The sequence below is a fragment of the Centruroides vittatus genome, unplaced genomic scaffold, assembly GCF_030686945.1.
Source record: "Centruroides vittatus isolate TY-2023 unplaced genomic scaffold, ASM3068694v2 contig_3169, whole genome shotgun sequence".
Taxonomy (NCBI): Eukaryota; Metazoa; Arthropoda; class Arachnida; order Scorpiones; family Buthidae; genus Centruroides; species Centruroides vittatus.
The window spans coordinates 9,019-222,014 of NW_027122038.1; the positions used below are offsets into that span (position 1 = coordinate 9,019).

Sequence of the window (212,996 nt, forward strand, 5' to 3'; positions counted from 1 at the left end):
GAGTCATGATTACTAACATCGTTGTTAAATATATCAGTAATTTGGGTAAAAAAATTATTTAGTTTATATATTTTATTCTTTGATAAGTCTCCAATTCTTGATTTATAATTTAAGTTTTGGTTGATGCCAAGTATTTCTATTATTTGGTATTTTTGACGATATTTTTTAATAACTGTACAGTCTTTCAGCAGATGAAGTATAGAAAAGTTGTTTGATTTGCACCAATAGCAGTTTTGATTGGAAAAGTTTATATATGTATTATTAACCAGTAAGAAATATTTATTAAGACGGGGTTGTAAGCATAATCGTTTAACCCGATGACGACAGAATTTATTTTTAATTAACATGCCTTGAGGCTTGGATTTTTTGTAAAATAATTTAAAATTGCCATATTTTTCGTAATTTTTGCGCTAGACACGCGCTCTCTTTTTATTTTGTCTACAAACACTTCAGTCTCTCCGATTATCGTATCTTTTTACATAATTGACAAGAAAAAGTTTTTTAAAAAGTCAAAAGTTCGACGTATTTTCATTTAAAAAAATTAATTTAAAAAATTGTATTGTTTAACATACTGATTACAAACTTGAAGTGTTTTTACGTCTATCAAAACAAACCACGTCATTCTAGCTGCAGTAGAAGGCCAGATGTTTACGTTCAAAGTTGTGATCTATGACAGGGGAGTTACACACGCTGTCATGGCGGCGGCCCCCCGCTGTGACAAGCGATACTTATTTTTTATTATTTCCAAATATGTAAGATTTAATAAATGTTCGCAATAGAATTACTTGGATTGGCTTTTGTTCAGGTTGTCTGACTGTACACCAACAAATCAGTTCATCTCTAGTCAAATATTCCCGGGAAACCACCTTCCTATATTAAGTCTATGGGAGACTTTCTTGCCGTTAATTGGCTTTAAATTTCTTGTTTATGCGCCTTTTACTCTCTAATTAGTCATTTCTATCATGATTGAATCTATATTAACAAATGAGCGTTCTCTCAGAACCGTCTATTCAGGATTTTCCCTCGAAGAACCAATGTCTTCCGTAGTCACGTGATCGGAGTCAGACCTAAACAAACGTTGAGAAATAGCTATTTTTTCATATTATTGTTGTAATTTTACTAGTTTTCATGTTATTTGACTTTATTTAGACCAGAAGATTACATATCAGAAGCTTCCAGTCGAAAAATTTACTCATTACTTCCGGATGTTGCCTATTCTCTGGAAAAAATTAATTCATCGCTAATTATATTTGAATATTGTAATATTCGTTTTAAAAATATTTATAGTGTTTAACATTTACTTCTCGAAGCAAAAATACGTTTAAAACTCGTTAATGGACTTAACATGACCTAGTTATCAAACCCCACCACTCCCTCGTTGAGTCAGGAAGTAATTATAAACTATTAAGAGATTAAGAGATAAGCGATTAAGAGAATTACTTCTGCAGCATTCAAATGAAGCATCTCTCATTGTGATGACGCTTCCAATGCCTCGTAAGAGTACCTGTTCAGCACCTTTGTATATGGCATGGTTAGAAATGTTAACCAGAGATATGCCACCTTTTTTACTGATTAGAGGAAACCAAAGAAGTGTGACCAACTTTTTACTCATAGAAATTTGTCATATTGATTTCATTTTTTTTTAATTTTATTAAAGAATTTTATTAAATTTTTTATTTATTTAATTTAATTTTATTATAGAAATTTAATTATTAGTTTAATTGATGTTTTAAATCTACATATTGATGAGAGCATCAAATTGAAGAGGGAAAATAACCTCTTGTCTTGGGACCTTCTTTTTGTAAAAAAAGACATGAAATTGAGAAAAAAAAAGCTGAAGTTGTTACTGTGTAACAAAGTGTCTTCCAAATACCCATTAAAATATAGATATATATATATGTGTGTGTATATTGCTTATTTTCATAAATAAAATACTAGCTGACCCGGCAAACGTTGTTTTGCCATATAAATTATTTCTAGGTAATTTCTAGTGTAGACAAAAAATAACTAACTTATTGTAAGTGTGTAAGGATGTGGTATATGCGTGAAATAGGCATGGAGCGCTGTGAACGATGAGGGAATATAAAAATAACAAATGCCAAACATTATTATTTTTAAGTTATTATAATTTATTCCTTAAAATTATATATCATTAATTAATTACGACAGCAACACTAACAAACAATATCAATTTCTTAATGCTATAGCGTGAACAATATTTTTTGTTAGCCCATCTTTAGCTAACACAAACAAACTGGATGGTTTACCCACTCGAGAGCATGCCACGTATAATTGTCCGTGTGAAAAACATGGCGTGCTCAAATCTAAGCCACAAATAGACATCGTTTGGCCTTGGGATTTGTTGATAGTCATTGCAAATGCCAATCTAATCGGAAACTGAATACAAAAAAGATGATAATTGATCAGTTATCGAGCGGGATGAAAAATGATTAAATTACTAAAATGGCTATTAAAAAATAGGGGTTGGTGATAAAAGGGTAAAAATTTAGGGTTGTATGTATTTTTTAATGCCACATTATAGAAAAATAAAAACAAAAAATTTTGTCCAAAAATTAAAAAAAAGGTTAAGGGTCAACAACCCTTATCACTTAGGGGTATGAAAAATAGATAGTAGCCGATTCTCAGACCTACTGAATATGCATATAAAATTTGGTAAAAATCGGTAAAGCCGTTTCGGAGGAGTAAGGTAACTAACATTGTGACACGAGAATTTTATATATAAGATTTAAATTAATCTGAATTGTAGATATGATCACTATAAATTATAAACTTTTTGAAAGTCTTAATTATTTTATTACCAAAACCATTTTTATATTAAAATTGGAAATTACAACAATTAAAAACCCCGGCGTAAAAAATACGCCTAGGAGAGTTTTCAAGCTTACATTAACGCCATCTGGATTTCACAATACTAACTATCTACATACAAAAGTAATATTTTATATTTAATATACAGTATTACAAAAATAAAACATTTAACTTATTAAATATTACACAAAATAATTAGAATGTATTATCTATATTTTTTATTACGATAACTTTGATAAATTTTATAATAATAATAATAGTAAATATAATTTCATTATTTTAATATATTTAAATTTAATTAATGGTAAATATCTAAACAATCAGAAATGAATTTATTTACTGAAATAATGCTTTTAAATAATGGAAAACATTTAAATTATTTCAATTTCTTAGCTAGCTTCTACGTCATAGGATCGTCACAGGAAATAGAATGGCGTCACCTTATCTGTTGCAGGTGTGTCTACGGTCACGTGACCTGTGACGTGGCCTTCAGAAACACGTGTTTTTGTTTTCAATATTATATTTTGTAAATTACTTAACAAAATTGAATAAAAATGTATAGAATTACAAGAAGCGATGTATAACAAATATATAAGAGCATAAATTAGTATAAAAACTAAGAAAATTATTATAAAAACCACAAAAGTGACTTCTATACATCGCATACATACGATTAAAAAAAAAACTTGAATCAGAAATCATGAAAACTATAACAGAAATATGTAATGAACTCAATAAATTTGTGATATCACAAAAACTAGCAAAAAAATTAAAGAAACAGAGAGAAAAACGATCATTTACCTCAGTACTATCATGACCTTGAATAGACTAAGTGGTAAGTTTATTTAAAAAATCAAAAATGACAAATTTATTTAAAAATAAAATCCAAAAAAATATTACTATGTAAAATAAGATCAGAAGAATATAATCGCGAAAACTGCATACTTCTAAGATGCATAGTTCAAATAAAAATGGTTGTTATTGCCTTCGTCGTCAGCCCGGCAGAAAATTCTGCCGGCTGAGTGTACCAACTTGAAAACGACCCGGCAGAAAATTCTGCCGGGTAACGTGAAACGGGTTGATTAAAAATTTAGACTGTATCCTATGCCCAATGTCTTCTAAGAAAAAGTATATTAAAATGCTCTTTATTTCTTACACACCTATTTATAGATTAATCAAGAAATATAGTGCAATCATCATCTGTCAATGACTGCTTTGAAAAAAAAATTGCAATGCCGAACCAAAACCCGTGCAAAGATGTTACGTCATTATCATCTTCTCTACCAAAGTAACATCTGATGAAACACATAATTATTCGTCTGCCGTAGAACTAACGTGAATTCCTGTCTCTTCGGTACAAATGTATTACAATGACATCGTATTGGGTGCGCTCCGTTTGTAGGCATTTAGAAACGATGTTGAAAGTAATAAAAAGATGGTGGCGTCCGTACTATCGATACTGTGTTTATGGTGTGGTCGTACGCCTTATTTTGTATATTGTTGTATATATTATTCTTAGTATTTATTGCAATTTCTTCCTCTTTGTTAGTTCTTTTGTCTATCACTTCCTAGAAACTTCTTCCCTAACCCTTCCCTGCTCAAATGGTGGTTACCTAACTAAAAGGCAAAGAAAAAGCGGTAGCCTGAGGACTAAGTGTAGGACAAGCCTTCACTTTTTCGCTTGGACGTTTGAGAGGTAGGACATGTTATGAAGACCTCCAGGTTGTTCTGGCATCGACTGGAGAACAAAGGAGACGACAAGCCTAAGCTAGCATTCGAGAGGAATCCGAAATATATCCCGATATAGGGACCTCGAGAAGCTTATTGAGAGAATCGGATAGATGTCTACAATTTCTACAATTCGGAAAGTCAATAATCTAGCAAGCGTCACCATGACCTCAAGATCGTCGACACTTTGGATACCCATTCTTTTCTATCATCATATATCTAACCATCCTATTGTCTATCTTTTCTTCTCTCTTTTTTATTTGTATTAGTAGTTTTAAGTATTTAGTCGTAGTTCCTTATTTTTGTACCGCGGTGAATATTTTTTGTCGCGAGGTTGCTTAACGATTCTACCCGAGTATCTGCAGGAATTATATGTAAAAAAGTTAACAGAGGAAGAACGAGGAGTGTCAGAATTATAAAAGAATCCTGTAAAGAAAATAAACACGGGTGACGAGAACATATATGTGTGTTATATTCTTTTGTTAAATCACTCACCACGTGCGTATCTTACAATGGAGAGATCTATGATTTTAAAATTTCTAAAGATAAAAATTAAAAGAAGATTCCCAATTGGGAAATTTAACCATAAAAAGAATTGTATTGCCGACAGGTCGTTCAAAGTAGCCACGAAAAAATTAAAATGCCGACTACCGTTAAAAATTCGAGATGACACTCACCGTGTGCACTAACGTGTGCTTTCACAACTCCTAAATTTCCATACATAAAAGCGCATAATGGACCCCGAAACGAAACTATCTGATCCACAGAGGATACCATGTTGCTTTTCACTGTAAACTATTACTACAAGCGGCCAGTTTTGCCGTCCGACGACGCCCACTCCAGCCGGAATATAAGAACACATTCAACAAGAATTTTTAAACGGATGCCGCGCTCCCGGAGTTTTTTCTTTTTTTGGTAACTCTTTTCGCCCTGTGGGCACGAAGAAGGCCTTTCTTTTAGCAAGCCCATTATGGGCTCGGCCAGGCCCATAATCAGGCGGCCGGGTGGTGAGGGGCGGGGCGGGGCCCGACATATTCGGATGGACCACCTCCGGAAAATTCCTGGGGATTTATCGACTCGTACGGATTCGAACCCGGGTTCTCCAAAGCGGTAAGCTGTCGCCTTGACCACTCGGCCATCCGGTCTTATGCGAAACGATCGTTAGATACATATTGTATTTCTGAAAACACTTTGCGTATTATAAAATTAATAAATAATTTTCGCATTTTAAGTTTTTCGCTTGCTAAAATAATATAAATCTCGCGTAAATAAGGAAATAAAAATTATAAACATTAGCCGTCAAGCATCGAAATTGAAAATATCTGAAATAAATTATTATTATTATTTTTTTATTCGAGTTATTTTCAGTTATACTTGCATATTTATTACATATTATATAGTAAATAAATTTTATACATATAAATTATAACCAATTTTAATAATTAAAGTTATTTTACTAAGAATACGCAACTAAATTTCCTCATAAAATTTATTATAAAATTTCATCCGCCAGGGCGCTATTGCATTTTGAATCGTTTGTATTCTGTAAGTTTGTCTCATTTTTTTCTTTCAAGTTGGAAATTGCGCTTTTGCACTGCTTTACTCGCTTAACCGTACGTATATAAATATATATTGATTCATTTCACATTTATTTATCGTTTTATACGCCCAATTCTATAATTAAATTGTACAAGAGTCCAACACTGACGTTAGGGCTAATGACAAAAGAAGTTTGAATTGAACAAACGTATAAACGTTCAATTGCAGAATCATCATCTCGTATTAATGCTAATGAGGCATTTAATTATATTTATTCAATTCCAGTTTTTAGATTTATTATCACCTTATTTATCAAGTGATCAAGTGTTTATGGTTATTAATGACAATAGAAAGTTGTTAAAAAATCTACTGTTTAATTCAAATGACAACACGTGACTTTATAAGATGTATGATGTGAGAATGTATTGATTTATTGATTTTTGAGGGAAATGTAAATAACAGTTGGTAAGTTCAAAATATAACAAGAATTAAGCAACACACAAAATTACAAATAAATCAATGTGTTAAAGTGTATCTAGGTAACCCCAATGGCAGCACTTCCGACTGTTCGTGCTCCTGACGGACTCCTCTCGGAGGGGAGCTGCCAGCAGGCTGCCCAGTGTTTAACATCACTAGTTATTGATTCATGGTAGTTCTTGAAAAAAAGGAAACGTCTACTGAAAGCATAGTTAACCTAACCAAACCAACCTAATCGAAGCACTGCCATTGGGTTACCTAGGTATGCTTTAACCAATCAATGTTTGTGAACAGTATTTATGGTCAGTGCTTTTGGGCGTATTACAATTACTTAATTTTTTTCAGGTAAGATTATCGGTATTTTTCATCGTGTCTAAAAGGAAGACTTATTCACCAGTAAGTCAGTTGGATAGTAGATCTAAGATTTTTTATTCTGACCCATTGGAGGAAATGAGGATCTTGGCATTACTTCAGGGAGAACTTGACATTAAGGATGGGATGCTGTTACTAATTCAACTAAATTTGAAGCAGAATTCTAAATTGGAAGGAGTGATTGCTAAAATTGATAGAATTTACACCTGGGTAGAAAATTTGGATGAAGCTATTGTTAATTTAGAAACTAGACTAGAGGATTTAGAGAGAAAATTTGCATAAGATATGGGCAAGGTTTTATCGATTGATGGAATAGACCTAGAAAATAAATTGGCCATGTTTACGTTAAGTTGGGAGTGATTTGAGTATTTCTTAAAGTGTAATAATTTAATAATTTCTGGCTTACTTTGAGTCTGAAAATGATAACTTATAGGTTAAAGTTGTAGTATTGGAATTTGTTCGAAATAAATTAAGTGTTGATCATGTTAGACTAGAGTGGTGCTATAGATAGGGTCAACAACTGAAAGATAGAACTAGGTTAATTTATTGTAGTTTTTTGGACTATGGTGACAAATGTAAGATCAGAAGAGTGGCATTTAAATTAAAAGGGACTAGAATATTTATAATGAATGACCTTTCTCCTTTAACTAGAGACATAAGGCAAATAATTGATGATTTTGCTAGAGAGAAAGAGGTTGGGAGCTTCAATTACTTATTTAAATAATAGATATACAGTAAAAGTTGACAATAAAATTTATAAATATAGTTTCTAAGAAAATGGAAGAGAAAATTTCAACTTGACTGGGAGTAGAGGAGGTTGGTACTTTTGTGGAATTGTGAAGGTATTGTAAATAAACCTATCTCTTTTTGAAATTATTTGTATACTTTTGATATAATTTTTTAATGGAGATGTGGTGGGATGGTAGGGCTGCTATTCCCGATTTTCAAAATATGGATAAATTTTCTGTTTTTTTTTGAAGGCAGGTTATCAAGAGACTGACAGAGGTTGTTTTATTGGTGGTTGGATGTTATTAATTCTTGGAAAGTGAATATTTTGGAAAAAGATAGGCATTGGATTGTTGTGGAATTAACAGTAGGGCATACAGCAATTTTTTTGTCTTATGTTTATAAGACCTGTGTTATGGAATACTATTTGGACAGAGATAGTTAGGTTGGTTTGTTGTTACAAGATAATTTTTTTTAATTGGTGATTTTAATGCTCGCATTGGGGTTAACTACAGGAATGGATTTATGATTGTAATGAGGATTTTGATCAGGATTGGATGTTGAGGCTATTGCAAGATACATTGATAAACAATCATGGAAGATTGGTGTTGGATTTTTGTGAAGATGTGGAATATATAATTTTAAATGGTAGAGGTTCGTCTATGTCTAAAGGTTAATAAAATTTTGTGGGTGATATAGGCTGCTCTGTAATTGATTTAGCCTTGGTTATGTTGAATCGATTATCTATTGTAACAAGTTTTTTCACTTTAGATAAAGTATATAGTAATCATTTTCCAATAAGTGTAGTTTTAGATTGTAAATTTAAGAAGCAAATACGAAAATTGTTTAAAAGGCCTATGAGTAAGAGTGAGAGAATTTTTTGGAGGAAAGAAAGTAGTGAGAAGGTTAATTATAAATATAGTAAACTATTGTGTGTGATTCAGAGTCAGTCAGTATTAACGTTTGAAGGTTTGAATTATTTAATTAAATCCTCATTTTCAGATTGGTGTCAAAGGCCAGTTGGATCTTTCAATTTTATGTGGTTTGATATAGATTTAAGTTGAATATTGCAAAAAGAAATCAGGCGTTGAACAGGATGAGATGAGCAAAGATTGGAAATAGTGTTGCTGTGAAGAATTTTGTTAAAGAACGTAATGTGACTCACAATTTATGTAGAGCTAAGAAAAAGCTTTTTTTTTTTACAGAACAGCAATAAGAATTTGGCATTTGGTGACAGTAAACAGTTCTGGCAATTCATTAATTTCTTTTTGTGCACTAAATACAAACACGAAGGACGAATTTTAGCGAGCACTCTGTATGACCATGGTTTTCACTGGCCATGCCACTTGAAAGCCTTTTTCACCAATCAAATGACCCTACAGGCTCTTGAAACTTTCATCAGAGCATTGGACATTCTAAAGTATAACAGCTAGGTGGTACATACACATTTGCTTTGGCCCCGTGGCAAGACAGCTATTGGGGGCCTCTTCTCATATACTGGCTGTATTGTGTACATGCTTTTTTTTTTGTTACCTCCAAAGCCATGGAGGCCTTGTCTTTTGTACACATGCAACTGTTTTAATTTGTTTTGTTTTATTTTATTATGTTACCTCTTAAGCCATGGAGGGCTTTCTGTTTTCCCCCCAAAGGGGCTGTTCATACACATTTTGTGTGTTGAGCACCAAGACAAGTTAGCCGTTATGGGGCTCCTAATGCCTCAAGTTGTAGAGGCAGTCATTCTGTACACAACTATATGTTTGTAATTTGTATTCATTGATGTTATACAATTAGCTCTCGGGTGGCACACTGTAGTCTCATATTTCACACTTTCCTGTCATTCTTTTCTTTTCTTCATTCTTCTAACTTCTATAACTCTTCATATTTCTTTTTCCAAGGCTGTACCTATTGGTGGAGGCCTTCTAATCCTTTGGTAAATGTAAAAATGTAAATATACTTATTGTAAATATTGATTTAAGTTAGTTTTAGTTTTCTTTGTTCTTTGTTTCCCTTTTTTTCTAGAACTTTTCTTTATAACCCTTTTCCCTTGGGGTGGGATTAACAATTCTGGGAACCACTGAGAACAAGGAGATGAACGAAGCCCTGATGCTGGTGAAAGAGGAGAAAGGACATTCTTTCCCCAGACCTTGAGATGGACAGACGAGCTGTGGTGTTCCAGGTTGCGTTTGGCAACAACTGGAAAGTGCAAGAGACTTTGATGAAAGGATCGGGTTTTATCGTGGTTATGGCAACAGTGTGGCAGTTAAGTGTATATGTTGGGGGGGCATAAGAATTTTAGAAAGGCTTAGGTGGGGCATAGCCCAAAAAAGGTTGGGAAACACTGCTTTAAAGTATTTTAAAAATAAGAGTTTACTAGTAGTATAATTTTTATTTTGCATTTTATATATTAAAGCTGACAATGGAAATGTACAATGTAAATTAAATTTCAAAATGAATTCTAATTATTAATCTTGGTATAAGATGATGTAATTGTCTGTCTTTAGATCAAATTATTGTTTTTAATTAATTTAAAATGTAAATTATCTAGCAGTTTAGATTTTATAGTAATAATGCACAATGGAAATCTTTATTAGCAATGGTATTGTTAGACATTTAAAGACTATATTATTTTCAATTAAATTAATAATTATAAACGAAGTATTTTTTTTACTCTGCTGAATTCAAAGAAGTTTGTGTGAGAAAATTGTAACACCTTGATGAAAATCATTAAAAACTTAAAGGAGCTGAAAAGGGTTCTTGTACAATTTCCTGGCATTCATAATTTACAAAGTCATCTGTTATGAGTTAAAAAACAAATTTTTAACCATCAAGAAAAAATTTTTGAGGGTTAAAATGAGTTTTTTAAAGAAAAGATGGCCTATGTCGGCGATGGCGAACCTGTGGCACGTAAGAGAAATCATCTGGCACGTATTGTATCATATGATTTCTGTCTTTTTCAATCATCCTTTCTGTTTATCACCTGATCATTTTTTTTTTCAATCAGATTTTTTACATTTATTGGAATTAAAGTGTATTTGTTTAATTTCTTTAAATATCATTATTCGAAGTCTAAGACATTGGCACGAATTAACGTCTTTGAAGCTAAGTATGCTTACAATATGGCACGCGGACTCAAAAAGGTTCACCATCCCTGGCCTATGTAAATCTCAATGTGTAATGATAGCATATCTTGTCTTAAGGGTCAGTTGCCTAGGCCTGATGAAAAGTAACAACTCAAGTTTTATTTATCCAGATAATCATATATATATATATATAGCATGTATATATACATACACAGATCTACAGGAAATTCTTGTGTGTGTAAATCTTCCCTCTTCCAAATGACAGCACAAATGAGGTCTGACAGTCTTATATCACAAATAAGATGAGTACTAAAATGCAGCAAATCTCCAACCAATGATGTATCCAGTTATTCTCTTGGGTTTTATTTTTTCAACCAACACTTTGCTGATTCTCTCTCTGTTTTGCTTTTTCTTGATCTCTTTTATGAGGGACTAGCCAATTTGTGTATTTTATAATCATATTCCATTTGGAAACCAATTGAAGGTTTATTTATCTGCTGTTCTTAGTTAGGGGAAGAAGGATCACTCAGTGTCATCACATGGGGTATCTGCACTGATAATGACAGATTTCTGCAGCACAGGAAATTAGGCTTATAAATTTATAAATTCAATCTAGAAGAAATTTTCTTTTAATATGGTAACAGATCAATTATTTGGTATCAGAAATCTGGAATTACCAGAAAACAGCCTAGTTTTAGATTAGACAGATTATAGAACAGTTTGCCATACATCTGTTTTGGTTTCCTGGCATATGCATTGCCCAATGCCAGTTCCATTGCATTCTTTACTTTTCATTTTCATCCTAATTATTATACTTTTCAAAGTTATTATCTATATTTTAAGAGGATTAATAATTAAACAGATCTTGATTTAAACATGTTATTTAAGGATGAAATTGTATTCAACAGAAACTTTCTGTTGCTTATTTTAAGTATGTATTTAGCACAAGTCTAGAAAACTGGAAAATCTGGATCACTATTGGTCCCATCCTTGCTGGATAATTGATCTACTACTATATAAGAACTGTCACATTTAACTGTATACAGGTGTTGACATTTATAAATAAATATTCAAAATAAAATTTATTAAAAGTATTTATAATTTACTTTTAATAAATCTTAGCTTTCTATAAATAAACTGAAAAGTTAGATACTTTAGTGTGTGTATTTTTTGTCACCATTCCATAATATAACATTTAAAAAAGATATATTTTCTGAATTTGTTTAAAGTGAAATAAAAACTTTTGAACTAGAGCATAATTATGAAATTAGGAATTTTCAGACTGGATTCCATAATTCTGTTCTAGACTGTAGTTTTAAGTATAACTGAGTGATTAGCAAAAGGTATGGTGCAAAAGCTAGAGAGACTGAACCAGTGCTTTATATTATAATTTATTTAAATAAAAATTAAATTGCAAACTTTTTTAAGTATTAAATTCTTAGATATTTTTAACAAAAATAATCTTTTTTCTAAAAACTTTACATTTAAGAACTCCAAATTTTGTCTATTTTTAATAATTTAGAACAGAATTATTTAAATATCTGCATATATTATTTTTTGATGTATAAAATTTCTTTCATTTATATCATTTTAACAAATGTTATATTATACTATTTGTTGCAATATTAAACCACTTTATAGATTTTGATTTTAATCATTTTTCTTTATACTATAATAAATAAAATAACTAACATTATTATAAAAAATCCTATTAATATTTTTTTAATTGTTCTTGTTGTATTACTTCTCCATAATCTTACATTAAGAATAAAAACAGAATAATTAATAACAAGGTATAGTTTTCATATGCTTAATGTAAGTTTTTCCTGTTTGGATATTTGTAATCTGTTCATTTGGTAAGCAATACAGTAATAATTTGTATTTCTGTTAAATATAAAATAACATTTTGAACTTCATATAATCAGGATCAGGTAAAATCATTTGGAATTGGATTTTAAATTATTTGAATTGGTTGAATTGATTCAAAACTGCTAGAATGAAAACAGGATTGAAACGAGCAATTATTTATTGTGACACGGTCACAATGTTGGGCTGCAATTTTTAATTTATTTAATTTAAAATATATTCCAATGTTAATCAGTCTCTGTAATCCAAACAAACACTTTTGGTAGATGTATCTCACAGCAATTTCTGGTTAGCAAAACTATTTTTTATTTACAATTGAACTGCATATGCATTTTGGGTTGGTATAAAGTACTCCAATCCCTCCTCAGTGTTTTCACCATTTTATAAATTACAAAAATATGCTTAAAATGGGAGGTGGGAGGGCAAACCTTCCTCATCCCCAACATAAACAGTTTGTAAAGGTCGCTTTTAGCGTCCTAAGTCGAAAAGCCACGCGACCGAGATAATTAGCCCCACCTGGGGTTTGGAGCTATAAACGGCCGGGAACAACAAAGGGAGTAACGTCTCCGTTTATGGTACATGTCAATGTGTTTGCCACGTGCTGGTCGACTTGTAAAATGTAAACAAGAGACGGACGCGTTTGTAAGCTACGTCGTCGGGTGTAGGGCGGACGTCTTGGGAAGCTCCCAGGGGAAAAGAAGAACCTGATTGGCCGCAAGTTGTCGCCGTAGAATCCCTTAAATTGGAAGGGTGGCGAGAGAAACGAGGAGAAGGGCAAGAGACTGATAATACGGTAGTCTCAGGCATTTGGACAGCCCGCTGAGCGTAGAGAGAGTGTTCTCTGACAACGATCTCAGGGACGGGTAAGTGCGGAGACTGGACAGGCCGTATAGTTGAGCCAACTCCGGAAAGGCGACCTGAATTCCCCGAAGTTTAACAGTCCCCAATAGACAAGCCGACGTGAGATACCACATCTTTGTTGCATAGCGTATGTAATGTCGAACATTATACATCTTGTAAATATTTGTTGTGTAAATAAACTGTATATATTTACTTTGAGTGTGGAGGTGTAGCTTTCCTCGAACCATCTTACGGACATTCTCGAGTCACAAAACCCAACTCGAGATGATTCATCGTAAAGATCGTGACTGATTACGTAAGGATCCTCACTCAGTTAAAATATTTTCCATGGGTATATAACAAATTCTGTTAAAGTATCAATAAAAATAAATTGACATACATATGTAGAGGCTTGATACACTTAAATATATTAAAATAACTGCATTTATTTTTATAATAATAATCTAATAGTAGTAATAAATCTAATTTAATTTTCTTTAAAGTTCAAAATAAAAAAAATAAAGCCGCACCTTGTCCGATATGTGCGATTGTCTTGTAAGCGAGTAAATATGGTAGTAGTGGCTTGCCCCCTGTACATTTTACTTTTCCTTTAACATTAGTCGTGCTGGTCGTCTCTCTAATACAGTGATTCCCAACCTTTTCTAGGATGCGTAACACTTTTGTGAGCAATTTTCTTTAGTGGAACACTTGCTTAAGTTAATATGAAATACATAAGCTTGTCATCAGTTATTTTATTAGAATTGAGCAGTTATAATTAAAAATCTCTACTCATATTATTAACGCCAATTCTAAGACAGGAAAAAATATACTTAAATAACTTTAATGGGAAACTTGTGCCTGATGTTTTTTACATATTTCATTCAGTTTTTATCATTGCTTTTATCTTATTCGAAACAGTAGTACACTCCATAAGTACGAGTCGTACATATATATTTAAGTTTATGAAAATTTTATGATTTTAATTTTTTGATATTCGGCGGCTCGAATACGATTGTACACTTTCCGATTTGCGACTAAATCTGCGGAACACTTGGGAAATGCTTACGGAACACCGGTTGGGAACCATTGCTCTAATACCTGTCGGGAAAATTTTTGAATTGAAATAACATGACTTCCAGTTTGCACCAGAAGTTCATATATAGTTAATCGGAGCCTCCTGCCTATAAGGTTCTCATATCTGGTCTCGTCTTTCATCTCTCTAACTCCATTCTCAAGATTAAAGAAAAACAGACAGATGGCAGTGGGAATTTATAGGTCTACAATTTTTTTTCAGTAGCATGACAGGAGGGAGAGATTCCATTTTATAGTATTGGTTTAGCAAGTTTTATAAAATATTTTATAAGTCTCTTGTGGGATAATAAAAATATTACTTTTAACATCTAATTTCTTGTACTTGTCTTTATATTATCTAAGCAAAATTTTAATGAATTTAATTTTAAAAATGAATATAATTGCAGATGATGATGCTTTGTAATTTTGCTTGAATTAAATATCATATCTCAGTTTTAAAGTAGAAGAGAGAAATATTTTTACATTACAATCTATTGATTATAGGAATCTTACTTTGTTTTTAGGATATTCGGGATAAGCAAATGGAAGTAATAAAATATTAGCTTGTCACGTAATATGTGACAAAGTAATGAGTTTCATTGAAATTTGTAAATTTGTATAGTGCATTATTTGACACAATGATTGAGTTTGAACAAATTATTTAGAATAAACAGTTTGATGCATCACATCTTCATTAAAAATGTCCAAGAAATTGTCTGAAAAATACATTTTGTTTAAGTTGAGTAATATACTTTTGTCGTCATAAATTTAACAGATCTTTCCTTATAAGTAACTGATAGAACTGGGGCTTTTTAAGCCTCTGTGTTGTGTTCAAGGAAAGATCTGTCATGAGTCATCATTATGGATGTAATTCATCAAAATCTCATGTTTTTTTAGAAATCAATAATTCAAAATTCCATCAAGAAATGAACAAAAAACATACAATGGATAGATAGTGTTATAAAATTTATTGGAAAGGATTGTAGAGTTTGCAAGATAATGTTGTCATCAGCCCTTTGATATCCAGTGCTTAACATATGCCTTCCCAGCTGTTTCCCAGTATGTGCATAATCTCTCTCGTGTTCTAATCTTTGTCTTTTTCCATCTCTGGGTTGTCATTCAGTCATGCTTTTACTCCATTTGTCATTATGGTTTCTCATCTCCACTTACCTTGTTACCTTCTTTGTATCTGTAACATTAAATTTTTCATTTGGTATTATATTGCCACAAAAGGAGACATAAAAAAATATAATGTTCTTTCAAGTCAAGTTATAAAACTCCATTTGATAAGTTTATTTAAGTGTCTGATCACAAATTTTTACATATTTTCATAATAAAATATTTACTAAGCATTTGTGTTAATATGTGCTAATACGTAAAATGTTTAATATCGAATATTTATAACTTAAATTTTTATATATAAAAATTATCTATAGTAATAAAAGTTAATATGATTATATTATTAATACTTATTAATACTTTAAAATGTAATTTTTTTTAATTTGTGTGTTTATCATTATATTTTCAGAGTCAAAAATGTCTTCGACATCACAAAAACACAAAAACTTTGTTACTGAGCCAATGGGAGATAAACCGGTCCAAGATTTAGCCGGAATTGGCGAAGTTTTAGGTAAAAGATTGGAAGCAAAAGGTTTTGATAAGGTAAATATCATTATCTCTGTTAATTATAATTTTTGAATTATCTGTAGAAAATTCACTTTCGTAGCATATTTGACATAACACGAAATTTATATTATACAAAAACATAATTAGTTTTAAGATTCTCATTAGTTACTATTATTTAAAAGGAGTAAAACAAAGTTACTTTTAAAATAAATAATTTTGTTGGCAAGAAAGTTGCCATAGAGAATAAATTATTCAGATTATGACATCAGTATGTAAAAGGAAAGTCTTGAATTGCTTTTTCTAATTGGAAAAGGTGGATCTTTCTATCTATAATATAAAAATCTCCATTGCAACTATCTTCATTTAAATAAAGGAATTTGTTATAGGGTTTTGAACGTAAAGGAAAAAGTATATTTAGTTTTGATGTTTTAGTGATCATGAAATATTTGTGCTATATTATAAAGATCCAAGTTTGTCATTAGAAATTGAATAATAATGATAAATTCTGAAAATGCTTTAATCTCTTTTGTTTTTTGTTTTTTTTTGAATTGATGCCCTTATGTTGATTTTTGTATTGAAAGTTTTCTGAGGTTAAAAATTTGTTTAATTTCAATAATTCATTACTTCAGTTGTTTTATATTGATTCCTAAGTTTGAATTAGAAAAAAAGATGTCATAAAATTAACATTATTCATAACTTAAAACAGAATATTGAAATAAACATTCAGTATAGCAACTTTTCTGCATAATTATAACATCCCGATAAGTATGTAATTATGATATCCTTTAGATTATATCATATCCTTTGAATATTCCATAAATAACTATGTATTTATGATTAGAAACTTGAGAAGAGTAAGAAATTTTAACTGCAGAAATGAATATATTTGCAAGGAGTAGCTAAGAGAACAGACTCTTTCAGATAATAAAATCATAATTCATATTGTTGAATTTTATTTTTCAAATTAAAGGGGAAGATTGTCATTTGATGACTGAAAATGTAGAGATTATAAATTTATTAATTCTATAATTAAATGACTTTATAATCTTTATTTTCTTACATATAAAGTATATACAGGGTGGGCCAGCGAAAACGAAACGGCAGAGTGTTCGTGTTCGTCCAAGCAAAGCGCTCGGACAGGTCGATTTTACTCTCGAGGGGACATCTTTTGCAATAAAGTTTTTGCGATTCTGAATACAACAGACAACAAAAAATTTTAAAAACTCATTTATTTTGTATTAAGTAAACAAGCATTTATTTCGAAAAAAATGTTTGTTTGGTTAATATTCAGAATCGCAAAAATTTTATTGCAAAAGATGTCCCCTTGAGAGTAAAATCGACCTGTCCGAGCGCTTTGCTTGGACGAACACGAACACTCTGCCGTTTCGTTTTCGCTGGCCCACCCTGTATAGATGAAGTATATTATTTTTGGATATTGGTTGATATAGTCATAGTGAAAATTTTAAGTGTTATCTGAAAATAAACACGTAATCTTCTTTTGAACTGTATGAAACATCTGCAGATTTTTGTTCTCATTTTTGAAACAGCTTATTACTTCATCTAATTTTTTGTTTCTGGTTATAGTTATGTTGTCTTCAATTTTAAGAATGAGTAATGTATAATAATTTTTAAATTCCTTTTTTTATTGACCAATAAACTTGTTTACCTATGTGAGAGCAGCCAAGGGTGTAGAGATAGGAATTTATCTTTTTACCGCTTACATGACACTGTTTGTAAGAACAGTTCTTTGATTTGTCATATCCAATTCAGGAGATGGCTCCAGCGGTTCGAGTGGTAGGTGGGACTTTGTTGAGTGGGGAGAAATTATGGCGAAAACAAACGATTGCAAAATCAACGTTCTCCTTAACGTCAGGATCCCGACACCAGTTATTCGCTTTTGTTATACGTGGAATAACATGCGTAAATAACTGAAGTCATTCATTAGAAATAATAAATGAATTTAATAAAATACCAAAGATAAATACAGTAATATACAATCAAATTGAGTATGCAGATAAATGAACAATCTATCAATAATTTGAGACTATCTAACTTAAAACTAATCTTAATCTACCTAACTCGTGTGGAGCGTAAAGTGCGAAGAGAGAGTGTACAAATATCTGACAATTATAATACCTTTGCAGGTTTCTTATTATATGATAAGTATGGTGAATTCTGGTCAGTCGTATCTTCTATGACTGTTCTATGTGGTCAGTTCAGATCGTGGATTACTTTCCGTCGAACTGCCTAACTACTATGGGCTACTGCCCTATCTACACATACATGGCTTCTCCTATCCTCAGGACTGCGCAATTTAGGTGGGAAAACATCTCTTTTTATAGAGACTAGCAACCGATTCCGACAGCCAAGTCCCTTTGAATGATTCAGCTTTACTCATCTTTTAGGAGGAAGTCTATTTCCTTTCAATCTTAAAAATGAAAGTATTTGTTTCTGTTGATTTTTACAAAATATCTATTTTATAAAACAACAATTTATATTTAAATTATTAATTCAAATAATTTCACAAACGATTGCCCCTTCTTCTTGGCTCTCACACCTACCTAACAGTTGCCTTTAACATATAATTACAAATTGATTCACAACATTTAAGAAATTTCTTTAAAACATCAGAAAATTTATAAGTATGTATATACATATATTGAACTCAACACACACTACTTACGGTTTCTTTTTTAAATATTACGAAGGGTTTTTATTTTAAGCACACAAAACAGATATCTACTGCCATAAGTTTAAGGGAGATATTACATATAATGAAAATAAAAATGCTAGTGTCAATATCAATGAAAATTGAATAAAAATAGATATTGTAAAGTGGGGTTACTTCATGACTATAGGAGAAACTTTGTGACATCACTAGGACTAATTTTGAATATGGCAGGTTTATATCCATTTCAAAATTTGTGAGTATGATATTGACAGCTTATACTGTGATTTCACCTGATTAAAGCTGGAAAGTATGACTGGGATGGCAAACCTTTTTGAGCTCACATGCCATATTGTAAGCACACTTAGCATTAAAGATGTTTATGCATTCAAAGGTTTGACTTTCAATAATGATATTTAAATAAATTAAATAAATGTACTTTACTTATGATAAATGTAGAAAAGCTGATTGAAAAAAGTGTGATCTGAAGATAACTGAAAAGATGATCAAAAAAGACAGATGATTTCTCCTTACATACCACAGGTTTCCCACTCCTGATTTAGGACATGATGCTTTCCATTATTGGTGTTTCTTCTGATAGTAACACTACTTGATTGCTTGGTTATCAAGGAGAGTAGTGAAACAAAAACAGTTGTATTAAAAGTATTTTAAATTAAAGTAATATTCTCATTTATAATCTATAAATACAATTAATTTTTATTAATTGGTTTCACTTTTGGAAGCTATAGAAATAAATTTTGTGGAGTGAGGGGTTAATTTGTGACAGTATGCAAAGATTCTAATGAAAGTATAGGGAATAAAATTGCAGACTTGAAATGCAGACAGCAAAATAAAAAAATCTTGTATAATGGAAATTTAACTTAGTGGACAAAAAATTAGTAGTCATGTAATTGTAATTTTAGAAGTGAACCGCTAATGGAATTATAACAGAAGGGAAAACAATAGTTTGTGTTTTCACTTTTGTACATGCAATAGAATCTGTTGGAATGGCCTGAAGAAAGACAAGAAATAGCTGATTTGCTGTCTAAATCATTTTTTTTAATTGCTCTTATTAAATTATAAAATCTTGTTAAGAATATTACATTGCCAACAAGTTTTATATTTCTGGTAGTAATAAAAGTAAGATTTAGTCTGTATTGAAGGATTAAAAATTGTTTTGAGATAATAAGTTAGTATTTCTAATGAATGATTTTTTTGTTTCCCCTTTTACTCTTCTACTATAGGGTTGTGCAACAAAAGAGTAGACACGAGTCAGTCTGAGCAGGAAGGGCCTGTCAGATGAAAGGGATGAAAGAAATTGGAATTGACACATTGATCACAGTAATAAAATTTGTAAAAAAAAAGTAAAATGATAAAATTAATATAAAAACATTTTTTAAAATGTAATAAACAAAACACCTGAAAGAAATCAATCCATGTGTTAACTTTCACATGTCTTTTAATCTGACATACAACCTTCCAGCTCAGGCTGACTCATGTCAAGTCTTTTGCTGTGCAGACTACAGCTATCACCATGGAAAACATGGTTCAATACAGATTTATGCAGCAAACAGGTTATCACAAAGTAATGGGACAAATGTTTTAAATAATATTGTGAAAAATAATAAAATTAACATAAAAGCTCACTTTATAACATGATAACACCCTAGGATATCTTCAATTAAAATTGAATTTTGACTATTTGAGGTGTAAAAAAGGATGTAAGATAGACTCAAATTTTATAATTTTTGTAAATAGTCAAAATTCAATTTTAAATAAATTAACAATTAAGAACTGTAAAGAAAGAGGAATGTTAAATTTTCCCAAAATGACAATGTGTTTGGTGCAATAATTCTGTGATTAGCATTAAATAAAAATGAACGCTGTCAGAGTAACCCTGATTACCAGTAATTAACCTAATGTCAAAAAATGCAAAAAGACACTGCCACAACACTAACAGTTCCAATAAAAATTTGAATGCAAGTCATGCAGTCATATTACCAATGAGGATTTGTGTTGTAAATAATGGGGCTGATGAATGATATATACATTACAGAATGTCATAAATTTTAACATATATGAAAATTATGTAAAGGAAGTATTTTAAACTAAAAAATTGATTTGAAACATTCTTATACAAATAAACACCAACGAAACCCGATAATATAAGTAACAACACACCCAACAGCCGTAAGCGAACGGGTTAAGATAAATGTAAATTTATAATTTTATGATTTTTAAAGCAGTTTTTAAAAGTTCTAAATAAATTTTAATTATGTTAAAAGCAACTAAAGAGGAGCGCATAGCTCAAAACACATCTTGCATGTAGATGGGTAAATCAAATTTGTATATTGATCTATAAAAGACAAATTTAAAAAAGATCATGTATTTCTCAATCTTTGAATCAAAGATAGCATAACCTGAAAATAAGTAAATCTGATTCTGTGCTAGTAAAAAGTATTGAATAGTACATGTTTTAAAAGAAGTAGATATCAAAAAAAGGGGGAAAATTATTTATATTACATTAATAAATTAGATTGATGCACATTAATAGAACAGAATAATCAGAGATGCTGAAATTGGATGTTAAATAAAATAGTAAAATAGATTAAAAACTATTTAAACTATTCTTGAATTCATTAATGTTAATCATAAAAATAAATATTAAATAAATGAATTAAAATGACAAATGCTATGAGATGTGAATAAAATGTTTTGCTATTTGTATATTAAGTAATTAATATTAGATATTAAAACAGTTGTTTTAATGTAATTAGACAATGGACCAAAATTTAATGGTGAATACTTTCAACAAAATTACCTCATCAGTGATAAAACAGTAATGTTTGGGTTAGAAAAATTAATAAACAGGAATAATTATTATGGAATGACTTGGTAAACTTTTTTTATGATAATAAAATGATCTTATTGAAATTTTTAATTTTATTCAAAGTAACTAATTGTTCTGAAATAATTGTTTCTCTTCAGATTTATTTTATTGAGTATTTTATTTTAAAAAAGTAGAAAATTTCAGCTTGCATAGTTGTTACAAAAGATTTTTAAATTCATTTTTAAAGATGAAGATAAAATAGAAATGTATTTTAACTTATTTTTGCAATGTAACACTTTAAATTATTTGTATTAAGTACAGAGTATATTGCTTCTAATCAGTTTGAGTTGCATGATGATATGATTGATTGATATTAGTATTGAGAATTGGAAGTATAAAGTATCTCTCAGTAATCAGAATGGAAATTTATCATGATTTCTGATTCTTAAAAAGATTCTTTAACATGTAATAACTAATTTTTTATTTTAAGTAATAATCATAATCATAATTTAAACAATCAAGTATTATAAAGTTTCATTTTGTTTGCCAAAAGTAAAGAATAAAACTATTTTGCATTGTCACTTAAGACATTATGCAAAATTAAATGAATTCTGTGCAGCACGTAACACGAAAACCTGAAACTGTGGTAAGAAATAACAGTAACACAGACCATCAAAACTAACAGCGTTGCCAGATTTGACTTTTTTGAGGAAGAGAAAATGGTAAAAATTTTAAATATGAAATCTTATTGAGATTGTATTTGGCATAAATTAAACACACTATTAATATACTGCCAGCAATAATATCAATTAGATGTAAACTACAGTTTTGCTTAAACTGCTGTCAAAATTATACTATTGAAATTCTTTTACTGTGCTTTACTCATTTAATGTCTCCATGTATGTTTTGATGTTGCAGCTACGTCGAAAACTCTTAATCCACTAGCTGATAAAAGCAATTATGTCGTCACTTTCTTGTTTGGTGTAGTTTTAAATAAAGATTTTATAATAAATTATTCATACTGTTAAGTATTGTTTATTTCTAACATAATAATTCAACTTGTAGGATTTTAGAATAAAAAATGGCAATAGAATAAATTTGCATCATTTGGCACATTTGTGCAAACCATTTGACTTGTTTGAATGAAAATGATTTGTCAACCTGAAAGTAACTACAGTACATGATTAGTATTAATACTATTATATTGCCTGCTTTGAGACTATATCCAACTATAACATGTAATGAAAATAATAATTCAAAGAAGTTATAAATAAAATTTTGAAAACAAAATGTAATATGTAAATCAAGTAGTATCAAAATTTAAAATCCTTTTTTGGAATTGTTATAGAAGATATTATATTTTGCCATGTTAGAGATGAACAAAGTAAATTTTAATTATTGTATTAATAATTAGATTTCTTTTTGTTATTCTCTCATCAGTTTACAATTTATTGAATATGCTACTTTAAGTCATAAGTCTAAATTTATTTTTTTAAATGATATTTGAGAAATCACAGCTTCAGTATAGTCTGTCACATAATTCTTTAGTTCATTTTAAACTATATAAAGCTATACTGTTAACTCTTTAAAATTTTAACAATACTTTATAACCTTTTTACAGATAAAATAACAATAATTTAATTTTTAAACTTAAATGTTAGGCACACTAATGTTCCAGTTGTTGTATTGATATTTTTGTGAGACTTTACACATCTGTGCTATGTTAATGCCAGGTTTTTCAAGTTTTTTTTTACTCTATCTTGAAATGTTAAACCATGCATATATGTCTGAAAAGATATAACAAAAATATATAAAACAGTAGGTAATCAATGAGTGACACTGTAATTTATTATTCAGAAAATATCTTATGATAAAGTATGAGTTGGTTATGTAAAATCAAATTTTAAGACATTCAAACTAAAATTCTTTTCTTTGATAAAGGATACAAACATTTTATCCTAGTTATGCATTATAAATAACTAGACTTTAAATTAGTTTGATATATCAATGACAATAAATTTGTTAAATATTAGAACTGTATCATGCAGAATTAGGTTATGTGCATATTTCTTTTGATATTCCTTTAAAAATTGAGAATTGCATCAATTGTCTACAGAAATTTACATATTTAATCCTTGTAGACTTATATACGCCATTGCCTCGTATATGAGTCGCATGCTCTCTGCTTTGTTGACAGATTAGGCATCAAGTTGTGAGATATACCAGCAATTACAGCTTTAATTCTAAATGAAGTTTGGCCAATGATGTATTGAGTCAAACAAATATCATCATTGTCACGAGTTTAACCAAGTTTTGAATTCATTCATTCATTCAAGCCAGGTTTTCCTAAATGTATAATTGCATGAACTTTTTTGAGGAAAGAAGAATGCCTAGACTGAAAAATCAATTTTTAAAACTCAAAGCAGCAGTAAATTTAGCACAAATTATTATTTTTACTTAGTTGTGCAAATTGCATTTGTTATGATCCACAGTATCATCTGTAAATCATGACAAAAACACTTCTTTATAAGCTGAAACTAATATAGCTTGAACAACACCTTAAATACTTTTTTCAGCAACACTAATTTTTTTAAATGAAAGTTTTTGGCCCCTTGTAGGTCTGCATTAGGTTTAACAAGAAGATTCAAACTGTCTTAGTTCGAATCTTCTTTTTAAACCCGATGCAGACTCACTCACCCCGTCGAGCGTATATGGGGACGTCGTGTGCTTTCTGCTTTGTCGCCACAAAAGCTTCCAATAAACTAATACTTGATTGTTAATACAATAATTTAAAAAAATTTTAATCTTTGACTGAAACAAATATTAACTTTCTTGTTAAATATGGAAGGATTGTTTTAAGAATCTGAAATTGTGATGAGATTTGCTTGATTCAGATACCGAAAAATTCCCATTTTTTAATAAATTAATCGTCTCATCGCTAGATGATATCAAAAGAAAAATTGATTGCACTGCTGTTGCTTTATACAATACGTAAATATTAAAATTATGAAAGAAATATGCCAATATCCTCACATTTAAAGAACAAATTAAATGCCAAATTAAAATTTACATATTTTTGTATTTTTAAAATGTGATTTATTAATTACTGTTCAACACTAATCATTAAACCAATGCTTTACTTTGAATGTTAATTTTTTCAAATAAATTAAATAAGCTGTAGTTTGTGGGATGGAATTTTACTTCCAAATTAGCATATGGTAATATGGTGACTGAGACATTATCAATGTTTTTTATGTACGCCACTTTGAAGGTATTTGTTTCACGAATAATTGCTTATCTTATTTTTTCCAAATAAATTATCTGATGATGACTATGGATTTAATTGAAAACATTAAGAACAATAAATTCTGCTGGATAAAGGTGTGTTTATATATCAAATTTAAATACATTTTATTCTGTTTTGAGTTTATTTTTAAGTTCATTTTTATTTAAAATGTTAAATAATTATATAACATCATTTTACTTTACTGAATAAACATTTTTGTTTATAAAGGCTCATGTGGTGTTAGGACAATTTTTAGTTTTGAAGAAGAATAAAGAACTGTTTATCGACTGGATGAAAGACATATGCGGCTCCAACAGCAAACAGGCCTCGGATTGCTATCAGTGTCTTTCGGATTGGTGCGACGACTTTTTGTGAATTTAAAACGTCAAAAGAAAAAAGATTGCTTCATCATATTATACTGGTTATAATTTGCCACCACTGTAAATATAGATTACCATAGTCATGTATCTGTGGTGATTTTTAAAACACTGCTTTTAATATTTGTAACGAATTAATCTAAGTTATCCTATTTGTTCTATAATATCTATTTTATATATTGAATCACATGTGTCTAAACAAGTGTTTGAGATAGACATTTTCAAATAAAAATAAAATTCTTACATGATTATTTTGTGACTTATTGTGTCCTCATGTTTAAACACTTTTTACACACACTGTAGAAACATCAACTACAATAAAAAAAAATACCACTAGCATTACATATTATTTATTGTGATTTGTATAATGAATTACTTTGTATAAATTGTTCTAGAATATTTGGTTTTGCTTATGATTCAAACACTAATTTATTTTTGTTGGGTTTCTTATTACACAATCTGTTGTGTGTAGATGAACTTATATCACTAAAGGTTTTTCTTTTAAAAAGGATCTGTAAACAAGAGATTCCAAACATTTTCCTTTATCCTCAAAAGAAACTACTCCTTTCTTAAACTTCCAGCATTTAAAAATTTCTTTTTTTCTTAAATTTTAAACTTTTCTTTTTAACATACTTTTTTGAATTTAAACTTCAGCATTCCTCGAAGCCAAACACACAATAAATAATAGAACACACAAATATAAATCTAGCAGCATACATATACAGTTATACCTCGAGTTAAGTCGTTCTCGATTATATGTCGTTTGTCAAAATATATATATATGTGAAAAAACAAATCGAGTTTGTCATTTTATTCGACTTTACGTCTGTCCGTCACAAATATTGAAGTCGTAATATCACTAGAAAAGCGTTAAAAGCGCATAAAATCATGTTACTTTTATTTATTGTACAGTATATAAAATCATATTAAAATAATCAGAATCGGCTGTTGATGCTGACGATCCACAGCCATCTACATCCGCGATGTAAATACACAAATTGAATGTAAATATTGGTAAATTCAACATAAAATTATTTTGCGATAGTAGAAAAAACTAATTTAATAACTATTTGTTGTTAAACCTTACAAAATCATTTTATTTTATAATGTCGTAGAGCAAACCACATTCACAGAGTCCGCGATGTACCGTAAACATGTACTGTACTGTACAGTACATATATTCGCAAATTTAGATTACGTTTTTTTCTGTACTATATTAAAAACTAAAATTTATTTATTTGTAAGCTTAAAATGGATTCTTATTAACTATATTTGATTAAAAATGCATTTATAAATAAAATACAGAACTGGGAATGGTTATTTTTAGTTAAGTCGAATTTACTTGTCGCTAGGCTAAAGTCGCCTCTCCTGGAACCAATTGCCGACGTAAGGCGAGGTATACCTGTATATAACACAGATCACACCGTAGGCAATCTCCCGATACAGTCCTTCGGCAAGGCCACACTCGGAGGGAAGCGAGTAGAACCAATATCACTACTGTGCGTTCAATGCATACACCTTTTATACGAAACATGTTTCATATTTTCTATAGCAGGTGTGGCCAAACTTTTGTCCCTTAGGGGCTATTTTTTCGGTAAAATATAGTCTGCGGGCGACTATGAATATGGGCAAACAATTTTAGGATTTTTCATTAATATTTTAATAAATAATGATAATTTTTTTTTTCTTCCGGCCTATACTTGGTTTATTCATTCTAAAATAATAGGGTTAAATATTAACATGTAAAACAATAATTAAACTAATATACCTGCTTCTGTTCGCTGTATGAATAAATAAATAAAAACTAAAATTGAAAGTAAATACAAGTGCACAAACAAGGAGTAACAAGTGGATTGAAGCGAGGGACTGTCACGTTACTGTCTGACACGATTTTGCGCCATTTTATGCGATTGCCATTTATATGCGCATGCGTTGCGACTACAATGAATTTAAAAGTTGACATTCATTTGTATTGTTCATCGGGATAAATACAAACAGTATTCGCTTGTGCCAACGATAGATCTGACACCTAGCGGTATTAGCGCGAACTACATAATGGCGGCTGCTATGGGTATAAAGTAGTTTGTTAGAATAAAAAGTGTTCACCCTATCTAATATAGGCCATCGTCAGGTTTAATATTATAAATGTTCCAAAATGGAACGTACCGTTTTCGAATATTTTACATATTTAAAATTCAAAAAAGTAATTTAACTTTAAAATAAATTGAAAGAAATGTGTATATTAAATAAGTAAATAAACAAATAAAATATAGAAAACAAAGCTAAGTAGAAAGAAATGATTTAAGGGTTTTTAAATGCCATTCTTTTTTCTATTATATATTTCCTCGCTGTTGGAAGCGCATTAGCATCCATACATTTAGGCAACGGTTTTTCATTTTACTTCTATAAATTTCCACCTTTTCCACCTCCAACGCAATGGATGGAGAGTGCACCGTTTAGCCTCTTCCCATTTTACAATCGCTCCTTCAGTCTGTGCCATAATTGATAATATTGTGTTGTGTCGTTTGTCACCATTGTATCAAATGCTCTTTTTTTTTATAAAAATCGAGAATGATCTATAAAAGAGCAGCAGCGCCGCTAGCTGTTTGAGCGCCCGTGTGCAATACTGATTATGCCGCCCCTGTTTAACTACGACTACCTACGCCGAGCTTGCCAGCAATATAAATTTTCCTCCCCATGGACGTGCCGCCCGCGTGCGGTGCACGCCTTGCACGCCCGCTTACGGCGGGCCTGTAAAAGAGCACCTGATATCTGTAGCTTGCTACGGAACGATAAACACAGCGTAAAAAAGGAAGGTAAAGCTGGGGTATATAAAATTCCATTTGAAAATCAACAGTTAGGAATCGAAAAAGATTATGTGGGTGTGACTAGAAGAAACCTGGCGGTACGTCTGCGAGAACATACATACAATTTTGACAAAGGACACAACACTATTAGCAATTATGGCACAGACTGAAGGAACGATTGTAAAATGGGAAGAGGCTAAACGGTGCACTCTCCATCCATTGCGTTGGAGGTGGAAAAGGTGGAAATTTATAGAAGTAAAATGAAAAACCGTTGCCTAAATGCTATGGATGCTAATGCGCTTCCAACAGCGAGGAAATATATAATAGAAAAAAGAATGGCATTTAAAAACCCTTAAATCATTTCTTTCTACTTAGCTTTGTTTTCTATATTTTATTTGTTTATTTACTTATTTAATATACACATTTCTTTCAATTTATTTTAAAGTTAAATTACTTTTTTGAATTTTAAATATGTAAAATATTCGAAAACGGTACGTTCCATTTTGGAACATTTATAATATTAAACCTGACCATGGCCTATATTAGATGGAGTGAAAACATTTGTATAAAAGAATTTTAAGCTCAGCAAAATTAGCTGTGGTAAAACTGGAGTGAATTGTTTGCTGAGAAAGAGCTGGATAGATGTGAAGTTATCAGTTTTAGTGTTTCCTCTCCTTCTGTAAGAAATCTTTTTCGATCAGCCACATATTCTAAAATGTCACAAAGTGTAATCATCGTGACATAAACAACTACGAAATCAACTAAGATTAATGTCGGATACAAATGCGAATAAAACGTTTTGACTACAGAGAGAAAAGTTATTAAAAAGACAACACACAAGTAACTCTCGTACGTTGTCAAGCACGTTATACCCTTTGTGGCAGCCATTTTGGTCAACTCATACGCCACCTATATTTACTGGCACAAGCGAATGGGTACGTTGCACAGACAGTGTATTATTGTAAGAATAAATTATCGAATTAAGATTTTTAAACATTAATTTAAGTGAAAGCAAATTGTTCAACTTTAGCTTCGCGGTCTACGTGTTGGCCATCCCTGTTCTATAGTATACATATGTTTGGAAAGTCAGTGGAATCGTGCTCGACATTCCAAACGCCATTGTCAAACTTCTAGGCTACAGGAAAGCGGCACTGAACGTCGACGTACATGTTTTCGCGTTTAAAACTTCGGCTTCAACCTCGCTGCTGTTAGAGACGTTAGTTATTGTGACAAAAAATCGAAAATTTCAGTATTATGCAGAATGTTCGTCTAGAGCTCGTACATCTTTTTGAAAAGTAATTAAATTTTAAATAACTCGGAACATCACGAAGGTTTCCTTATAAAAATTTGATGAATTCAAACCTTATCCTGATGCATTCTTTAAAGATTCAACCACTAATCTGGAAACATCTGATATGTCACGAAGAATGTATCCTATATAAACAAAAGTATTTTATCACAATTTTCATTATTAATGAAAAGTTTTATAAATTTTTCAAACTGATATAATTAGATTTATACATAAATTATGATACCAAATGATGATAGCTGTTAAAATCTTGAATCGTAATTAAACACGAACACATTTAATAGTCACGTTCTGTAGTGAATATTTAATTATTTAAATCGGAACGAAACACTTCGTTTTTCGTTAATTCGAAAAAATTATTTAAATTACCGTTAATTCAAATTTTAAATATGAGTGTTTCGATGATGATTGGTCGAGTTTAGAAGTAGGCGTGTTGTTTATTTCTCTAGCTAATCGTCGTTTTAAAAGCGCTTACGTAGTTTTTGTAGGCTTACAAATTAAGCAGAGAACCACCTGTACTCAAACTTTAGCCTACTTTTGTTTCTCTTAAATCTTTCAAGATTCAAACACTGCTTTCCTGTATGAATGAAGGAAATTTAAAATGTTTTAACGTGTTGAAAGGATATTTATGTATAAATTTGCAAATATATTTAAGATAACCTCGGATTTGGTTGGAAATTTCCTGAGTTGAAAATTCGAATATTTATCAGTAATAAGAGAAAAATGTGCGGAAGATGAATTATTTACATGGGAGATTTTATTGCAACAATACAAAGGCTTTCACAAAGCAAAAATATACATGGTACAGACCATTGTACATAATTTATCACAGCAGTTAGCCCATAATAACGAATTACATTGAATAAATTATTGCAGAAATACTTTCCTTCTTCGTTCGGTAAAAATAGGATCCGTTATCTTTCGATTCATTCTTCTACACGTAAATCCCAGTATCAAGCTACAATGGCGATGGGTTAACTTCGGCAGGAATATTATCTTGGGCAGTGGCACGAAAGAAGGGTTCTAATATCCCATTCGTCTGAAGTAAACCATTTTCAAGCTCACTTCTCTGCTTCTTTGTTTTTTAAGTCTTTCTTGATGGTGAAGGTGACTTCCCACTTCCTCTTGTCCTTCAGAGGATCCGTGGGAAGTTTGAAAGTATCACGACAACGTCCGTGGTCCACGTGGAAAGTAACAGGTTCGCTCTCTCCCTTCATTTTGGATGTGGCAGGCTTTTGGACGTCCGCAAAGGAGGCATTCCGATTTGTTTCTACTTTCAAGCTTCTTCTTTTTCCTGGACTACGTTTGAATTTCGTTTCTCTGCTACTATCTCTGGCCATCTGCGTGCTCAGTCTTGGCAGCTCGCGTTTCTGAATTTTCTCACTCGTTACTTTCTGCGACGTATGTTTTACGCTCTGAAAATTTGGTAAACTGACTCCTTTTTTCATTCTAGGAGCCACGAGAGGGTTTCTGCTCCTATCCATTATGTCGTCCATGCTCTTGGACTTAGTGGGGGTAATGTTAATCGATAACCGATGTTGAGTGGCCGTAGAAGAGCCTTCCAGCGTAACCAAGAAACTAACTGGAGAAGTCAAGGATTGTATCTGATCCAAAATGGAATTGACTCTACGATCGTATCTACTATATCGAGGTGGAACGTTGGGAGTAGGCAGCGAAGGAAGGATGGGTCTGGTGCGTGCACAGGGCCTGAGAGTGTCACCTAACAAGGAAAAACGACATACCGGACATTGCGTTACAGATAAATTATTCACAGATAAAATAGAAATAATTATATTACTTAATAGTAAGGAGAGAACCTTACCTACGCTACTTTCCGGTATTGTAGCCAACTTGCGCGAGCCGTGTCTATGATGGCTGAAATTCCGTGATGTCATCTTGTCAGAGAGTAACAAATCCTTCTTCAGGCAACACTGTGAACGAAGCAAAAAGTTAATTAATTAAGAAGGGCAGATAATAGGAGGAGCAGGAAGTTTCCTACCACTTTCTTCTCTTCGTCTTCACACACGCATATCCTCTTCTCTCGTCCAACTGCAAAAATGGACAAAGGACGTCGGTCAAGAATAAACAAGACGAAGGAAGACTATCCCAATGTTTCCTAACTACGACGCGAACCGGTCCTAAATTTGTATCGGGACTAAGGTTACGTGGATAAATCTAAACACAAATACCTAAAACATTTTCTGCAGTTGCAGTTGATCTGTACCTTGTGAGGTGGACTGCTCATTACTTTTGCAGCTCACGCATTGGATTACGGGATATTTGCCGCCATCCAGACACACTCGGTGGCGAGTCGAAAGTCGACCACTGGCTTGGATGGCCACGTTGCGCCTGTAAAGATTTTCCACCATAAGAATGATTTCCGGACAAGGCTACCGATCTTTTTTCCATATAATTTGTTTTAAAATTCTTAAAAGTGATCGTTAAAAATGGGCGTGGGCTTTTTATCTTGATGTAACAATTTCCAAAAATAACCTTTTTTTTCTTTTTTTCAAACATAACCTAGAGGAAGATCGATGCTTTACTGATCGATATTCATTCGAGATTCGAGTTTGGATTACGTTTAAATTGATTCAAGATCGATGTCTACTGTGAACAATCCAATCTCGACTTCTTAAATGTAAACGTCACGTTAAAAATAATGATGGAGCTAAGTCAAGGAAATTAAAAATTGCTTCGGCCTTGTCTGCCCTTTTTTTATTTTTGCGGGTGACACACTTTTCTTCTTATCTCGTGACACGAAAGGTCTAGTTCCTATCTGTACATCTGTCATTGTCTTGATTTATGTTCAAATTTCTACAATTTCACATTTTGATATCTATATCGCGCCCATTTAACTTCCTCAATTGTGATTTTGGTCTTGAATACGGGAAACAAATTTACATGACTTGTATCTAGACCTACTCCTACTGTTTCCTGAGTTCATTACTTTGAATTTATGCAAAGGTTGCGCTCGTTATAATCACTTTTAAATTTTTTTTCTTTAATCAGCAAGACTGATACGCATAATGAGTCACGTTCTGTTAAGAGTACGTGTAACCGGAAGGGTGTGATAGTTGTTATGGTGCTAGCCCAGTTAAATGCGAATTTATTCCTTAACTTAATCCAATTTTCGGAGCAATTCGTCGTTCATTGAAAGATTTAAGTTGTAAAGATACGCTACGCACTAAATTTAATGAAACAAATTTACATTAATTAGGTTTCGGTTAGAAATGTAACCTTGGAATTATTTATTACATGTGTATTTCTAATAGGAACTTATACATTATATTTAGCAATCTAAATTATTAGTTTAGTATGAAAGAAATCTCTTTTAATAATAGAATAATTTATGAATTTCCTTCAGCCAATTAAGCTTCTCTGAAAGAAATGCATAGTGTATAGTACGATACTATCTTCTAATCATAAAATACGCACTTTCTATTCTCTTAAAATAATACTGTTCACTGAGAATACTAGAATTCTAGTTTGTTCAGATAGTGAAAGTACAAACTAGTAATAGTTTGTACTATCTGCTCATTATTAACCATGCAATGTATTTCTCTCTGTTAGCTGGTGTTACTGTTCCCAGCACTATAACAGAAGCTACTCCTTTTGTTTCATCAACTAACAGCAAAACTGCGCATTTCGCATTACTCACTAGCAATACACACTACAGATTGTCTTCTATACAATGGTAACAGAGCTACCAATTTCCCACTATTTATTCAAAAGTACATCACATATTCCCTCTATTCTTAACAATAAAGCAAATCTACATTGTGTATTCCTAACAACAAAGTAATTCAGAACACAATGAAATTCATTGAAATTTATTTTAAACAATGCAATCTTTCGTGTTTTAATGTTTTAACTACGGAATAACATGAACCATAAAATCATTCTGAAAATTTCTAAAATAAAGCATTATTCTTTTGAAAATTACTCAAGGATATCGATAAGTGCAAATATTCAATCAAATTTACTTTAAGAATCCATTAAACTAGAGCTATAACAGTCCAAGGACACTTCCTTCAGAAATATCTCATCGATTCGAAACGGAAAAAAATTAATTTTTAACAGCAAAACTGGGTTTAAACTCCACCCAATCGCACCTATATTAACGACAATAATGTGCTGTTTTACAATATGAACTATTAAGTGAATGCCCACTTTTCTCAATGGATCACGTATCTCGCCCATAACTTGTACCTTTTTTCCTTTTTTTTAAATAAGTGACGAAGGAAATCAATTTATTAACGAGTTCCCTGATTATTTTACCACGCGTGACGACATACTTTCGGTGAGCCTCTTCCCATTATTGATATTATACCACTGATCGATACACAGATATTAACAAAAGCTGAACTGTACTCACGTTTTTGATCCTCCAATCTTCTTACCGAGAGAACTTCTTTCTTCTCTGGTGGTCCTGATGGTCACGGTCTTGTGTTTCTTGCAAGGAATCCGAACCGACGAACCATCCTTAAATCGATGCCTTAAAATTTTGTTTCTCTCCTTCTCTAGACTCATGTAAGAAACAATTTCATCTTCTGCATCTTCAGTGACGTATTCTTGATGATCTATCAGCGATGTCTCTTCTTTAACAATGGGCACACTTCTTTTGGCGCGACCTTTATCCGAAATTCTTCTCGAAGACACCGTGTCTGTGGTTCCAACCTCTTTGTAGCTTCCGGTGGAACCCGTTTTTCTCGTCGGAGTTTCGGGTAGGACATTTTTCAAACTGTTCTTGTGTTTGGCGTAACACTGACGAAATTTTTTCATTGCAGAATCTTCTTTGGACATGGGCTTCACGCGTCGAGGTGAAGCTCGTTGATTGATTGGCGCTTTTGGTGGTTCCAAAGGTTCTTCAACTTTGACTTTTATCTCTTTGACTTCTTCCACTTTTGTTTCCTCTTTGATTTTTGTCACTTCTTTTGTCTCTTTGTGTTTTGCCATTTCTGTTTCCACTATTTTTGTCTCTTTTACTTCCATAATATTTACAGATTTCGTGTCCTCCGTTTCAATATCTTCGTTTATTGCCGAATCTTCGCGACTTTTCTTTTCTTCTTCTTCCATGGCATCTTGCTTCTTTCTTTCTTCGTTTTCAGGTTTCTTTGGGTGTTCCTCTTGAGATTTTTGTATGCCATCGTTGTCTAAACTTTGTTCGTCATGTCTGAGCATAACTAAGCTCGTTTTTTGTCTCTTGTCGACTTTGCTTCCTGTCCGATTGGTTCCGTCGTCACTGCTATATGCGGCTTTCTCCGTGCATTGATTTCTGGACTGTAATGCGCCGCCCCGCTTTGGCTTAATTACTTTATTATTCTTAGTCGTGTTTTCGACGTATGTCACGTGACCGTCTGTGTCTACCTTTCTCAGATAAGTGGCACCATCTGGTGCACCCTTTTTCACAGTTATCTCTTCTATTTTGGGCTGCCCTCTTTTGACTTTGCTACAAATTCTGTTTCTATCTATAGCCACTTCTCTCCCTTTTCTCGTTTGTAGCGGATGTTTTCTCACTCCCAAATTGATCCTTTTATCTTTTTCTTTCTTTTCTAGTTTTGTAAAATTTGGTTTTTCTACAACTTGTGACGAAATTTCACCTAACTCTTCCGAAGTAGAAGTTTTGATAATTTCCGTATTTTTCTCTTTAACATTTATTCTTTCACCCTTGCGAACTTTTGCCATACTCTCTACATCTACGAATTTCATTGATTCGGCATCGAGATGAGCCATTATTTTTTCAGAATATTCTGATCCTTCCACTGGTTTTTTTGTCGTTTCATGTATATGTTTTTCTTCCATAATTTCGAATTTGTCTTGGATTTTATTCAAAATATTATCGTTATCATCATCAACTTTTATTGATTCTTTTTTATTCAAAACTTCAACTTTTTCATTAATTTCAGCATCAACCTTTTCATCAGCTTCAGCTTCAACTTTTTCAATTTCCTCTGCTATTTTTTCATTAGCTTTATCTTCAACCTTTTCATCAGCTTCAGCTTCAACCTTTTCATCAGCTTCGTCTTCAACCTTTTCATCATTTCTCTCTTCAACTTTTTCATCAGCTTCATCTTCAACCTTTTCATCTTCCTCTGCTACTTTTTCATCAGCTTCATCTTCAATTTTTTCAACTCTAATTTCAACCTTTTCATCAGCTTTATCTTCAACCTTTTCATCTTCCTCTGCTACTTTTTCATCAGCTTCATCTTCAACTTTTTCGTCAGTTTCATCTTCAACCTTTTCATCTTCCTCTGCTACTTTTTCATCAGCTTCATCTTCAATTTTTTCAACTCTAATTTCAACCTTTTCATCAGCTTTATCTTCAACCTTTTCATCTTCCTCTGCTACTTTTTCATCAGCTTCATCTTCAATTTTTTCAACTCTAATTTCAACCTTTTCATCAGCTTTATCTTCAACCTTTTCATCTTCCTCTGCTACTTTTTCATCAGCTTCATCTTCAACTTTTTCGTCAGTTTCATCTTCAACCTTTTCATCTTCCTCTGCTACTTTTTCATCAGCTTCATCTTCAATTTTTTCAACTCTAATTTCAACCTTTTCATCAGCTTTATCTTCAACCTTTTCATCTTCCTCTGCTACTTTTTCATCAGCTTCATCTTCAATTTTTTCAACTCTAATTTCAACCTTTTCATCAGCTTTATCTTCAACCTTTTCATCTTCCTCTGCTACTTTTTCATCAGCTTCATCTTCAACTTTTTCGTCAGTTTCATCTTCAACCTTTTCATCTTCCTCTGCTACTTTTTCATCAGCTTCATCTTCAATTTTTTCAACTCTAATTTCAACCTTTTCATCAGCTTTATCTTCAACCTTTTCATCTTCCTCTGCTACTTTTTCATCAGCTTCATCTTCAATTTTTTCAACTCTAATTTCAACCTTTTCATCAGCTTTATCTTCAACCTTTTCATCTTCCTCTGCTACTTTTTCATCAGCTTCATCTTCAACCTTTTCATCAACTCCAGCTTCAACCTTTTCATTTTCCTCTGCTACTTTTTCCTCAGCTTCATCTTCAATCTTTTCATCAACTCCAGTTACAACCTTTTCATCAGCTTCATCTTCAACCTTTTTATCAGCTTCATCTTCAACTTTTTCATCTTCCTCTGCTAGTTTTTCAACTTCAGTTTTAACTTCATCTCTATCTATAACTTCTTCACCAACTTCAGTTTCTTCTTTTTGGTTATTTTCATCAGGAACAATCTTCTCTGATGAATTGCTTGAAACTTTATCCAAACTCCCTTGAAGTGAATCATCTTCCATCACATCTTCACTCTTAAGTTGTTGTTTAGGCTCTTCTTCCTCTTTTTCAGCTTCTATAGTACTTAAGTTCTCGTTGCAAACTTCTGCTTTTTCTTCGGTTTCTTTTTCCTGGTTACTTTCTTTGTCTATCTTAGAATTCATTTCTTCACATTTTTCGTTGGTTTCTTCATCTATCTCATCTTTAATATCTCCAGTTTCTAAAATCAGGGAAACTTCTTCACTTTTTTGGGGAGTTTCTGTTATTTTCACGCTTTTATCATCATTACTCCCCGAAATGACTGTAATTTCATTATCATTTTTCGATTCTTCGTCAGACTTTTCTTTTTCTGATTTTATTTCGGTATCAATAGAATCCAAAACTGAACCAATTTCAGATTTTTCATCGGAATTTATAATCGATTCTTTTTCATTTGAAGATTTTATATTATTTTCATTTTTAACATTTTCAATCTCCGAATTTTCAAGTTCTTGTTCATTATATTTCTCTTGGTTTTTTTGTTCTTCATCTTTATCTGAGAATTTTTCCTCTGATTCACCTTCAACCTTATCATCTTCTGCTACTTTTTCTTCAGCTTCAGCCTTTTCACTTCCCTCTGCTACTTTCTCGTCATTTTCATCTTCAACTTTTTCATCTGCTAACTTTTCGTCAGATTTAGCTTTTTCATCTATCTCTGATACATTTCCATCAACTTCAGCTTTAGTTTTTTCATCTCCATCTGTAAGCTTTTCATCAACTTCAGCTTGAATTTTATCATTATGATCTACATCTTCAATTTTCTCATCTGTATGTTTAATTATTTTATCTTCTTCTTCTTCATTATCACTCGCAGATTTTACTTTATTATCTTTATCTGTTATGTTTTCTTCTACAACTTCATTGTTAATTTTTCCTTCACTTTGTAGTTCATTATCTATAATTGTCTTCTTCTCTAGTAAATCTTTTGTAATTTCTATATTATCTGATTCACTTCTTTCCTCTTCTTCGCATAGTTGTTTTGTAATTTTTTCTATTGTTTCTTTCTCTTGAATTTCCTCGATGATAACGGTATTTAAATTTTGTGTTTCCAAAACCATTTCAGAATTTCCTTTTACTTCTTTTGCTTCTTCAATTTTTTCTTCTAAATTTAGATGCTGATATTCTTCATCATTCGAAATCGATTCAGGAACATTGTCTTCCTGGTTCATTCTCGTGTTAAGATCTTGACATTCCTTATCATCCAAGGCAGTTTCACTAGATTTATCTTGTATTTGTTCTAAAACACTCTCTCCTACTATTAATTTTTTTTCAGTTTCCTCTTTTTCTGCTATGCTTTCAGCATTTTCTTCATTCATTTCAACTCCTTCAGATCTCACTTCATTATTTTTTTCATTAATTTTGATATCAGAAGCGGATTCAAATTGAGTTTCATTCTTTACATCTTTCACAATAGTCTCATTATCTAGAGAAGTTACAGACAAAGTTTGTGCGTCATTTACATCTTTATTGTCTTCTACAGTCGTTACTTTTTCCAACTTACTTTCTTCTTGACTCGGACCATCAACTGAATCATCATCTTTGTCCATTTTTAAAGGTGATTCATCTTTTTCAATTTCGTGTTCATTTTTTAAGTCTTGGCATTCTAAAATTTTTTCTTCTTTTACCTCTTCTGCAAAGTCATCTCCTGCAATTAATTTTTTAAATTCCTCGACTACCATAGCCTTAAGTGTTTTCTCACGTAATTGTTGATCCTGATCACTTTCTGAAGCTGGAGATTCTCTGTCAATCACTTTTTGTGATTCCATCGCTTCATCTTCAGTTTCTGGACATTTTATGTCACGAATTTGAACTGATTCTTCATCCAATGTTTTGTTTTCCCGAGAATCTTTTAGATCTTGTTTCTCACTCGAGCACTTCGTCTCCTCTCTTCTGTTCTCTTCTACTTCTTTCGCTTCTTCTAACGTTTCGTTAGATGAATCGTGAGGAGGAATTTCCTCTTCTTTCGATGATCGATCACTCGACAAACCCTCATTCATCATTTTAGTCGTGTGTGCGTGTTCATTCATTTGACTCTGTGACAGCTCTTCTTCGAAATGCTTTTTATCATCTGATCGTATGTTATCCATCTTTGTTTTAAATTCATTTTCTACGCATTCCGATTCAATTTTAGAATAATCGTTTTCTATTTTATTCTCTAAATAGAGTTTAGAATAATTAGAAATTTCTTTTTCTTCGACTTTTCCATATAATTCTACATTATTTTCACTATCTTCGGCTTGAATTTTCTCTGCTTTATTTTTATTATTCTTCCTTTCGTTTGACAATTCACTTATATTTTCATCTGTTTCTTGTTTGTCCTCTTCGTCCACAATTTGAAAATGTTCCTTCTTCAGACTGCCTTCTACTTCTCGAGAAAATGAAGACCCATCGTCTTTGGCTACGTCGTTATCGATTTTCGAATGTAAATATACAATTTCACCTGTTTCACTTTTATTGTGTAGGATCAATTCGTCTGTATCATAGATCTCTTCCTCGTCTATTCTCATTTCTTGGTGAGTTTCAAGTAATATTCCGTCAGATGTTTCTTTAATAAGTTGCTTACTTTCTTCTGCAACATCAATTGATTCTGTTTTATTCTTTTCAGAAGTATTATCTTCTTCATCACCGTCCACTTCTTCTGGTAATACAGAATCATCATATTTATTATCCTTATGAGATTCTTTGATGGAGATTCCTCTCGAACTGTCTTCTGTCGATTTTTCTCTAACTTCATCCATGACTTCTCCCATTTGAAACTTTGATAGAGACTGCTCTTCATTAGATTTGACTACTTCTAAATGTACCACTTCAATTTCGGATTGCACCTTTTCAAAATCCTCCTCCTTCCTTGGAATAATTATTAAATTTTCATCTTTCTCAACATTCTCTCGATCAAAATTTTCTATGACGGGTGAAACAATACAAACCTTATTAGCATTTTTAATTGTTTTATCCTCATCTTCCTCCGTTATCCTCGTCATTTCTTTCCTTTCCATTGGCTTCTTTTCAGTTTTCATGGTTAGTATTAAATCTCTTAATTTATCCACAGATTTTTTAGTCTCTTCTTCTAATTTGGCACTCGAATCATCAATTATCCTACTCAGTTCTTCCTTCGTAGTAAAAATTTCGTCACTTAAAGTTGAAGAAATGTTACTGATCTTCTCCTTCAACTCCATTGTTGACAACTCGATTGTTTCTTTCAAAGAATTTGTGTTTGATGCATAATGTTTTTCCACTTCTTGATCGATTTGAACTCCTTTATCCACGTAAGCAACTTCTGTAATTTCTACTGTATTTTCTTCAAAATTTTGCAAATTATCTCTTTCTAAACTGTCTTCTAGAGGACGAGACGATACGCCTTCCGAATTCTCGACATTTGCAATTTGTACATCTGTAGCATCAACACTGCTTAATATAATGACAGGAAGTTGTACTTCATGTTTCACTTTTAAAGCATCATCATCTTTACATTCACGTTTAACATTTTCTTCTATTGTTGGAAGTAGAGGAACGGATTTTCCTTCATTTTCTGATAAATTTTCACTTGAATCCAAATATTTCTCAGCATTTTCAATTAAATTTTTACATTCATTTGTGTGCGAATCATTAATTTCCGAAGAATTTTTATAGATTGCTTGATTTTGATTTTGTTTTGTCGGTTGATCAGCTGGAGGATTCTGTTCCAAAATTTCAGGAGATAACTCTAATGAAGCAGATGACTTCTTTATAATTGATAAAGAAGAGTTGCGATCATCTGAATCTTTAGTTTGCTTGTCTTTATTTTCCTCGGAAGTAGCAAGAGGAGCGGAAATGAGTTTCGAATCTCTTATTTTGATTGGAGGATGGACATGTTCTTCGATTTCTGAATGATGTTTCTGCCGAAGATACCTTTCTTGTTCAAGATTTTTATTATTTTGCGTACGATATTCTTCTGTAGATTGCTGTTTTGTGTTTCTTTTAAAAATTCCATTTTGAAAACTTTCGTTTTTTGAAATTTCCTCTTCTTTCTTTCGTTTTTTCAGATAATATATTACTTTCTTCGTCGCCTTCTTCCACTTCATTATCACAGTCTTGGGGCGGCTGTTGCTAGATTTAGTTATTTTTTTCATATTTTCCTCTTCTTTATTTAATAAATTTTCGTGTTTGCAAGTGATGTCGGAGAGTGCACTCGCTCTTTTTAAATTAGATTTAAATGAAGTTCTCTTCCTCTGTTCGTTAGAGCTTGAAGATGATGATTCTCTTCCCGAAGACGATTGATGATGCTTTTTCCTCTTAGATTTTTGCCTTTCTGGAATCAAATTAAATTTGGAAATTTCTTCAGAAGAATCCGAAAGTGAAATAGAAATTGATTCGGAAGCAAAAGATGAGAGATCATCTTCTTTATCTTCAGGAAACTTTCGACTTTCTTTTGAAACAACCGTTCTAGTATACAAAGGTGCATTCTGACGAGTACTCGAACGATTGTTAGTTTTCTGTGCGTGAATTTCTGGCAAAGTAATTTCTGTAGAAGAACCGGGATCTTGAACTCTGTTAAGCGATTGTTTTTCAATTTTTGTTGTTTCTCTCGATCTAGTTGCGTGTCTTATGGCCGGAAGAGTTTCGGAACTTTCACTAGACGAAGTAAAGCTGTCGTATTTCATATTCTTTTTGCTGTTTTCGGGTATTTTCTTCGTATATTTTGTCTTCTCTGCTGGAATCGTTAAATCCACAGTGTTATCTTCTCTGGAATTGTATCTTTCGTATGTTTTTCCTTTATGATAGTTTTCGTTTTCAATGTTTTGAAAATGATCAAAACTAACTTCCAAGATCTTCTTTCTATCTCTCCGCCATTTTTCTTTTTCAGGAAAATCTTTCTGATTTGAATAATTTGCATTTTTATCAAATTCGCCATCGCTTCTTGACGTTTTATCCTTCTTAATCTTCTTATTTTCAACATATTCTTCCGTCCTGCAGTCTAAATGAATGGAATTATTATACTCTTCTCTTCTGACATTTTTTTGATGATAACTCTTATCAAAAGTTCTATTTTCATGGTGTTTCCTCTTATACAAATCATCGTCTGTTGACGTCTCCCTATCTTCAATGTTATTCTTCTTTCTCCTTATTGTTCTGGGTGCATTTTTATACGAATCCTCTTCATGCAATTGTTTCTTCGCGTACAGAGAAGATTTCTCGTTCCTGACATTTTTATTTTGTATCAGATTGTCGGAATGTCGATCAAAATCGGAAATAGAGAGTGATTTTTTCATTTTTCTTTCAGACTCATGATCCGCTACTTCAACATCACTTCTACTCTTTCGTGTTATCTTCGCGTTATCCGCTCTTTCTAAGTGATTCTCTTCAATATTTCTTTCCCTGTCGCAAGAGATGCTGCTCCCATTTCTATATTCGAAATTCGATGTTCCGTTGGATTCCCTATTCATTTCCATCACGGTGGGCAATCTGTCGGTTTTTCTATGGCTCTCTTCCGATACTTTAGCATTTTCTGGGGTGCTCCTGCTCTTCTCTTCCTCCTTATACACGTAAATGTTATTTATGATTAATTGGTTTGAATTATCTTCTCGTTGATCATCCTCCTCTTTTTGCGTAGTGGGAAGGCGCTGAGAACTTTGAGTGAGAGATTCCCAAAGGTCCCAGATGTCCACTTGAGACAGTCTGACGTGCACCCCCGAATCGAGATGTTCGCACCTATCGCGCGCTGGCTGATGAGAAGGGGATGGAAGACTTTCTCCTCCTTCGCTATTGGCAATGGGCGAGGTGGTTCCTTCGCTGCTAGAAGGTCGAGCACAACTTTCAAGGAGGTTAACCAATGACCTAGAAAGTAAAATTAATATTCGTGTTCAAATTTGTAAGCCAAAAACAGTAAAAGATTGACTACTACTCCTTCTCTGAATCACGCAGCGTAATCACCGCTTTGGGTATTAACTCTTGCAATGTCAATAATATTGATTTAGTCGCGATTAGAATTTTTCATGGTCTAAAATTAAAATTTAAAGTGATTTTTGTAAAACTTTGCATTGACCTTGCTTCCAAAAATTGCATAAATCTACTTGGTTTGACCTCCATTTTTTTATAATGTCACAATTGTCCCAAATGGTATAGTAATTAGAAAACTTTGAAGTTCTCTCCACGAAAATTAGCAATTCTTGGAAAGTTTTCTGTATATTTTAAGAAAATTATAATTTCGACGTTAAGAATTATAGAATATGCAAATGTAATTTATTTGCGCTTCTAAATATATTTTTAAGGTGAAAGACGGCGTTAAATATGCCAACTGCTTCAAAGTAAAGAGGTGCATATCATATGAAATTTTAAGAATCATAGCTAAAAATTAAGTAATTAATCTTACCTGCTCATTTCGCACTTTTCTAGCAGTTTATTAGCAGGTAAGGCCCCTTGAGATTGAAGGTATTTGGCACATCTTCGATATCTACGGGAAATTGCAGCATCTAAAGGAGTCATCAATACACTCTGCAATTCAAAAAGTGAGGTGTTATTTACATAAAATTATTCAAATATATACTCTGAAGAAAGATTACTTTGCTAGTTTTCATGAGAGCGTTGAGCGAAGCCCCTCGATCTATTAAGAGTTGACATAGTTCTATATTGTTATTTGTAGCTACGATATGCAATGGTGTCTTTCCATGAATGTTCGGTGCGTTGACTGCATTGTTTCTTTGGTCTAAAAGCCAGCATACTAAGTCTGAAAGAATCAGAGTCAAAATTCTGAAAACTCATTTGAATAATTCAATTTTCTCTTACCTTTTCTACCGAAATGCACCGCTTCGTGAAGAGGAAGATCACCCTTAAGATTTCGTATCCACAAGTTGGCTCCGTGGCTTTCCAAAATCTTCAGCATTTCTAAATGACCCTTAGCGGCACCGCAATGGGCTGGTCTAAAAAATTAATTGTTAAAATCGCGTTTTATGAAAGTTAAAAGAATATATAAGTGCATAGCTCACGTCCTTCCTTTCAAATCACGATGATCAGCATCCGAACCGTATTTCAGCAATAGCTGGGTGCAGTCGGCTTGGCCCATAGCCACCGAGTAGTAAAGAGCCGTGCATCCGCTGTTATCCGTTTCGTCAATGTTGGAACCACATAAAGTAATCAACACGTCCACGCAATCGGTGTGACCTCTACTCGCAGCATAATGCAAAGCTGAAAGCCAGAAACTTTAGTAAATCAGAGTGCGCCTCATTATATTTAAAATGTGTGGATTAATCACCCGAAAGTCCATCGTTATCTTTTGCATCGATACTGCCGCCAGCCGAAATGATGCTCAAAATGGCGTCGCTGCTACCCGAACAGGCGGCCCAAAGAAGAGGTTGCCTTCCTTCTTGATCCCTGCAGTCGACTTGAGCCCCGTGTTGTAACAAGAGACGAAGCACGCCCAGAGCAGCCCTTCTATTTGGATTGTATCTTCCACTCATCTGAGCCACATAATGGATTGGATGAGCTCCGTGGATATCGGAAGTTGATATCTTAGCACCTGCATCGATCAGAATCTCCAGACTCTCTACATCTGCGCAAACTGAGAGTATCAAAATTGTTAAGCTCCCCCTGGTACATACTTAGTTAGCCATTTAAAATTACTCACCCGTAGCCCAATGAACGCAAGTGTGTTTCTCGTTATCCACGGCATCGACGTCAGCACCCATTCTGAGCAGGAACCTGGCCATCACTTTATTACCACTGATAACGGCCAAGTGCAGAGGAGAATATCCATCGTTGTCCTGAGCATTAACAAGACTCTTTTCTATAGAAAGCACCTGATAGGCGCAAGAAAGGGAACTATTTTCGGCGCAGTAGTGCACAGCCGTCTTTCCATAACGGTCTCTATTGGAGGCCAGGAAGGGCTGAAAAATAAAAGTGATAGATCAATATAATTCTTCTAATAAATTGTAAATCACCGCCTCCCAGTTACCGAGTGAAAATTTGAAAGCTTTCTACCAAAAGGGTTCGAGTTAGATTTTTTTAGATTATGTTCTTTTTGACCACATTTAGGCTCCACTCAATTAAATCTTTATTATATTCAAAAAAGATAGCATTAATGATAAACAACAGACGGCCGGATGACCGAGGCAATTGTAGTGTCATCCTACCGCTCTGGGGAGCCCGGGATCGAATCCGAGCGATGAAAAAACGTGGGAATTTTTCGTGGACTGTCTTTCTAGAATATATCAAGCCCCATCCCTCACAACTGGGTCGTCCCATTCTGTGCCTGAGAAAACCTACGATGGATATGTGAAAAAAACCCTCTTAATGTACATAGGGCGAAAAGTGTTTAAAAATATGGTAAATGATAACTAACTTTGTATTTAAACAATAATAAAATAACTTCTAAAAACGCTTTCTGCCTTCTGGACATTAAGACGGCCCGTTTTTAGCAAGCCCATTATGGGACAATGGGACGACCTGGTGGTGAGGGAGAAAGCTTGACCTATCTGTATCTGGATGGACTATACCAAAACATCCCAAGGGTTTTTCCACTCCGATCAGATTCGATCCTAGGTCTCCCGAGTGGAAAATGCCACCATAACCACTCGGCCATCCAGCCGGCCGTTTACCGCAGCTCGTAAGTTATTATTATTTTTTTTAAATGAGGAATTTCGCCATATAATAAAAGAATTTTGATGAAATAATGAATCTTAAAATCGAATTATTTTAGAATATAAAAGATTTAGAATTTTAAAATAATTGCTGAAGCAATCTGCGAATATTACTTTCAATGAAACGTACGGTTTAATTGGTTGCCATAGTGTACATTTTTACGTCTATTTAATGTCATTACGTCAGTTTTACAGTGAAAAATTCTACAGAATAACGTCAAATTTACGTTAAAACGTGCACAATCCCGACCGAACAGACTTGTAGAAAATTCAAAGCATCTTTTGCAAACAGCGAGCAGAAACAAACTTACAATTTTACATAACTTTTTAAAGATTTTATTTAAAAAGTCTCATAAATTATTTTTAAAACTGGCATTCTGGAAGTTCTCGACCATAAATTTATTTTATTTTCGCTGTTATAAATAATGCTTTATAGAGTAAACTCAATAGATAGATGAAGAAATATTACCGAAACGAATTAAACTCTAATTTCAAAAATAAAGAAAAGAAGAAAAAAGTTTTCTGTCTTTCCTGCTGGAAATTGACTTACCGATAACATGCCATTTTATATAACAAGAAATAAATTAAACATAAGCTGACCTCTTTTTTCGCGCTTACGAAACAAAGATCGTTGAACCAAGCCACTAGTACAATATAAATTGCTAATCTTCGCGAAATAAATCTGTCACCCCCTATAAACGTAATTTAAAAAACGTATTTTATGCTACGTGACTACGATATAACCAACCTTTTGGCTTAGAATCATCTTAACATCTGCATCTCTTCCTTGTTGACAAGCGAGCATCAAGTTGGTAACGCCGGAGGACATTTGCCTTCGATTTCTTTGATCCATCCAAGATTTTTTAAGTCACCAAAGCCAGGTGAATATCCCGAATCCGCGGATATCCAGCCGATCCGGTAACTTTCTTCATGGCGGCTTGTTATGGAATCTGAAATCAAAAGAAACTCTGGTATGAATCGATACATCTGCTAATTCCAAACTCACGCGGGTCGATGCAGATTAGAAGTGACCGTGTGTCACGTATACACGTGGAAATTTCGTATGAATTATTGTAGTACGGTATTATGATGTGTATATATTACATAAATAAGTAATTTTCTTCATGATTTCCATAATTAAAATTAAAAGGATTATTGGAGAAATTACGAATGCTGAAAGAAGTTTTATTGTATCACCATTTAAGATTCCTGTTGTTTAAAGAGTGGGAATATCAACACAAAAAATCGTATAATTAATTCTTTATCTCATAAATGCAGAGATACTTCTGAAATTTTACAGAAAATATTGTAAAGTGGGTTTAAACTTAGTTTTTAGGGCAAATTTAAAGCTTAAATGTTACACACGTAATATAAGCACGTATCTAAAGGACCATAACATTAAATTACCTACCATTAGTATCAAGATATTCTAGCCAGATGAAGAAATTAATTCTACTCTTCACTGCTCCTCTACTCCTGTATCATGATCTTCATATCTAATCTGCAAGAAGAAGAGCAAGGTAAATTTTCATAATTGCAGCTTATGGCTTTATTCGGGTTTAATTCTGTAATCATTTTTATGCATAATCATAAAAAATCTCTCAGATTTACCTGCATCAATGATGATACTTGCGCAGAAAAATGGTCTGTTTTCGTCTGAATCGGGGTAACTTTTACCTGGTCACGTCGTTAAGTGCATGACGATTCACGTGGAGATCAATAACAAAATTAGTTTTTTCGGAATTTTATTTTTGGTACAACCACTTCAATATATCAACTGAATCAATTGACGATTCATGGAGCTCCTGCAAAATAATTACATGAAAGGTAAACACCTTGACATCAAAATTCTATAATCTTAATGATAATTACTCTACCAGAAAGTTAGCGACCTTCTCTTCTTCTTTTTTCGTAATCCAGATCGTTTGTCATTATGGGGCGTCTTCTATAACACGTTCCTAATAAAAAAATTATGATGATATTTTTAGATATTTAATTATTTTTATTAATAACAGCTCACGTATTCACTTAACTTGGCTCTTCACTTTCGATCTCGATGCTCTAATTAATATTGAAAAATTATTTTCTCTTTCCTCGTGAACTTTATACTGTTATACTCACCTAATTAAATATTCTAAAGCTTGAAAAATTCATTTAAAAATTTTTTTGACGTTGCCAGTCGTGCTTGCTGATGGTTGGCAACATTGCTAATAAACATCGGCTTCATTTCACGTTTTAAAGGAGGAAGCACTGTTGCCACCTCAGTCATTTTCGACGAAATCTAATTAAAAATTTCTACGAATCGAAACTTTTTACGAGAATTCTTTTACAGTTTTATAGATTGTTAAATTCTGTTATTTTTGAACATAGATAAATTTAAAATAGAGTAATAATATTTGAAGTTGGGGGTTATTTTATAGTTAAATGAGAATTAACATTGCTTCAACGACCAATTGAGAATATTCATAATTATTTCAAGAATGTAGAAACACTGTGGCTGAGTGGTAAAGGATGAAAGCCCTATAAATCCAGCACAAGTTTCTAACTGGACTTGGCTGAACTCACGATGAAGACTGGAAGATCTCTGAAAAAGTCATGGTAGAAGGTCCTGTAAGTGGTCTTTGTAGTACAATCTACTATGAAGGCTACTTACAATTACAGGAATGGCTTACACTTAAAAGGCTTTCGTGGCAGAAAGAAATTTTCAAAACATGTTAAGAAAATGGTACAAATTAGATGAAATAGGTTAAGCATTTTTAGCAATTAGTATGGATTATCTATACAAATTGTTAAAAAAGAACTTAAACATACTCACTTATGAAACTTCAGTATTCTATCTGTGCCGCTAACACCCACTTTTACTCATTTGTAGTGTGTTTTAGTAGCCTATAACATACGAAAGATTTTGTATTGGTTCGTAACTCAGATTTTTATTACTAGTTTACGACTTTTCAACGAAATCGAATAAAATTTCTGCTCAAAAAGAGGTGGTAACGAGCGTAGATGACCCGAATATAAACGCCATTGGCTCCGATAACCTACATCTATTTTTAATAGAGGAAGGAACTAATTTACAACAAGTCAAAGAAGTCAAATTTAATGGCCACAAAATTGGAGCGATTTAAAACGGAGCCATTTATTTTTGTGTGGCCATCTTTGATATTTCTATAGCGTGTAACTATAATATTATTTACATATTTGAATCTGTAATATATTTACAGAAAATGTTGAAGTTACATGCTCAGGTTTTACAGATTATGCATAAATTATGCACGATAAACGATCGAATTATTGTATTATACGATAGTTTTCAGCATAGAGAAGTAAAGGGGTCACAATTACTAAGTTCTATTTCCTGATTACAACTTTCACTTCAGTATTCCAATTTATATATATATATATATATAATTTCATAATGCAAAATTATATAAAGAATACTTTAATTCGAATTTACTGTATCTCTATGAGAGTTAGGCCCATCCCATAATAGTAAAAATTGAAGTCTGTCATAAACTGTATTCGTTATATTCTTCTACAGACCGAGAAAATTCATTAAAAGTAACCAAAACAAGATAAAAAAATAGCATGTTTATATTATTTATTGAATAAAAGATGATATTTTTCTTCTAATTCGAAGATTATCATCATCTAATAATATTTATCAATGAAAAAGTGATGAAAATCTGCATCTTCATATAGTTTAGTAAATCGTAAAAAAAATTAATTATAAGTTAATGTATCAAAAGTAGGAAGAAGATTGTCACAAAATGGCATTTACAGATCATTCCCCTGAAAAAATAAATCATTTACAGGTTTTTCTACGGGTCAAAGAATAATCGAATGACATAATTCTAGAATGGCATAACAGATAATAATCCCTTTAATGATAATTAAAAGCTAAGTTAAAGATAATCGACGGAAATTGAGGTGATTGCACTCTTAGTTCACCGAAAAGAGATAATTTAACGGGTTAATTATCCGATAATAAATATACAGATTAATTTCTTACGATTAATTCATGTGATATGATCTAAACTGAAGCGAAACTTTGATGTATTAACAATTATGTACGTTATGAAGACAGACATACACACTGACGCTCCTGTAAATTATTAAACCATTTTTATTCTGCAGAAGTCTAAATTTTAAATAATTCACATTCTGTTAGGCTCAAAACATAACTTGATTAGTAATCGGGTGTATAAATGAGTAGAAATTTTACAAAATTTACAGAAATAATGAACAGATCTGGTTCGTAAATTATGAAAATATTCCCAGAAATGCGCACAAATTTAATTATTAAATATAGTATACACACGTTAGCCCAAAAGTCAGAATTGTTTTAAGAATGGCTAATTCGTCACTTATTGAAAACTGATTTGACCTGTACCTTTAATTTTTCTGTTCTCGTCGATATTTTTTATAAAATTCCCAGTCGAATGAAACGTAAAACGTTATTTAAAATGTTTTTTCTCTTTTCTCTATTTTCCCAGTGAAATTTTTTTTTGTTAATCTATACTATAATTTAACAGAAAATTGTGATAATGTCGTCACGGTCGACTCCCGTTCATTATCTTTAAATCTATTAAAGTTCTTTCCCCCGAGACGGATCCAGATTCTATTGTTGGTGTGTTTAAATGCCAGCTATATTGAGATTCAGAAGACACGACATCGTTATCTATAGACTGTTATGCATTAAAAAAATAGTTGCGTAAACGTTTATATTCATTACTAAAATAGAAAAATCTCTAGAAACTATTCTAAAAATTAAGTCAAATAACATATCCATACATTGATGCATTTTCACATATTTTCTAGGTATACAATCTAACGTACAGTACGTAAAAGATATCGTGATGTATTTTGCATTATGTCTTTATATATATGTTACGCTACATTATGCTGTAGAGTAACATATTCTTACGTTCTACATACCGTAACAGGCCATTTTGCGTTATTAAGATACATCTATTCAAACATTGTAGCTCTTATAGTTATAGAGAAATGAGTATTATATGTATTCAGGTGTTATTATTTTAGTTAATTAAATACCAAATATTTAAAATTAGCAGAATTTAATGAAGAAGAATTCAAGTATTTTATACGCGACGCCATTTAAATTCATTGTAATCCAGAATATTAAAAACATCTGATGATATCTCTAGAATATTAAACGATCTTCCAATTTTATACATCACGATTTTTGTCTAATACTCTCTAATGAACTTCTATTTTTAGTAATTTAATCATTAATTTTATTTTTAAAAACTATTTTATTATTGTGTGAATTCGTTTAATTAATTCCCAAATTTTCAAAATTCAATTATGCAAATTAACTCTCCTGTTATAATCATAAATCTGATAAAGTAAAAAATTTGCTCATCTCCATTTTTTAATGCTAATTTGTTAAGCAAAATGCGACCTTTTGAATTATTAAGTTTATCAGCTAAGGTAACGCTCCAGTTGGAGACGAACACGCCCGAAACGCGTGGTCAATGATGCAATTATGGACTCGAACACACGAAGAGTCCAACGTGTAAAATTTTCCATAAGTTATAAAAGAATTACACCTTTATAAACTGAGTATTCGATAACTGTCGTGCCCAAATTCATCATTCTTATGAAGGTAGAACCAGCTACATCCACAGTTCGATTGTCTTCTTACTAATAAATTATCTAAGTGGCAAGATGACCATTAAACATTAAAGATGAGCATCTCTAACCATCATTAACCATTATTAAGTGTGGAAAGGTTGAAGACTGTGGTACGTTAACCCCTAGAGTTTCGTCTTTTAACGGAATATTTAGATAATATTTTATTATTTTCGAACAATTTGAGGTTAATGATTTGTTCGAATGAATTTCGCATACGTCAGTGGCGAAGTTTCTTCTAAGAAAAACTGTAGACTCATTGTTCTGATGTAGAAAATATCGAACCGAATCGATCTCGATAATTTTCGTGTTAAATATGGTTTCTTCTGCTATAAAATTCAAGTAATAAAATATATTTTTATGCTACAGTCTTTAAAAATGTTGTTTCTCATTTTTTGAGGTTTGCCCCTGATGTTGGTTTCACTGTTAGGTTCTTATGTTTGCAAAGAAGAGTGATTTACAGGAGACAGAAATGTTTTATATTTAAGGAAATCAATAATTATTTTTGGTTTTTTTTTATTAAATTTGATGAGGTATATTTAAACTATATAAACCAAATAAACAGACTTTTTTCCTAGTTAAATAATTAATATTTATCCAAATTTAAATTGAATTATTTAGAATTTTTGAGACTACCTGTCACACAATTGAAAGACTTACTTACTTTAAAATATATTTAAATATTTTCTGTTTATATAAAAAATACGTTAAATGAATCAGCGAAAAAATAACAAATTTACTCAGATTTATCCTATTTTATATCATTTTTAATGACGTTTCCATTAAAGTAATGTGGGTGTAAAGTAACCTGAAAGATGCTTTCTTTTCTTAATATTATTAAGAAAAGAGATTCTTATAATATTCCAGAATTTATAAGAATTAAGTGACATTAAGAAGGAAATAGTTTCTATAGCGTGTTACAGTTTCGCGTGATGGCACGAAGCATATCTGAGAGAAGAGACGAAGATATGTTTCATAATACTCAACTGAACTTGAACAGTGATGATAATATAATAACACGACATTGATATCTGCTATCATCATCTATCAATTTGTATTTTAAGCGTTTCTTTTAAAGATGAAGGTATATTAGCCACCTGCCTAACTGAATAAAGAATCTTCGTGTTTAACTACACATTAACCATACCTAAATCATAAATTTTAAATTCAAGAAGTAGAATAATCGATGCTAACTAATCTCGATAAAAGTCTATTTGTTTGATGAACTTTCTTATATTCTATCCTACTTTAAAAATAGCATCTGTCATCTCCTCCATCTATTATCCCCAAATTTAAGTTAAAAACTAGGTAAAGTGTACTTACTTTTTATTATATTTTCTTCAATTTAAACATCCTTTCCGGGAAGTTTAACCGACAAGAAACAACCTTGACTGCTAGATGGCTATTATCCTTTGATAAAGTTAATCGAAGTTATGTACCTGTCGTCATGGAGACCCGACAGATCTATTTACATGAAGGCTAGTGTGGTGTAAAAACGGCGCTCTCGCGGACGTTTGTAGAATTATATACTGCCTTTCCCAGCTGCACTATGGGAAAATATCTAGCGGTGAAGTCACTAATTTTTCGTATTTTTGTGTGCAACAATCTCGTTTAAGAGGAAAATATTCCATTTGCCTAATTAAAAACGATCAATAGTGAAGGAGGATGCCAATCTATCACGTGAATGGATTAAGGATAATGAACGAGATGCTTCCTTATCTCGTCAATAAAAATATTATTAATTAATGCGTGTAATTCTCTAAATATTACTCGATTCTAATTATACTTCTTTATAATTGACACGTAACACAGTTCTATTCGTTACGCGTATGGAATTTACTCAAAGTTCGAGGTCAAGTCTTTGCAATTATCGACTTTTGAAAATAAAGAGTGACATTATTTATAGACTATTTATTAAACTTACGCGTGAAGTAAATTTATTATAGAATTTTACAGATTTTCTTTTGAAATTTTGGCTTCTTCCCTTTATATTTTTATACATTAAAAGCACTTATACATAGAATACTTTAGACTGCTACATTTAACATGTAACAATAGAATAATTTCTCTATTTAAAATACGGTATATAATTTCATTGTGAATTTATAAGTTTTTATTACAGATAAACTACGGCAAATTGAAGTATAAATAAGAAACAACAGAATACAATAAAGAAAAAATCCAGCAACGAGTTGCATAACTTTCCCGGAAAAAAAATTTAAAATTGCATGTGGAGACTTCTGTTACGAGATTTTATTTAAAAAATTTATATTATTACTTATTGGATGGCAAAAAGCTTAATTTCGAGAGTAGAGACGAGTTTTATAAAATATTGTAAATGCTAATAACGAATAGACTTCATTAAATCCGTCTCCACTCGAGATATGACACACGACCCCCTCTATCTCCCCACCCACTTGACCTTCAACCACCAAAATTTAACGGAATCGGTGCCCCTTATATATAAACCTCCCTGAAAAGTTTTATAAATTTTCGACAAAACGTACATCAGTTATTAAGCTTTAAAGTGGGTGAAGAGAATCGTGCCCCGTCCACACACACACACTAACATCCATACATACAGAGAAAATCCTGAATTTCTCTACGGTTCAAGTCCAAAAACTTACGCCCCTTGATGGGAGTCCTTTTTTGACCCATCGCCATACTTTTCCTCTCAATATAACAGCCGGAAAGATAAAGTAATTAAATTCGACATTTTCCTTTTATTTTAAACTATATATTTAATGTTAAATACCTGAAAAATATTTATAATTTCTAGAAAAATTCTGTGAATTTTTCTAGAAATAAACTTTAATCTAGTTGATAAATTAACTCTCAAAAATCCATCTGCCTCTTATGATCCTTCTTCAGAAGATGCTTACTAATTCACCATTTATATTTATATATGCTCTACTCTATAAGAAGACAGATTTATCCATATTATAGTAAAGTTAATAGTATATATATTTGCTGCTTATACAAGCATTTTCTCCTAGACTAGGGTAAATTTATTTTAAATGTATTAGGATCGACAGAATATTGGATATTTTGTAAATAATGTTAAAAATGCTCCCTTTATAAGATAGACATTGCATATTCCCAACTTTAAACGTAAAATATTATCTTTTCTAATGATTTTTCTTAAATAAAAAGGAGAAAATGTAGTCATGAGTTATGTTTACAGATAATATAAAGGTTTCTAACACGTATTATAGTGTGAAATTTTATAAAATGCATCAATCCTAAAAAATAATCGAAGTAAAAAAACTCAATAATTAAAAAAAAAAATTCTTGCAAACATGGAGAGTCCTACGTGTAATTTCTAAGATATGAAAATTTGTAAGACATCATAGAGTTGATTGGTTAAAGCGATGATTTTCCTAACGGTGATTGGTCGAATGATCCGAATTGAGTATTGTTATATTATTTTCAATAAACACGTGCTTCTTTTATAGAAATTGATTATGTAAACAGCTTCGTCATTATTCACGTGACACATTCGAAGATGATTGGTGGAAAAGGAAAATTTTTAAAAATTTAAATTTTACCGTTAAAATTGAGATAAAAACTAGATTAACGTATTTAGTAGCTTAACATTTTTATAATATTACACAAGAGAGTAGAATCTTGCGTGTTCATCACTTCTTGAATGATAAATAAACCGTTAACAACTTCCGTTTCCGGTTGTACATTCGTAAGCAAATCGACATACACGATTACGTAGTTCAAAATTTATATATAAAAGCTTAAATTTATGCAATTTTTCTATTGTATTAGCTAAAAAAAGGCAAGTTTCTACCAAAATTATGAGAAGATTGATGCCTTCTGAATTTATTTATAGTTTCTATAAAGAAATATAACGTGTAGATGACCGTATAAACCACACTCGTACCCAGCAGAATTCAATATACAAAAAACTTAAACAAACACCTTAATGTTCGCTGAGAAATTTATTAATTTAACTAACGTTTTCGGCTTATTCAATAAGCCATCTTCAGGTTTTTAACTTTCGAACAAAAAACAATATCGTTCTATTAAAAGAATACCATAGTTTGAAAAAATTCAAATCATTAGTAACGGTCAAAAAATAAAACAAAGAGGATGAACATGGTAATAAAAATAAATAAATATACATAAATAAATAAAAATGGTAATATAAATAAATAAGTATCAAAAATATATAAAAACAAAAAAAGAAAAAAAGAAAAAAAGGAAGAACGTGGTAATATAAATAAATATACAATAAAATCGTAAAAGATACAACAAATGTAAGGTAAAAACGTTTTACTCGTGCCCATATATACTACTATCTATCCTAACCAGAAATACTTCCCCATAGAACTCACGTGTCTCTTATAAATTTTTAACTGCATATTTCCAAGCTGAAGGAAGACCTTCTGCGTCCCTTGCGTTAATACATTTATCTCTTAGTTTGCTTCTGTAAATTTCTATCTTTTCAGCCGCTCTTGCCAAAGTTGGGGAGTGTACCTGCTTTATGATTTTTGCCTCATTCCAATGTACTAAGGATCCCTCCGTCTGCCCCATCTGGGCTAATACCGTCGTGTTGGAACCTTTTCTAATATCATATTTATGTTCCTTGATCCTTATTCCTAGGTTTCTAGTAGTAACCCCTACATAATCTTTATTAATACCTAATAGCTGGTTCTCGTAGGGAATCTTATACACACCCGCCTTATCTTCTTTTTTAACTAACCCTTTATCGTTTCTAAGTATTTTATACAAATTCGGAGCTCTTTTCAAGATCACCCTTGTATCCTTAGTTCTTGCTATTTCTTTCATAATCCCTCCCAGATACTTATTGTATGTAAATTTCGTGTATCTGTAAGGCCCGTGCCTGGTGTTCTTATCATTACTGGCCTCAAATTTTCTAATAATTCCCTCAATGACTTTCCTCCTATAACCTAATGTTCCTGCTATCTGTATAATTCTTTCTATCTCTGTATCCCGGTCTATCACATTTTCACAGTATATAAAGGCCCTTCTAACCAATGCTCTAAATGCTGCTAACTTATATTTATAAGGGTCATTAGAGCTTGCAGGGATATATAGTGGGCTATGTGTAGGTTTAATGAAAACGCCGGTGGATATATGCCCTTTGTTAAATATAACATTAATGTCTAAGAAATGTACTATCCTGGAGCTTTTCTGCTCTAGCTTCAGGTTAAGGCCCTCTTCGTTCTCGTTAATTCTATCTACAAAGTTAGCAATTACTCGATTGTTCCTCCATATTATAAAAACGTCGTCTACATATCTCTTGTAGAATACTATATCCCTTTCGAAGCCCCGCAATACCTTTTCTTCTACTTTACTAACCACAAGCTCGCAGAGGAGCCCCGAAATTGGGCTTCCCATCGGTACTCCCCTTTTTTGCTTATATACTTGTTCTTCGTACCCGAAGAAGGATTCGCAACATACTAGGTTAGCCATTTCTATAACCTCATCTCTGTGTTGTGTTAACGTTGGGTTATCTCTGAACAAGAACTCCATAAGTGCTTCTACACAGGACTCAATCTTAATAGACGGGTACAAACTTTCGTAATCTAACACAGTTCCCACTTCTTCATCCTTCAAAGCGATGCTTTGTAGCTCTTTAACTACTTTACTAACCACAAGCTCTGCGAGCTTGTGGTTAGTAAAGTAGAAGAAAAGGTATTGCGGGGCTTCGAAAGGGATATAGTATTCTACAAGAGATATGTAGACGACGTTTTTATAATATGGAGGAACAATCGAGTAATTGCTAACTTTGTAGATAGAATTAACGAGAACGAAGAGGGCCTTAACCTGAAGCTAGAGCAGAAAAGCTCCAGGATAGTACATTTCTTAGACATTAATGTTATATTTAACAAAGGGCATATATCCACCGGCGTTTTCATTAAACCTACACATAGCCCACTATATATCCCTGCAAGCTCTAATGACCCTTATAAATATAAGTTAGCAGCATTTAGAGCATTGGTTAGAAGGGCCTTTATATACTGTGAAAATGTGATAGACCGGGATACAGAGATAGAAAGAATTATACAGATAGCAGGAACATTAGGTTATAGGAGGAAAGTCATTGAGGGAATTATTAGAAAATTTGAGGCCAGTAATGATAAGAACACCAGGCACGGGCCTTACAGATACACGAAATTTACATACAATAAGTATCTGGGAGGGATTATGAAAGAAATAGCAAGAACTAAGGATACAAGGGTGATCTTGAAAAGAGCTCCGAATTTGTATAAAATACTTAGAAACGATAAAGGGTTAGTTAAAAAAGAAGATAAGGCGGGTGTGTATAAGATTCCCTACGAGAACCAGCTATTAGGTATTAATAAAGATTATGTAGGGGTTACTACTAGAAACCTAGGAATAAGGATCAAGGAACATAAATATGATATTAGAAAAGGTTCCAACACGACGGTATTAGCCCAGATGGGGCAGACGGAGGGATCCTTAGTACATTGGAATGAGGCGAAAATCATAAAGCAGGTACACTCCCCAACTTTGGCAAGAGCGGCTGAAAAGATAGAAATTTACAGAAGCAAACTAAGAGATAAATGTATTAACGCAAGGGACGCAGAAGGTCTTCCTTCAGCTTGGAAATATGCAGTTAAAAATTTATAAGAGACACGTGAGTTCTATGGGGAAGTATTTCTGGTTAGGATAGATAGTAGTATATATGGGCACGAGTAAAACGTTTTTACCTTACATTTGTTGTATCTTTTACGATTTTATTGTATATTTATTTATATTACCACGTTCTTCCTTTTTTTCTTTTTTTCTTTTTTTGTTTTTATATATTTTTGCATACTTATTTATTTATATTACCATTTTTATTTATTTATGTATATTTATTTATTTTTATTACCATGTTCATCCTCTTTGTTTTATTTTTTGACCGTTACTAATGATTTGAATTTTTTCAAACTATGGTATTCTTTTAATAGAACGATATTGTTTTTTGTTCGAAAGTTAAAAACCTGAAGATGGCTTATTGAATAAGCCGAAAACGTTAGTTAAATTAATAAATTTCTCAGCGAACATTAAGGTGTTTGTTTAAGTTTTTTGTGTAGATGACCCCTGATTTTCATTAAAGCAATAAAAATTATATTTTCAGGTCTTAAGTTTATTAATTAATTGTTTCTAATTATAAAAGGGGACATATTCAATTAACTAATAAGAGAAATGATGGATCACTGTATCCTTTAGTTAATTAATTAATAAAAGATATTTTGTTCACTCCACTTTAAAAATAACTCACGTGCCTTTTGTCAAAAATTTGTCAAATTTCCCATGGAGGTCTGTGTATTTGGGGCACTGACGCTGTTAAATTTTGGGGGTTAAAGGTCAAGTGGGTGGGGAGATAGAGGGAGTCATATTTCGAGTGGGGTCGAATCTAATAAAGATTTTACTCGTTATTAGCATTTATAATTTTTATAAAAAAATTGATTGACATCATCTTTATCTTTTCATCTTTTCAATCTTTTTACTATATCATAATAATTAATAACAGATGGCGTCACACGCAATTTTAACTTTTGGCTGGGAGAGTTACGCAACTCTGTATTGGATTTTATAGATGTAAGTCGAATTAATTAGTTAAATATCTGATCTTTCATGATTATAGATTTTTGTGTATGCAGAATTTTATACGAAATGAAGAATTTACATGATAATTAAGGTGTGAGTATTGAGAATTTTATCTGGGAAATGATGAAAATTCTTTAAATAAACCTATTTTTCGGCCAAGTTTTTGTAATTTTTTAAGAATAATTGTTTATTTTTTATGATTTATAAAACAATTCTTTACTTTTTAATTATAAATTAAGAAGAATTTGATTGACATCATCTTTATTTTTTCATATAAAATGTGTTTCATCCATTGTTTTCAATAGAATTTTAGTCAGGAGCAATGTATTATCGAACGAAAACATTTCCTTGGATTGTTTGCTTAATAAGTTAACAGAATACAAAGGAATAATCGTAGTTAAATGCTATTGATCCTAAAGATTTCGTAGAACGTTCGAAGAAACATCTTTGATTAATTGAACTGTTATCGATAAGAACGTAGGAAACACAGAAATTACTTTTATACGAATGTCTTTAATATAAATCGTTAGAAATTGTAAGAAATAATGTTCGAAATTTTTTTTCTTACAATTTAAATGAGTAAGAATTTTTTATCTCTATACAAAAGTGATAAAACATTCAGGATGAAGGATTAATGGAGGAGGAATGAAGTCTTATGATAAAGAATTAATGGAAGCTAGTAAAAAGCTTTAGGTTGAAACATGAAAAGAGATGAAAATTAGTAATATATGTTGAATTTTTAAGAAACGAGTGAAAGAAGCAGAATTTACCTCGTAATTTATCATTTCTACGTGATAGTTCCAGGCAATAGAGAAGTAGCATGGCCATTCAGTTCAGGTTCTCAACAAAGAAAGACTCAAAATTTAGTCTTTTATGATAAAAATCGTTAAAAAAATTACTGAAAAGCTTGTTTTATCAATATTATTTATTGCTTTAAATGATGGATCTTTCCATATCCAACGTAAGGAGTTACCTGTAAGGTATTAACTGTTCTAAACACCCAGATAAATTCAGATTTGTAATCATTCCTTCAAGTTCTTTTATGTTTATTCTTTATCTATTGTTTTCACACGCAAATTTTCAATCTGTTCGCAATAAAATTGTGATTTCTGCATTATTAACGTTCTGGCATCGCACGAATGATCCAGGAACACGCCCTAAACGCCTGGTCGACTGTGCAATTATATAGTTTTAAAACAAGAAAGGGGTTTAATTTATAAATTATCTATAAGCAAATAACTAGAATAATGTCTCTGTTAATTATATATTTTACAAATGATTGATTATACAGAGTATTCTCGCTCCTTACCCCCTAAAACGCCTAGAAAACTGGATATATAAGCGTATATATTGCAGGATAATTGAAAGATTATATTATCATTTTGCCTCGGTATCTATTACAATGTTTATTAAATATTAAGAAGCAATTAATCGTGGGAAAATCAAGATTAATCACAACCTATTCTCTTGAATTTTCTTTGAAGATCTTTACTTTCCCTCTGATAACAGAGGGAAAGTATGGCAATTGATGCTGTTAAATTTTGGTGGTTAAAGGTCAAAAGGTTAGAAAGATAAAGGTGAGTCAATTCTCATGTCTCGAATGAATCGAATCTAATAAAGAATTTACTCTTTATTAGCATTTAGAACATTTTATGAAACTCACTTCTACCCTCAAAATTAAGCTTTTGACCATTTTATAATGATGAATAATATAAGAAGTTTTTAAAAATAAAATCTGCTAACAGATGGCGACATACACAACTTTAAAAGTTGGCCGGAAAAACTAAGCAACTCATTGCTTAATTTAAAAAAAAATATTATTGAATATTAACAACATAAATCTTAGGGAAATTATTACATGTTATTTCAGGAATACATCGAACAGAATCGATTATTTCATTTGATATTAATGTAAACTTATTAACGTTTTTAATATAGAAACACGTTTAAAATATCTATCTGATAAATGATAAATTCTGAGAAAAAATAATAATAATTAACGTTATTAATTAATCATTTTTCTTAAATTTCCTTACCAATTTACAGCAGTTTTAAAAACATGAACTAATCAACTTTATAGCATCTTGATAACATTTTAGCAGTCTTTGTTGTATGATAAATGTTAAAAACTAATTTAGATTATTTTATATAAAATTTTCTTTATAAATCGTTTGCAATTTTTAAATTTGGATTACACGTTTTCAATAAAACTGTAAATACAAGTATAGAAAAAAATGACACCTGTTGTTCGGCTTCTCCTCTAATGTCAGTAGTTAAGCAGGAAAGCTGGATTTACAGGAGTTATGAATAAATATTCGATTATTTTATCCGGAGAAATTTAGCTTAAATCATTAAATCTTCCTGTTATTTTAATTAAATATTCCTATATAATAAAATTTAAAAAAGCAGATATTTTCCTTTTACAAATAGCTTTAACTTGAATTAAAATTTTTAAAAATAGAAAATACAAGATTCAAAATTAATAAAATTGATGCTTTCTTTTACTTAATCTACAAAAATTCACTCAAAATTATAAATTATTTGGATTAAAAGTTTAATTTAATCGCACGAATCTCTTATGTGAATATACTGAAAAGCTCTTTCCATCGTCGTAATCTTTATAATATTAAACTGTAGATATGCAGAACATATTAATTGCGTGCTTAATCGTTGCGTGATGTCACGAAACGCCATCCTTTAAAGGTCATAGACATTTACCATCTACCAGACGTAAATGAACTTGAATAATAAAATCTCTCAACATTCCTATCGCTTCTTACTTTTATTATTAAAGTGATTTTTATATATTTTCTAAATTTATAGTAAAATTGATAAATTTTTATATTTTTCTCGATAGATTCTTTATAAATTTATCTATCTAACGTTTCAGTATAACTGATTCTTGCGTGTATACAGTCTACATTAAATATTTACAGAATTAAATACGTTAAAACTAAGTTATTTGCTTTTTAATCTATTTAAAATCCTCTTAGTTAATTATTTAAATAGAAAATGCATGAATTCTACGAAACGTAGACTTTCCTCACTTATACAAAGCTTCATTCTTTGAGTCTAATGACGTTAAGGACCGTTCTGAGGTATTATTATTATTATATTTCTGAAAATTTACATACTTACAGTTTACTCTGGGGGTTAATTCTGGAAATTTTAGCAAGTAGGAGTGTAAAACAACCTTGACTGAACGGCGAACATTTTCTTTTGTAAAATGAATCGAAGCTACGTAGGTTACCATGGAGATACGCCAACTACTTATATTTACATCCCCCAGTGGTAAAGAAATATTTCACAACACCTTGAAATAGAACTGGCTTTAAATTGTTTGGAAGAATTTAATAGAAGAGGACAATTAAATACAATTCTTTTAGACAAATTCCTCTATAAGAACACTGTAAATATTACAATACACGACTTTCATCCCTGATTAATTTAAAACTACTCAAAAATTATCAAGAATTAATGGAATATTTTTGATCTAGAACACTTAATTCAGTATTTAAAGTATAAAACATATGCTTATATAAAACAAAATATGAGAAACAGCTACAAAAATCGAAGATTTTGAAATAATGAAGATCGATGGAGAATCATTAACGTTAATTATTAATTTACCAGTGTTTTTCGTTCGTTAAAACGAGTAAAATCGTTAAATCGGGGTTCATATCTGACAATGAATTTGTATAATTTTTTAATTTTAATTTTAAATTAATTGAGTTTAATTCTGTTGCATCTCGATGATATCAGAAAGTATAGATTAGTTGTAGATTAAATAATTTTATTACATAAGTAATTTGATATTTATCCGATAGAATATATACAATATTTACGAAAAATGCATTAAACTATTTTAAAAATAACATTAAACCTTTATATAAAATTTCACAAGATATATTTTATAAAAAATTATTTTTATTTTCATAGCCTCTTGCTTTCTAAATTTGTACATTCTTTTCTACCGATAGAAAAATTACAATTTAAATTTTAAAAGTTTAAAGTGTATTTGATTGGATCCTTGTGGATCATTCTTTTCTGAAAAAAGATAATTCTCTAATAGGATTCGCTGGTGTATCTCAAGTGTATTTCTCTTAAGGATGCTCTGGTGTATCTCAAGTGTATTTCTCTTAAGGATGCTCTAGTGTATCTCTGTTGAAAATTTTATAATGTATCTCTCTTGAGTATTCTTTAGTGTATCTGCTAGATCTCTCTTCTCTAATGGATGTCTTGAAAATCCTCAAGAGATGTTTTTCAATTTCTCAATCAAAATTTCCGGTTTCTGCAGAACTTCCATGATTTCTTATAAATTTCAGCATACTTTCGCTATTAAAATGTACAAAAATATTTTTAAAAACACGAGTTGAAACTATAAATAATAAAAAAAGATACACAAGTATTAAATGAATAGATAATTCAAAAAATATCACACAAAACAAGAATTAAATTATGAATATTAAGAATTCGACTGTTTAATTTCCAAATTATATTAAGTTATAACAACATTAACCTATTAAATAATAGGTTAAAGTATTGCTTAATCTATAAAATAGAAAATATGTATAATTAATAGTTACATCTAAAAAATAACCAATTAATCTTTAGTAAAATGCTAAAAAAGCAGTGAAAATTATGAATTAAATGGCACATACAATAGATATCATACTGTAGTATTTATTAAATATAAATAATAATTATTATTATAAATTAAATACAAATTTAAGAGACGATAGAATGTAAAATAAGGAAATATAAACATTAATTTAAATGTAGTTCCTTTATTAGATATTTAAAACATCCGAAAAATTTCAGCAACGAGTTGAGTAACTTTCCCAGCTAAAAAAGTTAAAATTGCGTGTAGCGCCATCTGTTACGAAATTTTATTTTTAAAATGTCTTATATTATTAATCATTATAAAATGCCAAAAGGTTAATTTTAAGGATAGAAGAGAGTTTCATAAATAAAAAAGAAGAAAATCGTGAATGATGATAACGAACAAAATTAAGGATTTTGTTTACCACTTTGAAGCTTAATAACTCTGGTTCCTTTTGTCAAAATTTCGTGGAAGTTTGCAGGGAAGGCTGTGTATTACGAGCATTGATGCTATTAAATTTTGGTGGTTAAAGGTCCATTGGGTGAGAAGATAGAGGGGATCGTGTGTCATATCTGCTGAGTGGTCGAACTTAATGAAGATTTTACTCGTTATTAGCATTTACAATATTTTATAAAACTCGTCTCTACCCTCAACATTAAGTGTTTTGCCATTTTATAATAATTATTAATATTAAAAGTGTTTTAAGTAAAATCTCGTAACAGATGGCGACACAAGCAATTTTAACCTTTTTGCTGGGAAAGTTACGCAACTCATTACCGGATATTTTACATTTTTAGCACGAAAATCAAAGAAAACGAAGAGAATAAATGATCTTTTTCGTATATTATTCGAGAAATGAAGAATGAAAAATTATCATTTTCTCTCTCTTATCCTTTCAATTTTCCTTATTTTCTACGTCACTAATAATTTTTTTTTAAATTTATAACGTAAAATTTTTGTTTATTTTATGTAAATTCAACATTAAAGATTTGAAATTAAATATGAACAACCTAAAAGCGTTGATACGTATTACAAAAATAAGTTTAAGGTCCAAATAAATACAGAAAAAATATAAGCTAACGTTTAAATTAATAGAGAAAAGTCGAAAAACTTTCTACACTTTTCGTGGAAGAAAAATTGACAATGTCACTCGTTTTTTCCTTTACTAATAAATAAATATGTCACTTGACTACACTTAAAATAAATTAAACATAAGTTGACCTGTTGTCACACTTTCGAAACTGAGAACGTTGAACCGTGTCATAAGAACATAAAAATTGAGAAGCTCTTTCATTTATAAATAACATAAACCTCGTTTAATTGTCATGTCTGAACCTCCTTTAATTGTAATTAAGGTCTACATATGAGGCCTCCTCGTTAAATTGACGTTATAATAGTTTGTGCATTGTTAGACTTCAATATTATGTAAATTTTATGATAAAATCAAGATTATGTAATAAGGAAATTCGTATAAAGGTTTATGATGCTTACAGGAATATGAATGACCACGTAAAAAGTGCTGAATTCAAGTGGAAAGGTAAACGAGCAAGCCAATGACAGAAACCGTTTTGTATGAATCGATGTATGTCATTGGCTGGCTTACTTAGCTGCTTGTCGTGTACACGCACCTTATATTTTATGGATGATCTAGTGTACCGTACATGTTTCTTCGCGCATTTACCCAACTTAAAACAAGAAAATGGAAGAATTACACTTATTTATGCAATAGTTTTCTTTATATTACTCTACTTTTGACTCCTTTATGTCCATTATTCTCTCTACCCATACTCTCATCTACTTGCTCTTGATCTTCCTCCTTTACATCCATTCTTCTCTTACTCATACTCGTTCTCATCCACTTGCTCTAGATCTTCTTCTTTCACTCGCTCTTTCTACGCTATCTATGTATATTTTTTAAATCATTTTCTTCTCATTCTCTCTTAACACATCTCTATTACTCACAAATATCTGTAAAAAAGTCCTGGTTGGCTCATTTTCTTAGATTATCTCCTTCACTTTTCATTACTTAAATACACCTACACGCTAATAATGATTTAAAAACAACTTAAAACTACAAAATTATTAAAGTTTAAAAATATAATATATATAAGAATTAATTTTATTTATAAAAAATAAAATAAATTATTTTTCTTGAGCAATTTACAGATTGTTTTTAGCGTAGATACAACTTAAACTATGATCATTTTGATAAGTTCACTTGCATAAATTAATGCGTGACTAAATATAAATTTAAAAATTAATTATTAAAGAATGTAAATAAAGTTTATTTTATTTATTTAAGTCAATAATTTATGCATTTATACATTTTTTAAAGCAATTATAAAACGTAACGAGAAGGAATGTTAAATTGTTTTTATCATTTTCTATGAAGAATAAGGGATATTTTTGCATTAAAAAATAGATATAAACGTCAAAAAGATTATATTAATTAGAAATAAGTAGAGTTTATAAATTATTGTAGACAATTCGGGCGATGCTTGATGAATATTCAAGAAAAATCATTTTAACTAAATTGTTGAATGTGGGTAGAGAGGTCACAGACCTTTCCATCCATGCGTTAACTTCGACACCCTTTATATAATAATAGAAAAAATTATATATAATGATCCCAAATATAATTGTTATAAGGATATTAATGAAGTTTTATGTAAAAATTTTGTATAATTTAAAGAAGAAAATGAGTTTTACAGATGCTACAGTGTAACAGTGTAAAAATTGTTACAGTGAATCAATGTAAAGTATTTAATACATTTTTAAGAGAAAATGTACTCAAAATAGCTTAATTTATTCCTTTATAAGCAATTTTAAAACTTTATTTCTTTAAAATAATTAAAGAAATTTGAATATTTAGAGTTGCAAAGTAAAGTAAGCTTCACTGTAGTATTCCGGAGTCGTGCAGGAAAGCCGGATTTGTAGGCTAAATTTAGATAAATGTATTAACTTTTTTTAAAAAAATCGTCTATTTTCAAATTTTCAAATAGAAATTTATATATTTTAATTAATTTTTAAATAAAATAATTATTTAAGACAATTCAAACATGGATAATTCGACTTTTTTTTTTTTTTTGCTGATTTGAATAATTGAGATGTGGAGCATCATTTTAAAATAGTGTATATCTATTTAAAAATATTTATTTATTCACAAATAAACCTACTAATAGATAAATTAAACGTTTTAATTTAAATTTAATTATTTATTTATAATAAATTATAAAAAATACTGCTTAAAATACATTTTATACTTCGAAAAATTTATCAGAAATCTCGTTTTTAATTTTAATTCTTAACTTAATTTTTTTTTATTTTATACATTTTTTTAATATTTAATTTTCATTTTTTCATTTAAATATTTTTAAACGTTTTAATATTGATTAAAAATAAAATATTCTTGCTTAAAATTTTTATCTAAAGCCAGAAAATATAGATTTAATTACATTTAGAATCAAGAGAGATGATTTTTACTTATCCTCATCCTCTCAGTAAATTTCCTTGGAGAAATTTTGATTCTGCAGAAACTTAAATGCTAAAAGTTGAAGATTCAAATTGCCAATTAGATTAAAATTCTTTATTTATAACCGACTTCATTCTAGAATTTTTTGAAAAAAAAAATCCCAGTAACAGTTCAGAAAAATACCAAACGATGGAGCCACTGTTTGCAATTTTTTTTCGATAATTTTCTCATAAAATACGCTTAAAAATTATAAAAATAACTCACAGATTTTGACTAAAATTAGCGTTAATTAATTAAAAATTTTATAAAATAATTTTAAGAATAATTTTGGCACCTGGTATCTTTATATATGATGAATAGAGAACTCTGAGTACTGAAAGGAGCTAGATTTTCTTCAGTTCGTTAGACGGTTCCTTCGTCCAAAATATAGAATTTAACGTTGATTTTTGGACCAGTTGTCCAAAAAAATGCATTATTGTATCGCAGAGTCACGTGATTTTATAGGCACGACTAATTTATTTATACTCAACAAGCGAATATCTTTATGTAAGAATCATCTGTCCATAAAAAACAATTCAAGGACATACCTTTCACTTCATACAACTTTGTAAAGTAGGACGTTCATTGTTTTATTATTCACCTTTTTATGATTAATTGCCAATTAAGTTTGACGCATAATTATTCATTATACTTGTATACTAGGCTTACGAAAACATAAATATTGATTATTTCCTACGAATTACAAAGCGTTATTTGAAATTAAATAATAATAAAAAAAATCTTATTTAATATGAAAGAATTTTTGCAGATTTTTTTTTTGCTTAAAAATAAAAAAAATCAAAACTTCAATTAAAAACTGTTCTGAATATAGTTAGTTCTCTGTTAGATAAGTTAGATTAAAGGTTTAAATAGTTCATAAAATTCTGACAGTGATTGGTTGAAAATCTGTGAGTCTCCGCCTCTTTTAATTCATCAGCCAATCATTGAGATAAACTTAGCGCCAATCAATAGACATTAAATTTTTTAAAAATTTTAGCTGATATATTTCGCAGAGAACCACTTGTAATGATTATTTCTTTTCTGTTACTTTTGAACATCAAAATAATTATGTTTATTAAATTTACTATCGTTTCTATACAATTATTTAGATAAATTCTGGAAATTATTTTTTTAATACATAAATTTATAAAATAATTAGATAATTAAGATCTTCAGATAGCGATCTTTACATTCAGGTCTCAATCTGAATTGGTTTATTAATGTTTTCATTTGAGGAATTTCTCACTTCCTATTGTAATTAAGCTTTAATTTATTAAAATTAATGGCCAAAAAGTGTTATTATTGATTTATTTATCAATTAATAACACATTTTGTATCAATCTGGAAACTAAAATAGCACAGAATTCATTTTTTCCGGAGTATCATCCCAGATAGATGCGTGATAAATAAGAATCTCTCTAGATACTGAAAAATTGGAATTTTAGGTTACTTTTACAAGATATATTAATTTTAATAAAGTTACTACTGATTAAAAGATATTTTTCTTCAATGTTTTGCTTAAAATTAGATTAGAAGTATCTGAAAAGATGCTTGAGTATAAGGAAGATGCGCTTACTTTTTACTTCTTTGGCTTATTTTAATGTTGTATGATATCAAGATGGATGCAAATACTCTATTTTTTATTTTGAGAATTCTTAAATTCGTAAAATGTACAATAACTTTAATTTAAAAATAGGATTTTATTTTAAATTTAAAATGGATTTCTTGATTGGCTTCTTCAAATAGGTGTTTTTTAGTTATATCAACCTTATTTATAACGTTTTTCTCCAGGAAGAAAGGGTAATAAATATTTAATTAATTAAAACTAATTCTAAAAATCAAGATTTGCTAAAATATTAATTGTATAAATAAATATCAAATGCAAATCATAAGATCTAACGAATAAGTAGAAGACTTAAAATGTAGGAAGTCCTTCAATTTATATGTAAGATTTAATTCAAAATACATTTATAATTTTATTTAAAATGATGATTGGTTGTATATTTTAAAACAAACACATAGCTCCTCCTCTTTTTTAATTTTCCAACCAATTAAAGAAGGACTTGAGTTAAAAGATTGTTTCTTACGCTATTTTGCAGAGGACTGCCTATATTTAGAGACATTTTTGTTGAATTTTGGTTCGAATTAACGTAAAACTTCTTTCATTTAATAATATATTTATTTTTGTGTATTATTTTAATAATTTGAGAAGAATTTATTTTAAAATTTAAAAAATATATATTTGAAAAAACACTTTAAATATTTCTAACAATCGTGCGTATGACGTTAAATGGAATTTTTCTTCAAGAATTCGTTTCTTCTTATCTTGTTAATAACATTATACAATGCTAGACAAGCTATAAATTTATTTAAAATCATAATTACATAAATTTATGTAAATTTAAATGAGAAAAGCAACATTTGTATGCAAATAGCTTACGCAAACAGTCCATTGTTAATTGTTTAAATGAGGTTTTGCACTTCAAATATTTATTTAAACTTGTTATGTGTATACAAATCCTGTTTGTTTAATAAAATTAATGGCTAAACTTTATGCTAACTAAGGAAAATTTAGAAGGTTTGAGCCCTTCTAAACCAAGAATTATTAACTTTTTAGAGGAAATTTTACATCTAACCAATGAAAAATCTCTTTCAAGATTTGGAGAAAGTCGTAAACCAAAGGGATCAGTCATTCTCATCACTTACTTAATGGATGAGATAACTGATGCTGTTTAGTTTTCTAAGAATATATTTGCCAATCAAGGGAAATATTACTTTAAAAATCTTTATATAGAAAGAGAATAAACCAAGAACATCGCTCATTCTCATCAGTTTTTTAAGGATGAAGATAACTGTTATCTATCTGAAGAGGATGATTGATGACCTCAATAGGGTCTCAAAATTTCTAGAGAAAAAAAAAAACCAAAAACACTGTTTAATTGGAATTAAAATTAACTAAATTTGTTTAAAATCCACATTTATGGCCTATTATTATAAGAATGTGAGAAAGGGTGGGGAAATTTTCTCTTTCTGACACACGACGCTTCGCTCAACGCTCGCGACAAGCGCAGCGACCAGTAACAACAATTAAAGTTTGCGGGATATTTTAATCATTTAAACATATTACTAATGCGTTTTATATAAAAAAAATTATCCTTTTAAAGGGTGACTTAATTCACGCTCCACCCAAATTTTACTTAAAAGTGGACACATCAAAGAGAAGTCGTCCTCGACGATCATCTCCCCCTCTTCCACTCTTCATCTGTGCATTAGTCATCTGTAAAAATAACTTTTTACGTCAACATGTACAAGGATCCCCCTCCACTTAACGGATTTTCGCGGATTTTTCCGTAAAATAATACAGTAACACACGTGTAAATACGTAACGTAGCAGCAGTAGCACGAAGCACGTTATAATTTTATCACTTTCTTCCTTTTTCCTCCCTCGTTCGGTCGATAGAAGAGGGAGGAAAACGTGGAAGAAAGTGAAACGTACTTCAATTCCGCTCCCTCATACAGCTGTGGGTCAAAGGTGAAGGTTTGGGGGGTCGTTCGAGTCATCAAGGACGAAATTTTACCGTTAACTAGCCCCGGGTTAGAGAAGATCTTTGAATTCTTGCCCTATTCTTTGTATTCTTTCGCTGTGTTTTCTTGTAAATCCGGTCTGGTGACCGACGTAACAATGTTACGAGTTAGTATTCGTGTGTTGCTGCTCATAAATTTGCATATTCGAAATTTAAAAAAAATACAATAAAATAAAAATAAACTCTTCCTCGAAAGGAGAAATAAGCTCAAAAGTCAATTTTAGATATAACGTAATTTTGAATTGTTGCCAAAATTCCGAAGATTTTGCATCCCTTTGAGGTGATGCGAAGCGCGCGAGACGTCGCGCCTCTTAGGTGTTTCTGAAACACGCTCTTATTGTGTAAATAACGGTAAAAAATGTATAAATATTTTTAAATTTTTGCGCTTTTAATAAAAAAATTAATAATTTATCAGTATTTTTTTAGTATTTACTTATATATTCTAATGTTTATACGTGTCTCAAATACTCCGGCGCGTCGCGTGTCTCATATGACGAGTTGGTAAGCGATGCGCTTACATCTTAAGATATTTTAATAATTAATTTTTAAAATAAAGAAAACGAGTTTATATTTACAAAACTTAAAAAATTTTAACGATAAATTTAATACTTTTTTCAAACTTTTGGGTGTGAATTATGTCGCGTGTAGCGTGTTGCGTCAGCGCGTCGCGTAGCGCACCGATGAAGATCAGTTATAATATTTGATAATACTGTTTTTTAATTTCTTAATTAATTACTAAATTGGAAAGATTTCCGAATACAATTCCTTCACTGGATGGCGCACTATAAAGCGCTTTTCTATTTATTATGAGTACGCAAAATATATTTTCATGAGACATGGCGCGGCGCATCCGCTCGCGTCGTACCACGCGCCTATAACTTTCAAGCAGAATATTTTCAAATTTTCAAACAGAACAAAAGTGAAAACTTCTAAACAAATTTCCAGCATAATAAAAAATATTTTTTGAAGAATTTTGTTTAGAAAATACAAATTTTTACGCCCATAAAATATAAAAATATCACTTAACAGCCTTAAAAAACAGCTAAGTCGGACGCGCAGCGTAAGAGAAATCAGTAAATTTCAACATAAATCGTTTGTTACGCATCAGAAAAACGCATAGAATTATCTTTATTATTTCAAAATCCTTTTCCATAATTCATTTGCCCTCATAATTTTTTAATATTTGTCATGCAAATTTCGGAAAATTAAACTCGAGTGATGCTCTCTTGCTTATTATCAGTCATGCTTCGTAAGTTTCTTTCGTAATTTCTGTAGTTAAATGGGGTTAAATCTAATTTTTTACATGAAATTTAATCTACTAAAGTATTTATAAGCAACAAAAATTAAAGTAAAGGTCCAAAAAAACATCCAAAGAAAAGGAGGAGAAGGGCGCAACCAACGTATAACGCGCAGCATTTATAATCGGGAAAAACTTTTAAAAAATCCGTTTAATCTTAAAAGGAACGAGAAAAAGTCTTAAGATTATAATACATTTATTGAATTATTTGTTTACTTTTTGGATATAACTTATATTAAACGGATAATTAACTTATTATTTTTGTCGAGGCGCGACGCGACGCGACGCGACGCATCGCGCTATTCTACACGCTTAAACAGGTAAGGAGTAGGCCAAATAAAACCAAAAACTGCTTCCAGCTAAAGATTTTTTTTAGGTTAAACATTTTTAAATTGCAAATTTTTTATTTATTGTGCCGAAAGGATAATTTTCTAACTGATTTATCTCCTAATTTGCATAGAAAAACATTATTCAAATTGTTACCGGCTTCCTCGTGATTTTATCATCTATAAATTATACAAAATGTTTCCGGTTCATTTTGACCCTGTACATATTATAATTATGTAAAATCCCAGAAAATTTCTTCGAGAAAATCATAAAAATTTACCTATAAAATCGGTTAAACAGTCCATTCGAATGCGCTCGTACAAGTAACTTTCTTTCGACTTTCTTCATCAAAAATCCCTAAAATTTCTTTAATTTTGTCGGTTTTATACTTTAAAAATAAGTTTAAAATTAATTATTTTAAAGTTTAATATCGAAAAAAAGAGTTTTTAGAATAAAATTTTCATATTTTTTTAAGCAGGAAACCTCACGAATCTGCAAGAAGCGTGGATGATGATGCTATAAAATAATGCGAAAATCACATTAATATTCTGTTTAAATCTGATAAAATTTTAAATTTCTAGATAATTTTGATCAAATTTTAATTATAAAGCTGAAAAATTAGCTTAATTTAATGTGTTTCAATCGAAAAAAATCGATTCTTTCCAGTAGCATCATGCTGTTAGAAACCGTTAAAATATCTAAAATTTAACAACTTTAATCGATTATAAATAATTATTAAACCATCAAAATCGCATAAATGATTATTTTACAATTAAATTATAAAGTTTAAATTTGTTATACACAATTTTACTTGCGTATCCGTCATGAAATCTCGACAAATTCGACAAACCGCAAATACGAATTTCCCTTATTAAAACGTAAGAATTTCTTCAAAGTTTGCATAAAAATTGATAAAAATTTAGCTTTAAAACCGATTTTTAAGCGTGTATCAAGTAAGAAAATCGCAATTTTCCAGCATCGTTCATCCTCCTCTATCTGCGATTTATCAATTATATAACACGATTTTAACTTCAATTAATTAAATTTATAAAATGGAGAAGAGTTCGAGTTCATTTTGCTTGCATAAAATTTTATTTTTTTTAACATTTTCTTTACAAAAATACTACATCAACACGACGCGCACGATATAAAAAAAATCATTATTAAAATATGGAGCAGACCCGCTGTACAGAAACCTGAAGATTCCTTTGTGTACACTTGTATGCATTTTTTTACATGAAGAAGGTGTCTTAGGAAGAAACATCCCACCAAAAATGACATAGACAAACTACTGCCGAGGTCCGAGAGCCAATGAGGTAACCTGTTACAGCAACAAATAAGAAAAGTTTATAACTGTCGAAGCTGGTTATGCTTTTCAACGTCAGCATCCTCCAAGATGGGGGTATCAGTCAAACCGATTTTCTGGTTTAATCTGTAGAATTCTGGTGCAGATTGGCACGGTGTTGCTTCCTCTGGAGTGGCGCAAGTCATGGTAAGTTGACTGAAGATAGTTTGGTTACCACAGATAAAACTGTAGTGGAATGTTTCCTTGGATCCATCCTTGTGTTCTACCTGATTGCATACGTGAAACACCTGACATCCCGTATCCAGATCGGCGTAGTAGCCTGTAGCCTTGTTTGAACAGTCGAATGTCTCTGGTGGTTCCTTACCCAACAGCAGGAAGGCACCGTCAGGTAGTTGGAAGGCTTGTCGCTTAGTCTACGTATAAAATTAAAGGTTAAAAAAAACACTAGAAAGATGCTGGATTAGGTTAACAACGGTGGATAAATCTACTCACTCGAGGAAAGGCTATTGCAACTGCCAGAAGAGCAAGAGCTGCGAGGAAGAAAGTGAGGAAAATGACGTTTCTATCCAACGATATGAGGAAATTAAGAAATTTTACACTTACCTAAAAGTATATACTTCATCTTTCTGTGTCCTATCAAAAGTTAAGTAAACGTTAGAAGGGTTGAAGTAGAGAAAAAAGAAGATGTAGAGGTATGTGCTGAGCTTACCTATTGAGGGTGCGTTGAATGAAAAAGTGATGCTAACAGCTTACAGCTGGATATTTATACAAATGGATGACCCTATTGAGGTCAGGAAGGTGAAGGTTTATTAGAAAACCTTGTTCTTCTGTGTCAGTTAAGACGTGATCGTGTACCGTTAGACTCTCCTCGAACAAGAGGAAATATTTGGATAAATGCCTAATTTCTGTTGCAATCGAGTTGTTAGTTATCGTTCACGGAATCTTTTTGAATTGTATTTTCTTGATTTTCATGATTTATTTTCGTGTAGAGTCATACATTTTTACTATATTTTCGAACTTAAAACTTCATTTGTAGTAGCTGGAGAAGGTCGTTCGAAGGACGTGTAACTTGGGTTGATACTTCTTATATAAAACACAATTTTACGTGTTTTAATGCTAAATTAAGGCTGTGACGTGCTTTTAACGGGTTTTAATTACGTTATAATTAAATTATATTGTCATTACCGAGAGTTAAACGTAATTAAATACCCTACGTAAGAATCGGTTTTGAGAATAGCGTGTGTAAAACTGTATGCAATTTAATGGGAATTAAGTACCTTTACTCCGTAAAATTATTGAGAATTTAATTAAATTTAAGCCAATTAAACACTTTTTCATAATTAAAATTCAATTTTATTTGATTGTCATTTATTTTAAACGTAGTTAAGAGTTTTTAAACGTGATTAAAATCGATTGAAAAAATGAAACGTATCGGCTTAAAACAGGTGAAATTTTTTAATTATAATTAAGAAAACAAGGAATTTCCTTCATTAAAATATGCTGTAAATGTCTTCTAATAGTTATAATTAGTTTTAATTATAATTAACTCGAAATGTAATTAAGTGGGATTAAACAAAATTCATTTATTTTCAAAAGAAAATTATTTTAAATTCGAGTTTCATTCATTAAAATGCATTAAAATATTTAATTTTCAATTAAGAAAATAATGAAATATAATGGTAACACCATTAAATTCCAGTTAAACTTAATTAATTATTAAATCTGCAGAAACTCCATTAAAACTTATGCAATTTGCGTGTGTAAAAAGCATCAAAGAAACGAGATTAAAATTAAGAAGATTTAAAGAATTAAATAATATAATTGATGACTGTTAAATTTAAATCGTGATTAGAAAGACAATTAAGTGAAATTAAAGGCAATTAAGGGCGTGAAGATGACGAATGATGATTCTTTCTTGCCATCAATCTGCGGGAGTTTCTAGCAGGAAAAACAAGTAAATTCGAAAAAATTCGGTCTCAAAACATAGAAAATGTATTTAAAAAATGCTGAAAACGTTCTAAAAAATCCGTTATATCCTAGAATAATTTATTTTGGGACGTGTTATCAGTGCCATGTTCACCCACATTGCCAAACAGGATTAAGCAAGATCCATAAAAGTTCATGTCAAGATGTCGTGACATTTTGCTCTTATGCCAATAATAAAGCTTTTATAAGTGAAATATTATTTCATTTTTCTTCTTCCAAACGTTATTTATAAGTATTTTAACACGAATTTGTCGGACATTTTTGCAATTTTTAATCAGTTTTTAATGTTTCTCCATTTTCTTTTCCCTGTTTTGTTGGGGATTTAATTATAAAATTTAGGGATGATTTTTTCCCCTGTTGGAATTCTATTGTGACGTCTCTAAATTTAGTGTTTTGTAACTGGAAACGAGTGTCGGATTTCAAGTGTATTTTTTGCAGAGGAAAGCCGTCTCCTTTGCAAAAAATTAAAGAAAAAGCAGCATCTTTCACTTTAAAAAATACTCTTGAAAAGTATAATTTCACCAATTTTCAGAAAAATCCCTTGATTTGCAATAAATTTTGCTGTTTTTTTCAGTAATAAACCACTTCAAATTTGCAAATTACTCTTCTTTTCTGCAAAGAAATCTTCATAATTTGCAAAAAAATTAACAAAAATGTCTAGATAGTCGCAAGTATTTTCACCAATCTGCAAAATACACTTTAAAAACCTCTTGGTTTGTGATAATTTTATAAATTACAGTGGTATTTTGCACGAAAATCATCAATTTTTTAAAGAAAATCAAGTGAGAAGTCTCATATTTTCGAAAAAATTCTCTAAAAATCTCCTTCTTTGCAAAAAAAAATACGTCATATTTAGGAAATAGCCTTTAAAACAAGCCTTCAATTTTGCAAAAATTCAAAAAAAAGTATTGTTTAATCTTGCAAAAATCTTCAGCAAATTAAGCATTTAACCAAAACAAATTCCTTTCTTACTTCGTGTTTACATTGAGTCTAGACTTATATCTACAAGTTTTGAAGGTTTCGAGTATCGCCGCCACGTTTTTGACCCCCTTTCGGAGGACAGAACGGCGCCATTCGCTAAAAAATCCAATATGGCGGCGGGTGCACGGTGAATAGCTTTTGTGTTTCTGTCGGTAACCTAATTAATTGTTCTCTGCTCGTGACCTCGAACTAGATCTTCGAAAATATCGGGTTCTCGACCCAGAACTTGTTCGCCTGGTTGTCTGTTTTCACTTTTAAACTAGTAATTATAAATTTTTCTTTTTATGTTCTCGCAAATAACTGTTGCGACACGATTACATAAAAGATGAGGAAACTAGCTGAGGGTCGAGGTATTTTATAAATTTTTTGAGCAATTGTGTAAAGAATATTAAGTTTTTATGATAAAATTTATATTTTTAGTCTTCTGTAGTAAATTTTTTACTTGATTTTAACACGTTTTACTATTATCAGCGCGAGGAAGATGCCGAGAAAAATGCTGATAAATGTGAAAAATTGTCGCAGAAATTTTATGGAAAAATGTAGTGATATGTCGGGAAAGTATGCGTAAAAAGTAGGGAAAAATTCTAGAAAGTAGGGTGCGAAATTCTTCTAAAAACAGCAAAACTCTAGAAAAATTGGGCGTGAAACAGTGCCAAAAATCAGCGAAAATTCTAGAAAATAGGGTGAAAAGTTGTGCCAAAAAAGCACCAAAAATTTTAGAAAATGGGGTGCGGAAAATTGCCAAAAATCAGCGAAAATTTTAGAAAATAGGGTGAAAAGTTGTGCCAAAATCAGCGAAAATTCTAGAATGGGTGCAAAGTTGTACCAAAAAAACCATCAAAAATTCTAGAAAATGAGGTGCAGAATTTTGCCAAAAATCAGCAAGAATTTTAGAAAGTAGGGTGCAAAATTGTACCAAAAAGAGTGGAAATCTAGAAAAATAGGGCGTGAAATCGTGTCAAAAATCAGCGAAAATTCTAGAAAATAAGGTGAAAAGTTGTGTCAAAAAATTACCTAAAATCATAAGAAAGAATGGCATAAACTTTATTCACCTTTCAGTTTAAAAAATCACGTGACTTCCGGTCCAGACCGTAAATTCGTATATAGTTAATAGGGTCTCCGTTCTCTAAGCTTTCTATAACCAGTCTGGATTTTCATCTATCTAAATCCTGAGAAAATTCAGACCAGATATGAAAAGCTTGGAAAACAGACAGACAGACATTCAATTTAAAAATTTCAGCCCAATACCTGGCTAAAAGATCGGGAATATTGCCAAAAAAGTAAGTAAAATCTTAGAAAAGATAGAAGAATGGCCTCTTCATCCATGAGAACAGCGAGAATCAAGAAAATCTTATAATTTTTGACTATTTTTAATATATATATATATTTTTTTAATAAAAAAGAGGCAAATATCGACTCTCAACAGCAAATTTTGCATAATTTTTATTATTAAATCTCAATTTATTACATTAAAAATCCTCCAATTTCTCATACGTTCAACTTCATCATCCTTAAAAATCGAAGATGATATTTAATTTAATTCAATTTTCATTAACAAAAATTAATTAATAATTTTATTTTAAAAGGTCGATTTGTAACGAGTGATTTCATTCGATGTCGTTATTGTTTTTGGATGCGATTATCTTTCTGACAGAGAATCTTCTATTGATGAAGTAGTAATTGTGAGCATCTTGACAAGGAACCGCTTCGTCTGGGTGGGTGCAAGTCAAGCTAATTTGGTTAAAAATGGTTTGATTGCCGCACAGGAAGCTGTACTGAAGAACACCATTAGGTGAGGGATGGCAGATGTGAAAAAATCTTACAATCCATCCCTGATCAGCGAAGTATCCTCTTCCTTTATCTTCACAATGAAAGTCTTCACTATAGGAGCTCCTATGATGGCCTCTGCTTCTTCAGGTAAGAAGTAAGCTTGTCGTTTAACCTGTTTGATGGCAATATAACGGGATTTTAATCACGTTTTAAGGCTTTTCAGTATCAGAAATTTCGAATTAACTTGATTAATTACCTTTGGAAGAGCTACCACTGAAGCTAGGAAGGCTAAGAAGGCTGCAAAGATAGAATATTTTTGATTTAAATCGCTTCATCTTGGTGCTCTTCTGTAGATTATCACTTACCAATTGTGAGGAATTTCATTATTTATGGTTTATTCTGTCGCCGGAAGAATGCTAAATGGAAAAAAAAATGTTAAATTGTTAATTAAAATGGTTTAAATTAACGAAAATATAGTGAAGATTTCGCAAGAGATTTCAAGTTATGTCGCAATATCGAGGGAAGAATCACCAGACCTGTTTCCACCCCTGTTATTTTGATGTCGCGTAGGTGGATTTTACGGGAATTTTGTCAACACAACGGCTTACTAACGGTTCCTACTAATCAAATTCTAGAGATTATCGAAGTACGAGTGCACTTAAACTGAATGTAAACATAGAGAGGATGACCTACTGACCCTAATCATCCTTAGAAAATTCATATTAAGATATTTGGTATATACTACTGTTATAAAGTGAGAAAAACAAAGGCGTATCACGTTTGAATCTGCCTGTTTGCCTGTCTGCTGGTTAGCAAGTATAATTTATGGGTGAGACATAATGCACTGAAGTAGAAAAGTGACTCGACAACTTAATTCTACGACAGGGACATTTGTCTACGTCATTTTTATCTCTTTACTTACAAAAAACACACAATTTTTCATCTACAAAGAGCTCGTTTACGTATATAAACACTACAGCTAACAATTCCGAATTACTTAATTTACAGCGTGATTAAGGGTATAAAACTACTCACACACGATAGTCCCTTATTAGGCTATGTCCTAAACACGTGATTTATGGTATTTAACATGACAGAGGGGTATAAATTGTGCACGTGAAACGATTCACTTACCTAAATTCGATAGCCTGAGGAAGCTGTGAAAAGCGCAGTTTTCTTCTAACTTCTCTTGGCATTCGCCAGTAAACAACTTCATCCCCGGGTAGCTAGACGCAAGAAGACTCGTTATTGGTTAATTTCCTCCAATTATATGCAACGTGTGATGTTACACGAGACACCAGATGATGTGGAATCATTATACAAACTTCCTCATTCGTCTATCCCCTTTTTGTAGAATTTACACACGTCTCGTGGTTTAGTTTCACTTTTACCTGTTTTTAATTGATAAAATTTAAGTTTAAATCCATTTTTATGTGTAAAAATTATGAAATTTCAAGTATAAGAGGGTATAATTTATAGATTTTTAATCGGTGGTTCGCGATCCCTCGTTTGTCTCGAGGGTAATGACACAGTTTTACCAATCGATAAACGGGGTCGCCACGTGACAAAGGTTGAGAAATGTCGCTTTAGGGGGGTTACTGCGGGAGCTTCTGTATAATCTCTGCTTTATAGTTTCGTTTAGTGATTACACGTGAGGGAATGAAGCTTCAAACACAACACTTCTAGGAAGAACGTACTTTTTTCCCCAAATTCGCTCTCATTTCACAGTATTTTTCTGTTTTTTTAATGTTATAAAATTCAAAACATGATTATAATTAATTTAAAATACATTCTGTGAGGAAAAATTATGATTTTTTTGTGCTTTTCAATTGGTAGAGCGCGATCCCTCGAGTTCCAATAGGTTTGTACACTTCTCAATATCGATCAAACAAAGTTGAAAAGTAAAAATAATTTAGTAAAATGAATTTATGGAATATTATAAATGTCACTCTACATTTACTACTAAATATTTTTAATTAACGGTTTATAAGAGGGCTAAAACTAAGCTTCAAACGTGTCGTCTTCGGGAACTCAGATCACAGAGTTGACGATTATCCATCCAATTTATATCCAATTCTTTCTTATTTTACACTTAAAATGTACTTTCTACAGCGTAGAACCGATGAAGATTTAAGATAAAACATTTTTATTTGCAGAAAATTATAATGTTGTGTAGTAAATTCGAGTCTTTCGCCGCCATTTTTTACTTGGCAAACTGACAGCTCTCGAGTAAGAATCTCATCCTTCTTATCATTTATTTCATAATTATGTGAGGTCAGGTTAATAAATATTTGACATTTTTGACTAACTTTCTATTGTGCTGCTTTGCTGCTTACGTATTCACAGAATCAATGTTTCACACATGTAAATTCTGTTTCATTTATTCACATTCGTATGCAGTTTTCACACTTGCAACTTGCTCGTTTGAGTTATTAATATTCTAGTATGACGTTTAACGCGTTATTTATGAAATATGAAACAATATCTGCTTAAAGAAACTCGTAAGAATTTCTTTTATCTTGTTTACCATCAAAAATATTCATTCAACTTCTTCCAAACAACTTAATTGTGAATTAATTCAGCTTTAACATCAATGAAGTCCGGTTATCATTGAACTTTCAGCATCCCCTACAAGAAGCAAGTTAAGTGTAACTAAGTAACAATATCGTCACTTTTTTGCTTTCATTTAATGTATACTATATACCATCGTAACCTTGATCTTGTTACGCTTCTTCGAGACGTTCTCGCGCTTCTCTCAACGATTCTAAAGTGATGCGGGGATGATAAGGTGTTAATTTTGGATGTTGGAAGCTGTGTAACGTGTTTAATCGTATGAAAATCACCATAATTAGTCATATTTGCAATTTCGAGTCTCGGATAGCGTTTTACCACGATATTTCTCTTCTTTTTCCATCTTGAAAAGATTTAAGATGCAGGAAACATTAAGATAATTGCAGTTTATTTAAAAAAATTCAACAATAACAAATTAACCAAGGTTCCATGGAAGGTACCACAATAAGCATTGTTATATTTGCGATAATAGGATGATAAATTTTAACATGTAGATGAGGATAAACTGTAGAAATTTGATCAGATTTCTTCATCCTTCAAGAAAACTTCCTCCTCGTCGAAGAGACGTTCGTTAAGATGAAAAAACTCGTGAGCTTTGTTACAAGGTACAGCATCATCTGGATGACTACACGTCATTGTTTGCTGATTGAAAACTGTCAGGTTGCCACAGATGAAGCTGTATTGTTCAGTTTTCTTCTCGGTGGGGTGGCAAACGTGGAAAATTTGACAATCCATTCCTTGATCCGCATAATAACCGCCATCTTTGCCTTCACAACTGAACGTGTTCTGCAGGGTTTTACTCAAGATCAGATCAGCTCCAGCTGGTAAATAGTAAACTTGACGTTTTGCCTAACAAAAAAGGAACCATTCTTAAATCATTCCTCTCGTGAAAAGGGTAAGAAAATCAAATAAAAACGCAACTTACTCTTGGAAGAGCTATCACAGCAACCACAAAGATGGAAGCTTTGAAGAGAAATACGTTAAATTTAAGCCATTAAAAAGATATAAGAATGTAAACTTAGACACGCAACTTACTCAGGATTAAGATCTTCATGGTGGATTCCACTCAAACTTGTAAAAAGTTTGAAAAAATAAGTAGATATAACTATAGTATAGTTAGTGTTGACGTTAACTACTCACCTAATTGTAAGAAGTGAAAGTATGGAGCCGATGAAGCCATTCTTTATATAGAATTCTGAAGATCCCTGCAGAGCGGACAGGTTAAGAAGGGCGTTGTATGTGTCACACCACCATCCTTCACCCCTCACCTTTTCATTTATGATGTCATCGGATATCTTATTAAATACAACATTTGTAACTGATAGCAAATAATTTCATTATTCTCTCCAACAAATGGTTACTTTGCATATTTGACATTATTTATGTAAATTCTTATTTTGGATGTCAAACGTCACCCCCTTTTTCTTTCAAACCACGTGTCGAGTTACTTATTTAGGAGGAAAAAAAGAAAAACTGAATATTAATGTGCACAAAATTTGCATCTTTTTCCTAATAGTTACATTGCAATTCGTGGGAGAATACCCAGAAAATGTAAGAATTCTACAGAATATTAAATCTCACTCCTGTAAAAAGATGTAGAGTCAGTTGGAAGAATCCGGATGTAAATTTTTGTTTTTCTTACATCCTACACTTTTCTCTTCTTGAAATTTTATCATTTTCATTCGATTTTTACCTATTTTCTATTGATTTAAACATATATTTACTGTCTAATCCTAAATCTAGTGATGCGGATCCAGCATCTCAGCATCTTCTCTGCTAAAGTGTATTTTTGAGTCTATAACTTCAAATATTTTGAAAATATTTAAAATAATCGAATTTTTATCAATTATTATAACTTTTTTCACTGTTAAAACGTACAAAAACGTAATTATTTGGCAAAAAATTGCTTTAATTTACCTTATACTTATGTATGTCGTAAAAATGGCGTGTTATTTTTAACTTTTATCAACTTTTTTGCCAAGTTTTATGGTTTAAAATAAACAATTCTTGTATTCAACATTATAAATTATTATAAAATTAAATAAAATATATAAAAATACCTTGTATTATGATTTATCTCTTCTTTAATTGAAGGGAATCTGAGAGGAAACTTTTCTATCAGATTTTTTTAAATAATATAATATCTATATAAATTACATTTATAAAATTTAAAAATTCGATTATATATTGTAATTTTTATAAGCATTTTAATAATATAAATATAATGAATTAATTACAAAACAAACGAAGAATTGTTACATTCCATACATTAGCAACACTCTTACATCGAACGAAAACATCTTCTCTAATTTTATCCAAGTTTTTATATGAAAAATACTTTAAAATTAATTAAGCAACACGTTTTTAGACGAAATAAAATTAATTTTCCTTATAATAAATTAATTTAACGAGGAAAATTTTATCCTAATGACACCTTTTGGACCACTCGTAGCTTAAGTTATTTCTCTTAAACATACTCTAAAATTTAATAATTTTTAAAGAATTAATTCAATTTATACACTCTTTAAGGCATAAAAATCACTTATAAACAAAATTACAAAGGTTAAAAAATTAATTTTATTAATTATAAACCGTAAAATTCCATGATCTAACACCTTCTTCATCACCTGTACTTTAATCTGTTCCTCTTAGATATACAATAAAATTAATTATATTATTACATTTTTAAGTACAAAAATCACTGTTAAACGTTATAAAGAGGTAAGCAGGGGCTATAGTTACGCCCCAAAAATTGCTACTTTGCTTTAAAGTTCTAACAAAGTAACGTGTTGAAAGCTAATTAATAGTCAAGGCATTCAAAACTTTCAACCCTGGTCTTTCAACAATTTAATAAATTCATTGCCTGAAAGATGAAGTAAATTTTTCTAAACACGTTTGTAATACTTTATATATATTATCCATCATCGCCTTATTTTAAGTTTTATTATATTTTAATTCGACAACTAACTTATACACCTTTGATAAGCGATAAATCAAATGATGCTGAGAATGAATATTAATGATGGGGATTTCTTGGCATTTCTTCAAATGAGGACGTTAAAAGAATATAAAATATATACATTTTTTTATTTGTTTTATATCCTAGAATTTATATAAGTATGCTAAAGAAATTTATTTAGTTAAAACGAAATAAATTTTCTTATCTTCATCTTCGTGCTCTCGCTTTATCTTTGAAGGTAAGAGATGCTACGTTCTATTACAATAATTTAATGATTTCTTAAATTATACAATCTACACGCTGCCTGTGTTAAATATAAACAGATTTATTAATTATTATTATATATTTTTTTATTGTTTTACATTAAATAAATTATAGTTAATTGCGTTTCATCTTTATCCAGTTGCCACCGTGATAACTCTTTATCCGTTCATTTTTCGTTAATTTCTATCTGTTTAACTGCTAAATTGTTAAATAAAAATTGAATTAAGTTTTATTTTATTTAAAAATAATGGATTTTCAACTAATTTTTATTTATTTATTGAAATTTTTTAAAGTTTAATAGCGAGAAGTGCGATAAGACGTAAGACGGCATTGATGTAAAAATTCGGTTATTTTGTAAAAATAACTAGTATATTTTACAAGATTTGTGTATTAAAATGTTAAATAATTCATAAAAATTACGTAGAAAAATTTTTATTTAGGTATAACACGAATTTCTTTACGTTATGCCGCTTATTATGGAAGCGGGAATTGTTCGTAGTCGTTGATAAAATTAAGGATAACTTCCGTTTCCTGGTCCGGATCGTAATAAAATTTGGCAGTTTCGAAGCCTCGAAACTAAGGAATTTTTTGACATCAAAATTACTTTTCTACATTAAACCCTTCAGAAGTACAGTACATATATATTGTTCTTGTAACTTCTCTATTATTTACTCCATATTACCACTTTAATATAAACTTTATAAAATTTTTATTATAAAAAAATAAAGTTTTCGAAGTTTTTAATTGTTATTAAAACTCTGAAAAAGGAGAAAATGTAAAAATATATATTTATTTGTTGTTCTCGAATGGATAGCAAACGATGAACACCCTATACTTCGTGACTAATTAATTAATTTCTTAGAAATCATAAATTTTATTGACCCTCGTATAAATATACCAATAATTAACTTATTGGTATCAAATAAATAAAAATATTTTACTAAACTTCTAATTGAAAATTTTAGGGAATATCTGGAAAATTTGGCTAAAATCTCTCGGAGAAAAACCCATCTCTTTTATGATAAATATCTGAATTTAGCGTGCTCTTTTTTATAAAGTAAAATTCTGAACGATTTTGCTACGACATTTTAAGCATAAACCCAACTTTAATTAATTTTATTATCTTTTATACATTGTAGTTTATATCTTCTATAAAAATCCATCTAGAAAATTTGATACTAACATTTTATTCAGGTCATTACTTATGAGATAGGCACACCCCTCGGAAGAATATGAAAGCTTTCGGTGATTTAAATGTCAAATTTAATATTTGTACAGGTAAATTTTTACTAGCATATTTAATAATTTTGTGTTTTAGTCCCACAATAAAGAAATGCTAAAATGTCTATAATTTCCATAATATATTCGATTCGATCACCAGAGGGATAACGTCGAATTCAAAATTAGTAGTAACGTTTCAGACTTGACCACTAGAGGGCCAATGCCAATTCAAACTCAATTGTAATTTAAATTATGTTTCAGTAGTGATCACTAGAGGGCTAGCTAGCATCGAATTTAAAATTGAACGTCTGTAGTTAATAATATATTTTTGAATCAATCACCAGAGGATAAATGACGATTCAAACCTGAAAATAAGTAATTTATGTCTCAGATTTGAATACCAGAGAGCCAAATTTGAAATTTTGTAATTTTATATAATGTTTTCGACTCTACCACTAGAGGGCTTTCAAGTTTTCAATTTTTTCGTGGGCACTGTAAATGTTTCTTTCGTGTCTATCATGTGATAGGGGAAGGCCAATTGAGAGAAACCTTACATGTTCAAACTAAACTTTTTGAGCGCCACTATGCAGGTTAATATAAAGCGCAAGATGTCAGCCTGCCAACATGGCAGGCTGACATCTTGTCCTTTATATGATCCCACTAGAAAACTAACTTCCTATTCTCTTCACTCTCCATTGGCATATTTATAAAGCACATAAATGACGTAATCATCCGTGTAATTCTAGACATTGATTCTCAAAACACGTGCTTGCTGTTCCACCTTTCTTTGACCAATCAGGAGCCAGTTTCGCCATTACTGTATCCTAATTCTCCAATTAATTTACAGGCCAGGCAAAGGAAAAATTGCCAATTGGAAATAAGTATAAAAGTTATGTAAAAATTTATGTCATATTTTGAATTTCCACGTCAAGTGGTCAAGTATTTCTTAATAGCCCTCTAGCGGTCGAGGCAGAAGTAAATGAAGCGCTATAACTGAGGTTACAAAATTCCATTTTTTAAGTCTAGTACATTAGCTAGAAATCTAGAATCCTTTTAAATATAAAATTTAGCTTGATTTTATGCTTTTTCGTTTATTTATTAAGTTATATCTTACTTAATATTTAATAAATTTAATAAATTTATGTTTGAATAATCAGTGTTATGAGGCTATCGATCGAAATACAGTAAAAAATAAGGGTTTTAAAGAATATAATGGAATTTTCTGTGTTACAAAGTGTGTAATTAGTGAAGGAAAGAATGTTAGGTAACTTGTAAAGTGTGTAAAATTGTGAATTTCCTATTATCTAAGGCAAAATTACACAATGATTACTTAAATTCCTGTAGATAAAATACAAAAATGTGAACATTTTTATTTTAAAAAATGCAAGCAACGAAGCGTTTATAGATTAATTTATACATACAAGAGCATAAATTATAGAGATCTTTGCAATTTCACATTTTATTAGCTGAAAGGTATTTTACACGAATGACACATTGCTAAGGCAGACCTCCACATTCCTATACAACAAGAACGACGCGCTGGCTAGAGGAACGAAGCACAGGATCGGATCGATTAAGGAATGATCGAAGGGTTCTTAAATTTTACGAGCCCTTAAAACATCATCTTCTGTCAAGAAGAGAGCTTTGGGATCTCCAATCTTGTCGTTAACGTAGAAGAAATCTTTAGCCCTGTCACAGGATACGGCTTCGTCTTGTGTGCTGCAAGTGAGACTGAGCTGATCGAAAACGGTTTGGTTGCCACAGTAGAAACTGTAGTGTTGAGTTTCTTCGGTTCCGTCGGCATGGACAACGGGGTTGCAGACGTGGAAGATCTTGCAACCATTGGCTTGGTCAGCATAGAATCCTAATCGCAAACCATCGCACTTGAACGATGTTTGAATGCTTCCTACAATCAGTTCTACGCCATCTGGCAAAACGTAGGCTTGACGCTTCATCTGGAAGATAGATCATCATTATTAAAAGTAAATGTACCTGTTGTAATGAAGGTAAATGGTGAAATTCACCAATGAAATCCTTATAGATCTATGGTAAAATTTAGTACGTACAGAAATTCATTTATTTTTATCAAATATGGCATTAAAAATAAGACAGAGATGAGGAAATATACCGTTTATTTGCCTACAGCAAGTTATAATTTAAAAAAAAAAAATGTAAGGTTGTAAATTGACTTACCCTTGGAAGAGCGATGGCGACGGTTGCCAAAACAATAATTGCTTTAAAAATAAAGAAGAACATTTAGAAAAATAATGGATAATTCTTGTGTATTTCTGTAATTATAACTTACCAAAAATGTATTTCATGGTTTACAATTTGTATGAACAAAATATGGCGAATGAAAAAAAGTAGCTAATCCCGGAGGAAGAGGAGGAGAAGTAAATTGGCTTCTTAGAAATCACAAGCTAGTGATGTGTTGGATCCACTCACTCACCCTTTTATATACCGTTAGGAATTCCTAAAGGGTTACAAAGGTGAAGGATGGTGACTCGAAGAGGTTTCTGTGTCACTCATTGATTTAGTAATTTTCTGCCGCTCGACAACTGTTTTGTACGCCGCTCCCACTCTTCAACGCTCGCATATTTTGATTTTTATCTGGTTTTAACATTCTTCTGCAATTAATTCATGCGAATTTTTTAGAAAAAACCGTTAGAAGAGTTAAAAATAACAATAATTTAATACGGATAAATGAAATGTAGAAAATAAGAATAATCCAAACCCGTTTTTCGGTTTCGCATTCAAATAGATGAAACTGGTTGTCAAAATCTCCCCCCTCCATCGACGTCCTTGCATCTCTCCTGCCCGGAATCTGTAAATATGCAGCAAGGGTCAGGTGTTCCATAATTTAGATGCCATTTTATCGATCATTTCCTCATTAAACCCATAATAATTTGTAAAGATATATCCAGAAGTTGGAGGGTGATCATCCCAGAAAAGAAGAACTCGTAACCATGCAAAAGGTTAAAAGTTTGTGTCAGAATGTGCCAAAATTTTAGGCCAAACTGTGCGAAAATTTAAAGTAAATTGTGCCAAAATCGTAGGAGGGAATGGTAAAACAAATGGACCAGATGATAAAATAGATACAATATAACACAGTTGGCAGGTAAAGAATGCCGTAACATACAATACTAAACTATTGAAAATTGATGCAATTTATGGTACATTCAATGTATTTTAGACAGATTACATTGTTATACAAGTGGTTATGTGAGCATGACTCTCACGATGCTGCAGTGATCCTATGTATTGCAGATTGTATTAGGACCGACCCCACTTGGAGATGACAGGTATTTCTTTTATACAAGATTGAAGCTACAGATTAGGGTGCTAAGTTTATTATTTTATGGACGAGGACTTCATACACCTTGCATCATAAGGCCACGATTCTAAATTCGGCTCTACTATTATAATTTTTAGGCATATCAATGCTAAATATATTCGATTATTTAGTATATTGATATTTATATGGTCATAATGTAATTATTCTATTACTTCTATTCTATGGGAGCATTAAAATACAGGTACATAAGATATGCAGAAGAGCAAAACGATTTACAAAACATATTTTTGAAATTTTCCTTAAAGAAAACCAACAGGATTATCGGTAAATTTACCCGATTTCCCGTTTAAAACGAGCTGTTCCAGTTTATAATTTCCATATTAATGCCATTACAAGCTACCGGTAACATAAATGCAATATCGGAATCCCACGCTGGAAAACCTGTAATTAAATGTACAGAAGAAACTAGGAAAATCTTTAATTAATTTCCCCAAAAATTTGAAGTCCCCCTTTTAAGTGATTTGAACAGACAATCTTGACGTTCCATCTTTGTGGAAATTGATAAAAAGTATAGTACCGTCACGTTCCAGATTTTTGCCTAATTACAGCAAAATTAGGCAAAAATCGAGAATTAACTGTGCAAAATTGTCATCAAATTTGTTTAACGTTCGTAAGATCTGTTAAGTTGTCTGTCCGTATCCTTCGCGACTATGCAACGGAGCGTGAATTTTAAACTTGTTTATGGTCTGCACCTTAAACTATAAAGTATGTCGCATGTTTTTTCCTGTGTGAAGTTCAAGTATCATTGGAAAAAGTATTGTTAACGTGCGACGGTGGTATAGTGGTTAGCATAGCTGCCTTCCAAGCAGTTGACCCGGGTTCGATTCCCGGCCGTCGCATGTGGTTTTTTTATTTTCAATAATACTACACAATTTTTTTTCTGTCTTAAAGTTCTTACACATACAACATATACGTTTTTAAATCGATTAAAATAGTATTTCTTAATCTTATATTACGCTGCGACCCCGTTTTAGCGTACTGGAAGACCGTGACATTATCAAGAATATAGTTCGCGATCCACTGGTTGAGAAAGATTCGGGGATTATCTGATGAATGCGCACTTAATATCATGGATACGTGCTTTAAATAACGACGTTTAGAAGTTTTAAATGGAAAAAAATGTAGGATTTTTTTGAAATTTTGCCAAATTTTATAAAAAATTGATGGTAACTTCCAGCAATATCATGAAATTTCCGCAGAGTTTTTGGTCGGCAATTGATCATTTTGGCAAGTAATGGCGACTTCCAAGACAAATTTAGATTTCAACAAGGTTTCTGGGCAACAATCGATAATTTTGGCAATATTTTGTGAGTTTTTTGGGCCACAATTCTTTTTACCTAGTGTATCCTTCAATGTGCCACACGCAGATAAATTCTTGGCAAGAGTTTCGAACTGGATTTGTAGTTAAATTCTCCTCTTTAAAATTCAACGAGTAAATTATCAAAAAGCAAACAACACGTAGATTATATGGAAAGACAAAAGATTATAATCATTAAATCATTGATGTGGTTTTTACCTGTTCATAATTGGTTATGCTGCAGTTTCGATTTTTTCTTTCCTCTCGACCTAGAAAATCCCAATGCCTGGGGATGTGCAGGTGTCAAGAAACGAGTTTGTAGACAACTTTTCTTTGCTCCACGAATTTTTTTCCCCTGTTTATTTATTCATACCAATAAATATCTGACTAAAAACTATAAAAAGTAACCGTTCGTACGCATTGTTTTATTTAAAGAAGAGAACCTGTGATGATGTCAAAGCCGTTTTTCAATTGTGAAATTGCAAGGTTATAAAAACATTTGCCAAAAATTTAAATGAGTTTCAGATAAGAAAGCGTTACTCACGTGTTGCAATGCCACTATACAATAAATAACAAGAAGAATCATATGAATCTTCTCCTATTTATAAAAAATTCCTGAAGTACTTCTTCAGGTTTACTTCCTTATTAGTCATAACGGTAATGTTTCCAGGGAAATTATATTAATTTAACTGCAATTTATATAATTTTTTTCCTCTAATTAATCAGATATCTGTCTCGTTTTGCTATTTAAAATAAAATATTAAACGTATGTCCTCAGTTTTAATTGTACAGTTCATTTCTTTCGTCCTTAATGACCCTTATCTAAATATGAATGCAGCTAATCTGCATATGAATGCATCTCATTTGATTATGAAGGCGTTTAGAACTTATTAATTATATTTTTTTACATACAAACTACTAATAAATTCTAATAGGATCTATTAATTATGGTTAGGATGAATATTTAATGGATCATTTAATAGAGCCACGATCAGACTTTAGACTTTGTTGTGGCCTGGCCCTTGGCTGTAAGAGGCCTTTTCCTTCCAGCAAATGATACTGTATTACGTGTCTCTTTATGCCATAACCCTGAGCTGTAACTTGTTTGGTTCATATATAAATTCTGCCCTGATTGCAGCTTTTGTTGTGACTTTTGCTGTATCGATTGTGATGCCATTTTTACGCTCGTTTATTTGTGAATTTTATGGAATATAAAAAATTACGTAAATGAACATTTATGGAGCAAAAAAGTGTATGCGACGGCCGGGAATCGAACCCGGGTCAACTGCTTGGAAGGCAGCTATGCTAACCACTATACCACCGTCGCTCGAATGCATAGTTTCCTTCACAAGTACTTGAATATAAATCAGGAAATAAACGCAAGTCACGTGATAACAATTTCTTCTATGTCACGTGATATGGGTTTATTTTCCTGATGTATGTTTAAATATTTATTGAGGAAACCATGTCTTCGAGCGACGGTGGTATAGTGGTTAGCATAGCTGCCTTCCAAGCAGTTGACCCGGGTTCGATTCCCGGCCGTCGCATACACTTTTTTGCCGCTTTATTGATGTAAATACTTATTTTATTAATTTTAATCAAATATATTCGCCGTTAATGAACATACAACATGATAAATTATATTTATTTGCATAGAAATTTCAGTTTTTGAGATGGTAAAGGTCTGCGTGACCATTAAACGAGCTTCAAAAGTTGCCTTCTCTTTGTCAAATAATTATGCAAATTTAAGACTTTCGAGGCATTTCTATGACATATTTTATGCAGTTCTTCAATTTTTATTTAAAACCACTTCTGGAAAACTATCATCCAGAGCATCTGGAGGATGTTGCTAAGATCTCTATCTTAGCAACATCCTCCAGATGCTCTCCATCCATCCAAGTCATCGTCCTTGTCATTTTGAAGTATATTTTATTAAATAATTTTAAAATTTTACTTCAAAACATTATAAAGGATCTATGTATAAGGTTCTTTATAATTTTCCAACCTAAGAAAATAAAGGTGCACATATTAACTAAATAGTCTGTAGCATCTTAGATCGCGAGCTACTGATTGAGTGATACTGTTTTCTGCATTCTCTAACATCTTTCTACGTTACAAGTTTTTAAATGTCATTTAAGTAGTTTTTTTTTTTAAGTTATAACCGCATTATAAAGGTTATATCTGACGTTACACACTCAAGAATGGTGTAGTTGTTGGGGTGGATCTTATTCTCTGATTCAAGCAAATAAAAGAGCCTAAAATTAAAATAAATAACTACTTTTGAGTGAAATTTTGATAAAAATTCTTCAATTTTCTTGGAATTGTGATCATAAATCAACCAAAACAGCGGGTTTTGGCTTATTTTAATCAGAAAGATGAAACTTCAAGCACTCCCTCGATGATTAATTTGCATATAATTGAAGATTTGAGACAAAATATCAAAATTGCACAGGGTCTGCCATTAAAGTATAAAGAAAGGAAGACGTTTGCATCATTCATCTCGTGCTGAAGATTGCTTCCTGCAATCTTCAGCACGAGATGAATGGATAAGCAATGGTTTTGCGTGACGTACGTGACCGCAGTTACACAGTATTGTATCTATATTTATAAATTATCACGATTTTAAAACCATAAATATTGATTTAAAATCGTGATAAATCGATTTAAAAAATAAATAAATAAACTCCCTATCATTCAAAAACTATAGAAACTTATAATCATGTCACCTCTGAGGACGTGAATCCTCCGTTAAAGATTAATTCTTACAAGCATTTATTTATATATTTTCCCTATTCATTTACTTTTCTAAAGTAAAATTCGTTAGCCCGGGGTGGTGCAGGTGCGAATAGAAACCAGTTTTAACTACATTTTTTCCTCCTTTCGTAGCATCGCATCTTTCGTAATTTACCTTCCGGATAGGATATTATTAATAAATGATTTTTAAATTGGAATTTTGTATGAATATTTTATTAATATTCGGAAATAAAATTCTTAAAATTAATTATTTAATTGATTAAAATTTATTTTATTCTATTTTATTCAGGTGGAGAGCAAGAGGAGCAACACGATGTCGTTTAAAGATGCGGATCAATTAATTATAAATTAAAATTATGAATTATTTTTTTAATTATAATTATGTTTAATATGATTTTATTTATAATGATTTCGAGCTTATTTTATAGTATTTTAAGTAAAAAAATCAGTTAAAATGTTACAGATTGTGCTTGAAAAGTAGATTTAAAATGATGACTTGGAGCATCATCGAGATGGGAAAAATTGATGTTTTTTTTAAAAAATGTTTATGTTTATGGTAATAGATGACTTAGATAAGAAAATTTACATAATTTTTATAATTATTTTAAAGATTTTTGGTAGAATTTTTGCTTTATTTAATTCAATTTTTTATCTTTTACAAGTGGAGGTGATGCTGCAAAGCAGGCATTCATCAAACACTAATTTAGCAGAAAGGAGGGAAAACATAAAATAGAAGAAATATATAAAACTTTAATATAAATTTCCTAACTTTTTAGTGGAAAAGTGGTTTTTTTATTGAAATATTTTGTACACAGTAAAGAAGATCTAACGCTTTGAAGCTTCTTTACTTTGAAGCATACAAGTTAATTGCATTATTTTCTATGGCAAAAATATATAAATTTTAAGCAGGAGAAAGCAAATTCACGTGACAGTTCCTTATAAACACGTGCTTAACTCCTTTTAAACTTATCAGGTGTGCAATAATAGGTTATTCTCCTCATAAACCTGAATTTTTCCTCCTTATCTTCGTGTGGAGAAAACGTTCTGAAAACTGTTTAAAACTTCTCAAAAACTTGCCTATTGCCAATTAAATTTTTTTAAAATTATACAATTATACTTTAATTAAATGATTCAGAATTTTTTTATTAAATAATTTGAGTTGTTTAATATAGTTTTATCAGGGAGTTATGCAGTTATGTAGGTTTAACTCCATAAAACTTGGATTATTTTATGATTTACGCTACTAATTTAGCTTAAAAATGATTACATTACAATAAAAAATAGGCATTAAATAGATTTAATTTAATTAAATTATTTATTAATATGTAAAAGTACGAGTTTAAGCATCCCCTTAATGACCAGTTTGCTACTCTACTCAAGTATGTAGAATTGAATGATCACAGCTCTGTGGAGTAATAAGTTAAAATTAATAAATTTCATGTTTTTAATAACTTTTTCTCCTTAAAATTTCTTAAAATATATGTTCTACACTTTAATCCTTCAAGAAAATAATATATAAAATGATGAGAAAAGATCAGCACGATCAGCATCCTCATCTGGATGCTGAAAGGATACTGACCTTTCCTTATGATCAGGAAAGGTCGGTATCCTTGTAAATTTATGAATTTTTACCTTCTTAAAGGTTTTATAAGGTAACTTTTAAAATATATTTTATGTAAAAAATACTTTATAGAGTTTTATCGATGTTCTATAGTTAAATTTCCAAGTGTGAAGCCACACTGAGAGGTTATTTGTGATCTGACGAGTATGATGTTTAAGTGACAGATAATACTCGATTATCATCACCTCCTGCAGCTTATTTTCATGTTTGTAATCAAAGCTTGACCTCTTAATGTAATAAATTCACATTTTATTTAAAGTAAAGTATCATTTAATCAAGCAGCAGTTCATTTTCAGTCGAAATTTCTACTTTATTTATGACGAGAATTCTCTGTATTTAGATTAATTAAACTTAAAATTTAGTGAGCTAAGATATGCAAAATAAATCCATTAATTCACTTTCTTATTCCATAAATACGAAGCTCCTCAAGAGACGACTTTATGCTGCATTTATCCTTATTTATAGTCTTCTACCTTGAAGAAAGACTCACTATACGAAGGGGTCAAATCTGACATGATTTTGAATCTTTATAGCATTATTATGTTAATCTACAGTTAAATAAATCCCTAAATTATAAATATAAATGCTTCTGATGGAGTTATTTATAGAATTAATTTTATTTTTAATGATACAATTTGCATCATTTGCGTGAAAATTCATTAGGAGAGAGTACCAATTATTTTCTTATTTAATTCAAAATTTGAATGATTTTTAATGAAAATATTGTAATTTTACACACTTATAGGAGGCTCCAGAACGTAAGAATGAGTTTAAAATTCGTGAATTTTGCAAGAGAAAGATGCTTTAATGGCAAACTTTCCTGGTACTCCAGAATGGATGGCCAACATGAATTCAAATATAAAAATAATAATAAAAAAAAGAAAATAAACCTGTACTTGCATCAAGAACTGCATTAATGAATCTGTCAGGAAAATAGGTCTACTGCATTTTTATCACTAAGGACATATTTCACGTAAGACGAAGGTAGACAAGAATCCAAGATGAATGGCGCCCACTTCGATCACTGCTAGCGACCATTCCTGTTGAATCAGTAGTAAAATTAATCACTAGATCATAAAAAATGAAGTTAAAGAATCAAAATTACACTCGTGGGTCCTTTTTAATGGGTTAAAATTTAAGAGAAGGATGCAACATCCACCTCCAAACTCTGGAGAAAGTAGGTCTCGGATCTTGTGCAAATTAGGGGTTGAAATTGTGTTTATGGCACTAAAATCGTATGAATTTATGATTTATGTGGGGGTAGAATTGAAGAAAAGGATGAAGAATGTAGGTTTGAAGTTAAAATCTGGCAATAAAAATATATAAGGAAGAAAAGGATGCAGTTTGATGCATACAAAACATCTGGGAGTTAGAAAGAAACACGAGTAAATTCTGTTGTACGAGTATGAATAATTGAATAGTAATAAAAAAAAAGGAATTAACTGCTGTTTAACTTGGAAAAATAAAAGAAAAATGCGGTTAAACTAGTAATTATCCGACTGTTAACTAAAGAAAAAGCAGTTAAAGTACAGTTTATGCATTATAAAATAGTTCTATTTGTTTGTTTTTAACTTCTATTTTGTTAAAATAAATATTTCAAATTGTAAAATATAATAAAATTTATATTATAAAATATTATAAATTTAGTTTTGGAACAAAATGGCTGCCGAAATATCAAAACTGGGTGTAATATAGCGAAGAAATTTATGCTAATCTCCGGATTGATGCAGATTTATTGATGCTAAAAGCATCAAAAATCCAATGATGATGATGATGATGATGATGATGATGACAAGTAAAAAATTAAATTGTTAGATGTTTATTTTGTATTTAAAACACGAAAATATACCATGTATATAATCATCTTCGCATTTATTAACGGCGAAATTATGAGAAAGATGTTGATGATGCTGAGAGATCCAGAGGAATCTCCAGCATCAGATGTGATGGAGATGTATCTAAAAATAAGCATCCACTTCTCAGAATGCGCTTTTCTAGTAGCCATTTTGTTCGAAAATTTTAATTTCTTATAACATATAATTTTAGATTCATATTAAATTTATTAAAAAGTACTCTAAAATGTATACATGAACAAAGCATCTGTCGTTTCTGCTCTCCAAATTGAAGAAAATCTCAGAGGTTTTTATAAATTTTGAAGTTGACACTAGGAATTTAAGATCAATTTAGTAAAATTTCGTAAATTCTATCAATAATTTTGTATTTTTTTATCAGAAATTATTAAGTCCTGTTACATCTCTTCACTTCGTTGATTTTAAAATGTGCATATTTAAAATAATAATAAATATAAAAAGAACAAGAAACGTATTATCCTTGAAAGAGTGCAATTAAAAAAACAAGAATTAGAAATTTTATTGCAAACAATAAAAAAATGCAGCAAAAGTTAAGTTTTTCCTGACTTACCGGTCTAAATTATGGAGTAGCGACGTCTTTCACCTTTGACCTTTAATTCGTGTGGGTAGAAGTTCTGGCAAAAACTCAGATAAAGGTGTATATAAACCTGCCAAGTGTTCTCTGCGCTTCGATCGTTCGATCAACACTAAGTTAGATCGATCATGATTCAAATATAATAATCGAAAATCGATGATAAACGAAAATTTTAAGAGAAATTCGAGATTTTATAGCCTGTATCCTTTGTTTTTCTTAAGTATTAGAAGTTAATTTATGTTTTAAAAGGTTTTATGGAGCTTAGAAGTAGAAAATATTAATATTCTGACATCATCCTTCAGACCTTATCAATTGAGGTTGCGGAGTTAAAGTGCATCTCGGATTTCTTCTTTAAAAGGGGTCCACGAGTGTCGAAATCGATTTAAATTACGAAATATTTACGCAGTTTTCCCCTTACAAGTTCAAAGTTTTTTTGGGCGCATAAAAACAAAGAAGGTAAAGGTCTGGAGAAGTGAATGTAGTTTCGTCTTTCGTAAGCATTTTAAGCTTATGTAATCTAATATTTTGGAAATTTATAAAACTTTCAGGTGCTCGAGTAGATACTAAAGTAATTAAAACAACCGCCAACTCGGATTGATTTATTTTCAAGTTGTTAAGATGTAAAAAAGTCAAGAGATGTCCGAGATCTTATAGATTCCTCCTGAGATTTAAGAGCTTTTATAAAGATGAATTGAGGACCCTCCTTTATTATCTCCAAACCCTGGTGTACAAAATATATTTCTGTATCACATAGAATCCTATAGGCACCATATAATTTAGCAAGGATCTTATTGACACCATAAGAATCAAAGAGTTCTATGGTGTCTAAAGATGTTTTATTGAGAAATATGGCGGCCAGAAAGCTCTTACTAAGATATACGAGGTGAAATTTTATTGTAGAACCTCAGTGATATTCAAGCCGTGTAGCCTATAGAGTTCTAGCTAAGATGTATAAATCTAAAACATATTAAATAATCTCCCTCATCCCGGAGCAACCTACTAATAGTTAGCAGGAGCACCTTAGACTCTTAACAAAAGCCTCATACAACGTAATAAGAATCAGTTCAAAGAGCTGTTAAGTAAGCAAAAAGTCTTTTGTAAGATGTGTAAGTTGAAGATAAATGATTCAAAGATTAAGGTTTATGGCAGATTAAACGTGGTTTTTATGGTATATCGGAGTTACTTGCAGCGTAAAGCCCACAATTCTGTAACAAGAATTCTTAGAATTAAGTCTCCTAAAGACAGAAGAGAGTGGATTTTTTTACTTTTTTTCAATTGTAGGAACAAAAGTAATTCTTTGTAAAGTTAAAATCCTAAATAATTCAACAGCAAAATATTTAAAATTAAAATTAGTTAAAGGTTTTAACCTTTTCTTCTCTCTTCTTCCTTCTCAAAAACTAGTTAACAGGCTGCCAACTGCACTGTTTCTATACAAAAGAACGTGTCTAAAGTGTCATTTCGTCTACTACCAACGAGTTTGAAAGGCAATTACAAGGCAATTAGCCTTTGTTAATTTACTTTGTGCTGATTTAAAACTAAGGAAACACTTTTTACAGGAAGCCAATGAGCTTTAATAACTAGTAAAAGTGGGCCTCATGTGTATTAAAAGGGTCGAAGGTCAGTTTTTCTACTTTTTAAATTATGGAAACCACTTGAAATTTTAATTGTTTCAGCCACGGGCTCTTCTGTTTTACACGTCACAACTACTTACTATTCGATTTGAAAACAAAGGTGCGTAAAGTTCTAGTTGGTGTGCAGAAAGTAAATTTCGTATTATCATACGACTTGCCTTCGATCTTCATAAATTGTTAGATTAAACCCACGCAACACCTTCTAACTTTCGTTTCGAATTAGCATTCAGAAGGTTATTTCTTCCTGTAAAATTCTTTGATTGACTTGACCAAGTGTTGTTCGCTCCCTGTGGGGCCTCTCTAATTATCAAATGGTAATTTTGACTTCGTGTGCGTAAGGTAAGGTGGTTAAAGGCACGAAATTAAAGTTGCATGTAGGCCATTATAAAACTATCAAATCCTCAATAGGATTTAATACAGACCAAGTATTGTTCAGGATAGAATAAGAACCCCTATCTTGCTTTTTTCCCATCATCAGAAAGGTCTTTTCTCCAAGGCTTATCTTCATGTTTATCCTATTTTAAAAAGGTGTAAATTATGCATTTTTCTTATGAATTTATGAAGAGATTTCCAGGCAAACCACAAAATAATTTACTTTTATTTATAATTTAACTAAGATTTTTTTGTTTTTTCCGCTTAGGAATGTCTACGAAAGTCATTTTAATAACTCACTTCATATTCGGTTTAATAATGCAATTAAATATATGTCAACTCATTAACATTCAACTAATCAAAGTAAAGGGGGAAAAAGTAGTAAATGAACTGGTTCTAAATCAGTAACTAGTACTCCATCATCAACTATCTCGAACCCGAGGGATGGGTTATGTATAGGCCCGACCTTACACGACTCCACATACATTTGGCGACAGCCATTGGCCTACTTATTCACGTGATCGCAACCAGTGACGTGTAACTACGAATCTTGGACAAATACAAAAAGTATTTTTTATACCAACCCTCTTCAGAGATGCAGAATTCCTCCTCACATCCTCCAATCAATACTATGGCAAGTAAAGGGTTGTTCTTCATTATTCTCCACGTAAGTATTATCAGAAGACTTTTTCTGTGTTTTGTATACTTGTACAAAACTATTAGCATATTGATTTATATATTTTTAATTCTATTAAATTAAACAATTCCGTTTATTTAGCAGTATAGCTGTGCATCTCTCACAAACACGCGAATCGTTATGCCGTAAAGATTATTTAATCTTCTAATAAAAAAAAAACTTAATAATAAGAATTGCCGAGGCTTTTAGAAGGTATTTTACAACCTTCTGTACGATTATCTTCAATTTCGTGACGATAAATCTTGAAAAAATACATGTGTATCCATGTTAAATCTAGCGTGCTACGCAGCGGGTCGATTCTTCAAACACTTAAATAAACTATTAAATATACTCTAACCGGTTGTTTATAGTGTTTATACGCGTGGCATACGATAATAGACGGAATAAAATGTTTTATCTCAAAAATATAAATTATATTTCCCTTTTGCAACACGTTTTTTCATTGAAGATTCGTTACGTGTTACGTATGGTCAACCGATCTCGTATGTAAAGTTAGGTCATTCGTGACAATTCTCCCCTTTATATTTTCGTCTTTTTTGACCTTTAAGTAGCGAAGGACGACTCATTTTCTTTATTTATAATGTAAATTATAGCGTGTTGTTACGCCGATTCCGTTAGTTGACAAGGTTATTGAAACTCTAACGTTTTTATTTAGCTATAAAACACGCTCAAGTTTCGATTTTCTTACAGAATATTTAAGCTAATTTTTATGTATTTAAATTATTTAAATTAAAATTTATATAATATTTTATATAATTTTGAATGATTTGAAGTTTAAAGATTATTTGAATTTTCTTAACTATTTTTTTATAATTTATAAAATTTTAAAGTATAAATTTTCTTAATTTATTTTTATTTTATTCTAAACTTAAAAGAAATTAAAAAATAAAAAGAAATACATTAAAAGATGATTATTATTTTTTCTAACGACGTAATTTCCGCTTAAGATGATTTAACGGAAGTATAATTATGAATGAGTCCTCCTAGTGGCGAAGTGTAGAATTAATTACAAAATGTTTTATGATATTAATATCGATTGTTTTTAGCAAGTTAATTTATTTAATATATAAATTATTTTATTTTGTTTTATTATTAATATTACTAATTGAGATGGGATGTTGAGCAATTTCATATAGTGTATAGTTTATTTATTACCCTTGCCAAAATCTGAATTTAAAATCCCTAATACAACTTTTATAATAAAGTAGAATGATAATGATGATAGAGTTTAGGGTGTATCATTGATTCTTTCTGACTTGAGAACCCTAATACGTCCTTATAATCTTATCTATTATGGATTCAGCCATTCAGATGTAAAGAATAGGCACCTCATGAAAAATTCTTGAGGTTCTTCAGCCACACTCGAATCTAGATCTGAGAGTAGCAAGCTGATGCCTTGACAGCATCATTTATCTGGCTGTCTTACCAAATTATCCGTTCTTATGCAGTAATATACCATTGTTATACAATATACATACTTCCTTCTGTTAGTTCATAACAAATGTGCTCATGTATATTACTTTCTAAATAAATTTCCAATAAACGCAATAGAAGTTATATGGAATTTTTAGAAAGTATTTGGCTTTTTTCCAATTTCGTGATGCTAAATCCTCAGAAAAATTTACACCCTTTGCTCCAATATTTCTCGTAAGTTTGCAACTTTTATCAATTATAATTGTGTATAACTGAATACGTTGGTTCGATTTCGAATACAAAAGACCTCAAATACATAACGAACAACAGATTATTTACGTGATGCCACGAACTCGTTCCAATATGTAAATTAGTAGCGAACACAATGTTCATGATCTAGAAGCACCGATAACATCACTACACAGTCTCTTTGACATGTTAATTAACTAAAATTCACTCGTTAATATTAATTGAAGTATGAAAATTTAGAAGTATTCAATCTTATCTGTTAACATTTCTCTGCTGGAACACTATAATTTGAGGGTATGATTCGTGAACTTCAAATAACGTCACTGATCATCACCCTTAACAGAATTTACAAATGGTCTTCTATAGTAGCAACTCAGCAAGGGTGGTTTTTTATCGTAAGGATAATCAAAGCAACAAACTGTACTTTATGACCAAATAACACGCGAACTGCTTGAAAGTCGCTTTAATCTTCTTATGTTAATTTTGATTTTAACCCATTTCACACGATTTTCTCCACGATTTAATTCTTTCATACCATTAAAAGATAATATATGCCATATTAAAAACTATTCTCTAGCAATGGAAACAAAACCCATTTCTAGAGAATAGAAATTTGTAATGAATAAGAGGGAAGCCATTTTGCTTCTAATGGAATAAAATCAAAATGGCTTTCTCTTATCCAATTTTTTTTGGCTACTCTAACATTGAATTCCTTCATGGTTTTAGCTTTTTTTTTAAATTTATGTATCAGCTAAGTAACTAATTTAACTAAATATCAAGGACTTCCTACAAATGCAGAAAAATTATACGTGAATCATTTTTAACCTTTGACCTTTCATGTATAAGGAGATTTATGTTTAAATGTAATTATTATGATTAGTTTCAAGGATAATATTTATATATAATATTCAAATAGTTGTTAAGCTAAACTGTTTTCCACGTGACCTCAAAAAAATGGTTGTCAGGTATAGAGATCATCCGCCATCTGTGGACGAAATTACGAACTAAAGGGGTGAGTAAGTTCTCTGATAAGAATTTCTAATTAATATATGTATATATATTTTTTAATTTTAAAATTAATTAATTAATTAATTAATTAATGTAATAATAAAATTAATCATTTGAAAATGTATAAAATTATGTTTTTTTTTATTAGCTGTAAAAATACCACAAAACATTTCATTAAATTACAAAGCAAATTTTAGCCTAGAAAGGCAATTTTTTTAATGTAAAGTATAAAAATGGCGTCACATAATTAACCAAACCATTGAAAAGAAGAAAAATCAGTAGAATTTTATCGTTGGATCCGGTTTTCGTTAATGACTTGTTGAGCTTTCTCGACATCTTCTTCAGTTAAGAATGGGATCTCTTCGTAACCAATGTTATCGTTAACGTAGTAGAAATCTTTAGCTTTCTCGCAGGGGATTGAATCCTCTGGATAATTACAAGTTAGAGAAAGTTGATTGAAGATTGTCAGATTCCCACAGAAGAAGCTATATTGCTCGCTCTCTTGGGTACCATCAGCGTGGGTTATTGGATTGCAAATGTGAAAGATCTTGCATTCGTTGTCTACATCAGCGTAGTAACCACGACCTAAACCTTCGCAACTGAATGTAGTCTTGATAGATTCAACTATTAATTCGGCACCATCTGGTAAATCGTACGCTCTGCGCTTTACCTAATTAAAAAGTAGAGCCATCAATTGATCCGAGCTTATACCACTGGCACTAATCTTTATATATATATAAAAAAAATTAATTTTAAAATAATTATTACGAAAATTTTAATATTAAATACGTTAATATTAAGTTTTTTATTGAAGAAATTGAATTTATAAGCCCGAATTTATAAATGCAATACGGGGATCTTCATGAGAAGAAGGGATGCAAACTGTGGAGATTCATCCAAGATTTGATTTTTAGTTAATTTTTTCGATCTGAAACTTAATTTTAATTAAATTTAATTCTAAATTAAATCATTAATTACGTAAATTCTCTTTAAAAATTTGATTAATCAATCAACTTTTAAGATTATGAACTTCTTCAAGGAATCCACAAATTTAAACTTCTGAATGAAATTATTTATAATTATAATTAATTGAAAAAAACCACGTATTTTAATTAAAAACTCACATATTTATTAATATATTTTTAAGTTTAAAATTATAATAAACTCCAAACTCACCCTAGGCAATGCCACTGCAACAATTATTATCATAGCTGCAACACGAAAGTTAACAAATTACTTTTTCGTATGTAATTGTATTTATTTTTATTAATTTAAATGCTTAAAAAAGAAATAAAATTAGTAAAAAATATTCAAGGAAGTAAAACAATTGCATGTGTTTATTTTTCCAGCTTTCTGTTTCTTCTGTACATTGTAATTTATAAGGATTTTCATGGATATATTCTGGACTCAACAGATGTTTTCTCATTAATTGTTACACGTAAAACTCTTCCTGCTATCAAGTAGGTCAAAATTATTTACTGTTTATCACTTAATTACAGTAATATATATATATATATATATATTACAGATATAACAATAAGCATTTTTTAAATTAATTTACTGGTTTTAAACGGGTTTAACTTGTGTAGGTATTTTTTTTAAATTCTAAATCTCTGTAATTATTCGCATATAATGCGCACTAAAGTATAATAATCTTAATTATATTTTTAATTAAAATTAGGTAAAATATAATTAAAATTTTAGCTTACCGATCACAAAATATTTGACCATTGTTAAGTAATCCTTTAGCGAGAATTCGTAGAAGACAGTTGGATGTGTTTTTTTTTTTATGACCTTCCTCACTAGAGAAAAGCGAGAGAGGTTCTGAGATGGTAGAAGGACCCTCTGGGATTTTTTATATCTTAGGGACCAAACTAGGGGGATCCGAAAGGTGAAAGGTCGTCGAAGTCCTCGTTCATTTCTCGAAAGAAACGTGACGAGAAGACAAGAAAGGGGGCAATTAAACAGGTAAAGGCCCCATAGACACCGTTAGAAAACGGCTCCTCGGGCTTTTGTCTAGAGAAATTACCGAAAAATAGAACTATTAGAACTGTTCTAAATTGTAAAAATGTGTATTCAAGATAAATTGTAATAGCGTGTGAGATTAATTTTCTCTTAAATACAATGAGTTTATTGATAGGTTGATTCGAAAAATCTTTAGATTATTTTCCGGTATCTTTGAGAAGAAAAAAAAATTATATCGAATTGTATATTTTAGAACAAAAGAAGAAAGGAGGAAAAAGTAAAATGGTGTGGCCTCTAGGACATAATATCAGCATTCAAGGCTATGCGGGTCCTCCAATTTACTGTATAGTAAAAATGGGGAGCGGTTTGGGTGTTGAATGTCTACCCTAAATTGAAATGGTCTCCAGGCAAATTGGATGAGATAAGAAAGAATGAAAAGTTAGCTTTATTAAGCAACTAGTTCCTTTTTTTTTTTTAATGAGTCATATCTAGTTCAAGATAGGTCCCATCACTCTCAACTTGTCTTTCTTCATTTACGTTATAGAAAAAAGAATTTTAATTATTAAAATGAGAGATGATATTCGTGTTTAACAGCTTAATTACTTACCATACAGGACTTAATGAGGTTATTATCATAAACAATTCGTTTCTGATACGGTTGATGGATGAAAATGATTCGTAGTAGAACCATCTTTATTCTCTTCGTTATGGGAAGATCCAGAATAATTATCTTTAAAATTATGCTACTATTACCTCTAGTTGACCCATTATTGTTTTATACACTAATTATGCACGTAATAATTCAATTCTTTGAAAGATTATAAAGATTTTTAAGGTCTTAACCGGGGATACTTCCTGCTCACTTTCATACAAAGTGTCATGCCTTCCTCCGCCCATATAATACCAATACTTATAATCACCCCCGCCTAAATACTTTTATAGGTTGGATGAAACGTTCTACAAGTAGAAATTACCAGACACACCAAGAATCTTTCGAAGTTTCGAGGCCTGAAAAGGGGTGCTGCTACTCCACCAAATTGTCCTCTTCGTGGCAAGGCCTCGAACGTCAGAGCCCACACGCGTTAAAGACCTTTAACTTTATTAACTTAACGGTAATTAATTATATTTACAGCCATCTCGGAAGCGATAATTTATAACTAGACCCATCCTCTTGTTTACAATAAAAGATTTAAAATGATAGCGTTGAAGATAGAGATTAAAATCTTCGTGTGTTTCCAGACGTAAATTAAAGTTTATTTTCGGCAGGTGCAGACAAACTTCGTGACAGACATCCCCCAGGCAACACCCTTCATGGCCCTTCCTGTACGGAATGGTGTCTGCGACCTTGTACTTCAGTACAAGACTTTACTAATAGAGTTTTTTAGTTGTTGTTTGACTCCTCCTAGAAGAGGCCCGAAAATTGCGGATTGAAATAATATTTTGGCCTACATTCACAAAAATACAATGACAGAAAGTAAGGAAGAATCGTTCTTCTCTATAACAATGTAAGAAAGTATCTTACAATGCTTAAAATTGACCCCGTTTGATTGACAAGTCATCTACTTTACGTGTCAGATATTAACAAGATCCATAATTTAAAAGTAGTTTAATTGAATTTTATATAAAATCTAATTGTTTATAACCGATTAAAACTTCGTTTTTATACCTTTCTTTTGATATTTTGTATTATTTTTCATAGAAATTTCACGAAAATAAAATTGCAAACATGACTCAGCATTCAGGAAACCATCTTAATCTTCATAAATCCGTACAAGTTAGTGATATTTTGTATAGAATTTAAGAAATTAGATTTTTATTTATAATTTAAAGCCTTTCTAGTTAAAATATCATCGGAATTCTTCTCTTTAAACGTTGAGAAAGAGTAAAAAGTAGGATAATGTTCGCCATAGTTATGTTACATCTTCAGCAGACATTATTTATAGAGAAACAAGTAAAAGAAGTGGGTTACGACCATAATTCACTTAAGAAATGAGAAAAAAAATCAAGAGAAACTCGAATTGTTTTTTCAGTTTGCTTGCTTTTTATTATTACATGAGTATAAAACAATATATTATATACATGTCTTCAACAAACAACAGCTACCATTGTGAAAAATGGGATTTTTTTTTAATAGAACGAAATGAGGCGATGCAGTCTCACAAATGTGCACAACATGGAAAGCAATAGGCTTTCACCCAAGCCGACTTCGTGAGTCTCCTGGTAATTGGACGTGTCTTACCACCAAAAAATTGGACAGGAAAGGGATGGGCTTCGACAAGGACATTCCGAGGACAATACATTTTTTTTTTTTAATATATTTATATATTTTTTATGAGTTTTGATGCTGTTATGCGCTGTGATTACTTACAGAATGCAGTTAATATTGACTCGTTATGGTTTGCTGGATATACAGTCCATCACGACTAACGAGGATCCAGTAAAGTTGCCATATTGGGATCATCGACGTCCTCTTTGAGATTCGATGGCCTGGTTGATTCTCTGAACGTCTGAATCTTCTAAGAAGTATGCCTTTGGATCTCCGATTCTGTTATTGAGATCGAAGAAGCTCTGTGCTTGATTGCAAGGGACTGCAAAGTCTGGATCAGCACAGGTTAAACTTCCCTGATTGAAAACGGTCTGGTTGCCACAGAAGAAACTGTATTGCTCTACTTCCTGGGTGCCATCCGGATGCTCTATGGGGTTACAGACGTGGAAAATTTGGCAGTTGTTATCGACATCAGCGTAATAACCGTATCCTAAACCATTGCAGCTGAATGAGGTCTTGATGCTTCCTACTATCAACTCTGCTCCATCTGGCAATTCGTATGCTGCACGTTTTACCTATAAAGGGGACGTCTGGATATAAATTTTACACGAAAAACTGTATAAGAGTTTAGAGTAGAGAATATTAAGAGAGCTTTAAACAATAATCTAAGCTTCCATCAATCTTTAAAGTCGATTTAAAGTGAAGTTCTTTCAACCCGTTCTACGGGTGAATGCACTTTCACTAAACGATGCTCACGAGGTGAGGTCAGAGAGGAGGTTATAGATTAAGCTTCCTGATCTCGGAGAAAGGATAAAAATTTCTAAAGAGTTAAATTTATCTTTGTAATTATTAAACTTACCCTAGGTAAAGCAACAGCCAGAACTGTAATAGCGAGAGCTGCAAGAAAGAAAAATGCACGTTAACACTCAAATTGGCTAAAAATAAAGGTAACATAACGTAAAAAAATTACCAAAAACCAAACTTTTAAACATTTTTCTTATATAAAGTGACGTAATCTGTAAGGAGAAGATGTAGAAAGTCTTGTTAAAGATATGCCAAGGGAATAATAATGAAAGATTTAAAAGTTGGCATGGGATCAAGTATCCAAAGGGTTGCTTACCTGCGACGTGAAGTCGTACGAGCAGACGAAATGGCACTGTACATGACCAGAATCCGTTAGGTTTTATATACACCTTGACAGCCCACCCCTGTCTGTTGGGGTCAGCGAGTTGAAGGGTGAGCGAGCGTCCTCGTCCCTTTGAAGTGTGTCAGCAAGAACGTGATGAGTCAAAAGAGAATCGAGACCGGTATGACTGGTAGGGCACAGGTCCCGTTAAGCTTAGAATAGATGGGGTGGAGGATAGACTGATGATGCTTAAAGTCTTCCTTTCACTCGTCACTTTCAGTTCCGCACTCTTCAAAGGATCCTTTATTGAAATTGCTCTCTATTAATTGACTCCTTGCTCCTGCTCTCCTTCCTCAACTTTTCCAACTCACATCAGCTCATACCAGTGAAATTATTTAATATTTTTTAAATATTTTAAACAATTAAATGAAAATACAATTTAAATTATTTTTTAATTCTAAAAATTCGCGTAAAAACGTGAAAAATTCTTCATTTTTCACGTTTTTACGCGAATTTTTATGAAGAATTTTTAAGTAAAAATTTAATTAAATAATTAAAATATATTTTTATTATTATTTTATAAATTAAACAATAATATAAATTTATTACGAGTATGTAAATTAGAAAAAGAAATATATTTGAGACTTTAATTTGCATATAAATTGCTCTTCTTAATGTTTAATTTATTTAAATTCTTTTTTTAAAGAATAAAATAGTATTTTTATATGAATTTTATTCTTCATTAAACCCATTTTAGTGTAAGGAGCACGTTTAACATACCATAAAAATGATTTAATGTTTATTTTCGTGTAGAAAAGAGTGAGATAAGTGGGAGTGTTGCATCATATTTACCTATCGATACAATGTTTAAATTGTATTCACCCTCCGTTCGCGGCTCACCTTGACAGATGAGATGAAGTTTTCTCCTTGGGTTCACATAAAAGTTTGGTAAACAAAATAAATTCACGTGACCAAGTGATTTATTAATGTAATTTCCTGTGGAAAATTGCATTAAATATTGTTATTCTTACAGAATTTAAGTTTTCCTGCGGGTCAAAAATTTCCTGTAAAATTTTCTTATTCACACATATTACAATTTCCTACGAAATTTCATATTTAAATTATAATTTCCTGGATCCACGAGAAATTGAAATTTAGCAGGATCCACAGGAAGAATCTTGTAGGTAATTAGGTTACAGATTATTCTTCCTATAGAATTTATGGAAAGTTACACGTGGAATTTTGGCTCCTGTGAAATAATTTTATTTTTTGGAAGATCAGTAACTAATCCTGTGGGAAATTATTTTAAAAATTGCAATTTCACGTAAATTACAATTCTTACTGTGTATTTGGATTCGTAGAAGTCCATAATTCCTGTAACTTTACGTGGAAAATGGCGTGAAAAATTAATGCTTTACGGTATAAATCATGTAATTAAACAATTCACACATTATATAATTTGTGAGCTTCCACCTTAAATTGCAATTTGTAGGCTCAGAATTGACAAATTTCCAGGTGTTATCTGGCGAATTACAAGCCTTAAGAACTTATAATTTCATAGATTTCTACATAATTTTGTATACTTTTACCCCATATCAAATGAGATAAATGTGCTGTGAACTACATAATGAATTTATATAACGAAGAGAAAAATAAATATCGGTTAATTCGGCCACGAAAAGAGATTTATCAAAAGGAAAATGAGCTTAAACGAAAGTAAAAATAGAGGAAATTTTTTTTTTTTAAAAGGCATAAAAACTATATACATGTCCCCCTTTCTTGGACTCATTCGCTATTTAATAAGAGTTTTAGTAAATGCACCCGCGGGCCGAAGAAGCTCTACGATGCTGTGTCACGAAGCCAACTCGTCTGACCTACATACTACTTGTTCACTCCACCTGCGGCCAGGTACAGTACTTGGCTGACCTTTAACCTTACTCACTTTCCTCGTCTGACTTTACTTACACAGCAAAAATACGATTCTACTAAACCACTTCTGATCATCAGGAATCTTAAAATCGAAAGTCGCGTGCGTGGTTTACCACCCTTTACTAAAAATAGTATCCAAAAACACACGTGTATACGCAGTAAATAATGGCGCGTAGATGATGTGTGACGTAAGAAAATGGAGTGAAGAGTTCTGTTAATAAATTTCTTCGAGAAATTTAATTAAGTAGAGCGCGATGCTTCACATTACCCATTTCGAATCATCGCATAGCTTCACGAAAAGATGATTATAATCACTTCGTGTCACTCTTTTTCCTATCGTGGGAAGGATGATGATGATGCAGTCGATAGGATGAGAATTTCCATAAAGTATGACGCATCATTTAGGGGGGGGTTGATAAAAGTAAATAGCTAACACGCAAGAGACGAAAACATTTTAACTTCACTGTACCGAAACATCCGCGTGTTTATGTCCTTGACTTAATTATTACAGGTTTTCTAGTATTTTTCCACTTTTCTTAACGTAATTTTCATGATGCCACGAACGAAAAAATAGTAATTTTACTTTTTGTAATTTCACTTTTTTTTTAAGTAATATAAATGATGATACCGGGAAAATTTAATTATTATTAATTAATATTAAGTCGTTTTTAATGTTTTTTCAGAGTAGGGAAATTATTTCTGCCTGGGGAATGAAATTATGCCACGTTGAAACCTTCGTACCGTGTATAATGCGCGCTTTTATAAATGCGAAAGGATTGACTTATCTTGAGCGTACATCAAAACGAACAGTTAATAATTGTTAAGTTTAACAATTATTAGCGTGTAGAGAACAATTAATTTTGTTCTTACTTGTTTAGCTTTCGGGAAATTCCGATTTGGTAAAGGGGAACTTGGCATCTCGCGATCTTTCTGACCCACTTCCTTCCGAAATACCGGTTTAACGGTGAAGAAAAGGTTAATATGGCAAAAAGGAGAATCCGTTTGTGATTCTTCCGGGTGCCTCGTGTCCGTTGAGCCTCGTATCATGCGTGCCTCTTCCTTCTTATAAGTTTATGACGTGCGACAAGATTTCCTATATCTCGGATCGCTTTAATCGCGGAGAAAACGTCATTTCCGGTTCTTAAGCGATTTCGGCGCTTTTATTTACGCTAAATTTTACAGGTTACTTTTCCTTAAATCGACTCGTCTCATAAGGAAGAGCACTGACATATATACAGATATCATCCTCCTCATTAAGTAATTCACTTGATTAATGAGTTCTTTGTTTACTATGCTAATTGATAATGTAAATTTAGTATGATTTACGACCTCAACTACCGAAAAAATTCCTATATGTTATGGAGAAGATGAGAATTTCGAAAATGGAACCAGGATAATGCCGCAGTTACACAATCTCAGATGAAGACCCTCGTTTGTTACATAAGAGGTTAGGAAACAATGCGGTTTGTAAGACGTTCAGGTTAAGAAAACTGTATGAAAGATGATCATTCTGGCTTGTATTTACAATCGAGAGAGGCCAAGTTTAATAGAATCACGCTGCAACTTTTTCGTGATTGCTCCCACTGACTCAGAACTGAACAATGTGTGTTTCCGCTCTGTAATTTGGTTGCAGCGATGATTCACGCTTAGTAAGCAAACGTCTTTGAATTATTTTATGGAATTCACGTGTTCCAGCTTTTTGTACGCGTGATACGCGCGCGATTTTATCGCGTCACGCATCGATTTCGTATTCTTAAACGAGAACGAAAATGAAACCATCGAAGCGCTTGTCGCCTTGCAAAGAAGCGCCGCGACACGCGCGCTCTACTCTTCCTTCCATTTCCTTTTATAGATACGAATTGAAAGAGAAATTAAGTAGGAAAATTACGTTTCCTTCCTCCTTCAGCTCGTGTGAAGCGATGGTATGGGCTACGCACCATAATCCAAAAAGCACGCGATCCTCTCGAGATATTATCTATGCGCTCCTTCGCATCGCGTAAGTTAAAAATGGGCTATAAATACCGCTAGTTACACAATCTTCACGCAAAGAGAGGAGCACATACAAGGTAAAATATAATAAAACTTTCTTGAATACACTAAAATCGTGAGCGACATAACGCATTGCAAAGTGGATCTTGTATAAACTACGCGGCCTGAATTCTTATCATCAGTTTTTAAGAAAGAAAATCAACCATTAATCCGCAATTATTATTAATTACTTCACTCTTAACAGCTGGAAACACGTGACCCCAGCCTACGCCTTTAACAATTTGGCAATTTATCTTTAAAAACTCTTTTGTATAGAAAGTAGCACAAAGGATTCTCGGTATAAGAAGATTTTCTTTTATATCGAGGTATATTAATCGATCCTTAAAGTCGATAAGCTCTAGAACATTTTCAATCAGTAAAAGAACGTATCGACGATCGTTGCAAAGTGGATTCAACAAGGGTTCCGGGCCAATTTTGGTACTTCGAAATAAAATAAATGAACTTTGTGGATCCAGAAACCAAAATAGGATGAATGGATGCGGAATTTGTAGATTCAAAGCCCGAAATGAAATAAATTTGTGGGTCCAAAACTTACTTTCAAATAAATGGATCCAGAAGTTTTATTCTGAGTCTACAAGAAGCAATAATGAGCACTGAAAGGGGGCCCCCGAACAGAAGTTAATTTGTAAGTGAAAATGATATATTTTTTTAAGGTTATTTATCTTCTTGATCATCCGTTGACCTAAAAAGTCTTTTGAAAATTCCATTACAGTCATTTTTATCATTCGAATGCTTTCTAGATCCGGTGTGGGCCTCTTGCCCTTAATCTCACTTTCTAAATAAAAAGCGAAAAGATCGTAAATTATGTCTTAACAATGAATCAAACTGAATCCTAAGAAAGAAAGAAAGAAAAAAAGGCCTTCATCCACTTAAATCTTTCCTTATTCTCAGAGGGGGATCTTCAAAAAAAAATGAGTTAATAGTTTTTTAACAGAATTTTGAAAAGTTTAAGACATAAACAAAGGCATGAAGAATGATACCCCTCCTTTTAATGAGTGAAATATAAGTGGCACATGACCTCTACCCAATTTCCATTCACTAAGAGGTATTGTTTCTTTCCCTTTTTTTAATATGGAGTCGACTCCTCCAGGAAGGGCGATGCCAACAGTGCCCTTCTCAGTCATCTGTGGTACGAAATTATGGAACGATGCCATGTGGTAGTGTATTATTTAGCGTGTAATAAAAGCCCAGCCCTTCTGTCATATGCAAATTCTTCCATTCTTTTGACTAATTTGGCCGTTTGGGGTACTACTTTAGTTACAAATTTCTCTTTTCTATTGTTGCGAGGAGTAACGAATTAGTTTAAACGTGTGTAAACACGTATAAAGAAGAGGAACAGAGTAATTAAACGTGTATAAACTTGTATAAAATAGTATAAGAGATTAACTCGTTCTTTGAATAAACGTGCAGCAACGTGGAGTGACTCCGTAAGCTTGTTGCAATGTGAAATAATATGTTACACCTTAAAATTTATGAGAAAAATGTAGGTATATAATAAAAATAAATAAAATTTTAAGTATCCTGTCGAGTTTTTTAATTATTATTTTTATCACATTCCTAATAAATTGCCACTCTTTGGAACCATTCCTTAGATATATTGAGATAAAAAAAATTTATAAAAATTCACACTCTAAATGTAGGAAAACTCACTAAAATCCCCATACTTGTGAATTAAATTTAAAATAAAACTAACATTCAACACGGGTAAGAACTTGTGCCAATTTTTAGACGAGGAGTGCCCATTTCGGCATCACCAAATTTGGTTGATATTTTAAGAAGCGGAGGCTTCATTAAAGAGAAGAATATTACGAATTCAGCATATAACTCGACTTCAGTTGACGAAAAGGTAAAAAGTTCGTGGAGTTCCTGAAACCTCTTGCCCCATTTAAAGGTGGGGTCGGAAGAAGGAGCAAGAACAAAAACCTTCTGGCAAGCGAATGACCCCCTTTGCTGCCATTAAAAGAGGGAAAAATCCATAAAAATAAGTTTCCTATTTTCTTACTTTCCTGGGAGAAAGTGATTTTTTGAGTTTTTATTCCCTCAAACTTTAAGTTTCAGGGAATAAAAACTCGAATCCCTCCCTCAAAACTCGAAGTTGCATAAATCCACGCTTCTATGCTAAATGTGGTTAATTTATTCAATTTAATGGTGTCTAAGTTAAAAGTTTATAATATTTTCTTATGTAGAAGTTTATAGCCCTTTAAACTACATAGAAACTAACTCGTAGGCATTTAACTACTTAAAATTATTACTGTAAAAATTGATGTCAGAATAAATTTTACAAGGAACTAATGTTGACATAAATCACCTGAATTTTAAGTTTCTTTTACGCATTTAAAATGAAGAAAAAAAAAATGAATTGCTACTACGCTCAGACGTGATACAATCTTACACCGCCCAAGGGTGCAACTCCTGTAATGTGCATAAGTTGCTCTACTTTAAACATCGTTAACAGGTGCGACGGTGGTATAGTGGTTAGCATAGCTGCCTTCCAAGCAGTTGACCTGGGTTCGATTCCCGGCCGTCGCATATTTTTTTAAATAATTTTTTTAATTATGTGAGGGCGTCATTTGTTACACAAAAAGCATCCTCACATTGATGTAAACGATGAGTTTAAAACCCTTCCTATAGTTTTATGTGTAATTTTCGAGGCATCTGTCTATCACAATTGTTATAAAACAGGATGGAGATGATACCTTAAACACGAGAAAATCCCAAATTTAGTTTTGAATGTTCTGTGCCACGTTATCCTCGGTGCAAAAAGGGCAATTGCTCGAAATTTCCCTCCAACAGGAGGTCCCAGAACAATCTTGCTTTTATTTAAAAAAATATTCCTCAGTGGCTCAGGCGGATTTGAATTAGGGGTCCCCATCTAGTGTTGACTTCAAACATTTTTGTTTGGTGGAATTTCCCGGTATCCACATTCGTTTTTTAACGTGCTGTACTAGTGCACCCTGCACTTGTGCCAAACAAGCAATTTAGGGACCCCTGATATGGACCGAATTGAAACTTCGATATTTTTACTACAGTAACGAGTATATAAAAAATTGATTTGGGCCTCCTGTTGGTGGGGCCCCAGTCAATTTCCCTTCTTCCCTACATGATAACGAGCTACTGTATTTCCCCCAAATAAAAATGTCTGAATTCGAATTTGTCTGGACCATCACAATGAAATGATAACGCGCCACTGGGTGTTCTTGCTCCTTGTATAACGTAACGGGAGCCATTTTGGATTTGTGTAATTAACGTGTACGATGCGAGATTGGTAAAGAGGCCACCCAATTATTGAAATTAGGATGGAAGACGGGGATGACTTTCGACACGTGCCACTGTCAGCGTAAGTAGTGAAAGTGTTACTTTGTCTCCAATCTTACAAAACCGGAATGTGTAAGGCAATTTTGATCAATAATCCATCACGTTGGCTCTATTCTAATAATCTATTTTTGGATAAGCAGGAGAGGGTGGACAATAGAGAATTCTAAGTATATATTTAATAACATCTACGATAAATCGCTTCGTAGCAGAATTGCGATTGTTCTGTAGCATTATTGAGAATGGCTTCATCATTATTCATAAATGGGAGGGATTTACAATGTACTGTACATCCTTGTGTAGTCCATTTGAATCACTCGTATCTTAACAATACATGTTTATCTATTTTAAAAGAAATCCGGTGCTTGAGGAAAAATGAAATACGAAGAATTTGCTACATTTGTAATGCTATTTGTCAGTGGGAAAACGGGGTTAACTATTTATCAATACAGTTTTTAACTGGACAAGGAAAGTAATTGTATTGTTCGTAGTTGAACTCTGTTTAGAAATTACAGGAAAAGTTTTGATAATGTTATTTATATTGGTCAATCCAAAATAAGCAGTTTTATTTTAAAAATATAACCCGATAAAGTATAACACGACCTAGAAGGTTATTCTGCACCCCATTCTGACGTCACTCTCCCTTTATCTTACTTGTCTCTTAACACGAGAAGTTTATATCAACAGAATATATTAATTAATCGGAATTTTTGATTAAGAAGGCGAAATATTAAAATTTCAAGTGTAATTTTGACATAATTACAAAACACTAAACTCGTGAGGCCCTTTGCTAAGTACATATCAAGAGGTAGTCTCTTACGTGGATATTTACAGTGGCGCGTTATCCTATGGGCAAAATGGGCAATTACTTGGATCTCCCACCAATAGGGGGCCACAAACCAATTTTTTATAAACTCATTACTGTACTAAGAATATCGAAATTTAAATTTGAACCATATATGGGGACCCTAGATTGCTGGTGTGGTGCAGGCGTAGGGTGTATTGACGAAGCGCAGAGATGGCGTTGAAATAGAATGAGGATACCCCAAAATTTCCCGAACGAAAATGTTTGAAGTCAATACCGTACATAGGGCCCCCTAATTCAAATTTGTCTAGGACCCCATGAATCTATAACGCGCCACTGGATATTTACAAGAATATATACGAGGCTCTTCTTCCTCCACTAAATAATCGTAAATTTAAAAGTCCGAGGCCCTAAATTTTAGCCTTATAAAGAGGCCCTAGGCCGTAGCTTGTCTAGCTTTTGTGTAAATTTGACCCTGGCTGGACTAATTGAATATTGGGTAGGAAATCTTGGAGAAAGCATGCAAAGAAAAAAACAAATGGATGTACTGTATAAGATAATCTTTTCTAGGTAAATTATGGAGGGGATGATGCTAGAAGAGGAAGCTGTACATCTGTCTGTCCGCTGGAAGAGATTAAAATGTGAAAAAAAGCGAAAGGAAGGCAATTAATGATGCCCACGAACATCGAAATTTATCATTCTTAACAAAGAAATTAAAACGAGTCAACGCCGACACGAACATGTTTCGTGAATGTAACTATTTAACACGAACAATCTTCGTTCATTTATAGTGATTATATATCCAACAATTTATTAATATAAATGCATTAAAGCTTCTTGATTCTGATTTAATTCTTAACATGCTAATCGAATATATTTGTAAAGGGTAACCTGCTTCTTAATTAGCATCAGAATGTTACAGAATCGAAACAAAAAGCTTAGATTTTCTGCAATTCATACTTTATTTATTTATACAGAATATTTAATTATGGTTTGACAAAGTTTTATTAATTGAGACAGAGAATTTCCTAGGAAGAAAAAGGACTGTTAGTTGCACTTATTCTTATAAAAAGTACTCTACTAAAGAAGAGTCCTCTCTTCTTTGCTAATCCTTTGCAATTCTTCTTATTCTATCTTTGAATGCATTGCAATCCTTTGCAATGCATTCAAAGAGAGAATAAAACAATAAAAGGACTATCCTTCCAGTTATCTTTAAATGTATGCAAATAGAAACCAGGACTCTTCTGTAGAGTCCTTTTCTTATTATCTATTTATATTTTGCAAAATGCAAATACATTTCTAACCGCAATTCTACGGACTATCCCTCATTTTTCTCTTATACTTCCGCCAAAAATTCGTTCATATTTATATATTTTTAAAATTAATCACGTCACCTAATATAGTTCTTGGTCAGGATAGGTTCAAAACACAGTCAAAGAAGCATAGTTCTCAGCCAAGCATATTATCAAAAGAAGAATCTCCAGGAGAGTCCTGTTCCTTAGTACTTTGCAATACGTGCAAATAACGAATAAAAATTCTCTACAGACATATTGATGCAAATAATTCACGACGATGGCGAGCAAAAGCCTCCCCCATTTTTCCCCAACAAAAAAATACATTCATATTGTTAATTTTTCTTAAAAATAACACATTAATCACACGTAATATATTACTCAGCCAAGTATTTTTCTCGGTCATTTTAAACAAAGCAAGTATTTAATTAATTATTCCAGTTTCGAAGCTGCCATTATAATTTATCTTCGTGGGATGTTTGATTACATTCGAGGATACAGAGAGGAGCTTTTTTTCATAGTTGTTTCCCTTACAATAACTATTATCATGCGGTGTGATTTATGTTTACCGAGTAACAATATCCGCCTTTCTACAGTGGATAGAAAATTAAAAACGTGAATTAATTCTTGCAGAGTCTTTCAGACTGGGTCCGAGTCGTTGGCCCGACTGTGAAATTGGCATTCGATTCGCCTTGAATGGTATCCTTGCAAAGAGGAGAATCGAATTACCATTCCATACGAAACACCTGTTCGATTAACTTCACTAGATTAACGTCTGTTGCATCAATTTAAACATCATTTACAAACAAAGAGCCGGTCTCCTAGCTTGACCTCATACATCATTGATAACATCTCCCGAAGGCATAAATCCCGGGTATATCGGATCTTTGACGCTATTGGGAGGGATTAGATGCCTCTTAAATAAGATATAAAATACGAGAGGGCGTTTGCTTGTTCGTAGGTTTGAGAAACTTCCCATTACCACCCACAAAATAAATATGGAGAACCCAGCATTGTGGTAATAAAAATCCTCTATTCATCTATAAATTAACTATATATTTTTTCTTTTACTATCTGAAAATTTCATATAAAAAAGAAAGATTTTTCTGTGTTTATCACACACATTTAAACGTAGAGTTTTTCAGACATCTAGTAGTAAAAATTCCCCCATAAAAACGAAGGTTTCGTGCCACTGTAGCATTTAATATACAGCATCTTCGAGTTCTCTGACGATAAAGTCCTTTATTAAAGATTCAGTGGTTTTCTGGTCCTTCAGCATCTGTAAAATTAATATATAAAGATTTCGGAAAATCTATAAATAAATATATAAAAAAAAACACATAAAATACGGCTTTTCTAGTCCTTCATTGCCCATAAATAAATACTTACAACATCTTTGAACCCTCTAATTTAAAAAATCAGAGGTTTTCTGACTCTTTTACTATTTTTACAGATAAAAAAGCGATGGTAAGGAGACAGATACAGAGGATTTCTGTCCCTTATCATCCCATATTACCCTATAGAAGAGAAAAAATATTCTTATTTTTAGTAGATTTTTCTTATCACCAGAAGGCTTAAAATTATGGGATATTTATGGAATGATAAGGGAGAAATCCGGTTTTTGTCTCCTTACCTATCCCTTTTATCATATTTATACACGAAGAAAGGGGTGGTAAGGGGGTAGAAATCCTCTGTTTCGGTCAAAATGGAGTGTGTGATGATATTCCATAGTAAAACACCTTATAAAAAAACTACATGTTTTTTGTTTTTTTTACCATTTTTACAGATAAAAACAGGGGAATATAAGGGAACAGAAACAGAGGATTTCTTTTCCTTATCAACCCATAATTCTGAGCCTTCTGGTTATAAAAAAATCTATTAAAAATAAGAATTTTCTTCCTCTTCTTTCATTAATATGGACATGGCGGGCTCTGTTTTCCTGCGGTTAATTTTCATTCTCCCTTTATTCTTCTCTCTGAAAATTATCTGCCCTCTTTTTACTGCCCATTAAATAAATATAAAGATTTCTGTAAGAAATTCTACATTAAAAAAAAAAAAGAAGCAACTGCGAGATAATTCGCTTGATTAATTCCACGATGCGAATTGGGTGGAAACTTGCTACTCTTTTCCACTAGATACCGGCATTTTTTTTATTTTTTGGGGCCATTCTGTCCGTTTTATCTCATTTTTAATGGGCTTCCGGGTTTGATTCGTTCGGGATAGGGCCAGGATCCGTAGGAGTTGTTTCTTACCTTGAGATAATCTAGGGGTGAAAGGTGAATAAAGATCACCTCCACGGTTTCTAAACGCTCTTATTTTCTGATCACATGGTCCTGGAGTAAATGTAAGGGCCCCACAGGGACACCTGTGCAGTAATAAGAGTTAAGGAGGTCATCTATTTTAAAACGGGACTCATTCAGAAATTTCTTCACGTCGATTTTTGATCGTTTTTTCTATTAATTTTTTAAAAAAAGAAGTAAAAATGCTATTTATAATAAAAAATTATATAGTAAATGTATTGATACAGACTTTACCCAAAGTAAAAGTCAATTAATACTAACAAAAATCCTAATTTTATACAAAAAAAACCTTAATCTTTATCTAAAAAATCCAAATTTTATCATAAAAAACCAAAATTTGATCCAAAAATGGTAAATTTTATTTGAAAAAAAGCAATAAATTACCACCTCGACACTTTTTTTTTTTATTTAAAAATAGCATATTTCAAATGGAATTTTTCCATATTTAAACAACAATTTAAACAGTGAAAGAAATCTTAATCACCTTGAAACAAATATAAACATCGGAAACAATAAAGTTTTTGTTCAATTTACTTCAAAAATTCTTCGTTTCTCGAGTTGAGAAACAGGTTTTCGGATGAAAATAACTTTGAAAACGGTAAGAAGATATACCCGAAACGTCCTTCGAGGAAAAAAAACCCCTCGACCCGTGTAAATTACACTTCAAAAAATAAAAAATAAATTTAAAAAAATCCACATTTAATACGCTAAAACCGAATATTGTTCACGCGAAATGGTCGCCATTTTTGAAAATTAACGAGAATAATCGCTTTCTTTAACGCCATCTATGAGAGAGGTCAAAAAGCATCCTTGCAACGACCTTGTTTTTTCGTAACAATTGAAACACGTACGTAGGAATTTAACAGGAAGCAATATGAAGATCTAACTGGGCGCATTGATTTATTAATGGTTAAATTTATTCCTCTACAATTGAGAAATGACCACGAAACGTTTAATAACCGGCACGTTTAATTCTTTTTTTTTTTAATTTTTTGGCAAGATGCCCCGTTATAACGTATCCTAATCTTTACATCACCTTGACCCAACTGTCTGTCATCTCTGCTTAACAATATCGGAAACCCGTGAGCATCCCCGCTGCACCTGTATCATGACGAGGTGTGCTTCAATGAGTATCGTTATAACGAAGGTCGACCGAATAAAACTGAAGCAAAGAGCTTCTTTATATCGCATGGTCACGCTCTTGCCCATCTTTTGGACCGGATTTTTGGGTAATTTAATTGATACGCCGATTCGAAAATAGTTTCAAACCATAACTACCTTGATATTGCGCACTTAAACCATCCCACCTCTTTATAGCGAAATTTTCTTTATATTACTCGTTTAAACGTCACGTTTCTATCGTATCCGGGAATAAGTTCGGGTTAATAGTTTAAAAAACTCGTGGAATTTCTTGGATTACTTTTTAATCCTGTCTGAAATGTAATAATAATAATAATAATAAAATTTTTAAAATATTAATGAGCGTAACAGGACGTGACTTTCATTAAAATATTTAGTTCTGCTTGATTAATATGTTCTTGAAAGTTGATTAATGCACCTGTCGTTCTACCTCTTAAAAAATCGATAAATGTTCTGAAAATAATGGCTCATCTTCCTTCTCCCCTATACAAAATGTAATAGAAGAGGAAGAGGAGGAAGAGAAGGAGGAAGCCGGATTTACATAAGTTTAGAGCCTCACACTACGAATATATAGCTTAAAGCCTCGTGGTCTTCACTTTCTTTAGATTCTTGCACCCCATTTGTACAGTTTACAATTTTAATTTATAATTAACTAAATGTATTTAGTTGTAAATTAGAATTACAAGCTGTACATTGTACGAGTGAAGCGCAAGAGTATAAAGAATCTCACACGTAGGCCTTTTTTTTTATCTTGAAACATCAGCTTAAGAGAGCTTTTAGATATATTTTTACGAGTTAAAGTTAGACGGGAGAAAATAATAAAATAAGGCTGAATAAGCCTTCGTTCCTTTCATCTTCATATTTAAAAAGGAAGAAACACTTCTTTAACAGAATTTCAAATCAAAACGATTTAAAATAAGAAAATTAATTATATTTTATAAAATACAGATGAAAATAAATTAAGAACGTTTAAATTGCCATCACAATGTAAGATAAACATTGGGGGAAAAAGCCGAGGAAATTGAACAGCTGGAGCGAAAAATGGCGTTAAAAATAGAAAACAAAAGCAAAACAGAAGCATAAATTTCGAGTCGAAATCAAAAGGAAAAGTGTCATATTTATTATCATGCCAGGAAGTCTTTGTGTGTAGTTTGAAACAATGCTCTTTCGTGCAGGAGTGGGTGGAAAAGATGACTGCAACAACCTCTGATCTGATGTCATCCATCTAACTGTGTCAGCCGCATTTCTAGATGATAATATAATAGATTTCGTACCGAATCCACTTCACTCTTCTCTAAATAACTGTGACTCTTGCGAGATGACAAATATTTCTAGTGAAATCCGTGTGAAATTCTTAATGATCCAGCAACTGAGAACAGGAAGATTTGCAAAGGATCTTAAGGAGCTTAAGAGTGGGGGGGACGATTGGCAATTGTGATATTGCTAGAGTGAAATTGTTAAATTATATATCTAAGAGATTAAAAAACAAAGTTATGACCCCAAAAAACACAAAAATTTTCCATCTATAAATAACTGTTTGAAGTTTCCTGCATTTACAAAAACCGGATTAAGATGTTTAATCAGTGTTTTAAAGAGGAGAGAATGCAGACAATGTAGAAAAAGGTCATGTCAGGGACCCCGGATCACATCAATGAGTATTTGTTCTCCAGATTAAACTAAGCTAGGAAGCTTTTATATAGTTTAAAAAACATAAAAACTCGTCAGGTTTGATGTTTCGCAGATTCTATAAATGTCGTTTTTATCTGTAATTAAGGAATCAAACTGCTCCTTATGCTTACAATTTAATAGTTTTGGGTACAGAAAATAATCGTAGCGTGACCTCGGGATCGCGTGTCTTTTCATTCTCAATAGGAGAATGTCGAAGTTTAAGTCACGTCGCCATATTGGATGCGGTCGCGAATGGTCGCATTGACGCATTCCGTATAAATCATACTGTCTAGAAATTTTAATCTGTATTTGTAATAATAATAATCTCATAATTCTAGTTAAGCATGATAAATTCGTTTTGCTTAACAGTTGTTTAAAACACTAGATTTAAATTATATTTGGTTGAAGACGGCGCGCGACGCGATCGCGTCGTGGCATAAATAATCAAGACTGTAAGAAAAAATAATAGAATAATTCTGTAATCAACAGAATTATTCTATTCACGCGTACGAATAAATAATTTTCGGCGTAAATTTCGAGAAATAAGCACACTAATTTCAAAAACAAAATTTGGGAGCGACGCGACGCGACCACTCGCGCCGACTAATTCTTAAACTAAGTTGGCGTAACCTCCATTCTGTTACGAATGAACTATAACGGAAGTAAATCTTTATGTAATTTCGTTCTCTTCTTAGTGATAAAAATCGTTCCCAACACCTCGTAATTAAAAAAACAGACATCCAGACAGATTCATGACTTGGATATTTCGATAGAGATCATAAGAATTATTATATTTCCAATAATAGAAACGGGAACAAAAACAGAGTTACACGTGGTCGAGGAACATGTGCACTTAATTCAGGTTCCTTAAAGGTCAATTGTTGCTAAGGGAAATAATAAATATATAAACGTGTAAGTTTATCCATTTCATTTATATGCAGATGAGTTTTCTGCACTTTTATATAAGAAAAATATATTAAATTTGTTTAAAATAATCTCGAAATGTTCCATTTTTCTCGAGAAACTTAAATTAATTAACGTTTAAACTGCCCGAAACTAACGAGAAAAATTAATTGTCCGTTCTTCCTAAGAATATAGTAGAGTAATTACTGTCGTCATGGAAACAGACAAGTTCATTCCATTTAAAAGGGAGTGCCTGAATTTAAATCTTCATTATAAATACGTAATTAAGCTAATTATTATTAGTTTTTTTAAATTATCACAGCGCATTAATTAATTAATATAAAAATAAATAGTTCTAATTATAAAACGTACATTTTTTTTTTACTATTTTAAGCCTCGAGGAGTATTTTTCTGTATTATTATTAATTACTGCAAGGGTATTTTCTTGATAGGAAGGTAAGAAAGCCAAGAGTATGGCACTATTGTTTACTTTTACACTAATTCGACCCTGGCCCTGATCGCATTATAATCGGATGAAGATAATTATGATAATTTTTCAACGCATTATTCAAGAAATAATCCATTGTAAGGGAGGGTCTACAAGAAATATATATATAAAAAGGAAGAAAATAAGGAAAGATCTTGTATCAGAAAATTATAGCGCATCCCATCCGAATAATTTTCTCAAAAACGTGACCAGGGTTTCTTTGGATATCACATGTTACTGTAATAGTTTCACAACTGTTACTTTCCTGTAAGAAAGCGACAAACTCCAGTTTCTTCCTCCATTTTAATTGCCGAATATTATCTAATTTATGGCATGAAACTTTCCAAAAAACAACTAGTTAAGGCGACCAAAGTGGGACGTTAAAAAAGTGATATCTTTCAGAAATGGTACATGTCAAATATTTAATAATTTTACAGAGATTTCGGTCAAGGTCGTGGCGATTATTCTTCCAACAGAAGCATCTTACGGATATTTTATGGCCCCTCGACACGTCTGCAATGCTCTGATGAGGATTCAAACTGTCATCTTATACACATTTGTCAACTTAGAAATATCCCAGAGCTGCCATAATAAGTGTTATAAAAGGTAGATAAATTATAGGTATTACTTCGAAAGCTGTCACTGAAGAAAAATATCAGCACAGTAGAAACGTGAATGTAAATTTTTTCCAAATGACTATTTATAAATCGTTCAGTCAATACAAACAACTAAGTAACTCGCCTTGTTTGGGACACATATCTTACGTCACACCTACTGTTTTGTGTGTTGCAAACCGTAAATTCGAATTACGTCAGAGATTTGAAAAGGCATTTTAAATTCTATTTGGTAATGTTAAGTTCTTACAAGCCAATATAATATTTAAGAATATGCTAAGTTCCAAACAATGGATTTTATGCCATAGTCCGTTCTCATAAGAAAATAGTAAAGTAATTAACGTTGTTACGGTAACGGACGAATTCATTCTATTTAGAGGGGTGTTCGGTATATTAGTTAACTTTATTATTTAGAAAAAATAAAACAATCAAGTGTGTATTTGTTCAGATTTATCAACCCTTCGATTTTTAATGGCACAAAACACCCCGTTTTCTTGTTTAATTATGTTGAAACGACACAATTTTCCATAAACCAGCAGTAGAGATATCATCTATTTTGTTATGTGGCATGAGTTCAACGATAAGTTACTTCATTACATATAATATAAGTAATCAAAATTGCATTTAAAATGTTCAAAACTAGGATTTGCGTGAATACAACGAATTGGAACAGTGGTCAGTGTTTTGAAACAAAGAATTCCAAGTGATAATTTTCTGAAAAATTGAAGTTTTCTAGCCTTGAAGTTTTGCAATAAGTCAGTTTGGTGTCTTTAAAACGGAAAGTAAATTATCTGGATATGAAACTGGTTTAACAATTCAACTTTAAGTGTATTATAAATACTTCTATTTATAATATATTCACACTTTTGAATCTGAGCAAGAAAAGGCTTTATTTATTCTATATGCAAGTTAGCAAATTTGTTACTCTATCAAAAGAAAAAATATAAAAGCTGTTAACTTATTGAATTATTTAGAGAAAAATATAATATTCACAAGGGGTGGGTGCTTGCTTTCTAAATTTAATTATGTGGCCAGCAATTATCTCCAGTTTGCAACACATTTGAAGGGAAAGTGAAGAGCAGTGACATATTTCCCATAGAGACAAACCTCATTCATATTAATTGGCTTACAACTCATCTGGTTATAGCACAAAACGCGCTTTTGACACCTCTCGATGAAGATAGGTCGAAGAGGGTCAAACCGACACGCCTATTTGGATCACACTGCAAAGTAATAGAGGGTCATCGGGGTGAATGTCCATAGTGTGTCCTCTTTTTTTATATGAGAAAGTCTATAATCATTCTTAGGGCTGAGAGTTTTGATCTTGATGACTATTTTTTTTTAGCCATTTTGTTACTGAGGCAATCATTAAATGGAGGAAATCATCAAATTTTGAGAAAAAATTGATGGTAAATACCTCGAAAGTTAAACTTCCTGATACTCAATGTCTTTTTCCTTATTTTTTTTAGGAGAAATATAATATTGTGAAGGATAATAAAAAAATTTAGTGCATTACTTTATCTAGCAATAGAAAAATTTTAACTTTTCCTATTGAAAAATCATCACAGAAATCAATAGCAATAAATGGGAGTAACAATACTATAAAATGCTTAAATCTTTAGTAATAAATTCACGTTTTCTTATGTGAAAAACTGAGATGCAAGAACGTGATTTGCAAGAAATTTACTTTCTAAATCTGGGATAAAGATTACTGAAGCATGCCACATACATTAAAACAATTATCACAATAAACCAGATAGAAAAATATATTTTGAGAAAAATCTTGCAAACCTTGTAATATTTTTCCATTTCACAAAATATACCGCTCGGAAAAACCTTTCTCTCTGTTTTCTTTAAATACATAAGCTGCAATATTTTCAATTAAAGAAATTTTTGCTGTCAAGTTAAGACTGATTGATTGCTATTTTATCGAAAGCATCAATTAAATATCCAATTTATCCGGTGTTAAAGTCTTTTACATTCTATAAAACATTTTTCAATAAATAAAGGGTTCTTGCACTTTCCCAACCTAGTTATTTTGATAAAGAAGGTGGAGTCCATCGTCATCTTTGACAATAGAAACACCTCCCGTCTGGTAAATTATGGAAAATGCGAGTTTGAAGGTTCGCCGACCGAAAGCATTTCCTCTTCTCAAAACATTTTATAATTTGGAACGAAATCTTAAAAATACTTTTAATTTATGAGCTTTACATGCCATAGATAATTATATATATTATATTATTTAAAAAGTTGTCAAAATTTTACTATTTATTTAAATAAAATGTTTCTAGATTTATATAATTTGTGTGTTAGAACAATTATATAAGTATCTGGATGCAATGAATTGATTTTGTTCTCTGTTTTTGTTGATCTGAGAAGTGGTATTATGTGACGAAAGCATTACTTAAATATGCAATAAAGAAAACCTTTTCTTAATTCTATTATAGCTCTATCCGAGCCCACAATGAAAATTCCAGGCGGTAAGAGAAACTATTTAAAAAACTTGAGATTCTGACCCAAAGGGGACCACAAAGTCTTAAACCGATGCCTTACGTTGGAATCTGACTGTCAAATTAAATGTATCAAAGACAAGTTTTAAAATTTTTGTCGTCGTCGAGCATTTCTAATCGGCAACAACAAATTTAATTTCACATTAAAGTAAGAATGTATAAACATTTTTTATACGTTCTTCATTTAATGTGCAAATTATACTGATAAAAATTGTTAAATAATCTTTGCTTACAACTCCTTAACAATTAATAAAGTACATACAAATATCTTCCACCTCAATCTTTAGTAAATTTATTTATTTTTGACATTTCTATGGAACTAGGTTGCTCCCTTTAAAATTTATTTAATATTTTAACGGTATTATTTTCTGAATATACAAACATTTAAAACTTTAATAGAGAAAAATGACCGATTATCGCATTTAGAAATGAAAGTTTGAGTTCTAAATATACCGATTTCTACAATAAAGATGCTCTTCATTATAATTTTTGAATTTATTATAATTCCAATACTTGCAACAAAGGTTTTCAGTCATTTCATTATTTATTCTAATTAAATTTAAATTGTGACATTGTTTAAAACATCACTGAACTCATTGAAGGCTGCTAATGCATTTAGAGCTTATTTGAATACAGTTTTAAAATAAAATATATATACATCCACAAGAGCCAAATTATCGGGCTAGAGTTGGCTATAATAAATAAATAATTAATAAGACAATTTGGCACTAGAGCTTGGCGTTAGGAGCCATCTCTTACTAAACTTAATAATTATAATTAAATTAAATAAATAATTTTAATAATTTGTCTTATTAATTATTTATTTATTATAGCCAACTCTAGCCCGATAATTCGGCTCTTGTGGATGTATAGCTTTGTAACGGGTTAGTCGTTATTTATTTATAAAATATATAAGATTTAATCTGAAAATAATTTTAACGTAAACACATTGCATTAACTTTTTAATTATTTATTATATTTTATTTTCCATTAAAAAAATATATAAAATTCTAAAAGACAATGTGCAATTTATCGAATACAGAATAATTTCAAAAATACAAACTTGTCTAGTTTTAAAATTCATTTAAACCTCGGGATTGACCTTTCCCGAAGCTTGCGTTGATTTATCTTTCTCTGATAAATTCATTGTTTCTGTCTTAAGAACGGTCAGTAATGCTTGAGAACTTTGCAGTATCTATAAAGGTTAAAAGATATTCTTTTAAAACATAATTATACTTTAAAATTTAATATATTTACTCCTTTTTAATTATATACTTTATACTAAATTCCTAATAAGAGTGTTAATCTCCTATCTTGCATTAAATGGTAAATACAAACAAAATCTTACTTGTTGATTCTCATACTTCGTGATCTCTCTTTTCAAACATTTATATTCAAATACATTTTGTTTTAGCTAATCATAAATTTTTATTACTATAAGTCTCTTATAAAATGACTAAGAAAATTCGAGTTAAATCTAGTGTTTTTGAATACTTGATTATAACCAGAGATGGAAAACATTTTGCATGGTAATGTGTAGTTAAAGATGAAGATAATTCATTTAAAAATGCTTTAAAAGTACACTAATAATTCTCCTGATAAGAGATAAAATACCATTCCGGGTTAACACAATCAAAGTATATTTTAAATTATTATTTGGAGACGGGAATCCGAGTCGGACTTTCTAAAAATCTAAGTCGGAGTCGACGTCTACCGACTTTCACGACCCTGCATAAAACTGTCACTCAATCTCACACACTAAAAACTTGTGAGTATTCTTTCTTTATTTTAAATAGAATAAGAATATTTCATGTCAAAACAGCTTTAAATATATTTTAAAATCTGTAAAAAAAAAAAAAACATAAAAACTGACAGAATGAGGACATCAAAATAATCCAGAAATGTTTTAAGATCAAATAAGTATATAACTAGAACAGTTTTAAACGAAATACATAGCTACACACTAAGAACATTTTCCTATTTAACAATGTATGGGACCATATGTGCAGAAGTGACAATAATAAAGCCTATTAGGTTTTCTTATTGTCACTTCTGCACATTGTACAGTACTGGTTTCTTATAAGGGTCAGTCAAATTTGACATTTGTTTTATGGTCAAATGTCCTTCCTACTCCTCTCTTACGGAAGACTTGAGACCAGCCAGAGCTACACAGCTCTATCTTAGGTAAACAACAGCTTCCAATATTTCTGGAAATTTCCAACTGGACTGTTTTTATTAGATCATCAAAATTAAGTAACCTGTGCCCAAGGGCTTAACCACAGAATCAACTGGCAAAATATTGTTCTAAAACAAAAACTCATTATGACTAGTAAAACAACATTTAACTTTCGCAGTTAATAAAATAGTACTACGGCACACTTCTTGAAATTGTCGGACAACGTACGGCATCACCCAAGTTTCGGCCAATCTTACGATGTCATCTCGACAGGACAGGAAATTACAAAATTTCGAAACAATTTATAAAAGCCACTCTGGTGTGCATAACATTTCAATCACACCATATAAAGGACTATGAAAATTTTTTTATTATGAAAAATTAACCCAAAATCAACTCCACTTCCTGCATAGAACAACAGAAATCAACTATATATGATTTAAGAGTTGCACTTAGGAGTCGACATTAGTAAGATCCGACGATACGGTAATATATCGTAACATTGTACCAAAGTACCACGAAAATACGTCTTAGTTGCCGTCGGTCGGATTAAGTTTATTTCCTAAATGGACGTTGATGACGTGATTTATCTCCCCTAAAATATATCATCTTTCCAAATAAAAACAGTAGAGTGATGTTACCTAAGAGTATAGTGATCATGTTTCTTATATTTTCTATCTATAAATGATCAGAAATATTGCATGAACTGTACCGCTAACACTCTAGAGCCACATACCATTCATAAGCCATAGTTTGGCCACTATTGTTATATAATACTGTATTCCAAATCTTTAATAAAAGTTGCAATTTTTGTTCTGAATAAAGCTTACAAATAATAAACTTAATACTGCACTTTAGTCCAGAACACAAAAGTAAAATTTTGTAAATCGACTTATTTTGATCGTATAATTAAGAAAGCTAACAAACTGTTAGTTGCAAATTTATCAGAACTTTTCACATTGCGAAAGGCACATCATAAATGATGTCATCTGTTGAAAAACTGAACACTCAATAATCAGAATGTCAGAAATAAGCTTCACTTTATCAAACATTAATTTTGATATAATAAACAAATAAACCAGCAACAAGTTGCTCAACTTTTCCAGCAATATTTAAGCTTTTGGTGGCACAATCTGTTATCGTAATTTATTAAAAACTTTTTATATTTTTAACTATTATAAAATGATAGAAGGCTTAATTTTGAGGGTTGGATGGATTTTATAAAAGATTACAAATGCTAATAACAAGTAAAATCGCCATTAAGTCCGATCATACTGGAAATACACGATCCCCATTAACAGTCATACAGATCTTCAATAGTATTATGGTACTATTGAAGATCTGTATGACTGTTATCGAGTTACTTTTATTAAGAAAGTGAATTTTAAACAACATTGGTCTGACATTTTTCTATTCAGTGGTGCAACTACTACCATCTGGATCCCTAACAAGCCTTCACTTTCATGTGTATTTGAATTTAAATATAACCTGGCAGTTAATCACGGCACCAGCACCCAGACCCCAAGCAAGCATTCGTTTGCTTTGGGTCCGGGTGGCACAGCTGGCAAGCACACGGCACAGTAAATGGGGATTGCACGGTGCAACTAGAATGTTAAAAACAAACCTATTTAGTTTATCTATTGTTTTGCCTAGCACAATATAAAGTCACCTATAATTTCTTTCATTGTTACGTTATAGCATAGAGCAGATTGATATAAACCTGTAGAAGTGCCTGCTATGTTTGAAAATTGGTGCTGCACCCAGCCCTCTCCCTACTTATAACATTGATTTTCAGAAGTTATCAATTAAAATATTTTAACTATATTAATAAGCTACAACTCTGCAACTAAACAACAAATTATGAGATGTGCTTTAACAGAGTTTATACAAACCATTAATACTTTTCAAGTATTGTTTATATACTCCATTAAAGAATCTCTTGTAATTTTTACTAACCTTTTGTAAATGAAACTGAAATTAAACTTAGAAAGTACTTTCCTAGAATTAAGTTTTTCAAAATTCAACGCAAAGTGACATGCAACAGAGAAAAATTTCAACATGGGATAGGTTAATATATTTTTTCATACATAATCGGTTATCCGAACAACCCCAGTCCCCAATTGATTCGGATAAATGACGCTCTACTGTATTTTGAAAAGATATGTAGAATAGTGTTTTTGTGGAATTTTTAACAAATTAAATTCATATTTTATCATTATCATTACAAACAGTCTGCATTATACATTATACAAAGACTGAATTATAGTATACAGTCCTTCCAACAATAATAAAACAAACAGTGTTTGCCTAGAAACTGTTTATTTTCATGTAACTTTTATGAAATTTTCTAGTATGTTTGATAGCAAAATATCAACTATTATTGCACAAGTTTGAATAAAAATGATTAATAAACAAAAGAACTAGATACTATTAGCAAAAATAAATGTCCAAAATTAATAGAACATCTTGACTTATGATATCTTTAAGTTAAAATTAGTAGATGATTTTGCTACTACTTTTGGAAACTGCAGTTCAGCTTCAATTCAGTTTTGATTTTTTGAATGAATGTGTTTCCTTGCAATGCACGTCGAATAATTGCACATCGTTCTCTAGGTGTTGAACTCTTGTGTCCACCGTTTTGTTTTTGTGTTCATTGCTTCCTTCTTGGTGAAATAAGTCAATTTTGATCTCCTCTACAGTTATATCCTTCCTTTGTCCCATTTTTAATAGTAAGATATTATGCTATTTACTAAACCTTTCTTTTCACTTGTTGATCATATTTTTTGCAAATTTCATAGATTCCAATCAGTACATGTTCTATTAATGTTGGACATCCTATTTGTAATAATAATATCTAACTCTTTTGTTTATTAATCATTTTTCTCCAAATTAATGCAATAATTGTTGATATTTTGTAATCAAACATAATAGAAAATTTCATCAAAGTTGCATGAAAATAATAGAGTTTCTAGACAATCACTGTATGTTCTATTATTGTTGGAAGGACTGTATGAACAACTTGCATATAAACTAAATCATATTCTATTATTGAACATATGAGAGAAAACACTAATCCAGTTACAGATAAAAACTTAGAAGTTTTCTTGCTTATGTTTTCGATAAACTTTATTTTCAACAAAATTTCAGGCACTTTTTCCAATGTTTTACCTGCTTATGGAAAGTGCATGGATACTATACATGATGCTGAATCTCTATCATTTGAAAAATATTTGCCATTCAAACATTCTATTAAAAGTCCGAAAAGATGATTATATAGCTCAGAATTGGCACCGAGCAATTACAACATTTCGACTTTAAACACTTGGAAACAAATTTTTTCAAGCAATGAACTAATTCAGAAACACGTACTACAGTGATTTCAACAGTAATTAACAAACTTGTATGCGGTATATTTTCAGAACTAGTAGAACATTCAGACTAGTGCCTAAATATGTATAAGGTTCTGTTGAGAAAAAAATACTGTATTATGTTAAAAATTTCTTGCTTGTTTTTTAAATATCTTTAATAATAAAAATATAAGAATGTATTTCAACTGAACAGTACAAAATTTCATTATTTTTCTAAAGACCTTTATGAAAACAATATGTAATAAAAAAAATAGAAACTAAGTTTATCTAAATTCTAAACTGAAAAGTTATATTATCAAGTAAATTACAAACTGAATGAAACATCAAAATTATATGATAAGTACCAGCATCCAGCATTTATAAAAACTTTTTTGAAGTTTATCTTATAATATAATTAGCGAGATTGAGGTCAAAGTTTTAAACATGAAAATGTGTATGTCGGACGTTCGGCACCACTTTCCTGTAAACCTAGAAGTTTGACAATGGCATTTGGAATGTCGAGCATGATTCCACTGACTATCCAAACGCCACTGTCAAACTTCTAGGCTTACAAAAATGCAGTGCTGAACGTCCGACGTACACATTTTTGCATTGAAAACTTTGATCTCGACCTCGCTATTGAGATGGGATGATGATGATAATAAGCACAGAGCCCAAACAACTAGGAGTTGAAAGTTGAAATTTGGTATGCAGAATACGTCATGAAAATGCATGCTAAGAAAGGATTTTTGGAAATTCCCCCTGTGGGAAGAGGGAGTACTAAGGAAAAGAACTCTGCTTCTACTGTACCATTTTAGATGTGGTTTTTTGCATTTTGAGGGAAATTGAACATATTTTTAGACCCATCTAAACATTCTCTAATTAACCTCGGAAGAGGGAGAACCTAATTCTTGCAGCTGGTGAAAATGGGTAAGATTGGCTATGTAAGATAACCTTGGTAATTATATAAACCAAATCTATATATATAATCAAGAAGAAGTTGATGATAATAATCAGCGCAGAGCCCAAACGGTTAGGAATTGAAAGTTAAAATTTGGTACACAGTTAGGGTACGTCACGAAAACGCACACTAAGAAGGGATTTTTCGAAATTCCTCCCCACGGGTGAGAGAGGGACAAGATTTAGTCTTAACACTTCGATCAACAACGGAAGTATTAAGTAACAATGGAAGTGTCAAGAATAGAAGTGTCAAGAATGGAAGTGTCAAGAATGGACGTGTCAACAATGGAAGTGTTAAGAGAACGTGATGTGTAAGACGCAGATGCAGTTTTTTTCATTTTTGCGGGAAATCAAACATATTTTTAGACCCATCTAAAAATTCTCTAATTAATCCAAAAACAGGGGGACCCAATTCTTGCACTCTGTGAAAATAGGTAAAGTTGACTATAGCATAATAATTTTAATCTTTGCTATTGTTACTTTTGCCCGAGCAATGCCGGGCCTACCTGCTAGGTTTTATATAATTATTATATTTAATATTTATAACAAATAATTAAAGCATGTAGGTTTGAATATATTGATCTAGAATATCATCTTCAAAAGTATTTTATTTTAAATTCTTCCATTGTTAATCATTGGTCTTTATTATTAATACATAATCTATTAATTGTAGATAAAATTACTAGTGATTTAAATCAGGATTTTTTTTAGCAATTCTTAACAATCTATGAATTGTTTTTCTGTTTATATTAATGAAACAGATACTTTATTTTAATTCAGTTTCTCTATGACCTAAAAATGTACTTTTAAGTATTTTTACTTTATTATTTAAATAATGAAACTGAATTGGTGAAACTATTACCTAATACTCTCTGTTGTATTATTTGTAGGTTTTTCTTTCATGCATCTATAATAGAATATTCACATGCTCTACACAAATGTGAAACAGAGAAGTTAACAAATAAGATGAAATGATTTGAATCTCTCCCAATAAATAATATAATTCATTTTGAAAAATTATTCGTTATATATATTTTTATTTTATATTATTTATGACTATTATGTCGTCAAATACAACAACAAATACAACAACAGAGTTTTATTATAACATACACAAATGTTGATTAACTCTGTTCTTAAAAATATAAGGCTTGCAACTAAACAGTTGAAGATTATACATAACACCAAAGTGTGAAATGTAGAATGTAAAGCCTCACTAAAAAAATAAATGGATACCAGACAGAAAAGTCAACATTGATTTATTAAAAATATGTCAATACATCACCAACTGTCGTAAATAATCGGGCAAACTTTTGGATATATACGATTAAAGACTAGAAATAAATTTGGCACTTGAAGTAGGCGTTAGGCACCATCTCTTATTAAAATTAATAATTATAATAATTTAAATAATTTAGATTAATACTGGAGAGAAAAGAATCGGCCCGAAGCAGGACTCGAACCCGCAACTCCCGCTTACCGTGCGGTCGCGTTGCCAGTTACGTTACCCAGACCTTCTTTGACTTATATATACTGGAAGGGGAGATCGGACCAAAAGTCCGGGTAGCGTAACTGGCAATGCGACCGCACGGTAAGCGGGAGTTGCGGGTTCGATTCCCTCTTTGGGCCGATCCTTTTCTTCCAATTTAATCTAAATCATTTACGGCAGTTGGTGATGTATTGGCTTAATGTTATTGGGTTTAGTGTGATGTTTATTTAAAAATAAATGTTTTTCTGGAAATTTTTTCTGTTTGATAATGGTTTTTTGGGCCCAAAGATGGACATTTAATACATCTGAAAATGTTTGCAGAAATAAAGTATGAGAATTCTTAAGCAAAATGGTTTCGATCAATAGAACTCATACAAAATGAATGGAAGAAAGTTTTGCCATCCTGAAATTAGCCAATTTTCCTAAATGTTTCTTGAACTGAAAATATTTCTTATAAAGCAACATATTATTAATTTTTGGACCCATTCTTTGAACTTTTTGAAACACACCTTTGTAGAATTGTCATTTAGCTGTGTCAAAAAATAATATCTAAAATTGTCATAAACTATTCCACAATAATTAAATAATCTGTGATTTTCAAATTGAGTTTATGAAAATAAGGTATTTTTTATGCAATCAAGAAAATAATTATTATTTTGGAGAGAGAAACTTTGCAACCTGGCTATCATAATCTAAAATATATTTTAAAGAATAAAAATGTAATAAAATACTTAGAAAATAAACATTTTCTAATTTTTAGGTCCCATAATCTCTCAAAATTTAGAACAATTTAAATAATTCTTCTGCTAACTGGTTAGAATTTGAAGTAAAATATTGACAGTGTACCCATTAAAAATGCCTCACGATTGATTGGAAAAAATATTCCAACAATTACAATACAATCTGCATACTAAATAAAGCTTGTTTGTTATTGTGTATTTCTTACTTTCAATCAATCGATAAATAAATGTCACGTGGAATGTGTTTAAGTGAAAATCTTTGTTATGAATAGAAAGGTCTTATAATTAAAGATATAAAACAAAGTTTTTGGATGCTTTATGTAGTTTAAAATTGATCTTTAAATGAAAGATTTATAAATAAATCATACATACTTTTGAGTAAGCTTGTTCTGTCTCCATAATTAGTTTATCATATTGGTCACGAATTTCCAACTTCTTTTCCAAACGCTGATTAACTTGACCAAGTTGTTCATTCAACGATCTGATTTCATGCTGCAATTTTGCCTTATTTTCTTCCAGGTGAAGAATTTGTGTTTGCAACTCTTTTCTATGCAATGTTAACTTTTCAATATCTATTAAATAATTAAAATGGTCTTGATTATTAACATATTTTTACACGAAATTATAAAGTAGCTTTTCAAAGAAAAAGTTATATACAGTAAAATCTTATTAAGTCTAAAATTAAGGGATTAAAATAACCCAGCTTTGAATTAGGTTTAATACTCGATTTACTGAAACTTTTTTATGGCCATAAATTTCCTGTTATCAAGTCATTTCTCGTGAATCTGTTCACAGAATGATTATAAAATTGTGTAGTGTTCTGATTGGAATACAAGGAGGAAACTTGACAATCTACTTTTGAGTGTACTGTCAAAGTAGCCCCTTGAATTCAAATCAGAATGCCAGAAACATACTGTATCAGTAAAAGGATATCAACACAAGGTTATAATGGTGTGGTGTTGTATCTGGCATGGAGCTATAGTGTTTGCTTATCTTAAATTAATCGTCTGTATACACAGAATATAAGAAAATGAAGGTCACAGTCCTATCAAAGATGGAAGGTACACAGGAAAATAGGTTTGAGTTAAAAGAAAAGACATTTGATTTAAGGAGACCATATTATATGGAAAACATATATACTGTGTCTGGGACCTGTGACACATTTGACTTAATGCTGTTCAACTTAGTGAGGTTGTGCTGGAACTAGAAACATGTAAAATTCCTCTATACTGTAATTACTTCAATTAGCAAATCTACCAATAATCTTTCCTCTTTGAGACAAAATACAGCTAATAAAATAATTTAACACTGTTTAATTGGGGAATAAAAAAAAGAGGAACAGAAGAATAAAACACAAGTATGCATTCTGGATATTCTAAATATGTTTTCCTAAAAAATATTGCATTAGTGAGGTTGAGGCCGAAGTAAAAGCAAAAACATGTACGTCAGACGTTCAGCGCTGCTTTCCCGTAAGCCTAGAAGTTTGACAATGGCATTTGGAATGTCGAGCATGATTCCACTGACTTTCTAAACGCCATTGTCAAACTTCTAGGCTTACAGAAAAGCGGCGCCAAACGTCCGACGTACACATTTTCGGGTTTAAAACTTCGCCTCAACCTCGCTATTATTACTTTTATCAGAAAGGAAATGGCATATAAATGAAACTCCATACAGATTTTGAAAGTGTAAATAAAATATTTCACTACTTAAATAGGGAAGTTTTGGGGCTAACACAAAATGATGTGTAAACTGTGAAATGTTATACCATCATATAGAAATTTATAATAAATCTCTATTATATTGTAAATAATATTTTTTACAACCATTTAAACTAGGAAAGTTATCTTCTTACAAAACTTGAAAAAAATTGCAAGATTATAAAGTATCATTGTAATAATGGAATTTAATTATAAAATCTAATTTCACAAATAATTTTATTAGTCAAAGTAGTTTTAGTTTGTGTATCATCACTAGCATTTCTAAAAAGATGGCCCAATGTCCATAGTAAAGAAAAATAAAATTCATATCTTACAGAAATGCCAGAAATATAAGTTTTAATAAACGAACACTTATTAAGTCAAAATGACGTACAAGTTAATTGGAACGAAGCTAAAATTGTTAGACCTGCCAACGACCTTAATTCCCTTAAATACTTGGAGGTGTTAGAAATGAACAAAGCTAATAGAAACAGCTACGTTAACTACCTTCCCTCAGTAACTGCCTAATAAACAAAAGTTTTTGGCTACTTTTGGTGAACCTGCATTAAGTGTATTCTGCATTATAAATTAGTTCCAGCTTACAAATTCAATAAACTTATTTTGCCGGAGTTTCGGTAAGATGAGAATTTTTCTCAACATTTCTTCCAGTTCTGCAATAATTTCTTTATACAGTAGTAGTAAAAGTATCGACCTGACACTCCAAAGAATCTACGATTAAATCCAAATCGAAACTCTAATTTTCACGGCCGATCCGACCCAGATACGTCGAGGTCGGAATGATCCGGCCAGGCAATTTCCCTTACCATCCGGCAGACCTAGTGAAAAGCTATAGAGAACTTTAATAACTACAGTTATAAGAGTTGATAAATGCCGTCCATTCATCACTTCTTATAACCATAATTATTAACATTTTCTAGACCCCTAGTTACTACTTGGGAATTTTAAAGTCAAAGTAATTACAAATTAATGCAATCATAATAATTATTACTGTGCTAGGTCAGTAAATCAAGGCTTGGGGTAGATACTATTACTACAATTAGACCTTACTTTTCAGATTATAAGAATGCAAATACTTTCAGAGCTTTTGTTTATAGGTAATTCTTTATTTTGGTTGATATTATTCCTATGAGCATGGTCTACAGCTCTGATAAGGCCTCATTCAGAGCTGCATTTCACCTTGAAATTGTTAAATATATCCACTGTATTTCTATAAAAATTAAAATTTAATTAAGAATTTAATATTTTTAATTAAAATTTTAACTCACACATGACCAATTCATTATTATACGTTTGTAAAGTAGCACCATATTGAGACATTTGGGCACAAAAGGTTTAAAATTTCATACTTGTCTGTTTCACTAAACACGCTTAAATTTGAAATTTTAAAATTTCAATTTCGCTGTTTAGCGTGACTCCTCCTAGCGGCTGGAATTTGAAATATTAAAATCTTAATAAATATTTTATAATAATAATAATAATGATGATAATAATAATAATCTGAACACAGATTTAAAAATTAATTCAACCAAAAAGTAATTTTTATTGAAATATATGAAGAAACAAATTTAATGGCACTCTTTTAAATAAATAAAAAAATAGATTATTCTCTAATTTGTCATTTTAAAAGTATTTTATTACGTGTATTTATCATCCGGATATATTAACTAGTATAAATATTTAAAAGTTAATAGTTATTTATAATTTTTTTTAAATAACAATCATAGAGAATAAGTAGCGAAACCGCTTATTTCCGATTTCACACTTTATACGACTACGTTTAGTATCGTATCTCAATAATAATCTATTAATTGTGCATTATTAATTTTTTATATTTCTTGTTTTATTACAATTATTTTCTGTAAATAATCGGGCTAAATTTTGGATATATGATTTATCCAAAATTTAGCCCGATCAGTTACGGCAGTTGTTGGTGTATTTATGATATCGGGTTTCGTTTAATGTATGTTTGTATAGAAAGAAATTAATAGGATATTACAAATCGCTAGGATACAAAGCGGACACGATAACAGCACTGATCAGAAGCTACAATGTAAGGAAAGCAAAGGCTCCAAGCGGCAGTTTCGATAAAATCACGAAGTTCGCTTACGATAAAAGTAAAAAAGCCATCATAAAGGAAATTTCAGACTGCAAGAAATCCAAATTTATCTTCAAGAGAGCTCCCAACCCGTATAAGTTATTAAGAAATGATAAAGAAAGAAGAGCGGGAGTATACAAGACTCCATATAAAAACAAGGAACTAGACAACAAGAAAAATTATGGTTAATGTTACCTATGGTTTCAAAATGGCGGCTCGTCTCTGATTCCAGCAAATAGAAGAAAGGAAACAGTGGGTACGCACGTTCTAACCTAACCTAACCTATTCTAATAAATTACCATAATTATTACCAACAAAATTATTAGAATAATTATATCATTATATACTTATTTTTTTATACATATGCGTATTGTCTATCGTTAATTCTTTTGTATTTAAGTATGTTCCATTATATTTATATTCGAATTTGGTTTAACCTGACGATGGCCAATAGATTTGGCTGAAAACGTTAGTTTTTTAATAAATTTCTCGGCAACTTAAGGAAAGGGCAACCCGACGACAGACGGGGCGCATGTGGCAACGGGCTTATTCGAATCTCTCGATATTGTTTAATACGAGTAATTTTGGAAAATTACAGTAATTCATTTAATTTCTTAAAAGGTAAATTGTTATTTCTTTGCTTTGTTGTAATATTGGTGTCGTAGGGATTTTTCGTAATCGTCCGTTACAAAACATCCCGAAGGCCGATGTTTTGATACTTCGTATCTAATTATTAGTTATTGCATTATAATAGCCCAATTATTAACGGCCATCGTTCGGCTCGGTTCCATTTCTAATTTAGAAAATTTTCAGTTATTTTTTAACTCCCGAATTTGTAATAAAGCTCTATATTTCGACACAATAGTTAAATTTATATTTACCTATGTAATATAATTTTAATATATAAAACTCTTCCGGGTATATAAGAGAGACACTACAGTTTGAATGGATCTCAAACTATAGTCAATTATACCGATTATTTTTAATAATATTGTTATATAATAGATTCATAGGATGTGATCGCGTACAGTGAAAATGTTTCTTGGAATAGTTTACAACTTTTAAATTTCATTTCCAGTCTAATATACATTACGTGTAATAAACGTAATTCAAATAAATACACTTATCTATTTTGTTTATTAAAATTTATTCAGACAATTAATTGCTATGTGATTTTATTCGGAAAGTCAAAATCTTGAAATTGTAAATTGCATTTATGAAAATCGTGTTAATTGGTCTTGTTCTTTCGAGAGACTGGTCATTATGGATGATGGGTGGGGATACCCCTATTATGTGAAAGAAGCACTTGTTTCACCAACACCTAATTTTGCTGAGCTTAAAATTCTTTTATTTTTAATCACCTTCGCTTCTTCCTATTTTACAACCGCTTTTTCAGTCTGCGCCATAATCGCTAATATTGTGTTGTTGCGCTCTTTGTCAACGTTGTATCTATGTTCTCGCAGACGTACTGTACAATCAGGTTTCTTCTAGTCAAACCCGAAGAAAAAGCTGGGGTATATATAATACCATTTGAAAATAAACAGTTAGGAATCGAAAAAGATTATGCTGTCGTGGCTATAATTTGGCTATGGGAGGGTGGCGGATACATCTCTGCTGAGAGAGCGTTTCTGTAGCATTGCAGCACAGGTGTGCTTACCTTCCATGTAGAGCTTGTGAGACTTTTGTAGTTAACAATAAAGTGGTTATATTGTTAAAGGCTTAGATTAATTGTGAATACAGATATCCTAGCATGCGAGAATAACGCAACATATGCGGGTGTGACTAGAAGAAACCTGGCTGTAGTCTGCAAAAATATAGACACAACGTTGACAAAGGGCGCAACAACACAATATTAGCGATTATGGCGCAGACTGAAAAAGCGATTGTAAAATGGGAAGAGGCGAAAGTCATTAAAACGGTCCATTGCGTTGAAGATGGAAAAGGAAATTTATAAAAGTAAAATGAAAAACAATTGCTAAATGCTAGGGATGCTAATGCGCTTCCAACAGCGTGGAAATATATAATAGAAAAAGAATGGGGCTTAAAAACCCTTAAATCATGTTTCTTTCTAGTTAGCTTTGTTTTCTACGTGTTATTTATTTATTTATTTTATTTAATATACTCACTTCTTTCAATTTATTTCAAAGTTAAATTATTTTTTCTTTTGGATTTTAAATACATCCAAATACACGGCAATACTTATTATTTATCATTGTAGGGTGAACACTTTCTAATTCTAACAGACCATAGATTTTCTACCCATAGCAGCCGCCATTATGTAGTTCGCGCTAATACCGCTAGGTGTCAGATCTGTCGTTGGCACAAGCGAATCGGCAGTAGCGATGTTTCCAACTGGTGGTAGTTTTTAATTGAAAAACTAACGCCGAGGGAAAGGTTCAAAAGTCGTAATTCATACGAAAAATTCGATTTAAATGTAAATTAAAAAATAATCATAGAACTTTATTTAAAAATCAAGAAAATACATCAAACACAAATCGAGATTCACAGTAGTGACCCGCACCAAGTAAAAACTGGCTGACTATGGCCGCGTTGCTATGTAAAACAGCTTTAATTCAGCAGAATATGCGAACCAATGACATAGTCCGTTATTACGTCATTGGTTTACATATACCTCTAAATTACAGCCGTTTTACAAAGCAACCAGCCCCATATAGACAGAAATCAGAGTTTCCGATTTTCGGGGAATGGAGAATTCCACCCCCAAACGTCAAAAGTAATTCCGATATTTCGTTCGAAAGATAATTGTTTTCGTGGTTAGTGTGCAAAATTTCAGACTTTTCTATAAAATGGTATCCGAACTATAAGCAATTTAAAAGTGCAAAAATTGTCAAAAAAAACTGTATTTTTTTCTTCTTCTGGTCCTGCAGACACTCCTAGAGAAAAAAATACCTGCCCTGGAAAGCTCAAATTTCAAACTTAAACCTCTCTATCAATGAAGTGTTGGCGAAACTTTCAGGTCAATTGGACAAAGTTCGTCGGGGTTTCCATAGATCTATTCCACTTTTTTCGCTTAATTTTATGCTTATAAGGATAAAATTGCGTGGAAACAAATGATTTTCATTCGAAATGTTATCTAGAACAACAAAAAATGGATTTTGTTTTTAAGTAATTATGGCCCTACTGTTGGTGTTTTCGACACCTGGTTCCTTCCCGAATCCCTAGAGAGGTAAGCTGTCACCTCGACCACTCGGCCATCAGACCGTTCGTTATTATAGGCTGTATGGAACTATTACTGACATTACGGAATCGCCTAACCCTCAATGGTATCGATTAATTTACAATATAAGATGGGCAAAACTGTTTATAATGACTCCAAATACTTTCAAATCCCAAAATTTCATGCAAAATAATAAGGATGACAATTTATTCTATGTAATTTTTATTTCGTTTCATCAAAAATGCGGTCTTTCCTCTATAATTTTCCTTCTACTGATAACATCCCATCTACAATGGAGTGTTTTATGTTTTCTGATTTGAAGCCATGGGGAAGATGGAGATCGAAATTCAATTCACTGATACCATTCTTTTGTTTGGCATTTATCTGTAGAAAAATATTAATGATATTCAAATACGAGTTAAACATTAATTGAAACTCTTCACTTACTATAAGTTTGTTATTTTCGACTAAGACAGAAACTTCTTCTTCGGAGAATTCGCTGACGTCGATACATATTTTGAAATTATCATCCTCAAATATCTCTTCCAAATTCGAATCCAATCCGATGTAAGTGTCGTGAATCCCATCACTTTGCATCTGTTCCTTGGGAGGTGATAACAAGGATTGTGGTTGTATTTTAATAATTTGAATTCTATGATCATCTAGCGCTTCTCGGAATTTTCTTATTTCTTCTTCTATTCTAATCAAATCATTTTTTATCTTCTCGCAAAATGTCCCGAATTCTTTCTTAAAATTTTCGTATTGGTCCATGCTTGAAATTAGATTATATTTTACAATATTGTATGGTCTTCTTACGTCTATCCATGTAAGTTGCGGTTGTCAAACCAAACTTTTCAACCGGTTGTATGAAGAGATTGCTTTATTAGTTGTGAATAGTTAATTGTTTATTGCAATTTTGGGGTATTAAATACTCCTTCCTCCCCTATAAATGATTTAAGGGATTTAGTGTAGCTTGACAACTGTCAACTTATATAGAAGGACTTTATATGGGCCTATACTGCATATATAAAGAAATAAGTATCAAAAAATTAATTTAAAATAATTCATTGTTTCAGTAACACATACTAATCCCTAAATGTCCTTATGTGAGGATTTTTATTTATATTGAATTCAAAGAAAAATAATTGGAGATAATAGTGTAAAAAAATTTAAAATTTGAAATCTTTTCCTTAAACTTACGTGTCAAGTAATACTGAAATATTCAATTATTGTGAAAAATGCATTGCATTTATAAAATAACAATGAAATTTAATTCTTTTATAATGAAATAATTAAATTTATGCATTTTTGCACCAGTCACCCACACATTTAATAATAAATGAAATTACAATAGTTTATTACGTGATGATCCATTTTGTGTACTCGCAGTCTTTCATATGGTTTTAATTTATAACGTTTATCACCGACACATAAAACCATTAAAAAAACTACTGTTTTGTACTATCTCTCTTTTTTACAATATTATATAGAACATGATCCACTATCCTGAGATTAACATAGATATAAATGATATGTTACGTACACTTTTTCACAAAATATATTCTTTTCTTGATTAAACTTCCGTTGTAGTTTCCTTTTTAACAACTGTCCCTCTCCAGTAATTCGAGCATACACATTATAACCACATGCCAAACCGCCCGCATACACTATCCACTAATTTTTTGTAAACACTCATCTTCTTAACTGTATATTTACATTCCACTACTCCATTGTTCTTCTTTTGCATTTATCTCACTACAACCTATTAAAACAGACCTTTCACATTAACTAAAGTGCCCTTTTTCACAGCTTATATTTAAATAATCGTGCCACCACAACTCATATTCAATTAACCAAAATACAGACATTGATATATGAATATTTAAAATTTTTCACTATTTATTTGAAGAAATTTTAACTTGTATAACTTTAATGTACTGTATTTTTACATAAAAGATAAGATTTTCTGAAGTTTCAGCCAGAAATAACTCATATACTGTGTACATTTTCAGCCCTGTGATAACTAAGAGGGCGTTTTTAGCAAATGCATTATGGGGTTCGGCTTGGCCCACATCGCTTTTAAGCTAATTAAATTTTTCTCTCGAAGTAAATCGATGACGAAAGCTTTCAGTAAGCCCTATAGTTGAAAACACAATGCTGCAGAACGTATTTCGTCTTCTAATAAAAATATATAAATGAGCACTGTATATGACTTTCACATTTATCAATTTTTAACGTATTGCTAATTGAATAACAAAAATATATATATGTATTTTACTTTCGTACATATATAATGATAAATTATATGAAGCCAAAACTATTGAAAAACGTAGTATAATTAGTCCACACGAATCACTAAATGTATACGACCTCAAAACCATCCGCCATCTTGCTAATCCTGTATTGCAATCTGTTATTTATAAATTTCCTTCTTAAATGTTATAAAATGTTCCAGAAAGATTTCGAAATCTACAACTAAAACTATTGAAGCTCTTTGCTGTTGTTACTCACCTTTACCCCAATACAAGCGGGTAAAAAATTAGCATAATGTTTTTCAGCTGTGCTTCCATCTGTCGGTTAAAAATTAAAACATTTCAATTTAATTTTAATTTTAAAATATTAAACTACGGAATTTCCCTGTTAAAATTCGTATCTGTTTATGAATATTTTGGGATAAAAGTTATTTATTAAACTGCTTTCATAGTTTACGTTTTTATAAATCTTAATTGTGAGAATGTTAGATTAAAAATTGATTACAAAGATTATTCTCAAACGAAAATATTACTGTTTTTAATAGAATCGCTACAGAACAAATACTGTATTACGGAAATAAACTGATAGATTACTTACAAATTACGGAGAATATTGAAAATTGTTACAGCAGCAATTTCCTAATTTATCTAGAAATGTTTGGGATATCATTGAGGGTGTTTAAGCTGCACTTGTAGTGTTTATTTAACTATATAACGATCTCCCAATTAATTAATTCTCTTTAATATCATCTAGATACGTACAGTAAGGACTTTCCCACAAGGGTCAGCTTCCATTAGTGAGAAATTTCTATGGGAAACTGGCCCCTGTTTAGGTATTACAAACGTGAAGAAAATCAGGAAACTGTTGGCTAGGCACGAACCCACGACCAGTGTTTAGTGGTTTTATCCACCCGTCCATTAATGGACATGACTTTTATGAAACAAAATTTTTAGAAAGCGGAGGGTATTCATTGTTAAGAAAGATCTACTCAACACCGGAACCATAGATGTTGTCAGAAGGAGCAAATGGTGCACTCGCTTCTCCCTGGATAGTGTAGAAAATGCCACAAATTATAATCGTAAAACTGATTGAAATATGTAACCTATATACGAAGGTAAGGAATAAGTACAGGAGACGAAGCTTATTAGTCCCTATACTTAGCCTTCGAATCGTGTTTTGTTTTTCTGACTGAATTTTTTCTAATGGAATATCTTGTTAGTCGGGCATTGCACCTGTATTTATTTCTATCTTCTGATAATTTCCTCACCCAAATTCTACGCCACTTTTTCTGATTTGTTTTTAATTTTTTAGCAAGTAAGGTTGTTCCTGCTGCTAGGTTAAATGACAAAATAATTTATTCGTCCACGTTTCTTTACGTTTGTTCACAAATTATTTATCACAAAAGATGCTACAATGGTCTTAATTTTGCACGCGATTTTTTGGTATGATGGATCATGCGAGGTTGGAGTAAATCTGGTAGATGCAATGTGATCAAATTTATATTATATTTATTACAGGGTATTTCAAAATGGTTTTCGGGATTAGTAAATACCAATTTGGTTCCAAAACCTGCTGCACACGTCGTAGCACGTCACTGGTGATGGTTTAGATGGCACATACCTTTTATTTAGGCTATCAATGGCCTTGGATAGATGAAAAATATAAATTTGGACAAGGAATCGATACATGCATTACACAATAGAAACTGAACAGTTTTTGAATACAGTGGAACAACGTAACAAATTCGTCAAACTCTTTCGATATTTTGAAGAACCCTGTATATTGTATACATATGAAGTTTGTTAACTTTCTTTAATAAGAGCTAAAGAGGGACTTCAAAGTACTGTTCACGAATGTCCAAAATGCATCTGAAAAGTTAGTAAATGTTTAATCCAGCCGAAGTGGTAAGAGAATTAATCTGCAGTCCACTTGGATTCCCGGTCGGATCTCGGAAATTTTTATGGATCTTCTATCGATTTTTATGGTCTTGTGTGCGTAGTACTCGATCTTTCACTCCTCCAGCTATCTCATTATGGGCTTAGATCAATGGGTATATATAAAATGACAAATTTCTTTCAGATTTACGTAACTTTCTCGCACATCTTACGTAGGTAAGATGTGCGGGAAAGGAATTCCTTCTCAAATTATTCCCCTGAATTTAGAACAGGATTAAAAATTATCAAAAGATGACAGAACATTTCCTTAAGTATACCTCTAAGTAGTTGAAAAGAATAAAGAGTTAGGAGGAGATTATGCGGGAATATCAAAAAAGTGCAAGCTCGTGCTCCATTTTCTAAATCTACTTCCCGTTTCTTTCTTGGGAGGATGAGAAAGAGAGAAGAAATTAAGAGGAAGAATGGAATTTTCCTTTAAACAACTCTTAAAGAAAGAAATTTTAATATTGTACACAGAATATGATTGCAAGACGTAACGGTACTTTAATGGCGTTGCTTATCAATTAATATTTAAATGTGAGATCCTTTAAGAATATTATACACTTTTTTCTTTATAGGATTATAACTGTCGCATTCGTGTGACACATTTTATCGATCCAATCCACCTACAGATAGAGAATTTAGATTATATCACGAATAAGAATGACACACTACTAAACAATTAATATTGAGTATCTGAACATTTTGATAATGGTGATTAATTTTGATTTTACAGATTAATGATATCCTTTAGAAGTTTGAATGGACGTAACAGTTATCATTTCTCTACACACGATACTTATTGTTCTTCTTTCTTTTAATTATTTTCCTTTGTCTAATCAACTTTTTGGTCTTCTGCCCCATATATTGTCTATGCACAAAATTCGTTCTAGAAAAAGAAACGTTCATTATGTTTCTAAGTAGGCCAATTGGTTAATAGAAGAATTTATATGTCGAAGCAAGCTTGTAAGACAATTTTGCTGGGCTTATCTATAGTAATTCAACTATAAAATTTATTAGAAAAATTATATTTAAATTTTAAACGATATTATATAGAGATAAAGTAGCAAGAATGTTTGTTTTTTCATTTTATTCCACGCTCTTGCATTAAAAATCTTGTAGATGTAATCTCATATAAGCTCTAGTTTTAATTGATAAAACTGTGTTTTTGCATACATTTATAGCACAGTTTTTAATGTAGAATATCCTAGAGCATAGGTTTGGTCTCTGAAAAAGACAGTAGATTCCTAAATAAAAGATGGCCTCATCTTCTGATCACAAGTCATAACATATACATATGTATAGGGAAGTATTTATTCTTTAAATTTATTTAAAAACTACTTTTTAAACGAAATTTTCAGAATTTTTATCATTAAAACTTTTGTATTATTTTCCTGGTTTGACACAAAGCATCAACTAATAATCTTGTGTATAAAAATATTGAATTTTAGTATAATTAACCCTGTGTTATTACAGAATAATTTTTCTCGTAGAGATATTGTGGTAAGAAGTTTGATCAAATAATTATCCTAGTGGAATCGAGGACAATTCAACACATACGAGGTCAACGAATGCACGGATGAACACTCGCGCACTCAATTACTCGTTTACTTCTTAGAATTCATGTATACATTAAATACAGGCATCTACAGAAAAACTTTATACAAAATATTTTTCTTAAATCCCGCTTCTTGTTTTTATTTATCGATAAAAATCTGATGATCTTGCAATTCGTAAAAGAAAGAAACTTAATAACTAAGTTGCACAAAAACAAAATGGCTACCTGAATGTGGCTTTCTTTTCTACAAAGGGCGAGAGAAGTTTTCGTCTTTTTCCGAAATTAAACTTTTTTCCTGGCTGATAGTTTTTGTAATGGCTCCTTCATACAAAAATTTCAGCACCTGTTGATATAGGCCCTGTTTCTTTCAGGAAATTTCTCTCCGGAGGTGTATTTTTTTCCTTATCTGAGAGATGGCAAATATATATACACACATATACACACATACCCACACACATATAGAAACAATAATTCTTTATGGGGGTATTTTTCAATCTTCGAGGTAAATCCTCTTGACAAAAAAAATCCTGCAACCCATGAGCAGTTCGGTATTAAGTGGTGCTGCATTATATACAATAAAGAAATTCTTATCAAAGGGCACACCGCTAATTTGAATTATTAATGAATGCCAATACATTCTGTCTTTTCAAATTAGGAATTCTTCCTAATCATAATTCACCAGTTGTTCTGTTCGTATCTAATTTGTTAATTATTATTAATAATAGAGAACCCCTTAAATCTGTTGTCGCCATATTTTATGCACTTTCTCCTACACCAAATGCATAAAATATAAATACAAAACGTGATATATATATATATAACTTAATATTCGTAAGATAAAATTTCAACTGTCAATTTAAGAAATAAAATAAATGCCCTAGATTTTAATCGTGTGGCCTACTGCGTGTTATTTACATTGACTCACTCTTCTACATTGCATTAGTATTAAAAAAAAAGGACTTTGATTTTCATAAATGTCTATCGAGATGAAGATGCAACCCATATTTGTAGATAGAAAAAAAAAATTCAACAGTTACGTTACAACATCGCCAAGAGATGGAGCCACTAAGCGCCATGGCATACTTCAAGAATAATTCAACGTAAACACATTTTATATTGAATGATTCCCCGTAATATTTATATATGAAAATAGACTTAATGTCCGACTACTTTTAGACGATAGTCGCGTGTAATGTATTAATATTACGAAATGAATCAGTCCATTGTTAAGTTTAGGGGAGTCCGACTTTTGAATCGGTTTCGTTCGCTCGCAGTTCTGGCTTTAAGGTTAAATTTATGCTAAATTTTAAACGCGGTATATTAAATTTTAGGTTGTAAATAAGGGGTTAAAGTTACCGAAAACAAACACTTAATTTTTCTTACTAGATGGCGCAACATTTCCTGCATTAGAAAAGTGTTACGCGTGCATGGAGAATGAATCAGACCAGTTAGTCACTTGACAAATTCTAAAAATAATATATTAAAAATTCTTTAAACTACCGGTTATTTATTTACAGCTAATATTAATAAAGTGGTGTATTTATAAACCGTATTAACAAATAAATAAATAAATAAATAAACCTCTGCAGTGTTTCACTAGAAAATCAAATTTTATTATTTAATTTGGGAATATATTTCCAATGAATTTACTCAGGAAATTGTATATATTATTAATTTTTTAAGATAATTTCTTGTTAGTTTTATTGGTTTTTTCGAAAGATGGGAGCGCAAATTGATGCTGTGCATCCGGCTCCGAAACCCATAAATTTATAATTCTTCTAGAAACATTAAAAATGCAAAAAAAAAAAGGAATTTAAATGGCATATTTTAACTATTTCCTGTCATTTAAAATTTAAATTATTATTATTATTATTATTACTATTTATATTATTACATACTGTGAAGTCTGGTTCTTTATTCTTCACAATTTGGTCACATGATACAGGGGTTTTTAAAGAAGTTTTTTTTAGCCCCCTGCTGGTTTTTGTATATTAATTATCTTTTAATTTGCCTGTTTACTACCTTTAAATATATATACATACGTATTGATTTTGTACATAAAAAAAACTGAATAAAGGGATAGTATTTTTCTTATTGAATTATAAGCATCGTGTGATGGAATACTTTTCCAATAAATTACAAAAATGAGTAGTCTTCCGAGTTGTACATCAATTTTTATTATTCAGTCTCAAAAATTGGTGAATTTCTACAATTTTCCCCCTTGGTTTCCCCCTTTCTTAGAGAGAAGAGAGCGAGAGAGAGGAAGAGAGAGAGGGAGAGGGGGAGGAGGACATAAAATCTTCAATTTGCAAAATTGGGCATCTTAGAATATAAATAAAACAAAGAATTGTTATATGGCCGAGAATACTTTTTCGGTGGTGTCTATCGTATGACATTACAAAATTTTACTGCTTTTCTACTTCCACTTCATAAATGTCGTTATCCATGTTTTATTTTTCTGCTTTACTACTTCTCAATCTAATATATTCAAATTTGTATATCTGAAGAGGAAAACAAGGGAAAAATTTCTGATTTTTTTTTTTTTAAATTGAATTATTTTAATTTATAAAACTTTAAATAATTACTGAGCAATTTCTCATAACCACTTTCATTTCTTTTCCATATCAAAATCATAACAACACCATCTAGCGGATATATCGCTTACTAAACTAGTAGTTTTTTAGAGGTATTTCCTCTAAAAACTTAGTATTTTCTTTTTTTTAAGAGGAAAACTCGCTGTATTACCGGACAGAAACGTTAACGTTTGACAAAAAGCTTCGTTAATTTCGATTGTTAGTAGAGAAGCTCGAGATCGTTACTTAATATTAAACTTAACAGAAAATATCCCTCCCTTATTCTTCAATGGAAGATCATACCATAATATTTAATGGATAAATCCTAGTATTCTATGTATCAAGATACGCTTCTATGAGTATATAGGTAGCTTCCTTCTTCCTCTTTACGTTACAAAACTAAAAAATATATATATAAAGCGGGATTGGACATAAAATGAGTTTGGAACATAGACTGAGAGACTTCTTTACCTTAATAGCGTATTGCCAGGGAAATTTATTGCTCTATTGTGAGTATTTGATGATGATCTTGTATCACGTGGGGAAGTATTTTCTATTTTTTCTATTATCATTTGCCTTGAAGAAGGCATTTTAAGGCATTACGAAATTTTTTTCCCCATTTAATTCCTACCTAGAAAGCATTATAATCAACAATTTTGAGTTTTTTAAGGCGAAAAAACCCTCCTGAAATAATAATTCGCTACATATTCTGTTATACTTATACTGTATAATGTTATACGGAACAAACTTAAGCGCTTATTTATTTTTAAAAATGATATTCTAGTCAAAATCCGTTAGCGAAATCTTAAAATAATAATAATTATTCGCTTATTCGATAATGATAAACTCGAGCGGCCATAATTGGAATTTTAAATAAGCACGCGCTATCTACATAAATTTGATTGGGCGACGAGGAAATTGAATTCGGTATCGATTACCCATCATCCTTTGCACGAGTTTAACTGACCTCCAACATGATTGGATCTACATTTTCACATCATCAAGCATTTATACGACGAAAATTATTAAAAGTATTGCATATAATATTAAAACATCCTTCATTTAATGAATTCTTAATGGCACCGCACAGAAATTTAAATATATTCACGTCATAGCTACGTGTGAAATGACGTCATTAATTCAGGCTGCCGTTTAATTGTTACGTCATTTTAGGATAAGTAAAAAGAAAAAAGTTATTTAAAAATCTGAACTTAAATGAGATTTAAATATATATATATATATATATATATAACACGTACATATATATATGTTTATATGCGGAATGAGGTGACGAATTTTTTTACGTCATGGAGATTTTAATTAACGCAACACTGGGGACAGAATCGAGGCGTTTATTCGATATAAATTGCTTCATTTTTGTGCATGTAGACCTAAAACTATCATAAATATGTAGAGGAGAGAACTCGTGTTAGGTTGCCATGACGACTGAGCATGCGCCCGCCATCCCTCTACCCGTTCGTGAATAATGAAAGAGAAGAGATTATTTACTCTGCTGCCATCTCGTGCGCATTAAATAAATTAATATTCATCTAACAAAATTTATTCTTCGAAAAAGAAGAAGAAAAAAAAAAAATTAACAAAATTCTCGCTTAAGTAACGTAATTTTCTTCCACGATTTTAATGCATTACGTTACCGAATTTATATTATTTAAAATACATATTTATCGACAATAACACGGGCTAATTTACTTTAAAATGCTTAATTTAAGAAGAAATTTATCATATCATTGAAAAATAATAATAATTATTGTAATAATTTTATGCATTTTATTTAAAAATAATTAAATAAAAATGTAGTGTTTGTATTTATGCATATGTACTGTACAATAACCTTTAAGGTGTTTTATTTATTTTCATAAAAGTAGAGGATTTTTTAAAATAAAAATATAGAATTTTATTAATTTTTTAAACTTTTTTAAACTATTTTTTTCCTTCTAAAAAACAAATTTATCAAATTTAAAGCACGCTGAGTAGGAAAGAAAATTCAAAGTTTATAATGTTTAACCGCAGTATGTATCTAACTCTCCTGCATAATGTACTGTACCACTCGCTGTCTATATTTAGTAAGAGCAAAGGACGACGGGATCTGACGTTCAGAATATGTACAGCAACTCGTGCACTGCAGCATTACTTGCTGCAAAGAAGCGCCATCTCTCCCAAGAAAAATTTTATTACCCTCTTCGATTTTTCTTCTTTCTTTCTCTCTCCCTCCCTCCCCCTCACTCGTCCCCCTCCTTCCTTCTTCTTTCTGTTTTTTTTCCTTCCCCTCTGTATTCTCTACATTAAAGAAATTCGTTTTACTTCGATAGATTAAACGTGGAAAGTTTGCCTTTAATTAAATAAAATTTTGAATCTTTTTTTCTAAATAAATAAATAAATAAATAAAATATATAATAATAAAAATTATAATCTTTTTTCTTATCAGTCGTGCACAGTTCTTGATGACGTAAATAATCATTATCGCAATTATCAGCCGGGGATAAGATATTTTTGCAATGTTTTTTTTTTAATTTTCTTACTTTTAACACGCTTTTAACGCATGTGCTCGCGTAAATTCGTCGATTTCATAAATTCGAATTCAAACTTCGGTCACGTGCCGGCCGCTTAACCAATCGTGTTCGATTATCGTTGAAACTTACATATTTCTCTTAATTTGAAAATTTTCACGTTCTCCTGTATTTAATGACGTATTTAAATGGGACATTTTTAATTATTTGACGAAATTGTTGACGATTTTCTTAAGAAATTTACGTATTGGAGACATATTTTTTTTCTTTTTTTTACAATAAACTAAGATCAATTTTCAGTACGGGAGAGAAAAAAAGGTGTGGTTTAAGTAATATTAAATGGGAGTGGCTGATACTCTTCGCTCCCACGACTACTGTATTCCACGTATGAAACTATCATTTTTGCAATTAATTATTTTTTAAATTTCTAGACTTTAAACGCGTGTAAACTTCAGTAATTTGTAGATTTATTTATAAACAACAGAAATTTTACTCATTCTCTGTAATTATATCGTCATTTCAAGCATAGAAAGAGCCGTGTACAGTACAATGTTAAAAGGCTCAATAACCTCCACGTATGTTTATATACTAAACTCGATAATTAAGCTAAAAGGTGATTTAATTGTTAACTTATCTCAATAAATTGATGCGATAGAAGATAATCGATCCACTCCCTCACACTTATAACCTTAGTATTAATAGTATTAAAACCTTATACAATATGCTGATTAGAGGAGAAATTCTTTATAAATAATTGCATAAACATAATTAAACATTTTTTTTAAAAATTAATAATGTCATTTATTAATATTTTAATATATTTTATTAAAATAATTTTTAATTTCTTTCCAACTTAGTCTTATTTCCAATTTAGTTTATTAATAAAAATTGTGTGTGTGTGTGTGTGTCTGTATGTTTAAGTAAATAATAATAATATAAGATAATTAAAATAAAAATAAAAATTTGAATTTAATTAATTTTTTGACAAATTATTTATTTAAATTTTTTTCAATTATTATTAAGTGTAATTTTGAAATTTGTTTATTATTATTTATTCTTAATGTTATTATCCAACTTCTGTACTCTGAAAGGTAGATCTGGGACACTGTTCATCTCCAAAAAGAAGATTGAGACAGTCTGTTGCTATGGAAACGCGATCAGTTTTATCATTTTTCTTTCCAGAGACTCTCTCTCTCTCTTTCTCTCTCTCTCCCCAAATTTACTATTTTATAATAAATAATTTATTTTATAAATATTAATTATCGTTTAGAAAATAATAATTTATATACATTTACATTTTTTAAACACATTTAAACTATGGAAAGTTATAATAATCGAATTAATTCGTTATTATTCATTTATTAAAGGATAAACGAGAGAAAATAATAGAAAATTTGCTTTAGGAAAATGTTTTTATGTGTTAATCTATATATTACATATCTTATTATTCTTTTTAAATATAATTAAACTTCGTATATTTAACAGGAAAAAATATTAATTTTAAGTCAATTTTACGGTTTAGATTCTAAATGAAGTATTGGAAAAGTTGTAAAACTTAATAATAATATACATGTAGTGTATGTTATACTGTGTATTTATACAGCATACTGCATATACTATAAAGTGTATAATACAGTATATATGAAATATATATAGCTATATTTTCTATATAAATAAATATATTATAATATCATATACTGTATTTGTAATATACTGAGTAACGTAGAATCACAATTATATGACGAAACAGTTTCCTGTTTACTCCATTTTATAAAATCTAAAAACATGTCATGTAAGAAATACTTTCTAAAATATATGAATATTTATTAATTTGTAATGTAAGAATTGATTAAAATATAAATTTTTAAATCAGAATTGCCAAAACAAAGAGCGTAGAGGTGCTGCAAGATACACTTCTAATACACATTAATTTGAAAGAATGTTTGGCAAAATTGAGAAAATCACCTGTTAATAAGGAAAATTAAGTTAAGATTATAAGAAAATAATATTTATATTTAATATCATCAACATCCAGTACAAGGGTTTAACTTGTATCAATGTATATACTTCTATGCTCTATTTTAAATATATAAATTTATTCTAAATATATAAATATAATCCTTTGTACATTTTAAATGGTTTTATCAATGTTTACAGAGAGTAATGTATTTATATTCCTTTGTGCATATTTTCACAAAATGAGATGTTTATTACTTATTAAAATAGAATAATAATGAATTTACTCATAAAATACGAGGCTAAACTATTGATTTTTAATAATAAATTTATTTTTGATCTCTCCATTTTTTTTTAAATTATTGAATGAAATCCCCCATTCGATGATGTAATAACTGCTTGAATGGAAAATCATTTCACTTCAAAGAATATTTAAAGTTATCTTTATCGAAATCTTTATGACTCCCTCCACTCTATGTTTTCTTGCTATTTTATATCATAAATTTTAGGAAATTTCAATTTTTAAAATAAGCGGAAAACAATATATCGACCTATTATGTACACACAGACAAACACACGAACACACACAATATACTATAAGCCTACATAATAAAAGTTATGTTGAAGGAAGGAAGTGTTTAATAAATTCACTTATATAGTTCCTTTTTAAAGTTTGTTAATTGGTAAAGTTTGCTTACTCCATCCAGTTGGGTGGGATGTTGTATGTAAAAGGTAAAAACCAAAGAAAATTTCGTTTAAAAAAGATTTTATATTTAAAATTTATTTTAAATCTTACGTTTCTTAACGTCACAATTGAAAAAAAACAAAAAAAAAACACGTTTTAAAGCGCAACAATAAATTGCTACAGAAACGTCATAATTAAACGTTTACAAACGTCACAATTGTAAATTTATATCAAACGTTAAAAAATAGTCACGATAAAACGTTTAAAACGTCACAATTAAACATTTAAAAAACGTCACAATTCAAAAAAGGAATTGCGAACTTTTTGCGTAAACGTCACAATTAAAATTCACAAACTTTTAATTGTGACGTTTTTTTAACGTCACGAATATTAATTAACCGTCACAAAAAATAACTTTAACAAACGACAATTCGTTGAGTACGTTAACTTCTAAAAAAAAATTGAAAATGTGAATGAACCAAACTACCGAATTGTACTGATGACGTGATTCGAGAAGAGAATTCATTCATATTAATATATATATATACATATATTTTTTATATTTTAATTCAAATTTTCTACACCCACGTAGAGAATTTATTTTAAAAAGTACATTAACATTTAATACTAAACGTTGAAATTCACCAAATTGATTTTATTTATTTATTTATTTTTTATCATTTAAACAAATTAATTTACGCTTTAAATGTGCAAATGTCTTAAAATTTATAAAAAATAATTGCTTCTTAACGTTAAATTTTAGCTGAAAAAGCGATGTTTAGATCAGGTAGATGACCTTTAAGAAAAACAAGAGTTGCAAAATATTGTTTTAAAAAATGTCGACAGGGGGCGTCTAGTAGAAATTATCTAAAACACTGCCAAAAACAAGAAGAAAAAAAATTATGATTAAATAAACACGATCACGTGACCGAGCCACTTCCGGCGACGTCATAGATACGTCCACATCGACTTACTTCCGGTGGATGTCTATCATTGACCTGTACTACAACAAAAAAGACAGACAGAAAGAGAGAGAGAGAGAAAGGGAGAGGTTATGCCCTTCCTTCCATCGTAATACCTTTTTTTTCTTTTTGTTTCTGTTCCCCATAAAATTGAGTATAGGGAAAAATGGCGCGTATAAAAATTTTATTTTATTTCAAACTCGTCGCTTAATGCATTTTAAAAAAAATTAAAATAATAATAATTATTATAAAATTAAAATTAATAACAATAATATTATTTATTTTCCAGCGACAGACACACACACACACACGCCTACATATTGCGCATGCTCTAGTTATAATAACAATGTGCGTTAAATATCATAAAATACGCATCAATTACGCATCTATATTAAGCTACATAATCAATTGCATAAATCATTTAAAACTAATCCGTTTAATTAAGCAAGTATTAGTTTATCATTAACAATTTCTCCTTTGGAAAATAATGGAATATTCCATCCCCGCTCACGTGACACGGGGTAGTTGTTTGTAACGAATACGTGACGTCAGAGTTTCGTATATATGTATTTTTTTAATTACAATTATCTTCGAATAACACACTCATTCTATTAACGAACTCGCATAAAATACTATAAATTAGGAAAATTTTTTAATATATTAAACTATTGATTAATTAATTTATTTATCTACAACTAAAAATTTACATTTTATGAATATTTCAAACTAATAATAACACTAATTGAGTAATTCCATAACTTTAATTACATTTAAGAAAAGTAATTATATTTGCATTTAAAATGAGTATTTAAAAAACTTTTAATGTAGTTTAATTCGTTAGTTTTTTTTTTAAATTAAGAAAATTTGAATGCGCCAATCAGATTTAAATCTCGTCACGTGAATTTGTAATTGAATACGATTGGTGATTGCGTGCAAATGTTGCTAGAAAATCGAACGTAGCGACACTAGGGGGAAAAAATATAAATATATTTATGTAATTTGTAATAAATTTATGATTAATTATGCATTTATTCATATTTCTTTTTTAGTTTTAACGTGTAATAATAATAATATATAACATTCTACAGAATATATTAGGTTAAGGTCGGTTTATTGGAAGCTTCTTCTACTTTAATTGAATATAAATCGATTGATGCAACATCAAGAAAAATCACCTATCGATCGCATTCTTCACCAGTTACTCTCATAAAATAATGCATTATTCGATTCAGTTAACATTTAACTATTATCAAAAATAAAAAACTACTTTGTAAATAATTTTTATGCCGAATTTTTTGCATGCAAATTTTAAATTATCGATTTAAACTTTTTCGCTTTGTATAAACTTGTGTAAATATATATATATATATATATATTTTAATTACAAATTTAAATTTGTAATATGTAAATACAGTAAATTAAAATTTTAATTATTATTTTTTAATTGTAAATATGCACATTTGGCGCTTGAAAATGGCGCAAATTTCAGCAAAAAATGTGAATTTCGTATGCATAAATGTGTATTAAATTTCCGAAATTTTACTTAATTAATTTTATTATTATTTTTTAATTAAAAATTACATAGATTTAAGCAAGGAAAAGTTAAAAACATTCATTTAATTTCTATAAATTATAATTAAGGTATAAATACTGTAATGTAGATTTTAAAGGTATGTGACGCTTTTATTGTAAAAAATATGTATAAATCTCCATTTAAAGTGTGTAAATTTACTCAAAACTTAACAAAATATATGATAAAAGTTGAATTATGTATACATATATATTCATATAGAGTATGTTGAAGATATAGATTTAAAAGAATACCGAATCAAAAATCTATGACGCTTTTTTGGGGGTATTTCTTTTTTATTTTGTAAAACAGAAAGGATCAATATCTGGTAGACTCGATATCAATATAGTCTCCTATACTGTTAAAAAAACCCGAAAAATTCGAGAGAATCCCCGACTGTAACAACGTAACCAAAACACGGTTGACATACTTTAACACGTAAATTATAATATATACAAATTAAGGGAACATTAAAAAGTAATTCAACTTTTCTATGTACACTAGGGGTAATTATCTGTAATTGTATAATTACTTTACTTACAGAAATGAATACCCCCCACTTTAAATTTTCTAACAAAATGAATATAATTAAGGAAATTAATTAACAATTAGCTAGTCTTTCATTAGGTGAAAATTATAGTGTTTACCTTGATTGTTATATAAATTAGTGACATTTTGATGGCTCATAAAATTTAATAAAATGTAAAAATTTGTGGTTGAAATTAAATACTTTATATACACCTTTATAAGTAAACATAATTAAGGTATAACTTATGGAGTAATTGTTGCTAAAATAGGATTTAAACTTGTTAAGGCCTTAAACTATTATATGAAACGTCCTTCCCTTCTCTTTATAACCAATAATAATACATTTTAAAAGGCTTGAGGCTATGAGCTGTGGCTCCGAGATTGAATTTATACATGTTGCGGCCCTACGCACTAACTTACAAGAGGCCCTTCTCCCTCCATTAAATATTAATTGACAGTACAGTATATATTAAGTATTTTCTAAGGATGAAGCTAGACACTTCATAGTGTGAGGCCATCAGGACCGAATTTTTGTCGTGGGCCCTACATTTTAACATACAAGAGGCACTCTTTCTCGCCTCAAATAATAATGGATAATACAAATTAATTTTTTGAGAATGGAAAAAGGCCTTTATAACGTGAGGGTTGTAGCTACAAGGTATGTTATGACCCTAAGCTATGAAATACTACATGCCCTTTCTCTCACAGATAATAATATATAATAAATATTAATTGTGTTTGAGGGTAGAGAGAAGTCCTCATAGAATGTGGCCCTAACGAAAGATATAGATTATTAGGGCCTCAAGCTAGCTAAATTATTATATTATTCGGTTATTCATTAATTCGAGCACACTTTTCGTTACTATTGAAAACGAAAACGTAAAAATCATAATTGATTTTATTGAAAATAATTAAATTTTCGAATAAATTTAAGAATTAATTATCATTAAAATGTATCTATTATTTAATTATCATAGTTCAAAATTTTCATTCAACTTTTCGAATATTTAATTATAAAATTAATTCAAGTTGAATTTGTTGATGTCATCTTATAAATTTTGAATGAAATTTTTGAAATATATTTTAGTTATTTTTTAAATCAAATGAAAATTTTACAATTAAACAATTAACAAAATTAATGATAAATGAGTATAATTTTTATTAATTAATATTTAAATTAGACTTAAGAGATCTGATTTTAAAAATTCAGATCTATAACCTTAGAAATTATTTTAAATTATTACTATTAAAATAATAATAAAATGTCATTTTAAAATTATTATTATTATTATTATTATTATTATGTAAAATAAAAAATTCTGATTTATGTTTTTGTATTTTAAAATACAAAATTAAATATATTAAAGTTTTAAAATAAATTTATCCGAAATTTTTTAGTTTAGAATTAAATGATTTATTATTAATTTAATTGTAATTAAACTTTAATGACAATTAACTTTAATAATAATACATCGATTTCAACATTAAATGTAAATAAATATCAATTTCATTCAAAAACTAACAAATAATCGTTTTCAATAATTAAAATTATACACGAGAAATCAATTTCACGTGTATAATTTTTATTATTGAAATCGATTATTTGTATTTTAAATTATTGAAATCGATTATCTAATTCTAATTTATTTACGTGATTTAATGACAATTAGCTTTAGATTTAACGACAATTAAGTTTAAAAAGAAAATATTTTTTTCAGATCAATGACTTTTTTTATACGTATATAATATGTCATATATTAAATTATTATTTTTTAAAATATTATTAAAGATTCTTTTTGTATATAATCCTGTGAATTATTAAGAATATTATCTACGTTTTTCCAGAAAATATATTGTGAATAAATAGTGTCATAAGAGTTTCACAACGAGAAAAAAGATACAATGCAATCTTTATATTTTGTAATTGGAAATGATGCAATTTTTATCTTTTCGATCATCGTTTTGATTTTATAATTTTAAAATGAATAATATTTATTTATTTTAATTATTCTGCTTTTTAAATTATATATTATATACAAGACTACTTGTTACTCAATAGAAATTAACAAATATATAAAAATGTATTTTATGAAATAATTAATATTTTAGTTATAAAATGTAAATTTTTTTTATTAAATAAGTATAAAATTTTAAATACGTAAAACCTGTCCAAAACGGAATTTTTAATAAAACGAAAACCTCTCTAAACAGAAAAAATTCCTGTAAACGTGGCGTTTTTCTGTGTTAGAAAAAACCTGTTCAAAAGGGAAACCTGCCAAACCGCAAAAAATATACAGTAAAACCTGTTCAAAACGGAACCTTAATAGAACGGAAACCTACCTAAACGGAAAAAATTCTTCCGAACGTGGCGATTTTCTGTTAGATAAAGCCTGTTGAAAACGGAAACCTGCCAAACTGGAAGAAGTTTCGGTACGGTACGAGTCCGGTTTACGCAGGTTTCGCTGTATTCTGCGATTTCGATTTACACAGGATTCACTGTGTATACATATATATAAATGAAGTTATCTTTTCTTGTGTTTCTAAACGGTTTTTTCTGCACAGAATTAATTAATTAGTGTGGGTGAATTTGGATTTGTTTATTAAATTAACAGAATAAAAGTTTTTAATATTAATAAAAGAATGTTTTAAGTATAATACTTTTAATTCTTTTTTTTTATTATGTGTGTTAATTGCTTTTGTGCCATTTTTTCTTCTCACCCCCACTGCAACTTGTTTGCTGTTTTCTGTGCTCCACTTTATTTATGTACTACGTGAGGAACAGCACACATGCTAGATGAATTCAAAAATACGACTAAACTGTCAGAAGAGAAAACTCTTTTTAACAAAGAATAAAAAGGGGGGAGTCCAAATTCGCCTACATTTTTATTATTCGTATACTTTTATTGTCCTTTCTTTTGTTTACTTAATATTCATTTAATCTATTAAGTGATAAAACTTTAACCTAAATATATTTAATTATTTTTTTAATGTTTTATGTATTAATATTTTTTAAAAAAATTATGCAAAAAATCGAATTTAATGAATTTAATTTAATTTAATTTAATTTAATTAATTTTAACAAAAACTTTTATTTTATTTTATATTTTTTAATTGTCTTTTAATCGTATATAAAAGTTTAAAAAGTGAAATTTTATTTAAAATTTTTTTCGGGATTTTTTTTTTAGTTTGGAAGTTTCGAAAATAACAAATGCAATTAATTTAATTATAATTAAATCTTAATAACAATTAATTTCGATGAAAATATATCAGTTTCATTCCAAAAAGTATAAATAATCGATTTTAACAATTAAAGTTAAATACTTTTAAATCGATTATTTTTAATTGAAAATGATTATTTATTTTAGTTTAATGACAATTAATTTTTTAAAAATTAATCATTTTCATCGGTTTAATTACAATTAAGTCGTATCGTTTACATTTATTAATTTTTTTTTAAAATAATATTTTAAATTTCATTACGCTACACATTTTTGCGTGTAAATGTCAAAGATGCGTACTTGTAGACCTTATTGCATCGTTTTAAACGAACCTTTATTTTAATTAAACCAATTAAAATACGTAAAAATAATATTTAAATGATTGCATTACAATTCATTTTTTATTCTTTTATTTATTTTGTAGAGATAAAGAGTACATATTTTAATAATAATTGTCCTAGACGAGTCGAAAGTTAATTTAGTATTACAAGGATAATAAATTATTTAATCACGTAATGCAATAACGGGGTAAATATGCTAATTGGCACTTTTTAAAGAAGGCAGAGTCGAACTTAGAGAAATAATTTCGCATTATTCTAAGTAAGGAATAAGTCATACAGGGTATTTTAGAATTGCCTCTCAATATCGATCGTGCAAGCTACTGCACCAATCGAAAGTAGCTTCCCTTTCCATACAAGAAAACACAAAAAGCAGTATACCAGGCTACATACTCGCATCAAAGTGAAAACTGCTTCCATTTACTGAATACAAGAACGTTTTATTTTATTTATATTCTTTAATTCTGTCATTCACTTAAGATATTTGCCATTTATATATATACTTTATTTTTTAATTCAGGATTTCGTAGCTCGTATGCAATTTTTGTACGTCGTGTTGCAAAATTCTTAATGGGTCACACTTTACTTATGGCAATACAAAAACTTAATTTTATTTTATTTTATTTCTACGTGCCAAATTCTTTATTACTAATTAAATTTTAATAATGGTAATAATAATTTTAATTACGTTTTAGGTACGTAAATGTATTGTTGTTAGTCATTTCACGGATGCCCCCTCGAAAGCAATTAAATAATAAATTTAATTATTTATTTTTGCTTATTTTCGATCGAAATCAGTTTTAATTAAATTATTCAGAAGAAGAGGAGGAGGAGGGAGGAGGAAGAAGAAGAAGAAGAGGAGGAGGAAGAAGAGGGAGAATAAATTATTGCATTTTACGTTTAATTATAATTAAATTTAAGTGGTATAATATTAAATATTTTAACTTTTATATGAAAATTTATCTATATATATATTATTATGATTATTTTATAATTAATTTTACATTTTATATATTTAACTTAGGGTATGATGAGAGCATAATAGAGGTCCTCGTGTACATAAGAACCCCCCAAAACAGGAATGATTTTTCTTTTTTTTTCTTTTTTTATTTTCGGTTTTGTTCATGTGCTTCGGTTACCTAGCGACGGTTACAGGGATCGATTTTGATGACGTCGCCAGAGCAACTACCACGTGTTCGAGGCGTGGTTGTTATATAGAGTTGATGTATTCATGATATCATGCTCGCCATCCTCGTTTCCTTTAAGCAATTGAGAATTATGCACAGTTTATTAAATTTAAAAATCGAAATGGGAAGTTTCTTCCTCCCTCCCCTTCCGAAAATAAAATCGAGGGAAGTTTAGAAAATAAAAATAAAAAAAAAGAGAGAAATAAGTAAATAAATAAATAAAATAAAAAAGTTAAACTTCCCTGTCAAGCTTTCATGAATGAATTTTTTAAAGCGAATAAATGTAGAAAGTATCAATCAAATAATTGTATTTAAAATAAAATAAAACAACAATTAATTTACGCCGTTAATTAAATTAAATTTACATTATTTTAAATATATTCACACTCGTAAATTGTGTTTTTATCGTTGGAATTTAATCAATTTCGTTTTAAATTTAATGACATTCCGATTCAATTTAATCGCAATTAAATCTAATTATCATTACATGTCAGGATTTAATCACAATTAGTTTTAATTGTAATTAAATCTTGACAATTAGATTTAATTGTAATTAAATGTTGACAATCAATTTTAATTGTCATTATCGAAAAACGTAATCAATTTCGATTGTGTTGCGTAATTCGATTATTGTAATTGAGTAATTTAGAAATTTTCGTCAAAATCATGAACTTAGATTTTATAAAAGCGAAATTAATTATAATTAAATTTGTCTTAATGTACATTAACAACAAATTAAATTTTATGCAATTTGTTGGGAAATTATTTTGTTATTATTATTATTATTATTATTATTATTATTTTTTTTTTTTTTTTTATTTTTTTAGTTATATACTGAGAAATCCTGATAATAGACAGACAGCAAGAAGACAACAGACAGACAGACAGACGTAATAAGAAATTATGTGAGGCGGAATGCCAGTAACGATCCCAAACAATTTCCTTTCTCGAACTCTTGTAATTTCCGAGAAATTTTTGTTACAGATAGACATACAAACAGACATCTAAAAAAAATACGTATATATGAAATTATAGGCAATGTAAGCGAGATTAGCAATTTTTAATTCTGCTAATTATTATAGTTTCGTCGCAGTTACATAAGAAGACGACAGACAAACGTACAGGCAGGTAGAAATAATACGAAAACAACGTTAGCGATGTTTCTAAAACATCTTAACACTAGTTTCCGAGAAGTCTTGATCACTGACAGACAGACAGACGAACGTAATGAATACATAATCTCTTTTTATATGTATTTTTATCATTTTTAATCATTAAATAAGTTTAAAATGTCAATAAAATAGCGAATTTTAGCACATTTTAAGAATTTTTTTCCCAATTACTAGCACATAAAATTGTAATGAAGGGTGTGTGATCTCACGAGACCAAATTCAGTAAACAGCATCCTATTCATTTAGATGTTTCCTGCCCTTGTAAGCGTAATATTCTGTAAATTTACATGCAGCATCATCCATTCTTTTCATTAAAAACTGCGTAAAATTAAGAATTTAACTGCATTGTATGCTCTGTTATGTTATGTCTACATGTGACTTTAGAAGGGGGGAGTTTCGCTTATCTTAAGTCGTAGTTTTGCCCTTTTGTCAGATCGATACTTCTTGCATGCGAATAGAAATCATACTAGAATTGGGTTCAGCAATATCTCTAGTTTATTCGGCAATATCAAGTATCATAATGGACTTGTATAGACATAGGTATGGGTGTAACTCGTATAGAATTTGCATGATTTTATAAACAGAATTTTTTCATTTTTTATCTCCTGTTTTTTGATCTAATTACTCTCCTTCACGCTTTGTACACCATTTTTCATCTTTGTAAATGGGAAATTTTACTTTAAAATTGGAAAATTCGAAGAATTTTTACGTGATTTCGCTCGGTTTCTACGCTTCTATATTTGATTATAATTAATAACAGGTGTTTTTATGGGTGTTTCAGATGATTTCGAGGCAGAAAATTGACGTTTAAGGAATGAAACTGCTATATTTTATTCATTTTTAAGCTTAAAAAATGCATAAAAACAATTAGGTAAATTTCTAAATACAATTTAATTAAAATCTGTTTTAAATTTCAATCCAAAAACAACATAGATTCGGAGATAAAAAAGTTTCGCGTAGGCATACAGATGGACAAAAACAAAAAAAAACCTTTATAAATTTCAAGCTAATTCGTATTTTTGAGTGAAAAATTCCAAAAAACAACGTTTTCTAAGTGTAAATCTGTGAAGAAGCTCGTTAATAACAGAAAAATATACATGTTATACTGTAAAGTAGCGTATAAAATGGCATATTTACGTACATAAACACAGTTTATCCTTCATTATACGTATAAATATGTGTAATTTTATACACGATTTATAACTGTACATGTATACACATATAATATAACTGTGTATACAACTGCGTACAGTTACTAAGAATAGAACGTTGTCATTATGTAGTAGAGAGAAGGCATCTTTAAGTGTTTGAAACAGATTTTTTTTCCCCTTTATTCCTGATTATTCCCAGAATAAACAGACATAAAATAGTTATTTTAACACTTGTTTATAAACACATTGCCGAGTTTAGCGAACTAGGTTGCATGTTTTACACTAACCTAATTTCATAACTATTGACATATTAACGCATAAGGAGCGATGATGTTATCTTAAAATACAGCATGAAAACTTGACTTATAAACTTAATTTAAATAAAATATCGAAGGTTTATAAAAAATAAACCATTAAATTATTTAATAAAGTAATTTTTTAAACTATTTTTAAGCTAGAAAATTAAAAAATATAAAGGTTTTTTACGTGTTTATTCTACATCGAAGTAGGTAAGTGGAGCATTGCAAACTTGACTCACTTGACGTACGATTTGTTACAGATATAAATCTTTATGATTACTACGGCCAGAAAGTATTCTTTCATTCGATTCATCCCTCTTATTTTTGTTTTTTTTTTCTCTCTATTAAATGGACTAATTTGCACGATTAAAAGGGCCTAATGATGCCATTAACTAACTTAGTACTCAGCTACTATACAAGTTTTCTGTTAGATGAGGATCTAGTACATTAGTTGCTCCTTTGGTGAATGGGGTGAAGAACTGTAAATAGCATGATTTTTCTACTTTCTAGAAGAATTTTTGGGTGATATACCAGCTTTAAAAACGTTTTAATTTAATAAAACATTAATTATAATTAAATTACCCTTTAATTGTAAACGATAAGCTCGCATTTTTTGTGTTTTATACCATGTTAATTGTGTCGTGCAATACCTTCATTTCTGCTGTAATAATTGAATTTTTTATTTAAAGAAAATGCAATTTTTCACTTAATTATTGTGAAAAATTACAAAATTGTTTAAGTGTAATTGTTTTTTAATTGTTTCTTCTCTTAGACGAGCGTCAATTGCACCTTTTGTGAATGGGAGTGAAGAACTGTAAATGGCAAGATTTTGCTACTTTACTTTATAGAAGAATTTTTGGGTGATAGCTTTAAACACGTTTTAATTCATTAAAATATTAATTATAATTAAATTATCCTTTAATTGTAAACGATAATCTTGTATTTTTGCGTTTTATACCTCCTCTTACGTGGCTCAATACTTTCATTTCTGCTGTAATAATTGAATTTTTTCCTTAAAAAAAATCTAATTTTCTACCTAATTATTGTGAAAAATGACAAATGATTTAAGTGTAATTTATATTTCAATTGTTTTTTTTCAATTGCTTCATTGATGGTTGGGTTGAAGAACTGTAAACGGGAAGATTTTGTTTCCTTCCACAAGAATTTTTGAGTGTTTCGAAGGTTTAAATGTCTCCCGCTCCTATAAAAAGTTAATTATAATTAAACTATCTTTTAATTACTACATTTTATTCCTCGTTAATTGCTCCAAGTGTCAGGAAAATTGCATTAAGAAAAGAAAAAAAATGCAATATTTCGCATAACTTACAATTCTTACAAATGGTAATTGTTATAACTAATGAATATTTATCGTTCGCGCAGTCTTGCAACGTATAAAACTATAAAAATTCTGCTTAAAAATTAAAATATTAGCATTTTTATGCTCACATTTTACGAAATTTCGTAATTTAGTTGCAAAAATTGACAATTAAAACTTATTATTTTCTATAAGAGCATTAAATTTCTGAAGATTTAAACACCCTTCCTTGGCTTAAAACTAGAAAAAAAAAGTCTTAATTTAAATATTGTTAAAGCTTATATTTCTATTAAATTTAGAAAATTAACCTGTTGAATTGATTTTTTTAATGGTGTCAGAGGAATTCGTGTTACGAGTATAGAAGGATTACCTATCGAATTTACGATTTAGGACGACCCAAAAGTCGACTCAATAACTGAATTTCTATGTATTCTAGACAAGGCTTAATTTACACATGAGCTAAACAAGCTACAATTTAAGGCCTCGCCCGACGAGAGGACCTCTGAGAAAGAATTACCCATTATTTTTTCGCTGCAGAAAGAATTATAGTCACATGTCTAAATCTGGCTGCGAAGGGCCTCGTATTCTTAGAGCTTTGTTACCTAACACAGAGAAAAGGCCTCTTATTTGTTATAATTACAATTAAACAGTAATAATACTAGTAAATTGAGTTTATAACGTGTTTCTCCCTTGAAAAATTAGTACAGTTGGTTACGAGAATTTCGTCTTTACAATTGGTTGGACCACCCGGCATTTACAAGCAGCTGTAAACGTGTCCGTGAACTCGAGATCAAAAATTCTTATACAAAACAACAAGCTAAATGGATATAATAATGAATTTATCACATCCATTGCAGTTTTACTGGAAATTGGATCGTATATACCACTCCATCAAAACCCATAACAACAATGCATTGATCCTTTCTATCAAGCTTTCATATACCATTAAATAACAAGGATTATATCTAAATAACCTATTTTTTGGGCTTAATTATGTTTATTTTAATTATATAATAGCAAATTTAAGGAATTTTTAGTGTGTTTTTATGATTATTTTACTTTTAAAAAATGGACTTTCATAGCGTAGAAGTTCGCTCGCATTTTACAATTTTAACGCCGAAGGAAGCTTTGAATTTTTTAATTTTTGCATAAAAATTCCTAATTTTCGTAAAAATTAAACAGTAAAATTACAAATAAACAAAGTCTTTAGCTTATATTTTAATTTACCATTTTATTATTTTAATTTAAAAAGTATTGTAGAACATTTTAAAGTTGCATCCTTCATTACTTTTTAATAATGTGTTCAGTGCGTAATACGTACGCACTGTGACGTTTTAAATTAATTTTAAGCAATTTACGTTAATTAATTAATTAATTTAACATTTTTAGTATCCGAAATTCGTTTATAGTTGGAGCTTGTTACACTAGATTCATCAGTAGAGGGGCACGAACTGTAGGATGTTGTGTAATAATGATAATAAATTTTCAGGTATAGGAACTAACCAGGTATAATTTTTAAAGTTAAAAAATAAAAAAAGAACGTTTCGTATTTGTATTGTTAAATCCACAGAAGTCTGTACCGGTAGGAGGAAGAGGGGTTACCATGGTTACTGGAGGCTATAAAGCGTCAGACAAAGAGAGAGGGGATAAAGAGGATGTGGTGGATGTGTGGTAGGATGTGTTTTCTTACTACAATTTTTCACTTATTTAAATAACAAAAGTAACTTTATTATTGTTAATTTTGATGAATAAAATGTTAAATTTACGAAAGTATTTAAAAAATTAAATAAACAAATAAAAATTATTTCAGTAATACAAATAATAAAAGTATGGAGGATGAGGATGCTGTTGTTTGTGTGGGGATGCAGATTGTAGGGAATGAAGAATAGTTTTATAAAATTGACGTTATATATGTCGAATTTCTTTTTATGTGAACGAATGCAGCTTATGAGGAATTTTGAGGAATATAAGGGAAATGTGAAGAAAACTATAGGGGAATTTTTCAACATTTCTCATATATTCGACTTTGACAATGAATAAAATTTTTAAATCTACAACGTTATAAAGTTGCTTATTGGATAATTAAAACAAGGGCAGTTTCATACGAATATTAACTCCCTAATTACATAACATAACTACATAATTACCTAATTACATAAATTTATTAACATATTTGTGTGGAAAAAAATATTTTAAAAAATTGATCTTTTTTTAAATATATTTTTTGTTTTTTCAAACTGTACCATATTAAAAATTCATTATTCGTGATTATTGCAATTATAATATTAACACCCTTTGTTATATTTGATGGTGAGAACGGAGCCATAACAACTTCACTATGATTGCCTTCGATCGAACTTTCGGGTCACGTGACCAAATCATCCCCTTTTTACCGAACTTGTTCGTTCACAAAATGATGACAATGATTCCATTTCATTTTATTTCCTCTTTTTGGCCCTCACAAAATAGCGATAAATCGAATAAAATAGGAAAAAAGAATTGACTTGGACTATTTTATAATTGTATAAATCTTATTTTAATTATGTATTTTTGCTAGTTTTTTTGGCAGAAAATTAAATTGTAAAGTAATATTACGATTTAGAAACAATAATTCTTGAGATGCTGAAAAGTAAAATAAATTTTGGAGAAGTTGTAGAGAGCGTAGCTAATTTGAAGATTGATGTCGAGTTTGAAGATGGAGAAGAGTATTTAAAATGAAGATGCTGAAGGTCAAAGGTCAAATTTAGAATTATTGGGGAGAGAAGTCAGATTTAGGAAGGAATGAAGAGCAGGAGCAATTTTGGAGATGATGAAGACTACGGTTTATTTTCAGATACTGAGGGATAAAATAAATTTTTGGAGAAGCTGAAGAGATAAATAAAATTTAGACAAGGCGAAGAGTAAGTTAAATTTGAACCTAACCTAACCTAAGAGTAATAATTTTAGCATTATCAACACTCTTCAGCATCATCAAATAATAATTTGATAATGCTGAAGAGTGCTGATGATGCTGAAATTATGTGAAGAGTGATGATGATGCTGAAGAGTGAAGTACAATTTGACGATTCTGAATAACGAAATAGAACTTGGAAATGCTGAAGAGTGGAGTACAATGAGGATGCTGAAGAGTGGAGTACAATGAGGATGGTGAAGTGTGGACTACAGTGACGTTGCTGAAGAGCGAAATCAAACTTAAAGATGCTGAAAACTATAATGTACACGTATCGAACTTATTATTATACGTATTAAATTTTAATTTGAAGATGCCGAAGAGAAAAACAAACTATTAAAGCTGCCAAATGAAGTTAAATTTTTAAACGAAGAACAACATTGAGTTCAGAAATGCCGAAGAGCAACGTGAAATTACGAGATGAAGTACAGCGCAATACAATTCCGAGAAAGAAAAACAACACTCTCATAATTTGAAGATGCGAGACAGATATAATATATTAAAATTTAAACGGTGTACTTCGTATATAATAACGCATATATCAGTATTTTATATGGGAATTAAATTAAAATAAAATAAATCCATTAATAATAACACAAACTCGATAGAGGGAGAGATGTGTCAAAATTTAAAAAAATCGTTCACGTACAGTACAAAGTTATCGAATATTCCACCCCTCTATAGTATTTATCGAGTATCACTTTCGATATTGATAATCGATTTTCCTATTAACATTAGAGAGGGGGGAGGAGGGAAAAAATGGAAAAATTACCCAAGAATATGCTTTAAAAAATTCATTATACAGTAAAACCTGTATAAACCGAAAGAGGGTGGTCCAAAAACTGACCACCCTCTTTCTATATATGCATATATATATATATATATTAATTAATTAAACTAAACTACGTAATCGATATAAATTTATATGCATATATTAAATGTAATAAGCTAGAAAAGTTGAATTAATTTTAAGCAATAATTAGATTTTCAATTATTAAAATACTTCAATTTTATATAATTTTATAAGAATAAATATTTGAATTTTACTCTAACTCCAAGCGTTTTATAAAAGTTTTAATAATATAAAATTGATACAAAACTAATATTTTTCTTTACGAAAACTTTCAAAAATATAATAACTTCTTCATTAAAAAAATTTATTTTTAATCTAGAATTTATAGAAAAAAATAATTTTCTATAATAAATACACTAAAATGTGTGGTTTTTTTTCTTTGTAATTTTCCTCCCCTTTTACATAATTACAGGAAATTTGAGGGAAATTACAGGAAAAAATAAATATGAAAAATTTTCTATATTAAATTCTAGAATTTCTAGATTTATTCTATAATTTTCCTCCCCTAAAAAAAGAAAATAGGGACGTATAGGGAATTTTAGGGAAAAATTTATAAATTTATGGAATTTATTTTATATAGATTCTAAAATCTAACATTAATATTATTAATAAGATTAAAATTAATATTAATTCTAGAATTTATCGATTTTTCCCTATAATTTCCCTCTCCTTTTACATAATTACAGAAAATTGGTAGGAAATTATAGAAAAAAAAAATAAATATAAAAGTAATTTTTCTTTTATAGATTTTTTTTCTATAATTTTCCACCCCTAAAAAGGGAATTAGAAAAAAAATATAAATTTATAGAATTTATTTTATATAGATTCTATAATTTATAGATTAAATATTAAGATTAAAATGAATATAAATTTTAGAATTTATAGAATTTTTTCTAAAATTTTCCTTCTTTTTTTACCTAATTACAAAAAAGTGGAGAAAAATTATAGAAGAAAAAACAATTCTCTCTAATAAATTCTAGAATTTATAGATTTTTCTATAATTTTCTTCCCATAAAAATCTATAATATATAGAACTTATAGATTTTAGCGGAGGGAAGTTATAGAAAAAAATCTATAAATTCTAGAGCTTATTAGAAAAAAATCTATAAAATCTAGAATTTATAGATTTTTCGGTAAATTTTCCTCCCCTTTTTTTGTAATTATCTAAAAGGGGAGGATAAAACTGGAGTCGAAGAACGTGCAAAATATAACGCTTCTTGCATTATTTATATTATGTTGAATATATGTGAATAATTAACAATGTCATAAACACGAAAATGTTTTACATTAACTCCTGCAGGAGTTCCATGTTTCAATGAACTCCTTTAGGAAATGAACTCCTCGTTTATACGTTCAGATAATGTAAGGAGACCGTAGAAAGATGGAAAGATGCTTCTGATCCATTTATAAATACGGTTATAAAAATAAAAAGAACAAATGCGAAGACTGTCCTGTTTGTCTGTAAGTTTAAAAGTCTTCTAAACTGGAAAATTAATTATTAATTACTTAGTTTTCTTTACATATTTCTACTGTATCTTTCTAATCCATTCATATACGCAGAATAAGAAAAATTAATGCTGTACTGTATGTCTGTACGCTACGTTTAGAAGTATTCTAAACTCGAAAATTAATAATTAATTACTTAAAAATCATTACGTGTTTGTCTATCCTCGCAGCACCTTTGTTAAAAACGGGGGAGGTTTAATGTTGTGTGAAACTCGTGTTTCCCCTATATTATTCCTTTTTTTTAACTCCTAATGCTTCATAACAGAGAAGAAAACTAATTAAATAAATTAGAAACAGTCGACAAAAATAGATTTTGAGATTAGAGACTATAATAAGCAATGTAATGTCTCTTTATTAGTGTATCTTAAGCGTCTTAATCCCACTCTAACAGATGCTATCCTGTACGTTACGAGGAAGTTAACAACAGTGCTCTTTACTACCCAGAATGCACTGGGAGATGGAGCCGTTCTGTCTCTACAAAATGATCGATTGGGCTTCTCTGCCGTGAACCAGTTGGTGAAGCAAAGTCAATTCTGTATACTGCAGTGATGTAGGAGCAACATCACATCTTCCTATTTCATTCGTATATTTTATTCATGAAATTGCTACACTATACAAAATATATATATAATAATGATTCACGTAATGCATTTCATGGCGATTTTCAATTATTTATAAAATTTGACAATAATTTTTCTCTATTTAAAATTATATATATTTTTTTCCTCTTTATAAATTATAAAAATTCATCTCTCTTATCATCATCTTTAAGCAGCATCCTCACAGATGCCATATATATATTTTTTTTCTTTGAATGATTAAACATTTAAAACTTAAATTTATTATATTTAATTAACTTATATGATGTCTAAATTAATCCTTTATTTTTTTTATTTATAAATATGTAAATTTAATAATTAAATATAACTCGGAAATTTATTTTAATTAAATTTGTTAATTTGTTGCTGTATTTAGGGCAAGATACTCGATTGTTAACGTAATATTTTTGCTTAATCATTCGATAAAACGTATATTAATTATTCTATAAACAAATTTGTTATTAATTAATTTAAATTTTTAAATACAGGGTGACCCAAACCATTATAGTAAATTGTTCTCTTATTTTCTAAAGCAAAAGACATTGCTTTAGACTCAATTTATATTTACAAGTAAACCTAGAACATAAAAAGCACGGTTAATTGGCTTCATGTATGCAGGATTAAATTTGCATATAAGTCAAATAGGATATAGTTTAAGGCCTCGCAAGTTTAGCCTTACAGGTGGAGAGAAAGGGCCTTTTATATGCCATGGGTGTATAAGATCATTATTTAGACAGAAGTTTAATTATTATTGTAATTTTATTTAAAATATTATTTACTTTCTAGATGTTCAAAGATACAAAAAATAATTCTTTAATGTATAATTTAGGGGATGATTTCATTATTATTATAATCTTTTAGTTTGTCAATGCTTCAAGCTTACACTTTTTAGTTATATACTTTTTAAGTTTTACGGTTTAAAATTTATTTAAAACTTTAAAATTAAAAAAATAATTATTCAAATTATTTTGCTATTATTCACAATTATTATCTTAATTAAATTTAAAATTATTTCGTTTCTTTTAAATTCTGTTGTTATTTTATTGCATAATTTAATACATTTTGTTTAAATTATTAGTTTTCAGATTTTTTTTTAGAATTTAATATTTAAAAACTCAAACATTTATCTTTAATGCTTCACGAACAGCCTCGGTTATGTTTTCTATGCCTCACGAACAGCATCAATTAGTGTCATTGATGCATATAAAACATAATTGATGCTGTTCGTGAGGCATAGAAAACATAACTGAGGCTGTTCGTGAGGCATAGAAAACATAACTGATAGTGTCATTGATGCATAGAAAACATATCAGTTATGTTTTCTATGCCTCACGAACAGCCTCAGTTATGTTTTCTTTGCCTCACGAACAGCATCAATTAATGTCATTGATGCATATAAAACATAATTGATGCTGTTCGTGAGGCATAGAAAACATAACTGAGGCTGTTCGTGAGGCATAGAAAACATAACTGATAGTGTCATTGATGCATAGAAAACATATCAGTTATGTTTTCTATGCCTCACGAACAGCCTCAGTTATGTTTTCTTTGCCTCACGAACAGCATCAATTAGTGTCATTGATGCATATAAAACATAATTGATGCTGTTCGTGAGGCATAGAAAACATAACTGATATGTTTTCTATGCCTCACGAACAGCATCAATTAGTGTCATTGATGCATATAAAACATAATTGATGCTGTTCGTGAGGCATAGAAAACATAACTGATATGTTTTCTATGCCTCACGAACAGCATCAATTAGTGTCATTGATGCATATAAAACATAATTGATGCTGTTCGTGAGGCATAGAAAACATAACTGATATGTTTTCTATGCCTCACGAACAGCATCAATTATGTTTTATATACATCAAGAACACCGTAAGTTAAACAAATAAACAAAAAGTAGCAGTTAATTTTACCTAGACAGATCTGAAACTGTTCACGTTCCTGTTTTCAGTCCATTAAAAGTGGTGACTTTCCAAATATCTACAGATAAAACTGTCAAAAAAAAAAAAAAGGTTATTATACAAAAATAATTTTAATCTTTTGATTCGTGATGGCATAAACCAGTTTCCAAATTTATAAAACATTAAACGCGTTACAATGCCACAACCGTATTTTAATTCTAAGAAATGGAAATATGGGTTCCTTTTCAGGAAAAAACAAATCAAGATCCTGCAACTAGAGCCACTAAAAAATGGCGGATGTAGTGATTAAATTGATAGATGGCACATTTTTTGGATAAATAAGGGTGCCACATTTATGTACAGAGCTGTCATAGTACTTATTGAAAATGGTCCTCATAGATTATTTACAACCTTTCACTTATACATATGAGAGTCTATATTGATTCGATTTTTTTCAAATTTGATTTATTTTGCACTCTTTGGCACTATTTCTAGATCTGTGTCATCTTTTCTCTGGAGAAGGATTACATCTTTTATGCCATGTAATTAAATAATTTGCATGATTAGTACGACGGATCAAATGTAATGTTTGAAAAAAGTCTGATTCTACGTTTCCATCATAAAATGTTTTGGTAATATTGTTTTTTTAATGATTTAAAACATAATTAATTCAATAAATTTTGATGTAAATACGCATTTTTAACAGATTGCTCCTGAAAGACCGCGCATTGCATTGCGTGATGCTATGTTAAATCCTTCCACAAAACGGTACTTAGTTTAATTAATACGTTATGTTTATGAATACGAAAGTCTATATTGATTCAATTGTTTGGAGGTATTTATTTTATGCTTTTTAATGCCATTCCCTGAAAAACAAGAACTTTATATCTTTATGCCATGCAATCAATTAATTTTTATGAATATTATAGTAGACTATGTGAAAATTCATTTGAAAAATATCTAATTTTAAGCCTTATATTATAAAACATTTTAATAATTTTACTTTTTAGGATTTAAAATACAATTAATTCAATAATTTTTGACATACGAAGCGTATATAAATATTTTAACAAGTTTCTCCTGAAAGGCCGCCTATTGCAAATGCATGTTTCTACGTTAAACTCTTTCATAAATTAAAGTAATCAAAATTAAAGATTTAACATTAACATACCTAATTTTGATAAATTTATTTATTCAGAGAATTAATTTATAAAATCTTTACTCTTAAAATTTGATTTTTAATAGAGAAAAAATATTGATGTGTAAGTTATAAAGATGGAAACTCGTACATAAAATATATCCAAGTTATTTAAATATATAATAAATGCATATAAAATTATAGAAGAAACCAAGTTTGTGTAATTTTAATTTTTGACAGTTTAATACACGAGGAGTACCACAAAGATCCAATCTACGCGACTCCGTGAATCCAATCATTACAATTAATTAATTAAAATGTTAAGGAATATCGCTAAAAGAATGTATACCAGACACGATTTTGTTTAATTTGTAAACAATAACTTTCAAATTATTCATTTGAACCAAAGACTCCAAGCAGCAACCACCATACTTTGGAGTCGCCATTGGAGTACACGCGTTGTACATTTCTTTAGTGCATTATTCGGGTGTAGCCAAATGGCTTTACTTCTTGTTAAACGCGTTTGGGTAGCAAAGAAATAAATTGACAGAATTAGATCAGGCAATCTTAAGAGGTCAAGTTGTTGACCTTCGGGACCAATAATATCGATTGAACTTTTTTTTTTCCTTTCTTTTTTGCAACCGCTTCAATTTGTAAAAAGGCAGCGAAGGAACGACTATCAAACAGATTTTTCTTTGTTTAAATTAACCCATTAACAAATTTTTGGTGCGTGTAAACAAATTTTAATCGCCAGATTAAAATGATTTTCGGCAATTAACACTTCATAAAATCGCCAAACTGGGCGCGTTAATTTATTACTTTACATCGTAACAAGTCACTTTTATTACGTCTTTTCTTTCGATTAAACGTAACAAAAACTACAGATTAAAACTTAATGAATTAAAATTACGTTTTTATTGACCCCCTAATGAATATTCAATACGAGAAAAAGGAGAAAAAGAATTTTAAAAAACAAATTTTCGTTCCTCCTAATTTCGTTTTCGTCAAGTTAATTCTAAATATTTGTTAATCGACACATAAAATATGCAATTTTTTAATAATTTTTATTGTGTAATTTTTTTAAAAAATTAATTATTTTTAATTTCGCTTAATTAAATTATTCGGCGCCGAAAAAAAAACGAAATTTTCGCATTAAATTTTTTAAATATTTTATTTATTAAATTCATATGTACGTATAAATTAAAGTTTATATAAATACTTTATAAGTTTTTTCCCTATTAAAAACTTTTAGTTTCGTAGCAAAATATTAAAATTTTCGGCTGCAGAAATGTCGTTAATTTCGGCACTGAATAATTTAATTATGCAAAATATATATAAAATAAATTATTAATTTGTTAATCTTTTAAATTAAATCATTTATTTTTTTTAAATTTTGTATAATTAAAGTATTCAGTGCCGAAATTAACGAAATTTCTGCAACCGAAAATTTCAATATTTCGTTTTAAAAATTTAATTTTCTTTTTAACGTAAAAAATTTTACTTTATATATATTTTTAAAATATAAAAGATTTAAACACGAATTTATATAAAAAAAATAATAATAATTTCAAAAACTTATGTAATTTAATTTAATTTTTAAAAATTTATTTCTTATTCTATCATTTATACGATTTTCTAATTAAATTAATTAATTATTATAAAATTTTTATAATAATTTTTTTTTAATTTAATAAAATAATTTAATTTAGAAAAATTTTTCTTCCAACACCTATTAAAATTTTAAGTAGATTCCTTTGATTAATGTATAAAGTGAAGTTATATACACCTTTTTCTTTGAACTTAATTACTTAAAAGTTTACTTAAGCAACAATAAATATTTTTCGATCTCTATTCCAATTAAGTTATACGCAATTATCTACTTAATTAATGGCTAAATTAAACTATAAACAAAATTAATGTTTGGTAGGAAACTTAAGATCATCGACACTTCGATCGCTGTAATTATCCTTCGATTATTCTTTTTAATTTTAAAAAATTATTTCAAGTTTTATTTAATTTTAAAGAAGTTCTTAGATGGAAATTCTTTTTATTAAATTTTTTCTCTTTTTTTTAGGAGGAAGTTTGATTTAAACAAATAAAAATATAACTCGGATACGAACCCGCAGCATCAAACTAAAGTCAATATCAACAAAATTAATTTTTCGGGAGTTGTTTTTTTTTGGAGTTTTTGGAGGGATTTTTTCTTTATAAAATAGTACGAGTGACTTGGGATTTTATATATAATTTAGTTTTATATCTTCTCTTCAATTTAGCCACACTTGTTAGATTTCTTTTTTAGTTTTAAATTAGAAATTACGATACTTTTGGTTGATGAGAACGATTACAATTTGGTAAATTTAAGTCTATTCTATGCTTGTATCCTGTAGTGTTTTGTAGGTTACGCTGACGATGAAGAATCGATATAAAGATTGAAAATATCTTCATATATTTTTTTAACATAGTTTCGTTTTAGTTAAATTTTTGGAAGATCTATGGATCCTTCACTCATTATAATTCCATAATAAATCCTCATTTATGGATCCTTCAACTATAGATCCTCCCCAGATCCTTCATTCGCTGTGTTTTACAGTTTCATAGAACCTTTATCCGTAAATCCTCAGAAGATCCTACATTTATAATGATTCTTAGTGATCGTTCATCCATAGATCCTCCAAAAAATCCCCTATGGTTTTTTCATTCATAATGATTCAGATTAATATAGGTAACCTATTTTATTGCTAATCTCTTTCTATTTGTACTCTATGACACTATTCTATTGTTTATTTTGCGTATATATTTAGGTAAGACATGATTTAGTTAAATAATTTGGAGGTTTTCCATTGAGTTGAATTTTTAATTATATAATGAGAGATTCTGTTAATAAATTTAATTTATTTTTGTTCGATTTCTATGGTCCTACTGTATTAAATTTTCATTTAAATTTAAAAATTATATGTTAAATAAATTTTAAAACATAATTACGAATGAAGTACAGTAGAGCGTCGATAAGTGGAGCCAATTGGGGACTGGGGTCCTTCCAGTTAATGATTTGTTCCAGTTTCCGACTTTGTACGAAAAAATACATTAACCTGTCCGATGTTCAAATTTTTCTCCGTTGCGTGTCGCTTCGTGTTGAATTTTCGTCGATTTTAAGCCTAACGAAAATTTTTATAATAATCATCGAGGCTATCGTTAAAAATTATTTCTGCATTTTGTACAAACAAAATAAATATATTAAAGAATATAAAAAACATGAAAATTATACTTTAGAAGTAAATTTAGTATCAAAAACATTCGATTCAGCACGACACAGTCCGACTGAAAGTCGTTCCACTTTCCGGCCATTCCACTTACCGACGTTCCACTTATCGACGCTCTACTGTACCTAGTTTCTTCCTTAGATTTTGCATCAATAATCAATCATCCGATAAAAGATTGCTTAACAGATATCCAATCCCTTTTCTGTTTGATGTCCCTTACATTCCCTTACATTGCTCTACTAAAATTTCATTTTTTAATTTATTCTGTATACATTTTTTAAAGAATAGCTTCATTTAGCTGAATTTTTATGAAGTTTCTCCACAGATTTATGGAGGAAACAAAAAGAATTCCAGTTATCTAGTTTAATAAAGATAATCCCTTTCTGTTTGATCACCTGACCCTGTTCTGTTGAACTTTCATTATTTACTTTCTTCGAGCGCCTTTAGTTGAGAGTATTAAAGAGAGTTCTTCGCGCTAGAAACTCAAATTTTAACTGACATCAATAATAATTGTAATTAACATAAACATGTTCAAACTTGTCTGAACAAGTATCGCCATCCATTATAAAGCAATCAGTTTTTTTAAGGACAGTAAAAAGCGAAAATGCATTCGTTTATACCGTCTATCGATTGATGTTTCCGTAAATTTGGATAGAGAATAGCCATGTTGAGTGATGTTCCTTGTTTTAGTGAGCAATAAACACTGATAATTGCAGTTCTTCTTCGAACGAACTTGAAGATACATTAAAACTTTAATATTTAAGGTTTAAACTGTATTATTTACTACTTTTTTCTTAAATTATTCTCATCGGATTATCGAAATTTTTCACCTGTATATAACTTACTGTGTACGTTTTTTAAAAAATTACAGATATAAAAGCAATATCTATGGACTAAAAATGTATTAATGTTTACATATGGTTTACTCCCATTTTAACCAGTAACATTTAGGCATGGAGTAGAGAAAGAGGGAGAGAAAGAGAGCGTAGTTACATCTGTTGAGTTCTTTTTATCGATTTTAAGGAAACTACAATGTGATACTTCGGAACAATTCCCATAAGGAAAATATTACAAAAATATTATTTGCCATTGAATCGAAATCAAAATTCCTTACAGAAACAATAAATTTTATCAGAAAAAAAAATTCATAAAATTGTTTTATCTGCTATAAATATTATTTAACAGGTTTACATATTGAAACAAACTGCGGCTATAATGTTGGAGCTTTGCATATTATTGTGGAAGCAAAGAATGAAACTCTTGGTGGAGTGGAAGAGGAAGGGGAGAAAAAGTAGTTTGCATAGAAAATGCAAACTACTATCTGCTCCTGGTAACTGTCAAAGTAAGAGACGACCGTCCCGTCCTGCTCAGGTACGTCAAATTACATTTTATAACCCTCTTTACTTCCATTTCGGCTTGTGCTCTGTTGAGGCAATCATTCTTCGGGACATTCCGGAGAATATCAGGACAGTCATGAAAAACTCGTAAAAATTCGCGTATTTCACTCTAAATATAAGACCTCGGGCATTTAAGTCTTCACTCATACCTTCACCTTCTTAAGGATCCGGGTTCAAATTTCATTTTTCTGACCTGCATACTCTGTTATACTATATATATATATATACTTGTATATACACACGCATACACACCCTTTAAGGATAAAGCAGAGAAAAACAAAGATAAACATTTTTAGATGGAAAATTTTGCGTAATTGACTCGAATTTTTGATAGTGAGCCATCTTCTACACCATTTCTTCTATTTTTTCTATTACTGGGGCATCTTATCCTTTTTAAAAGTTTCCTTTCGCTTTATTCTATGGCTAAGCATTCTTGCCAAACATTATATTTACATAGAATTTTGCGAGCTGTGAAATATTTTCCCCATTTTTCGACAGTGTTAAAAATTCTCTCCATATTAACCATTCTTTCAAAGGGCATCTCTCCCTACACTGGCATAATATCGTAAATATTACTACTACTATAATCATTTTCATAAATAACGGAATATCTATATAATAAACGTAGATTTTTATAAAATAATACAGAATTCTCTTCTAAAGTCAGCTTCCTCAGCATCACATAACTCTTCTTTATCTTCATCCTATCAAAATATATTCAAACTATGCTACGTTGTATGCCTGTTTAACTACCAAATAAAGTATTATAGAAACTAATAAAACTGTTTAAACTTAACAAAATATAAATGTACACTCTTTTTTATAAATTTCTTTGCAAGTGAATTTGATAAGAATTATCTGGAACTGTGGTTTTAGAAAGAGGATGTCAACTCGGAGTAAATTCTATCGATATCTGTGGCTAGCCAGCTCTTTATAAAAAAAAGGAAAAAATAAAAAAAAATCCGTCTAGTATCGACTATTGACAAAAACGGGAAGAAAACTTGGGCGGGAAGATTTTTATTATGCATCATCCTTCCATGGTTATGGGTTGGCTTGGCTCTTATAAACTAGCAGCAGAAGCACCATTACTTTAGATTCTACAAGATTCTTAAAAAACACGATTTAGATTATAAAATATTAATTTATAAGAATTAATTCTTATTATTAAAATTGAAGATTTTCTGATAAAACATCCGTACTATCAGCGAGACGTCGGAAAGTTGAGAAATTGAAAATTTTTTCTTCGTTGATTATCCACAAAATTGCAATTTCTATGAGTAAAAATGTATTATTTTCTATAAATAATCACTAAAAGAGAAGAGGAGCAAAAAATCCTTACAGAATTATGAGTTAAAATATAGAAGAATTTTTTTCTACTCCTCGAACTCTTAAGAGGTAGCAGCAGAAGCATCATTTCTTACAAGAAATGATGCTTCTGCTGCTACATCGCGTTATAAAACATCGTTACAATTAATGAAATATTAATTTATGATTACGAATACTTATTAAAATTAATTAATTTTTGCTGAAGCTTACGTTTTATCAGAGAGAAGGTTGAGAAGATTCAAATATCTTCATTAATTGTATACAAAATTTCAGCTTATAAGAAAGAATTGTATTATATTCCTTATTTAAATAGTTGATAAAGAGATTAAAGGGCCAATTTTTACATTATCATTCTGCAAACTTCTTAGTTTTATTGATGATTTTCTTCTGATTATCATCCATCCTTAATAATATTAGATGCATCTTCAAATTTTCGATCCAAGCTCGTAGTTTACTATCGTTTGAGAAATGCAGATATTGACAAAGATTCATTTCACTCTTGTCATCGATTGAAATATATATATATATAACTCGCTCTTAGCTAAAACTATGAAGAAATCAATCCACAATTTTCATTATATATTTTTAAATTAAAATATTTAAGATATTTATTTATTTTTAGGAGTTAACTTCTATATTTTGGGGTTGCAATTTCTAAATTGCAGATGTGTACAGTAGTACATTACTATTGTCGTCAGTCCTTCGTTAGTCTCGAGAATGGAATTAGATGCAGATATTGAAAGCTTAGTGGCTCGGTTCCTAAATTTTTCGTATCCGGTCTCGATTCTGACCCTTAAACTTTCTAAATCTGGTTTAGTTAATTAGGAAGTTCGAGTCTAAGTTTCTTGAAAACAGATTCAGATACATGAAAATCGAGACCAGATATTGAAAAAACTTATTTTTAGATTAAATTTTAAATTAGAATACGATTTTAAATTGCTAGCATTGTGACGATGTCACAATAAATAATTTAACAATAAGGTTCGAGTTTTTAACCGGGAAGTGTTCAAGAACTTTCTAAGATTCGAATTTTACGTCTTTAACCCTATTAAAGAAAATATATTTTTTAATAGAAAAGTTAAGTTCAACATTTCTACGATAGAGCTGACTGTAATGGATTTTTTAACAGTGTTCAATATAGCTTTAACACGTTTCTTTAGCGTAAAAACACTCTTTAACAATACAGTATCCTGTTCAAGAGAAGCTTCTAACAGAACAATTATATCTTGGACTTTCTGTTCCAGAGATAATTGTTCTGTTAGATATATTGAGCTAAAAATATCTTGAATAATGAAGCTTTAAGGGTTTCTCAATAATTCTTGAAGAGAAAGTTGAGTACACTTTTTGAACACGTGTTCAGCAGATATTCGAGCATAAAATTTATTTAAACTAGAGTTAAATTAACTCTACTCACGTTTAAATTCATTAACGTGTGTATCAAAAGATGCTAAAGAAGTTTGAATTATGTTCAATACTCCTTTAAAGAAAAAAAAAGGGAGGTTGTTATGTTTAACACTCAAGTTAAAGATATTTTTTAAAAAATATATAAAAATTATGTTTAAAATTTCTTCAAGCAAACTTAATTACGCTCTCAAAAATTTTCTTGGTATGATTAATATACTTTCAAAAACTGTTTTAATGATTAAAAAAACAAGATTTTTAACAATTAATTTTTCTTCTTTTCCTGTAAAGTATCTGTTAGTAGGGAAGGAAATATATTTCCTCCCTTAAAAGTTTTTTCTTTATTCATAAAGTGGATCCGTACAAAAGCTCATAAAAAACAATTACTTAAATAAAACAGATCTAAGTGTCTTGTCTTAATTTAAAGTCTTTCGTAACTTTAATAACTGCATATACAGACTTCTCAGTTTATTGTTCTGCAAGGCCACCCTACTGTTTTGTCCTTAGAGACTCAAACAATTGATTCAGGTGAAAGTAAATGTTCTTTCCTTGAAATACCTTTCAACTTTTAACTCCAGGTTATCGGTCGGAGACATCTAACTTCATCTTCTGATTAGAGACATTTATACATTCTTTCGACTTCTTTTCGAGAACTCTTAAATTCCTGATGAGGAAATTGTAAAAAAAAACAAAGAAAAAATCATAAAATTTTACGTTAAAATTCATAAAAATATTTTTTATATTAATCGTTTAATTTGTTTAATTTAAAATTTCGTTACCGTTAATTCAAGTTTCAAATCCGTCCAATCCGAACTTCCGAACGTAGGCAACGGCCAATCAGCGTGAAGCCAAATCATTAACGGTCGCTTTGATTGATTGACGTAATTATGTCGACTAGCGTCGATTGGTTTTCCGATGATGATTATTTTAATTGATTTAAACATCGCATTAATTTGCGACGTCGGAAGGAATTTAGACCAATCGATGTTCGGTACAAGCGATTTTTAAAATTCAAAATATTTTTGAATCGCTTTAAATTATTGGCTTAACCGCTTTTCGCTGTGTTTTAATTGTTAAACCAGGGTAAGATTTTGTGTAATACACTCATAAACAAGTAAAAGAATGCTATTTATTACGATTAAAGCTATTTATAAATAGATAAATATGTGAAAAATAACATCCAGGATCGGTTACGAAACGTTAAAAATACGTTTAAAGCCGAAAAAAATTACACGAAAACTTGCAAATTTATCACATATACATGCAGACGCGACGTCATAACCGTGACGTCAGTAGTGTGGCATATATTAACAAACCACAAACACAAAAAAAATTATTCAAACGAGCCAACACTTTAAAAAATTCACAGTCTGGTTTCCCTATTTTTAGGGATTTTTTCCAATTTGAAACGGGAAAATATATTTCAGCGGTAGGATCAAAAAACAGGACGAAAGATAATTCGGTGAGAGATATATATATATATATATAAATCGATAAAACTGGACGATATTTATTATATAATAAAGAAAAATCTAGTTAAACACTGAAAAGAAGTTTCTTGATGGAGACAAATTCGGAAAGATAAACAAAGAATGCTAATGAAGCATTTAAGAGGTACTTTTTTTTAATTATTTTTTTATGTATCAGGCAGTTACATGCTCTTTTATGCTATATTTTACGCATTATGTGGTACACTATGTACAGTACACCACAATTTGCTTCCATATATACGAGAAAAATACGGCGTTAATATGGTATACGAGAAAAATATTGATCTTTAATGAATTCTCCTACCCGTACCCGATCCGTGGCTGCAATTATTAAACACGTGACAGATAAATCAAACACGATAACGATAAGCAAAATACTACTAAAAATAAGTTGAAATCCCCCCTAAATTTTTAAGTAAAGTCATTTCTTTTGAAGCCAACGGAGGGTATTTTTCTATTTTATTTTATTTTATTTTGTTTTATTTTTTCGCTGAAGTATGCCAACCGCTAGAGGAAAAATGTCTCTCTCGCTCTTTCTCGGTGCGGTTGAGGTAAAGAGGAGGAAAAATATAATTCTCGAACTGACCACTGCCTTCTCGGAAACCCGACGGTGGCTCCCTCTGCCGTTAGTAAACTGTACTGCAATGTACAGGTACAGAGTTTGTGTGACGTCAGCGCGCTTTCGCTGCATCGGCTTTCGCTTCGATAAACTTTGATTGACCGCGTTAAGTTTATTAAAACGTGTGTTTGCTGCTAGTTGACCGTTAGAGCTAATTTGTACCATTTTATTGCTATGGTAATTTTAATTTGTGTGAATGGAAGTAAAATGGCGGCTCTCACGTTTAATACACTAGTAAAACAGTACAGAAAATAATCATGCCTGTCTTTTTTCTCTTGTTACATTCGAAACGAATTCTTCTAGTTTTTTTTCGGCTTATGTATATATGTTTTTTCCTGAAAAATCCGTGAAAAAAATGGTGTGTTTATCGGTATATTCCTTAGAGAGTGAGACGTCTTGGAAGGACGCACATTCAACACCTCTCAGAAATGTAAATATACTTTTTTTTGTACACTCGATCGTATCTGTTTCGTCACAAATACTGTAGTATAACGAATTATCTTAACACGGGGATAACTGGACCGGGTGCTGGTAGACAATAGAAACACTTCCGACGCTCAGAAGGGAAAAACTTCCCACTCGGATGACGTCATTCTTCCTGCGAAATACCAGGACGAGGTTGGGACGGAGTCATCGTCTAGCATCCTATTGGTTAATGTCATTTTTCCGGAATTGGGGGAGATATCATTGTTGGTAGGATCCAGATTGTCTATTTATTTGTTATCTATGTTGCTAAATACTTTGCCGACAAATAATTATAATGTATCAAAACGTTCCTTAATATAAATATATGGCTCTTCCTCAATAACCTGTTTTGTTCGAGCGGAGTGGATCAAATTTTTCGAAGGAATTACTCTTGTTCTTATATATTAAATAATGTTTATCGAGCTTACCTTAAAGTTTAGAAGGTATATTCTAGAATTACCACTCGTCTGGAAGGTCACAGTATTTGCGAAATACGTAAATTTATAGTTGTACTGTGTGTACTTCTGTCGTCATTTATATCAAAAATTTATGTACTTTATTCTGTAGTTTATTAATATTTTTATATTAATTGAGTCAAGAATATGTAAAAATGATAAACTGTTAATGATTCTGCCCCAAATTCTAACTTTTATAGACTATATAACGTATAATAGTGTTTATATAACACTATTTTTATAAGGTCTGCTTATAGGAAAATTCGTTTCCATCTCTTTACATATATAAAGACCCTAACTGCCACTAATTTGGGGTCCTTTAGATGTTGAATTTAATATTTATAAATGGAATATAATGTAATCTTTTTTAAGGCCCGTTAAACCTGGGGTCTTAAGCCAGCGCTAAAGTTGCTTATAGACTAAACCTCTATATCTATGCTTATCAACTTTGTACTTTTACAAGAAACATATAAATTGCCTATCAGCTTCATATTGATAATAAATAATATGAAAAAGATAAGTACATCAGCTTATTATAGGATATTTAGTAATATAGACCTATTAAATTATTATAAAAGATTATTTTTAATGCATAATATAATTAACAGCACTATACACTAGTAATGTGTATTGTTTAATGCTGTTGTACATTCAAGACTTACCTCAGCATGTAATAATATATAACATTGTTAAGTACTGTATTTAATAATGTAATGCCACTTTATCATCTGTGTTTATATTTACTACTTTTTATCATTAGCATGTAACAATTTTCTACCTTGCAGGCTACATGCTGATAATGAGCAACATAAAAGCTACATATCTGCTCGGTGTTGATAATAAACTGCATATAAGCTACTTAACTATTTTACAATGAGATAATGGGTAATGTAAAAATAAGATACTAACTTTTATGTTGATTTTAATTCTTTTTTAAGCATTATTTTACCACAAACTACCTTCATGCTATACACAATGCTACTTTACATAGCTACTTATTATTGATAATTGGCTACATTCAGTATGATGTTGAAGCTATATCACATATAATAACTTACGTTAACATTATATAAACGTCTTAACAATGGGATGTAGATTATCATAAAGGTTATATACCACTATGCACTGATAATAAGCATTATATTTCATCTTTACATGTAGGTTGTTCTATGTAGTAACATTCTTGGCCTTCTAATAAGTTAACTTCTTTGCTTTTCTGTTAGTCAAACCGGATAAAATCCAAAAAACACACACCAGACAACTACAGAAAACATAAACTTGTTATGCAAACATGAGAATGATTTATTGTAATACACAATAACTTAAAATGAATAAATAACATTACTAATACAGAAAATTTTAGGAAAAATATTTAAAAAAATTAAATATCTGTAAATCCGCTTTAATTGTAATTAAATTTTATTTAATTATATATTTTCAATTAATTTATATACTCACCATTCACACTTAAATGACAAAACACCGCTTATTAGTTTTTTTTTTACATGAAGAGCAGTGATGCATAAGAATATTCTTTACAGAATAATAATTATAAATATATTATTTTATTCACTTCTAAAGCACAGAATATATAAAATTTAAAATTAAAAAATAATTTATTAAATTGTATAATTGGTATATTGTATTGTATTATTGATAGTCATTTGTAAATCCATAAAGATAAAGACATTTTTATCGAATTTCGAATTAGAAAAAAGTAGTTAATTGTAATTATTCTATATTTTCAGTGGAACGAGATGTAGAATAATTAAATATTTTAAAATATAATTTAAATTTCTTTTTATCTAATTATCATAGAACAAAAATTCAGGTGCAAAATGGTAAAATGCATGTTGCATCCTTCAGGATTATATTTTCTTGGTTGGAGAGTTTCTCGTCGCCATTGTGACTTTCAGAGCCGAAAAGATTTATGGGTTTTGGATTCTAAAAGACATCAGCAGTCGAATAACTTTTCTAAGTTATTTTATTTTTGTCAAAAAATTTTCTTTCCTGTCCTTTATATTAGACTCTGATGATCTATCTCACAAGTTTAGAACTTCACTCTATTAAAATATGTCTGCACTATCCAAATGTTGATTTAGTTATCATAATAACGTAGTTTCTTAATTTATCGTAAATGCATAATGTTATTTTTAAGAATAATTCTTTTATTTCTGAATTTCCTATAAAAAAAAAATAACTTCTGCAGTTGTATACTCTAAATTTAAATAATGTGTTAAGGTAAAGTTTAAGTTATGTATATCAGTATTTTATTTAAATTTAGAGAACTATCATTAAAATTTTAGGATTTAGAGCTCCTAAACGACATTAACATGTTTATAGAACTTAAATATACCAGTTATTTGAAGTGAAACTGTGAAGTAACTATGATAATTTCTTTCACTTCAGTGCTTAACGTCCCCATATGAACAGGGTTCAATATATGTACGGTACTTGTATTACATGTATAATATTCATTATACATGTTCCCAAATTATACATGTTGTTAAATTTCATTCTTTAAACATAGTACAAAGCATATTTTGAATAAATACAGTCCTAAATTATACCATATAAAAGGCTCTTCCCTTAAATATTAGTACATTTAAAAGTAAGAGGTCTTAAATTATAGCTTTATAATGTGAGGCCCAAAGCTATAGTTTATTTAGTTAATGTATAAATCCGTCCCTAAATGCAACATATAAAATAACAGAGATCATTACGCAGCAGCGGAGTTTCAAATTTTGGGTCTCCATGCAAACGCGATAAGAAAGGCCTTTCTACCTCTTCAGGCCCTTCTGAATACTGATATTACTCATTTCCAATATTTTTTACTTTAATGCATGATTGTATACGTTGTTTCCCAGCATTTTGACCTCCCTACTCGACAAAATGGGTCCCTATGAAGTTCCATAATCTGCATATGTTAGCTTCGCCATTGCCATTAAATTAAAGTAACATATGCCGGACTTGGCGATATCTGTGAGATATTTGTGCAAATTCTAACAATGATTGGTTAGGAGGAAACTATAACACACCTACTTTTGTCTATTTCAATCGTTCCACCAATCGTTGTTTAGAAAATTATATAATTAAATTATTATTAAATCTTGCCACATTTACAGAGGATTATCAATGTTAAATCTCACTTTTACAATCTTTTATGCATAGTTATTGAAAATTTAAAGTAATTTTAAGATTATTTCCTTCTGTAATTACAAGTTGTTTATTCTGTAGAGTTGTGGAGTAAAATTTTATAACAGTAAGGCTAACATTGTACACTTTTATGCTTTATATTGATCATGATTCTAAAGGACGTAACCATTTCCTAAAGAATTTTAAAAAGATATAAATTTATAACTATTAAAATTAATCGTAATATACATTAATATATAAATTATAATCAATATCTGTAATGTAGAAGTGATATTAATCCTTATATTAAGTATGAACGACCAGCATATTTCTCTTTGCAGAACTCGAAAGTTACAAAGTTCGAGCATCCTAATTTTTAAAATTATCACTAATTTTTTAAATAATTTTTTTCCCGAGACTGATAAATGATACAAGCAATTATGTAAATCATTTATAAAAATTTAAATATAGGAAATAAAATCTAAAAAATATTTTACTTCAATAAATAACGCAATTTTAATATAAAATAGGAGTGATTCTTTTTTTTTCGTGTGTGTGTGTGTGTCTTTTAAAACTGAATTTAGATTAGCTACTTTTGGATCGATTTTTGTAATTAACGAAACTGATCCTTCGAGCTTTCACTTAAAAGAGTTATTTACAGAAATTTTAAATTTTCCAACAGAATGAAACTCTTTGAACTACTTGTAGATGGTTACAACTCAAGCACTAATAAAGAAAATTTAAAGGATTTTTGGGCATAGATCATGGGCGCAGAAAGGGCTCTAAAATTTGAACATATTCGAATATAGGAATTTTAAATGGCTTCATGCAGGCCTTAGTAGAGAAGGCAAAGCAATTTTGCTCGTGCCTCCTACACACAAGGTTCTACACACAAATTTAGTCTTATTATGTAAAAAACACGATACTAAAGTGATATATAAATCAAAATTTTTTTTTGATTTGTAGTAAAAGAATCATCTATTGATTTTATTCGAATATTCTTATAGAGGTTTGACTTTATGAATATTTGTTGCCAATATTATTCTGCTCTTGTTATTGTTTATCTATTGTAATATCTAAATTAAAAGTAAACTTGTTTTGAATCACCGACCCGAGTATAGATTTTTCCGAAAGAAAATAAATAAACGATGAAAATAAATATTTTGGCCCTTTCTAGATGCTTATTTTCTTCGACCTCATCCATGTTTAGACTGATTTATCATTACGATCTTCTATGTAATTTAGAATTCCGTTAATCAATACTTTCTTTAAAATATATATATATGTATATATATATATATATATACATAGCCTATATATATACACACACGTACTTTAAAAATGTTTTAAACACGCTGGAAAACACCAATATATAAGAATAACCTTCGTTTAATTCCATTTAGGAGAGAAAATTTGAATAAATTGCTCATTCTGATTTAAGGTGACGAGCTATAAAACTGGATTATATCTAACGTCGTAACTTTTACGAATTCATTAGAAGCTTTTTCACACGTAACAAAATTTATTCGGAGTTTTGTGAATTTTCAATCTTTCTCACATACACTCAATTGCCAAATTAATACAGGATCTCAGGGAAGAAGAGAATTGATACTATTATATTACACTTGAATTATCTATCTAAATGCTTAATTACTGTCCATTCTAATAGGATATATATATATAAAGTATATTAAAATTTAAGAATTGTTGAACATGTGATTTGCCCATTTTTGTCTGGTAAACACGCACAGGCCTTCGTGTTATTTTCATAAATCAAAGATAAGACTTGTACCTTGACTAAGTCTATATGTTTTTACGAAAGCTCAAATCCAGGTAAACATGTTTAGCCTACTTTCGATTGTCGGATTTCGTGTTTCGAGTGGTCATATGAGTGGAATATACGCCAAAAAATATCTGGAAAAAAGGTTGTTAAAGTTGCAAAATATTACACCGTAAGTTGAAGGTAGTTGCATTGTGTAGTAAGATGCCCAATATTTCAGTTAGTATAAGAAAAAAGGGCATATAAGATCACTACTTTCCTATAACCACTTTCAATTGTGGGACATTTTTTCTTTACCAAAGCTGCACTCTAAGAATACTGATGATAATGTCTAATAGAATAATTAAAAGTTTATTTTATAAAAATAGTAAGAAAATATTATTTTTTATAATTTAAAGTGTAAAATTTAAAGTAATTATATTTAAAAAAAATTAGCACAAAATGTGAATGAAGTAGTGTAACACTGTATATATACAAAGAAACACACCTGTAGCTATCTTGAGAGTATATAGCGCGAGTAATTCATCCATCAGAGTGATAGATAATGTCATCTTTTGGCGTCATTCTTTTAATGACGTCACACGGTTAAAACAAGCTCGTAGATTACTAGTATGACTCGTATCAACTGACGTAACATATGTTAAGAACGTACTGTAAATTTTTTTTTCTGTTTTTATTATAAAATAATTGACGTTTGTGGTATCTTACATTCAAAAAAATTCTTTCGAAAGGTAAATTTTGGCGGGAAAATTTTTTTGTTTGTGTCTGTTAACTGGAAGACAAATTATTCTACCATGAAAAATCATTTTCGTGTTACGCGCAAGCGTAATAAAACGAAAAAAAAGGAGAAAGTTTTGGGGGAATACTCGGAGGAAATCATTCCTAGAAGATGCTTCACAAAATTTATTTTATTTTTTTCAATAGAAAGCATGAAATTTTAAAATTTCATTTTTTGTTTTGTTTTGTTTATTCTTTTCATTATTAATAAATTGGCTTTATATAAAATCTTTGCTTTTTAAAATTTATTATAAAGTTTAGAATGTTCTTGTTTATAGAAATTCGAAAACACGTTACGTTAAATCAAACACGTGTACCGTTTTTTTCTCTTTTAAATTCAATTTAAAAATTCGAATCAACCAATCAGAGTCGACTGTATTGCGCCTCCTGCCGACAGAAATAAAATTTTATTAAAAATTATAGAAATTACGGATCCATTTTAAATTTTGTTTTAATCGATAAATTTGTTTATTTTTAAAATAATTTTTGCCAATTATTTTTGAATTTTTTCGTGTCGGTAAACCTTAATCGGAGATTTACTACTATTAATTACTTTAACACAGAGTTTAACAAAATTATCGATCTATCGGCAAAATTTCAAACGTGGCATCGCGTTCACACGATCCTGACTTAAGATAAATATCCCGCCCCAAGCGCCTATTAGGGAGACGGCAAAATTATAGGGACAAACATCCTTAATAGTAGGGCTAGCGGCTCTTCGTGTGGTCTAGTAGATTAAGTCGTAACAATTTGCATGAACTCCGCCCAATACCGGAGCTATTAAGCTGTGACTTTAAAGAGAGATTTGTGGATTCGAGACTCCAAATAAATTAAAAATTTTTAAATATTATTCCCCGCTAAAATGCCCCAAATTCGCTAAATTGTTTAATAAAATTTCATATTAAGTTTGATAAGTACGGTATTAGAAACCAGTTCTCCAAAGAGATCTTTTGAGGAAATTTCTAATCGTTTTAAAGAATCTTCCTGAAGATATTGTACTGTACACATGAAACAAGTTTGATTAATGTTGAATTTTCGAAATTAATTCAAAATTAAACTACGTATAAAATCATGGATCCGATTTAATTTAGTCAATTGCTCCGCCCCGCAACGCCCCGATTTTATCAATTTTTCTAGATTTACTCAGCAGTGTTGCTTCTCGTAACATCGTCTAGCCACGTTTTAAAAATCTAATTTTAATAAACCCAATCTATTCCACCGAGGAACCGTCTTATAATCTCAGAAAAATCTTTTAATTTTACTAAACTCACACTCCAGCTCCGCCCAGGAACCCCCCACATAATATTAAGCTTCTCGGTTTTAATAAACTCGCCGGCTCCTCCCAAAAAAAAAAAACTCTTTCTTTTTTAAATTTAAATCTTTTCCAGAATCGTTCGACAATCTTCCAATTTTAATAAACTCACTGAACTCCGCCCAAGAACCCCTCACGATCTCATCTTCATCGGGGAAGCTTACCAGTTTTAATAAACTCATCTAGAACCTCCCAAGAGCGCCCTCTTTATTTATAATCTCGTCTATCTTCGTTTGAGAATCTTCCCGTTTTAATAAACTCATCCAACTCCGCCCAAGATTCCCTTTATTTATAATCCCGTCTAGAGCAGTCTCCCAGTTCTATGCTTTCAAGAACACGCGGTTTTCGTAAACACCTGAAGCTCCTCCTCTCTGGAACCGTCCCAATTTAAAAAAAAAATATATATATTCTAGCTCCGCCCAATATACACCACACTCCACGAAACACTAAACAACGTCAACATTCGCATGCAAAATGTCTCACGAGTTTAGACACAAACAAGCTTTATAGTATATCAGGATAATTTAGGGACTATTCTAGAGTGGGGATCTAGTTAACTAGGTTTATACCTGTTGTGGAAATCTCAGAATATGCCGAACACTACAGAGATTTCATTGTTGAAGCAGCCAAGCACAGACAGGTTACAGACACAAGGCAGTGCTGCCGAGGTTAATGAAATCTGGAGGACAATAACACGTAATGGTGATGATAACGTCATTCCACCCCGTTGTTTGTCCGTTATGCAGAGTAAAACTGATCATAGGTAAACATATTCTTGACGTAGTTTTATAGAAAATTAATCCTCCTTCTAATCGCCAATATCAATTATTAATCAGTCTTATTTCTTCTTCCCCCTTCCCCCGTTTAAAACTTGTATTTTTTTTACCTTTCAAATGGGCAAAAATAGGAGCGAAATTATAATATAAACATCCTAATCACCTTGTCGTTATTGCTTAATGTAAAAATAATACTTTGATATACAGTAAATATGATTTTAAATTATTTTTTTATATAAATTAAAGGTGTTTCAACTGTTTGTAAGGAGATTTTTAGGGAAAAATACGAGAAAACACGAGCAAGCATTATGTTGAATATACACATACTGTATTTGTATCTAAACTAATTAATATTTAGAGGACGTTTTTGAATTAAACACGTTAAAAATCTTAAAATTCCCCCCCCCAAAAATCCCTAACATGTATATGCCTTGTAATTACAATTTTTTTATTTTTCTAACAATTAAATTTTCAATAGAAATTAATCGATACGTTTATATTTTGGAACAAATAATCCCCGAAAAATCTTTATTTTTTAAAGTATTTTTAAACGTCAATTCATTTTATCACATGCTAAAATTTTCCTACAACAATTAATCGATACGTTGAAAATTCCTTCAAAATAAAAAAATATTAAAAAATCCCTAAATATCAGTTATTTTAGATACAAAAATGTGCGTATTTTTAACACAATGTCTGCTTCTGTTTTTCATAATCCCCCAAAAAATTCCCTATAATTAATTGATACACTTTAAAAGTTTCCTCGAAAGAAAAAAAAATCCCGAAATTTCCCTTTAAACCCAATTTTTTCCCGTCTTCAAAGACTACTGAATTTATTAAACCCAATTAAATTTTCTGTAAGTAAACACAAAGTGCATATATTTTTTCCCCTATTTTGACACATTAATTATCAATTGGAACTCGCGTCATAATTAATAAAGTATCAACAACAAACAACTAAACAAAGATGTCTCCCTTTAGCTAAAAATGTAATTAATTTAAATAATTCGAACTTTTAATTTCATTTTTGCATAAAGAAAATTCAAAATTAAAGATTTAAATTTTCGATAAATTCGTTTATTGGACAACGGAATTCGATTAATTATTATTATTTTTTTTTTGTCGAACGTGACGTAATAATTCGAATTTTATCGAATGTAACGTAATAATGTCAATTTATTTACGTACGAAATTCGATTTTAAACGGAAAAAAAAGAAAAAAATCGTTAAAAATTTCAAATAATTTACAATTTTAATTAAATTTTTAGCATTTTGCTTTTAAAAAAATGCACTTAATTTGCTGTGTTGTAGCCATTTTGCATCGTGAAACATTGCTCTTGTTTATCTTTAATTTGTATCAAACTGTTTAAACTACATTCGATAAGGTAAAAATGTGTATTAAATAATTAATTTTCTTAATTATTTTTTGCACTTTTTGGCACGTTGAAACGTGCCAAAAAGTGCAGAAAAGTGCAGCAATTATTAATTACTAAAAGAAAAAACTATTTGTATTTATTAATAGAGGTCCTACATGCTACTTTCTATAGTTTTTATTAAAAGTTATAAAATTAACTGTATTAAATCGTATAAAACTAAAAAATTCCAGTTAAACGGGATTTACAAAATCACATTTTACAATTAAAAAATATAAAAAAATGGCGATAAATAAATATTTCAAACTACTCTAACATAAGTTTCAATCATTGAACTCGGATTGATAAACAAGTCTCCGAGTGAGAGTGATGTATACACGAGTTTTAGCTTACGATAATAATTAAAAATGTAACATTATAAAGGGGGAGTGAAAAGTATAAAACACTCGAACGTGTATACTAGTTTAGTGTAAAAACCATGTGTTGCTTTCGACGAAAAAATTAAAGTTAGGGGAAAAAATTCATCTTTGTTTCTATCTTCAGATATTATCCAATCACCCCTGACTCAAAAGAATGGGTATGTACCATGTTCCAAGGTCCACTGGTCTGTTCTGTAGAAGGGGAGTGCGCATGTCCTCGACGATGACTGTGCAACGTTTCTATAAAATGGTGCCGCCGAGTTGATGTCGAATATGAAACTTTATCACAAAGCGGCAAGGTCGACGGAGATTATTTCTTTATAGAATATTTAATTATATATTAATTAATTAAATAACCCCATTTTAACGTTATAAATCGCCCCAGTTTCCTCTCAGTTTACACGTATTCCCCTATAATAAGCCTGACGTAAAAGTTTTTCTACCCCCTAAACACTTAATATAATGCTATAATTTATTAGAAAAAATATATATAAATGTACTCTCTAAGGTACATTTTAATGTATAATTTATAAGGTTTAAGGAGGTAAATGTACGTGTAACGTTATATCGAGTGTAGCAACTTACAAAAAAAAAAATACATTAAAATTTTAACGTATTTATCCTTAATTTTCGAGAAAATTATGTGCTATGTGACGTATAAAACGGGATTTAGTGAGGGACAAAAAATTTACTTTCCCCAGGTGAGGCTCGAACTCACAACCCCGGCATAACTCACAAGTACTGCCTTATAAGTACCGTGCGCTAACCAATTGCGCCACTGGGGAGCCATGGCAGCGCTGCTTATCGACTACTAAATTGCTGCCTGACTGACGTCACGGGACGAAAGTCTGCTTTGGTCACGTGCCCGAATAGTGCTAACTATTATGCTTAATAACTGCGACTCCTTTGCTTTCAATTTACAAAGAAACAACGAGAACCAAACAAGGAGACATACAGAAAAAATCGATAAAGTTTACTATGCAAAACTCGTGTTTTATACCTTCACACCACCCTTTATACCCAACCCAACAAGTGGTAAACTTTATTATTTAGTGTTTACAATCAATTACTGTGTTGTGCACGTGTTGGAAATTTAAAAATACTCACACACACGTGTGTTGTTTTTGTGTGTATGTATTGTGTGTATACACAGCATCATTTATCGATTATTTATTACATGTTATTACTGTTATTATCTAGTTACGGATGGCAATGTTTAGTAAATAACAGGAACGAAAAAGTAACGGAATCCACCCCGAGGTTGGTCACGTGACGGGGCATGAGCGGCACACTACTTGCTTCTACACTACTACATCACACATCTAGGAAAATATTGGAAGTCGGCCAAAGTTTGAATTTACTTTCTGATGCGGATTATAAAATGTCCTGGGATGAATATCTTTAGTTTCTGGTATATTAAAACACTTTAAACACCAATAAGCTAGTGTTAATTTCTACTGTTTTTAATTGGTAAACATTCGTTTTATTGAATTAACTGGTTGCGTATTTGTACGTAGAATACTTAACTACACAATAAGGGTGTGTGACTAAACACAATTTGAACAGTTTTTAATTGTTAAATGTCAGAGTTATAACACTAAATTCTAGTTTTACTTGTGTATTTACACACACAACACATAAGCACACAATAAAGGTGTATTGGAAGTGTTAATTTCTTCTGTGTTTTAATTATTTTAGACAATAAATTCGAGTTTTATTTAGTAATTTGGTTGCATATGTGTACTTAGAAAACACACAGGAACACTTAAATATACAATAGAATGTGTGAATTAGGATTTTCTAGTGTTAAGATGTTGATTTCCACTGTTTTTAATTGTAAAAAATTCAAGTTTTGACACATAAATTGTCGTTTTAAAACAATTTGTACTGTACTGTACTGTACGTAGAAAGCATACATGCACTTAACTACACAATAGGGTTGATGATTGGTGTGTGACTAAAGCAATTACTTAGCAATATTAGTCATATTGTTTTATCTTATTTCAGCATTACTAATCACTTAAACGTTATACTTTAATACAAAATATATACAGTTACGGATTATTTTATGAATAAATTTTAATTATTTAAGATACTTTCATATTTTTAAAAGAAATTTACTTTTATACCTTAACCATTTGCACTCTTACATGGCCGTAGGCCCGTTGCCAAAATCCTGTTATAATTTGGACTCGTGCCTAATATTGTATAACATATTTGCATTCTAGAATTAAAATTGCAAGTTTTGTGTACGCTTTCGTTTCTTATTTTCAACAATACTTTAACCGGGAACAATATAGAAAACAATAATAAGGTTTTTAAACGGTTGAGGAGTTCACGAGTAAAAATAACACGGACAAGTTTATCAACTGGTAGATCGCAAGCGACATATATTTTTTTGTACATTTTTTGTTTAATGAAATAATAAATTTAAATTTTTTATGCTTAAATTTGTGTTTTATTGATTATTTTGAAGATATTTTATGCCTTATAATCGATCGGTTCGTTGTCTTCCATGCTTAATTACGAATTTTCTCAACTGGTAGCTCGCGAGATTAAGGGGAATTATTGAAATTTATTTGTGTAATTAATGTAATTTTAATTACAAATTTATTATAATTAGCTTCCTTTATTTATTTATTATATTATTAGAGCTTCTGTGTATCATTAGATGCGATGCCCTTTGGTAAAGTAGACAAATATTCAACCTGTAGATCTCGATTTCACGTTGATGAATACAATGGACTTCTTCAACCGGAGATCCTATTTATCTCGGAAGGACACTTCTTCAACCGTTAGATCGCGAACACTCAATTACACAGATTTGGTTAAAGAGGTCAGTTTAGAATTTTTCATACAAAAAAAAAAAGAGAAATTTGATTCTTCCGATATTTTAATCAAGCGGTAGTTCGCGATCGACTACTGAAGTATACACACCGATCTTTCACGAGCCGAGTATAAATTTTTCAATTAAATCTCATATATTCTTTCCTATTTACGCCTGTTAAACCAAACTGTAGATCGCGAACCCTTCAAGTATACATATTTCGCTTTACTGTTTTAACCGGTGGTACGCGAGCCACCGCATAATTCATCTAAAAATGAAGGCGTTAACAATACTACACCACTTATAACACAGTAAATAAGCTACAAATGTACTTGCATACGAAAAACAAGCTCATTTTTAATGCTTAAAATACCGTTATTTATGAAAAAATGGCGATATATTTTAAGTAAATATTAAATAAAATAGCTTAAATAAAGTCCAAAATAGCTTTATACGTTCTTCTTTACTTATATTATCACGTCACACGCTTATAATTATCCCTCGTGTGCGCTTAATAACAAAGAAAAACGGCTTAGAATTATGTTACGCACTTAAAAAACACTGTAATTTATTTTAAAAATGGTAACATTTTAAGTTAAAATTGAAAACAAAATCGAAAATAGCCTTATATCATTCTACCTTATCGATAAAGTATGCAAGGCATACAGTTTACTACGAAAACTTAGCAATCTTCGAACTTTATCCGGTAGATAAACACTGTAGATAATAATGCAGTCTAGGTTATTAATAATGTATAACATAAATAGTGTTCGGTATTTATGACTTTATACAGGTAACCTGTACGAATATTAAATATTTGTTTATTTTTCTATATTCAGCTGTGTCTAAGCAAGTATCGATACTTTTTAATAATGTAAGAATGCTGCGCGTTATACTCCGATTCGGATCGAATCGCTCGATTTTGCGCTCGATTTCTCTTTAATTTCGACGAATTTTTAACGAAAATGCAATTAATTATTTAAATTAAGGTTAATTTAATAATTATTTTTTAACTCTAAATAAAAATAAAAATAAAATATACGTATAAATAAATAGAGAGAGAGAGAGAGAGAACAAAAAGGAAATTTTCTATTCAATCTTGAAAAACCGCATAATAAAGAAAAAAAAACACCCTCCTATTCAATTTTCATTCAATTCGGAGATTGAATATTTGTAGAAACAAATTGAATTATTTAAATTTTTAACAAATCTTCTTAGAATTATAATGAAATGCTCCGGAAGTCGGGGATTCAAATTAAATCGATAAATTGTTTGAAGGGGGTCATTCATTAAAATCCTTCTTTATGTCATTTGTTTCGTGTAGCATTCCGAGTAAAGTCGATGAGGATGAACTTGACATTTTTGTTTATTCCTCGTTTTATATACATATATATAATAGTGATGAATGATCTAGTTCTGTATTAATTCCTACTTTCTGTGATACCACATAAAGTTGGCATATCTACAGTCTATGGGCATAAAGAGCAATTTTTTGTTAGAGAGGGCCCCAAATCAATTTTTTATAAACGCATTACTGTACTAAGAATATGGAAATTTAAATTTGAAACATATATGGGAACCCTAGATTGCCGATGTGGTGCAAGCGCAGGGTGCATGGCACAAAGCAGAGGTCGTGTTAAAGAACAAACGAGGATACCCCAACATTTCCCGAACAAAAGTCAATACAGTACGTGGGGCCCCTAATTCAAATTTGTCTAAGGCCCCATGAGTCTATAACGCGCCATTGCATAATATGGCTTCATTTAACATCCCCAAAATTCTGTGTTACCTCAAAGATTTCTTTTACATTTTTGAACTCTAAATGACACCATACTCTGAAGATGCTGCTCGAGGTCGGATTTATACACGTTGTTTGTGTGACCTTATAAACAGGCCTTTCTTTCTCCACTAAATAATAATAAATCTGAAAACGTGAGGCCCTAAATTATAGCCTCGTAGCGTGACGCTGTAAACTGTAACCTCGTAGCGTGAGCATCTAAGCTTGTTTAGTTTATCTGTAAATCCAGTCCTGACGTTACTCGAGTTATTAGATTCATTATATATGATTTAACAACTTTACGTTAACCTAAATATTAACATAACCTGTGTTTAAACAGCCAACCCAATTGCAATTTTCTTAATTATTACTATAAGACGACCATAGTCTGTAAGTGTTACCATGAGTAGACCGTCCGAATTTAACGCATGATGTCATGAAAAATTTGATGTTGCCGTAACGTACAGTTAAGTAATTCCGTATTCATGTGATTTAATGAATCATAATTTATGGAAACCATAATAGAATTTCTCCAGAAGAATGCCCTGATGATTGTAGATAAGATACCAAGATTTCTAACCACTCCACTTGAAAATTTGTAGGATAATCTTACAATTTACCATGGTTTATAGAATTAACCATAATATTTAGTACAATTTCTGTACATTAAGGTAGGCAGATAAACAGAAATCGTGATAACTTACCGGTGAGATAATTAGGATCTTGAGTAATGGAATTATATATATGAAATTTTAACGTATTTACGTTGAAGATTCTGATTTTATTTTACTTTTTCTTCTATTTCTCAAACAGATCGATAAGTAAGTTACCTTATTCTTACACAAGCATTACTTTCGAGTTGTGTTTAACATGTATTTTTGTACAAAAAATACAAAGAAAATGGGCACAGACGGTTAAGTAAAGTTATGCCCTTTTACATCACTCGCTAAAATACAATATTGTAAAATATTGGTACGTTTTATAAGAATATTTATTTACTTTTTCCGTTCCTGTATTCTCTTAGATCCTTCACCTAGATAAGGCACAAGAATTAATGCCATAAATTGGATGTTAAAACGGAATGGTTTCATGAAAAATAAATTGTCTGGAACCGTAGACAGGATTACAATTAAACATTTGTTTTTGTTTCTTGTTTTCTTTTATAATTAATTTTCGAAGATAAAAATCATTTCGTAAATCTTCTCTTAGGAAAATCTCTGAAGATCCTAACGTCTTCCTTAGAAGAATCCTCAGAAGAAACCATCTTGTAGTTAATTCTAGTTTAATTTTAAATAATTGTATCCTCTGTAAATCAACTAAAATTTCAATTAATAAGTACATAAATCTGTTTTATGTCAATCAATCTTCAAAAAAAAAAAAAAAATATGAAAATATCCCTTTGCTGTTTTTAAAGTAAGTATCAATACTTTCGCTATTTATTCAGCTGCTCTCTTTAGCACGTTTAACCAAATTTTCTCACACGAGTATTGATTTTTTTTAGTAGAGTTACTCGAATTGTAAAGTTTTCTATGTTGATGTAACAAAAATTTTCTCGAAAATCTGTTTTAATTCTTGTATATTTTCAGAAAAATGCACGGAATTAAGATAGTCAAAGAGAAGAATAAGTGCTTCCTAGGATAAAAAGGTGCTGATGTCTACCGAAGATACAGATCTGATTTTTAATGAGTGCCTATTAAGTGGTCTTAAGAGCCCAGTTCTGGTGGGTATGGGCAAGTTACACCCAGTATGAATGGGCATTTTACAGTGCTACACTTGGAAACAGGCGAGGATAAGTGTTGTCAGGAGAAAAAGAGAGGAGGTGCTTAATTGAAGAAAGATATATTCAATTCAGATGAATTATTTGAAGAAATTCTCTGAAATTATTCAATACTTAACACATTTCCCTACTAAACATCAATTCTCGTCAAGCAATTCTTAAATATCAAGAAAGATGCCCACAAGAATCTATAAGTGGACATCTTGCAAGACAGTAATTCTGGAATCCTAATTTGTAATTAGGACTGTAAAAATCAATAAGAGTACCAATTGAGAATTACATTTAATATTTAAAAAGTATATCTACTAGGAAATTATGCTTAAGAAGAGCCCGAATTCCTCACATAAAGAGGTCCAGTGGCATGATAAGGATATCAAAAGGAGATGCTCAATACTGCATGTGAATGCAAATTGAATTAGATGTTTCTTCCATTCTTATCACACACGGGAAGAGTAGAAAATGTTTGTAGCACCCTCGAAAAAATATTTTATAGCTAACCTCAAATATTGGACATCTCATCTTGGTACCATCTCAACCAAAGCTCGTATGAAAATACTTCTAAATATAATTTATATTATTCTCCAAGCCCTTTTTGAGCTCCAAGAGATACGAAAAAGGGGGAGGGAATTCAACTGATAAAAAGCAGTTAACTTCCGGATTTCTATGTAAACATTCTAACTGGTTAATCCTTCGAAAATTCAAATATTTAAATACAATTTAATCTTAAAAATTCATTAATTTTCGTTTAATTAATCTCGTCTAACCGAATTATCTTTACAATATTCTATACTAAAAAGTATAATTAAAACATTATCACAGTATCCACTAATTAGAACCGATCTTAGAAGGAATCTAAGATGGCGTATTTTGAATTTTTATCCAATAAAATAATTTAAAATTAAAAAAAAAAGTCGTTATTAATCACATTTCACTTAACGGGCGTATCGATTCAAATTTCTATTCGATTTTGGCGACGAAATAATCGATTAATTTTCATAAATTAACGTTTTATTCTTGATATTTAAACACAGTTTTTGAACCAGAACAGATATGAAACTGTGTATAGAAAGAGGAAAGGGTAAAAAAGAGGCGACAGACTAATGACCACTTCCTGTTACCGGAAATACCATAGCTTGTGTTGGAGACACGTGGCCCTTACTGCACTACTACTACTACTACGAATCGTAACCACTCAGAAAATACTTTACGAGTGGTCCTAACACTTCACTTAGTGAAAATTTACTAAGCCAAAAAGATCCCGGTTAGTTAATTAAAGAGTTGAACCTAGTTACGTGACACTCCCGCCAGTTACTATAAAAATAGATAGGATTATACACGTCAGCGTAACAATATTCTACAGCCTATTAACATCCGTAACCTATATAAAGTTCCGTTAACAAGCAAATAATGTGCAGAAAGTATCTCGTAACGTAAAGAATTTTTTTTGGAATGGTTTCATAATTTTACAAAGTGTAAAAGAAAGCAATTTACTCGTGTTAGAAGCTTAGAGAAGTGTAATGCTCCTTGTTACTACTCGAGAATTAATGTAAATATCTAGGAGGAAAAAAAATTGTTAATTTTATACAAAATTTCATGAATATTATTATCTTAAGGGGTTTAAAAGATTTTTGGGTTTTAGCAGAATGCAAGATGTTACGACTTTTTTCTTAAGATTGTAAATCTGTAAGACGATACGTGGATAGAAATCGTAAAGAAGTAGGCTACATAATTCATATTTAAAATGGAGCAATCTGGTTTACGTAGATGCGTAACTTATTATTATTATTATTTTTAAAACCATTTACTATCCACTTTAAACCTTTGTCCAACTTGTAAAATTTGAAGATTGCAAACTCTTTGTACCCATTAAATTCTTCTAGCCTTGAAAAGGGGCCTTAAGATACGTCTTAAGGGCCCCTTATCAAGATAAAGAAAGCGAATGTTTACCTTGATAAGAAAGAAAAAGTTATGAGGCTTTTTGATCTCACTAACTTGATCCTGGTCTGAAAACTTTTCTCTGTTTAAGAACAGTACTTATTCTTAAAGGGCCTATTGATTTTCCATTTCTTCTCTACCTTTTTTCTCCCTCACTAATTCTTCGTGTGGCCTGATTAAATTTGATGTAGCCTTAAAAAGTCTCAAGTAGAAAAAGCGATTCTTTATCTTCTGATAACAAAGGAAGACATTTTTGATCACGCTTAAGAGTAAAAGGACTTTTTTTGATATTTTCCTTAAAACTTACCTATTTAAGAAAGGACCTTTTCTTAATCTTTTATGCCTTACTCACAAAACACCTGTTGATTTTCTGTTTCTACACTACAAAAGTTTGCTTCGTCTCGTTTCTTCCTCATTTAAAAAAAAAAAAAATAATAAACACTATTTGAACTTCTCTTGCTCACGAAAGTGAGGACTTTTAAGTTTTTAAAGGGCCTTTCGATCTTATTCATTAAGAAAAAAAAACAAACAAATGGAATAATTCAAAGCTTATAAGGATCTTTGTTTGCACTTAAACAAAAGGGTTCTTGTAGAAAAAGCCTTTTCTTTCATAGACTACATACAAAATGGCCCAGTAGTATAGGGCTTTAACTGTCCTATAGTTCCGAGCCACTCCGTATATTTATTTTTTTTAAAAAAAACAGAAGTCTCCTGATGCTATTCCTAACTCGTTATAACAGAATTTTGTGGGGAATTTTAGCAATGTGAAACTAATCTTCCGTTATAAGATATTTCGAGGGCCTCACTATAAGAAAATCCCTCTATAAACAGTTGTATCTGTAAATTCCCTCATGTATATACAACTTATAAGAGGTTTATAACGCTTTAACGAAGCTTTGTAGAGAAATCAGTAAGTTTCGCGGTTTTTTAAACTAAATTACGGTTATAACGACTTTAAATTGTACGTCACAGATGTAAAGAACATTTCGAAAGTTTAAAAACTAGAATGACGTGTTACGTAAATCTTTATTTATCCAATTGCAAACGGAGTAGTTACGTAGAACAATCAATTGCATTGTTAATGTAACGGTGTTTCGCGGCGTCACGCTACAAAGCCACATTTCGTGACATTTGACTTTTTTCGAGTTTCGATACAAAAATCACTCTTTGGCGCCTTTTTTTTTTTACTCACGTCAACACGTTTTGATTATCGATCTGCCTTGCGATATCCATAATAATCTCCAACCCCCCCCCAAAAAAAGTAAATAGCAGACCGCTGTACAAACACGCCCGGCAGCACGAATTATCGAATTGGCCAACCTCTGCAATGATTTCTATAGAGTCGCATGACTTGCCAGCCGGATAAACAAGTGAAGGGGTATAAAAACGTCTGTCAGGATAACAATACTCAACAGGTACCACGATTTTTGGCATCTCTTTAACTTTCTATGCTCTCAGCATCCTCATCTTCTACATTTTACCTTAATTTTCGTGGGTGTTGATCAAATTTTATAGAGCACAAATGAGTTTTTACAAAGATTTGGGTGGTGTAATTTTCATCCTCATCATTTTGTATTATGTACCCTTTTCTTAACGCTATCGTAACAGAATTCTTAAGGTTTAATCGGAACTTTTATAAGCAAGAATTTGAGAACCTCACTGTAAGGAAATCCTTAAATTCCTCTCGATGAAGGCTTGCATCTTTGTGGAATATAGTGTTTAATGTGTATAAGAATCGTTATCCACGGGTTTTTAAGGTTCATTAATGTCCTGAAAGCACCTCTATTGAAGATTCTTGTATAAAAACGAATAGAGTTATCTGTCCAATTACCAAATCTATGCCAAATTCGTGATAATCACACATTTGGAACATTTATGTCAATTTAAAAATCCAACGATCTCAACATCACCGACAACATTTACATGAGAATCTCACGCTTTTATCGATTTTCTTCTGATGTTTTTCTTTTATTTTTTTCTAGATTTATTCAAAATAAGAAGTTCTTATCGTATTAAGCGGGCCATATTCTTACAATTTTGATTTTCGGTCCTCCAAGAACCATTCGGAAATCTATTTAAGAGCCAAATTGTGACAGGACCAAGATAAAGAGTGGGTCGAACCCGGCTCAGTAATGAGTTCTTATCGCCCCTTTTCCATCTCGATTTATCTCTAGATTCTCTGCTATAGATAAATGACAATTCTATAATATAGATCTACAGATTAATTCTGGAACGTCGAATTTCGCGCGTATTTTCAACCAACTTTACGCATTGTTGGCACCCATGCTGAGGAATTTTTAGAAAAAAGACTAAAATAAAATAAGATTTTAAACTTATTTACACAGAAATTTCTCATTTTTCGATTAGAGAAAATGGAGATTTCTTTCTTTTTCACCCCCTCTTCTCAAAGAACGAATTAACTCGATAAGAGCGCATCAAAAGTATCATACTTAATTAATTCGATTCAATTAATTACAAAATTAATTTTTTTCCATGCTTAAGCGGGATAGACAAATTTAATTAAATCGACGTAGTAGATGGAGTACAGAAGTGGATAATTGAAAATTTACAAGAAGATTTTGCCGATCCTCACGAAGATTCGTACGCGTGAGACGTTGGCGAATAACTCGAATGTAGTCATCCAAAACAATGTGCCATAGAAAATAAAGAGTAAGTAATAACACATTGCGTCAATCAATCCCCTGTAAAGTATCATTAAATAAGTGGAAATTGGCGAGTAGAATCCGATTTTCTAAATTTTTTTCCATCCTCTGTGATGGTTGCAGATTGAGTTTTCTGATACACATGAATGAAATCCAGATTCTTCTTGTTGGACATGTTTAAAGATGGATTATAATTATTAATGATAGTTTAAACTGCGAGCGAATCGCAGACATGCTTATATATATATATATATGAACTGTGTTAGTGTTGCAGTAGTAGCTACCAGGGGTTGAATATAAGCACGAGATTTTTCGATCGCGAGAAAGAAGAACGATTGAATTATGGCATTTGTACTGTCGGAGAGTTGATTAAACTCTGTTAAGGTCAACATCTTCTACATTGTGTTTGTGAAATATCGGCTTATTTACATTTCGGATTCGTTGCCACTGCGCTAACTTCTCCTGTTATATGTTTAGAATTTATTAAAAATCCTCTTAACGACTCGTACAAAACCCAAAGAATCTCACTGAATCTCATCTTCTACTAACAATTTCTGTACATTCCGATTAACAATGGCGGGATATTTTCGAGGAATTCTTTATTTAAATATCTGAAAGATGATCTTAAACATGGTTATAATGTATTTTTTCCTCCAGTTTGAATCCAAATTTAATGCTAAACTTTCATTGTACTTCGAGGATCTTCCGAGTTATCACGTTTAAGTAAGGTGAATTGCGCTTGATTACAATGAAATAAATAATAATTATACTAAAAAAACACTCAAAAATTCTAATTTAGATATTTAAAATTACAGAAAATAAAATATTTGTTACGTTGTAAGATCACAAAGATGAATGTAAATAGAAACCATGATCTTTACCAACGATTTCTGTAATTCTCCAGAATTTCAGGGAAATTTATAGGGAAAAAACATAAATCTCAAGAAAGAATTATCAGTTTTTCCCCTAGAATTTCCCTATAAATTAAAAAAAAATAAATGTAACCCAAATGAAAATAAACATAAACGCAACGATTCTTCTTTGGGTACCAATTTCTGTAGATTCTCAATAATTTAGGGAAATTTCCCTTAAACTGATTCAATTTTAGGGAAAATCAGTATATGATGTTCTAGATTTGAATTAATATCGAGGTTTATATTACTGTACCGGGCGTTACGTAGAGGAGCATTTTTTTTTTTTTTTTTGTTTGCTATCTTTATAATGTACTGCAAGAATTTTGGAAGCTTCATATAAATATAAAAATATAATTATTTCTTCTTCGTATGATAAATAATTAAATATATCATAACTAAAATAGATTTTTCTCGATCAAAATGTAGATTTAATTATTAGTTACGTGTGTCAGAATCCATTTAATTGGATATTAATTTCATCACGTGATTGCTTTTCCTCCATTTTGTTATCTAGTAAGAAGAAGAAGAAGAAGAAGAAGAAGAAGCTTTTGTAGACGATGGAAATAAATCGCTTGCAATTTTCTGCCACAAAAAAGGGGGGAACGATAAATTATTTTTTGTTTTGTTCTCTTTTTTTTTTATTACGATAATAGCAATAATGTTGTCGACGATCGAAATTCCTTCTCTAGTAAAGTTCGTGTTTTTATCGAAAATCCTGATTTTGCGAATTTTTCCTCGTTGTAACGCAGTTTTATCACGCGAATTCGAGAGTTTATTGGCTATTTTACCCGCTTGTAACGTCGCTGAGGTATTATTTTTGCATAAAAAAGAAAGCAAACCAAAATCACCATTTCGCACCGGTCTCCGTCGCCATGTTTTATTTCAATTAAAATTAAAAAAAAATTTTTTTAAATGTGAAATTTCTAACATCTTTTATGCTTGAAATTCTAATTTCTATATATAATTTTTGTAAAATTTTCTCGTAATCAATAGAACTTATTAAAAAGTAAAAAAAGAAACGCCTCACTACGGCCATTTTCGTTAAGTGACGTAATTTAACATACGTTATATCGGGACACGCTTTGCAACTAAACTCGATTTAGCGTTAATTACTTTCGTACATGACGTCAGAATATAACGGTAAAATTAACATATAACGTCGAGAGCGTAGGAAGTAAATACCCGTCTAGCAACGAAGTTTGTGCGTAACACGTAAATAAGATGGAAGGAAGATGGAGGCAAGTAGGACCGTATATAGGCCAAGGCCTAGAAACAATAAACGAACTTAGATAATGAGTGTCGCTGTCCCTTCCACGTCCAAAACGCTGTTCATTGTACGCTCGTGTCCCATATAGGAGACGATATTGTACACGTTTTTTCGGTCGTTCCTTGTTACGTAACACGTTACGACCGTCTGTCAGATGTCTGTGTTATGTTTACTCCACGATAAGTCAGCCAATCGTTGAGCGTAACGTCAAGCGTAACGCTTACGGTTACGCCTTACGTTACGCTCGAGTTAAAAAGGTGAAAACTGCGATCCCAGATATTTTATTTCGTAGTTTCTAGCGCGAGTTAGAGTTTATTCGATTTTTATCGCGCGAGTGAATCGACCTTTGAACTTTAGGTCAGTCGTCACGATTGCGACATCGTTGTCGACGTCGCAAATTTTCAGACGCGACTGTAACAAACAAATTAAGTAAAGCTTTCGAAATCAAAATTCTCGCATCCCCGTCTGATCGATTCTTTATTTTAGTTGTGGTGGATATAATGCAAAAAAAAATAATCTCCATCGACGGGATTTTTATCCCCTTCGCATCCTCAATGCTGGGGATTTTTTCCAGATAGAAACCAAAAATTTTCGCCAGCTTTAGAGATACAAACTGAGAAAATAGAATATATCCCCATCTAATCGATAAATAAGAATATCGTGGAAAATATCCCTGCAAAAGGGATATTGTCTTTTATAGCCTCAGTGTTGGGGATTTTTTCGGATAAGCCAGAATTTTCTGTTAACGTCAAAAATTTAGATTGAGGAAATAGAATGCATCTTTCATCCAAATGATTTAATAAGACACGAAGAAAGAAATTACCTTACAATAGGGTTTTCCTCTTTATTGCATCAAGCTAGGGATTTTTCTAGATAGAAACCAAAATTTTTCGTCAGCTTTGGAGGTGCACGTGACAACCGAATATATCTCCCATCTGATCGATAAATATGAATAACAAGAATAACGTAAAAAATATCCCTGCAATTAGGATATTTTTTTCATATCTACAACGATGGGGATTTTTCCTGAAAAGCCAGAAATTTCCATTAATATCAAAAATTTGGATCGAGAAAATGGAGTGCATCCTTCATCCGATCGATAAGATAAGAAAAGAAAAAAAATGTCCCTGCAAAGGGATATTTCCCTTTATTCCCTTAGTGCTGGAAAAATCCCCCAAAACGTAAAATTTCTGTAACTATTGAAAAGAGAATACCAGCAAAGCATAAACAAATGCTCATCTGATCGAATTAATAGTAAATAAAAAAGTATCCCTTCCGGTGGGAATAATTTTCCCTTTATTCCTTCAAATGCTGGAGATTTTCCCTTCAGCAGCTAAAATTTCCTCGAGGGAAAATACATTGAGAAAATCACGAATTTTGAGGCCATGCTTTTTATAAATAACAATTCCATAATTGTGCTTATTTTGAATTTTTAATGCAATCGCAATTATACAGAAACTTTAAAAAATTATAAAAACTCAAATTATGCATCATTTTGCAGAAAAATATACAAAGATTTACTCATTTTAAGTCTTTCAAAACACGAAAAATACCGTTAAAGCTTATTTTCATTCACAATTTTCTAAGATCTAACAAATAAACTTTTACAAATCTTTTTTCTAGTTTGCATAATCCTTCAGGAATATTTTTTCGATCCGTTTTTTACTTATTTTCTACTGCAAAAATCTGCATCATCATTATCATTCGCTTCTCTAACTTGCAATTGTCTTACTCTCTTCTGATACCCATTTTCATATTGTGATAAATTATGTTTGTAAGGTGGGTTTTCTTCCTACTTTTCAGTGGTTTTATTTGTTAAAAAATATCAAGAAAAATATATAAAATAAATCCCGATAAAATGCCTGCATTCTTTTCAAATTAACCCTAAACTATGGACAATTACAATCATTTTAATATTGGAAGTTAAGTACTAACTTTTTTGATATTTTCTTTTGTTTAAAAAAATTATTTTAAAAAACTAATGTAAATTAAAACTGAAAATTTTCCTCTTCTGAAAAATGTTGAAAATTGCGGGAATTTTCCCTAAATTTCCAGGAAAATTCCCTAAAATTTCAATAAATTTTCCTAATTTTTCGGGAGATTTTGAAAACTGTTTATGATTTACGGAGATTGTTGGAGAAAAGAAAAATGAAATGGCAGGGAAATTCCCTGTTTTTATTCATGTTTATCAGCACTAGAAACGTATTTAATAAATTATAAAGACTATAAAAACATTCTAAATATATCATTATTCATAAAAGTACTATTTTTACTTCAGATAATTATTTATTTTAGAGTAAACTTATTTATCTTTACTCCAAATATCGACTCACGAAATTCTTTACAAATCGAACTCTGTCTTTCCCCATTTTGGGGAATTTTAAATACATGTAAAATACATAATAAACATAAAAATATTTTTCCACCCTTAAAATTAATTCAAAATAATACAAATTAAATTAATTATATATCAAGGCATATAAATTACTCAATATAAGTTAATTGAAATTGTTAAGAAAAAAAAATACTATTTTTCCCCCGCTTTCTACGGATATTTAACATACTTTCAGGAAATTTTCCTAAATTATCCCGAAATTCACTGACATTGATAAGCAAATGCGTTGATCAGTAAAGTTTATATTTACTTTTTTCAACGTTTATTGAGGGAAATTACAGTAATTAAGCCTTGCAAAAATTAGCATGCTTACAGTAAATTGGATTTAGGGAATTTTTTTTATCAAGGAAAAAATTATTTACTGATTTTATAAAAGTAAATAATCTACGTAAAAACTCCTGAAAAAAAGAGATTAAAAAATTCAATTTTTAAATTTAGTGTTCTGTTAAAATTGCGTTAAAAGAGCGAACGAAATATTGAATATTTGACATTATAACGGGGTTCAACACTACAACGAGGTTTGGCATATGCGTCATAGAGTCGGACGAACTTGGGCAAAGAGCAAAGCGTTTGAAGTGTATTAACGAAAAAACTATGGCGGAAGCGAAGCTATGACGTATGTTTTTTACGTTACGGTGACGTAAACCATTATTAAGTTACGTAAGTAGGGGTAGGATATGCTTCCATCGTGCCGAAGCGCAGGTAAAAAGCCCATTCCTTCCGAGAAGGGTATGTGTTTACAGGCATTCCGTTATTGTAAACGTAACGCCTACGCATCGGCGCTAACCATTTCTAGACAGATATTGTAGTAACGAAAATGGCAGTAATTAATGGGAAACCATTAAACATCGTCTCCGTAATGCGTTATACGTGTTTCAGACTTAATATTTAATCTCGCGTATTGGTCGCCTTTCGAACCCGAATGGCGAGATTTCGCCCGACGTTTTCTATCCCAGGTTGATGAATTCTTCCGGGATAAAGGATCTAAAAAAATATTAAAAAAATAGAAAACCGTTCCTGGGTTAAGCAGCGGTGGGATGGCATCGCATCGACAATGACATTTATCATTTGCGCGACGCGACGATCCCAGAAGGATAAATCTCGTTTTCAGGCCCAGAACGCCACGTGATCTTTCAGAATTTTCTCCAACTCTACCAACTAGTCGCTTCCGGGCACCTTATGAGCTCGCGTAATCCGGGATTTGCTCGGGTCTTTAATTTTTTCCAACGCAGCGCCCCCTCTCGGATGTGAAACGAGTACACGTATACGAACGCGACGCGTCGCGCCTTGCGAGCAACAAATCGCGACAGCATCCGACGAGCGAAAGAGTCCGAAAGACGTCAAGGAGCGCTTTACGTTTTTAACGCGTCAGCGCGCGTCTACGATGCGATCCATTTGTC

General features: G+C 30.6%; 9 protein-coding genes, 3 long non-coding RNA genes and 5 other non-coding genes across 20 annotated transcripts; 5 read left to right on the forward strand and 12 right to left on the reverse strand.

The window, feature by feature from the left end:
- The first annotated feature begins 6,060 nt into the window (after positions 1-6,060).
- Positions 6,061-25,558, forward strand: baf (barrier to autointegration factor). Of its 2 annotated transcripts, none has more exons than XM_067268133.1 (3): positions 6,061-6,102; positions 16,057-16,190; positions 25,167-25,558. In XM_067268133.1, exons 2-3 carry the CDS (start codon positions 16,065-16,067, stop codon positions 25,311-25,313), a joined length of 273 nt encoding a protein of 90 aa, XP_067124234.1. In that variant the 5' UTR covers positions 6,061-6,102; positions 16,057-16,064; the 3' UTR covers positions 25,314-25,558. The 2 variants fall into 2 exon arrangements, with proteins under 2 accessions (XP_067124234.1, XP_067124235.1); XM_067268134.1 differs by having other exon boundaries at positions 6,076-6,170; positions 16,059-16,190.
- LOC136973410 (microtubule nucleation factor SSNA1-like) lies at positions 23,097-138,013 on the reverse strand. 2 transcript variants are annotated; one of them, XM_067268132.1, is made up of 4 exons: positions 137,863-138,013; positions 135,252-135,451; positions 127,208-127,362; positions 23,097-23,112 (listed from the first exon to the last, which is right to left on the reverse strand). In XM_067268132.1, exons 1-3 carry the CDS (start codon positions 137,912-137,914, stop codon positions 127,252-127,254), a joined length of 363 nt encoding a protein of 120 aa, XP_067124233.1. In that variant the 5' UTR covers positions 137,915-138,013; the 3' UTR covers positions 23,097-23,112; positions 127,208-127,251. The 2 variants fall into 2 exon arrangements, with proteins under 2 accessions (XP_067124233.1, XP_067124232.1); XM_067268131.1 differs by lacking the exon at positions 23,097-23,112 and having other exon boundaries at positions 127,122-127,362.
- On the reverse strand, positions 30,171-47,013 carry LOC136973397 (uncharacterized). The gene is made up of 14 exons (XM_067268117.1): positions 46,943-47,013; positions 46,743-46,832; positions 46,080-46,281; positions 44,320-44,578; positions 43,948-44,253; positions 43,682-43,880; positions 43,482-43,615; positions 43,259-43,422; positions 43,069-43,190; positions 33,807-42,533; positions 31,656-31,780; positions 31,431-31,480; positions 31,254-31,362; positions 30,171-31,151 (listed from the first exon to the last, which is right to left on the reverse strand). The coding sequence occupies exons 3-14, from the start codon at positions 46,182-46,184 to the stop codon at positions 30,493-30,495; spliced, it is 10,959 nt and encodes a 3,652-aa protein (XP_067124218.1). The 5' UTR covers positions 46,185-46,281; positions 46,743-46,832; positions 46,943-47,013; the 3' UTR covers positions 30,171-30,492.
- LOC136973401 (uncharacterized) lies at positions 47,091-48,176 on the reverse strand. Its single transcript, XR_010880488.1, has 3 exons — positions 48,147-48,176; positions 47,209-47,289; positions 47,091-47,136 (listed from the first exon to the last, which is right to left on the reverse strand). It is a non-coding gene; the product is annotated as an uncharacterized lncRNA (long non-coding RNA).
- On the reverse strand, positions 55,337-65,025 carry LOC136973398 (uncharacterized). The gene is made up of 3 exons (XM_067268118.1): positions 64,927-65,025; positions 55,698-56,791; positions 55,337-55,601 (listed from the first exon to the last, which is right to left on the reverse strand). The coding sequence occupies exons 1-3, from the start codon at positions 65,023-65,025 to the stop codon at positions 55,337-55,339; spliced, it is 1,458 nt and encodes a 485-aa protein (XP_067124219.1).
- Positions 72,971-73,946, reverse strand: LOC136973402 (U-scoloptoxin(01)-Er1a-like). Its single transcript, XM_067268124.1, has 4 exons — positions 73,917-73,946; positions 73,811-73,840; positions 73,700-73,737; positions 72,971-73,620 (listed from the first exon to the last, which is right to left on the reverse strand). Exons 2-4 carry the CDS (start codon positions 73,827-73,829, stop codon positions 73,249-73,251), a joined length of 429 nt encoding a protein of 142 aa, XP_067124225.1. The 5' UTR covers positions 73,830-73,840; positions 73,917-73,946; the 3' UTR covers positions 72,971-73,248.
- LOC136973403 (uncharacterized) lies at positions 77,833-79,221 on the reverse strand. The gene is made up of 4 exons (XR_010880489.1): positions 79,079-79,221; positions 78,310-78,360; positions 78,201-78,241; positions 77,833-78,116 (listed from the first exon to the last, which is right to left on the reverse strand). It is a non-coding gene; the product is annotated as an uncharacterized lncRNA (long non-coding RNA).
- Positions 80,887-81,674, reverse strand: LOC136973404 (U-scoloptoxin(01)-Cw1a-like). Its single transcript, XM_067268125.1, has 3 exons — positions 81,551-81,674; positions 81,441-81,478; positions 80,887-81,364 (listed from the first exon to the last, which is right to left on the reverse strand). Exons 1-3 carry the CDS (start codon positions 81,567-81,569, stop codon positions 81,035-81,037), a joined length of 387 nt encoding a protein of 128 aa, XP_067124226.1. The 5' UTR covers positions 81,570-81,674; the 3' UTR covers positions 80,887-81,034.
- On the reverse strand, positions 86,403-87,379 carry LOC136973405 (U-scoloptoxin(01)-Cw1a-like). The gene is made up of 3 exons (XM_067268126.1): positions 87,265-87,379; positions 87,153-87,193; positions 86,403-86,914 (listed from the first exon to the last, which is right to left on the reverse strand). Exons 1-3 carry the CDS (start codon positions 87,278-87,280, stop codon positions 86,555-86,557), a joined length of 417 nt encoding a protein of 138 aa, XP_067124227.1. The 5' UTR covers positions 87,281-87,379; the 3' UTR covers positions 86,403-86,554.
- TRNAG-UCC (transfer RNA glycine (anticodon UCC)) lies at positions 89,082-89,153 on the forward strand. Its single transcript has one exon. It is a non-coding gene; the product is annotated as a tRNA-Gly (tRNA).
- TRNAG-UCC (transfer RNA glycine (anticodon UCC)) lies at positions 90,867-90,938 on the reverse strand. Its single transcript has one exon. It is a non-coding gene; the product is annotated as a tRNA-Gly (tRNA).
- TRNAG-UCC (transfer RNA glycine (anticodon UCC)) lies at positions 91,087-91,158 on the forward strand. Its single transcript has one exon. It is a non-coding gene; the product is annotated as a tRNA-Gly (tRNA).
- Positions 101,942-103,666, reverse strand: LOC136973407 (U-scoloptoxin(01)-Er1a-like). The gene is made up of 3 exons (XM_067268127.1): positions 103,511-103,666; positions 102,978-103,012; positions 101,942-102,471 (listed from the first exon to the last, which is right to left on the reverse strand). Exons 1-3 carry the CDS (start codon positions 103,530-103,532, stop codon positions 102,088-102,090), a joined length of 441 nt encoding a protein of 146 aa, XP_067124228.1. The 5' UTR covers positions 103,533-103,666; the 3' UTR covers positions 101,942-102,087.
- On the forward strand, positions 103,027-105,436 carry LOC136973408 (uncharacterized). The gene is made up of 2 exons (XR_010880490.1): positions 103,027-103,261; positions 105,033-105,436. It is a non-coding gene; the product is annotated as an uncharacterized lncRNA (long non-coding RNA).
- Positions 105,811-107,444, reverse strand: LOC136973409 (uncharacterized). 2 transcript variants are annotated; one of them, XM_067268128.1, is made up of 4 exons: positions 107,153-107,444; positions 107,003-107,048; positions 106,892-106,929; positions 105,811-106,607 (listed from the first exon to the last, which is right to left on the reverse strand). In XM_067268128.1, exons 2-4 carry the CDS (start codon positions 107,022-107,024, stop codon positions 106,224-106,226), a joined length of 444 nt encoding a protein of 147 aa, XP_067124229.1. In that variant the 5' UTR covers positions 107,025-107,048; positions 107,153-107,444; the 3' UTR covers positions 105,811-106,223. The 2 variants fall into 2 exon arrangements, with proteins under 2 accessions (XP_067124229.1, XP_067124230.1); XM_067268129.1 differs by lacking the exon at positions 107,153-107,444 and having other exon boundaries at positions 107,003-107,076.
- On the forward strand, positions 113,594-113,665 carry TRNAG-UCC (transfer RNA glycine (anticodon UCC)). The gene has a single exon. It is a non-coding gene; the product is annotated as a tRNA-Gly (tRNA).
- Positions 138,014-196,734: 58,721 nt separating the features above from the next.
- TRNAI-UAU (transfer RNA isoleucine (anticodon UAU)) lies at positions 196,735-196,826 on the reverse strand. Its single transcript is given in 2 exon segments — positions 196,735-196,770; positions 196,789-196,826. It is a non-coding gene; the product is annotated as a tRNA-Ile (tRNA).
- Between the last annotated feature and the right edge of the window lie 16,170 nt (positions 196,827-212,996).

Excerpts from the sequence above, each read along its gene's own strand:
- baf (XM_067268133.1), top strand. The coding sequence starts at position 16,065 with ATGTCTTCGACATCACAAAAACACAAAAACTTTGTTACTGAGCCAATG. Across the intron at positions 16,191-25,166 it reads AAGCAAAAGGTTTTGATAAG|GCTCATGTGGTGTTAGGACA; the intron begins GTAAATATCATT and ends TTGTTTATAAAG.
- LOC136973397 (XM_067268117.1), bottom strand. The coding sequence starts at position 46,184 with ATGGATCAAAGAAATCGAAGGCAAATGTCCTCCGGCGTTACCAACTTG. Across the intron at positions 43,881-43,947 it reads AGATAACGATGGACTTTCGG|CTTTGCATTATGCTGCGAGT; the intron begins GTGATTAATCCA and ends TCTGGCTTTCAG. Across the intron at positions 43,616-43,681 it reads CGTGATTTGAAAGGAAGGAC|ACCAGCCCATTGCGGTGCCG; the intron begins GTGAGCTATGCA and ends TTAATTTTTTAG.
- LOC136973398 (XM_067268118.1), bottom strand. The coding sequence starts at position 65,025 with ATGAGTAAGAGAAGAATGGATGTAAAGGAGGAAGATCAAGAGCAAGTA. Across the intron at positions 56,792-64,926 it reads ATAAAGGAGTCAAAAGTAGA|CTTCAGGTTAAGGCCCTCTT; the intron begins GTAATATAAAGA and ends TTTCTGCTCTAG. Across the intron at positions 55,602-55,697 it reads ATACTTAGAAACGATAAAGG|AAACCTAGGAATAAGGATCA; the intron begins GTTAGTTAAAAA and ends GGTTACTACTAG.
- LOC136973402 (XM_067268124.1), bottom strand. Across the intron at positions 73,621-73,699 it reads TTGCAATAGCCTTTCCTCGA|ACTAAGCGACAAGCCTTCCA; the intron begins GTGAGTAGATTT and ends TTTTATACGTAG.
- LOC136973404 (XM_067268125.1), bottom strand. Across the intron at positions 81,365-81,440 it reads CTGTGATAGCTCTTCCAAGA|GCAAAACGTCAAGTTTACTA; the intron begins GTAAGTTGCGTT and ends CTTTTTTGTTAG.
- LOC136973405 (XM_067268126.1), bottom strand. Across the intron at positions 86,915-87,152 it reads TCGCCATCGCTCTTCCAAGG|ATGAAGCGTCAAGCCTACGT; the intron begins GTAAGTCAATTT and ends TCTATCTTCCAG.
- LOC136973407 (XM_067268127.1), bottom strand. The coding sequence starts at position 103,532 with ATGGTCAAATATTTTGTGATCG. Across the intron at positions 103,013-103,510 it reads GGTCAAATATTTTGTGATCG|CTATGATAATAATTGTTGCA; the intron begins GTAAGCTAAAAT and ends TTCGTGTTGCAG. Across the intron at positions 102,472-102,977 it reads TTGCAGTGGCATTGCCTAGG|GTAAAGCGCAGAGCGTACGA; the intron begins GTGAGTTTGGAG and ends CTTTTTAATTAG.
- LOC136973409 (XM_067268128.1), bottom strand. The coding sequence starts at position 107,024 with ATGTTTAAAAGTTTGGTTTTTG. Across the intron at positions 106,930-107,002 it reads GTTTAAAAGTTTGGTTTTTG|CTCTCGCTATTACAGTTCTG; the intron begins GTAATTTTTTTA and ends TCTTTCTTGCAG. Across the intron at positions 106,608-106,891 it reads TGGCTGTTGCTTTACCTAGG|GTAAAACGTGCAGCATACGA; the intron begins GTAAGTTTAATA and ends TCCCCTTTATAG.
- LOC136973410 (XM_067268132.1), bottom strand. The coding sequence starts at position 137,914 with ATGTCTCAATATGGTGCTACTTTACAAACGTATAATAATGAATTGGTC. Across the intron at positions 135,452-137,862 it reads TAATAATGAATTGGTCATGT|ATATTGAAAAGTTAACATTG; the intron begins GTGAGTTAAAAT and ends ATTATTTAATAG. Across the intron at positions 127,363-135,251 it reads CAGAACAAGCTTACTCAAAA|ATACTGCAAAGTTCTCAAGC; the intron begins GTATGTATGATT and ends TAACCTTTATAG.